Source organism: Ursus maritimus, unplaced genomic scaffold, assembly GCF_017311325.1.
Source record: "Ursus maritimus isolate PB19 unplaced genomic scaffold, ASM1731132v1 scaffold_5, whole genome shotgun sequence".
Classification (NCBI taxonomy): domain Eukaryota; kingdom Metazoa; phylum Chordata; class Mammalia; order Carnivora; family Ursidae; genus Ursus; species Ursus maritimus.
This window is the reverse complement of record NW_024426663.1, coordinates 36813771-37102128: the sequence shown is the minus strand read 5'-3', so window position 1 is coordinate 37102128 and position 288358 is coordinate 36813771. Positions and strand designations below refer to the sequence as shown.

Here is a 288358-nt window from a genome sequence, read left to right as displayed (position 1 = left end):
CCAAACACACTTGGGAGTGCAGATTAGAATCTGGGTGCGTTGGGGGGTGGGCAGTATGTTGGGGGTGGAGGCTGGTGGACCTTCACCCAGTTCTCAAGGTGAGCCTAACATGCTACCCGCAGGTGAGAAGAGGTGTTGTTAGAGCTCCCGGGAGTGTATGGTGGCAGAGTGGGTTTCTGGATGCCCCTAAGGCCCGAGGGGAACTTCTCTGCTTCATATTTACTAGAATAACTTTTTAACAAAACTGAATCAAACGGGAATCTGAGGAGAGTTTTTCAGTGAGCACTCCTTTTCAGCGAGGCTTGTATAGGCTTGTACAGTGACCCCCTGAGGCCGGGGGATGGTTGCCTATGCTTTCTCACTAAAAGCCACCTGTTCGGGTCTGTTACTCAATAGGCATTTCAGAGCGTGGACTGAGGAGCCACAATGCCTGGGTTTCAATCCTGTGTCTGCCGTTTAACCAGTGCTGTGACCTTCACAAAGTCACTGAGCCTCTAGGTGTCTTTGTTTGCTCATTTGTAAAATAGGGGGTATCTTGAGAATTAAATCAGTTAATATTTGTAAAGTGTTTATAACAGTGTGTGGCCTACTCTCAGTACTATGTACGTGTTATGTGAAATAAAAAGTACCGGGAATTAAGCCCTCCCTGTGCCACCCCGCCCCCATCTCTTATTTTTGTTCTTGTAGAGTTAGACCAAAGACTACAAAGTAGGCTGGGAAAATTCCTTTAAAGCCAGATCATTTGCAGAGCATTTTCTGAGGAGCTGGGTTTTTTCCCAGCTTTTGTCAATGGTGAGGTTTTAAAGAGGGCATTTGGCCCCATAACCTTGGGTAGATCTTTCCCTTGTATCCCATGATGGTCAAGCGTGGTAACAGGAGGTTTCTAGGTGTGCTGTGGGGACGGACCCCACACGTGTTCTGGCTCTGTGTCATGAGGCTGTGAGGGACCTCTGTGTGCTCAGTGGCCCTCTTCCAAAATAAACCCCCACTTTAGACCTGCCCATCCTTTTTTTCAGCATAGTATACAGATCACTTCTTGCAATTGTGTTTTGGGATAGACAGGTGTTGAGGAAAATGAAGTGGGCTATTATTTACGTCCATATGGAAAATCTGAGTCAGAATTTCATACCTGGAAGAAACCTGAACAGAAATCTGACTAAACATAGATTTATTTGAGAAGTGTGGAACTAACAACACAAAGGATTTGAGATTTGCTTGTGCTTAGGGCAAGTTCCTTGACTGTGACCAGAATTTGGGGTTCCTACCCTCCAGGGATTGGAAAGCAACCTTTCCTTTTTACGAGTGTACTTGAGTTGGAAAGACATACTCAGCAAGGATGTGGGTATGCTTTGTTCTGAAAGACAGGAGTTTTAGCATCGAGGTCCACAGTGTGGATCGAATAAACGGTAGACGCCACACCGTATGCTTGACTTCACCATGCTTGTCCTGGTTTCTTGGAACATTCTGGAAAGCTCGGCCCCAACTCTTCTTGAGTGTTTACACTTAAAACTGCAACCAAAGGGAAAACCCCAAGGTACCTGCCAGGACTCCCAGGGAACGAAATTTACTCAGACTGATCAGGAGACTAGGGAGGCCAGGCTGGTGCAATGTGCCATTCCCAGCTGCAGTAAGTGCTGTCCCTTATGCAGTGAGACATGAGCGAAGTGGCCAGGTTCTGTGTTGTCCTCGGTACCCTGTGGTGTGGTAGTGAGGCCCTCCGAGGGGGACCTTGGAGAGGTGGGTGGTAGCTGCGAGATCGTACGTGTATCTTGGTATTTCTCCTTAGAATCTCTCCTATTTCCTCAGCTGTTCTGACTCCTGAGAATTCAGCTCCCTGCCCTTTTACTCTTTGTGGCAGCTGACTGTCCAACCTCATCAGCTGGGGAGAAGATATTTGAGGGTTCCCTCTTTGTTTTTCTACAAGAGGGGTCTCACCCTCTGAGAATCCTGGTGGGCGTTTCTTTCATCTGAATACACATGCACTGACTTCTCACATGTTGTTCTATGAAGTCCCCTCTCCTCAGATGAGTTTGAGGGCTTCTCCATGCTCGGGTTGTGGAACATAAGATGAGACCATAGAACATGCCAGCAACTGTACATGTCTCTTCTCATGGCCTTCTAGGCTTTGCTTCACCTCATATGTCACCCAGGTAACTTTTGAGTAGTACCATAAGGAAATTCTATACAGAGAGTTCTGTAATGAGGGGGGGGGGGTTTCATTAAGTATGCTCTGTGTTTATTTGCATGTGGAAATAGGTGACATCCGTCTGACCTAGTAAAAAAGGATACATTTTCATTTTTTTAAAAATGAAGTTTGTAATCATAATAAATTCCATATGCATATTATATTGAGGGAAAGATTTTGAAATGCCTTTATTCTAGAACTATAAAATCTTTCAAGAAATATTTGCATATTTTGTAGATGTTCATGTGAAAAGTGTTCTTGTTCTATTGGAAAATACTGGTTTGGCATATGCTTTGTACTCTTTATTGCATAGGAAAAGTCATTTCTAACTTTGGTTGTGTCACCCAGATCAATGGGATTAACACGGGAATGGCATTAGCACTCGGTGCCAATCTCTTATTAAACCCTGGTTTTCCAGGGCTGTCTTTTCATGTTATTGTTGGGGGTGGTCTGTGCTTTTCCTTAGCCCAGCTTTGAGGCAGAGCTTATCTTTTGGGTTTATTTTCATGTTCCAAGAACTGAAGAGGGTATTTGCTTTGAGAAGCTGGCACCATATGACATCCCCCCATAGCTGCTGTGGAGTGAAGGATGATGTTGAATGCAGGGACAGTGGGGACTGTCCCTCTGAGCTGGCAGCAGGACAAGGCGAGGGTGTGTTCTTTTCTTAGCTCCCCTTGGCCTCTCTGCTGAGGCACTAAATGGTATTTGGTCTGCATGGGGCACATGAGTGAGTTCACCAGGGGTTTAGCATTTCAGGGTCTTAAGCGTAGTGTTTAGTATCTTAACAAATCAAGAATCAATTATCTGGGAGAATAAGCAGAAGGTTTTTTATGTCTAGGGTAAATTAGTTTAAATGCTAAAACCAGTCCTTGTGGATTAAAGAAGCACTTGGAGGCAATGGAGTATATTTTAAAAATGGCACTTGACATCACATACTGAAAAAGAATTAATAGATCAGTACATGGGTTTCATGTCTTAGGGGAACTGTGTTGGCTTTTTTTTTTTTAGGTGGGATTCCAAGGTATTATCAATTTGTATGTAAATGCAGTCGATTCTGATAGAATTGCAGGGAAAAATACTGTCATCAAACATCTGGTTAAAGCATGTTTCTTAATTATTGTCTTTGAGAATTCAGGCCACTTAGCTTTAGTCTCTCTCTCTCTCTCTTTTTTTTTTTTTTTTCCTTTTTTCTGAGAGATGTTGGTCAGACTTATCTTGAAAACCACAGGAGGAACGGTCATGGTGGTGGTTGTCTGGGGAGATACTTAAAAGGGTAATTACAGTAAAGATAGTGGAAATTGGTACTTCTTGAGGCTTTGTCAGATCTCTCCCTGTCCAGCACACGGCTTTAGGCTCCTATTTAACATCACCTAGGCTGTATTACGCTAAGTACCCAGGAATTTTGGTTTTCATTTGTATTACTCTGCAGCAGAATTTAAAGCAGTATGAAACAGGCACACAGAACACTCTAAAGCAGCTTCTTCTCGTGAAATTCTATGTAGCATGAACCAGTTTCAGCTGTGCTAAGGACAGTATAGCCCTACATGGTCTAGCAGTTAATGTTTTCCCCAACAGCTAACAGTGCCCCCCCCCGCCCGCCAACACCTTTAAATAGGAAAAAGAAACTGCTTTATGGAAGAACAATTGGCATACAATAAACTGCATTTAATTTAAAGTCCACAATTGCATAAACTTTGTCATATGTATGTAGCCGGGAAACCACCATCACATCAAGGGAACGAAACAACGGTGTTGCCCAGAAGTTTCCTCTTACTGATCTGCTAGGACTCCCTCCACCTCCGCATGCCGAATCAGACAATTCCTAGTATTTTCCATCCCTTAGGATTAGTTTGCATTTTCTAAAATTTTAAGTAAATGGAACAATACTGTTCGTACATTTTTTTTTTTTTTTGGTTTGGTTTCTTTCCCTCAGCTTAATTATTAGGAGGTTTGTCTATGTTCTAGCATATGTTAATAGTTCATTACTTTTTATTGCTAAATAACATCCTATTGAATGGGTACAGTTTGATTATCCACATTTGATTATCCATCCATTTGTTGATGGACATTAGCGTTGCTTATAGTTTTTGGCCATTATAGATAACACTGCAATATATGGTTGGTAAATTTTCTCCCAACTTGTGGCTTGTGTTTTCAGTCTCTTCACAGCAGAGCAAATGTTTTTTACTTTGATGAAGTCTGTGTTAGCAGTTTGTCCTTTAAATGAACATGCTTAGCCAGCTTTGCCTAATCCAGATCCACAAAGCTTTTCTCCTATTTTTCCAGAATGTTTATAGTTCTGAATTTTACCGTTATGAGTTCTAAGTTTATGATCCATTTTGAATTCATTTTGTGTATGGGTGAAGTATGGATTGACGTTCATATTCTTGCATGTAGGTATCTAATTGTTCTAGCACCATTTGTTGAACAAACGATCCTTTCTCCACTGAATTGTTTTTTTACCTTTGTTGGAAATCAGTTGTCTTTATTTGTGTGTGTCTGTTTACGGACTACATTCTTTCTCATTGACCTATTTGTCTTTATAGCAATACCACATTGTTTTGATTATTGTGGCTTTATAGTAAGTTTAGATATTAGGTAGTGTTGGTTCTCCATCTTGATTTTTTCCCAAAATTGTCTTAGCTATTCTAGATTCTTTAATTTTGGAATCAGTTGGTCCATTTCTACAAAAACAAAAACCTGTTGAGATTTTTACTGGAATTGAATTAACTTTATAGATCAGTTTGAGAAGCTGTGAAGTTTTCCAGTGGTTGTCACAATGAAACACTAGTCTTAGAGATGGATTAGGGGGGATAAAGTGTGGGTTGTTACAGTGTGGAGAGATAGGGATGGAGTCGCCCCCTAAGATGGACTGATGGAAGAGCTGGGTGGCACAGCGCAGGGAACCTGACTTGAGGAATGAATGACCATAAATGAACAAGTATTGTATCAGAAAAATCCCCTCCGAGAAGCCCAAGAAAAATGGTTGGGTGGTTCATTCTGGGAGCAGCTCAGATTATGATTTCACGCTGAAGTTAGAGGGAAGTAGGCACATTTCTTCTGGAAAGAAGAGTGTAATAGAGAGCTCAGGGTCAACTTAGGAAGGGAGGAGGAAGACATGAACAGACGAGATTCTAGAACCTCATGTGTTCATGGAAAGCCTATGATGCAGGAAACAGAGGGCTAGCATCATACTTTAACGTCTTCCGCAGTGACTCAGTCTAACAGAACAATGAAGGTTACTTGTGCACCTGAACTGGTGGTTGATCTTGAACAGTGGTTCTCAACCAGGAGTGATTTTGTCCACAAAGAGGATATTTGACAATGTCTAGTGACATTTTTGATTGTCACAACTACTGGGAGAGTGGGATTTCTTTTATCATCTAGTGGGATGCTGCTAAACATTCTACAGTGTTCAGGGAAATCCCCCCAACAAAGTCTTATCTCCCCAAAATGTCGATAGTGTTCAAGTTGGGGAACCCTGGTCTGGAGGGGAAGGACTAGAAAAGAGGATAGAATGAGAGTGAAATGGATGGGTTTCTCTGGCACCTCCTGTCTGCATTGTCTTGAGGAGAACTACTCTTTTGAGTAGTGACCATGGGCAGTTACTCCAGATGATGAGGAATTAGTCTGTGGAAATCTTCGGGCATATTTCTAGAGGATGTCTAAAAATGTTACCAAATAAAACAGTTTAACAAAAGCATGGCTTGACTACAAATAAATAGGAGAAATATTGAACATCTGAGTTAATTTGCCTAAGAAGAAATTATTTGATTAGACATGGCCTTGGCCGTAGATGAGTATCATTTGGGATACTTTTGATTGCAGGTCATAGAAAACCTCACTCAAAGTGGCTAAAAATATACATGAACTTTACCAGCTCATGTAGCTAAATGGTCCAGGTTTCTGGCAGGGGTTGATCCCAACGTTCACTGTTGACACAGGACCCAGTTTCTCCTTCACCCCACGTGCGCTTTCCTTCATAGCTCACACATGGCTGCCAGCAGTTTCGGGGTTACTTTTTCCTTATTCATTCTCATCATGACAAGGTATTTCTTCTCCTATCATTATGAGTTTTTTTTTTTTTAAGTGTGCTGTCTTAAATTATATGTCCCCCTTGAATATGGTAACATTAAAACAATTCTTCCATTTGCTTGGACCGATGCTATCCAGTATGGTAGCCACTAGCCAGATATGGCTCTTCTGCTCTTGAAATACAGCTTGTCTAAATTGAGATATGAAATAAGAATGTGGAATAGCTAGTTAATAATTTGTATGTTAAGTATATGTTGAAACAGTAGTGTCTTGGGATTTATTGAGTTAGAATGCAAATGCATTATTAGAAATGCTTCCACGTGTTTTTAAAAAATTGTTTTAATGTGACTCCTAGAAAATTGAAGTTCTAGAAGTGGCTTCAAATTGTGTTCCTTGTCGACTGGCTTAGACCAGTCAGGGGTCCCTGGGAGTCTGACCCACCCAAACCACATGGCTAATAGACATATGGAGAGAGGTGGAATGGTTACTGGACAAGCAATTAAAGATGAATACTGTGGTAACTGGCATAAGCAAAGAAAGGAATATTTGTTTATTTGCTACCGTTTTACTGAGGATGAATGTCTGGAAATACTGCCCTACTACCACTAATAAGAGCTAATAATTGTCTCTTAAGTATATTTTTGAAAATTATAAGAGTAACGTGGTACCCCCTAGCCACTAATGAAACAGCACAGAAATAACACTAAGAGAAAGTAAGTAACCCTTCTCCCTTCTAATCCCTGTTTCCACTTAGAGCCGTAGGCAGGTGTTGTCAGTCTGGTGTGTGTTCCTCCATGCCTTCCTTCATGTACATATGAGTGTATTCACACACGTTGTTCTGTTTCTGCTGTGGCTGCCATTGTAAGGATGGGATTATGGCACTTACTCTTCAGTTTGCTTTTCTTACCTTACCAATTTGCTTTTGTTATCTCCAAGTTAGCATCTACTGATTTTTCCTGTTCTTACATATTATAGATATACTACATTTCATTTTTCTCCCATCACTGGGCATTCATGCTATTTCCACCTCCCCCCCCCCCATCACTCAACAAACAATGCTGCAATAAACATCTTTGTACCTGCGTCCTTACGTACTGGTCCTTTTTTTTTTTCTTCTTCTATAGGATAGATTCCCAGAAGTGGAATTGCTTGGTCAAACGGTATGTGTATTTTTAATTTTAACAGATAAAGCTAAATTATTTTTCTCAAGGGAATAGCAAATGATATATGCACGTAAGAGCTCCCATTTCCCACATTCTCATCAGCATTAGATGTCATTGCTCCTTTTAATTCTTACCAATCTGATTATCACTGATCATTAATTTACTTTTTCTTTACTACTGTTGATGTTGAGAATATTTTCGTATGTTTATTATCCATGTGAATTTCTCTTTTCTTCACTTCTCTTTTCTTCACTAATTATCACTGATCATTAATTTACTTTTTCTTTACTACTGTTGATGTTGAGAATATTTTCGTATGTTTATTATCCATGTGAATTTCTCTTTTCTCCACTGCCCATTTTTCTGGTTGGTAGTGTTTTTCTTTTATATTTTCTGAGAGTTACTGTATTTTAGAAATGTTAATCCTTGGATATGTGTGTGCAAATATATCTTTACTGTTCTTCTCTCTGTGTGTGATGTCTTTTGCCACATGAAAATTGTTAATTATTATGCAATCAAATACGTCTTTTTCTTTATTGCTTCTGAGATCATCTGTTTTGTTCAGAGTGGTTTGTCCATCTCAAGGTCATATAAATATTCTCCTATATTTTCTCCCCAGTTTTTAAAACCTTCAACTCTTACTGCAATTTTTAAGTTGTACACATGATACGAAGTAGGATTCTGCCTTTATTAGTTTCTAATTGTTACAAGAACCTTTATCATGGGCTTGAAATGTTATCTTGTCACGTATAAGGATGCCATATATATTTGGATCTATTTCTGGACTCTGTATTCTGATCCCTATCCATCTCTGTGCCAACACCATTCTGTTTTGAATGCAGTGGCTTTCCTAGTGAGTTGCAATGTCTGGTAAGTTGTCCTTCACTGGTCTTCTCATACTTTTTATTGTTGTTTTTAGCCATTTGTTTTTTTCATACTCTGGTTAAAATAAATTTAAAACTTAAAGTTGGGGAATTTTATCTTAAATGTTTTGAATATAAAAGGTAATACAATGACGTATGATAAATAGAATTTAAAAATTAATAATTTTCAGTTTGGGGATCTCTTCACTTGATATTACTAACCGGAAAATATTTACTGATGAACTGAGGCCTTATTTCTTATGTGACTTTTGATTTTTTTAAATCTGATTTTACTTTGTCTCTGTGATAATTGTACAGTTACCTCAAAATGGAGAAATGGGGGTTACAGGCATGACATGTTGAAATCTATCCAAAAATTAGATTATCGCATTAAAGCTACAGTGTAATGCTCTTAGTGACTGTGACCTTATAATACTTTGTATTTCTGTTTATGTGCCAAACTATAAAATATACTCAAACCTGGATTGGTTGACGGCTTTAAAAATAATGTAAACTGTAGATGTGCATAACAAACCATGTATTTTGTGATTTTTTATGATTTCATTCTTCTAAAACTTAAATAATCTTGACCTAGGAAACTGTCACACCTGAAGTTTTGGGAAAAGTTGTCTAATATTTTACATGTTTTTGATAATTCTTAACTTTACGTTAATGTGATAATAACTTAATTGCGTTCACTGCTATTCTCAATTGCTTTTTGGAAACTTTACATTTAATATTAAAACACTAAATAACTTTGTGTTTTTCTGAGGGGATTTGAAATGTTGTAGCTAAACACTAAGACTGCGTGTGATTAAAGATAATAGTAGTGTTGTCTTACAGATAGTATATATACAAATACACACAAAGTCTGTGTTTTGCTTATGAAAGGAAACATCCTGCCACCAGAAAGGATAAGTGCTTACGTCACACTCGCAGCTGATTTACAATTTCTGCCATCTGCCAAACATCCCCATGTAGGTTCCACCCGTGTTTACTTGATTGATTAGAAAAAACCATTAGTTCTGTAGCCAAAAATGAAATGGTAAAATAATTAACGTATTGTGATTATTATTGAATGAAATACAATTATGTTTTTAAAAAATGAGATTCCTTGTACTTTTAATGGTATTATAATTCAAATAAATTAATTGGTGTGGCAATTTTTGGCATGTGTATGAATATTAAAGATGGTAATTTAGAAAAGAGAGAGGGAATTCATTTAAATTATTCACACTGAGACCAAAAAAAGGACTTAGTTTAGTTAGAGTTAAATTTAAACCGTCGATGTGAACTTTGAATCTTTATTAAATCATAGCCAAGTAGAATTTTTCTATTCTGTTCTAAAGAAGGTCATGAACAGTTAGCTCCCGGCTTCCATCCAGCTCATAGATCCAGTACCGTCCCGCAGACAGTCCAGGTACCTGGATTCTGGCCTCTAATACTACTTTCCACTAACGGTCAGCACGACTCATTCAGGAACATACTAAGACGCCCTGACTGGGGTATGGCAAATTTTGCTGGTTTTAGAATGGATTTGCTTGTTTGTTTTTGTTTTGTCTAAAGCTCAAGGATGCTTTCAACAGTGTGTGTGGAGGTTGAGCTGTTCATGTCAGATGAACCAAATGGAAGGAATGTCTTCTGCAGTCCCATAGTGGAAATTTCAGTGACAGAGGAAATGGTATTTAGAAGCCGTTGAACAAGTTGGGCCTACCAGAAGCCCAGAGCGGTGGATCATGTTCTGTCATAGGTAACAAATGATACAAACTGTGCTCAATAAAAGACTTATCATGTTTCTGGGGTTGTCCAAGAAGCGGTATTTTGATCCATTCAGATTCTGTTTCCTGTACTCAAGTTTTAATCAGGATCAACATTGAGAGTTGATAAACATAAATTTAAAAAGATATAATTGGAGTATATTTTAAACACAATCATGGATATAAATTCTACGTTGTTAATTTTAAGATGAAATTGTTTTTAAATATATGCAAGCTATTGCAGGAACTGAAAATCATAGTAAAAAAACAGTAAACTAGGATATGATAAGATTAGTCATAAAGGAATTTTTTTCAAAAACAACGTTAAATAGTGGGGGGCTGCCTGATGCTAGAGACTCTGGAAAATTTGTTTAAAATAGGATAGAGAACCCTTCCCTGTGTTTGTCAAATAAACGTGAACAACCACCATAAACGAACCACATAAACAACAAACATAAACCACCATCTGTGGTCAGGGGTTGGAGTGGCTGTTCATCGCCAACAGTTTTTTGTTCCCGAAGCCAGAACTACTGCACCTACAGTTACCAGCACTGTGTTCACAAAGCCACTCTGACTGGAGGCCTTGAAGTCCTGCATGGGGAGGAGACAAGCACTAGGATAATCAGAGTAATGCTCACAGGACTGCAAGAAGGAGGAGGAAAATCCCCCACATCTGCGACATTAGATAGAAATCACCATCTGTGTTGATTTCAATGCATCGACAAGGGTTCTGTTGAATCCTTGCACTTCACGTAAAGATACTGAGCAGGTGATGATTCTCCTGTGCTGACCGAAAAGCAGCATTGTAGCTCCCAGAACGTTGCAGGTATTGGGTTCAAAGCAATATTCCTGAAGCCTACGGATATCATTCCTGGACCTAATGAGATGAGGTCCACTGGAACCCACCTTAGTAACTAATAGGCATTCTTAATCTGGATCCAACTGAAGTAAACCAGCCGTATGTGATAGTGTACTTTTAAACAATGAAAAAATCTTAAGCTAGAAATTAAAACTGAATCACAGTAAATATTTTTCGTAGATTTTCATTTTAAGATTTGCAAAGGTTGCCTCCAAACGACCAAGGTAAAATGTAACTTCCCGTAACATTGTAGTAATTTAATACTATTCTCTTGTCCTTGTTAAAATGTTACCCTCCCTGAGTATCACTTTCATGTGTTTGGCACTGTCTTAAATTGTCTCAAAGTAGAGTATCACCAGTTTCTCGTCTTTATTTTGCTTTAATCTATTGCTAGAATATGTTAAACCTTCCACACATGGGAGGTAGAAGAAAATATTGACGCAACAGATCCTGTGTAAGTGTGAGACTTCCATATTGCTTTGATTTTAAACAGGTCTGCTGGTAGAGAAGTGTAGTATCATCTGAGAAGATTGATGTCTTTTTAAGAGTGAGATCCCACCCTGTCCCTGGGCTGATGGCAGAAATTGTAAATCACCTGTGAGTGTGACGTAAGCACTTATCCTTTCTGGTGGCAGGGTGTTTCTTCCTTGAGAACTGTGTTGAGACTGCTCCATTTTTTCAGGTCAAGCTGCTGGGTCAGTAGTCAGTGACCCTTCCTCTCTGTGCCTTAAAGAGAAATAGCTACTTCTTTGGGGAAACCTCTTGTGAGCTGGGGACATATACTGCCAGCTGCATCTAACTTCCAGGTTATGTCAGAGGATGACTTTTTAAAATGACACATTAAATTTGACCCCGAGTTATTTGTCCCCACAATATTTTTGTACATCTAAATGTTGAAATGTCAGTCTCCTCGAGTTTTCTGTTGTCATTTCTGCTACCATTGAAATTCTAATGAATGAAATAGCTCTTTGGAGGAAAAAAAAAAAAGAACTACTTCCATTGGTACTTTCTCCTACTATTGGATTTTTCAAAGGCTAGCTTACAATCTCTTAGAAAGGGGTAGGACTATTGAAGTGTATGAATAGAAAACTTCAAAAGTGAACCTCTCAAAGCAGTAGAATATAAAGATATTTTAAATATAATTGCAGTTGAAATATGTGTGTGTGTGTGTGTGTGTGTGTGTGTGTGTATAATTGCAGTTGTATTCAGTAGTAAAAAAAAAAAAAAAAAGGAATCAAAGCATTTCTCCTTGATGCCATCCTGAGTTATGGAACATGTTGTAAGAATGAGTAGAATATTCACAGGAAGGAGGGCACCTCAGCATTATCCAATTTAGGGTAGCACATGTCCCCCAACCTTTAATTTATCTGACCAGGTCTCCACCAGATCTGTTAAGGCCCCTTCATTTTCATCTTCTTAGACACCCAGCCATGGAGCATAAGATCACATTTGTAGGGACACTGTGACTGAACAAATATTTTCCTTTACATGGTGCTTTCAGAAGAATCCTTTTATCTTCTAGAGGGCTAGGCTCCTTGGATGTCTGAACAATGAGGAATCTTAGCAAGCTATTTCTACACCAGAGCCCTTGGAGCTTAACATACTTTGAAGTAGATTGCTCCCCATTGCAGGGCCACAAAAAAAGTGGTTTTTTTCATAGTCTTTGCATTGATGTTTGCAAAGCCAGATGGCTTTGTAAAATGAGCCCCAAAGCAGTATAACTGATTAAAAGAAATGTCAGGTAGTTGAAGGCTTTCGTACCCAATGTGAGCCTGGCAGAAAGAATTGTTCTCTTGGGGTCCGTTAAAATTGGGAAATCTCACGCCCATCTTTAGGGGTCAGCCAATGACAATTGAGACAGGTGTTGGCAGCAGGAGCCTTAAAAATAAAGGCTGGAAAAAAAAACTCTCTAGCCAGCCATTGGGAGACCTGCCTCAAAAAGAAAAGAAACGGGCCAGTGACGAAGTGCTTTGAGGGTTGTAGGTACTTGGTGAGGCTGTGACTCACATACTTCAGGTTATCCTCTCATTTTGGGGTTGTTAGTACCGTATCCTAAATCTGCAATCGCCGGAAACCCTAAAGATTCCTTTGCCTCACAGCTTGGGGCCCCTGCTGTCCTGCTTCTCTGTAAATGACTCTGGTTGAGGATGCCAGAGTTCTGGCTCTTTTTTGTTGCCCATATAGAAATCATTCTGCTCGTGTCTGTAACCCTGAGCGCTGACCTTAACCTAAGACCACAGTCGTATATTTCAGGCTGTTGGTTGGAAGACTGATGGAATCTGGCCTTGAAGGGAGAGGCATTCGGAGATGTAACAAATTGTTCTCTGGCTTCATAACCCACCATCCGATGATTGGGAAATGGGGTTCAGAGCAGGAGCAAGCTTGAAGATGAGGTTTAAAAACCTGTCATAAAAGAGGTAGCTGTCCCTGAGTTCAGTTGTTTTCCATCATCAGAAAACACTTTAATCCTGCAATGTATGTTATATGATAGAGGCTTGAAAACCAGACCTTCCCGTTCCATTTTCTCCCTGTTGCTGTCTCCTGTCATTTACTCATCAGATGTGGTGCTGATACGCTGACAGAGCAGTGATGGTGGAAGACCGGGGACCGGTGTTCCATAGAAATAGCTAATTTATGAAGAGTTGGTGTATTTTGATCTCTCTGAACTTCTGTGGGCCCTTGTAAAGAGGGAAATAATTCAAACCTAGAGGCATTTCCAAGAATTGTTCTTAGGGTGGAAACTGATATGTGTATTCCTATTGTCCATTTCTTGAGTAATGTATAATTTGTGATATCTTAATAAGTTACAGCCAACTGGTCTTTATAGAAAATAATTTAATACTTGTATCAGTCACACAAGTGACCATTGTTAAACCAGAAAATACAGCCTGGAGAAGATGCATTCAAAATTACCTCTTATCACTTAAAGAAAAGATAGTTTAAAAAGCAAAGAATGTAGCTTTCTCTTGTGTCTTTTGATGAATTAAATAATTTTTCCTTTAGGTATCCCAGTGTTAGAGGCTCCTAGCATTTAAGAAATGGAGTAGCATTTTATTTTACTGTGAAGATTCTCAGTTCATAAAGCATTTATCTTTTTTTTCTCATTATTTCCATTGTAGAAAAATTGGAGAAGTATAAAGAATAAAAGTTTTAATCCATAGTCTCACCATGTGAAGATAGTCCCTGAAAGCATTTTAGTATATTTCTCTTCAGGCTCTTTTTCAACTCCTCATTACCTGATGATGATTGATTCTTGTTGCACATTTTCTTTCCAGCGGGGAAGTCCTTTCTGGAGCTGACCAGTTGTAGATGAGCTCAGTTCTGTGCTTGCCCGCAGTTGCTGTGCCATCGAACAGAAACAGCCAGGAGAGTGAAGTGCTGGACTGTTACTAATGGTCATGTATTCTTGTTTCGGGTACTGAGGCATTTCCTTATTTTCAGTAATTCATTTTAGAAAACTCAAAACGCTAACACTTTTTCTGCAGCTGTTGGCAATATTTGTTTAGGTTCAAGGAGGCTTTGACTTTTTATGTGCAGCAAATCACTTCTCACAACACATTTTAATAGGCTCCCGTAGTCAACCAAGAGATGATATATTCATTTAGGGAATAGAACAGATTTTCTTTGTGTTGCTGTAACACTTGGGGCTTTTTAAAATTTCCTCCGAAACCAGCACTGCAGCCATTCTTAGCCAAGTTGTGGTTTGTGGAGTGATTTATTGATCAGGGAGGGTTTCCCAGAGTTGCTCAGGAAATATCACATGTGTACCTTTGTACACGCTGTCCTGCTGGAATGCAGGCTCCCTAAGGTCAGGGGGTTTGGTTCCCTGCTATATCCCCTGTGTCTAGAACCATGCCTGGCATGTCAGAGTTGTTCCACAAATATTTGTAGATCCTGTTTTGTGTGTTTTTAAATCGCATATTTCCCCTGTTGCTTAACACTCTCATTGACTAACCCCTTAGTCGGTTGACTGAGCAATTACTGAATTCCTACATTAAGTCATTCCAACATCTAATAAGAATGTGATGAGCTCCTCAGGGTGCCTGGGTGGCTCAGTTAGTTAGGAATCTGACTTTGGCTGAGGTCGTGATCATGGGGTTGTGGGATCAAGCCCTGTGTCTGGCTCCATGCTCAGCGGGGAGTCTGCTTGTCCCTCTACCTCTGCCCCTCCCTCCACTTGTACTCTCTTTCTCTCAAATAAATATTAATAAAATATTTTAAAAAAAGAATGTGATGTGCTCCAAATACGATGGTAGATGTTGGCTTGTCAACTTAATGTATTTGTATCTAATGCAATGTTACTTCATTTTTTGCATTTAAGTCTTTTATCAAAACAGGTAAAAGTGATGAATTAGTTGCTGATTAATGTCTTAATATTTTTCTAGTCCTCTGTATAAAGAAGTGCAAGGGGACCTTGGTGGCTCATTCAGTTAAGCATTGGACTTGATTTCAGCTCAGATCATGACCCCAGGGTCCTGGAATCGAGCCCCAGGTCGGGCTCTGCATTCAGCGCAGAATCTGCTTGGGATTCTCTCTCCCCCCATTCCCCCCCGCTCATGCTCTCTCTCTCTAAAATAAATAAGTAAAAATTTTTAAAAAGTGCAATATAAATTTAATATTATCCTAAATTCTAGTTTATCCATTCAGGTTTTTGTCAAGGAGAATTTTAAGCATAGGTGATGTCCATTTCCATTTACCAATCTGAATTGAGTGCCAGAAATAGATACTTGTTCAAAGTGTATTTCCCATTGTTCTGGCTTGATTTCCTTATATCACAGATTTATGGGGGGTGGGAACAAGTAACATGGGTGAATAAAAAAGACATTAATTGGTAAGAATAAAATTACCAATTTTTGTTATTAATGCCATGCTTTTGAATACATTTACTGATAATTATTCTTTTGATAGATGAGAGAAAGAAAGGAAGGAGGGGAAAAAAAAAAAACAGTAACCAGTGGGTCTGTGGCCAAGGAACACCATTATTTTAGGTGGGTTGTTTTTGTAGTAAAATTGTAAAGGCATGTGTGAGAATAATAAAGACCAAATTCATGGTGGTGGCTACCTCTTGGGGGAGGAGGGTAACCAAGATCATGGAGTGGGGGTCGGGGCTTCAATAGTATTTATTTTTGACATGTCTCGTTGAGTAGTTGTTGATAACCAGGTGGGTGTTCATTATGCTATCCCTTCCTAGATTTTTTATTAAGAACAGTAAAAGATGGAGAGTGTATGTACATAGAAGTGAGATTTCCTCTAGTTCATTTCTGTTTATGAAAAAGTTTAGCTTTGTTTACCAGCTTTTTCAGCCTCTTCCCTTTCCAGTATCTTCCGACCACATCCTATGACAGAAAGGCCAGGAGAGACAGAGAAAGGAGAGGTGTTATGGAAGCAGAGAAACATGTTTAAGAGAAACTGACAAAGAGAATACATTTCCATATTTGAGCCTGTTGAGTCACAAGAAGTGAGTGATTACAGTGCCTCCTATGCATAATCATTTACTCTAATTTTTCTTGACTCAGATACTTCTGTTTCTGCAGAAGCCTTTGGCAGCTACCTATTGGTGTGGTTCTGTTCCATGCAGACTTTGAAACGTAGGTATCACACTGAGCCGTGTCTGGTTCTCATTGTCTTGGTCAAAGTGGTAGATGATCCTTGGTGTGGAGGGTCCTGTGGCTTCCTCTCATTCTCACTCTTGCTTGATGACTATTCCTGAATTACCCCCTAGAACATGCATGGCTGGAGCTTCAGTTATATAGATGATGGTTGTGGAAAATGGTGGCCCTTGAGAAGTAGCTTGAGGTGTAGACATTTGAGAGAACGGGAGCTTTGCCCCAGACTTATGGAGGTGAGTGGATGTGATTCAGTCACCCCATGTATTCAAGTGCCAGGGCCGCCATAACAAAGTGCCACAAACAAACCTTGTGTCTTAAACAATAGAAACTTCTTGTCTCACAGTTCTAGAGGCTAGACGTGTGGGATGAAGGGACTGCAGGGTTGGTTCCTCATGAGGTCTATGAGAGAGGATCTGTTCCAGGTCTCTCTCCCAGATCCTAGTGGTTGGCTGGCATTCTGGAGGTCCCTGGCTTATAGATGCATCTCCTCGATCTCTGCCTTCATCATGACCTGGCATCTCCCCTGTGTGCATGACTCTTTCTGTATCCAAGTCTTCCCCTTTCCTAGGGACATAGTCACTGGATTAGGGCCCACCCTAGTGATCATCTGCAGAGACACTATTTCCAAATAAGGTCACATTTGCAGGTACTGAGGGTTAGAACTAAGTATTTTCTGAGGTACACAGTTCATTTTGGAAGCCCCTCTAGTCTCATTCTCCCTGCCCAAATGTGGAAGGCGGATTCCACAAGCCAGTAGGTGTTGTCGAGCTCGAGCTTGTTGTAGTCTGTGCAACGTCCCCTTCCTTTTTCGTGAACTCCTCTGAATGGAAAAGCACAGGGGCAAGACAAGTTACTTGTTCAGGAGAGAGCAGTTGAAAGGCGCACTTGCCAGAGAACAAAGCCAGCATGAAATAGGAGTTGGTCCTTGCTCTTTCTTTTTCTTTCTGTCCAAGCTCTCCTGTACACCTCATTAGAGTAATCTATCGAAATCCAATCAATTCCACTTTGGATGATGGCAAATGAATACTATTTCTGCTGCATTACCTGTGAAGTGGTCCTCTGTGGATAAACCTGCAAACCTCTCACTATTTATAACATTGTTTCCCTGAGAATTGCGATCTGGTGTCTTAACTTTAAAGATACACCTTTCAAGTACTGCCTTGTATGTCATTGACATGAGCTGGGGATATGGATCTGGCCAGGCTTAGAGGCCCTGGCGGCTTTCTCCCTGCCATGTCAGGGCGCTTGGGGGAAGATGCAAAGGGACACTCAGAGCAAGTGTGCTCTGCCCTACTGGGAGACTGCCATCCTTGGCAGTGGTGTCTAGGGAACAAGGCTGGACCTTCATGTGCTTCGGGAATTCCCTGGAGACGAGGCTTATGCCCAGAAGGAGAACTGGCAGAGACACTGGCAGAGACATCCTGCTGTGTACACAGTATCCACGATCCTGTTTTGGTTCACTGATAAAACTGTGATTTTTGTCACAGTGGTAATGTGTTCAATTAAATGACTGTGCCTAACCAGCCTTCTTACCTCACAGCTGGATGGAGTTATGGTATTACATATAGACCGATGAGATCTAAGTAAAAGTTGCTCAAGAGATAGTTTGTGGGAATCCTTTCTTTCACTTCCTTCTTCCAGTATGGAATGCATCTGTGTTGGCTAGAGCTCTGGCACCCATGTTGGTCTCTGAGGTGACCGTGAGGATAGAGTGCCTACTGAGGATGGTTGAACGGAGAGGTAGAAGTTGCTTGAATCAGACGATTTGGTAGCCACCACTCCCACACTGGATTCCCTGCTTCGGAACCTCTTTTATGTGCAAAAGCAGTAAGCTGCTTTGTTTAAGCCACATATTTGGGTTACCAATTACATGCAGTTATAACTGCACCTAATCCTAACTGATCCAGAGATCTTTTCCATAGGAACCGAATCACTGCCCCTTAGAGTACCCAGTATATCCAGAGGGAAAGACTGGTCCAGGAAAAAGGAAGAAAGGAGAACTTCTTCCCAAGACCTAAAAACGGACTAGTTCATTGTGCCCCATGACATTTTTTCCCTAAGTCACCTTTTATGTGAAGTAGAAGAGAAGACTTTGAAAGCGTGTCCTGTTTAACTGCTCCCTTATTTATTCAGAACTCTGTTTCCTAATAGTGTCGACAGTGTAAGTCATTCCCATTTTCTGCCAGCCGACATTGACTTTCAGCAGCATCCCTATCTTGGCAGTACAGCATCGTTGTGAGTATTTCATTGCTTTTTACCGTTGTTTTCGGAAGTTGAATTGAAACAGAAAAGAACATGCTGTATCAGTGATAAGAAGTGTAGCTCTCATACACTTAATGCAGCTGACACTAGAGGGGAGTTATCCAGCTTTCCAAAACGGACTAATATTTAGCCTGAATCAGACACTGACTGTGCTTGGTTTGGTGGTGTGTGATAGTTGATAGCGAATGAAAAGAACAAAATGCAAGGATGTGGACAGATTGGGAGTGTATCAATGAGGGGTGTATGAGCAATAATTAGAAAGTTTGAAACTTTTTTCTCTCTCAAGGAACAAAAAATTGCCTAACAACGTATATTTGACTTTTTGGTATGTTTTTTAGGAATGTATAAAGCAGGAAAGTAGAGAATTGCTTTTACAGGTGGGTTCCCGATCTTTTTAGTATCTGATTGTCCAGTACAAGGCAGTGAATTGGGAGGAAGCCAGGATGGATGAGGCTTCTTTGGGACTGGACAGGGGTGGCCTGAGAGGAGGGGTCATGGGCATTTGCCCAGCTGCTGGGACAGAACGGAGGTTCAGTACCTGGCGGTGTGGGTGAGACACACTGTGCAGCTGTGTGGAGTAGATGAAGGTTTTGCCCTAGCTGTCCTTATCCTTCTTGAATCCTTCATGTTTCTCTGCAGCTCTGGATTCACAGCTAGCCCCTAGAAATGAAGATTTTCATGGAGGTCCAGGTTTAGGGGAAACATAGCTTCTCAGAATTTACTTGATCTCTAGCAAGACCAAATCATTTTCTAAATGTCTCCAAGTCACAGTGATGTGAGACCCTAAAAAGTACCTATTGCTTGAGGTACTTAATAAGACAATTAATGCTCTCCTTTTTTACTTAAAGTATATAAAATATCACATTTTCTCACCGAGCATGTTTTCGCTTATTTTTATCAGGTTTTACACGTTTACCAGAGTGTTTAAAAGTTCACTCTTAACCTCATTTCCTTGTTACCCTATTTTCCCCTCAGGCTGTTGATTTTATCAATTGTGTGTTTACCTTTCTGGCACTTATCAGGATCCTAATTCTTTACGGTGGGAGAAGAATTTCTGCCCTGGTTTTGGATAAATGTTGTCTTTCCTTGTTTGACTGATTAATTGATTGATTGACTGAAAGAGTGGGGAGTGGGAAGGTTGGTAAAAGGAGCCTAGCTAACTCTGATTCACGCAGTTTTCTTAACACATTCCTGATGAAGTTACTCTAGTTAACAGTTGAACATAAAAACAGATTGGGCATGCCATTATGTTGGTTTTCATTCATTAATTTCTAGTTGTTAATCTGCAGCAATCTAGAAATTTTAAATTTTTTTTTTTGTTAATCCATACTCTCTATCCCTCACCAAAAATATTCAGATGCTATTGAAGGCAGTATTGCTGCCAGGATGGAATGCATATGTTAAGATACTATAAAAAGGGACAACATTCAGTTTCTCAAATGCAGGACTCAGTTTCCCACTGAAATTCCAACCAGTATGGAAATACTGACACCTGATGTTGTATCACCACTTATTTTCAAGATTTATTTTATTTATTTATTTGAGAGAGAGCGAGAGAGCATGCTCATGCTCGCAAGCTGAGGGGAGGGGCAGAGGAAAAGGAGAGAGAGAATCTTAAGCAGACTCCCTGCTTAGGATGGAGCCCCACGTGGGGCTTAATCACAGGACCCTGAGATCATGACCTGAGCCAAGATCAAGAGTTGGACACCTAAGCCATCCAGGTGCCCCTCGCCACTTTTTAAAGTACAGTTGACCCTTAAACAATGCAGGGCATTTAAGGGTGCTGATTCCCTGTGCAGTCACAAACCTGAGTATAAATTTTGACTCCCTCAGAATTTGAACTACTAACAGCCTACTGTTGATGAGAAGCCTTACCCATAATATATACTGTGGATTAACACATATTTGGCATATTTATTATATACTATATTCTTACAATAAAGCCAGGGAAAGGAAGCTGTCAAGAAAATCACGAAGTCGAGAAAATACATTTTACGGTATGGTACTATATTTATTAAAAAAAAAAAAAACACACCATCCCACATACAAGCAGAACCATACTGTTCTAAACTGTGTTGTTCAAGGGTCAGCAGTGCATGGAAGGAACCTTGAAGTCATGCTATCTTCAGGAAAGTATAGAAATGCTATCAAAACAGGTGAGTATCCAGCTTTCTTTTTTCAGGGGTGGTGATGATATGGATGCTGTCTTCAAAAGATAACCTAGCTGGTAAGAAAAATAAAATATGGACTCCCTTCTATTAACTGTCCCTTCTGAATTACTGTACATGAAATCTTAACCAAGAGGGCTTTTTAATAGTTGAGTCTGTCAGACTTCAGTTGGAATTGTTTGAGAGGTTTCCAGAGATGAGTAGCTGAGCACTGTTGATCAGGAAAAGCTTGGCTTTTTCATTGGAATTCCTGGGTTTGGAGAGAGGAGGCCAAGCCTAGAAATGAATGTCTGATGTTAACCTCTAGTTGGCATATTCAAACAGCAATTTCATAAGATGCCGTTTCCATAGGAGACTTTGGTTTTATTATTTTATTGTAGCTGGAGGGTTTGAGTTCAGAAGTGGAGGTGGTGGAGAGCTCTAGGCCACCCTTGTAGGTTGTGTATTTCAGGAATTAACACAGTTTGCTTTCTTCTGAAAATAAAAAGGAAAAAAGTGGAGGAAAAAAGGAGATGAAATAAACTTGTGTTAAAATTGTGCTTGCACTTTGAATTAAATTCCCTGCATGACTGGTTCTTATTAAGACCAGAAATGACAAAACCTTGATGTGAGGGCCGCATTATAAACGGAATAGGCGATGAAGGTTTTCTCCATATTGGTTGGTAATTAGCTGTGCGTGGGTCGTGGGTCGATGATTAGTTGTGTTCCTCAGAGCATGTCTGCAATCTTTGATATCTACTTAAGCTATGTAAATAATTTGCAGTTTTTATTATGATTTTTCTATTAATCTTTGGTAGAGTGAAATTTGATATTTTTCTCTATGACACACCATGAAATTTAGCAATTAAGTCCTTTCATTTATTCAAAGTCTGCACTTGGCTAAAATAAATTTCAACAAAATGCTGTGTTGGGGTTTTCAAAATATTACCTAGTAGTTCTTTTGCAACCTGTAAACATAACTCTTCATTAGTATTTCTAATTGGATAGCTGTATCCTTTAATTCTCATCTATATAGGAAGTCATATTTTGAAATCTATAGGCACGGGGAAGCCAGAGATTCTTTGGCTTTGCAAAGCCTAATGTGGCTTTTGCTTATCTCAAGCTTATTATCGTTTATTACCACGTTTAACCATCCCTAGCCTGTGCCCATCTCTCTAACTGGAGTAGACCAAGTGCTCATATTTCTGATAATTCTCTTTTCCTGCATTGTACTTAGATGCTCCTTTTATGTAGAAAAATTTCTGATAAATAAAAATATTTCAGTGATAATGAAGTATTTTTTAATTTGACCCTTTGAAAATGAGATCGTGAGATTTTGAATTGTGTATACTTTTATTCGAGCAAAATTTTCCCAGCCAAACCTATTAGTTTTTCCTAATTCCTTTACTGATCCAGCTAGTTTCAATTTTTTGGTCCCCACTCTTTCTTTCCTGGTTGCATGTCACTTATTAATTAAAAAAAATAAAAAGAATAATGCACCTCCTCTAAATTAAACTTATTTTCTAACTAAGTGGTTTCATCCTGGGAACCTGACAGCTTTCTGGCATCCCTGACATTGTGTAGCAACCTGTGTGTGTTTCCTGTAGCTTTCATAGGATTCTCGCAAGCCTCCTTGGCTGCCAGAAGTTACGGACTATGTTTTTCCGTCTAATGACAGTTTCTAACTACATTTTAAGCTTCTTGTGGTAAGGTGCTTTGCCTCACACTTGCCCTATGTGGACTACGGCAACAGTGTGTGGGAGACTGCCGATTTCACTGCTTCCCAAACCAACGTGCGGTTGACCTTGGAACAACGCAGAAGGAAGGGGCACCAAATCCGGGCAGTCACAAATCCACATAGAACTATGACACTCCAAGAACTAATCACTAATAGTCTATCATAGACCAGAAGCCTTGCCCAAAACATAAACAATAGATTAATATATGTTTTGTGTGTTATATCTATTCTGTACTCTATTCTTAAAGTGAACTAGCAAAAAAGTTAAGAAAATACGTTTACAGTACCATACTGTCTTTATCCAGAAAAATCTGTGTATAAGTGACCCCGTGAAGTTCAAACATGTGGCATTCAAGGGTTAACTGTAGTTTGAGACATAGTGTTTAGAGGTATTCCTTTAATTTAAATGATGTATAAACTTCCTTAAAAAGGAAATGTTTTCACGGCTGCAATGCTATGTATGTTATGTTATTTATTTTAATGATATTTTATTATATATAAAGAAAAAAGCCAGATAAAAACTCAGGTTCATTTTTACCACTGCAACTAAAACAAATTAAAACAAATACAACAAAACTGCCAGGAGTAACATTTACAGTAATAATACTGATTTAATATTATGTATTTTCTTAAAGACTTGTGTTTATTTATTTGAGAGAGAGAGAGAAAGCATGAGCACCAGGGAGGGGCAGAGGAGGAGAGACAAGCAGGCACAGGACCCTGAGATCATGACTTGAGCCGAAGCCAGACACTTAACAGGTTGAGCCACACAGGTGCCCCTATTATTATGTATTAATGATGATATTTGGCTAAAACGAAATCATTCTTAGGACGGATATGCTGTTGGCTGATGTGCCACCTGCTTACTTCATTTGTTTGTTTCTTGAGTTGGCATATTTATCATACACAGTGTGGAGTTCTGTGACTTTTCTGACAGAAAGCCTTTAGTGACAACGGTTCCTTAGTGTTCCATGATGTCATTTGGCCCTGCCCTTATTTGCGTATTTAATCCTCTGGTTTTTTCTCATTAACTCAGGAAAATTGAAATAGTAATACTGGGCCAACTTGATCATTACCGCAGGTGGAAACATGGCACTAAAATTATGGAACAGTCTCAATTTAAAGGATAGTCATTACAGAGTTCATATTTTTTAAGATTCAATGAAATGTCAACAAAAATTTTTATAATGTGTTAAGCATTCATCTCCCTGAGAATCATTTTTAGACTCCACTTTGAGGAGGAGCACTGGCATAGAGTATACGAAGGGCCAAAATTGGTGCAAATTACTTTTAGTGCGTTCATGGATGTGACTTGGTTTATAAGTAGATTGACATAATATTTATACCTGAAAGAGGTGAGCCTGGGTTCAATGAATTCTTGTCTTCATGTTTTTTACCAAAATGTGTATTTGCACCTAAGCTTTGGGGTTTTATTTGTTTGTTTGTTTGTTTGTATTTGTCTTTGGTTGTTTCTTATACAAAACCCAGCCTTGCTTTTAGCTGTATTACCTACTGCAAGTAAACGAACCTGGCAACAAAAGAAGGATCCAAGGGCAGGGGTGGGGACGAATATCGGCCAACCACGTGTTAACGAGTTAAAAGGTGGTAGACCTCTGCACTGGGTGGAGACATAGTGCCCTTTAGTTAGTGATTCCATATATTCTGAAGAGGTTTCCCCCAAATCTCTGTATTTGAAAGTAGTAGCTACTATAGTTAAAATCATAGGCTTTGTTTTCAGTTGGTGATGTTATCTTCCGGCCCGATTCTCCTACTTTGTAGCTGTGTTACTTTGCCTCTGTTCCAATGAAGGTGATGGAAATGAGACCATTATGAGGATTCAGTGAGATAATGTATCAAAAATGCTTTGCCCAGTGCTTGGAACATGATAGGCACCAATAAATTTTTGCCAGCTCCTAGTGATACTGGTAGTACTGTAAGAAAGGGATTCAGAGTATCTGATTTTTTTATTCATTTTATATGCAGAGGAGACAAAGGACTAGGAAGAGGCTTCCTCATTTCTCAATATAGTCATTAGATTTTGATACTATGCACATAGTGCGATGTTTTCCCGTAGAAGGTGATGTACTTGTTATTATTAGCTCTTTTGTGAGAGGAAAAAGCATCTTCCAAGGTGCCTACGGAGGCCAATTATATTGTAACCTTGCAAACCTCTTTGCTACCCACTGAATCTGCCCTTGTGCCCGTTTCCTACCTACTTAACCCTCAATCCTTTTAAATTCGCGGAACCATCTTTCCAGTTCTGTGCTTTCTTCCCTATCTGTCCTGGGGGACCCCATGTTGAGCTTGGCCAACTCAGGACACAGTGTGACGCTCAGTGCTCATGCAGCTGTTGGTACATTTGCTGCAAGTTGTTCAGAGCTTTGCGGTCCCTCGTTGCCAGGTGCTCCTCCGTAGACATTTTTCTCTCAGTCCTTATTTCTGAGGTCAGGTTGTTTTGTCTTTCTTTAACTGGTGTGAAAACCAAAGCGCTGAAAGGTTATTTAACTTCTCCAGGGTCTCATAGCTCTTAATAGGTAGAGAATTCACACTGAGGTCTTCATCACTGCTTAGACTCCTCCCTTTATTTCTGAATGTTCTGTTATTCCCATCTTAAAAGAAGAGCATGTTAATTTGGTGACCATGCATTTGGGCTGAATTCTATCAATGAGAACTTATTTTTAACAGCCTGAATTTAAATCCTGGCTTTGCCACTTAATCGCTTCATAACCTTGGTCAAAATGCTTAATAACATCTTTGGTCCTCCATTTAATCATCTATGGAAGGAAGTCATAATGGCACCTGAATCATGGGTTATTATAAAGATTAAATGAAATAAGATTTCTAAAAGCACTTGAGCAGTTCCTTGTGTATATTAAGCATCATGTAAGTGTGTTAAACATATACAGTAAAATGACTTCAGACTGTAACTCAATGAAAGGTCTTTTTTTTTTTTTTTCCTTTTAGGGAAAGAGTTTTTTGTGTTTTTTTTTTTTTCTTTTTCCACCAATTTCTTTTTCTTAGGTAATCTTTATCTCTGAGCTTCTCTGCTGCCAGCCTTTGCTTTTAGAAAGTAATACTGAAATGTTAAGGTCCTTGGTCTTAAGCTCATGATCTTTAGCAGTATCTTCTTTGCTACTCAGAAGTACTTTAAACCATTTCTTCCTTAGTTGCTTCTACCTTGACCACCACTTTTACCTCTGTCCTCCTCAGGACAGAATTTGGCATGAAGTGAAAAACATGAAAAATATGTTCTCTTTTTCTTTAATGAAATCTCCCCCTTCTGTCCCTCAAATCGTTCTGCAAATGACAAATTTCAGTAAGCTTTCTCACACTGGAAGTGGAAGGACAAGAACCCATGCTCTTCCACAGGAAACATACAGAGAAAAGCAGTCCTATTATTTCAAAACATTTTTGGTAACTTTTTATTCCATAAAATTTGAGCACTGACTGTGTGTCAGGCACTGTGCATTTGGGTGTGAAGGCATTTGAGGAGGGGCAGGGAATAGGGCACACATAGCATTTTCCAAGTTTCCTAATGCTCATTCAATTTAGGGTAACAAATACTTCCCGCTAGATGGGACTGGGCTGTGCTCTTCCGTGTCTGCTCCTTCGTTTCTTAGACTGCTCGACTGTCTTTTCATCTCGGAATCTCCAGTACCTAGCAGTATCTTGTATCTAGTAGCACAAAATAAATGTTGTCTAAATGGGTTTGTAATTGATTTTAGTATGTAGTAGGTTATAGTTTTCTTCCCAGTTTGCTAAGCAGTTACTCCCTTCTGCCATTACTAAATAATTCTCTCCCCACTGATTTGTTGTGTCTCATATTTAATATATGTCTTATTGTCTCTTCTCTATTATCCACATTTTCTTTAACTAGGACTGTACTATATTTGATAACTATAGATTAATAACTGTAGACATATATCTCCATATTTGCTCTTGTTTTTTAGACTTTTAAGTGATAATTTCATCTACTCATATTTTTTCTAGATAAATGTTAAGAGTCATGTTTGAGGTTCACCTACCATGCCCACAGTTCCCTAAGTGGAGTATTAAAAGTGTGCATTTCATTTAGAAGCAGGTGTCGCCTTAAGCTATGTTTTATCCTTTTAGGAATGTTTATTAAATTAATGTTTGTTAAATTTAATGTTTACTAAATTAATATTAAATTAATAACCCTCTTTCTAAAATGGTTTTTTGGGTTTTGGTTTTGTTTTGTTTTTACATATCACACAGGTTTCTCCTTAAGATATCTTGGAGTATTTATTTATTTACATGAAAGTTTATTTTAAGTGCAGTAGAGTTAACATAGAGTATTATATTATTTCAGGCGTACATTATAGTGATTCAGCAATTCCATACGCCACCCAGAACTCATCAAGATAAGTGATCCATTGGGGCGCCTGGGTGGCACAGCGGTTAAGCGTCTGCCTTCGGCTCAGGGCGTGATCCCGGCGTTCCGGGATCAAGCCCCGCATCAGGCTCCTCTGCTATGAGCCTGCTTCTTCCACTCCCACTCCCCCTGCTTGTGTTCCCTCTCTCGCTGGCTGTCTCTCTCTGTCGAATAAATAAATAAAATCTTAAAAAAAAAAAAAAAAGATAAGTGATCCACTTCACCTGTTTCACCCTTCCCCCCTACCCACTTCCCCTCTGTGGCAACCATTCATTTTGTAGTATTATTTATTTATTTTTTTTTTCGTGAATAGGGTTTGTTGATAAGTCATATTTTCTATTTTTTTCACTGGTAGCAGAACTATTGTATTTGATGTATGTGGGATCTATCCAAGCTCCTTAACTCTTTTGTTTATTCCAGTAGTTTTTCACTTGATTCTGTTTGGCTTTCTAGATACAAAATTATATCATGTACAGATGACAATTGTTTTTCCCCAGCATTGTTCTTTTCCAATATTGCCTGTTCCCAAGTAAGCATTACATAATAGTCATGTAGGTGTTTTGTTCCTGGAATGTTGCTAGTGTCTAACTAAGATAAATGTAGACTGTTAGTGTGATATATACTCTGTGACATAAGAAAGATTATAATTAGAAGGGCAAATAGCTGAATTTCTTATAAGTTGCATGGTAATTTTGTCACACGATGCCTTCCCTTCCTCATATTTGAGAGTTGCTTGCCATCCAGAAAGAGATGGCAAGCAAAATGGCCTGAATTTAATGGACTATTCCCTTTTAATATGAAGGACACTGTCTTAGTTGGTTCTACAATGAGATTGCTAACTTCTATGTTCCAGGCATGAGTTTAGAGAGGAGTTGGGGCAAAGACCCACCATGCTATCAGTTGAATGCCCCTGAAATTTGTCCCAAAGATTGAAGTTAGAATTTAGGGACTTAGATGACTAGTATGTTAAAAAAAAAAATAAAAAATTGGAAAAGTTCACCAGAGAATTGAAATTTGTGGGGGAGAAAAAGCAGCAAATAGAAAAATTGATAACTGAAAAATACAATATTTGAAATTAAGGACTCCACGGATAGTTTTAATAGAAGATCAGACACAGCAGAAGACACGATTAATAATGTGGAGGACAGGCTAATAGAAAATAGCCAAACTGAAGAAATAATGTATGCCTGTATTTCCACTAGCTAACAATTTGAGAAGCACCACATTTTTCCATATCCCTGCCAACAATAGGTATTTTGACACTGTTTATAATCTGCCACTTCATGTGTAAAGTGATACTTTATTGTTAGTTTAATTCACTCTTCAGTAACAAAACAGTTTATTATCTTTTCATTTCGTTTGCTATTTAGATGTTCTTCTCTGAGAAATATCTATTCATATGTTTGCCATTATGTCTCCGGGGTTGTTGGTATTTTAATCAGTTTGTACATTTTTTGTATATGACTTATAACCCTTTGTTATCTCCATTACAAACGTATTTTCTAGCTGTGTGTATAAAACATTTTGTTACCATGCTATTTTTCTTTAGCAGAAGAAAATGTGCATTTGTATAATGAAAATTATACAAGAAGATGATAAAAAAAAATAAGCTTTCACAACATGAGTCTAAGCTACTTTCATGAGACTATAGTTATTATTTTCTGTGTTCCAGACTGTCTTCTATACAAGCTGGTGTGTGCGTGTATCTTATAATTACACTGGTGATTGAGTTTGTTTGAGAAGAATGTTAGAGATAACTTTGTTATCAGTTATATTTCTTCATGACTTTGTTTTTGGCCTTGGATTAATTATGTCAGGTTACTTCAGACCTAGAGATTAATTAATATAACCATCGTCTGATTAGCAAATTAAGGGTATAATTAGGTCGCTAGTAACTCTCATGCAATTTGAGGTATCATCATTGATATTCATATGAAGGTGTGTCTATGTATGATAGAAAGCAAGTATGTTGTTACCTTATAGATCTAAAATTGTTAGATTATGAGCATATATATGTACAAAAAGTTTCCATTGATTTCTCCCTGTCATGGTAAAGTACCCATGATAGATGTTATGCCTCTGTTTCATTATGGTTAATTATGAAAGATAGTTAAGGATTATTTACTTATTTTGGCTTTGGAGACTGACCATCCCAGTTCTGTCATGTACCACCCAACGTAACCTTGGATAAGTTAAATAATCTTTGTTGGTCTTAATTTTGTTATTAGTGAAATGAGTTTGATAAATGTGTACCTCGTAGAATTGAGTGTGGTAATGCATGTCATGTGCTAGCCTGGAGCAAGCATTTGTAATGGAAGCTCTGGTTAGCATTTCTAGTAAAACATGCCTGTTCACACTGTGAATAACATGCAGTTTTGAATCCATAGTTACTAAACATGAAAATGCAGAGGTCAGGCTCCGAGAGTAAGGAGTTATTTAAAGATTCTTTCGTATCTCCTAAAGCTGTTACTACTTTTAAAAAGGAAGGAGTGACTGCGGGGAACTTCCAGGTGCCTAAATAGCTCTTTTTTTGTCATCATTTTGCGGAATCAGTAGCATAGCAGTTGAAATGTATTTATGTAAAATTAAGATAGTAGCAAATTCCAAAAGGCTCATTTGCTTAATGGAATTGCATGGTGAATTCACTTGCTGAAGCTGTTTGTCTTGAAGCAAATATCTTTAGTAATAGTCCTTCAAAAAATTTTTATTATTTATTTGAATATTTCCATTCTATCTCCTGAAATACTGGGCTATCAGTTACAGTATTGGCAAATAGTGCTTACAGAAAAACCACTGTCTTTTCCCTATGGAAGCATTCCAGAATATTTTATGGCTATGCTCAATGCTTGTGCTTTTCTTCTTTTGCCTTTTTTTTTTTTTTAAAGAATCAGAGAGCATGATAAATGATGGAAATTTCAAACTAATTCTGAAGCAACACAGGTGTATTTTGCATTCACTGGTCTTCTCTGGAAAGTCACTTGGAATTGGCAGGGACCTCAAGTGTTCTTGGGATGTTAATTTTACATGTCTTGCGTAGATGTCAAAACCTTTTAAAATACAGGTAACCCTCTCCCCACGTTTTCCTTTATAAATTTGTAACCCTCTCCCCACGTTTTCCTTTATAAATTTGTTAGAGTTTAAGTGTACAATTTCTGTTGTTAAAACATGGTGTGGTATTTTCTGATTTTTGCCACTTTAAAAATAGTTCACAATTCATAGATGATTCTGAATGTTTTTGGTGCTGCCAGTTGCTTTCTGCATTGCCATATGGATTACGTCTCCTGTATTCCTAAGAAAGGTGTTTCTTTTATTCTTATTCCACCAGTAGAAAAAATTGGTTGTGAGTGGTCTATGTGATAAGAGCTGTTTGATTTTGATTTTTGCTTCAAGTGTCACAATCACCTACTCTTGGGTCACTCTCAGTGTCTTTAAAATAAAATTCTTCAGGGCGCCTGGGTGGCTCAGTCCATTAAGCATCTTCCTTTGGCTCAGGTCATGATCCCAGGGTTCGAGCCCCGCATTGGGCTCTCTGCTCAGTGGAGAGCCTCCTTCTACCTCTGCCTTTGCCCACCTCTCTGCCTGCTTGGGCTCTTTCTCACACTCTCTCTCTGTCTCTCACTCTCAAATCAAATCTAAAAGAAAAAAATAAATGAAATAAAGCAAAATTCTTCAAAACCATGTTTGGATTACATCCTTTTGCTGATTAAAAGATTTCTATCATGGTAACAAAGTAAAAACTTTAATTAAATTGGTGGTGATTTGGCTTCAAGTAGAAACTTTGTATTAGACTAATAGAAGACGCTAGAACTTCTTTCTAAATAAAACTCTTTCTAAGAGATAACATTTGTTCAGTTATCTGCCAGAGTGTCTAGCACAATACATCTCAAATCTCTCTCCTCCCTCTTCCTTTCTTCTTCTAATATGTGTGTACTTTGTTATTTCTGATGCCTCTTTTCCCCAGAGTTATAGAAACACATAAATTTATAGCTGTGTTCTGTTTCAGTTTTCTGTTGCTCTGTAATAAATTACCATAAACTTAATGGCTTAAAACAACACCCATTTATTATCGCACAGTTCTATAGATCAGAAGTCAGGACAGGGCTCAGCTGAGTTCTCTTTCCAGCCCACATGTTTGGCAGAATTCAGTTCCTTACAGTTGTAAGCTCACAGTGGCTTTCACTGTCTTCAAGGCAGGTAGGAGAAGCATTTCTCTGACGCTTCACCGTCTCTTAAGGGATGCACCTGATTAGGTCAGGTCCACCCACGCACTGTCTTCTTTTGAAGAACTCAAGAGTCAGCTGAGTGGTAACCATGTCATGGGAATAATAATCCATCATCTTCACAGGTCTGCCTGTCACAGTGGAGAGGGAGGGCGATGATATAATAGTGTAAGTTGTTAGAGGTCGTTTTAGAGTTCTGCCTTCAGTATCATGGGCAAAAAAGTTTACACAGCTTTTCTGTGGGGAAAGAAGTATGTGAACATCTGTTGACTACCTCCTGGTTTCTAGACATGGTGTTATGACCTCCATGTTACAGATGAGCAAAACCTAGTTTTATAGAGACTACATCACTGGCCCAAGTTCTCATTGAATTCAAGAGCCAAGCACAAAACCTTGGAGACAAAGCCTCTGAGGGACCGAGAGCCTCTTTTCCAGTTGTTTTTTTCATTAATACTTATGGGTTCTCAAATGAACTTTTTCACCAGTTCAGATCTAGATGGGTTGTTGAAAACCTGTGAACACATTTCCGCAGGGAAGCTATGCTGTAAATGATGCTGAGTTCCTGGGCTGTGCCACAGAATCCACCTTAACACATACTCTCAGGAAGGTTGTCTTCTGAGTCATCCAGAACCCCTCAGGTCCGAATCCCTGAGCCCCCTGGAGGCAGTCAAGGTTCCTGGCACCTTGCAACTGGTAGGGCTGTATTGTGTGGGAGAGCTCCTCAGAGATGGGACTCCCCCAGGTCCCGGGCCACACAGGGAGGGCTGGAGCAGGTGCAGTCCCTCAGCTGTAGGAACAGATTCCTGCCCTGAGAAATTGAGATCATGTTTAGTTTCTTGATTAGGTAATTAGGTCATATGCTAAATACAGAAGCTTACTAGCTGAATTATCTGTTATATTGAATCTGCTACCTAGTTATATTGAATCTGCTCTCCAGTTTTTAAATGGTACCACTAAACTTGCACAGTAGGTTGTACGTGAAACTATTGGACAATTTTTTTTTTTAATCCTTCAGTTGGTTTTCTTTAACATCTATATAAGAAGCTAGCTTCTGGGGTGCCTGGGTGGCTCAGTCGTTAAGCGTCTGCCTTGGGCTCAGGGCGTGATCCCGGGGTCCTGGGATCGAGCCCCACATCAGGCTCCTCTGCTGGGAGCCTGCTTCTTCCTCTCCCACTCCCCCTGCTTGTGTTCCTCTCTCGCTGGCTGTCTCTCTGTCAAATAAATAAATAAAATCTTAAAAAAATAAGAAAAGAAAAGCTAGCTTCTGTGGTTTATATCCTACTATAGGTGGATGTTAGGTGGAATAGTTGTAAAATAAGGCAGCCTCTCTTCTTCCCCCTGCCCATCTTGAGTTCCATCACGTCCCTCCTGTCTTGACTATGAGCTTGAAGAAAGAGGGGAGACAGGAACGGTACCCAGGGAATCCCCGCGGGAAGAAGGAGCCACTCTCAGGCTGATGTGTTGAGGAGAATTGAGGTGATGGTCGTGACTGGAATACGGGAGGAGCTGTGTCTGCAGAAGGTCGGAGCGAAGGAGGCTGTGGAGGGAAAGAGTCGAAGGAAGGAACGCCAGGCTTTATTTCCCTTTCTGTCTTCCTGGTGCCGTGGCCTCGTGTTCTACCGCAGTGTCATTCATGCTTTGTGACTTCGCTGAGATTATTGAACTTTATGAATCTTGGGAACGGAGTAGTGATGTTTACCTAAATGGGAACTTTTTTTTTTTAGTCCTAAATTTTACCTTCTTTTCATTCATTGCCTCTGGAAAAATAAATAAATAAATGAATCCTGTTCCCTTTTGATCTTCATATCAGGTTATTCAAAATGTATGGCTGACAGCCTTCAAAGGAGGCATGCAGGCCCTGGATGTTTTATTCAATGTATTGCTGCTCTGTCCTTTGGTGCAGCTCTTCAAATTGCTTTGGAAGTGCCTGAAAGGTTGTCATGCATTTTGCCAACAGTAAATGACAAGTGGTGATATATATGGTGAATATTCCGGCTGTAAAGGAAATCACTGTTGCAGCCTCAATTTCACAGAAGTTTGTTTGTTTCTCACGTCATGCTCAAAGTTCAGTCTAAATTCTTCAAGTCACATAGATTCAGGTCTTACCTCTCCTGTAACTTGCAGAGTAAAAATAATTGAGATTGTGATTATGAGTGAGAGATGCATAAAGCACATGGTCACTTTTTAAACAGTTTTAATAATTCTGTGCCCTTGGGACAAATGACATGTGCTTCTTAGGCACCACCCCCTTCCTCTAGGACGTCCACTTCCTCTTTTCTTGGCTGCCAGTGAAATCTTTTGAAGATCATTACCTTAGTGCCCTCTAATGAAATGTAAATAAAATGAATGATTACAGTTTGATTATGGGTCCAGTATTTATGAGGCTCCTGGTAACTTGCTGCATAAATTTAAGTATGTGAGTAAATTCTCCTAGGGACAGTCAATGTGAGAGTATTTTATTTTTCTTTCCTGTTTTTTATGACGTACTAATTCTTTTCACCTCTGAATTCTTTATTATTGTTTCTGCCCTAGAAGAAGTGGGACCCTGGAAAATAGATATAGTTTTTTTCTGGGTGACTTTTATGGTCCCTGTAGGGTTTGGACCAGACCTGAGTTTCTGCCTGATCCCCACCTGTCACGGGGACATTGAAATAAAGAAACACAAACTTGCTTTTAATTCCCGTGCTGTATCCATCTCCACACAAACAAAAGGTATGAACATTTCTCTCCTCTGCCTTTTCTCATAAAGCACATCGAATTTCAAGTCTGCACTTACGTAGAAATCACAAGGGAATGGGTTAACACTATTCTCTGATTACTTAGGGATATCAAGTACCTTAAGCTTTCTACTTCACCATCTAGATATTGGAAGCTAGCCTCCCACTCAGTTTACTGCTCAATACCACTTTGCCCTGCAGTCTTTTCTTTCTGGAAGAATTACTATAGTGAAACTTCAATAGGACAGACTCTTTTCTGCCATAACCCTTGCCAGTCCTGCACAGTATTTTCTATGGCAGGAGACAGAACAACGCTTAAAGCTTGGGCATGTTCCCCAGCCTGGTTGGGTCCCACAGGAAAAGAAAGTTGAATTTTAGTTTAGATTTGAGTTCATGGCAGAGTTTCATATCATAATGTTGGATCTCAAGAATCCCCCTGTTTTTGAGGTAGTGGCCTCTGATGTGTGCGGGAAGCTTGGAACTGAAAGTGGTAAAAATACATTAATACTTAATTATCTGCGCATTGTGGGGTTTTTGTTTTGTTTTGTTAATTGCTTTCCCATGCAAGATAGAAAGGAAAATGGACTATCTGGATGACAGGCTTCTCTTATCAAGTGACTGTCCCTCCTACCCACACGGCAAGTGTCACACATCCCACCCCATTCTGACTACCACATTTGTAAAGAAGGGAGTGAGCTCACGAAGGAGACTGACTGCCAGCTTACGGCACTTAAATGCTCAAAGACTGATTTCCCAAGTTGGCTGAGCAGACAGAAAAGAAAAGGCGAAGATGAGAACCCTTGTCATGTTCTGAATTGGATGATTTGTCAAGAAACCAAAGATTAAGTTCCATTGCAATGTGGGGATGGTAAGAGATCCTTCCAGTGTGATTCCAGGTTTTAGGTTTTCTGGGAAAAGGGTACGACCTTACTGGTATTCTCATATAAACTCTGCACAGTGTCACCAGAGGTTTTTCTTGAGTAGTTGTCGGCTGTCTGGCATGATGACAGAATTATCAAAACTTGTACTCTTACACTTCTTTCCTACCCCCTGAGACCTGAAGCCTTTTTGTTGCCTCCATCAATCCCCCCTCCCCCTCCCCAACATCCCTGGTTCAGGGCAGAGCAAAGCACTTGAGCCTCTCTGTCTCCCAGAGTAGCTCTTGGCGTTCCTCTGAAGCAGTTTCCAAGCTGCATGGCTTCGATTGCTCTTTGTAGATGACACCGTGTGTATCACTGGCTGGCATGGAGTTGAGTAGGATGTGGTATGTTGGATTTCTCAAGATAGCCCAGAGTAATCCTGATTCCTCCAGTTAATAATAGTAACAAAGCCTTCTAGAAATAATCCCCCAGTTGAATTTGATGTCTCCACCCCCTGTGATTATACTTGTAATGCTTTTATTAACTGTCAATTAACTCTTTGCTTTGTCCTGTATCTATTGAATGCCTCCTATGTGTGAGCTTTATGCTAATTAAGGATTTAGTATAAAATGGTAAACAGAAAAGGCATGACCCCTGCTCTCTTGGGATTTATATTAATACATTTTATTTAAAGTGTATCCTGATTGTTAAAGATGCTGTAAAGGAAAGAAGCAGAATGTTCTAGGTGAGTGTAATTGTGGGTCTAATTTAGATTGGGAGGTCAGGAGCACAAGTGATATTTGAGTTGAGTTAATTTATTTTAATTTAGTAAAGTAGAAGAAAGGCATCTTTTTCTAGGATAACATTTGCTGTTCTGTTTCATCATAGGGTATTTCAAGCAGTTGACATCATAGATCCTTTGTGTATATTTAAAATCTTAGAATGTGCTAATCAAGGAACAAATTTTAGATGTTACCAAAAAAAAAAAAAGCCAAATGGAGTAATTCAAAATATATAACGTGTTTACAGATGATCCTGTTAAGGGTAATAATATTGGGGACGAAAATTAAGTGTTGTGGTAAATGGTGAATATGGGGAAAATGGGGGTTAGAAACAAATATACCACTAGAGAATGAAGATAATTATTTTGGAAATAGGAAAAGTCTGAATTCAGATCAACAAACTTTGAGTAACTGTCTTAGGACAGAGTATGTGCTAGAAGATGAGTAAAATGTTACGGCACCCCTCACAGGTATACCATTTGGTTCAGAAACAAATGATTTCCTTCAGCCATCCTAAGAACCAGAAATGTTGAGTATACAGTTTCTAAGAGGTACTTGTTTTTTGGAAGGGAACAGGCATTTTAACACAATATTATCAGTATTAGGTGGAGTAAATAAAAATAAGTTAATTAGGATTTGAATGGATCTGTATTGAATGTTACATGCTATAAATACAGACTATACCCTCCCACCCCACCTTCCAATGCTTAAGGAACATTCGTCAAATCGATCCTTCATTAAACCTCAGAAAGCAATCTCAGTAAATTATCCAAAGCATACTATTAAAGGTTCTCTTGTCTTTCTGGGTGGGTGACCTTGGACAATTTAATTATTACCTCTCCGCCTCCCTTTCCTCACTTGTAAAATGGGGATAAGAATGCCAGTAGGTGGAAGTATTTGAAATTTACACAGGTGTTAAGCTTTTTAGTACAATACTAGAAATTAATATCGTTTTCAGAAGTTTTTGAAATAATAATCTCCTAAATAAGTATTGGCTAAAAGAAAAAAAAAAGAAGTTCTTGAGAAGATAATAATGATCAACCCAAATGTTACAGTTTTTAAAATTCGAGTTCTGTTCAGAATAAAGTCAATAGGTTGTAACGTTTTTTTCAGCATATTTTTATAGAATATATTTTGTGTTTTCAGGTGACCCATCTCCACATCAACCTCGATGATCACTTGATATTTTTGTAAAGCTTATTGCTCTCAAGACTTTATAAGATGCTTATTTCAGCAATTCCTAGTGGTCCTAAAAGGTTTCTGTATTTGCATTGAAACATAGTATTATTTAGCAATTTCCAGAAGATATGGGAATTAGAAAAGGATTTTCATGTTACTAAAAAGTTAAATTTGGGTTTGGGACTGCATTCTCTTTTTTAGTTTTTTTTGGGGGGGTTCATGATGCCCAATAAGCCAAAGTCCTTTGTACGTGGGGTGCAGCTCTTACAAGTTGCAGAAAAATAGTTGAGAAAGAGGGAAATGAGACAAGATATACCCTTCTTAAGAACCTTTAAAAATATACATCGACAAAGATGTGAAAATACTACATTAACAACAACATGTAAGTTTCTTTGCATTGCTTGACTGATCAAAATAGACAGGGCTAAGGCCTCAGTTAGTCTTTTGCTGACTCAATGCTTAAATTCAAGCAGATAAGGTAACCACAAAGCCAACCTGAGTCTTTACATTCTTCCAGTTGACCCCTCTTACTGCTTACCAGAATTTCAGTGAAATTCAGGATGAAAATCAATTTAAAAACAGATGTTACAGCAAGTAAGTTTGGGCCAGCTGTACCTTCCTGCCTCTCTTCCCCAGAATATAGCCAATAATGTCTTTTCCACAAAATTCTGTTTTTAAGCCAAGAAAATATTTTATAATGAAGCTAAGAAATACTAATTTTCTTTATTCTGGTATTTTGCTCATAGTAGGTATTGAGTAAATGTTGATTAAAGGAATGATGGTTACCAAATATGTAATATAAATAAATATCCTTTCTTTGCTCTGCTAGTCTCCATAGCATGCATCACACCCAGTCATGTAATTCTAGTACTTTATTAACATGATTTTATATATTTTCTCTTTTCTGCTAACATGATTTTGAAAGGCAGAGAAATACACACAATGGATCATTTTTATGGATTGTCAGGTCATCATAGCATTTTATAATAACTAAAGGGTGTATTTGACTTGGAGTTTGGGACATATGTTGGGGAAAGAAATTTCAGAAAGATGGGCGTTTGTTAAGAGAGGAATATAGACCTTGAGTGATGATGCAAAATTTGTGCTCTTTCTTTACACATTGTCTTCCCCAAGTTTCAGAACTTGGTATCCATAAATGCTGATGGTAAGCTTTCCATCAAAGAACTTAGTTAAGCTCTTGCATATGGCTCTTTATGTTTCAAATTCGCTGTTGATCATCTGACTTTTTTTTCCGACTGCTTTAAATTTACCATTCTCCCCCTCCTGTTGAAAAGGTAAGGTTTTTATTTGTGAATCTTCACGTTACCTCTTTTAGGTGCCTCTAATTCTGACTCACCTGACAACTCTTGGTCCCAGATTTTAAAAAAGAAATCCTTTGCTGTGGCTTATTCTTAAGATACTGTCTCCGAGTCAATGAAGAAATACTTTCCTTTCCTAGCCTCAGAAATGGTTGTCTGATTTCTCTCCTTTTTCTCTTTGAAGGGGAAAAAGGGACATGCCTCATCCTTAATCCATATCATAGATGTCTCGTAAATGAGAGGCTCAGAATGTGAGTCTCCTGTGAGGGACCCAGTTAGGCTGGTGCTCAGAGGGTGAGTGTATGACAGGTGCCACCCTGGCTTGACTGGTCAGCGAGAATCTTGGAAGTGGAAAGACTTTGCATCTATTTATAAAAATCTCACAGAACTTCAGCTATGCAAAGTGTCTTAGTTGTATAATTCACAACTTGAAAATTTAAAAAATATTAAAAATCAGGTATCATTAGGATAGCCTATTAAAGGGGGCCTTTCTCTAATGAAGAACTCTGCTAATCAGGCCACATGTATTCAAGCCATTAACAAAAATGGAAAATAGTGAGGGTGGTACTATGTTCCATAGTCCTGATAAGCTGTACAAACAGGAGGCAATCATGGTATTGCTGAAGTCACCTCCCCCACCCCGCCCTATTTCTATTTCTAAGACTCCTGTGCCACCCCCATCCCTACCCAGGGTGCCTTCAGCCCCTACCAAAGACACTAGAGAACCCTGTACTTTTGCAAACATTGACCTCAAAGGCCCCACTCTGGGGCCCCCAGCCTCTGGCCGCCCTCCTGTAGCCCCTTCCAGTGCCCCTCACCTCTCAGTACTGATGGTGCCTTCGTTCTTCAGAGCGTAGATCTCAACCTTCCTCCTTGTGGTGTCCACCTCACTGTTATGGGGAACTAAATTATCTATATTTTGTAGAGATCTATATTTGTAGGAGATGCAGGGGCCCAGGCTGGGTCCCTGTCTTTGTGTATAAATTGTACAGACCATTAAAAGACTGCTACTTCCTTTTTTTTTTTTTTTTTTATCAATTGCCTCCTCTAGAGAGTACTTTGTAGCTTGTGAAGCTTTCTCACAACTCCTCTGTAATTTACCCTGAAATTTTTGTGTGTTGTCCATTTTTGGCAGAGTTTTTTATCAAGTACCTCCAGCTTACCTTTTGGGTAATATATCTAACATGCATCTGACTTTATGCATTATGTTGTCCAAAATGCTTTTGAAAATCAATTTTTGGTGTGAATCAAATATGTTGAATATATTATCTAGAAAAATGTTCCTGGAATCATTTGGTCAAAAAAGTCAGTGTCTGTACTTTATGATCTGGAAAAGTGTGGTAAACTGTAATAAAATAAGGTAGTTGGGGTCAGAATATCTGATTTATAATCCTGCCTCAGTCACTTAGTAAATATATAATGTGAGGCAAGTAATTAATTATTTTGGTCTCAGGTAGCTCTGTAAAATGTACCCCTGTACTTGAGGAACTGTATTTTCTGCATATTTCCCCCTGTATTTGTCATCTGAATCCATTTTCTTTTTTTTTTTTTTTTTCCTGGTTCTGATTTAATTTCCTTTTTTTTTTTTTTAACTTTGCTTCATTTGTTAATTTAACAAATAGTTATTTAATAGGATATGTGTGCATTCTTCTATGTATTGCCTCAAATCCTGTCTGGAATGATGTGGGGTATAAATAACTTTCTAAAAATAGGGAGTGTATTTGAAAAGTGTGTGAGAAAGCTGTAAAACCTCTGATACAGATTTTTTGCTTTTATGGGAGATGCAGCTTGAGACTTGAAGGAGTCCCTGTATTCACAAGTTTGCGGAATTTTCACCAACGGCACATGTCCACGTAACCAGCACTAGCTCCAGAAACTGCACACGTTTTCTCCCTCACAAGTGCCTTCCATACCTCCTGTCACCACCGCCCCGATCCTGCCCCACCCTATCCCCCCACAGCCACTCTGCTGACTTCCAAGGAAATAGATTAGTTTTGCTTGATTTTGACCTTCATATAAATAGAATCATAGGATAGGTACAGGGCAGAGGGAGAGGCAGTGAGAATCCCAAGCAAATTCCATGCTGAGTGGGGAGTCCCGCGCAGGGCTCAGTCCCACGACCCCAAGATCATGACCTGAGCTTAAACCAAGAGTCGGATGCTCAACCAACTGTACCACCCAGGCCCCCCTAACAGGTACCCTTTTTAAGTAAACAGTTCAATGGCGTGCAGTACCTTCACCTTGTTGTATAGCCATCATCACTGTACATCCACAGAACTTACTCATCTTTCCAAACGGAGACTCCATACCCATTACCAGTAGCTCCCCATTTCCCCTTCTCCCCAGCCCCTGGCAACTACCACCCTACTTTCTGTCTCTATGAATTTGGCTCTTCTAGTACCTCATATAAGTGAAATGGTACAGTATTCTTTCGTGGCTGCTTTGTTTCACTTAGCATAATGTCTAGAAGGTACATCCATGTTATGGCATATGTCAAACTTTCCTTCCCTTTTAAGGATGGGTAACATTCCATTTTATGTATAGATCAGATTTTGCTTATCTGCTGATATTTGATGGACACCTGGGTTGCTTCTAACTTCTGGCTTCTGTGAATAATGATGTTACGAACATGGGTGTACAGATACCTGTCCAAGTCTCTGCTTTCATTTCTTTTGTATATATACACAGAAGTGGAATTGCCGAATCATAGGATAATTCTATGCTTCATTTTTTGAGGCATCACCATGCTGTTTTCCACACTGGTGGCACCATGTTACATTCCCAGAGGATAGTTAAACTTTGTTGTCCTCAACATTATGCATGTAAAATTCATCTAAACCACTATATAGTTATAATCTTTTATGCTCATTGCTGTGTCACGTTCCATTAGGTAAATGTGCTGCAGTATTTGCACTGTTCTCTTGTTGATGGGCATCTGGGTAGTTGCAAGGTTCTGGCCATTATAAGTATTAATACTATTACAGTGCATTTTATAGTTTGGTCTTAAGGATCTGTCACTTTGTTTAGCTTTTTAATTTTCTTATATTATGGGAATAAAAATGGTTAACTTTATGAAATTATTTGTACACCTGATAAAATTTCCTGATGGTACTGCTTGATAATCTTTAGTATCACAAGTGACAGAATATCCAATCCACACTGGCCTAAGAAAAGGGAATTGTTGGATCACATCACTGGAAAGTTTCAGAGTCCAGCTTCAGGCCTGGCTTGGTTCAGGTCTCAGACAATTTCATTCACACTCAACGCTGCTCTTGGCCGTGTTGGTTCCATAACAGATGACAAGCGCAGGAAATGAGGCAATTGTTCAGTAAAAGTGAATCAGATGAAATCCAGAGATACAGCAAGGGATGACTGCTAATCTTTTCTTCTTTCAATTTTATTCTTATCAGAATGATGTACATACATAGGTTTAAAAATTAAATAGTACTCTCAGGCTTGTGTAAAACTGTAGAAATCTGCCTCATCCTTCCCACTGTCCAGTTCTGCTTCCCTGAGAGAATGCTTCAAGTCTCAGAGCTCTTCTTTGAATGATGTTCTCCATATTTCAGAATTATGCAGTTTTGTTGCTCTCTTCTCTTTATCAATTTGGACATTATGTATTGACTTCCTAATACAGAATATGGAAGCATAACTCTTATTTAACCCCTTCTACCTCATTTTCCTCTCCGCCAAAATAGTTACACCACTCTTCTGGTACAATTTCTTGGTTAAATCAATAATCAGTATTCCTCTTACTCAGATTATGTACATACTGGTTTCTATTGCTCCTGTAACAAATTACCATAAACTTGGAACAGCATACATTTTCTCGGAGTTCTGGAGGTCAGAGGTCTGAACTGGATCCTAGGAGGCTAAAATCAAAGGCTGCATTCTTTCTGGAGGTTCTGGAGGGGGAGATCTGTTCCTTTCCTTTTGCGGCTTCTAGAAGCCACCTGTGTTCCTGGCTCCTGGCTGCAATGCTCAGACCTCCCTCCAGTTGTATCTCTGACTCTGACTCTCTTGCCTCCTCCTTTTCCCCTGTAAGGACCCTTGTGATTACATTGGACCTTTTGCAGATGATCCAAAGCAATCTCCTCATCGCAAGAGTCTAACTTAATCATGTCAGTGAAGTCCCTTTTGCCATGTATAGTTACATGTTCACAGATTCTGGGGATTATGCCCTCTTCAGAGGGGTCATTACTCTGCCACCACTATAAATATATTTATTTTTACTTCCTCCTTCTTCCTTCTCATCTCCTCCTTCTCCTTCTCTTCCTCGCCAGTGATTCTCTTCCCACTCCTTTATAACTGTGTTTCTCCTGGAGTAAATAATTTCCTTTTGTTCCTCTCCATAGATTTTATGTAGCCAAAGGACGTGAATCCTTTCCATACACTTTATACAACTGTGAAACCTCTGTTTGCACTTTGCACCTTATCCACCGTACCAGATCAGTATGTACCCCGCCATGGAGCTTCTTCCTCAGTGAGTCTCCGTCTTTGCCTTCCAAACCAGACTGTGTGCCATCTAGGTCCGCCACCCGGCTGTTTTCTTGTGATCTCCTTTCACCATCATAACCGTCATCCTGCTCATTCCCTTCACTCCTCTCTGTGCATTGCCCTTCCCTCCATCTCATGCATTTCTCTGAAACGGTTTGCTTCCTTGTTGAGGTGCAGTGTATCCTCCAGTCGTTTCTTGAGAAAATGTGTATAGATGATAAATTTGATGCCTTTTATGTCTTAAGGTATCTTCAGCAAATTATGTAGATGACAGTGATAAACTGTCTCTGTTGAGAAAGGGTCTTACCTTTTTGGGGGGAAGGAACAAGAACAGAAGAAGGCAGGAGAGAGGAAGAGGTCAAGGAGTGGAAGATCCTTCTGCCCTGTCTTCACTCTCTTAGTCCCCTTGCTTCGCTAGTATCATGCTCATAGGAGGCGCTTAACTTCTGTTCTTCAGTGAATAAACACATGCAGGCACCTCCACGTTGCTCTCTGAAGTTGCTCTATGAACTGATGGAGATCCCTTAGAAGCCATTAGCTGCATCTCACAAAGACCTGCTTGAAAAGTTCATTCCACCCCTTAAAGATACCATCAAAATTGAAACTTCTTTTTTTTTAATGTTTTTTTATTATATTATGTTAGTCACCATACAGTACATCCCTGGTAAACCTGACTCTTTATCTCCTTGGCATGTAGGACATAAAACTGATTCCTCCTTCAACTTTTATTCTATTCTTCCTCCTGCTTCCCTGAATGATATCATTCCCTAAGAACCAAACTGAGGTGTGATTCATCTCTGAATATCCTATAATGCCATGATTTATATAAATCTCAATAAAAATGTGTTGCATTTTTGCATATCAGACATAGGATCCTCTTCATGACCACTGAATGACCTAATCTTGTCCCAGCTTAGAGGCTTTGCAGTTGCTGTTCTCGCTGCCTGTGGTGCCCTGTTCCTGACTCCTCATCGTTTGTGTCCTGCCACTGAAATTCGCACAGCACTAAGTTTTCCCCACCCAGATCTCAGGGCACTGTGTACTCTCCGAATCACTGACCACCCATGATGGCGCCTGTGCGGTGCCTGTCCGTATCTGAAATGATCTGAAATGATCTTAATTGTGTACTTACTTTGTTTCCCCAACTTAAATGGACTCCACAGATGGGTTTCTGTCCTACCCACTCCTGCATCTTGTATACCTAGAACTAGGGACTGCTGAAGGAAATGGATGAAATGAATAATATCAGCTATTGAGAGAGTGAAAAATGTTCATAACGTGGTCTAATTTTTACTAGATTGTGTGAGTGATCAAAGAAGATGACATACACCTTTTCTGGAAGTTTTCCTCTACCATGCACAGCTTTTAAGAATGTATAAATAATTGAACATGTGGAAATAATGCTCCTGCCTTAGGATTACATACACCTTGCTTTGCAAAATTCCCTATCTAGGTTGCTGGCTGAGTGTGGCCAGGAGACACTGTTAATTAGATTTTTGTGACGTAGACATACTGCTGGGGCTCTGGCTCTAAAAAGTGTTTTCCCCTGAAAACAGGACAAAAGCATAGATATACGCTTAGGTTGGTAGTATTCCTGAGAGAGGAAAGAGGGAATGAGAAATTAAAGAATAAGACTGCTCTTTTTTTTTTCTTCCTAAGCTAAGTACAATGAAATCAGAACTGAAGTATTTAAAACTGGTTAATGATGCTGAGAGTCCTACAGAAATTGACCCTTGACTTTATAGCAGAGTTTTCTGGAGCCACACTGTTCATTTGTGTTTGGATAATTCTGGCTTGCGGGGGCTGTCCTGTGCATTGTAGGATATTTTGCAACAACCCTGGCCTTTGCACCCCCCTCCTCTCCATGACCACCAAATATGTCTGCAGACATTTCCATCCCTGGTTGAGAACCACCATTCTAGAGTATATGTGGAACAACCCAGCCTTAAGACATGATACTGGATTTTTTTAGAACCCATATTTCCACCAGTAAGGGCACAGTGGTGTTCCCTCCCTGTAACAGTAGAAAGCTGCTTAACTTGAACCTTGTTGTGTATATGTTTTCTCAGTCATTCCAGTGTAGTTTCAAGCACACTTGAAACACTCCCCACATCCCACCAAAACATAGCATCCTACTCTAGCGTTACCTGAGGTTCCTCCTCTGCACACGTGTGTGCAGCTAATAGTTGGTGTGTGCTTTCCAGCCAGTAGGGGTCTTTCTGTGGTATCTGAACAAAACCTGACTCTCCACTTTCTTGAATGTCACTCTCTGAGCTGTTGGTACCATTCGGTTAGTTCTCTAACACTGTGGAGAGCTGTACTTGTAAGAGAAAGGAGGACGAGAGTCCTTAGTTGGTAGTTGCACCATTATAGGGAGAGCCATTCATTCTTCTTTGAGCAGATGTTTTTTTCTTTTTTTATTGAGGTACAGTTAACATACAGTGTTATGTTAGTTTCAGGTGCATAATATAGCAATTCAGTGATTCTGTACATTGTGCACTGCTCATCAAGGTAAGTGTGCTCTTAATCTCCTTTGTTTTATACATCATCGCACCAACCTCCTCTTTGGCAGCTACAAGTTCTCTGTAATTAAGATTTTATTTTTTTGTTTTTGTCTTGTTTGTTCATTTATTCCTTAAATTTCACATATGAATGAAATCATATGACATTTGTCTTTCTTTGTCTTATTTCATCTAGCCTTGTATCTTCTAAGCCAATCCATGTTTTTGAAAATGGCAAGATCTCGTTCTTTTTATGGCTGAGTAATATTCCACTGTGTGTGTGTGTGTGTGTGTGTGTGTGTGTGTGTGTGTATACTATGCATGGACATACAGACTGCATCTTCTTTATCCATTCATCTTTCAGTGGACACTTAGGTTGCTTCCATATTATGGCTATTAGAAATAATGCACTGGACAGAAGCACATATATCTTCTTGAATCAGTATTTTCATTTCCTTTGGATGAATACCCAGCAGTGAAATTATTGGATCCTATGGTAATTCTGTTTTTAATATTTTGAAGGAAACCTCCACACTGTTTTCCGCAGTGGCTGCACCAGTTTGCATTCCCATCAGCCCTGCATGAGGGTTTCTTTTCCTCCACATCCTTGCCAATTCTTATTCCTTGTTGTTGTTTTGTCTTGTTTTGTTTTGTATTTTAGCCATTCTGACTGGTGTGAGGTGATACTGCAGTGTGGTTTTGACTTAACATTTCCCTGATGATTCGTATTGTTCAGCATCTTCTCGTGTCTATTGGCCATCTGGGTGTCTTCTTTGGAAGAATGTCTATTCACGTCCTCTGCCCATTTTTTTTTAAACAAACATTTCTTTGAGAAAGAGAGAGGGAGAGAGCATGAGCAGGGAGGAGCAGAGGGAGAGAAAGAAGCAGGCTTCCCAAGGAACAGGGAGCCCAATGCGGGACTCGATCCCAGGACCCTGGGATCATGACCTGAAGTGAAGGCAGACGCTTAACTAACTGAGCCATCCAGGTGCCCCTCCTCTGCCCATATTTTTAATTAGATTATTTGTTGTAAGAGTTCTTTCCCCTTATCAGATATATCATTTGCAGATATTTTCTCCCCTTCAGTAGGTTGCCTTTTCATTTTGTTAATAGTGTCCTTTACCATCTAAAAGGTTTTTATTTTGATATAATCCCCATAGCTTAATTTTGCTTTTCTCGCCCTTGCCTGAGGAGATATATGTAGAAAAATGTTGCCAAGGCCAATGTTAAAGGAATTACTGTCAACTTTTTCTTCTAGGAATTTTATGGTTTTTGGTCTCACATTTAGGTTCATTTTGAATTTTGTGTGGAGATGGAAAGTGGTCCAGTTCCATTCTTCTGCATGTAGCTGTCCAGCTTTCCCAGCAGCATTTGTTGAAGAGACTGTCTTTTCCCCATTGCATATTTTTGCCTCTTTGGTCTTAGATTAATTGACCATATAAGCATGGGTTTATGTCTGGGCTGTCTGTCCTGTTCTCTTCTGAAGTGTCTGTTTTTGTGCCAGTGCCATACTGTTTCAATTACTACAGCTTTGTAGTGTAGTTTGAAATGTCAGCAGACATTCGTTGAATACTTGAACGGACTGTTCTTGGCACTGGAGTTAGAACACACTTACTTCTTAGAGCCCACACTCCTGTAGAGGAGAGACAATAAATGAATATAAAATATGTCTCAAGTGAGAGGTGCTGAGGAGAAAAATATATTGGGAAGAGAAGGAAACAATAGGTGGAAGGGAGGCTTGGGATTTCAAGTAGCCTGTTCAGGGAGGTTGTAAAAGATACTCAGCAGGATGTTTGGACATCTCAGGGAACAAGAGTTGGTGGCAGACGGAGCAGTCAATGCAGAGGCCGTGAGATAGGAGTGGGTTTGGGGTACAAGAAGGACAGTGAGGACTGGAGGTGCAGGGATGGAGGCCAGGGAGGGTGGGTGTGTACACGCCACGTGGAGCTTTGTGGGCATGGTGAGAACGCTTCAGTTTCTTTATTCCCCAACATTTCAGACAGGTACTACAGAGAACGGTGTAGTGAACACTTCATGTACCCATTACCCAGGTTTAATAGTAAAGTGCTATTATTAATTAATATATCTTACTCTCCCTCTCCAGATTATTTTGAAGCAAAGTATAGACACTTTATTTAACCTGTAAATATTTTTATATTTATCTCTGAAAGATAAGAACTTAAAAGTGATCCTGATCCCAATGTTCTCTTAAATAATATTACCGCATACCCAGTCAGTGTGTGCGTCTGTTACACTGATGATATCCAAGTATCCGATTATGTGTTTGTTTGGTATCAGGACCTACACAGGCTCATAGGTTGCAATTAATGGATTTGTCTCTTCATTCTTACTTAACCGCTCCATCCCTTTCATGTCCCCATTTGAGTATTTTGGCTTAAGATACCAGGTCATTTGTTGTGGCTTTCGCTTTTCCCTGTCTACCTTTTGCTGAGGACATCTCTTTGTCTCTACATACACTGTAATCAACACTTTGATGTAGAAGCTTGATTGTATCCTGGGGTGGTGTGGCTTTTTTAGTAGGATTACCTCGTATATGTTGAACTGAGAGGCATAGAACACCCAGTCATCATAATCATGGCCTAGATCCATTCATTGATTAGGGTTTGAGAAAGGGTGGTACTCTAATTGTAGCACTCTTTCTTTCTTTACCCATTGGAATACTTATATAAAGAGAATCATTTTCTTATGTATGACATGTGGTTCATAGGGAAATCAGGATAAGAGGTTAATTTTTTTCCTTTACCAGTTTTCAAAATGAATGGGGTAATTCCCTAGCATCTTCCGAAGGGGGCCCTGACTGGCTGGTTCCCTCCCTCCTCCCTCCTTTCGTTCTTTCCGGTGGTCCTTCGTTCCTTCCTTCCCTCCCGGTTTCCTTCTTCGCTCTTTCCTTACGTCCTTCCTCCCTTCTCTCCTTGAACTCATGGCCTTAAACATTGGGTATGTTCTAATACATTACCCTTGTCACTCCTATTGATGCTCAATTATTTGATTTTTTTTTTTTTTTTTGCCAAGTTTGCTAGATTTTTAGCCTTTACTCAGAGTGAGAGAGAAGCTGTTGGAGTGTTTTAAACACAAGAGTGTTATTCTGGAAAAAATCACTCTGGAATTTGTGTATCCAACAAAGTGTAGAGGGTGCCAGGGAGGAAGTGGAGAGATCAGTCAGAAGGAAATTATAATCAGCCAGCCAGGATAGGACATTCCTTGGATCAGCGTGGTTTGGGGGGAAAGAATGGTGAAAGTCTGGATATTTTACATTGCATGGAAATTTATTTGGCAGGGAGAGGAGGATGGGGAATTTGGGCTTGGGTATTTTAAATTAAGGGTATTAAAAGGAAATTCAAGGGAAACTATGTTGTTGTCCATTGGCAATATGGAACTGAAATTCACTTCAGATCTGTGTAGAGAAGTCTACTGAATAAATCTAATATGATTCTTAAAATGAGGTTATTTTAAGAAAATAAAAAATTCAGGAAATTTAGCTTTTGAGGAGGCAGAGTGGAATTTTTTCTTTCTTTCCTATTTTTTTTTTTAAATCATAACCTGGCTTTTGCTATGCTTCCTTTCATGCTTTCCCTAACTTTAGTGAGCAAAGTTGATCCCGCTTCTTTGTGTTCTATTATATCCTTATTATTTCTTATTGTTATGCTTTTCATATTACTTAAAATGATTTGTTTACATTTCTGTCTGCTTCCCTATGGTCACTATGCAATGACTGTGTTCCCAAGATGGATTTGCTACCACTGAAAGGTAGAGCTGATTAGTTTTCTGTGAGCCCACCCACAAGTAGGACAAGTTGTTACCTAGTTAACAAGTAGCCCAGAGCATGTTGGCGGGTTAGAGGTTAGAGAAAGGTTCTGGGAGTATCTCATGAACCTTCTCTAGCCCACACGAACCTTTGTACAGTTAGAAACAGGTGACCCTCTAGATCGATGCAAAGCTGAGGGTAACTTTATTTAAAATGAAAAAAAAGAAGAAGGAGAAGAAGAAGAAGAAGAGGAAGAGAAAGAGGAAGAGGAAGAGGAGGCGTTGGTGGAAGCAGCCCAGAGCCATGCAGCGTGTTTGGCAAGGTGGGAAGCAGGCTGGACTTCAGCCCTCACTTCCTTTTTTGCCCAGCACCTTTGTGCATGGCACAACCTGAACAACTGCACATGGCATCCCTGCAAGTGAAGGCCTTTGGGATAGGGAGTTGATATACCAGCATCTAACCCTAACACTGTCACCAGTTCTGTGCTCTCAGTGTCTTCATCTGTGAAATTATGGAATTTGACTTCATACCTTTTTAAATGTAACTACTCGAACACAGTTGTTTGATCACAGGTTGGCAGTGTGCATGTGGACCAGCAGCAGTGCTTGAGAATTAGAATTCTTGCTAAAATAAGATTTAATTTGATCAAGTACTTCTCAGCAGACCAGTAGTTACTGAATTTTAAAACATTTTAAAATGCATTAGAAGAAGTGAGTCAGATATGTTTTTCATACACAACAATGGAAGTACACTTAGTCCCAAGTTAGGAATACTGTGCAAAATTGTGTTATTTGAATAAATACAGGATGAAACTTTCAGGCTTCTAAAATGTATGTTCTCCCTTTGCTTCCTAATTCGTATTTGATTGCTTTTCTAAAGTATATAGCACCGTGGTGTTCTTAAAAATCACTTTTCAAAAATAAAAATACAAGCTCCCGTCTCTTGCATTTCCAGTTGGTTTTTCCCATTGTAGGGTTTTGCCTGTTCACACAAGGGTTTGCCTCACATCAGAGTTCAACATCCCCCAAATTAATGCAGTTAGTTTATTCCTCTTTCTGATGATTGCCTTATATAGAAAAAAATCTAATTGTTTTCATTCGGCACCATTCCCCATGTCTTTCTTGTGGCACATGAGTGATTCTGTTAACTCCACCAAGGGAAGAGTCACCAGAACTTCCTCAGGGTGGCCGGATTCTGTTTGAGAGCATCACTGAGAGGTGGGAGATAGTTGAGGTTTGCTGAGATAAACTCTTTCACAAGTATGATACTGTTGCTTTATTTTTTTTTTTTTCCAGTCTGCATGATGAAAGGACTTTTCATTTCACTGAGGTAAAAACTGGGTCTGTGAGTGGAGCGACTTTGTTTAAAAAAAAAAAAAATAAGAAACCAATTACTTGATATGCAGAGCTGAAAGCCTCATTCCCTTAACGAAATCAGCTCAGTGTGCTCTGCTGTTACCCCAAGGAAAGCAGCTGACATCTCCTGATTACCGCTAGAGGTGGAAGGACCCAAACTTGCAGGCTCCCCCTCCCCCTAGAGAGATTGTTAGTCCAGTCCTTTCTAGAGGTTCGTTTTGGCTCTCTGTCATCACCGGGACGCTGACAGGGAATGTGTGTCATGGTTACGGTACAGTGTGGTAACATATAACAACCATGAAAGCCCAGCGGGAAAGGCTACAGATTCCGGGGCTGACCTTGGAGTAAGTATTGTCTGTCTTTAATATTTTAATGCTTTCTGCATGGCACTCGCTTTCCTGCGACCAATAGCTCTTTAGCATTTGTTTGTACTGACAGCCTCAGAGCACTGCAGTGTGAGGTGGAGGAACATGTCTTAAATGCATGGCATTTGGTTTTCAGCTGCTGGGGGAAGCCAGACCCTGCATTTTGCTCTGCAGTCAGAGGAGAAGTGTTGCTGCATATTTAAAGTTACTAAACCTCAGTGCTGGAAACATCTTAACAGCTCATTGTGAAAGAATGTATCAGCAGGCCATGCTCTAGCTGTCTTTTTCTCCTCTCTTACTGTTTGTTTATCCCCATGCTGCCTTTTTCTAAAGAAAGGCCTCTGTCTGCATTGAATGATAGAAGACATTACAATGGATTAAAGTACAAGAGAAGGGTTATTTGTAACATTCATTAGATGCAATCCATGTTTTATTTGTGCAACAGAATATTAATGAACTGGAGTGCATTTTGAGTCCTCTCTGCAGTCTCCAGCCACTGCATGCAGTGTTTACCTAGTTGAGAGATCTGTATTTGCTTAGCTGTTTTTTTTTTTTTTTTTTTTAACCCGTTAACTCATCTGGGTGCCTTCTGATTTGATGTAGCCACGTGAAAATGCCCACATCTCATTTGTGGCGCAGAAGTTAAACATCTGTGATGCAGGAAGTGTCAGCAAATTTTTATTTTAAATCTGTTAGTCAAAGATGCAGAAACTGTGAGTTAGTCTGTGCTTGGCACACTGAAAATAATAAACAGTTGAATGTAAATCTGGTAGAAAAAGAGAAATACCCCTTTTTCTAACTTCCAATAAAGATGGAAAATTATATTTAAGTTGAAATTCATACAATCCCAGTCATTTTATACTGCATGACTTCCAGGAAGAGCCTGCAGGAAGAGAGTACTGTGCCCAGTTCCGAGTATTAATTATTCCTCTTGAATCCTGGAGATGCGTCATACAAGGGAAATTACTTTGTAATTCAAAAATTAATAAAAACACTACATTCCTGAAGTGGTGTGAGTACTTTTCTAATCAGTCCTTGCTCTAAAATTTCACACTGATTTTATACTAACAAGTACTCGCTTAGAGAAAGTTAGATGGCTCTTAGAACTTCTTGCTAGTTGTGGCATTTTTCATAATGGACACACAAGCAGTATTTACCCATTGCCCTGATATTTTGAGCTGTCTCCAGCTGCACCCTAGCGTTCAGCCCTCACCATCCTTAGGTCACATCTCAGTGGCATGCACTCATTCTTCTACCTAAGTCCCCTCTCTCTAGCATTCTGGAAATGCACAGCTCAGATGCCGGGGCGTTTATGTTCAAGACCCAGGAGCACTAACGCCAGCACTGTTTCACCTCTCTTTCTCGTCGTTCCACTTCCTTGTTATCGTTGTTGTTGTTTCAGACTTAGTGGTATATATCATTTCACATTACGCCTTTTTCTTTTGTTTTTCGCATGTTGTCTACTTTAGGAGGAGACACTTGAAAGTAACTTCATAATACACAAGCTCAGTTGTATCAGATGTTCCACCCATAATTTGAGAGTCTGAGGTATGCCACAAATTTTAGGACTTTGTCGACGGTGACGCAGCGCATATGGGTCCGCTAAACACAGGGGTTCCCTGGATTTGGTTTTGGCTCAGGCCACACCCCTTGGTCTAGCCTCTAAATGTGACTGTGCGTTTAAAATCGATCACTCCTTCCCCCCCCCCCACCCCGCCAGGAGCTCGACATAGTAGAATAGGGATCACTCTTAAATGCCACCGTAGTGTTAGCATAAGATTTACTGTGAACATTTTGCTTACCTTGAAATGTAAAATCACTCTTAGGTAGACATAGTTAATTTTACATTCATTCATGGAGAAAGCAAGTTCTGCAGTCCTTGAGTCAATTCATTTTCTAACCACTGCAGAGAAATGTTACAATGGGAAGTCTTAAAAAATCACTGATTTTATTAAAAGCAGATTTAATGTATGTATATAGTTTTAATTATTTGGGGACCTTATACCACACCAAATACATGGAGTAGTTTTTGAATGTTCTCCCACGAGACAGTCCTGCTTCTCTTAGAGGAGAGTGTGTTCTGTAGGTACTGCAGCCGTGAGCTACGACACCAGCATGTTTTACACTCTGTAGATACAGTTCGGAGTTTTCCATCAGACTTAGCAATAACAGGAATCACTTTCTGATTCCTATTTCAAAAACTGAAATTTCTGGATATGAGACACCAAATACAGACATATTTCGGAAATAAATGAATCATTAATTTATTCAGAAATTTCTGATATGTAGATGGCTTATGTGTGGCTTTCCACTTTCTGAGAAAGTAAGTTGCTTTTCTCTTTTTTTCAATTTAAGGATAGAAATAGACACTTGGGAACACATAGGATCCCTGTATCAGCTTGGAGACGTGGTGTGGCTTCAGTGCCCATGTATGCCTATTTTCGGACCGAAGGGGACAGATAAGATTGTACTGAGGTTAAATAATGTCTGTATCAGTAGACATTCCTGAGAGTTTTCCAATGAGCTGCTAAGTTAAAGTACAGCATGTTTAAGAGCAGTGGTTTTTGAACGTGCTCTGAATGTATAAGGAAATCAGTTCCTTAGTTTACTAAGTACTGGCACCAAACCGGAGAATGGTTTTAAAAGATAAAAAAAAAAAAAAAAATGTTTGTTGAAACATTTTATTAAGTAAGTGGGAGCATTTTGAGCAGTAATTTTATATTTCAGTTTAAGACAAAAACAGCCAAGTCTCAATTATCCATGTAATGGGAAACAAGGATGGAACTGAGAATTTGATAAGCCCAACTCTGATTTTAGCCACTGTTGCCATTTCTCTGTTCAGTAAAGGGCACAGCCAGCTTGAATCATCCAACATAGAGCTGCGTTCCAGGACCCCTTCTCTAAGATAGGCAAACATCTAGGTATGGTGTAGGGTCATGGCCAATAGAGAGGCAGGAGAATGTTCTTAAAGACACTCATTGCACTGTGGTGGAAGTTTCTCCTGCTCACTTCAGCCGAAGAGTTGGTACCAGAGTACCTAGCTAATTCTCATTTTGATTTTGCCATGTAAAAATAATTGGGAATTGACTAATATTAGTTTCATACTTTGATATATCTATTGGCAAAATTTTAAAAGGAAGATATCTGACAAATTAAGTTTTATCTTTTCCCTAAAAAAGGAGAGATAGGAGGCCAAAAGGAAAAAAGATAAAGGCAATGTAGGCTCACCACCCTGTGATGAATATTTGAGAGCTGGCTGGTGAATGTGCTGGGTGGTTTGGATAGGCTGGCAGGGGGCAGGAATTCTAATGGTCCTTTGACCGATGAAATGCAAAAAAACCTCTCTAGAAAGTTAAAATAATGTATAGTAATATGTGTAAGAAGTTTTCACGTTATCTATTATAAATGTAAGTAAAAAAACCATTTTTACCATTGCCCCTGAGGATTACAGAAAATGATGCTGGGTGTTTTTCACTGCAAAGTGCTTAAAAACATATCTTCCGATTTGGAAATGTTTGCTGCTTTGCCTTTTAAAAACTACAGTATTTAACTTGAATTCTATAACTACAGTATTTAACTTGAATTCTGTTGTCTGATAATGACTTCCCTCTAGCTCTACTGATTTACCATTGATTATTGATCAGAAAGAGAATATACTGACTGAATAAAACAAGACTAGATTTTCTTTGCAGACATCACAGAAGGTACCTGCTAAGTTGCTCTGTGACAAAGAAAAGGCATAAATGCAAATAGCAGCGGTAGTTGTGAGGATGTCAGTTTCAGCAGGAAGCATTGCCCTTGTTCTCTATTTTAGAGCTGGAAAGAGGCAAGTGGTGAGCTGATTACCTCGGGGTATTGATAGGCATGCCACAGTGATTCTGGCCTAAAGGGAACACAGTCCCTTAAATGAGCATTGCTATTTTTACTGCCATCATTTCCCCAATTGGAATGACATTATTTTAACTTTCAGTCTCACTCCAAGGAGCCTGAGTCCAACCCCATCCAGCCCAGGCAGCCCCTGTAGTCCTCTCTTCGCTTTTCACTTCTGGAGGTAAGCACGCTCCAGTGCCAGCCTGGCCTGTGGCTGATTTGTCTCTGCCTTCCCTTCCCCCAGACCCCACAACAACTGCGAGTCTGCAATACACAATACACAGTCCTTTCCTCCCTGTCATCTTAGTGTTAACAGAGCAAGGAAACCGGCCGAGTTGTTTGCTTGGTGATTTACAGGAGCACCTGGAAAATGTGCGGTGCTTCTCCCATTTAGCTCATCTTATTATATTTCACTTCGTGCCTGGTGATTAGTTGTTTGACTCCTGTGTGTATACTAGTTTTTCTTCTTGCTTTCTTAGGAAACAATCTGCTGAAGTCTACAAATTTTGACCTGTCTCTTAGAGTACAACATGTTACAGTTTCTAGAAAATATTTCCTAATTCTGATTGAAGTATTGTGATATGTGTTGCCACAAATTATTGTATATCCTGTTATTTACAGGACAAAACATTTAAAATGTTTAAAAGGATTAGAATTTTTCATCTCTTTTAGGACTCCCAGCTACATCTCCACCCTCTCATTCACAGGCTGATGTAAATTAATTTTTCTGTTCTTTAGAGAAAGATCTCCACGGAGCTCTACTTGCATTTTAGCCCAGTTTGTTAGAAGAATACATGGTAGAAAGTGCTGTTCACATTGTATGTATAATACCTATGTTCTATTAAGATTTTCATGAATTCAGTGTCTGGGTAGAGTGGGTCTCCCCATACTTAATTAGAAGATACATGTACAATATCCAGCACCCCCCACAACCTTTATTTTTAATCCTAAGAGAGAAAGTAGAATGAAATTCTCAGTTGGTGGAAAGAGTGACTTAAATTATTTTTTGTTAGTGAATATGTTTTTCTGCACATACGCAAATGAATGAAAAATTCCTTAAAAATAGTAACTTACAAGCTTTCGGCTTAGATGTTATCATTGGGTCAATTTAACATACTTGTTTCTCTTGTTTTCTAAAATAAGACTGAACTAAAATCTGTGAAGAAGAATTGACTGGGGAAATGAATTAATGACTTTGATCTTTGATTCTCCTCTTCTGCTGATAGGATTATATTTATTGTAAAAGTGACTTTCAACATGAAAGTTCCATGTAATAGCTTTCATAAAGCATATAATATATGCTCTCTTGATTATAATAGATCCGAAAGCATAGGAATAGTTCTCTGACAATCCAGAGAATTCTCCTGCTCTTGTAATTTGTCCCCTTTTGGTGATCCAACCAAAAGTAATTGGACTCTCTTCTGAATTTTTTCTTCAGTGTAACATGTCTTCATTAAATGCTCACATTCCCTTTTCTTTTTCCTTCCTAAAGACAATAGCTATTCAAAATGCAGGTGCTGTCATAGTAGAGGAGAGAAGAGTATAAGACAAATGCTGAGGCAGTGCAGAGGAGGGGGAGGTTGGGAGAGGGTTTTTGGAGAAGGATGTATTGGACCTGTGATACTTAAGCAGGACCTTGAAAAATCTGGGTGTTTCAAGGGGGGGGGGAGATGGTGGTAAAGGACGAAAGCGGGCACAATGTAAAACAGAGTGAAGGAGGTTATGCAAGTGTGGCACTCTGTAGAAATGCTGTGTGTAGCTAGAACTTAAGGAGGTTAAAGGAGAAGAGAAGCAGGAGCTGTAAGGAGCTTGATATGGACTTAAACATTAATTTGGGGTCATGAATACTGAGCTAAAAAGTTTGACTTACATCTTGTTAGCATTCCACAAATCTGAATAAGGAAAGAACCAATCTGAGCTCACACTGAGAAAAGTTACTTTTACCTTTAATACCCTGAAGATCAGACTGGATTTCAGGTAGAAACTTCAGGGAGGATGCTTGTACAATATTTCACGAGTAACAAGTTCTGGATTAGGACAGGTAGCCGTGAATTGAATTTCCATGGGCAAAATACTTTATAGTTGACCAAATGCTTTCATATACATGATCTAATTCAGTTTAATCCACCATTGTTAGACCGAAAGGGATACTGCTTCTGTTTACAGATGAAGATGCTAACACACATAGAAGATAAACCAGCTTTACTAGCCAAGGATTCAAAATGAAGTACCGTATTTTTCCACTGTGACTGACTTAAGATGCAATTGCTCTGAGATAATTTATATTGAATTTTAATTATCTGGTTTAGGTAGACCTGTGGCCTCCTTTAGTCATTTTTATTTCCCTGGTGCTTCGCCTGGAATGTAGTAAGTGTTTCAGAAATGCTTATTAAAGAATGAATAAATGAGGGGCGCCTGGGTGGCTCAGTCGTTAAGCATCTGCCTTTGGCTCAGGGCGTGATCCCAGAGTCCTGGGATCGAGCCCCACCTCAGGCTCCTCTGCTGGGAGCCTGCTTCTTCCTCTCCCACTCCCCCTGCCTGTGTCCCCTCTCTCACTGGCTGTCTCTCTCTCTGTCAAATAAATAAATAAAATCTTAAAAAAAAAAAAAAGAATGAATAAATGAGTGAATTGGAAGGAGAAGATGTATCAGTTAAATCACAGCTCACACGTGAACCACCAAATAAATAGAGAATGACTCACATATAGTGGGTTGTATTTCTCACTCCCCAGACCAAGAGCATGAAAGACTGTCTGCTCCACATGGTCATTTAGGGATCCAGGGGGCTTTTCAGCACGTGCCTGCAAGTTTGCCCTGGGCATCAGCTTCCAGCTGGTGGAACGGGAAGGAGCATGGGAGATGGTGGACTGCCAGACTTTAAGATGGCACACATCAGTTCTACTCACAGGCCATTGGCCAGGATTTACTATTCTGACTACCCCTATGGACAAGAAAGGCTGGGAAGTATAGCTTACTTGCGTCCAGGAAACAGAGGAAATGAGTTTGCTAAGTAGATAGCAATCTTGGTCACAAAAGTTGATGAAAGAAAGGTGCCCATGGTGGATCTTCAGTAGATAATTTTGACTAAATGATTGGCACTAAGATTCCTAGCAGTAAGTGAATGGACCCCAAGAGAGCAGAGTTGGGGAGGGAGGAAAATCATCATGATGAGTCTGATCTTCAACACATGGAGACATCTCTAGGTGGGGATATCTGGTTGGCAGCTTGGGACTGGGCATCTTTAATGGTGTGCCCCCAAATAATGGTATGATATGAAGGGAGAGATTCCAAATATGTTCATGCCGTTACCACTGAAAAGGATTTATTGTAACCCTGCACATTTTTCTTTTTCTTGATTGTGATGGATCAGATTTCTTCTCTGTTCTTTTTTTTATGAGTGGGGTTTGCACATCTGGGGGGAGAGTGGTGGTGGTGAGCATTCACAGTGTATGTGCCCTTTTGAGGTGCTGACACACAGTTTCTAAATATGGCAATGGAAGATTCTGTTCCTTTCATAGTAAAGCCCTGGAGGCAGGCTATGCTGAGACGGGAGTTAGCTTTCCAGCTCAGGCTTCCTGAAGGTTGCCCAGAAACGAGAGATCTGCAGATTCTAGGGCAACTCTAGTGCTAAATGAAGTTTAAGTTTAGTTTGGTCCGTCGTGGCAGTGGAAACTTGCACTGCTGCATGGAGACCACAAGGCAGTTTGAGGGGAAGAATTTTGTAAGGAAGTTTCCTAAATGTACAGTGGGCTGCCTCCTTAAACCTTTAGCTTTGTGCCATTGGAAGTCTCCCAGGAAGGCCAACTTCCCACTTAGCTGGAAGGATGCAGAGGTCATTCCTACAGCCAGCAGAGTAGTAGACCACATGATACCCAAAGGCCCTTCCACCCTGAAATTCTGACACCTTTGTTGTCTTCCAGCAGGGCTGGAGAGAGATACAAAATACACAGTTTGTCCATAAGCTAAAATATATATATCTCCCAAATATTGGTTTATAAGTACAAATGTGACAGAGAACATCTTAAAAACCTTGACTGGAATTTATGTATATCTTCCCTTCCCCCTTCTGAGGCAACCAGAGCTACTCAGAATTTCCACAATCTCAGTACTTAATACATTGATGACAGTTTAGTGGCTGTTCGTATAATGATGACGTCAGTGTCTCATGAGTAATTTGGATATGACCTGTAATCTCGACTCTGATCACGTAGCAAGAGTCCAAGGGAAGCTGCCCCGTTTTACATTCTCAGTGTCTGTCTTGGCTCCTAGCCTGCCTTGCCCTCAATAGGGACTCAGTAAGTAGCTGGAGGCTGGCTGCCTTTACTAAGTAGCTGCATTTCTGTTATGATAGAGCGTGTTCTTCTGTATCTCTATTTCATGCCCCAGCTTTTTGGTGGATGGCATCCATTGGCACTTTGTACACTCCTTCTATTTGACTTCTATCCTTAGTTCACCTCTCCATTTGGTTCCTGGAGTCTTAGGTTGTAGACACACAGTCACCTATACCAGAGTTGGCAACAGAACATGGATTCTCTTTCTTCTTAGATCCCCTGAATGCCCCTTGCCCTGTGTCAGCTGTGACTACAATCACACATGCCACAGTGCTGGTAGGATTCAGTACTAGTTTCAGAGAAGAATATTGCCACCATGCTACACACTCCACAAGGACAATGTTTTTTGTCTATTTCTCTTCACAGATGTATCTGCAAAGTCTAAAATAGTGCCTGACACACATCGTAGAGGCTCCTCAAGTATGTAGTGCTGGAGAATGACCGTTTATCTTTGGGGCTCAAGGCTGTTCTGATGTTTTTAACCTGTGCTCAAAACACGGCATAGGCTAATGTAGTATGTATGCTTTGAAAATGGTGTTGACACTTTGAGAGGTAGGGCGTGCATTTTGATTCTTTCATAAATATTAAATGATAGCCACCAGCATGTGAAAACTGACCAGGTATCAGTAATAAATAAAGTAAGGTTCAAGGCCAAAGTAGACCAGCATTATTAAAGAAAGGTGAACCCCAGAGTGTATTAGAGACCGTGCCTCACTCTAATGAGGGGCAGAGAAAACGATCTTGAAGTCACGGCAGATCCCACGCCAGAGAGGGTACGTCACTCGAAGGAAAGATAGTTCGAACGTCAGCTCCATAGAGTGGAGGCCTTTTTCTTTTGCTCACTGCTGTCTCCTTGGCACCTAAGAGCACTTGGTATATAATAGATACTTAATAAAATGAGTTGTTGTCATTCAGTGAGCTTTGAAGCAGCGAAGGATTTCTGAACTGGGGACGTTAGGGCACAACTTTGAGAAACTCTGAAACCCTTCAGTGAGTCTGGATTCCTTCATGGTGTGATTCTAGTCTAGTGTTGAGCTGGGTCCCTGCTACCCTTTTTTTTTTTCTTTTTTTTTTTTTTTAACAGGCCTCCTGTTCTCCAGAGCCCTGCAGACACCACCTGGCTAGCTTTGTTTGTTGATGTTACCTGTCAAGTCCTGGAAATTGAGTTTGGGACCCCAACAGACTAGGAGTCATTGTCCCTGAGTCTTGGTCGGGGGGGGGGGGGGCCCTAAAACATGTAAGCTCTGTGACCTTGGGCAAGTCATGAACTTTATGGCCCTTCCTTGTCTTTATCTTCTAATCCCCTGCCTCACTGACAAGAATAAGAACAATAGCTTATAGATATTTAGTGCAATAGATGTGTATTAGCAAGAATGGAACCTACAGTGCTCCAAAGGGTAGTTAGAAGGACAGGTAGACAATACTGTAATAAAAGAGGGCATCAGGGACAAACGTCACCTAATCTAGTTTTGCTAAAAGCTTGTCCCATTTGTCCTGTCGCTGTTAGAAGGGTTCTTGGGTACCCACAGCTTCCTGAATGCCCTTCATTTGTTGCCATGGTGAGGGGCAGACATAATAAGTATTTACCAAATACGTGGCAACATGTTAATGATTTTATGTCTCTTTTCCTGGGGAACCTGGAAGCGTAAGGAAGTCATGTGACTGCTAAATGCATTTTTGTTTCATTTACTTGATAGGATGAGCAGGACCATTTCTTTTTTATTCTGGTTTCTCCCCTTTCACTTGATGGAGAACATTGAGAAAATCGGAGGAAGCTGGTACCAGATGGCAGTTTTTTTGTACTGTACGGATTCCAGTTCCCGTGCTTTTGTGAATGTGACGGTTTAATGAATTGCCTTATGTATCTTTGAGCTTTCTTGCGGAATTTGCTATGTAGAACTGAATCTGTTTACTGCACACACTCCAAGGAATGGCTCTGCTAAGCGGAGCTGAGCTCGATCGTGAACGCTTTACTGGTCCTGTGGGTTTGGGTCCGGGTAGAGATGGGGAAGGCTGGCCTCAGAGGAGGGCAGGGGAAGTGTGGACAGGCTAGTTAGCCTTTCCCTGGGCCCCACCCCAGTTTCTGCCCCTGCCACCACCTGGAGGCTTCTGTTGCTTCTAAGAATCCAAGGAAGTGAGAATGAGGTGATGTGTCTAAGGTACGTCAAAAGGGGGTGGGTTGGGAGTAGACTGATGTGCAGGAACGGGGAAGGGTGAGCCTAATAAACTTACTGCAGAAAGATGCTTTGGTATTTTTCCTTTGAGTTTCTTTTTCTAGAACACGTTATTTTTTTTTTAACTGATACCATAAACGTACCTGTTACAAAGTTACTGAGCCTAGGGCATGAAGTCCTGTGAGGTCGAGTGGCAGGCAGAGCTTTCAAGTTCACTGGGGTTCCTGGAGCACATGAGTCCTTTTCTAGCCTGTGCTCATGTGTTGGCAGGTATCTGTGTGTGCCAGGCCCGGCGCAGCCTTCCAGGGTATTTGTTTTTATCATGATGAGTCTCAGGTTTTTGTTAAGTGTTTACTCTTTCATGTGCTCTGCTCTCTGGTTTAAGGACTTGGTTGAGAGGCCAACATTACTAACTTAGATATTTGCATAAGTATTGGCTTAGTTTTCCTTTGTCAGGAGCTTGCTACATACCCAGTGCTGTTCTTAGTCCCTCACAGAGATGAATTCATGTAGTTGTCCCAATGTACCTGTGAGGCAAGGCTGCTATTGTCATTTTACAAACAAAAATAGAGGCACAGAGAAACAAAATTACATGGAGTCACCACACATCTTGGTTTGCCCAGGTTCTGTTCAATTTATGCCTGTTGTCCCAGTGTGGTTATTAAAAGTGCCTTCCCTGACTTTCAAACCCTAATTTGGGCGACAAAGTATACCCACCTACCTATGTCAAGGAAGAGGCCTGATATGGTTCAATCTCAAGCATCTGGTGGGAGAGCCCGCTTCTCACTCTGTGGCACAGAGCTGCACTGTCTACATTTTCCTTCAACACACTGGAGTTTGCAATCATGTTAAATTTGCATTCTGAAGAGAATGTTCTATTTACAGGGGAGGTGATCTTGTCACTCCGTTTGGAGTTCTGCTTGTTTCACTACACAAGTAAATTTTTCAGTCCTCTGTTGAGACTGTGGTTATGGGACTGGGGAGTATGTTTTGAGTTGGGGTGCCCTATTTTTCTCTGTAAAAAAGTTTATTTTCAGCAGAGCCTAGATCATGCCATGAGGGTGAAATTGGTTTCACTTGGAAATCGGGCCGCGGGCCCCAGTGCCTCTGCTCTCTGCTGCTGCTCTAACCTGAGCAGTTTGTGTGGGGTTCCCTCAGGCAGTGCTGGCCTGCTTCGCCTGGGGGCTAACAGTGTCTCATCATTGCTCTGAGGGTCCCAGGCCCTTGGAGCTCTACTAGAAGCCACACCTCCTCAGGCTTGAAGAAGGAGCCCTCCACTACGTGCAAGGAGCCAGGACACGTCCTTTCTAGCACTCCCCGTTAAACACCTGTATGGCCCTACCACTCAAGAGTAGTCCTTATTAGAGTCTTTCTGGACCAAATACCGTGACCAACTTTTTGACTTTTGGTTTTAGAATATATTGAAATTACTCTTGGGAGCTTAGCAGCTATCTCTTATTTCCTAGGTCATCTTGGGACAGTTGAAGAAATGACTTTGCGCTGTGTGTGTGTGTGTGTGTGTGTGTGTGTGTGTTGCTGGGGTGGGGGCGGTTCTGCCCTGTATTTTCTTTAGTTTCTGCATTGCTTTTAGACTAGAAAAAAGAGATTTCACATCATTTTTTAAAACCTGTTTCCTGTACTTAAAATGTTGCTGCAGCCATTAACACCCACCCTGTTGATAAGAGAATTAAGTTGTGATATTCCTTGAAAGCATAAGATGGTGATGATAATATGAAGTAGGAAGGTGTCTCGGTAAGTGAATACAAATGCGGAATTAAAAACTTCTCAAGTTTCTCCAGCAGTAACATATGAGGATAATAATACTTGTTGGAGGTGTTGTGAGAATTAATTAGGCAGCATTTGTGAAAAGTTCCAAGATGAGTGTTCTATTTTATTATTATTAGCTTCGTATTGTTCTTGGAAACACAGTATTGAAACTGAGCTACAGAACCCGGCCATCGTGTGAAGGATAGTGCATATTCTCACATGACAGTGAATGATGATATATTATGAAACTGGGATAACTATACTAATGATCTCGAGTGAATAGGAGATGAGCTAAATTTCATGGCTTCTTAGGTTTTTTACTAGTATTCCCATGACAATATGCTCTGTTGAATTATTACCCGATCCAGTTAATAAAACTTTGGTGGAGTTACACCAAAGTGAGCTAACATTTCTTTTCCAACAGTGGTGTTAGAATTTTTTTCTTTTCTCTTTATGTAAAATACATATTTGGCTCAATCTGAACCAAATTCAGAGTCAAAATCATCTTTAATTCTCACCCCTCCCCCGCCTCTTTTTAGTGTGTGTATATGGTGCCATGTGGATGTATCATCCTTCAGGAAGTCCTGTTGATTCTCTGCTCTACTTTACTCACTCCCTCTTTAATACCACCTTAGTCTGAGCCACTATCACTTATCCCTGGGTGTTTGTAGTAGCTTCCAAATGTAATGCTTCAGTTCAGCCTGTGCCCTGCTAAGGTCTGTGCTCCAGCCAGCTCTCCGAGTGATCTTTGCAGGGTAAGTCACTTCTCTGCTCAGAGCCTTCAATGGCCACCCTCCCATCTTCCATGACCTGCCTTCCTGCTACCTCTCAGTCATTTCCTTCCGGCCACATTGAGCTCCGCTTTTTCTGGACCATTCCAACTGTGTTTGGGTTGGCGCATATTGTCCCTGGGTCCTGAAATACTCCACCCTGTGCTTTCACCTTTAAAAAAATTTTAAAAATACAAACCTACCAAAAAAAGTTGTAAAAATAATACAGTGAATGCCCTTATTCACCTTGAATCACCAGTTCCCACTTGCCACATTTGCTTTATCTTTCTGCCTCCTTCCCTCTTAGCCCCGAGGTAGATTTATTTATTTTTTCTTTTGCTGAACCATTTGAGAGGACTTTGTAGACATTGGCTATACCCTAAATCCTTCAACATTTATCTCTGAAGAGCAAGTACATTCTCCTTTATAGGCGTAATATCATTATGTTATTATTATACTCTCAAGTTGAATATGAATACAGTATTATCTGATAGGCAGCCCATATCGCATTTCTCTAGTTGTCTCTAAAAAGTTCTTTATAGTTGTATTTTTAAATCCAGGATCGTATTAAAGATTACATATTCCATTTAGTTGTCATATCCCTTTAGTCTCCTTTAATTTACAAGTTTTACCATTTGGCGGGGGTGGGGAGTGTTCTCTTTATAATGTTGACATTTTTCAAGTGTATAGTAAAACTGTTGTGCTGACTGTCCCACAATTTCAATTTATCTGGTGGTTTCCTCTTCGTTAGATTCATGTTAAATGTATTTGGCAGGAACAGACGATGTTATCTTCCCAAAAGCGTTGCATTGGAAAGCCCGGAATCCCGCGTCTGCCAGATTTTTCCCTTGTGGTACCATGTATTTTGCTTTACTAAGTAATCTCTAGAGTGACATTTGGAGTCCACGTGAATAATATCTTCTTCTCAAGCTTTCACCCAATGGTTGTTGCATTCATTGATGATCTTGAATCAGTTAATATCTTGCCATTTGTCAAGTGACAGTTTTCTATTTGTTATTAGCTGGTGTTCTGCACTTAAAGAAGAAATTTTCTCCTTCTCTTCCCACTGTTGGGAGTACTACTATTGATTCATGCATTTTTAAAGAATAAAACAGAAAACAAATACCTATTTGGTGTGTAATGACCCGTGACCATCATTGCCCTTTTTTTTTGATCAGGTTGTCTCAGAATTCATCAGTGGAAATCCTTTCAAGCTGACTCTTGGGTCATTTTGACATGACTGTCTTAGTTATTTATTTGTTTACTTATATTTATATTTTATTTATTTATTCGCTTATTTTTAGCATTTCTTCATTTTCCAACACAACATGTTCTAGCTGTGCAGAAAAAGGTAGAGGATCCCGACCACCAGTCACCTAATCTCTCCTTCACTTCCTCAGTGTCTGAACTAACAATCCCTGCAACAGAGAGGCCCTCCCCAGCCCCACCATCTCCCTTTAAACCTGCTTTGTGATGTTTCCTGCAACATGGTGCATATCCCCATTCAATATATAACATTTATTTGTTGTTCATCTTACCCAACTAGAATGAAACCCCCAGAGTGACAGAGATTTGCCTGTTTTGTTCACCGCTGGGTCCCTACTGTCTGAAACATCAAACATCCTCAACAAATAGTTGTTGAAAAGCCAGGGTGAGCTTCCCCCCATTCTGAGCCTCCATCAAGCTCTTCCAGATTAGCTGCTGCTCTTCTGTTCTTGATACTGAGATGAATTGGGCTGCAGGGGGTCCTTACTCATTTGTCTGGATTTCATTGTGCTTTTCACGGCTAGCAGTCCTCCTGCCTTTGGGTTCTGGTGATATCTGGAGCCCTTATGAGCAGTGCATCATGGATGAGACTCTAGGCCAGGCACTTGGCAGTTCTCTCTTCTCCAGCTCCTCTGAACAGACGGGCTGGCTATTTTAGAAAAAACAAATGAAGCACTTGACATTATGTTAGAATTTTTACCTGCGTACTCATGTTGGGAACTAAAAATTAAGTAGAACAAAGGGTTTTATTTTCTAAGTGAACAAATAGTCATTCATTCTGTACGTAATATGTTAAAAGCCTTCGTGGGACTTAGAGAGTAGAAGATATCTTATTCTTGACGAATTTCTATTCTAGCTGAGATGATAAGGAATAAGAAAAGAATGTGCAGCAGGAATTGGACATGAACACTCAGTGTAATTGATGGGTGTAGTGGGCTGAATATCAGAAGATATCAGAACCCAAAGATATCAGAACCTAATCCCCTAAACCTGTCAATGTTCTCTTAATGGAAAAAGGGTCTTTGCAGATGTGATTAATTTAAGGATTTTTGAGATGAAGAGATTATGCCGGATTATCCCCGTGGGTCCTAAACCCAATCACAAGAATCCTTGTAAGAGAGAGGCAGAGGGATGGGCCTCACAGAGAAGCTGGGCGAGGCAAGTAACCGTTTCCCCCAGTGCCTCTGGCAAGAGCAGAGCCTGCTGATGGGTGGATTTGGGACTAATGATCCTGCTTTCAGACTGCTGGCCTCCAGAGCTGTGAGAGAGACATTGTGTTGCTTTAAACCACCGACTTTGGGTTCATTGGTTACAGCAGCCATAGGATAGGAACAAAGTATAATGTTAAACTGTACATCCTTTTACTTTTATCGTGACTCTTGAATGACCCTGTCAGAGCTCTGTGGGGAGGACTTCGACCTCAGTTTCACTGAAGAAAGAGCACAAGGACTGAGGGAGTCATGCCATGCAAACCAGCTTTCCGGATTGCTAGCCCAGGGCTGCTTTGACCCTGGCACCCTGCTTCTCCACAGAACCAGGGCCGGTGAACGGCGCACACTGCTCACAAAGAGGGTTCACCAGAGACAGACCCATGAGAGGGGGACCCCAAAGAATCCTCACAGGGAGATGACCAGCCTGTTTTCCACAGTCCAGGGGACTCATTTCCTCTTGAAGTGGCTGTTTTAAGTGACTTCCAGATTTGGGATGCTCTTGAGCCGTGTGTGTCCGTGTGTCTGTGTTTGCGTGGCAGAGAGAATCCCTTGCTGTCTCGTTGACAGTACCTGTTAGCCTCATCTCATGAAGCCATGGTCTCATCGGTTTTCATGTGCTGGTGACCTCCTGGCCCATTAGAGGCAGTGGGATCTGAGTAGGCCTATATGAGGCTCCAGAGAAAAACCACATAATGAGCTACAGTTCCAGTCTCCGGAGCCCTTACCCCCTCCTGGAAAACACCTGCTGGGACTCATTCTTTCTCCCCAGGAGCCATTTTAAGTCTCCTGCTGCAGATGCACACTCTAGAACTCATGTCCCATACCGCTGCTCCCCCTACTTTCCCATAATGATGAGGATTCGTGTCCCCTAATCTGTTCAGTCATTTTGCTTCTGTGAACCATATGTGGTGCTGGGGGAGATGTAAATCAGTAGGATTCAGACAAGGAAACAGCTTGACTGAAGTGTGATGGCAATAATAGGGCAGTGGTACTCCTGTGCTGCTCCCTCCTCAATGAGGAGAACACAGCAGTGTGTTTAATACAGGGGACTCCGCGGGCTCACCTAGGATCCAGGGTGTGGGGGAGAATCCCTGGACCATGGCATCCTACAAGAGCATCTGAACAGTTAGCATCCCCACCGTGTAGATCTGGATATTTTGCATGCAGTGATTATAATGGGCTTTGGCTTATCCTGTCTGTACCTGTTAAGTTTGTGGAACTTACAGCATTATCTAGTTCATATGGGCTTCCTAGTTAGCCCAGTATGAAGTACAGTATGGATAACTGAACGCGCCTTTGATTCTTTGAATGGCCATTGACCACCATCCTCCACTCCTTTGCATCTATATCCTTGTATCAATGATGGAAGGTGTAAAAAGAGGTAAATTTTATAAACATAACACAGAGACCAGCAGCCTGAGAGCTTGAACAAGCCCCAGAATTATGTGGTATTGGATGATACGTGAGGTTAGCATTAGGGGTCTGATATAGACAGTCTCCTCTTTATGACTCTGGGATTCCTTTCTAATGTGAGGCATTTTGTAGATCACCCCCACGATCCCTTGATTGAATGTATCTCTTGAAAGAGAAAAGACAGAAAGCAGAGAGCAACTGCAGATTCCAGAACATTTAAAATTGTCTAATTATTGATCACAACAGCTGTAGGCATTTGGTAGGGGGGTGGAAATGTGCCTCTGCGTGTGGCTTTGTTCATTCAGGCTCTCGGCAGTGTTTGGACTCAGATACCCCATAATAGCTTCACGAGCAGAGTCACTGTTCTTCACCTTAATGACCCATCAGGTTGTACTCTGAGCTTACACTGACCTTGTTTCTATCCAAAGNGTGGGCGGGGGGGGGGGAGATGATAAATCACCAGACTTACAGAGAAATAAGTGAGATTCCATTTGATGCTATATTCTTTTGTGAAAACAGCACTCACGAAATCTGACAGAAAATGTAACTTATTTTTTTGTCAGTATTTGCCTAATTGTGTACATTCTGATGGCATTTTGATACAATGGAGGTGACTACCAAGGATTTGAACTTGGCATTTGGAACTCTGTTTATCCTGCCTCCAAATCATTTTCATTTCTATTCTCTACTTCTTTGGAGCTTCAAAGTGGATTTTATTTTTCCATTTGAATCTGTTGTGTAGCATTGCTATAAAATCACACTCAGCTTTTATATTGCTTGCTTAATTCGAGGCAGTGTTTTATTCTGTGTTTCAGTTTGTAAGTTTGGTTATGAATGAACATGAGAGAAGATAAACTTTGAAATTATTCGGATCATTTTAGCACAGCGTTAAAATAAAAAATAATCATTTCAGTAAAGTAAAACAAACTCCTCTGTACTCCCCTTCCCTCCAAAAATGATGGTTTCTTAAGAGTTTCCACAGTTCGGTGGCAGTGGGCGAGTTAGAATAATGAGAGTGAGGTTTACTCAATGAAGGCAAAACCTAAAATGCACCCGCTCCGGTTTATTCTGTGTTTTAAAAATCGGTCCTTAGGGATCATCTCAGAATGATTTGTAAGTTGTAGCATATCAACCAGTCAGCAAATAGAACCGCCTACTTTTGGTTTGCTGTACTAGTATCATGGAAGAAGATACCAAGAAGAGATGTTCTGTTTTGCTTGGAGCTTATTTTGGTTTTTAGTAACAATTAAGCCAAAATACCTGAAAAAATGAAATGTTAAGGTTTATGTCACAAAGGCCACCTAGGTGGTACAGTTGAAGGATTTAGGAATGCAGGAGGAGGATCTGAACTAAACATACTGTGAAGGTTGGTGAGGGGCTAAGGGAGAAGAGAGGAAGGTCAGTCTTGAGGGGTGAGCATGGGAGTAGGAATGGAAGGAATGGTGGAGACACACATGGTCAGGGATGGGGAATTACCCAGCTTGCCTGAGAGCTTGAGTCAGACTAGACTGCATAGAGGGGATGTCATAGGAAAGAAAGGTTGGGAACAAATTGTAGGCTGTCTCACATGCCACCTTACAAGCCTTGTGTTTTATTTTTTCAGTGTGGGGTGTGTCTGAGGTTTTTAACCAGGATATTGGTCTGATGAATTTGGTAGTTTGGTGAGATTTCTGCCCATGGCATGAATAGAGTAGAAGCAGCACAGTGCAGGAAAGGATGAACAAAGAGTAGAACAGAAGGACAGCCTTGAGAAGGGGAGGCAGAGTGGAGAAGGTGTTTAGGAAAGATGAGTCAGTAGACCTTGCTGAAGGATGGAAGCATCATATAGATCAGAGGAATTGTGTTGTCTCAGAAAAAGGGAAGTTAGAAGAAAAATCCATTTTCAAGGTAATAATTTCTTTTTAGCCATGTTTATAATGTCGTGTCTGAATATGATATTGAAACGGCCAAGTGGAAACATCCAGCATGCTGCTGGAGATGGATCCCAGAGTGGGGAAGCATTGCCAGGACTTCATGCATGATGTGGGTGAAGGTGTGGGAGGTATCATCAGACACTGAGAACGCTTTCCAGTCGTGGGCACGGAGGCAGATGCTCTGCTAAATCCACCTTGCTCTTTGTTCCCGTCGTTTGGGTCTAGACTCAGGGTGTGGGGGGGAAACAGTGACTAGCTCCCAGTTCAGGGATCAGGGACTAGCCTTGGAGAGGCATATTGAGTTGCAACTTAGAACTGAGATTTCTTGAGTCCAATTAACTGTGGAATAAGCTACATTTGGAGATTTGCAGAGATACCCGAATTGTCTGAAGTTCCAGTTTGAGCCCTTAGCCTCTCGCTCTCTTAGAAATGCCCCAGAAGCGAGGCAGGAGAGCTCCTCCTGCTTTTGATGCCAGTAAGGAGCCTGAGGAATTCTAATAGTAACAAAAGCCTTTGTTTTACTGGTGGAGGGGAACTGCAGCCCACTGTTTTTTCTCAAGAAAGAACTATGCTAAAGAAAAAATAGCACTGGACTGAGATCCCAAAGTTCAGTGCAGTGGACTGAGGGAGAGACCATTTGCCCATAAAAACTTTGAAGGCAAGATTTTTACAAATGGCTGCCTCTTCCGTGTACCTCGCACTATAGTAGAGCATGTGACTTTGAACAGCATTGCCTAGTTTTAAGTCTCCTGGCATGAAGTACTTGGAAAATGTTACCTCAAATGGCTGAATATATTGATCTCATGAATGAATTTAATCTTGTTGCTTTTATTCATTGAAAATTATCAGCTCAAAGTGGAAATTTCCATTTTGAAAAACATTTGACGGTAAGTCAGTTGCTCATTTCTGTGTGTAGGGATGGCTAGTGAGAGACACTTCATTCTGACTACTCTTCTGTAAGGTGCACTCAGATCTCCATGCCAAGAAGGATTCTGAGGCTCTGTGGGAGGCTTAGTGAGTAAAAACTATAGTCAATCAGCAACACATTCTGTAGGCAGCTCCAGTGCCATAGGCTTGCCAGTGGAAACTGTGTTCCTGAATTGGCATAGTTGCATGGAATTTATTTTGATAGAAATTGGCCAGAAGCTTTAGCTATTTCTCAAAAAAAATAAATAAATAAAAAATAAAAGCCATTCCTAGTTTGTTATACCCAGAGAGCACGCATTCTATCACCTTATACTATAAATTGATAAATTGATTTGGGGGTTGAGGGATAAGGAAGGCTAGGGCCAGGGCTTATTTTTGCCCCATTTAATTTTGGGAATTCATTTTTTCAAGAGGCTCTCTGACCCACCTTGATTCTGAGGGCTGTGTAGTGGTATTGCTTCTGAAGGAACAGTAAACACTCGGTGTCTCTGCCAAGATCAGTTTGGCGCTGTAACTGTAAAGTGCCATCCAGTTTGGGGGCACTTCTCACATACGAACTCTAACTGGTTCCTCATAAAAACCCAGTGAGGTCATTTTTACTGTTTGTTTATTTGAACTTTACCCCATTATTTATTTCTGGGTAATGGTTTGAGGCATCCCCAAATGATTCGAGACCTCTACTTTGTGGGAATAGGTAGGATAGGTGGAGTTATTCAGTGGTGTTATTCCTATTGTATAGGTGAGAAAATGAGAATTTACAGAGATTAAGTCATTTGTCCAGAGTCTTATCAACGAGAAAGCAGCAAGGTCAGGACCCCCTTTCTCCTTGTAGAGAAAAGGCCTTGCACTTCTCAGCATGGTGCAGGTGAAATGTTATTTTTCCTTTACCATTGTTGGCCTTATCTCATTTTGAACTGTCGTGTGTGTGTGTGTGTGTGTGTGTGTGTGTGTGTCCATGTTCGTGTTTACCTTTAACCTCTCCATGTTTCTTAAAGAGGCTAAATTTGATCTGAATAAGGGTTTGGTAAACTGTCTTGCTTGGAGGGTCACTCAGAGATGTAGATGAGGAATAGAAATGTGTCTGGACACTGTTACCTGCATAGGTAGGGATGTTATGTCATAAAAGAGTGTTTAAGAATGACAGAAAATTTTTTATTTATCTAAGTGTGTATATCTGAAGTCATCATAACAGTCTATCGGAATCTCCTGTTGGTCATCAGGGAGAACTAGGAAGTCCAAAAAATATGACATCAATAAAAAATCACTTAGCTGACATTGGAAACAAAACTCATGTTCCTCCTGAGAATGTCATATTGCAGCTTAAGCCCAAACCCTGGGCATAGTTGCATGGAATTTAACTAATGGCTTAGTTAGAGCGTCTTGCTTTGACAGCCTTTTGTTCTCCCTGATATTTTGGCGGCAGATATCAGCACATCGGTTAATGTGCTTTCCCTCTTGTAGGATCTGATTTGACTAGTTATGTTTGCTTATATTTTCTCCCTCATTAAAGTGCCTATCTGCAGTTTGTTCAAAGGAGCCTGCAACTGGTGCTGGAGTGTGGTGCCCTTCTGCTGATGATTCATTGGCCCAACTACAAAGGCCTCGTTGTCGGGTTAGAGTTTTAATATCGATCTAAAGTACACTAAACTACGCAGCGAGTAGTGCTACCCCATTCATCAGAGAATTCTAGCTTTTATTTAGCACATAGCGTTTATATAGCATTTTTATTTCAGGAGCTCAGCGGTGATGTTGCTTTATGTAGCTGACTTCATTTCATAAGGGTAGATGCGTAGTTTAAAGTTCTGTCCCTTTGCTGCCAGTGAGCTTTTCTTGTGGTCTCAAGGTCTATGTGTGGTTATAAGGGTATGAAATGTCACTACTGGATGGTGTGTGCCTGGCGGCAGCATTTCTGCTAAAACCCTGAGTAAAGTCACCGTGGAGGTTTTAGCTCTGGAGGCCTCCGTTGATGTCACTTACCTTTATGACACTTCTCCATGATGACAGATGGACACCGGTTAGCTTTGTTCCAGAAACTTGTATGTGTGAATCTGGATCTTATCATTCTCATGATTTTGACAGAAGCTGGCAATTGGGATGCCAATTTAAAGGTGAAGAGACTATCATTCACTTCAATAATATCTAGCCCTCCCTCTGAGATGTTGTACCCTACCATTTGTGAGGGACATACGGCCTTGCCACTTGCTTTAAGGGACTTGGGACTAGTTACATGGTATCTCTGAATCCCAGTTTCCTCATCTATGAAATGGGGACATTAACACATATTTTTGAGTGTTGACAATGAGTTCAAGGCACAGAGAAGGTGATGAGTCAACAATAGCTGTCAAGCTGAGGAGGAGGAGGTGGGCTTGGACTTACTTTGTTATGTCGTAACAACAGAAGGTCTGGCAGAAGGCCTCCTGTGAAGTCTTAGTAAAGATAGGGATCCTGGAGAAGTACAACAATGTAACCTACGACAAGAGCTTATAGGCACAGAGTATAGAATAGCATTAACTCTAAATAGAGAGCAGAGAAATCCTGTGCAATGCTTCTCAAAGTATTCTGGCCAAAATGTGTTGAGGGTGACACAGGGAGACACAGGCATTGGGTCTGACCTCCATTCACACAATCCTCACTCATTTTGAGCATCAGCCATTGGTGAGACTGTGTTCTAGAGTCTGAGGATACAGCTATGAACAGCACGGAGAAGCTCTCTGCTCTCATGAAGCTTATATCCTAGTGGGGTATGGGGATGCGAGGAAAGAGGAGCTACCATGAAACAAGCCAGGCAAACACTGGAGGGTAACAGGTGTTTTGCAGAGAAATTAGGCAGGATGATCTGATGGTTTCTTTTTCTCTGAGGGAGTGACATGCGAGCAGGACCTGAATGAGTAGAAGATGACAGCAGTGAGCATACCAAAGCAAAGGCATTTCAAGGGGAAAGACAAGGAGGGTAAGAGCAAACTAAAGAAGAGCTGTGTGGGCAAGGGGAGGGCATGTGGACGAGGTGGTGTGGATGAGGGGGAAGATGGGCAGGACAAGGTATGAAGGGCTTCAGTGGTCAGAGTCAGGGATTGGCTTTCCCCTAAGCCTGAGGGGGAAGCACTTGAGATTTTGAGGTAAGAGAATAACGTGATATGATTTGCTTTTTTTTTTTTTTTTTTTAAGATTTATTTATCAGAGAGAATGAGTGGGAAGGGCAGAGGGAGAGGGAGAGAGAATCTCAAGCAGACTCTATGTTGAGCTTGGAGCCCAATGTGGGTCTTGATCCCATGACCCTGAGATCACGGCCTGAGCAGAAACCAAGAGCCAGACCCTTAATCAGCTGTGCCACCCAGGCACCCCTGATTTGTGGTTTTTACAGTTTCCTCTGGCTGCTGTGTAGTGGGTGGATTGCCCTCAGCTTTGTAGTTTAGGGAGTAGTCTAGAATGAGAGATAGAGGTGGCTTGGACTGGGCAGTAAATGGGGATTTGGAGAGAAATGGTTAGATTCTGTCCGTTCTGAAGGAGAATGCATAGGACTTGACAGGGGATGAGTTGGAAGGAAGGGGTTTGAGGGAAAGAACAAAATCAGGATGAGTTTCTAGATTGTTGGCTGGAGTAACAGAGTAGATGGTAGGTCTGCTTCCCAAGGTGGGGAAGATTTGGGGAGGAGCAGTTTGTGGCAGAAAATCATGAGTTCAGTTTTGTTCATGTCAAGTTGGAGAGGCCTCTGTGATACCCCCATGGAGTCTGGAATTCCCAAGAAAGGTTAGGTCCACAGAAGCAAAGTTGGGGCTTGACATAAGGCCTTGGGACTGGATGAAGTTAACTAGTGAGAAGTGGCTCTGGGGTAGATTTCTGAGATACTGCAGATTCAGATGCCGAGCTGGGGAGCCGCAGGTCACATGGCCACGAATGGTCAGTGCCGCCCTGTGCACAGGCTGTGGAATTCAGGGGCCTGTGGTGAGGAGAGTGGTGGGTGGAAGGTAGGTAGCACATACTAGAAGATACGTAGGACAAAGACCCTTGTGATACCAGCCACACGGGGGCTCTTAATGGCCTGTCTGGGAAGATTGGGGCTCTTGCTCATTGTGTGACATCTGAGTACTATCTGTTTTGATACCTTTTCCTTCCCTGTTACTAAATCAGGTTTATCTTTAGTGCAGCCTTATGTGAGCAGTAAGCCTTGAGTGAGTTTACAACTTAGCTTTTCTTTTCCTTCAACCTGTAGTTTGCCTTGTGCGTGTCTGTGTAGATGGTAAAGGCCTTTAGAGTAGGTACGATAGGAGCCCAGGCTTGGAGGAAGGATAAGATTTGGGAGGCAGAATAAGGGTGTGGAAGATGGGAAGTGAAATAGAGACAGTTGAGTGAGAAAGAAAATCAGCAATGTATTCAACGTGCTGGTGAAAACTCTCGTAGGCAGTCCAGTAAGGGTGGACACTCAGGCCTCACTTATGACTTGTGTCCCACCTACTTCTAAAAGAGATTTGACACCACCGACATGTAGACACACATCGGAGAGCCACTCATTGATCCTTCAAACATGTATTGATTGCCAGTAATGACCCCACAGAAGAGGCTGGGCTACCACGATGGATGACCCATGACCTTCCCTCAGGGAAGACAGACATGAAAACAGTTAACTGTAATATAATAACAGACAAGGGGAGAGAGGATTAATTCTGTCTGATTCAGTTTCAACAGGGAGCTCCCAGAGGAGATGCTATTTGGCTGTAGAAGGATGAAAAGATGTCAATCAGGAAGAGAAGAGGAGCTAGCAGGGAAGCCAGTCCTGGGCAGGGGGCATGGCAGGAACAGATCAGGAGGCTTAGGAGCGAGCGTTGTGGTTGTGAGGGAGTCATGGTTCCTGGTGAGCACAGCGGCAGGTAATGGAGGTGCTGAGGCTCCAGACCCTGGCTGAGCCCAAGCTGAGCTTTAGTTTTGTAGGCAGGAGGGATCTAGCATTTGGTTTGGTTTCGTTAAAGAGTAATTTATCAGTAATCTTAGGTGCCTTTTGGCTTCAAATGCAGAGTTTTTAAATTTTTATTTTATTTTATGTTAAGTAATCTTTACAGCCGACACGGGGCTCAAACTCATGACCTCAAGATCAAGCAAGAGTCGAATGCTCCGCCAAGTGAGCTGGCCAGGTGCCCCAAAATACAAAGTTGTGTTTGTTTTTTTTTTTTTTTTTTTCCTTTCCAGTTGACTTTATTTTTCAGAGAGCGCACTTAGTTTCACGCAAAATTGAGGGGAAGGTGTGGAGATTTCCTGTATACCCCAGCCCTGACCGCACACATACGTACCCCTGTTCCTAATCAGTGTTCGCCACCACAGCAGACACTAACATAAGCGAGTCACTTGAAGTCCTTAGTTTGGGTTAGGGTTCACTCCTGCCCTTGTACGTTCTATGAGTTTGGATGAAAGTGAAATGACAGATATCCATCAGCATGCTATCATACAGTGTTTTCACTGCCCTGTATTTCCCATTCGCTGCCTATTCGTCCCTCTTCCGCATTCCCTGGCAACAATTGATCTGTTTACTGACTCCATAGTTTGGCCTTCTCCACAGTCTCATTTAGTTTGAATCACACCATATGTAGCCTTTTCAGATTGACTTCTCTCACTTAGACATATGCATGTCAGGTCCGTCCATGTCTTTTCATGGCTTAATAGCTCACTTCTTTTTAGCCCTGAGTATAATTCCATTGTCTGGACGAACCACAGTTTGTTCATTCGTTCACCTACTAAAGGACATCTTGATTGCTCCCAAGTTTTTGCTGTTATGAACAGTGCTGCTGTAAACATCTGTATGCAGGTGTTTTTGTGGACGTAAATTTTCAGCTCCTTTGGGTAAATTCCAAGGAGTGTACATCACAGGACAAGAGTACGTTTCTTTTTGTAAGGATCGTAGGTTTTTAAATGGAGAAATAATTGATCTTTATTATAGAAAGCAAGTTTGTAAACAGGTGTTTGTGTGGACATAAATTTTCAGCTCCTTTGGGTAAATTCCAAGGAGTGTACATCACAGGACAAGAGTATTTTTCTTTTTGTAAGGATCGTAGGTTTTTAAACGGAGAAATAATTGATCTTTATTATAGAAAGCAAGTTTGTAAACAGGCATATCTGTTTTTCGCCCAACTTATTTCTAGTCCTATGTGTCCCAATGCTGAGAGGAAATCACCCCTTAGATGAATTGCCACCACATCAAATAAAAGTGTTGAAAACTCATATTTTTCCTTCTCCAACAATGTCTATATTTTATTTTGTTTCACACAAATATGCACGCGTGTACTATTACACACCTCTCAGTATCTTAAGTGAGTATGAAATTATATAGATTTATTAGATACGTCACGGTACTTTATGTACTAGAGAAAATATTTCTTGATGTTTGTGTATTTAATAGCATGAAAGAAGAAAATATGCCTTCTAATGGGTGTATTTTAGATCAGAGGTTTTTAAAAGTCAAATGTGTGTATATTGTTTATGTGAAAGAAAAAACAGGAGAGCTTTGTTTTAGGAACATCTTCCGTGTTTCGTAGATGACATATTTTAGCTTTCTTACATGAATTTATAAATGAAAAATGAGCCACTTTTACAGTTTATTTGGTGTAACCTTCCTTCCTCAGTATAAAGCACAGAGTGTATGCTGATGAATCATGTGCAATGGGATTTTAAAATCAGAACATTTCAGAAGAGCTGGATGTCTGAGTGTCTGAAATGGCTTAGAATATAAACTGCTAAGAAATAATTTCAGTACTCTTAAAGAAAATCCAGTCGCCTTTGTTATATATTCCTCATGTAACACAACTATAATGAAAGATGTCTTCTTCTTTTCCTGTCTCCCCATACCCATGCAGGGTTAATGGTTTAAGGAAAATACTCCAAGCCCAGCATCATGTCAAATATTTGGTTTGGTAGGATTAATATTTCACTGCAAAGCGACAGTGGGAGCGGTGTCCTAGTTTTAGGGATGATTATGTAAACTAATGAGCCCCATCCGTTAAAAAACTTAGAGAAAGAGAAAGCTATTTATCACGTGGACTACACTGACTGTACTTAGAGGGCACTGAAGTAGGTATTAAATACTTACAGTGGGGTTATGTTTAATTAAAATTGTTCTTTTTGTGATATTAAGGTTAAAAATTATGACACTGTGCAGATGTTTAATATTTATTTTTTTTAAAGAAGCCTCAGTGGTTTGTTATTCTGTATCTCACTCACCACTGGCTTAATATTGGCTTTTCACTTTACCATCCTCTGAATTATTTCCATTACAACACATCTGAAGAATTACACTTGGCAGGGGCAGTTGTAATTTTGTATCTCAGCCACTAGAGGGGAGTGACTCTATTATTTGTTCTGGGGAGAGGTCTTTAATTTCTGTGATTCTGTTCCTCTTCATTGACCCTTAACCCAGAAGGGGTTATCCTTACCATTGGGACCATCCCTACCCCTATTCCAGAGAAGAATCTGTGGGAAGGAAAAGACAGAATTAACGACATTGATCTAAGACTTGGTTTGTAGTTACATCTGCCCAAAATGTGGGGGTCTATCCGTTTCTTCAAGCAGCTCCCAGTGGATGAACAGCTTTGCTGGGGAAAATGAGTGGTTCTTCCAGATGCACTTCATCCATTAGTTTTGAAGTAACAGTAGCTTGATTAATACTTTTAAAATACCAGGCACTGTTTTCAGCAATAAAAAATACTAACATAATTCTAGCAACAGTTGTATGAGGTAAGTATAATTCTTCTAATTTTGCCTTCTAACTAAGGCACTGAGAGGTTGAATAACTTACCCAACATCCCAGAACTATTAACTACTGATGCTGTGATCCCAACTTGGGCAGCGGCTCCAGTCCATCCTGTCAGGAACTCTGTGATACTGCCGCCCCATATACACCCCATGTTCCATGCATGAAGAGACATTCATAGAACTATGACCAATTTGAGTCTGCAAAGGGGAAAGATATTTTGGTTCAAAAAACAAAAGGAAAACCACATAATCAAAATTTATACTATATTTTATCCATGACAACATACACTTTTTACATTTTAACCTATCTGGATTCAGGTTGTTGGCTTACAGCTTTATTAGGGGAAACAAGGTATTTGTCTAAAAACATAATCTATCAACTCCATTAATCATTAAATTTAACAATCACAAAAATGTAACTTTTGGAAGCAGTTTCTATTTTAGGTCTTTGCACTTCATAAGAATTCCCCAGTCTGTGTGATGATTGCTTAGATATGCAGCAAATAGAAAATATTCACAACATGTTTCATAAGAAAAAAAGTCTTAATGTGGGATGTGGGAATGTTTGACAGTGTGTCAGCTGGGACTTGCAAAGGTAACATCCCTAGAACCTTGACATTTAAAAGTTGTCCCTGAATTTGCCTCTTCTCTATTCTCAGAAGCACCTTTAAACCATCTCTGTCTCTCCTCACCCCTTCTTGTGCATCATCTGCTTGAGGCTATTTTTTTTTCCGTCAGGAAGCCAGTTATTTTCATCCCCCCCCCAAAAAAAAAAAAAAATTGTAACAGTAAGAACATTTGGGGAGAACAATTTGTCTTCAGAGTGATTTTGCCCAGTCCTTGATCAGTTCAAGTTCTCACTGTCCCATGGAAGTATGTGACAGCCCAGAATTATTCAGGCACATTGGGCAGAGTCTGTGGCATTTGGGAATGGAGGCACAGCAGCAATGCCCATGTATGGGTCTAGCCAAAAGCTATGTTGACACACAAGTTGTAGCCATGTGAAAATATTATTTTATATGGTAAATTGTTACTTTTCCCCACTGACATTTTGAAACCAGCTCTTCTGAGGAAAGAAATATAGTTGCAGATAAGCAACAACCTGCAATTAAGTAAATATTAACACTAGGCAAAAGCTGTTTCAACTAAGGAAGGAGGAAACATTTTTCTAGAATCAGTAAAACATGATCAATATTTTCAGCTGAAACATGAAAGAATTTTTAGACTACCTTAAATCTCTGTTTTAAATGATACTTGTATTCCATGACCCATTTCCATTAATATTTTTTTATCTGTAGTCAATCACAGAATAGTCAAAGACTATATATTTACACACACACTGAGAATTTTGCTTTTCTAGCTTTATTCTAGATCTCTCCCTTAGGGCATTTTTTTTGCTCTCCAGGAAGCCTGCACAGCTTTCGTAGGGAGATGTAGAAGAAGTGAAATTCAGACTTCAGGTTTGCCAGGTTGACAGCTCTATGGAAGCTTCATTGTGACAAGAAGTTAAAATAATTTTATAAGGTGAAATTTATGGATGATTGGGATTTCTCTTACTCCTGCTTTGCTCATTCTTTCTTAACAAAGAAATTGATACAAATTTTTATATGGCCTTGGAAACTCAATTAATTGTTTTGAAATCAGTAATAAACTTCTGATAGAAGTATATTCTATTTATGAAGTCAGTTTTCATACCCAAATTTAAAGAGCCATATGACCACAACTGTTCTATATTACTTCATCTCTCACTTCATGATAAATTTACCTGGTCATAGTTCTCTGTGAGGTTTTTTTTTTTGTTTTGTTTTGTTTTGTTTTTTTTTTTTAATACTTAGCTAGTCTTGGAAACGTCTAGATAGGAATCCATTCTAGAGTTTCCTGGAATCTGATATGTAGATTAGTTGTGATTTCATTTGGGAAACATGTTATTTATTTTTTATTTACGGGGCTTTTTCTAGGAGTATAGCATGTTATGCTTTAGTTATTTCTCCTGAAATGCTCGTTCTTTGGAGGAAAAATCAAAATAAGCATGATTTGGAATTGTCTCAACGAAAAGTTTCTCAAGATGTGACTCTGAAATACAGGACCTTAAATTCTTACTCCACTCAAAGAAGCAATTATGCCCTAATCTACTCCTAGGTAGTGAGTCGGGTCGGAGAGGTATGTTACAGATTCTAGGCCTGACATTCTTCCCACAGTTAGTGTGCATCTATGAAAGATGGCTGTCTGGGTTCCATGCTCTGGTCTGTTCATCTGTTTGTTGTTTTCCACCTGTTCTTTTATTTGCTTCCCTTAGAAGCAGCTCATTGAAAAAAAAAATTAAGTAATTTCTATCACAACTTATATTTATGAAACACTGCAAAGACACCTTTCCCCCTTTCCCTCCGAAATTGTCCTTGTTTGGATACTTACATTAACGGATGGGCTTAACCCATAGATCACATGTTGATTGACGGATATTAGACCCACCCAGAATTTCCATTGCCTGTTTTATGTTTTATAAGCACCTCCTAAAATGCCCTTTATAACTTGGGAGACTAGGCCAGAGCTCTCCGGTATGGAAGTTACATGCAGTAGGCTTTGCTCCCCATTAAAGCTGAAAGTAACAAATAATGTGTTGTTTTAGGGACTCCACAGATACCTGGCAGCTCACTGAAGTATAACTATTCCTATTTCTGGGACAGAATCTCTGAGTGAATCTTTCTGAGCCATGAATTCCACAGTAATGTTTTTAAAGCTGTGGTACTAGGCACTAACAAAGGATAAATAAATAATTATTTTAAAGGGGAAAGAAAGGACTTGGATGATGTCACGTGCCACCCAAAATGTTCAGTGACGATTATGTTTATCTCTTAGCCCCCAGCAGTTTATTGTCCGGTAGTTTCGGACAATTGAAGTTGTCCCTCGCTGAGCTTCCGCTAGAGACAGCCTGGGCCCTACCACCTTTTCTGTGTGTTTTCGTATCAAGCAGTGTTGTCTGCAGGGAGTTGGAAGATGAGTTGGTATCAAGGCAATTTGATGGGATAATAGAGCAAGTTAACTAAAGACCAGGAAATACTGTTAAAATATATCATGTGCTTTAATACATATTTAAACAATAATAACAGAAATGAAAGAGTAAAGTAAATCACTTAGAATGAACTATTTCCAGTTTTCCATGATATGTACAAATCCTTTCCAGTATGCATGTGGGCTTTGTGTGATGGTAATCATACCATAGTTAGGCTATTTCTGGGGTTTTTTTCCATGTAGTGTATTACTATGCTGTTACATAATTTGTAATGATCATTTTCGGTGGCTGCATAATTAGTAGATAAGTCATTTACCCTTGATGCATCTGTGAAAAATAAGAGAGACAGTAGTATCTGCATCAGGGCCTGTAGCCCTCTCACTGCAGAGTTTTACAGCTTCACTTCTATTTTTCTCTGGTGAAGAGAGGTGGGGAGATGACTTAGTGGCCATCACTCTTGAGGAGCCCGTCTCCAGATTCGGATTGGCATCATTCACTAAACACGCTCCTATAGTCATGAGTGGACTCTGCCCTCCTCCTTGTACCTTTCTCTAAAACTCTCAATTCCCTTTCATATATAAACCCTGCTGGATAGTAAGATCATCAACATTATCAACAAAAATGTTAATTCTCAGGGGCACCTGGGGGGCTCAGTCAGTTGGGCATCCAGCTCTTGATTTTTGGCTGAGGTCGTGATCCTCAGGGTCATGGGATGGAGCCCCAGGTCAGGCTCCTCACTGAGTGTGGTGCTTGCTTGGGATTCTCTCTGACCCTCACCCTCTGTGCACCCTCCCCTTGCTGTCTCTAAGGGAAAACAAATAAACAAAAAAGGGGAATTCTTACACCCTTAGATGGGATTGGTTGACTGTGGACTACGAGCAAGATCAAGATGTAGAAATGGGCATTTGCCGAAGATGAAGAGACGGAGAGATCGGCTGTGTCTGTTCCTCCTAAATGGGCTGGAGTTTTGCGGAGCAGGTTGACGTACCTGAGCCAGGAGCCGGGGACTGGGAGGTGGTGGCCCGTAGGATGTAGACCTTGAGCACTCTGGCCGCGGTACTCAAAATTCTTATCTGTTCACTGCAGTGGGCGAGGAGGGTGTGTGTGGGGGGATTGCACATATTGATCATGTCTCCAGGAGGATTGAGTTTCCAGCCTTGGAAAAAGGTCACTCTGCCCAAGTTCATTTTTAGTCAACTTCTCAGAGGGGACAGTAACACTTGACTTCAGCAATAGTTGTGATGGACTATAAAAAGCTAATAGTGTTTTGTTTTGTTTTTTTGGTTCATTTCTTAATGAACTGTTAAAATCTCCCTAAAAATCACAGTCTTAAATTTTCATTGTTCTTTTTATTAATAATCTTGAAGATTGTCAGTAATGACAGTGCTTTAAAAGAAAAGCCATCCAACCAATTGACAAAAGGCAGCATGGTTTTGGAAGCATCCCCTTAGGGCTTATATGTAGAAGTTAGAGAAATAGAAAAATAACAGGGTGTGTGTGTGTGTGTGTCTGTGTGTGTGTGTCTGTGTGTGTGTGTCTGTGTCTGTGTCTGTTTTAAGCCTTACAAAATAATGTGTATGCATCCATGAAGTCTGCTGAGTATCTCTGATATACTCAGAGGCCTACACAGATGAATAGAAACTATCCTTGTATCCAGAGCACTTAAAGCCTCGTGCAGAATTGGCCCTGTAGACAATTGTGCTCTAGTAAAATGACTGCTCTAAAAGAGGCATGTGTATGTATAAAGTTCATTCGAGATCCAGGAGGAAAACCTCTCAGGTCTGCAAGACAAAGTCAGGATGACTTAGCTGGAGAGATGACCTTACATCTCTCACTTGAAAGATGAGCTGAAGTTTTCCAGGCAGAGGAGATGGAAATTCTAGGAACAGGGAACAGGATGTGCAAAGGCAATGAGGCAATGAGGTATGGTAGAGCTCCTGCGTCTGGGGAGTTGGGAGTAATTCACTATTTCTGACAAGTACGTACTTTTTTATTATTGGAGCATAAACCACAAGGGGACGTGTGTCAGAGGATGAGGCAGGAGCAATAAGGGACTGTATTCATAAAGTGTTCTATTTACAGAGGTTTTGATTTTCCTATGAAGAACCTCTCCAACTCTAATGTGCAGAAGACCCCCTGGGGTACTTTGGTGGAATGTAGATTCCTGGGCTTCGTGCCCAGAAATCCTCAGTCCATGGGTTTGGAGAAACCTCCTCAAATCTGCACTCCAGGCAGTTCATCGATGGTGGGACAGAAACTGTACTTGTTGCTAGAACAGTGGGGAACCACTGAATTTTCTTTCACGGGAGGAAGGGTCAAATGATTGTGTGCACACGTTAGGGCTGGCGGCTTTGGAGGAATAGTTTGGAGTGGGGAGGAGGAGGACATTTTAGGAATCCAGGCAAGAAGTAATGAAAGCCTTTGACCAGGGGGCCCCGTACAATGTGAAAATCTGCTCTCTCTCTCTTTTTTTTTTTTAACTTTGTGTATAGTGAGAATTTAATTTAGTTTTCTCTCACTTTCTAATTTTCCCAACTAGTGTATTTTTGTTACATTTAAGTGAGATTTTTTCCTACTCTCTTGAGTTTTCTGTTTCTGCTGTGTACGTGGCATCTGGCCTTGTTTTTCTTTTATCATTGGTGTATTAGCATCCTTTATAATTCTGTATGTGCTTCATTTGCTAAACGTCACCTGTAAAGCTTATTCTTTTTTTAAAGATTTTATTTATTTATTTAACAGAGATAGAGACAGCCAGCAAGAGAGGGAACACAAGCAGGGGGAGTGGGAGAGGAAGAAGCAGGCTCCCAGCAGAAGAGCCTGATGTGGGGCTCGATCCCATAACGCCGGGATCACGCCCTGAGCCGGAGGCAGACGCTTAACCGCTATGCCACCCAGGCGCCCCTGTAAAGCTCATTCTTACTTCACACCAATAGATATTCTTCTATCATCCATCTTCCACTATATAGGATGACATGTTTGACTGTTGCTATAGCTCTTAAACCTGGAATAACTTCTTTTTGAAAGTGTTTTGGTAAAGATTAACTTCAATATAGTTGTCTTCTATGATACATCTTACAATACATTGATTCAAAGAATGTTTTTTTGGTTGGTACCAGAAACTTGGTCTGTGCCTTTTGGTCCTCATAATCCAGCTAAGTAAAGACAGTAAAATCTAAATTATCTAGCATCATGGGAAATAAGAAGTTTGCGTTTGCTGTGGAGAGGGGAGAGGTAATCCCAAATTACAGCTCATATAATATTTTGAAATTAGGAACATCTTTTTTACTGCATGCATGTTGGCCAATATTAAAATAGAGCTTGCTCTGTCAAAGTAAATGATTTTGGGGGCACTTGGGTGGATCAGTTGGTTAAGCATCTGCCTTTGGCTCAGGTCCTGTTCCCAGGGTCCTGGGATCAAGCCCTGCATTGGGCTCCCTGCTCATCGGGGAGTCTGCTCTCCCTCTGCCCCTCCCCCCCGACTAGTATGCTCGCGCGCTCTCTCTCTTTCTGTCAAATAAAATATTTTTTAAAAAAGTAAATGTTCTGAGCAATGAAAGAAGAAAGTCTTCATGTACAGCACAATGAAATATTTCTGGAATTCAGAATTGGTCACATAAAATGCACAGCCTGACCAGTCTGCAAATAACAACATATATATTCAACCCAAAACACAGCCCTTTATGGATTTATAACCCAGTCAGCTTTGAAAATACCCATTTGCCCAGTTGCCATAGACAGGTAAGGATTTATGTGTAGAAACAGCTATTTTTCATTTTTATATTCTGAAATTCCTGGGAGTAGGAAAGACTTCATTTTTAAAGCAATGTTAGTATTTCTAAGGTTTTTAGAGCTTTTACATTTGCATTTTATTTTGTCAAAAGATGCCAATCCAATTTTATGAAAATGTCCATGTAAAAGTGTATCGTTTTAAGTTTATAAACTCTTCTCAGTATTCTAAAATTCGCAGGAATGTGAACTTTCAGGTCATTGTAAAAGGACTGTCAGATATATGGCTTCTGGGATTGGAGGGGTTTTTTTCCTAATTAAAAATAATAGGACTCATTGTAAAAAAAAAAAAAATACACACACACATGCACGCACATATATATGTATAAAAGAATAAAATCAAACATAATTCCACATTTATGGATGGCCACTAAAAATACTTCATATAATTCTGTTTTTGTATTCATATACATTCACATATATTATAAGCAAGTTATATCATTACTGCTCCATTTGTTTTCTGTTTTTTTTTTCTTTTTAACACATTTCAGGAGCATTTCCCATTATGTATGCTTTACAAATGTGGTCTTAGTTTCCTATGGCTACTGTAATGAATTATGATAAGCTAAATGGTTTCCAACAATATATATTTATTCTCCTAGAGTTTTAGGGTTCAGAAGTCTGAAATCAGTTTCACTGGGCTAAAGTCAGGGTGTCTGCAGGGCTGAGCAGCCTCCAGAAACAGTAAGGGAAAAGGTGTTTTCTTGACTTTTCCAGCCTCTTTCTAGAGCTGCATTCTGTGCATTCCTCTCATTCCTTCCTCCATCTTCAAAGCCAGCCTGGTAGCATCGTGCTTGTGTCACAATGCCTTATTTTATAGTCAAATCTCCCTCTGCTTCCCTCTTAAAAAAGCCACTTACTACATTTAGGGCCCACCCTTATAATTTAGGAAAATCTTCCATCTCAAGACCCTAAATTTAATCACATCTTCAAAATTCCTCTGGACACACTAGCTAACATATTCACAGGCTCCAGGGATTAGAAGCTGGGTATCTTTGGAATCTATTATTCTATCTTTATTGGTTTTAAAAGTATTTTATTTTATGGCTACGTCAGTATTTACTAGCATTTGCCCTAATAAAGTTACATTTATTAACATCATTAACATGTTGTACGTTTGGTTTTTGTCACCCATATTGTGCAATTATAAGGAATTCTGAGATTAATTTCCATATGCATGAATGTTTGTGTATACAGTTGGTTATATTTGTGTAAGTTCCAGGATGTCAGTTTATAGTTAAAATGTATATTTGTATGTGTATATTATATGTATATGTATGTAGCAGACTTATATGTGTATGTCTGTGTAGACATGATGTATGTGTTGGTATGTATGTTTTCATTCTCCAGATAGCTGTCCAGATAGTTAGTAGAGAGGACTTACATCCTTGTGCTCTCACCAGCATTGATGGTATTTTATTTTCATCTTGGCCACTTAAATAGGTAAAAATATTTAATTGATGCTTTGATTGCATTTCTACAAGAATAGTTAGATTGAACACTTTTCATTCTAAACATTATATTTGTTCTGTGAATTAATATTTCTTTTAAAATATTTGTTGGTAATGGAAATGACATAACTTATAGATATATATACTAAGGCTTGCTTGAGAACTCCTTGGCTAAAATATTTTGTGTCTTCCCTAAAATAATAGCGTCTGATTTGTGGAATAATGTGAATCAACTTGAACAGTGGAATAAAATTCTGGCTGTTAGCAGAAGCACATTGTTTCTAGCTCAGTCTATCTATGCTCCCTGTGTGGTACTTTTGATGGAAACTCTTATCTCTTATTTTAGTGGGATAATTTTCCATAACTTTAGATGTCTGACCTGGAAAAATATTCAAGAAAAGAAGAACTGATAAATTAACTTTAATCTTACATTACAGAAAGTTCTTAGTGTCAGCTACTAAAGGCCTAAATATAACTACCCTGACCCACTTAAACCAAATTGACACTTGTGATAATTGCACTGTAATTCATGCTCAGGAACCGGATAAGAAATGATGAACCTTAGACCCAAGCTTCTGGACCAAGAAACTCCATGTCCTTGAAGTTAATTCCAGATTGAGAGACTAATGCAATGATTACTAACTGGGGGTCACTGTTACAGTCAAAAAGTATTTAGCATTTCATATAAACTAATTATATATATAATATGTATATATTATATGTGTATATATCATATATATACATATATACACATTATGTATATGTGTATAATATATATAATAATTATATATGTGTGTGTGTATATATGTATGTATACATACATGAAACTATATATGCGTGGTCTCTATTTTCTGAGATTTTGAAATCTGAGACAATAGACCTGAATAGGTACAGCAATGGAGTCATGAAATTCAGGAGGAATAGATTGAAAAAAGCCTTTTAAAACAGTACAAACTGAGTCTTCAAAATATCAGGATTCTATACCTGACTTTGCTATCAAGTATCATTTTAACCCTGAGCAAATCTTTTCTTTTTTTCCTTTCCTCCCTTCTCTCAACATTCATCCAAATGATTGTATTGAGGATTTGAAGATGAAGGGGCCGGAGCCCTTCTCTCAATGAGCTCTTATTCCAATGGTAATTGATCTGCAAACAAACAGATTTTTATTTTGATGCAGTGGGAGAACCTTTTCTCTGCAGGAGCTCTCAGGACCAGAGGCCAGTAGAGGGATACTCAACCTGGTGGGGATAGGAACCTCAAAGGAAAGCTGCCTAGCACAAGTGGCCAGAAGTTTGGTCTTAAAGTAAGATAGGAGTTAGCCTTCCTATTTGTGAGATGAGGGGTCTGATCTCCAAGCCTTGTTTTCTGCTCCAAATTGGATTGCTTAGTTCTGTTACAGGCCACTACTCTGTGTCACTTAATTGGGGGATTTTCCAGACAGCTGGTTGAGAATGGAGTGACACATTCATCTCTGGTTCCCTCTCTGTCATCTCCTGTAGGATGACCCTTGTAGCAGTCCTGTAAGGATGATAGACCTTTTCTATCCACTTTCTCTCGCAGGGGATAGAGCTCTGTCAGACTGAGTGTGCACCTTCTCCCAGGAGCTTCTCTTGTTGGTAAGCCAGAGAATAGAGTGCTAGGGTGATGTGCTTGCACGCAATACTGATGGAACCCAACCCGGTCCTGTGTGCTGGGCTGTCACCATGCACGTTCTACTCCACTGCTCTAGCCTACCCATCAAGGAGTCACCAGTGTGGGAGATATGTACTTCATTGTCTGTGTTTATCTGTTCTCTCCTCTTGGATTTTTTTAAGTTATTGGTTAATTGCTACATTTCCTGAGCCAATGATTCTCCTAGAATCTAAGGAGTACCTGAGGAATATGTTATGTTCTCTTCCCATTCTAGCCAGTCTCCAGCCTGTCCTTTGCTCTCTCAGACCTTATCCTTCAGCCAGTCCTTGGGGATTATGCAGTTCTCTGCTCAGCCTGTCAAGAAATAGAAATCGGTCTTATTGTGTTTGCTTTGTTTTACCTCCTCTATAAATGTGAATCTACCTTGTGATAGTGTTTAAACTTTTTTGTTCGTATTCCAAGGATGATGTAACCTTACTTATTATCCATCTCTTGGTATCAGGCATTCACATCTATCCCTACATGTTAATTTTCATTTATCTTTTTTATCTTGTTTCATAGTTTGGTAATGTGAGCAAAAAAATTGTTTAGTAACACTAGGAGAGTTTTCTTTCAAGCTGCTCCACTTTGATGCAACTTTCTTCACATCCCTAGCTCAGCCTTTAAGCTTTATTTCTTAAGATGTGCCGTGATTACAAGGATGGCTTATTCAGGATGGGCAATTTGCTGTTCTTCTACCCTTAAATTCGCAAGGCAGCATTTAGTATGTGACCAAAGTAGACCTGTAGGTATGGGCAGAATTAGGGAAGTAGTCACTTCTAGGTGCTATAAAATGGGATTGGATAGAGATCAAAGTTAGTTTATGGCGCAGTCCCCAGAGGAGGCCAGAGTCAGGTAGAATACATTTGGAAACTCAGTATCAACACCACTTTTCATAGTGACTTCTCACTGGAATTGGCCTTGTGCCCTGAGTGTCAGTACAGGGAGCTGAAGCTTCCCGGGCTACATACCTGCATTAGAAGCTTAGTCTCCCAGTGTATAAGTTCAGGGAAGGCTCCAGGGATATTATCTGCAACATTGTTCTGTGTAGGGTGGGAGAAAACCCTAGTGAGTGGGCATGGGGCAGAGGGTGGGAAGTGGATGGGAGAATTCAAGTCAGGGAAAAGAACATGGAATTCTTTGTATATAGGAGGGGGTGAACAATGAAGATTTTTTTTTTTTAAAGATTTTATTTATCTATTCGACAGAGATAGAGACAGCTAGCAGAGAGGGAACACAAGCAGGGGGAGTGGGAGAGGAAGAAGCAGGCTCATAGCGGAGGAGCCTGATGTGGGGCTCGATCCCATACGGCCGGGATCACGCCCTGAGCCGAAGGCAGACGCCTAACCGCTGTGCCACCCAGGCGCCCCAACAATGAAGAATTTGACCCATTCTTAAGTACTCATTTCATTCTAAGCCAGCATTTTAGTAGCGTGACAAGTTTATTTTTCATTGTCATTTACCTTTCTTATAAAAACAATGGCTCATAATATCATCTGATTAAACGAGTGAGCATTCTGGATCACAAAGCTTGTCCATTACTGTGTAGGCTCAGTTATTGTGCAATAAGTAGAAAATCTTGCTGAATATCTGTATATTGACTTAGACCAGCTATAGTCTTAAGAATTTCCAATTACCTCAATTTTCTTTTAGTTCTGTAGCCAGTTTCACTGTACTTGGAACTAAACTATACTCTAGTTTTTGCCCATATAATTATTTTGTCTGCAGGAAAATGTCAGTAGTTCTGACAATTTTAATTCTTGTGTTTGCTGACTGCATTATCTTCTGAATCATAGGTTCCCAAATCAAGTCAAACAGGTTAGAAGACAAGTTACACTTGAGTGTCACACCTACTCTTATCTTAAACGAATGTGGGAATGCATCAGCCACTTTCACTGTGTTAAGTAGTTCATTTCTGGCTTTTCATGCACTTTACCTATTTTTATTTTTTCCTTTTGGATACAACCCAAATTTTCCCAAGCCTCCTAAGTGAAAAAACAGGTTAAAGTATATGTAGCTTTAAAAAAAATTGTCTTTATCCATCCCTTTGAAAATCTGCAGGGTGAATTACCCTGAATGTACGGAGTAGAGATTGTAATGACATCTGCTCACTGGCCAGGCTATTTATCAATCAAGAGAAGAAAAAAAATGTTTTATGTACTTATTTACCCATTTTAGTTATCATTGTTATGGGCATTGCCTAAATACTAGGGCTTTTCTGGAAGATATAGAACACAGGAGTTGGGAGCTACAGAGTCATTAGTTCTTAGGACCATCCAGAACTTGAATTCTATGCACTGCATCTCCTTCAAGTTACCTCTACTCAGACACTCTTATAGGACATCCTGTCTTGGCCTTTCAGCCCTTTTCATCTTTGGATCCAAAGACTCTTCCACATAGTAGTTATTTCAGTATTCAAGGACCACTGTCAAGCTCCCAGAATGTTCTCTTTCTGCACATTGAACACAGAGGTTCTTCACCATGTATATGGCACACTCTCATATCTCTTTTCACCATCTTGCTGGTTCTTCTCTGGGCAGCCTCTAATACATAATTTTCCCTCTTAAACTTGAATACCTATAACTGAGCACAGAATTATTCCCTGGGCTTCCCTTTGGGGTTGGAGATGGTGGGTGGGACCCAAAGAGAGTTTCTCTTAGTTTCACTTGTGATGTTTCTTAGAGCAATGTTAAGACATGATGAATGATAGTACTTCTGTTTTCAGTGTTACGGTGCGTAGATAAAAATAAGTCAATTCTTTAGAACTTCAAAGTGTCTTCATGGGATTCGTCAGAAGTTAAGATTCTTTGAAAAAAAAACAGTTGACCTGCTAATACTGATAATTCCAGGGCATATGAAGAGAAACCCAAGCATCTGAAACCCATTCAAAAACTATTTACTAACTACTTATATAAATCAGGAACCACCAGACTTTGGAAATAGAGAAATCAGTAAAACACGACTGCAGCTGGAGGAACTCACAGCCTGCTAGGGAAGACAGCAGTAAACAGTTTGTTTACACCTCAGCGTAAGCAGTGTGTCCAGCACCACAGTGAAGGCAAGTTCTTGCCACCATGAAAGTGGAGGGCACGGTGTGGGGTGCCCTGTGCTCTATTCCTACCCTCTCAGTATTGTGTTCTTTTAACCTCTGCATATTGCTGACATTTATGTGCAGTGTGTTCTAAACACTGCTTATAGGGGCTTATATATATCATCTCCTTTGTGTGTGTTGATCTCTTAAAGTTAGGTCCTATCATGTGCCCCCCAAAATGGGGAAAATAGGCAGAGAGTAAGTTACTTGTCTTAATTCACAGTAATTGTTGGATCCAGAATTCAGACCCAAGTGTTTTGCTCTTAACCAATGTTCTGTGCTACCTTTCTCAGAGGGAGGCTTTATTTAGGGCAGTAGTAGTTCTCAGCCAGGGGTGATTTTGCCCCCTAAGAAACATTTGGCAATGTCTGTAGACACTTTAGATTGTCACAACTGGCATCTTGTGGGTAGAGGTCAAGGATCTGCTAAACGTCCTCCAATGTACAAGACAACCCCCAGAACAAAGAATTATCCAGTCTCACGTGTCCAAGTACTGAGGTTGACAGACGGCTCTGGAGCACGGGTAGAACTGTGTTTGTGTCAGCCTTTAAAAAATACCCTTTTCAGTCCTTAAAAACATTTTAAAAAAATGGCTTAGTATGGAGCAAAACATACTGAACCAAGTTCCTAAGTATCTGGTGAAGTGTATTTTGTCACTTGTTAAATTGAGAAAATATTGCCGCCTTTGTCTGTCTTAGTAGATACCAAGGATCTGAGGAGGCTCAGTGAGAATCTTAGGAGATAATGTGTAAGAAAGCCCTGTAAAATAATTATTACTAGAAATTCCTAGAGTCCTTGGGGTGAAAATATCTCCGGAGTCATAAGAATTAGATAAAGAGGATTCCAAAGTGCACTTCTGTTCTTTGTTTTTTACCCCTTCCCTTTGTCAGCTGACCCCTCCTCCCCTTGTCACTCTATTTCTGTAAGCAAGTATGTTTCCAGTATTTAGTAGGTGAACTAAACCATTTTTTATGAGGTTTTTTTTATTAAAATCTTGTAAAATTTAGTATCTCTCCCCCTCTTACACCAGATTTAAGGCAGCTAATTTCAATTCTAATCTTTTTCCTTCATAGACTTTCACACAGCATTTGTTGGTCTGGGGAGTTATTTGAATACCATGCCTTTCTTCAAGATGAACAACAGTAGCATGGATTCAACCTTCCCTTTCATTCCCTCCAACTTTGAACACACGTGGAAGGGAAATAATCGAGCATTTGTTTTAAAAATGCCAGGTAGTGGCTTTACAGGTAGTAGCTGACCATTCCCTGGCTATGTTTGTAGCCCATGAAGCCAAACAGCTGTGCCTGTCGTAATTCATCAAATGGATGTAAACTCATAAATATAGTTGACTGACGTTTTCGGCGAGTGTGGCATCCCATTGGCGTGCTTTTCCTGCAAACAGCGTCTGGGTAAAGAGTAATTACTCACTTCCTAGGAGTGTTTTCATGGTGATCCATTCTGCAGTGAATCACAGACCAGCCTTCAGGTGTGCGCTGCGCTCACTTCACCGAGTGTTGGCCGCGGCTGGATTTATTTATTTATTTGAGGGGAATGATCCATCTGGGGCTGCAAGCTGGGGGCGCGGCGCAGGCGGAGGATGCTGGGGTCGGAGCTGCTCTAGGGCTCGCGCGCGGGGCCCCGCCGGCCCCCTTTCCCATGAGGCCCCGCTCCCGGGGGAGTGTCTGCCGGTGGGGAACCCCCCCGCCCCCCAACCCCTGGCCGCGGAGGCCGCACAAAGGTGTCCTGTTCAAGTCCGCCTGTAGGCCAGCTTTCTAAAAGTGCTTTTAAGTTTCTTTCTTTCTTTCTTTTTTTTTTTTTTGCAAAGGGGGAGAAGAAGCGCTTTTTGTATTTCAGTTCTTTTCCTTGTATGTAGATACCAAAAGGAAACTCGGCACTGGGCATGTTCGGATGTTGAATGGTTTGCTGATAAGCAACAGCCTCCCGGAACCAAAGACTTAAAATAGTCGTTCCCCCCCCACCCCCCACAGGAGCTGCAAATGGTATCTGCCAAACAGATGACAAAGTACCTTGGACTGAATCACACACAGACAGCATTTTGTGCAGAACGCACGGCCCAACTCTTGTAATTACTGTTTATAGCTGCCCAGGGCTGACCAGGAGAGGGCAAACCCAAGAGGAAATAAGTTTCCTGAACCTTGGAGAAATGGCTGTGTGTTAATTAAAGGCTAGGACGGGTACTTTTCAGACGGACTCCCAAGTTGTTCTTGAGATCACAGTTCACAGCACGTTTCCTCTGGAGGGAGCGAGTAGATAATTAGGATTTTTTTCTTTTTCTTTTTCTTTTTTTTTTTTTTTTTTCCGTTTTACCGCCCCCTCCCTGGTTTGGGCTTATGGCCTTGAACCCACAGTGAATTGAAGAGAGAAAGAAATGGATATGTCTGACCCCAATTTTTGGACTGTGCTCTCAAACTTTACTTTGCCTCATTTGAGGAGTGGGAACAGGCTTCGGCGAACACAAAGGTAAAAAACGCGGGGATTCTTTGCCTGGAGAAGGAATGTGTTGGCTTCAGAGGCAGCCCGACTGCCCAAGCCCCTTAGCAGCTGGGGTTTTGTTTACTGGGCGACAGTTTGAAAAGTTTCTACCCTGCCAGGGGGGCACTGTTTCAGGGATTCTGTCATTCTTGTGGATTTCCTATGTGATCCTGCTTGCCTGTGCTTCTGGAGTTGTTCTTTTGAAATGTGGGTGAGGAGGGGACGAGTTGAGAGTGGAGGGGGGAGGAAAGGGGGAGGAGGATAGATACTTTGTCTCTGATCTGATAGGATTCATCAGGCTTCCTTCACTCAGGCACCAGAGGCTTCTGCTTCTCTTTGTAGAGCCTTTCAGATGTTCCCTTCTATTAAATATTTGACCTTTATAAGATGCAGATGTGCAGTGCCAAGATAGCTCAAGTTTGCCCGTTTCATATTGTCTGCTTAAAAGAGACAGGCCTGCATAACTTTGCCATTTCGTTTTTTTACTGGTTTGCTGACATTTATTCCTAATACAGGCTGGCCTTTTCATTTTGTAGCATCTTTGACAGAATAGGTGGAGGACAAGAGAATTTTAAAATCAGGATGAAGCTGGTGGCAGAAGTGAAAGGCAGTTTCACTTTTGCTGACACTCAGATTGAGAGACTATGATTTTAAAGGGGAGTGTTTCTTTTCTCTCCACATGGTGCCCAGCGCAGAAAGGTGGCATTGTGATTTTAGAGGGGCATGCCTTCTGAGTTGCATAACTATATGTTCATCGTTTTTCTTCACAACTTGACTTGCACGTCCCCGTGAACGTGTTCAAGAGCAATGGTGCGGTCACATAAACAGGATGCTGGCTATCAGATTGCGAGCTTCAAAATCCAGTGTTTAAAGAACACGAGAAAACGGTGTATTCTCTTTGTTATATCTATAGCTTTGTGTAGCATGAATGCAGAGAGCTCATACTTTGGAAAACTTAGTAAATTTTCCTTCCGAAATTTCCCATGGTATTTCTTAGATTTCAGAAGCATCCTGGAATACTCTGTATGCACATGTGCAAATATACACCTAGAAAACACACACACCTCTGGCTGATACTGAGTAGACTTTAAAGTCATACTTACTTTAATATATCTTGAACAGCGTTGGTCCCATGAAACCATGTTAGAGTCTAGATTTAAATAAGGTTAACTAGGCTTTCCTTGTTCAGCTCTATGTGTTCAGAGACGTGATCTTTAGGTATTGGTCATTTTTATTCAAGATGTGTCAGCCATGCCTCTCCCCCCCCCCCAGCAAAATAAACGCAACTAGTGAGTTGAAGAAGTAATGCTGTCTACGAACAAGACCACGACTTTCGTGGCAGTACATTCTATAACTTCTTACCTTTCAAGTTTGTCAGGAGCTCTGAAATATTTGAGTGGTGTGGTCCTGACTATGATGCAGTCTCTACTCTCACCTGAAGCCACTTCTCAAAGAGATTGGGCTGCTCTGGCATCGCACCTGTGTGTCTGGACCTGAAAAGTGTTTGGAGCCTTTCTTTGCCCCATCTACCTGTTGACAATGTTACTGAGAGAATTCTCAGGCTAGTCTGACCCTGACTTTCCAGCCCAGGGCATTCCAATCCAGAACACTGCAATTCACACAGCTCACACTGGCAGAGAGCCCCAATTCTAAGTTCCTTCTTCAGAACTGAAGTAACTTAGGCTCTTCCCAGCAAAGTGAGAGAGTGTGGGAGGCCTTTCCCCACTCCCCAAGTCATGGACCTGTTTTTTCAGTTCCATGAAACAGGAAAGGGGGTGGATTTTCTTCCCTCCCTTCTATTAGTGGAGGTTGTCCCAGCCTGTTTGTGACTGGGGATTTCCAGGAACCTCGGAGTTTGGAGATACGTTTCCTGAAGATCATCTCTACGTACATCTACTTATTATTGGTCTCAAAGGACCAGCACTGCTTTATATTTATTATGTAGATTTGGAAACTTGAAGGGCAGGTGTCTTCCTGTCCAGGGCGGTGTATGTAGCTGTTGCGTTCTCTTATTATACAGTGATCAATTCCGGCTCTGTGTCCTTCCCTAAGGGCATGTAGCATATGCTTACGGTGGAACTCTTCCCGTCTGTGACCTCCCTTCACTGCTCTAAATCCTGTCTCCTCCTTCTACTGTCATGTTAACCCCATTCCGCACCTGGCTGATCAGGTTCCCTAAATCTGTCCGTTCAAAAGGACCTTGCCATCCTCAAGTTGTCCTTTTGCCAGTCCCATTGTGAGTGTACCCAGTGTCCAGGTGAGGACACCTGCCCTCGCCCTCAGGTGCGTCAGCTTTAGCCCTGGGAATATCTCTCCTGCCCAAGCCTAGCTTTTTTTTGCATGCTTGCTGGCTTTGTCCAACGGATCATTCATTCTACGTTTTGTTTTGTTTTGTTTTTCCTAGCTACTTGTTCTGATTCACATTGTATTTTAGAGGACTTCATCTTCACCTTTTCTTTAATATCAGCTTTTTGCATCTATCAAGAGTAAATTCAGCTTTAAGCATGTGAATGAACATCTCAGAGCTTTTTGGGGTAGGATGTGTGTACCATTTCGACAAAAGAAGGAGTGGTTGAAGGTTTCACACTCTTCCCTCAAGTCTGTATTATGGTGGACATTTTCATCATGGAAGCCTTTTTGGTTGGTTCCATCGTATTTGCCTTGCTGGTTCAGCATGGTACTGCTTTGTAGCTTTGCTCCGTCACAGGAAAACTTTGAAAGTTTCTTTTCCAACTGGGCCTACCTGGGCCTATGACTTTTAACTCCCTGGGTTCTTAGAGAGAGGATCGTACAGACCTAATCTCAGGTTTAGATTTTTACACAGTATTGAACTGACATTTCTTGTCCTGTGTCCCAAAGACAATTTATTGTTTCCTTCATTCTTTTTTGTCTTGACTGTGGCAGACAACAGGTTGTCTGGATGCACATGGACTTTGCTGTTTTGTTGGAAAACTTACATATTCCATTGGAAACAGTTTATTTTTTTATCACATTCTTTATTTTAAGGGAAATTTTCTCTTTTTAATTTTATGAAAACTTCGATAAATACTCTATAAAGTCTTGGGACGCCTGGGTAGTGCAGTCGTTAGGCGTCTGCCTTCCGCTCGGCATGATCCCGACATTCCGGGATCAAGTCCCACATCGGGCTCCTCCGCTGGGAGCCTGCTTCTTCCTCTCCCACTCCTCCTGCTTGTGTTCCCTCTCTCGCTGGCTATCTCTTTAAAAATCTTTAAAAAAAATACTCTGTAAAGTCTTAAACCTTTCAAAATATCCTTACTTTCTCTTGCCTTACTGTCATTTAAATTTCATGAATGAGTTTAAGTGACACAGTCTTAAAGTTTATACTTCTAGGGAATATTTGCATGGAAAAAACGTCATACGTTCTATCAACAAATTATTAACAAATCAAATCCAACAATGTATGAACACAGTTATACATCATGACCAGTGTATCCCAGGTATGCAAAGATGGTTCAGCACTAGAAAATCAATCAGTGTAATCTGTCACATAAATAAGGTAAGTAAGGATTATCACACGACCACATTAGTATATGCGGAAAAAGCACTTGACAGGTTCCAGTACTTGCTCATGACAAAAACTCTCAGAAAACCAGGCACAGAGGGGAACTTCATCAGCTCTATGAAGAATATCTACAAAAAACCTATAGCTAGCAGCATACTTAATACAATAGTCCCGCCATCTGTGCTTTCACTTTCTGCAGACCCCTGTCATCTGTAGTCAGCCACAGTCCAGAAGCCGATGATAGTGGCCTGAGACTAGGTCCCAGTGCCTACGACTTTCACCACACTGCATCTCATCACACATTTTATCATCTCACATCATTAGAAGAGACAGAGAGAGGCCGTATTCACCTAACTTTTATTGCAGTATGTTATAATCTATATTATTAGCTACTGTTGTTAATCTCTTACTGTGCCAGATTTATGAATTACATTTTATCATCAGTGTCTGTGTATGGGAAAAAACACAGTGTATCTATTGGGCTCAGTACTATTTGCAGTTTTAGTCATCTTGTGGGGATTTTGAAACATATCCTCTGTGAATAAGGGGAACTACTATAGTGAGAAACTTGGAGTTTTCCTTGCTTAGGTCAGGTAGAAGGCAAAGATGTCCCATCTCATCATTTCTCTTTAACAGGAAACAGTTTCTTTTTCCATGTCTGGCTTTGTCTCCTCTGCCCCTCCATTATTTCCGCAAGGCCGACTCAGGACAGCCATTCACCTGCTGCTTTGAGGGACAGAAATCCAGGGCTGCTATATGTTACCCCTTAGGTTTATAACATTTTCCCCCTTTGGATTAAAAACATTGTGGGGAGAGGAAAGAAGATCAAGCTTCTCTCTCTCTCTCTCTCTCTCTCTCTTTAGGCTTCGTTTTTTTACCTACCTCACATATGTAAAGAAAGGGCTACCATTGGTCTATAAATATTGCTGCTCAGTTTTGAGGTGCAACTTTAGTTTTGCTAAAGCACAGTTTAGAGATTCTAGAAGATGTTTGGTTTTTAACCTTAATGGTCAGAAATCTGTCATACTTTCATTTAGCTTCCATGACAACATCCAAATCTCAATGACAACTAAATCAAGCATCATTATCCATGCCAGTGGGCAGCTTGCGACTCGATTAATCACTTGGAGCAAGTCTCCTAATGTATTTTGCCGAGAACCCATGGGATAGAAGTTGGTCTTGGGGTTTTGTGTGTGTGTGTGTGTGTGTGTGTGTGTGTGTGTGTTTGAATTCACATTACTCAGCGGTTGCCCTGAACAGCGGTATATCCAGGAATCTTAAACTCACCGCTGCGATTGTCAGAATGTATTGAAGTTTTATGTATGCTACATCTTCTTTTCAGAAACATCTGTAGTGTTTGGTGAGTTTTTGTTTTGCTCACGAATATGTGTCTTTAAGAAGTATGGAGAATACACTAGTCTCTTGTCCTGACACATTGGGCATTATTGAATTTGTACTTACCCCTTTTACGGAAAGTCCAGTTAAATCCACATTTATTGAGCATCTATTGGGTGCCTGGGCACTGTGGCCCAAAGGTGAGTCATAGGATTGCCTTCAGTGAAGATATGGGAATGAATCATTGCAAACCAGGGCAATAGAGAAGTATTTGTGAGATACGTTATAAGCCTTAGGAGTGGTCATTGGGTAAGAGAGACTTTGGTCTCGAGGAGCCAAAATAGAGACCACATAGAAAAAACAACACCTCAGGGAGGTTTTAAAGGATAGTTTGGTATTTATCAGATAGAAGGACAGGGCCTTCCCAAAGGGCAAAAGAAATGGTGTGTACAAAGGCATAGTGGCCTTAACAGCAGAGTTCAAGGGACTATACATAGCTCAGTATTGCTGGAGCATAAAAAACCCGAAGCATAACTCAGTATTGCTGATGCATAAAGTTTGGAGAGGCAGTGTAATATACCACAGTGGTGAAGAGGATTGATCTAAAGCCAGTTCACCTGAGTTTGAATGAGATTGGCGAAGTTCATTGGACTTCAGTTGCTCTACCTATAAAACAGGGACAAGTAAATTACTTACATGGTTGTTATAAAGAGTGAAACATGTTCATGTGTGTAAAATGGCTAATGCAACGGCTGGCACATAAAAACTCTGCAAATACTGAGTATTCACATTGTTTCTGTCATTACAACAAGGGGATGAGTAGGGGGCGATGAGGCTAAGGACGAGAGTTGAGGCACTTGATATTTGTGGGCGCTTGCTTGGCCTTTACCCAAAGAGTGAAGGCATGTCTGGCAACACTGGGGAGTTTAGGTCTGGGAGCGAAGGGTGAGACCTGGAAACCAATTAATGTTATTGCTGTATGCTGCCTAAAGGGTTTTGGAGATCTGACCAAGGAATATGGTGAGATTGTCACTTTGAGAGACACTGAGGATATAAATGATCAAAGTTGATGAGCCATTGGCTCTGAGAGACAAGGAAACATTCCACAGTGGCCCTGGGGGTTTTGACCTGGGGGACCAGGGAGATGAGTGAACTACCTATACGTGCAAGAGTGGGGGAAGGGAAGACAAAAGAAGTTGTACTCATTCCTTTGATTCCCAGAAGTCTAGTTAATCTACATTTACTGAGCATCTTATGGATACTGAATACCATGGAACATACATACCTTCACTCCCAAGAGTCACAGCACCAATATCCATGCTGGGCAGGGACTATAATGGTGCACAAGACAGAGTGTTTGGGCCTTGCAAAGAAACACGCATCTAAATAAGTCAATTGCCCGATGGTGGTCTGTGTTCCAAAGGCTATAGGCAGGTGTTGAGAAGGGTCACAGTGTGGGGGGGGATACTTTAGATAATGTGGTCAGCGAGTGTCATTGATCAGGAGACCTAAAAGATGGGAAGGAGCCGTTGGTGGGGAGTATTTGGGGCAGGCGTCTGGGAAGGGTAAAGGCTCTGAGGCAGGAAGGAAAGAACCACCAGGCTAGCAGTTGGATGTGAGGGTTCAGGGCACCAGGGAGGCTGGATCAGAAATAATAAGCTTGAGAGTCATCATTAGGACCATCTGAGACCTGTGTTAGATTAATCTGTGGGAGAATAAGGATGCCCCATTTAAGGAGTGGGCTGAGATGCAGGTGGGCACAAGGAAGGAGGCCTGGGGAGAGTCTGGTACAAAGGAAGCCACACAGTGTTCTCAGAGAGATCCCAAGAGGAGGCAGGGCAGTGCTGTCACTCCACAGGGAGACAGAAGGACAACAGGGAAGGCGGGGTGACATCAGCATGAACAGCAGCAGCCTTGATGGGGTAGGAGGGGTGCGGGCGAGGCCGAGGAGCGGGGCAACAGCCGTGAAGTGAGGAATGGCAGACCATGGGTGGTAACTACTCTCTGTGGGTAGCTGACTACAGTGGTGACACATCATTGTGGCCTAGCTCCTGCACATTCACAGCTGGCCTGCCAGCTCTCCTCCCTGAATCATATCCCCTTACTCACTGTTGCTCACTTTATTGTCTGCTTCATCGCCCAAACGGGCAATGACAGTTTCCTTTTCACCACCTCGCTGGAAGCTCAGGCTCTGTCCACAGCCTTATGAGTCTCTCCTTTCTAAGAGCTGTGACTTCAGCTCACTGGCCCTGAGTGCCTCTGGCTACCTCCCCACCGCCGCCCAACACTTTGTCTCCTCCCGAGCTTGACCCCTGACTCTCCCCGAAGCCTGTTCCACAGGGGGCTGAAACCTAGCTCACTGCCTGGCCTCTTTTCAGGCTCTCCATGCCTGACCTGCAGGCTCAGCCCCTCCCCGAGCCTCTGTACCCATTTCCTCCCACTCCGTGCTCTGCCCAAGCCTGTTTCCTAACTGCTTTCTTTCATCCCTCTCCTTTCTTCCAGCTCCAGACTGTGTTTTCTGCAGGTGGGACGGGCCTGCCTGTCACTGCAGGACTCACCCTTCAGTCTGCCTCTTAGGGTTAGCCCCAGCACTGGTAGTTTCCCGTGAAACCCTCACTCACGGGTCCTCCTCCCCCAGCCTAGTAAGGGGTGCGCGGAGGGAAGAGGAGAAAGCTGAGACCCCAGGCCAGGAGCTTCCCACAGCTCTCTGAGCGCTGTCTGGGCAGAGCCTGGCTGCCCCAGACTAAAGCAGCGTGTTCTTACTCCTTGTGTATCCTGTACCCTGTAAAGCTTGCCAGGTACGAAGGACATGAGCAGGAATACACACATGGTGATAATGTTTTTATTCTCTAGTGTGAAGCTTTCCGTAGGAGATTACAGATCGTTTTGCTCCTTGAATAGGTAGGTCTCCTGAGGGTTAAGATGGAGGGAGAAAGGAGAGAGAAGGAAAGAAATGAGAAGGGAGTGTGTGTGAGAGAGTACAAAAGGTGGATTTTAGAAGAAGTTCTTTAAAAGTGAACCGTTAGAACATGGAGTCTGCTCCCTGGGCAGGCCTGGGCTATCCATTACTAGAACGTGTCAGCACTGGGACGAGTGTGTGTATGTGTGTCACCAAGTTCGCAGTGACAGGGTAGAACATTATATGCTTTATGGCTTTGCTTGCTTCTCTTTACACATAGATCCAGTTATCAGAAGCCCAGGTCGTGTCTTTCAAACAAGAGGATCATAAGCCTCAAGATAGAGGCCATCTGCCTTCCGGGCTAAAATCTGACCAATGTTAGGGTTAAGTAATCCCTTGAGTCCCTGTGTGGAAATGGATCATTGAGGACAAAACTGGGAATAGGTCTCCTTCTGAATAATTTCGGAGACTCCTCCTTGTATTGGTTGAAATGGAAATAGGCTGGTTTCTCAGGGAGATTAAGACTGGAAACCCTGAAACCCCCCCCGCCCCGAACCCCCTTACACACCCATCTCTTGTGTGAGTGAGCATGCACAGGCTATTTTAATCTGAGCTGTCTTTACTACGTGTAACCTAGTCATTTGGGAGTGATGTCATGATAACTGAGTAATCCCTTTGAAAGTTAAGTGGTAGAGCCAAGATATTAACATGGTCCTGGGGCTACCTGGATGAAAGTGGGCACAGGGTGTGTATAAATCCATTTATTAGAGGCCCAGTCTCTATCAGTGGAAGTCTTGACTCTAAAGTAGCAAATTTGGTTTTTGTGATACGTGGGACATTGTGTAACTAGAAAGATCTCTAAATAGAAATTCCCGTGGTCGTTAACACTTGTAGTTCTGGTTCTTTATTTTCTTTTCCTCTGTCTTGGTAATTAGGAAAGTTCCCTGTGAACTGGATTGTAAATTCTGAAAATGTTGACCTTAAACCTTATTAATAGAATGAGAGGATCTGCAGGAGGTTTAGCTACACTAATCACCATTGGACATACTTATTAGGGAAGGTAATTATACCAGTATCAGCCTGAAACATCATACTGTTGTGTTGTGTTGTTTTGTTTTGTTTTGTTTTGTTTTTAAAGGCCTGAGCAGAGAACTTAGGCTTTGATCAGCATTTGAAGGTAAAAGAGAGTGGTAAGGAGAAGGGGCAGTCATTAATGTTTTTCTCTTAAGCTTCACGTTGCTTGGGTTGTTACAGAACCCTGGGACTTTGTACATTCCACTGACTTTGTGATCTTAGATTTATCCATGGCTCAGATTGTGTTACAGTCTGGGATCTCTTAGGAAACTGTAATTGCAGACAAACACACAGGCAAAATCCAGATCTTGGCATGTGGTCGGCCAACTGCCATTTCTGTTCTGAAGTTTTCAAGTAAGCTTTTGCTCTTCCAAGGTAAGAACCAGCTCCATGTCCCTGGAAACTTTCTAACATGACATGGCAGTTCAAATTCCAGATCTCTTTGGGAGATAATGTATTAGGTCGTCAGTGAATCACCTGGGCGGGAGGAATGAGGAACTGATGACACTTGCTGAGGTCTCCTAGGGTCATAGAATCAGAGAGAGAAGAAAACTGATGGATTCACCAGGCTCATTTTGCCTTCTGAGTATTTGCTGAAGCTGTCTTTGCTATGCTTTATTCTAATATTAAATATTACAGTGCATGTTGATGTCTCAGGATCCTGACTTTGGCCTTACTGCATTTCTCTCTTGAGTCACTTAGAATATTGTCTAGCCACTGCCAGAATTCTTAGCTAGTAAATGAGAAGAAAATCACTGAACCCAATAGCTTGCATAAAAATCACCTATGTGATTTTACTTTAACTTTCATATCTTTTAAAATACTATATGATGGGGATCTTTAAATTGGAAATCATAATTATTAAATGTTTTACTTTTACAGATATATGGAGGGGTTAAGAGAAAACAGTGTGTTTGTCATGGGAAAAACTGCCTGCTTGAATAAAGCACTCTAGGAAATATGGTAAACGAAACCTTTGTTACTGTAAAACAATAGCCATTAAGTGACTATTATGTAATGTTATTTCTTACGTCTGATTTGGAATGGCTTGTTGATCTTGAAACTTGAGATAAAATTCTTGTAAAAATACTACTTTCATTTGGCTAATCTCAAGACTTTGAATACAAAATCAAAGACTTTCCCAAGTGGATTACCTTGGTCTGACACTGAGCCCTAGAGATAGATACTGAAGCCATGTCAAATAGATTTTTTTTTTCCTTGTAAGGATTAATTTTATCCACTTGGTATTCTCCATTTGAGTACCCATCCAAATAAACACAAATTATTTGCTAATCCAAAAAATGGTTCATTGTAAGATTAGTCTACGCTTGCTCAACCACTCCAAAGGGCGCACAGGTGGCAAAACAGCTGATAGGCACGCTCACCTAACTTGACGGGTTGAATGGATGATGATGAATTTGCATTTTCCAGAAATGATGAATTCTTAAGCAAAGGGAATATTTTATCTTAGATCTCAAATGGCCATAGTGGCTAGTAGTGGAACAGGGAGAGTATGGGATAGTTTAGGGGTGTTTTAGGTCATAGTTCTTCTTATGGATTCTGCAAAATGAGCTTCTTTCTGTGCTTATGAATTGTAATTTCCTGTGTGTTTTAGGGTTTGATATTTGGGGTTAGATGCTTGGACCCAGAGAGTTAGTAAGGGATAAAACTTGCCATATTTTTACTGTGTGACCTATAAAATTTGTATGTAGTATTCTTTTTCAGTAGTTGACTTCTCTTTAGTCAATTTCAGATGAGTTAGCCTTCCAAATCTAGGATTTTTAAGGTGAGAAGTGAATAGTGGTTTGTATAGGCCTTCTTAACATAAGAATCCAGGCTCAAGAGTTCTTCTCACTTCAGACCAGTTCTTAGAGCTTAGTGGTTTTGATGTCATTTTACCAGCATCATCATTACCAAGATGCCTTCTAGGTAGGTAGACCAGTTTTCTTCAAAATGTGATTGATGACATATCATTTGTTGGCTTCTTAAAAGAAATTCTTTAAATAATAGAAGTTGTGGGTTGTCTTACCTTGTGAGAATTAACCTTAAAGTCAGTCCACTTTCTCACACCAGACCTAGGGTGATTTGGGAGTCAAAAGGTACAGATAACTGAGCTGTTTAGATATTAACATGATACAACCTTTGATGCCGTTCCTAGGAAACACATTCTATGGAATGGGTCCCGGGTTTAAAATCCATGAGGAAAAGGGTTCTGACTCCTGGCACTAATAGGCATATTCAGAAATGTTGTATTCAAGCCAGAGTAAATATATATGCCCTTTACACTTTCTTTCATTTAGCAGAAGTCACCTCTAAACACTTATTTTGGCATTAAGGAAGCTCGTCATGACCTATTGTTCCAGAAAGATTATAGTTCTCATTTTAAGCCAGTTTTCTAGTTCCCGTGTGAGTGGCGTGCCCAGCCCAGAGCCGAAGAAACAAGCTTTGCTTTTCAGACCTTCCATTCTTTTAGGTGTGTCCTGCAGGCAGTGGCTTGTAGCTGTTTCTTCAGCCACTTAACAGGTTTGATTTCAAAACTATTTAATAAGAAACTAACATGTTTGGAGGGGATTCATGGCCCAACATTTATGGACTTTGTTGGGAAGTTCCAGGTGTGTATATATCTTGAACTCCATCTTAAGGCGTATTAGACTAAAATGACGTTGGTTTTATTTTGCTTGTTTTGTTTTTGCCTTCTAGTCATAGACTGAGTTCCTTAGGATGTCTTAGGGATTGGATTGGGATGGGATAGCCCCTGGTACTCGAGGCCATGCAGCATCTCTTTCGATTTCTTTTCTTTGGTTACCTTAGCAGCACTGAAGAGGAGTCAAGTGATTATAAACTGGACCTAAAGATGGAGCAACCAGCATCTCAGAGCTGGGGGATTAACTTCTGAAGTGTGGGACGTTGTTTTTATTTTAAAGTACTTGGGAGGGGGGGGTTATTTATGAGTTCCACATCTCTGTGTGATCCTTTTCCTGCTTTGTGGCTTGCAGATAGCCTGAATCACCTTCTGAATCCTGATAACCTAATAACCTAGTTTGATGACATTTGACTTCTGTGGACAGGGTCTTGGGGCTTTACCGCATTGCCTCATTTGCTTATTTATATACCAGATATTTATTGAGTAGCTTTTATGTGATCTGGGCTATGGTTATCACCTGGGAAACAAAGATGTGTATGGCATGATCCTTTTCTTCTAATGGGGCTAGAAAGCAGTATAGCCAGGTAATTACAGTAACGTGTAATAACCGGTAGGAGATAGACCAACATCAACAAAGGCAGAAGGAGAGGAAGAATATCTGTTGGGGCAGTTTGGTGCATTTAATCCGATCTATAATATCTATTAGATGAAAAAATTGGGGCTTAAAGAGATTAATTAACTGTACCCAAATCTCAACAGTTGTAAAAGGTAAATCTGGATAGAAACTTAACTGTGCTCTCCTGTCTCCAACAGACATACAGCTTTCACAATATTCTAATTATTAGAAATGATAGTTGTAAAGTAAGATTTGAGGTTTTATAGTACAGAAGCCTCCTGGCAATTTGAGGTTAGGTGTGGAATACAGAGCCCTGATAATTTTGATCTTTGCTATAGAAATGCCACCTGCTGTCTGAGCGAAGAGAGTGAAAAATAGAAGTAGGTTTTACTTTGTTTTAAAATGCCACCTGCTGATTCTCTCTACCATTAATGGAAATTGTATATGTATTCTGTAATTTCCTCATGTTAAAGTATCAGAGTTTATAATGGTGTTTGAAAGGCGTGTGCTTTTAAAATTGAGGTTTTACTTATGGTATAGCTCTGAACAGCTGCTGTCTTATAGGCCTTTTGAATGAATAACATTCCTCTGCAACCATGCCTACTTTTCTCAGATTTCACTCTGTGTATTATAAAATCCTGTCCTTTCACATGAATGTATATATTATGCGGACACATCTCAGAAGCCTTACTGATCTTGTAATAGTGCATGTAGTTCATTTCACAGAAGGACAAAAGTTCTTGCATCTTATATGAGAGTACACTATGAATGCCAAAAAAAAAAAATCTGTTGGGATTTTAGAGATGAATTGCCTATAGGCTCCTTCGTTTTTAAAAATATAGTAATTCCTTTTGAGTATGCTAATGCTTAACTACCTTTTTTTTTAAAAAAAGGAAATGAGTTGGTGGCATTCACTTAAATACATTTTTTTTCCTTGGGAAAGCCATTGTATTTAAAGAACTAAGAAGTAACTGCTCTGTTATGCGTACCACAATTGTAAAAGAATAAAGGGTAAGTAATCTATAACATGCAAAAGGCACAAATACTGTATCCAGAATTCTCTAAACAGAATCCTTCACTGGCCATTTTGTGGCTCTCAGTGGTACAGGATGTGAGCTGTTTTTGAGGAATGGCTGCCCTTCCCTAAGGATGGAATGGAAGAAGTCTTCTGTTCAGGTGCTTTTTCAAATGTTCCGGATGCTCGTCTTCACGGCCACTAACCCAGGCCCAAGCCTTCTTCAGATTCCTACTGACACAAGGTTTACCTGTTGTATTTACTTGCTCTAGAAAAAGCAAGTCCAGGGAGATAGATGTGTTTTGTTTTGTTTTAATAAAGTTTATTGAGATAGAGTTTACAGACAGTAAAATCATTCTTTTTAGGTTTGCATTTCCACGAATTTTGAGAAATACAGTCATGTAACTACCACCACAATTTCCATCCCCTAAAAAGTTTTAGGTGTTTTTTAATTGTTCGATAATGCTAATATAGGATTAGAATAAGATGTTTTGTTTGCTGTCCCCTCTTTCCCTTTTTTAAAAATTGGTTTCCATATGTTATTAAGACTGGATTTGTTTTTTCCCTAATGTCCTTCTTCTGTGCCAGGATCCCAGCCAGGATACCATGTTACACTGTGTAATCCTTTTTAGAAATCATTTTCGTGAGGAAGATGATGAACACATAGTTCGATTACTTGGTTGATAATATCCAGGAGGTAACAGGAAAATGTATTGTGAGATACTTGAAAGAAAAGCATAAACTGCCTCAGTCATGAGGTGCATTATTAATGTACAAAAGCTCCTTTGAGCCAACATGGGTGAAGAAGTTGTAAGAAACCAGATTAACTATTTCCTGCTAGTCAGACTTGTTTAAAATAATCTGGCGTTGTTTAGTGAGGGCCATGAGGTTGAAGATTTGGGAGGTATGTAGTTTATGACCTAGATTATGGTCGTGGGAAAATAAACACAGAGATCCAGAAGGAATCCTGCAGTTTTTCAATGCGAGTGAAGACAGAATGAAACATACATTTTATAAAAGGTAAATTCAAGACCCTTGAATTGCTTTGTAAAATAATTTATCATATCTTACCAATATTTTTATTATATTTTAATTTCAGTGGAATGTGTATAGCTTTTAAAGAAAAAATTAAACACAATGGATGCTGAAGACAGAATGGAGAAAATACAAATAACTATAAAGTAAAAAAATCTCCCCAAATTCTATTACTCACACATAACCACTATTAAAAATGTGGGGTTGTCCTTCCGAGTTTTTTTTCTGAGTGCGTGTGTGTGCACATGTGTGTATATACATACCACAAAACTCATATTTTGTATCTCTTGTCTTACGAGCTGATTTTTTTTTTCCCGTAAAGAGATTGTTTTAGGGACGCCTGGGTGGCTCAGTTGGGTAAGCGTCTGCCTTCAGTCAGGTCACGATCCCAGGGTCCTAGGATCAAGTCCAGCATCGGGCTCCCTGCTCAGCGGGGCGTCTGCTTCTCCCTCTGCCGCTTCCCGTTTGTGCGCTCTCTCTGACAAAGAAATATTTTTTTTAAAAAGAGAGATTCTTTCAAATACCCAGCTTTATAATGGTATAATTTCCAGAAAATTTGAAAAATACCCCTAACCTACAAGAAGATGTGTGAGCGTTATCTATGAAGTTGTGTGGAAGTGTTTAAAACCATGTTCTGGAAACCGCTGAGCTAATGCACAGCCTTCCCTTATGTGGGCGTGTCCGTGGCTGGCTCCGTGGTGTGCAGTGAGAGGGCCAGGCCCCTGACACCAGTGATGTCACCTTGGATGGTCTCACTTTCTAGGTCTTGTTTTTCTGCACTTGCATTCAGATCTCTCTTGAAATGTTCCCTTTAAAAATACTAATGCTAACTCAGAAAGATTCCAATTACCATCTCCCCACAGGCTTAAATGTTAAACCTCAAGTTCTAAACTTTATCCCTTATGTATGTGAGCAGGCTTGCCAGATGGCAGGCCAATTAATATATTTTTGCAAGGTGTAGAAATGTTTTTTCTCCATAGGGGAACAATGAATCCGTCTGCTCCACATCTTCCTTTCCCCTCTGTCCTTTGGGGAAAATCATCATTTAATTTTCAGAAATAATTGTGCAACTCTCTAAGTGATACTTTCTGCTTTTTAAAAGGAGATAGTTTTAATAATTGAAACTTTTTCTTACTATAAGAATTTAAAGAACCCTGTGTCATGGATTAAAATATGTGGACATCTGAGTTGCATCCATATTATTTTTTCCTTTTTGATTGTAGGGCATACAGAATTGTGTTTAAAAAATTCATTCAGCAAAGTCTTAACTTGGAAAAGACTTGCAGAAACATGTAGTCAAACCCTTTTACTGTAAGATGAGGACACTAACATTTAGGTATCAGACTTTCAAGCAGTCAGCAACTTGGAACCTGAATGGTCTTGAATCCTGGTCTTCAGGTTCCAAATTAGGACAACCGTGGTGAAAATAGAATCTGATTTCTCAGGAGGAATAAAAAGAGCAAGAACCTTGAGTAAGATTCACATAGAAGCAACCACACACTCGTTTTCATTGCCTCATCTCCCTTGAGTTCCAGGCACTGAACTGGACATATCACCCTTACAGTTTCTTTACATACTCAAGTGGCTTTTCAGATCAGCAGGTGATGGTGATTAACTGTTTAGTTGCCTCCAGCTCTGTAGAAGTTCCAAAAGGACAAATGCCACATCCATTTTTTAAGCCCTTTTATAGTGTGCTGTCTGGACCCGAAATGGATGAATTAGTGAATATATGAATATCAGTGGACTTATTTTACAGAGTCCTCTCTGGAAGTGTTACAGTTCTAGGAGAGTGACTTCATTGTAGCTTTTCAATAATCTGACACATTATGATACAGAATATTCCAGAAGCTTCTTTTGCGAGGAGTGTTTCAATTATATCCCTACTTACCCGCATTTTTGCTGTCCCCTATATTTTGTCATAGGTGGGCGTACACTGGTTAATGTTAAGTGAGAGGAAGGATTTTGACTTTTTTTTTTTTTCCTTTCATTCAACATGACCTTCTTTATGTGTTTTCAAACTAAGAGAACCTTTTCAAATAGAAAGAGTTCAGACTTAGGCTTTAGATGTACCTTGGTCAGAATCCAGACTCTTTAACAAACTAGACGTGTGGCCTGGCAGGTCACCTTACTTCTGATACTTGGTTTCCTCATCCTTAACTAAGAAAAATAACCACACCTTCCGTGCGTTAGAGAAGGTATAATCACGTAGGTCAGGGGTAGGCAAACTACAGCCTCTGGGCGCAGTCTGGCCCACTGCCTGTCTTTGTACATAAAGCTGTGTTAGAACTCAGCCACGTCAGTTCATTTAGGTATTAACTGTGGCTACTTGTGCTGCAGTAGCAGAACCCAGGAGTTGTAACGTGAGACGCTGGCCTGCAAAGCCAAAAATGTGTACTGGCTGGTCCTTTACAGGGGGATTCCCCCAACCAGGAGCCTGAGGCAGTGCCTAGCAAATGTAGGCACTCCGTAAACGGTAACCTTACCTTGCCTTTAGTCTTCCCATTGATTATTTCAAGGTCAGTCTTTCTCTTTAGACCCTCTTGAAAGATAGTTCTGATGTAGCCTTCTCTAATGTTCCTTCCAAAGCCCTTATCCACCTCTGGAATATGGCCAAAGCCTTGAGCCATGACACAGGACAGAACACGTTGTGAGAGGTCTCTCTACAACTCCCACACCCTGATATATAGCATGTCTGGACTTGAATCAGGCGGTGTGCAGGTTGCAGGAATAGGATTTGCTCTAATCCAAGTGTAAATACAGGCATTCTATGTAGAGGGCAACATGTCCCAATTTAGTTTAGATTATTTCTCACTCTCTTGCTAGGTATGTCCGATCTGTACTTCTTCAAAACCTTCCCAATACAGCCCCTAAAACTGGAATTTTTTTCATTTCTAAAGACGTTAACAAATTGCTACAAATTATAAATACCATGTTTAGCAAAGGACCTCTTTAGCAAAGCAGGAGTATTCTGACTGAAATGATTGGGCCGTTGGAAAGAGGAAGTTCTCAAAGGATTGATTAGATTTTTTTGTTTGTTTATTTTGTTTTGTATTTTAAACAAAATGAACTCGGAGTTCTCAGCAGTTTTGATTAGGGACCCCCTGGTGTCTAGTAGAAGACTAAGACAGGGCATAGACTGGTGGAATGTGCCCAGTGAGGACTTGGTGATGGATGGGTACACACCAACTCCCACACATGGTGGAGAGAAAGATGGCAGGGCTTTCAGAGAGCTGTTAAGGGCAGTGATGGGTGCTTGTAATTTTTTATTTATAAAAGGACGAAAGAATGTTTTTTCAGAATAATAAATACATTTTTTTCAGTATTTTAACATGATCTGTGTTTCTAAAAAAAAAAAAAATACTGTGAAGAGATGATAACAGCATTACCCCAAATTTTGTGAAGTCCTTCTTGACTCTTTTTGCTCTTTTTTCCAACGCATTTCAGTGTTTCTAGTGCTTCTATACAGGCCTGTTAGCATTTATCCCAACATGTTATAATTCTGTGTATACTTATCTGAATTCCCAGCTGATGTTGAATGTCTTGAGGCAGAGACTTTATGCCAGCATGGTACCTGGCACATAATAGACGGTCGATCAAGGTTTATTGAATGAAAGCACTCCATAGTGAGCATATTCATGCATATAGCCTTTTCTATCTTTTGGAACTATTTCCTTAGGATAAATTCCCAGAATAGAGATTTCTAGGCCAAAGTGACATGCATATATTTATGAATCTTGATATATAATGCCAAGTAGCTTTTATGTCTACTTGCAATTCCTTCCAAGTTTGTGCCTCTCCTATTGCATGGTGTGTTATTGCTAGATTGGCAGTCTTGGTGTTCCACATTTTCCCGAGCAAAAGAAATGGAAGGAGGCTACAACATTGCCACATTTAAGTCTGGAATGAACATTGCATATGCTTAAGGATGAAAAGCTTCTAAAAGAATAAATCCCTGTTGTGGGACTTGGAAAATGGAGGAAGGTGGGCAGCAGGAGCAAGGTATAGGGTAAAAGATAGATTACAGGGACAAAGAACTTCTGAGTTTTTTTTTTTAATTGCTTTGAATTTGTATTATATTGTTATCATTATTTCAAGAAAGCATTTGGATATTTTTTATTTGCTTTTTGCCCATCAACACATTTAATGTTCAAATATGAAACATTTCTAAATGCAAATTGCTGTTAATGCACATTCCAAGGCATGCTTTTATCAAGGTTTGAAACTTTTTGTCTACTATGTTAGGCATTTCCGTCTTCATTTCATCTTATTTGTGTGTGAAATAAGATTGAGTCTCTGTGCTGTGACATTGGGTACCCACAGCTTTTTTTGAGTTTGATATTTTGCTCCCCTTCATCTAGGGTTTGACTGCCTCAGAAATTACCAGTGATAAATAGCAGTATCTGTCTTTTGGTACAAGTGGTATTAACAAACACATAGAATCACCTAAAAGCCACGTTGTAGATGGTATTACAAAGTTTGTGGGGACTAAGCTGAATAGAGCAAGGGCAGTGTTCAATTAAAGATACTGTGTGGAAATTGAGGATTCTAGTGAGTTGGACGATTCCACAGATGTCCTAAAGAGTTTATGCATGTTCTGTATTATATATTCCATTACACACACACAGAGATATCTATAGATATATATATATATATCTCTGTGTGTGTGTATATGTATATATATGTAAATATGATTCACTTGGCTGAGAAGTAAGCCATGGAAAATGTGCCAGATTTTCATCACTTATTTTATTGTGACTGTTGCTAGAAAAGCCCAGGAGTATATTAAAACAAACAATAAGAAGGAACATTAGAGTGGTCGAGGCACCTATCACCCTGACCATTGTCTTTGGAAGGACCCAAAGACCAGGCCTGGTGGGAATGTGGTTGTGTCCCTGCTCTGTGTGTAGTAAGCTGTGTCCTTAGAGCAGAGGAGCCCGTGTCCCTCAGCGTCTTGCCATCAGAGCATCATCACCTCTTTGTTTTAACCACATGTGCTCCCCAATTAACTACGACCATGAACCTGCAGAAATCATGCGCTACACCTGTCTACTTACCAGGTTTGAATTACATTGCCCAACTGGAAAATAAAATCTTTAAAATAAAAAGAAGTTAAGAAATAAAATTGATAAAGCACTTCTCATTTGCTAGTCTTAAAGTCGTCTTCCCTCCTAGAGTTTGCGTTTTAATGACGAAGGTCTGAGTATGTTCTAAATAAGAGGAGCGGCCAGCAGAATTTATCCAAATCCTTTCAGAGAATGGAAGCCATTGCTTCTCATTGCCTCCCTACTTCAACTTGGCATTTTGGGGAGAAAAATTTTGTGGGAGAGAGGGAGAACTATGAATGCTCTTAAATGTCATGCCACGTGACTGTTAAAAATCATCTCATGATATTAGCTTCTAATGGGGAGAGAGATTCTTTTTGGCTTTGGAGTTGCCTTATAAATGCCTCCACGTTAATCTGGATACAAACTTTTAGCCTAAAAGACCTGTGAGTAGAACAAAGTGTTGAGATTTGATTTGTCCACCTGCTTATGAAAGGTAATTCATGCAACCATAAGAATGCTTTGTAAACATAGAATCATTTTCAGGTTAAAAGATCCTCTACCAAATTAGATAGGACGCTTGAAGCCTAGACTGTAAGCAGTTTTTTCCTCCCTTAGTTGCCACTATGGATCAATATCTTTTATTGACTCTTCTAGGGTTTGCATGCAACTTTCTATCATGGTCATTTATGCTAATCAGCATGAAACAGAATCATTGTAAATCATAGCCCCTTAGGCACATTTTCCCCTCCTATAATACTTGAGACCACAGAATTCTGTTCAGAAAAGATGAAAAAAACAATCCATCATTTTTTAGTGACACATGGAACTGACCTAGATATGGATGGCAAAGACTCCTTCCCTCCTTATCTTTGGGCTTCACCTTATATTTTAATTCAAAATGCAGATGAAAACGAAGCTCACTATGCTAAAAGAAAAAAAAAAATCAGGTTTAAATTCGCCAGTTACCTTTATTTGTGAAAGTCCAAATATATCACGTTAAATATGAAGGTAGAATAACTATAATATGTTCTATTTTAATGTTTTTACATACAATTATTAAAAGTTATCTTCATCAGGAAGGAATGTCTGTGTAATTATTGTAAATTATCAGGGTTATTACTTGAAGATGTATAAGGATACTTTATTATCTACATATTTAATGATACAATTCAGATAATTAGCGTAGAAGACAGCAGTTTTTTACTTTAATGTTGTACTACGATAGATGGTTTGACTACTGTTCACATTTATTTGTAGCACAGAACTCATCAGAATATCTAGTTATTACAAAAGCAAAGTAAAATTTCTCTGTCTTGACCAAGTAGCTCATGAATAAGTGTTTTATTCTCTTCAGAGTCCTAACTGTGCCGTGGAAGCAAAGTCGACTCTGGCTGTATCCCATATCCCTGTACACATCCACAGGTGAACGTATAAGTGTTAGGCTCATCTGTTTTAAGCACTTCAGAGAAAAAAACATCCTTACGTCTTGAAAGCCACCTCTTAGGGGAGGATCTGTTGTTATGGCCACCTCTGAGTTTAAGAAGATTTGCCTAAAGCAGGGGAGATGCCGTTTGGGGGGTGAGGGGGTGTGGATTTGCATGCAGTCTGCCCTCCATCTTCTACATCTGTTTGTTGGTGAATTCAGTAAATATTAGCTGAACACCTTCCTTATGTCGGGCATTATTCTGGGGAGGGAGTGGTAAAGGAGACAGATGGTTCCTGCCCTTTTGAAAGTTGCAGTTTCATGGGAATTGTGGTTGGGGGGGGCGAGGAAGATGCAAAGATTCACAGGAACTTGCAACCTTGTATGCGATTGTGTGTCTGGGCTTGCCTCTCTTAGCCATGGCGTGGAAGGTCACAAGGAAATAGAAATTATTTTGAGAGCATCCCAGGGCCACGTAACAGAAAGCAGGTTATCAGGGAAGTAAACCACGTTACTGGCTGAGAGAGGAGCCAATATATGGTGGAGGAGAATATTCCAGGCACAGAGCCCATGGAGTGAGGCTTGAAGAGATTATATTAGAGTGCTAGAGGCCTGGAATTGACTCTCCTGGCAGGAGGGGCCGATGAAGGGTTTTACCTAGGGCAGTGAGTGGTAAGGTCCCATTCACCCATTGGAAAGATTCCTGGCAGTGGAGGAGGAATTGGAGTGGGGCAAGGAGGAGGCCAGGCTTCCAGTCCAGAGATGGTGGTGGTAGGACGGTCACGGATTTGGTGGCGGTGAGCATGAAAGGAGATGGAATCCACAGGACTGGTAGACCAGTTGGATGATTCAAATGAGGAAGGATGAGACTGGGAGCACAGGAAGCAGGACAGGTAGAGCAAAAGTGATAATTTTGGTTAACTCCTGTATATACCCAAGTAGAGATGTACAGCTGACTATTGGATGCAAAGGTCTAGAACATAGGAAAGAGTTCCGGGCTGAGGATAGAGAGTCATCCACATAAAGATGAATGAAGAGCATCAAAGTTGATGACTGTCTAATATTTCTCTTCCCAGGAGTCTTTAGTGTTTGGGGCTGCCTAGATCCAGGGACAGAATCTAATCGTTTGTGCCCTCTGTGTTCCCAAGTGAAATGGAGGTGAGGGTGGGAGATGATTTGCACGTATTTAAGTAGTGAACCATATACCTAACCTTTTCCATAGGTACATGTGTTTTATTTGGGGGTAATGTTGAGGATTTAACCATCATTGGTCATAGAATCCTTCAGTTACTTAAGTTTTGTGGTACTCCTGGTATTTCCTTGTAGTTAAAAATATACTGGGGAACCTTACCATCATGTATATTCTGTCTCTAAGGAAAAAGAAATCAGGACAGAAAGAGATGAGGAGTTGAGTAAGAAACTGGAGTTGCAAAATTCTGTGGCATAGTCATAGTGGTTTTTGATTGTTGGGTTTTGTTTGTTTTGCTTTTATACCCTCTTTCTCTTGAACAGAAAACATGTTCTATTTAGAAGTGTTCTCTTGGTGGCATGATTTCTGGGTCCACAAAGAGGAGAAATATGGTGGACAGAATGGTAGTTTTAGAAGGAAAGCATGTTTGCTTATATGGGGAACAGGATAGGAGGAAGCCAAACAGAAGTTCATTCTTGCTGAGTTTATGATTTCATGTTAATCACATCATTGAAATGGCTGTGCTAGGTACAGGTCTCTACAATGTTGATCCTAATTAATTTGAATTGAAGACTTAGATATTTTTATACATTTTGAACTTCTCTGATTTACATACTGCAGAATTTCATGTATTGAAATTTGTTTGTGTACATTAAAAAATGTAGACCTGTTACAAAGTTGAAATTCACTATGATTTCACAATCAAATGTGAAATGGTACGTATATTTAGGAACATGTAGAGAATTATAAATCCAAATTCCAAATTAAGTACATATTGTTTTATTACCTAAATGTTTCATATACATGTGGATAAATACCACTCTTCCACGTTTTCCTAAAAATTTCATTTACTTATTTGAGAGAGAGCACGAGAGTGGGGTGAGGGGCAGAGGGAGAAGCAGATTCCCCACTGAGCAGAGAGCTCAATGAGGGGCTCGATCCTGGGGCGCCAGGATCATGACCTGGGCCGAAGGCAGATGCTTAACCTATGGAGACACCCAGGCGCCCCACACTTTCACATTTTTATAGGTCTTCATTTAACAAATAATTTTTCAGGGCAATATGATATGAAAGCTCCATAATTAATTTAGTAATTCCATGATATGATACCTCTATTCCATATCTCATTTGTTTTATGGTCTCAGGCAATATTTGACCGTTTAAGGTTGCTGTCCTTGTAAACTTTGGCTTGAACCAGGTTAGTACTGAGTGAAAGCTCTTGAGTTGACCATCGGGTGGTTATTGGATAGCTGTTGTAATATGACATATTCATCAGTTTGCTTCTTGGAGAGATACCCATAACCCTGGTGGCAGAAATAGATCATCTGAATGACATTTTAAGTCAGGAAAAAAAATAGCTCTTCATTCCTGTCAACTGTCACTCCACAGTACTCCTGAGGCAAATCGTCAAAAATCCTAGAGGTGATCGTTGGAAGAAGACCTGTTTTGTATACAGTAATGAGATTGTGGTTTTAAACCCCTCCATTCTATTGAGTAGTTTAAGTGGCTTTAGTTTGAAACATTAAAACCACATAAGCTTTATATATTTGGAGCACCTAATGTTTTATAAATGTTCTTTGCCTCAGCACTTTCCTGTCTTTAGGGCTCCTGTCACTTTCTTACAATGTTTCATTTTAGAGAGCCTTGGGTGTCTCAGTCACTATATTTTTATTTAGTATCTTGGTTCAGTAGAGCTTTGTGCTGAAGAGGCCAAGGTTTCTGAGTGTTGATCCCATACCAGTCGCCTTTTACAATGAAAATTATTTTTCCTCTAGTTGCAACTGGTGCGTCAGAACTGGCTGAAAATATTTGACTACTTTGGTTCAAAGTATGGATGAGGCTGCCATACTCATTAACTACACTGGAAAAAATAAAACTGATGTCCATCGGGTGGAATCTTTCCCAATGGGGATGGTATTTTTCCCTGTGTGAGGGAAGGCATTTACTTTTATCTGTGGATAATCTCCCACTAGAGTAAAACACATGCATTTCAACAGACTTATTTTAATGTAAGTTCAAGGAGAATGGAGACCATCAGTCTTCATACCGCAACCCCATCCCGGTGTGCTCTGCACAGAGAGAAATGGTCGGCTCTCACCGTCTGCTGCTGCAGAGAGAGCACTGGGCCTCTCCTGGAGTAGATGGCAGAGGGGGGTCATCTCTTGCCACCTTTTTAACCTGATTTATTGCCTTTGAATTTTTTAATAAGGACATATTTTAAGTTCTGTCTAGGGACTGAGAGCTCTGATCATTCATGCAGTGAACTTTGAATAAGTTGGCAAGATTGGCCGGACCCTATTACCATAATGGATGGTGACTATTTGACATTTACAGTGGTATGCTCCATTTGCACTAAAATAAATGAATTTGTATTTAAAAATAATTTACCAGGTTTTTTCCCTGCCAGACCTAAAATAGAGGTGGTTTGCATTCAAAGCTGAAAACTGAAAGTCTGCATGCAGACTTAGTGAAATTTGTTGAATCTATGTTAATTAGTGCGTCCCCATTAAGCCAGATTGCACCGATCTGTTAGCTGGAGAAAGAGCAGGAATCACCTTACTCGCATGTACTTAAACTCTTAAGTTGCCAGATTTTCTGAATACACAAGGATTTTTGTTTAGTGCATATCACTTGTCAGGCCTATTGACCTTACTGCCTACCGAACTGTTAATAGGTCAGGATGGCGGTTCTCCACGCCATGTCAGTTTTAAATTGCAGCTTCTATGATTTGAGAACGAATTTGTATAGCTCTTCCTGGTGGAGCATTAGATCACTGGTATCCTTTGCTGCCCATGATACATGTGGAAATGAGTCAGTGGAAAATTCACTTACTCATCATGACCTACTTCTGTCACTTGCGTTGAAGGTGTGCTTATTTGTCAAAAGCCATCTGTCCCCCTTCCAGAAACTCTTGCTCAATTTCTACTTTAACCCTTTAGCCTAAGGTTCTTTTAGAATTTTCACAGTTACCTGAATCTGTCCATCAGTACTTCTGTAGTACGTGTAATCCATTTTAGATCGACTGTTGGAGACCAGGCATAGTCTGACCTTGTATGGTTCTGAGCAGATCCTGCCCCCACCCCCCGCAATCACTGCTTTCTAATGAAGATTGGAGGAGAAACTGTAAAATGGTAACTATAACTAATTTAAAAAAGGAAGATTTATTAGGCCACAGTTTATTATGAGCACACTCTCCCCTGCCCCATTTTCAGTAGAACTTTGCTTTTCTCATTTTTATTAGCTTGTCCTTAGGTTCATGTATCCAGCGAGGTTTAGTCTAGGATGGCTATGCCAGGCTGCTGGGGGTGCAAGAAGAGTAAGATCTGTGCTTGCCCACACAGAGTTGACAGTCTCCTGTAGGAGAACTGTGAGGAGGCATTTTAGAGTAAGACCACTTTCAAAGTCCATTCACCCGTTTAACACAATCATATATGTCAGGGTCTGAAGTGGTGTACCCTAGACGTTTATGCAAATATGAGGGGATTTATTGAGAATAACAGAATTCTGAGCTCTAGAAAAGTGATGTGTATTATTTTATATATTTTATTAAGTACAAATAAATATACATATGTGCGGCAACTATAAACCTATAAACATAGGGTAGCTCAGATTTATTGTTCTTTCTTTCATGTCCAATGTTATACCTCAGAGTATTAAGTTATATGCTATATTTACACATTAAACAGGACAAACCTCAATTCAGCATTATTTAAGATAACCATTTCATCTTAGAATAATATAAAAACACTTTTCGCCCTGGTCTAACCACATTTACAGACTCACAGGTTAGGAACGAATGATCATACTTAGTGTATAGAGGAAGTAAATGGAAACCAGCATTTGATGATAGAATTCTTTTTGAAATCCATCTCATTCTCGGCTGTTAATTACTTCTTCCTGTGAACAACTCACCCTTAAAAAACAAACAACAAAACTCGTGCTGACTTGATAACACTTTTTAGAAAGCGGCACCTATTTACATTAAAATAACCAGGTGGAATTCTGCTCCCCGCTAACCGATGAAGTTGTGAGCATTAGTTTATTTGGATCGTAACTTCTCCGTGCTTTTTTCAGGGTGTTACTGATAACTCTTGCTACTTGGAGGAGACCTTGTAGAGAAAAACTCAGGATCTGACTGAGCTCATTTGTTGAGTTTCATTACAACATAGGTATGGTTTATATTGCTGAAAACGTTCTGCGCTTTTAGACTAAGAACCAGAAGCTTCCACTCACAGTCATAAGTGAAACAGCCAATTCTAAAGTAACCGAGAGCTAGTTAAGCAGAATTACAGTGTGGAAGCAATGATGTGTGGTGCCCTCTGAATTTTGTCACATTAGAATGATCTAGATTTAGCAATATGATAACTGATTAACTTTGATTCTACTGTGGGGGACAGACTGCTTGTGTTCATTTGCTCATGACAGTTGTAACCTTTATCTTTGCTTTTGCAACCATTGTCTGTGATGAGCAAAGTAAGTTCAAGTTTGAGCAGAAAAAATCCGTGTGTCAAATACTATGGCATTGTGAATCTACATCTCCATACACCGTCCATCGGGAGATCCGTATAAACAATGAAGCCTCTGAACAGGTTTTTACACTGTATTACATTTCATCATAGGTAAACCCTGTTTGTCTGTTTGGTTCTCAATGAAAGAGGCCCTTCATGCTTAGTCTTCATACCAGACCGCATTTCATACAAGAGATTAGACCATAAGCCAGTTGGCCAGTGACCTAAGTATAAAATGTCTTACCTGGCTTTGTACAGTCTCTTCATTTAAAACTACCTGCCTAAAAGTTTTATTTCTTTTGTTGTGGTGTCATCACAGGCCACACCTACGGAATTTGGAATTGTTCCTTATACCTTATTCAGATGTTTTCTGCTAAACTGTCTTTAAGGAAGGTATTGAGAAGCAACAGATCCTTTCTGAGCTCTGACCTCCTACGTGATTGAAATGCTCCCTGTCACTGGGAAAGCATGGCATTTCTGCAACCTTTGGAAAAGGCTAAGAAGGAAAATGGATGAGGTCCCTAAGTGATACTTGTGGGCATTTGAGTGGAGCTTGGGGCAGAGTGGCAACAGGGACTACGTAACAGTGATTCCAAAACCACAAGGTCTCTGTGTTCTCCCTGTGGTGCTGGATTCCTAATTTAGGCTCCCCCCCCCCATCTGTTCAGTAGCCATACGTTCCACAGAGAGGGCCAGGGGCTATTGTAATAACAGATGATTCATTCCACATAACTAACCCCAACACTGGGAGCTTTCTTAACATGGGACACTATGATTTTCCTTAGCTTCTGCATTGTAGCTTCAACTTTGTAAGTGTTCTGCACGTTGAATATGAGACACGTGATATTCCAATGCAATATGGTAATTACCACCCGAATATACATTTATTAATTAAAGCTCAAAAAGGAGTGATGATATTTAACACTAAATGCTGGGAAAAGTTGGTGTATATAGAGCTGTTTATTGTTTTAGAATAGCTGTTTGTCTACCACTCTGCAAAAGTGTGTTCTGTGTGGATATTCTAAAAGGATGTCTTCACTTATGGAGCGTATTTGTGTCATTGAGGGGGTTAATTGATAAACACAAAGGTTCCCTTGAAGGCCTGAAGGACTGCTAGTTGAGAGGCAACCAGTGAGATTACCTGCTTTTGCTTTCAAATTTCTGTAACTCCCAGGTTGTATGTGGTGTTTCCATTGACATGTTAAGTCAAGGAGACCTTTTTCCTTTTGGCTTTGCTCTTTGCCAAGTTGACCAAGCCTGCCGAAGTCTTGCTGCATCTCCCACGCATCATTAATAACTATTAGAATTGTCCTGCCCTGGCTCTGATTAGCACCACTGTGTTTCCACAACCAGAAGCAATCCGATTGTAATTAAAGGGCTGCCAACGATTCCTTCCATTAGCGAACTCTGTCAACATTCTGTGCTCGTTTTCTGTTTTCACATTTTAAATCAGGCTCTAAGGAAAGATGAGCTTTGGCTAAAGTACTAAAATGACATTTATTGATGATTTCCTGAAAGAGACACTTCTCTGGTATGCTGGGTTGCTGGGAGTGAGTTAATGTTGGCTGGTACTTCACAACCAAGGTGATCTGGCATGTCGGGGTTTTTTTCTACTATAGGTGCTTTCTTTTTTTAAAAATCACTTTATTGAGGTATGGTTGACCTAGAAAAAGCTGTCCATATTTAATGTATACAACGTGATGAGTTCAGAGATAAGTGTATATTCATGCAGTCATCAGCACAGTCTTTGCCATACTGTCACTGCTTGGTGTAGCCTTTCTCATCGGGTCAAGTGATGTGGAAACCAATAGATGCTTCCTGCTCACCTGAGTTGTTTACAGTCAAAGCCTACGTGGGATGATGAGGCGTGTTCTAAGCTGGGGTGTGGTATTCCTGGATGCCGCAGTGGGCATAAACGTGTAACTGGCCCTCACCGAGCAAGCATGACCCCTGTTCTTAATTCTGTCCTGCACGCCTTTATCCCTGGCCACATGCATGCCCCCCACAGGGCCTGTCATCTTGTACCTCTTGGAGCCCTGCATTAGAAGGGAGGAGACACAGGTCCTGGCCACTCACAAGTCAGACGCACACCCAGGCACCTCTGTCCTGTCCCCGTCTCAGGAACACTCAGCCCCTCTTCTAGGCTTGGGCAGTTCCTCCCCTTCCATTCCCTGTAGCAACAGGGCTCACAGGCTCTTTGGTCCTCAGGGAACGACCTGGGTAGAGATTCGCCTCCTGGGCTGCCTCCAGACTTCCGCTTCTACTCCTGAAACCGAAACTCCCCCAACAGGCCCTCTGAGTCTCAGGAGCCAGACTCTGCCCACAAGGATTTCTTCTTCTTTATACTTTGCGTTCTCCTCCAGGGGAAGGAATACCACAAAAAATACCCCGTAAACTATCCTGTCACAGGACACATACATGGTCACTTTCTAGCCTCTCCAATCCTCTCAAGAATCATGGCTAGCAATATTAAAAAAAGGCATCTGCTTTAATTTTCACATTACATGCATATTTTTTCTAGATTAAGAGGTTACAGGATCCAGGATTACAGTGTTGTGAAAACTAAATACAAGGACACACACTTACGCTCCCATATTCCCATTATCATTGATGGACATTTCCTTCCAGTCCATTTTCTTTGCCTTTTTATGTATTTTATACATGTTTGATCTCGGGTTTTGGACCCTACGTTTGTTTTTCACCTATGTCTTTGTTAGCATTTTTGGAATCGCCTCCCATCTAGTAGTCCTAGCAGAGCTCACTGCGCTTTTTCATTCAGGGTGTTTAGGAGAAGACAATGGTCGTCATCGTTAGTTCTCTGCCATCTCAGAAAAAGGGCCACAAAGGGATGTGCCTGTAGAGGGAGAGTGGATGGTGAAACAGCTTGATTAGAAACAGAAAACCTTCCCCAGGGAGGGGCAGCTAATTCTAGGTGATTGTCAAGTGATCTTAAAAGGAGAACTGTGAGTAGAGGAGCACACAGGCCCTGTTGCCAGTACCAGCTCCTCTGTCCCCGGGGAGGGACCGTCCTGTGCCAGCCTCCGTCCTGGAGCCTCCTCAGACCACCCTGTCTTCTCTCAGTTCTGGACTTTTTCATCACTGCATTTCAGGCTACCGTGACTCAGACAGAACTAGGTCTTTATTGTGGGGAAGATTTTTAAAAATAGATTTTTCATTTAGTACATAAAAAGCGTTTGGAGAACAGAATGACCAAAAAAGGAGCTCTCCTAAGAAAAGTTGCCAACTCTATTTCTGTTCCTGAATCTTATCAATTTTTAAAAAACATTTTAAAAAGATAGGGAAGTACCTTTCTTCATTTCTATACAAATTGATTAACTTTTTCAGAGACGAGTTAGAGATTAATCTTGTTGAGGTAGAATCATATCTTGCAGGAGGAGGTAGAAAACTAATCGAAGTTCTTTCTCTAAGAGGAAGTTTTCACAGTTGAAAAATGACTCGTCTCTGAAACAAGGCTGTGACAGTGAGGGCCAGGAGGATTTGGGGGATAGAGTTATCATTCATAATTAATGTGCCATTAATTCTTCCTTACTATGGTGCCAGACTCGTTGCCGATTCTTTTGTGTTGGGTTTTTTTTTTTTTTTCTAACTAGAATACACACGTTGATTATTGGTTCTACTGGTATTTGCTATACTAGAATAAATTTTAAAATAATTTTATGAATGGAATTGTATGTTTTAGTTTAACAGTGTATTGCACACACATTAAATAGTCTTCCTGGGACCTCCACTACCCCCTCATTCCCTACATATTTCTTAATGATAAAATTATTCCCACTCTAGGTATCTTTATTTTCTCTTGTGCTCTTGAGAAAATGCCCTAACCTATGATAGGAACAATTTGCCTTCCTGGATACTGAAACCTTTAGTAGTTGCATTTCTAATTTAGATGATTATGTTAATTTGTTTCATTTTATTTTACTTTGGGTTTGTTTGTTTTTCTTTTTCTTTTTTTCTTTTTTTCTTTTTTAGCTTGACTGCCTAGTTTCTATCAAACCTTGAGTAGAGGCAGGGTTTTTTGTTTTTTCGTTTTTTGGGTTTTTTTGGTCCTCAAATACACAGTGTGGCCTAACTAAACAATAGAGCTATTTTAAAACTCTGGGAAATGTCTCCCTCCCCAGATTTCCTGATTGCAAACTCATAGGCACATCTCTTGGGTCCTGGTAACAGTCCTCCCTTTGCCTGAAACAGAGACATTCTTTAAAAAATGCTGAGGGATTTTTGGTGGAGCAGTAAAGCCGCCCAAGAGAAAAAAAAAGGAGTTAAAACAAGAAAACCATGTTGACGTTTATATCCGTGAAGGGGGTTAGAAGACAACTCTATTTTATGAGAATTTATCACCAGGTGCTAAGTGTCCAGTTTGTAGAAAGGTGACATGAACTGTTGCTAACCACTCATCTGCTTTCTTTTACAGTATTTTAAAATATCAAAACTTCTAGATATGAAAATATATAACTAAGGTGTTTCTGTAATTTTTTTTAAGTAAAACCAGAAACAATTTTTGTCATTTGAAGAACATAGTGTCAAATCTTTGGTGTACGTCTGTGAGGCAGATAAGCTAATGGTACAAAGTGTTTTTGCTCCTTACTATATAATTGTGGAAGTTCAGAAACTTTGGTGCCTCCTGTTAACGGTGTAGCTAATATCTGAAGACGCAGGCAGAAAACACTGTGTTATATAAGTGAGCCCTATAATTTTATGATTATACTGTGAATGAAAATATAATGTGACCACAAAGCCAAAGGCGGTAGCTATTGACAAATTTTATTTTGAAGATGGTTTAGCTGTATTGTTGTTTTCATATGCATTATGTTCTTTCAATATGACTTAGGGTCTCTTTAGAAGAATAAGAAGCAAAAGTAGTCAGTGAAAGATTTCACATTCATTCTTTCATCGGGTCACTGATTTGTTTTCAGTAAGTTGAAGTATCCTGATTCTTGTCTTGATACGCAATTTAATGTCATGTGGGCAAGTTCCTAAGGATCCTTTTCACTATGGAAATTTTACTCAGCAGGGTGCTATCTCTTTATAGCATTGAATTTCTACTTAGAAATGTTGTCATGTGAAGGTCAGATTCCCTAACTTTAATAAACAGGAATCCAGGAACACAATGAACAGGAACTCTGTGAGTCACTGCAGGGAATGCAGAATGAGTTTGGGTTGGTTGCCTGGTGAATATGGTGAAGAGGCGGAGTTGGTGTGTTACTCTTGGAGCTCAGGGTACTTACTTATAAGGGCCAAACCCCAGGCTAGGGACGAATGAGGTCACTTCTTTGAACACAAGGCTGGCCCTATGAGAAATAGGTGGCCATGACTGTAAGAGGCATGCCAGGAACTTCAAGGTGAGTGAAGCCAGTCTTCAACTTTTCCTTAGTAACTGATGCTTGTGAACTCCTGCCATAGTTGTAACAATTCACAGTTCAGTGAAAGCTCTTTCTACACAGACACACTCTCATACATTCTTAAAGTCTTGGAGGTCTTTCGGGAGCAAGAATGGGGGAAGATGCCTGACTAAAGGAATGACATCTTCAAAGAATAAATGCAACAAAAAAATCCAAAAATTGGGGTCACAAGTTTATAGAAGTTGTAAATACATGTACATTTTATAATGAGTTTGTTTCATTTTGAGATGTCTTATTTGTAAATATTGCAACTTACAAAAAAAATTGTCTCAGTAATACAGTCAGTATAACTTATTACACACTTTGCATCCTCTCCTGGCCAAATTCACTTCCTGATGTATATTACAATGTGTGCCATCAATCCTTTTCTCCAAAGCCAGTGCTCATAAACATGCTTCACATCAGAAATCTGATTTCTGTATTCTCTGAGTCAGAGATCTAGAAATAGGGAAAGCATGATCCAGAAGCTTAGATTTAATTTTAAAATCTGTCAAGAAACAGTGGAACAAAAAAATCTGATTAATACATGCTTAAGTGCAATTCTTTTCTCTAGTTGTGTCTGTCTAGACCAGCTGGCTTGGAGAGGGCTAAGGAGGACGTGCCTGTTTGCCATGGGTAATCTGTGTGTTGGGTCATTTGCCTTTGGATCCTCGACACTGCCCTGTGGAGATGGAAATGTCCACATCATGACATCTGACCTGTTTACATGAGCCTGAACACTGTATACAAGTGTATCCCAGGATATGCCCTGCTTGGTGATATCGGGATGTCTGTCCACCTAGGTCAGGCTTGCTACCTCCAGAAAACTCTCATAATCTGGTGTGAAGCTTGATGACTTGATCTTCCTTCTGTAGCTGAACATTAGATTATAGGCACAAAGGTCTGGTGCCCCCAGGATCCCGTCCATGTCATGGGCATGGCTCTGTAGTTACCAGGCTCACTGACTGATGCTCAGGACCAGAATGCTGAGATACTGATGGACATGGATAAATACAGTCATTATCGAGCTTAGGCCCCTCACAGTTCTTTCCTTCTGTCTTATAGACACTTGCACAAAATGACTGCAAGCACAGGTTCCGAAGGCAAACTGCCTGGATTTGGATTCCAGTTCAACCACGTACTACTTGTGTGATCTTGTCAGACAAGCCTCTAGACTTCTCAGTTCTTCAGTTTTCACATCTGCTAGATAGGGATAAAAATAAGTCCAACCTCAGGATTGTCATGAAAATTAAACTGTTTCTTGGCGTGTATGAAACAGTTGTCAAAGTTAGCAGTTATTATTACTGCTGTTTTTATTCACGCTTGGGCATACCTCTCCGTGAAGCTAGCCAGGGTTGCCTGGGGAGTACGGTAGGTAGGTGGTTGAAATGATGAATGGCACTGGGCAAAGGTGGACCGATGCACGTGGTGTTGACAGTCAGTCTGAAACAGTGAAGTCTGTTGGGTGGGGTCCCTTATATGTCCCTCCACCTTGACATGGCCACTTTGAAGCCCTGGGTCAGTGCTTGGGTTGACACTTGAACTTGCGGTTCTGCAGCTTTTGTTTCTCTGTGTTTCTAAAAGCCAGCCCATAAACCTTCGTGTTGCAACATTTTTTCTGTAACTGTTAATATTTCCATTTACTATCAGGTCTTGCTGCCTTAGAACTGTCCTCTTTACCTCTTACGTAATTCATTGTATTGCCCTTAGAAGTTAATTCTGTGGGTAATCTTATGCTTCTTGTTCTAAGATCCTTGAGGGAAAGCCTCGTTATCACATTATGAGTAGTAAAACATATATGCATGAAAGAAGATATGCAAGAGAGAAAGTCCAAAATGTTTTATTTTGACTGCCCATGTTTACGAAGCTCTTGCTGTGTGCCACGTACTGTGATGATAATTTCTTTACATGCATTATCTCATTTAATTTCTTCACAGGTAGTTCATAGTCTTATCCCTATTCTACAGAATGGTGAATTGAGGCTTAAGAGGGTTGGAATTGGAAAACCCATCTACCAAGGGCAAGTCCTTATGTTTCATAGTGTTCCATGAAATCTAAAAAAGATCTAGCTCTCTCTTTATGGAATAGAATTACTATCCACTCATATAAGTAGTAGTTAAATGTATCTCTATGTCTGATGCAGATTTCTGACTTTAACGGTACCCTGCCTCTAAGAGCCACGTGACCTCCCTTCATAGGCCCTGTTGACCACCACTTGGTGGTGCTGCCTTGGCAGACATCACATCGTCTTCCAGAGTTATAGTTCTATTGCTCAGCCCACAAATGACAAGAGCGAGGTGAATTTGCTACCCAAACTGAATGCTGAACAACTAACTTACCAGTCAGCATCTTCCGGTATCTCTCCAGCCCTCCTGTCTTTAGCAACAGAATTGATTCCTTGTGGCCAATTTCATCTTTGTAAAATGAGAGACCCACTAAGAAAACATCAGTGAATACAAATGAGGAAAAAAAAAAAAGACATTTGTCCAGTGTCCAGTAAATTAAAGGAAAATATGCTTTGACTTTTTTTTTTTTTTTTTCCACCAGGGTAGGCTATTCTGCCCTCCTTAGAGGGCTCCGTCCTTCTCCTCTGGGGAACAAATAGTAGGGGTGGAGTGTAAGTGCTTTAAGTATGGGATGAGCACACAACTAATGTTCATATCCATTTGGCAGTCTTCCTGGTGTTTCTCCATCTAGGAAACATTTTCTTCTACTCCTGCCCATTATCACAGTTTTGACATTCATGTCATTAACAGAATGTCATTTTGCAAGATACTGAATTAGGCACAGCTAGCAACAAAACATACTGAACAGAAAGATAATGGCTTTTTGCCACATGACTTCTCCTCACAGAAAAGAACGAAGTGGAGCTCTGCTGTAGGCCTTACATGTGTGTGTGTGTGTTCTGACTGGAGGCACGTGGAATCAGGGACAGTTCACTTGTGGGCAGAGCGTTCTGCCAAACTGTGGCAAAGGCAGAATGCTCTAGAGCTGGAGTGGTGTTGAATACGCCACTCATTCTGTGTTTGACATATGTTTCTGTTGAGTGTCATAAAAGGAGATCGGCTGTTTACAGAAGCAAACTGGCCTCCCTTTTGTGGGTCAGAACTGAGCACCCCAGGGTCTTCTGAACCAGAAAGAAGGAACAGAGCTTTTGATTTTTATAGGTCGTGTTTAGCTCTGTAGCTGAATCACCCTAACAGACTAAAATCTGGGTGTAGCAAGTCAAGCTGAGATTTAATTTCTGGATGGAGAAGTCCGGAACGGGTAAAATAGTATTGTATACAACAGTTCAGCTGTTCTGTATATGTCCAAGTAAAATTTGGATGTAAGAAAATCTTACCATTGAGCTTTATAAAGGTGTGGAGCATTTCTTGAAAGCAATAAAAGTAGGAGACAGTAGCTACCGGAGAAAGAAGTTAATAGTAAATCTTTATTATGGTATTTCCAGAAAGGCAGATCAGAACATTAGATTTAATGTGATGAGTTTACTCTGGTTTGATGCTGCTGCCACTTTCTAACACTTTTTAAAGATTTATTTCCTCACCACTGGCCAGCTGAGAAAAGTTCAATGTTATTAAATTGATAAACAGTAATTTTTATAGTTGAACTTTAAACTTGGTTTTTTGCTCCTTAGGAAAAAATGTATCAAGTTATGACTTTCATCCATATTGAGTATGAAACATGGGAACTTAAAAAAATATGTTCAAGTCACAAATTAGCCCACCCCCCTTCTGCCACGGCACGTGTGCGCGCACACACACACACACACACACACACACACACACACACGAAGCAGAAGTTTAGGAAAACATTAGTTTGTATTTGTATTTTGTTTCTTTTTTAACTCCCCAATAGGTCTGTAGACTTACCTTTGGTCCCTTTCTGCAGCTGCCCTGAGAACAACCAAAGGCTTGGGTGTGAGTCTCAGAAGTATTGGACTCTGACCCTTGACCCAGTTATAGAACCGGGGCCACTACCCCCAGATGTCTCTCACTGCCACTCTGATAGCCTAGCCATATAAGTGGGCCCAGCTGGGTGATAGAAGCAGCTCTTCAGCTTTGCAGGATAGATGAGAGCATAGTTTTGAATGACTCCATACAGTGTTTTGGCCACATCAGCCCTTGGAGCAGTTTCCCAAGATATAGCACACGCCTTTCAACTCTTAGATCAAAATTAATTACCTTACCTTCCCAGCATTCTCTTCACACCCTCATCCCAAGTAGGAACAGTCTTTACTTTGTGTCTTCCGAGTGAGGTTTGAGCTTTTGTGTCCTCCCTGAGGAATCATAAGTTCACAAGTCACCTGTGTCTCATCGTTGACCCTCCTAGCCCTCAGCTGTCCTTATTCAGATAGACAGAAGTCTGAGAATTCCTGAGGGGCATATGGGCTAGGTCCCTTCTAGATCTTGTTGCAGACAAATTGCAGACAAATTGCACTAAAATTTTTTTTCACAGGTTTTGAGACGCTCCCCACTTGAATTACTTTTTACTGCTAACATTTTTAGCAGTTCAGCTTACCCTGCTACTATAAATACCCTATCATTACCAACTCCTATTTGGCTTTGAGCATCGGGTTAAGCCTCTTATAATTCCACTGATTATCCCATTTGTAAGTTTATTCAAAACAATGTGTATGTAGGTTTTTCCAGTAAGATGTGTCATACTGTACATTCGGCCCCACAATCCTGTCAGTTTTTTTGTGTTTTCTCAGTTGTACATGGCCTTGACCAATGTAGTAGTATTAGACTATATTACATCATCTTGGATCAGTTGAATCTTATAAGGGACACTGTATCCTCCAAGTTAAATTATAAGCTTCTTAAAGACTGGAATCATCTTCAGTAAAGATTTGGTAAATATTTAATTTAGTTAATCATTCAAAAATATTTACCGAATCTTTACTGAAATCATTTTTATTTTCTGTATATTTCCGGGTGCCCAAAGAGATTCGAAACTTATACCCCCTCCTAGATTATAACCTCCATGTAGAATCCCCAGGTGTGTTTACTGAATAAATGAGTAACTCCAGAATGGGTGCAGGGCTTGCCAGGATCACTCTGGAACAGTGTGGTGAATGTCAGCCACCCATCAGCCATGTGGCCAACATATGACATTAGAGTTCAACATGTCAGCCATGTAGAACTAGCTGCGTTGGTATGTCTTGTTTTGAGATAGCCACAAAATGGACTAAAAAGAAAAAGCATTTAAAAATGTTTTATGTCAGGCACACATCTCTGAGAGGAAGGGATTATTTAGAGAAAACCTATGAAATGGAAGGACAGTTTGCCATGCATGGTATATACTATCAAAGTCTAGTGCTTATTATTTATGAAAATGGTTTCAAAGCTGATTGGGATTCTGTGTCACACTTCAAACAGCAACAAATTTTGTTTTATACCTGTCTTCCAGATTCTGCCTTAGAAGGCAGTTATCTGTGAATTATTCTTATCTCATTTATACTTTAAACACTTGGAGAATGTTTTCTTCATGTTCTTATCTCTCATAGTACTTTGTACATAGGAAAAGACATTCCATTGCTATCTGTTACACTGAGTGGTGTCTCGCTCATATCTGTGTGTTCAGCTCTCCCTCTTTTCCTCTGTGAAGACAGAAAATTGGGCCAGACTTCAGTACGCGTTATCTTAAGGGATTAGATATATTTCCAAGAAGTACTGTATACAGTAATATGTATTTTTTCCTATTGATATTCCTCAGAATTTTTGAAAGCTTGGGAGATCTGTGCCTTCCTCTAGGTATGTAATTAGCCTAAATTTTTTGCTCATAGGTGAAAACAGTGTGAACAGCCATTCATTTCCGTTATAATTAATGCCTTTAAAAAGGAATTTTTCCACTAATGGAAAAGTGAAGTTCGAGTGTCAAGCCGATAATATCAATAATAAGTATTCATAATTACACACCCTGAATAACTGTGAACTAGGTCATTATGTTGGTGCAAATGTGCCGAGGTGGATAGCGCTCGGGCTTGGCCAACCCCACACTATGAGTGCTTGCTATTCCTCCATTTGGTTGGTGCTGTATAAGAGGGCATGGTCTGGCATAATGCTTGCACTGAGTTTGAGGGCCATTTTGTTATAAAAGTTAGTGTTTTAAAGAAAATATTGTAAAGTACAATCACGGGAGTTGTGAGCACATCAGCTTAACTCCCTAACTGGCTTCCGGACTTCCTCCTTTGGTTATTTTAATCTAGTAGCCTGAACCCTCCTCTTTAGACAAAAGTCAGATTATGTTGAGAACCTTCCAACAGCTTTCCTTTTCACCCGGGCTAGAAACTGATCTCCATGCTGTGTCCTCGCAGCTGCTACAGATCTGCCCCTGCCCTCTCTCCACTGCCTGTTTGGCTGCTTGATGCTGGCTCATTCGGCTCCTGTCTCAGGGCCATTTGCTTCTCTTTGTGAATGCTGGTTGCCTCATCCTTCTGGTCTCATTCACTCCTCCCCTCTCCAGAGAGGCCTTTCCTGACCACCTCTGTGTGACTGTGATGTCCCTCATTGGCGCTCCCCACTCCCCGTCCTACTTCTGCATTCTTTCCCTTCATCACCATCTCTCCCACTATAAATGTCCTCACTGTCTCCCATAGTATAGTAGAAATTGACTCATTGGTTGTGTTTACTGTCTGCTTCTTTCTCCAGGAGGTAAGCCCCTGGAGGGCAGCAGGGATTTTTACTGGTTAAAGTATGCCTAGCATATGTTACAAAAGTAATTTGTTGAATGAATTACTGAAAGCCTTTGTGGAGCCCAGATTTCATGGCCCAGAAGTTGGAAGCCGGCGTGCTTGGCTTCACAAGAGTAAGAAAGGATGTCACAGAGATAGAAATACTGATGCCTGGTTCTCTGCTGCTTTCTGAACTGTTCAGAAAAAGGGGGAGATCTGTAGGCTTGAAGAGGCCCGGATAAAGGGAGATTGATTTACCTCAGAAAGACAAGAAGTTACTTCTGGGAGAAGACAATAATAGTATGAAGGCAGAAGTGGAGATGGGAACAGAGCAGCCTCTGAAGGAGTAAGCAGGATTTGGGGGAAGGTGTCCACAGATTTTAAGGAAGATTTGCTTTATGTTGCTTAGTATAACTTTTCTTTCAAAATACAGCCTCAAAGATACTTCCCAAGGCTTTTGCAGTCTGATTTGCAAACATACAGAAGTGATCTTTTATGTTGCAGAAAAGGAAAAAGAAATGTCCATGATATATATAATTTTAGTGCATTTTAAGAATTCTAAAATTTGCTTCAAGTGAATAATCTAAAAAAGGAATGCATTAGACCCATATATTTATGTTGCCATGGTTAAATCTCAAAAATACATGTTGAGTGAAAAAAGTAAGTTGCAGAATACCTATAATTTATAGTGTGTGCCAAAGTGTACTTTATGCAAAAGTCAAAACGCACCACTGTCCAGAAATATAAAATGTCCATATGTTAAAGATTTTGTTATTAATTAATGAGGGTAGCATAACATATTAAAAAAGATTAAAAGATTGTGAAAACCCCATGTATATAAACATATACGTATGTGCATGTATATGTGCATGTATGTGTGTGTATATATATGTATATAGATAATTTTTTACATCAGGAATGATGACATGAATTTGCCAGTAGGTGCAGAACTGGTTAATATCTTGTAGGACAATGCTATTAAGTGTTTGGGATCATCTCTCCACGGAGATAATGAGTTGTGTCTGTACCATACAAAATTCATTTTCATTTTGTGAACAAGAATCCCTGCCTTACTACCAGTTTTCTACAATTTAACTTCTACCCCTACAGAGTTTTACAACAGTCTAGTCAGTAGAAAGACCATGGAAGTTGTCCACCCTTAGAAAATCAGGTAATCCCCTGGGGGAGTCCACTGTATCAAGCGTAACGAGCCACTGAAAGGCAAGCCATTCATCTCTTCTGCACAATCCCACATCTTTGTCATTTCTTCCTGGTATGAGAAACCACTCGTGAAGCTGTAACACGTACACAGATGTTGTTCATTAGATGCACGTATGTAGTGCTCAAGTTCCAAAAAAGAATGAGAAAGCTATAAGCCACAATTGTTAGTAGTTGTCTGGTCGGGGAGTGGAAAATGTTGATGGTTTGCATGTCAGAGGGTACACGTCCCCCTCTCTCTGCTATATGATTGGGAACAAATAGGACAAAATGATACAGTTGTTCCTCCCAAGTGATGGCAATTATTATTTTTCTGGGGTTTTTGTCTATTTTTTTAAAATGTCTGAGACAAAAGAAAAATGTAGGACTCTGTTTCTCCCTTGGTGTAGTGCGTTCATTGTACAGAGAGGGAAGCTGAAGCCTGCCTGGTTTATAACACGTAGTCCGCAAAACCACAGGAGCCGCACCGTTGCGCTCCCAGTCATGCCCACTTTCCTCCCCCGGAGCTTTCCTTTTCCATGAGGAAATATTCAAACGTTCTGATTCTGTTAAGGTACAGAATAACAGATGTTCACATCCAGTAAAGCTGTGGTCTTTAATTGGTCTACTGTGCACATTTATCCAATATTTCATCAAGAGGAACTAATAAACGATAGCCTAGCATCTGAATTCCTGGGGCCCTTCCTGTGCAGTCCACTCACTGTGTGATCACTGCCCCTCAGTCATGGCCATTCGTACGCCGTACCGAGCTTTGGCCTTTCAAATCAGCTGTGAATGCCTGTTCGGGTTTCCCCTCTGCCTTGCGTCTTGCTATGGTCAGACATGATGAGTATTCGTGTCTCAAAATGAATGTAATTTAAAATGAAGCTGAATCTCAGCTCCTCAGAACAGTTGCAAAAGGCCACGGTCTGGTGGGCCTTCCAGCTTTCACAGACCTAGTCGGGAATAATTAACAGGTTCTTTGGCCAGAAGAGATGTGACAGATTCAGATGTGAAAGGTTTACAGGTCCTGCCAAGCCCTTCATTGGAACCCTCAGCATAAGGACAACCTGCGCAGACAAAGAATGTTGTTGCTTTGGACCCAAAATGTGTACACCACCTTCCCCTCCTCTCCTTCAGCGTGGTAGCCCCCACACCTCTCCTCCCTCACACTTTTGAGGCAGGCCTGACTTAGATGGTAAAATGCAGGATCTGTCTCTGGGCGCCCGAGTGGCTCAGTCAGTTAAGCTTGTCTGCCTTCGGCTCAGGGCACCAAACCCCGTGTTGGGCTCCCCACTTGGGGGGGGGGTCTGCTTCTCTCTCTCACTCTCCCTCTGCGTGCTCTCTCTCTCTCTCAAATAAATAAATAAAATCTTTGAAAAAAATAAAATGCAGGATCTGTCTCTTTATCTTCCCGGCAGATGGAAGGTACTGTTGGCGTTGATTAGGAAATGAACCAGTTCCTTGTAGAATGCTCTGTGAACTCAGACCAGGAGGGGTGCCCTGTGCAATCCTCACTTCATCTGCTAGGCAGACAAAGCGCTTTCCTGTGCTGGCCTTGTGTCACTCTACAGCACATCCCCTCCCCCCATCCCTGATGTTCCTCTAGGGCATTCTGTCTCTGCCTGTCTTGCCTCCCAGCCCCACTCCGAAGTTCTGTCATTGCCTTTCCACTTTCCATTCTTCTCAGATCCCACCTCCGAGGTCAGCAGTATTTGTTTTACCGTGCAAGCATTGTGTGTCTGTGTGTAGTTCATCCGTGGGCGGAGGAACCTAAGGAATGAGGTAAAGAGAAATCCTTACTTGGCATCATCAGAGTCTGTCCTGGTCCACTGTTGGCCTTTGCCTTGCCTTTGTCTCAGGTTGTCTGTGGCTGCTTCTTGGGCTCAATCCAAATTTTGCACATAAAGAGTCCATGCCATTGTGTCACTTTCCACACTGATAGAACAAACTGCACATGTGATCCGGAGGCCAAGTGCCTCCATGTGTTGCTTCAAGTGGAGACCTAAAGGGTGGAGGTGCCCCGTGGGGAGTGGATATTCCTGTGTTTGGCTTCCAGATCCAAGCAGAGGCGGGGGAATGGCTTCCATTCCTTTCTAAAGAGGGGAGTGGAGAGAATGCACTCGGGGATGCCTGACTGAAACTTGAGTTTATAACTGTTCTCCAGTTTTACTTTTGCAATCGTACACCTTTGTTCTGAAGGCTGAACATGGGAGACGATTCTACAAGCTCAAATGTTTAGATGAGGATAAATTTTAAGCAAGTCGAGATTTCTGCTGCAGAAGTGGTATTTCTGTTTTACCTGTTAGGACATCCCCTGTTTTTTCCTGGGATGATTCTGCTTGAGAAAAAACAAGCAAGGCTGAATCGACTTAGTAATGCTGGGGATAGGGAACAAACCTTGATTTTGTCCAAGTGGCAGTGTATCTTCTCTTTCTTCATTTTATGGATTAAATGAGTATGGCGCAGTCACCACCAGTTGGGGAGCCCGTTTTGTCCTTGGATGCCATGAGCTTCTCCCTACATCTGCAGGAAAGAGTGTGATAACCTGGATGACTGAATGATGACCCTAGAGGTCAGCTCAGCATTTTGTACCAGTGTCATCAATGTGGGCAGTGCTACGTACTGTGGCAGTGTAGGTAGTAAACACTCATAGGTCCTACCAACTAGAAATTATTTTACTATGGGTTAAAATCAGATTTTATTTTATTTTTTATTCATTTTTTTAAGTAGGCTCCATGCCCAGCATGGAGCTCAGTGTCGTGCTTGAACTCACAATCCTGAGATCAAGACCTGTGTAGAGATCAAGAGCCTGACACAACTGACTGAGCCACCCAGGTGCCCCTAAAATCAGATTTTAATTCATTCATTGGGAACCAGGTACCTAGAGCAATAAAATGAGGTGACTGTCAGATATTGGAAGCAAGCTATATTGAGATTGGTTGACTGCCAGTCTTCCCCATCTGTGGAAAGTTGTCTACAGAATATCTCAGCAGGACCCCAGGATTTTAAAAGCATATATATGTGTATATATATCAAGAATTAGGTATTTGGGGGTTAAATACAGTATAAAATTCTCTTTACCCTTAAGAATGTTAGCAATAAATTAATTTGTTTGCAAGGCCAAGACCCTACTTCACAATATAGAGATTTGTTTTGTGTATTGTATAAGGAATCTGTCTTGTCCTGTATTTTATAAAGTCTGGTTTTATATTTCATGTTTAAAAGCTTCCTGTTTCATTGTTGAGAGATTCAAGAAAGTTCAAGTCTATTGTAATTTTAATACTGTCTCTACGTTCATGCTCCAGATCCTGAGAGGGGTTAGAGAAGAGCCTTTCAGCTTTGATTGTTCATAGCATTTGTCAATAAGATATGCCTCTGATTATTTAAGGTTTTGTATAAAATATTCCCTGTACCTTGTTTTTAACTATTTTTTTTGCTCCTATATTCATAGATGAAGAATCCTTTTTTCTCTTGCTCTAAATTGCATTCATAATCATTGGTTTGTAAAGATTACAAGTCTTTATAGAGAGTAGGCAAACACAGAATGAATGTAATATAAACTTTTATCATATTTTTATACTTTGTATTTTTATATTTTTTACAGTAAGCAAACAAGATATTTTATTCCAGGTTTTATTTAGAGATTTCTTTGTGAGATTTTTTTTTTTTTTTTGAGTCACATTTTTAAAATCAGAACTTTCCTGCCTCTTCCTGGTAGACTTTAAATAACTGATGTAATTTTGAAATTTTCTTTTGTTTTTCTTTGTTTTAAATCTAAATTGTTGTCTATTTATTTTGCCCATTGTAGTGTATTAGTCATTCTATATGTTTGTTAGGAAAATTCACTTTTTAAAAAAGGTTTTCTTCAAGAAATACCATTTTCTAGATTTGAAGTTCTTGTATTTCATGGGTATCCCTATTTAAGATACTCATTAGGTTACTATTTCTGTTGATTTACGTTTCTTACTGAAAATTTTATTTACATATATAAACCCTAATAATGGAATGTCAAGAGAAAATCTTCATAAGTGATTTATATCACAAACTAAATGTGAAAAATAATATAGATAGCCATTTTTCTAGCAGTTAACTCGTATTTCAGTTAATTTGTTTAAATTAAATAATTTTGCTGAGATTTCCAGGGTATAAATCTGTCACTTGTAATTTCTTTTATTAACATTAGCAAGTTGATATGTTTAATATTCCTGTATTGGAATGAAAGAAGACATTAATTTGAATTAACACTAAATAAATTATAAAGTATCTTTAAAACAATCATACTGTCTGATTTAATGATTATGAATTTTGAATTTAATAGGTCAAATATGGTTCTTGATAGATGAGTTGTTAATATCACAATCCACCTTTATAATTAAGTATCAAGGGTCTATTCTTAATCAGCAACTTCTTTAAGGCTGAGTAAACATGATCTTAATTACACTCACAGATAATGCTAAGGGATGTTGATTGTTCCAGTATGGAACATAAAATGATGCAGCCTGACCTTAAGAAATTATAAATATGGGGATGTTGACAAATGATAATAAGCAGCAAACCTTTAAGGGAGAGGATTGGTTCCCAAGTCAATATTGCTGAAAGAAATTGAGTTTGGTTTTGAAATGTATTATTTGAATATTGAGAGATATTCCTTTCAAATATTCTGTGCAAACTCTCAAATACGTCCACGACACCTAATTTAGAAGTTAGGTGAAAACTTCTCTTTGAAGAGCCTGTTATAACAGGTATATTCTGAATTAAAGAAGACATTACAGTAAACCTTAAATGGTGGAAGACATTACAATAAACTCCCGGGTGTAGGAGGACAGAATCACAGTGCCCTGAACCTTATTAAAGGTGAATTCCATGAGGTAGCTTGCTGGGTTTTATTCCCCTTTTCCTCACTGCTTTACTGCTAGTAGAGAATGCAGTGCCAGCCTGCATTGAAGGAAAAGGAAAGGAAAGGAAGATAATATTCACCTCATCATCAACCAGTTTCACGTTTATCTTATTCTTCGCTGCTTGTGAGAGTTACTTCCGAATCCAAATAGGCATTTTATAACTTGGTCCTGGCAGAAACAGGAAAAAGTTGTTGCCCTTTGCCCAAATGTAGCAGTGTGTTTCTACCGAGTGGGTACCCAGGATAAAAACAGCAGATAGTGTGCCTCTGGCAAAAGGCTTTCGCTATTGGTTTAATACCAACTGGAATCTGTTTTTATGATTCCAAAGTATTTACCTGAATGAGGAGTTTGAATGGAGTATACAAGATGAAAAATGCATCAGGAGTGAAATACATCTTGGGCACCGGCTGTTCTATTGACAAAAGGCACAACTAGGAAATTTGTCTAAATAATTAGATTTTTAATTAGTGTATCATTGTAAGATGAATGCCATTGCGCTTCATTGCATGTAATTTTGTATTAGAAATTTCATGTCAACAGAGATGCTACCTGTGGTTTGCTGATTTGAATCCTTAATTTATCACTTGGGTGTATGGCGTGTCACCTATTTGCAGCAAGGAGTGGAAAGAAGGCATTTGATTATAACCTCACTGGTGGTGAGGAATACTGATGGTGTTATGCTATATGAATACATTATATTTTCTAGTATTCAGGAGGCAGCCGTGCCTTAAATATTAGTGAGTGCATATTAACTTGCAAAAATGTAAGCCATGAGCAGATACGTTGCTGAACCTCTAGTACATGTGTATGTTGAATATACCTGGACATTACTGACGTTATATTTGCTTTTTAAAACTTTGATTTTGTTTTTCTTTTTCACAGTTGCCGAACAAGCAACCGGAAAAGCTTGATAGGCAATGGACAGTCACCAGCATTGCCTCGACCACACTCACCTCTCTCTGCTCATGCAGGTAATTACTTATCCTTTCTTGAGTTGTGTTTTACTTCTTTTTGCTGGTTCTTAAAATAATCCAAGCATGTTGAAATTCAGGTGTTTCTTTCTAGCTTATCTCGGTTTTCCTTTTGTTTTATCAGTATGCTGTTCTTTCTGATAAGTTAGCCCAAACCTCATCCTCTTTTTCAGAGTGTTTGGATACTGAAATTGAGAATTCCTTTTAAATGCAATCCTTTTTCAATTATTTCTTTCTCCATTTCTAAATTTGTGGATGATGCAAGACATGTTTCCATGTTGGGATTATCTTTGGGGAATGCAGATGTGTTCGTTCACATGAAGAGGATCCATGTTAAGAACTCTGGGGGAGGAAAAATATCTTTTCCCTACCCTTCTAAGTTCTCCACTGGGAACCTCCTTACCAAAGACAGATTAACAAGAGCAAACACATTTATTTAATAGAAGATTTCGGTGACACAGGAGCCTTCATAAGGAAATGAAGACCCAAAGACATGGTTAACCTGAGTGTGTTAATGCTAGGTTTGATGAAGAGTGAAAAGTTAGGCAAGGACAGGACAGAAATGAGCTAACTCTAGTAAACTGGGGCAAATTGACCAAGGATGAACATTCATAGTCCTCTGTGTTCCTTGTTTTCAGAAATCAGGATGCTCCTTTCCTCCAGGTACAGGGAGGACTCCTCTCACAGGAGGACTTGGTGAGGTGCTTTAGGTGCAGGTCCGAAGAACCTTCCTTCACATGCCATTTCTTCTATTTATTTAGCTTAAAATATTGTTGGTCAGGATGCCATATTTTGAGGCCACGTGTCTTAACGTCCATCAGAACCATTCAGCATTTATTCTCCCTAAAGTTGAACTTAACCCATTACTTACATTCGCTATTACAGATAATGCTGCTATGAGCAGTCTAGAATGTGTCTTCTCTAGTGTGTGTGCAAGAGTTTATCTCAAGTTTTGCCTGACACTGGCAGATATAACTTATTTATTACATCTATAATCATTATAGGGACAGTGAAGATTAAGATATGAGCCCTTGGCCTCAAGTACTAATTTTAAGGAAAGTATAGCCATATTAGAAAAACTGCGTAGTGAAGACTGCTTTGAATGTTGGGTTTTTTGTTTGTTCGTTTATTTGTTTGGGGTTTCTTTTCTTTTCTTTCTCTCTCTTTCTTTCTTTCTTTCTTTCTTTCTTTCTTTCCTCTCTCTTTCTTTTTTTTCTTTCTTTTTCTTTCTCTCTCTCTTCCTTTCTTTCCTCCCTCCCTCCCTCCTTCCTTTTTCTTTCTTTCTTTCTTTCTTTCTTTCTTTCTTTCTTTCTTTCTTTCTCTCTCTCTCTCTCTCTCTTTCTCTTCTCTTCTCTTCTCTTCTCTTCTCTTCTCTTCTCTTCTCTTCTCTTCCTTTTTCTCATACCCATCATGGTGCAAGGAAAGTGTGGGAGAGTTTAAATGAGCTACTTAGTCAAGATGCTGAAAGCCAGGCAAGACTTGGGCTGGCAGACACAGGGTGAGAGAAGGGGGATTATCAGCATGGCTGCAGTGGGGTATGGGTGTTTTGGTTGTAAGAGAATATGAAGGTGGAAAGATAAAGGAAAGTCATAGAGTATAAGGAATTTTGAGTTTGAATGCCTTTCAAGGATTTTGAGGAGGATCTGTGTTTTGGGAAGCTGTCTTGAGGATTCTGAAGGATGTTGGGTGGAAAGGATGCATGAGTAAGCCCTAAGTCATTGTACTCTGGTAGAAACTCTAACCTGATGGGCTTGCCAGATGATACTTATTTCCCATTTAAACGTAGGGCTGTGACTCTTCCCCTGAATGCAGTCCTTTTGCTCAGAGGTTGCTTTCAAGTTGAGAGTGGGAGTTCCCTGTAACATGTTTGGGAAGAAGAAAGGGGAGAGAGAGGTAGTTGCCCTTTTGGAATGAAATTTTATTTTCCCTGTAGTAATAAATAAAAGATGGCAAAGCAAAAAAGGTAAAACATGAATTGATCAAATTATGATACTAAAGCAAGACCACAGAAGTCCAGAAATCCCATTCCCAGGTAGAACCTTAGAGAAACTCTTACACATGTACACAGGAAGGTGTGTTCTAGACTGTTCATAGCTGCATTGTTTGTAATAGCTAAACATCTGAAGCCACCTAAGTAGCTCTTGATTGGAAAATGGGTAAATGTGTTGTGGCATAGTCATCGCAGAACACTGTGCACAAAGAAGATATTAGTACCACGCGTGTCTACATGGATGCAGCTTAGACACTGTTGGACAGCAAAAGCCAAGTTGCAAAAGAAGATGGTTGAAACCATTCATGTGAGGTTAGCATGAGGCTGTGAAGAGTATGCTGTTTAGGGATACACACATGTACTCTTAAATACATATATACATTTCTTCTAAGAGTCTAAAGGAAAACATGATCATTTTAAAGACCAATTTCATGGTAGTGGTTACCTCTGAGAAGGTGTGAGGCAGATATCACTGAGGGAGGGGTGAGCAGTTGGTAATACTGGATTTGCGCAGCTGCTGGGGGAGCGCCCAGCTATTTCTATTATTGCCATTTATACCGTGGAGACTTGTATTACATGATCATCAGAACAGCAAAAGGTGACAGAGGGGCAAGCAAGGCCAAATACCTACGTGGGGGCTGGAATTCTAGCTTTTTTTTTTTTTTTTTTAAGAGTTGCAGTCTTTTATTTTTTTAGAGAGAGAGCACATGCATGTGTGGGGCAGGGGTAGGGGCAGAGGGAGAGGCAGAGAGAGAGAGTCTCAATCACTACACGCCCAGCATGGAGCCCGATGCGGGGCTCGATCTCACAACTCTGAGATCATGACCTGAGCTGAAATCAAGAGTTGGACACTCAAGCGACTGAGCCACCCAGACGCCCCTGGAACTGTATCTTTGCATTCATCCTGCACAGTGCCCAGCAGTATATACAAGGGCTAAGTGTATCGTGAATTTTATCTCTTACGTATAATTCAGTAGTGATGAAAAACTTCAATCCTGCTCCTCTCTGTAGTGTTCTGTAGTAATTGTGCCCTAGTTTATGTGCCTGTTGACGAGTCTTTTATTGCGGTGATTTTCTTCAGTGCTAATATTGAGAGTAGAGAAAATGTGGTGAAGACTTTAATGATCCTTTTAATTATTTTTCTTTTTCTCTCTGTAGACCTAGCTTGAATTCTTTGCTCTTCAAACATAATTTTAGTAGTCAGTCAGAGGAGCAGGCAGAGAGAAGCCTGTCTGTCAGGTTCAGACGGCATTTTCCCTTAGGTCCAAGAGCCAACAGGGTTTTATTCGCTCGGACCCTGTAGAACTCCGTCAGACTTTCTTTGTGAGAAATGTCATTTCTCACAGTCTGGTAGTTTCCTATTTACATGTAATAAGAGAAGGAAAACGTAAATTAAATAAAGACCAGTCCTCGTGTCTTGATGGTGGTGAGTGCCTGCCCACTCATCTTGCCTCATCACCTCCCTCTCCCTTCCCATTGCTGTCTTCTGTGTCATGTGTTCAATGCACAGAATGCCAAGTGAGAATTCCTAAATATCTTTACGAAACACAAGAGAAAGAAAAACTACCATCTTTCAGTGCATTCTGACCCAAAAATAAAGTTAGGCTTTTTTTTTTTTTTTTAAGGTCAGGATTATGTGAATCAGGCCACTTATCACTGACACATGAATTAATCCCCTGTCAAATGAATCGGTAGAGATGAGAACATGAATTTATTTGTGTAGATGTGTCAGTAGTGCTCTAAGAAAAAAAGAGAGTCTGGCATAGTGTTCTGGAGCTTATCTCTATAAATAAAATAGTGTTTGTTGGGAGCCAGGGATTCCTAAAAGAGTAGTGAATGGAGTCCCATTAGAAAAAGAAAGGTAGAAAAATCACAGACTCCTAGTTCCAGAAAGATTCTAAGCATGAAATTTAATCCAGAAGCCCCAAAGGAAAAGACCAGTGTATCTCCCCTAACATGAAAATTTCTCTGTAGTAAATAAAATCAAAAGAAAACAAAGTGTGAGAAATACTTTTATGCCCTTAATTGGTAAACATCTGATTGCCTTAATACATACATTAAGAGCTTGTATAAATTGGTAGGAAAATGGTGAATGCACCAGGAGAAAAATGGGCAAAAGATGTAAATGGCACATCATAGAAAAAAGATTGAAATCGTCCCCCCAAAATATGAAATGATTCATTGCAATCATGAGAGAAACATGAGCCATAATAGTTAGAGAGCATCATTCACCTAGCCTATTGTCAAAAATTTTATAAAATTGACAGAATCCAATGACAGCACGATTGTAGAGAAGGAGACCCTTGCCATATGATATCATACGATATCCGTGTCGATGTAATTGGTGCAACCATTCTGGTTAGCAGTTTGCACTGTTGGTCAAAACTGCAACTGCGTTTACCCTTCGGCCAGTTCATCTCTAGGAAGTTACCTAGTGAGAGTCTCACAGAATAATGGAAAATAGGGGCGCCTGGGTGGCTCAGTCGTTAAGCGTCTGCCTTCGGCTCAGGGCGTGATCCCAGCATTTTGGGATCGAGCCCCGTGTCAGGCTCCTCTGCTGGGAGCCTGCTTCTTCCTCTCCCACTCCCCCTCCTTGTGTTCCCTCTCTCGCTGGCTCTCTCTCTCTCTGTCAAATAAATAAATATAATCTTAAAAAAAAAAAAAAAGAAGAATGGAAAATAACAAGTCTAGCTACTTGTAAATAGCAAATGGAAAGTGAAGTTGTTACCACTTCATCATTTAACATGTCCTTCAGTAGGGGACTGGTTTCTTAGAAAATGATTCAGACACACAATCCAGCCCTGCATGGTTGTTACAGAGAGTGAGATAGACTTTCATGTTCTGATATTAGATTGATGCCCAAGATAGATAGTTAAGTGAAAAATTATTACATAATACATTGTGTAATTGTGTGTGTGTGCGTGTGTGTGTGTGTGTGTGTTTTAGACTGCATATATGCATATAGGCACATCTGTACATCATGCATATTCATAGAGAATTTTTGGAAGGAGAAAGGAGAAACTTAGCACTGTTAATCTTTAGAGAATAGGAAGGTAGGGAAATTAGCATATAGTGGTTTTATAATAAAATAAGAGTCTAAAAAACCCAATAAAGAAAACAAAACAATGCCCACCTTAGTCTTCTGTTGTTATGTAATAAATTACCAAAAATTTAGGGGCTTAAAACAGCATTCATGTATTAATTTTATGCTTCTGTGGAGCAGAAGTCCAGGTACGCTTGACTTGCTTGAGCTCAGGGGGTTCTCAAGGTATCGTAAAGCCAAAATCAAAGGAAGATGGAAAATCACAAGTTCCTAGTCCCCGAGGAACCCTCACCTAGTGTTTTGGCTTAGAATATCATAAGTCCAAAATCAGACTGTCCGTTGGGCTGGGTTCTTATCTGGAGACGAGGAAAGAATCTCCTTCCAAGCTCATGCAGGTTGTGAACAGAGTCAGATCCCTGTGGGTGTAGGAATGAGATCCCTGTCTCATCTTGACCATCAGCTGGAGGCTGCTTTTATCCTCTGGAGGCTGCAGTCCTCCATCTGCAAGCCTCCAGTGACACATCCAGTCATTCTCATATTTCAGATCTCTAACTTCGCCTGCCATCAGCCAGAGCACATTTTTTCTTTGAAAAGGCTTATCTGATTGGGTAGTGACTCCAGGCTTTTTAAGTCCTAAGAGCGCCTGTTGCCCCCATCCAAAATACCTACCTTTTGTGTCTTCAGAAGTTGTTTTTACTGGGAATTTGCGGGTGACTGTTGAGATTCATTTATAAGAATGTTTCTGGAAGGAGAGATGAAAAGGAGTCTCACGTTCCTATTGGACAGTGCTAAGAGTTATTAAAGACAGGAAATATCCCTGAGGTTAGGTTACTGTGTTGTTGGAAAAAGTTTCATAAATTATTTTATAATAATAAAGTGCCTCATGTCTGAAGGATGAGTCACCACCTTATTTGCTGCTGCACTGTTCACCGAGCCCTTCTTCAAAGCTCTAACTGAGCTAAAGGAGGCCCAGAGAGACAGAAATAATCAGAGAACTGGAGAACTTCTGTTCCGTGTAGAAACTTAGACTACAAGGAACAGCAGTGGGATAGGTGCAGGGGAGCTGGGCGCCACAACAGAACATCTCACATCCGCTCGCGTGACGGAGTCCCTGTGGACTCTGTGGTGCACGTTGCCTCATCTTCCTTCCTCCCCACCTCCTGGGGGCCAGGAGGTGTGGGCTTAACAACGCGGCGCACAAATTAAGGGAGAAACCATGAGATACCATGGGTATTTTTTCAGTAAGGTTTTTCTGATTTCAGAAAATGGTGAGGACCTTCCTCTTTGGGACCTGCTTTGGAGTCTCTTTCTGAGCCACACGTGAGGAGTGGCGTCACCACCTTACAACGAGCCTTTGCACTGTATCAGTGCAAATTGGATGGGGGTACACGCAGTGGCTTTTGCCGACAGGCATTGCTGATGCAAACAGTTGGAAGTTAATGGGCTAGCAATGAGACGGAGACAGGGTAAAAATAAACACTGTGGAGTAGAGTTCAGAGAAGATAGTCTGGAGTAGAACGAGGGGAGTGAGCGTTCCAGGTGCCAGAGATGTCCCCGAGAGCGTCCTTGATGTTGGTGAGAAACTTCGTCTCCACACACTGTGCCAAGAAAGGGAACTCTAAGCTTGGAAAATGGGTAGCTAGGCAACAAGGGATTTAATAAACCTGAAATTTGGGCCCTGGGTGCCAACCAGGTCCTTAATCGGCTTACCGACATCCACATGACTCTGTGCCATTCTGAAGAAGTGGTAAAATCTCATAAGAAATGTGACAGGCCACGTGTCCATGACCTTGATCTTCCAGGCTGGTATGGTTAAAAAATAAAATATGATATTCTGATTATAACAGTGAAAACTGATAGGTGGTGGAAAATAGAAGAAATGACATGGAAAATAAGACTCTCCTGTAAAGTCACTACTCAGAGATAACCTCTGCTAACTTTTTATTGTATTTCTTGTCCTTCTTTCCTATATGTGTGTGTATGTGTGTGTCTCTACTGTGATTGCAATGCATTTGTTGAAGTTTCTGCTTTAGTGCACCCTTGCCAACGCTCATGGTACAGAGTTTTACGTTCCATCAGTATAAGCCAAACAATATCATAGTATTTTTTCCAATTTTATTGAGCTATCATTGACATAGAACATTGTATTAGTTTCAGATGTGCAACATAATGATCTGGTATTTGTATATATTGGGAAATAAGTTTAGTGAACATCTGTCACCTCATGTAGGTTTCACTTTTTTTTTTAAGATTTTATTTATTTGAGAGAAAGAGAGCATGAGCTGGGTGAGGGGCAGAGGGAGAAGCAGACTTCCTGCTGAGCAAGGAGCCCGATGTGGGGTTTGATCCCTGGACCCTGGGATCATGACCTGAGCTGCAGGCAGACACTTAACTCACTGAGCTACCCAGATGCCCCTAGGTGATACATTATTTTCTTAAGATAAGAACTTTTAGGATTTACTCTTTTAGCAACTTTAAATATACAATACAGTATTGTCCAGCAAGGTGACTTTAGTTAACCTTACATTCCAAAACTTACCTTGTAGTTGGAAAATGGAACTTTTGTATTTCTCTGACTTATTTCACTTAGCATAATCTCCTCGTGAGCCATCCCTGTTGTTGCACATGCAGAATTTCCTTCTTTTTTTATGGCTAATCAGTAGTCTTGTATTTATATATACACCACATTTTCTTTATACATTTGTCTCTTGTTAGACACTTAGGTTGTTTCTATGTTTTAGCTATTATAAGTAATGCTGCAGTGAACGTGGACTGCACCTATCTTCTTGGTGACTTTGTTTCCTGAAGATAGACACCCCAAAGTGGAATTGCTAGATCATATGCTAGTTATAATTTTAATTTTTTAAGGACCTCCATCCTGTTCTCCATAATGGCTGCACCAGTTTACATTCCTACCAACAGTGCACAAGGGTTCGCTTTTCTCCACAACCTCACCAATACTGACTACCCCTTTTTGATAATAGCCATTCTAATATGTGTGAGGTGAATATCTTAATATTTTTAATGGGTATGTTTTACTAATCTTTTGTTATATCACTGATAGTCATCCCTGATTTGCTATTTGACTTTTCTTTATTGGTGCTTTTTGATAACATAAGGGTTTTTTTTTTTTTCTTATTTTTAATTCGTCTGTGGTCCAGTCTTTTTCCTTCTGATTTCTTCCACTTTTGTTGTCCTTGTGTCTAGTTGCTATAGAGTGTCATTTTTTTTTTAAACAAAGTTGGTCTTGCTCTAAGAATTGTCTGCTCTGACCTCACTGTATCTCCTGCTTGACAAGTTTAATATCAGTCATGTTTCTTTACCTTCTCTTACTCTTCATCTCTTGTATAGGGTGATGGTTTTCCCAAGCAGTGAGTGAGTTTTTGAACAACAGAAGCTTTTCGGAATACACTTACATATTTCTTCTCTGATATTTGTGGTACCTGGTTTGTATGTTGCACACAGACAGAGGGAAAACTGTTACCTGTGAATTTTCGCTTACTGGTGGGAACAACTTAGAGATTAATGATCTTAAGGTATCAGTGAAAAATTTCTCCTTAGATAAGGTGAGACTAGGGACATAGTGCTGAGTGTGATAGTATGTCTATTTCTTTTATTTTGTTACTATCTTTCAAAAACCTTCAGCAGGTTTCCCATACTTGAAATGACATTTGCCAAATTGTTTAAATTGGCTTTGTAGATCTTCAGTAAAAATTTTCATTCAGCAAGGCATTCGTCTCCTTTGGCCATATAGACATGATGGTACGAGACAAATGGTTCCCTTGCTTCTTTGTATTTTGGGAATAGGACAGAGCAAGATTATGTGGCCACAGAGTCATAACAGATTGATTGTGAGCTCTAATGGAAATTGTTTCATGATGCCCTATATAACCACTCTTTCTTTAAAATGGTAGAAACTTTGTTTTTTACACAAGAGGAATCTCTGATAGATCACTCATTGTCTTTTTTCCTAATTATAAGCAGATCTCAGTCATACCAACTTAAACCTGTAAAACCTTGTTGTGTTTAGTCCAGAGCATCAGATGTCCTCAAAATTTCACTTTATGGAGCTTAAAATCAGGAAATCATATGGATAAACTTAGTCAAGTGAAACATCACCTTAGAATCGTCTGGTTTGATTAAAATTTTGAAAGGGCCCAAGACCAGATTTCCTAATCTGGCGTGTTTGTCTAAGCTATATAATTTCACAAGGCATCTATTCTGTGACTTCAAATATTTCATAAGTCAGCTTCTCTGAATTATAGAGAATACTACCTTTCTTATTCCATACCACATTCAGAGTTTTATAATTCTTAGCCTTTGTGTAATTGTCAATTGTTGGCTTGAGTAATGACACATACTGCCCTTCCTGCTTAAGGAACAGAATGATAAAATCAGGTGGACTGACGTCAGTGTATTTTCCTAGTTTTGGGTATTGCTTTGTGTTGAATCACTAATCAGGGGTATATACCAGCATCGTTAGTATTTCTTAATTCTTTCATGCTGATCATCTGCCTTGTGACCCGAGTTTGTCATTTTGGTCTTTTGAGAAGACTGCAATGTGTATATGTAATATTTTCCTTGTATTAATTTAACAATTGAGATCTTTCTTGTATTCCTAAACTCTAAATGTAGAATTTAATCTGAATGGCCTTTGATTTAGCCTTTTATTTTCTCCTTCAGTTATAAATTGAAGCTTTGGGGAAGCTACCTTTTAAATTTATTTTAAACCTCCCCTGTGTTAACAAAAGCGATAGTAGTTTTTTGTGGGTTTTTTTGGGGGGAGGGAAGCATGTATAGAACATGGCAGCCTCTCAGGAAGGTTGACACCGTCATCCATTGGGGACGGCTCTTCATTTTTTTAAATCAAAATTTTATAACTTTTTTGTGTTTATGCATTAACTGGGTTTTCTTTGGCTTGGTTTAGTTGCTAAGGTACTAGTTAGATCTTAATTACCTGTTTTTCAAGTTAGAATCGACAGTATTTAGTGGTATGTTAACTGTGGGATGAGAGATGGTGTGCAGGTGTCTTGCTGAGGATATGGATGGACGGAAGGGGAATTTACCAATATGGTGGAGGCAGAAAGAACAGATCTGAGCTAATGCCGCAGAGTTCACTTTGCTGCTTACTGGGTTTAAGATGCCCGTGATACAGTTCAGTGACCTAAAGAAACAATTGTTCTATGGGTCTGAAACTCAGAGGTTGAGTCTGTACTGGTGATACCAGTTTGGAAGCCATTCATTCATGAGTGGTATTTAAAACCTTGGAAGGGAGTGAAATCAATGAGAGGGAGAGTTTGGGAGTGAAAAGAAGACCAAACCTGTTGAGGTGGGGTTGCTGAGTCTACAATGCCAACATTTAGAGGTTCTGAGAGGACCAGTCACCAGCCGGAAACTGAGAAGCAGCAACCAGAGAGGCAGGAGGGAAAGAGGAGGATGTAGTATTTCAGATTTTAAGAGAAGCCAGAGTGCCCAGAAAGAGGGAGTGGTAAGTTTTAATAGCAAACCCTCAGTCTCTACGAGGCACATAACAAATATTTGTTCAAAGAATAAATGACTGTTCATAAAGAAATGTTCATAATAAAATCATTACTCTGTTGACCAAAAATGCAGCATACTCTCCAGATGGAAGATTTGTTTCCGTGACAAAGAGAAAGTCCTCTGAAATTATCTACTTATGTAGAAAGCCCCACAGATTTTAATGCATAATCTTAGTAACTTTATTTTGAAAGTAGTTTCAGCAAATCTTTCATTTACCTTGTCCATGATATAATCTATCTCAACCATTGCTAAAAGCTGAGGGAGCTCCTGCCTTTCATAACTGTTAGATAGTTTGGATGCTGACGTGCTCTACCACCTTCCAAATCCACAGAGCAGTCAAACAAGGCAGTGTTTCACCAAAATGAAGGAAATATGAACTGTAGAAAATAGACATTGAAAATTCTTGAAGTTATTTTTGCTGTGAGAAAAGAGATTTTTGCAAATTTTAGAAGGGAGGGGATTCTTGAGAAACAAAAGTCTCAACCTCTTTTCTTGAAAGTTAGTGAGGTAGAAAAAATCTTTTTAATTTCATATTTTATAAATATTGCAGTTAAAAATTAAAGTAACGGGGTTATCAGCAGTGTTTGCCTTTGGATTAGACATTTTTAGACTTAAATTTCACGCTGTGATAATTACATATTTCACTATTTGGAAATAGATAAATGACATGTGTTATTAGGTCTTCTAAATGTCTGGAAGTTTATATATTCACATTAGCTAAAAAGATTCTTTTTTATCAACCTGTTGAAAAAGAAGAGCTTGCCTTATGTTTAGGGTTGCTTTTATGTTCATACAGATGGTAAATAAAGGATCACCTAAAACGTAAAGAGGTCAAAAGGTGCATTTAAAATCCTTGCTTGAATCCCTGCTCTCCTCATCCTCAAGGTTTTCAGAACTTAATGGTCTTAGACTGGACAGCTTTGGTGATTGTCAAAGTGACTTGGGTTTTTCGTGTACTATGGTGATTCTTGCACACTCTGCACCAGCGTACCCCCAAATGATCTCTGAGCTTCAGTTAGAAATCCCTAGTTATATTTATGTGCAGACTGTCTTCTTCAGCCCATGAGCTGGCAAGAGTCGCTGGATTTGTATCATAGAAAAATAGCCGGTTCCCTAGAGACAAAAGAACTTGAGACAGGGGTCCCATTAGTATGGAATCAGCCAGCTGTCTGCATTCAGTGCCAGCGCCCTTGGTAGAAGGCAAGATGCTCAGCACAACCTAAGTGGCCTGTACCTATCGGGCAAACTTAAGTAAGGGAGGTTTATAAGTCTGTATTTTAAATTCAAGTACCGATGCTAAAGAGCATTTTCTTAAATATGCACAGCAATGCCGTCTCTGTCTTTGAACTTACTGACTCTGGCATAATTACAATTTCAGCTTTTATGATGCTTTAATGCACATTTTTTGTATTTGTTATAGCAGTGTGTGAGTGCTTGTCCAGAAAGCCAGGCAAATTGCAGGCTTTTCAAGTTCTAAGCTTTTATGGTAGGGGTAACACTGGATAATTATAGAGCTTGTCATGAAATGTTAAGGTGTATGTATACTGTGGCAACCATCACAAGTTTAGAGGGTTCAGCTGTGGGGAAGGAGAGCCCATCAACACTCTTGCATTGGAGCCGATAGCAGATTTGGCATCCCTACCCTTGAGAAGAGTGGTGGAAAAAATTTAGAAGAGCATACATACAAGCAAAGTCATACAGTNNNAGGGAAAAGAGATGATCTTTGCTTTTAAAGAAAGAAATATTTTATGTTTTTTAAGAATGCTTTAAAAACCTTTTTTTTTCCTGTTTGTAAAAGCTGTGCATATTTATTATAGGAAATTTGGAAAATACAAGAAAGTATAATATGAAAATCACCTGTGTTCTTATCCACCACTCAGAATTAACTACTTAACATTTGGCTATTTGTCTAAATATGTTTAGTCTATATATGTTCATCTGCTATAATATTTATGACGCTCATGTATACATAAATTTGTGCATGAAATACAAATTTTATATATACACATAATTTGTCTATACCTGTGTGTGATCTATGGGGTCATAGATACAATTTTGTATCTAGATCATTGTCTTTCTTTGAGATTTTTATATATCATTAAATGTCTTTTTTTTCAAATACTTGGTTTCAAAAAGTCCAAAATACTCCATTTTATGAATATGCCGTAGTTGCCTTCCTCTAATGAATATTTTGTCTGTTTTCCTGTTTTTTGCCCTTGTAAGTAATGTCGTGGTGAATAACATTACCCATCAATCTTTGTGAACACTCTGCTTAGTTTCTCAACCTAATCTGGGAGGGTACTCCTGAAAGTGCTGGCCTTCTATTGTCTTGTATTTGTGTTGTCCGGCCATTTGTTATTGTCTGCTGTAGCTTATTGAGGCCTTGGAGTCAGAGATTGTGTCCACAGGAAATGCTCTTTAATGCTTGCTGCAAACGACATTTAATAAGCATCAGGAATGTGTTGTGTGGCACCAAAATAACTTTACACGTATCTAAGTCCATCTCAAGTGTGTCCTCTCTAGGTGAGACAGTAGCTCGTTCTGCTGCATTTCCAGGAGCTCTGTACCCAGTGACATCATGGTGACCTGGTAAAGTTAGTGAAGTCAATAAAGGAGGAACATAGCACAGAACTGCAGAGCTAGTCACACTTCATGCTGTGTCCCTGCTTTCCCAGGCACTGAGGACTTAGACTCTAGTGTAGAAACCTCCAGCTGCTGTGTCCCCCTGACCCTGCTGCCGAACCCTTTTAATTTTGAGATCTTTAACAACCAATGAAGTATTTAATGGTGTATGTAATAAACGCTGGACCTCAGGGTTAAGATCAGGATTTTAGCTCCTCTCTACCATGTATCAGCATTGCTCCCTTGGGCAAATCACTCTCTGTATCTCAACTTCCTTATATATAAAAATGTAAATAATAGAACTTGCCCTTGCCACCTCATACAATTGCTTAACTGTGACTATATTTACAGTATTATAAAGTGCCATACCAGTGCGAGGTTTTCAGAAATTATTAAGGTATTTTTAGGACTAACCTGAATTCATAAATAGGGTAGGTTAGTGATGGGTAGTAAGGAGGGCACGTATTGCATGGTGCACTGGGTGTTATACGCAACTAATGAATCATCGAACTTTACATAAAAAAAAAATATAATAAAAAAATAAAAAATTAAAAAAAAACATTCAGAAAAGCCCCCCCCCAAAAAAAATAATGTGGTTAAAATGCTAGGATACCATGGTGTGTAAATACAAAGCAAATTAGAACACAGGCTTGTTGCAGTCTTCAGGTGGGCTGCCGACAATGGAATGTGACATCCTTGTAATGGTCCTCATTGCAATACATTTGTTATAGTCTGTGATGTTTCTTTTTTGGCATTCCAGCCTTTGGAGGTCCCTTAGCTGTGTACTTAGTCTGGTTTAGAGCTGATTTGGGAAATGGACAGCATTTCTTTTAAAAGTGAATCCCAGGGGCACCTGGGTGGTGCAGTCAGTTAAGTGTCTGACTCTTGGCTTCCGCTCAGATTGTGATCTCGGGGTCACGAGATCGAGCCCCAGGTCAGCTCAGTGTGGAGTCTGCTTGGGATTCTCTCTCCCTCTCCCTTTCCCCCCACACCCTCTCTCTCTCTCTCTCATCAATCAAACAATCTTTAAAAAAATAAAAATAAAAAATGAAAAGTCAATTCCATTGGACCAGAACCACAGCAGTGCCAGAGGGCCTGCCCCAGGGATAGGTAGTAGGAAGGGTTATTTAGTTATTTAGGAGTGGGGTTCATAGCCCCCTGTTTTACCTTTGCTTCACCCAGAGAAGATTAGCCTTCATCACAGTTTGGGCTGGAGAGTCATCTTTCGCCTGAGCAGAATATTTAGTGTGTATACATGCATGCACACACACATGCATGTTTAAAAATCATTCTAGGAAACTGAGGCCCAGTGCAGCCAAGTGTTCCGGTTCACATGGCTTGTTGGTATCAGAGCTAGATCTGGCACCTGGTTTCCCAGTCACTGCCCCTGGCACCCTTCCCAGCAGGACCCTGTAGTAGGACCCTGAAGATGTCTTTTGGAGAGATCAGAGAAGACCAGGAACATCCCCAGAGTTAGCTCTGATTCATTTTTCTTTTCTGGGCCTGACGTAGTGTCTAGATAAGTGGTTTTCTTCATTTATGTTTCTTCTGTACTACTCTGTGAAAGAGTTTGGGTCTCCCACCTGAAGCGGGGGGGAAAGCTCACTTTTCGTAAGTAAACACTTAGATTTATAGGCATCTTGTTATTAGAGTTACCATGTATGGTGTGTCCTGAGGATAGAGAACAATTTCAGATTACCTTAGGAATGAATTAAGTTGCCATAACACATTAAAAGAATAACTGTTGGTCAGGAGATGAGCGTGTCAGCAATTTACTAACAGGACCCCACATGACTAAACCACATGAAGGAGGGTCAGCAAGAAATCACACCTACTTAGTAAACAAGTGGGCTGAGAGAAGGAAAGTTTCATTTTTATATAAACTGTGTGTCCCCTAATTGTATACTGCTGCTGACTGTCCTGTCAGCAGACCCTTTTTGGGAACAGACTCTCTAGTACAGGTACCCCTGAGAATTTTCCCCCAAAGCATAAACCTTGCAGACTGTTCCATCTATGATGGTCTCAGTTGTCAGTGAATGAAAAAGCAGCATTTAATTACATGCACCTTTTTTTAGTAGATATAAAAAGTTATATTTCTGATTAATTTTCTTTTAGTTCTATGGTGGTTTGCTATTAATCATGGTTGACTTTGAACAGTTCTCTTTATCTTCACTTGGCTTTAATTTCCTTTTCTGTTAAAAGTGGAGGTTGGATTATATGTATTTATTCTAATATTCTTTTTTAATATTTATTCCAAGGCTCTAACTCCATAGTTCTAGTTTTTCTGTTTTAAAGGAGTTTTTTCCCCTACACTGTGTTATCAAGATTAATTCATACTGGCCTTATGTTTTTCACTGGGTGTATGCTTCTAGTATTCTAGGGGCTGATGAAAAATGGTTTCTCGGCATTGAAAGTAACAAGGAAAAGATTTGGGACAAGAGAGTAGATTGGATCCTATGACCTAAGATGGAGGGAGGCATGCCTGAGTGACCCACAAGCATGTCCTGGACATGGTCACCGATATCATCTGAGGATCGATATTCCTTCCATCTGGAAGGACTTTGGGTGGGAAAACTGGTTGTCCTATGGCCTGGGCCTCGCAGGCACAGTTTGAAAGCCATCCCTGTGTTTACTGGAGTAATAGTACGTTTCAGTTTGTGGTATGTCTATAAAATGGAGCAATCCGGCTTGAAAGCCTTATTTTGCACACGTGGACATGTTCTCGAACTCTAAGTAGTTACCAGAATGACCCCCCAATCATTAAAGAAATGAATTTAGTTTTGAAGGTTTGAGAGTGAGGGACCAATTGTGTATGCGTGCGTGCGTGCATGTTTGTGTCTGTGTTTGTGTGTGAGAGAGAGAGAGCAAGAAAGAGAGATCCTCAGGCCGAGAACAAGACTCACTCCAATGTTGGCAGATGCAGAGTATTTTTAATTGGCTAAATGTAGGAAATGAAGCAAGTTCCTTGATTGGTAAAAAGCCCTGTTCCTTGTAGGATCAGTAATTTGGCGTGGGAATGGACGCGTTCTCGCATCCTTGAAATTGGAAGAGAAAAAAAAGTTGTGAGTGGGTTCACGTTTGGTGTTTTTGTGTCCTTATTTCAGTAGGAAATGAGGGTTTAAAGCTTATCACAAGTCATTTCATTTGACAGTTTTGATTTTCAAAAGAGAAAGGCCAAATGTAAATTCTTCTCCCTTCTCTGGAGACCCAGGCAGACTTTTAACATCAAGAGATGTACATACTTCTCCTGCAACAAATTTCCCATAAGCGGTAGCAGTCTGCTTTGTCAGGAGCTCCGTGACGCTGCGTAGTTCACTTCTCTCGTACTTAATGTTGACGTAAATGATGAATGTTCGTTTCTCGTGGTGATGTGAGGCCTTAAGAATTTCTGTCATGATTATGTGCCTGTCTTACCTGACTCCTGCTTAACATTTAGTTTCTGGAAATTGTCTTTACTAGCAAAGTAGAAGTTACAAGACCTAAATTTTAGTCACTGACATGAACATGCCTCACAGTGAGTGACTGCCTTAAAAGTTCTGTGTTTGTTAGCCAGTCATGCTTTTCACTGAAATACCTGTAACGTCCCACCATCCCCAATTTCTAAAACTGCAGTGACACTGGAGTAAGTATATGCCAATGACTGGTCACATATTTAGGAAGAATTAACCTTACTTACAACATAGACTCTCGTGATTCAAATACATTCAACACATGGCTAGACCTCAGAAATGGTCTAAGAGCCTAATGGGCAGAGACAGAACATTTCCACAAGACAGTGGGTTTCACTTTCCCGTACTGCATCCCTGACGTCAAGACGTTGTACCTCAGCCAACAAGCAAAATATTTAGCAGTCTCCTCCTACCACAAGAAAGCTGTTGTACATCCATTGTTCTCCAACAGCCTTATCTTTCTCTATTTTATTTGAGAAACTACACTTCATAGTATTAAACATCTACCTCAGATAAACTGTCGATTCATTCGTTAATTTATAACAATATATTTTTCTGGTTGGGTAACCAGAAAAATGGAACAGAAGCAATAATCAAAGATACTGTTAATGAAGACTTGTCATGTTGGAAAAGAGATCAAGTAACAAAAATTCATCTCTGCCCTGGATATAGTCCTGTGACTTTTTGATTTTTAAGCAATGAGGGAAAAACACTAGACTTCGGAACAGAAAAGAATCAATTGCTTACAAAGGAATAAAATTTATGCTGGCCTCAGACTTTCTACCACAGATTGCCAGATAATGATGTTGTGGCCACAGAACTCTATTTGATAGGATATCATATGTATGTATGTATGAATGCATTATCATTCGAGGTCACATAAAATACACTTTTCATGTCTTTCCTGAGAAAACTCGCTTAAAGATAGATAGCTAAGAGTTAAACAACCAAAGAATTGGAGAGATGGGATATAAAAGTAGTATGTTGAACATACTAAAAGTTTGAAAAGATAGTTTAGAAATATAGAAGTGTAAATAATGACTCACTAACAACAGGATAGATGCAGAACTCCTCTATCAGTCAAGATGAAAGGTGGAGATTAGGCAGAAGTACACTTGGGCCAGGTTTCTTGGCTAACTTTGGGGAATGAGGCGGGGAACAAGTGTTATACTTACTCCTTTTCAATCTCTTAATTAGCAAGATAGGCATCCAGGTGTGTTTTTTAAACATTTAAAGTAAACGTACCAGGATGAAAAGCAGTCATTTCCTTGTATGTCACAGAAAGAAAGAAGAAAATACTGCAACACGGAGAAAACTACCACCACACTTACCTTTGAAACATAAATGTGAGAGTTGTAATAGCCATAAGAGTTATTTACTATAAACTACTGAGGGTTATCCCAAGAAAGCTGATTGATTTAACGTTATGAATGGTACTAATACATCAAAACCGTGGGTCAGATGTTCATCTGAATAGATGTTGAAAGAGAGCTTCATAAAATTAAACATCCATTTTTGCTGAAAATGCTTTAGAAAATGAGAACACACAGAGAGTTGCATGATATAGTAAGACACATTAATTCAGACAAATAGCCAGTGTCTTATTTTGCGAAATACTAGCAACATTTTATTAAAATCTCTCCCCATTAAATTTAAATTTATCCAAGAGGTTCTTTGGGTCAAGCAACACACAAAACTAAAACAAAATCTATAAGAGCTGGTAAAGTTTGTTATATTTGAATGACATAAATAACCTAGACTATGCAAGAGAATTAAGTGTAAGTACTAAAGTAAGTACTAAAATTAATAAAAGTATTCATTAAGTAGATTGTGTAAAGATGAATATATAGAAATTAATGTTGAATATTATCAGCTATAACCAGTTAGAAATGATAATGAATAAAAGGGATCAATTCATGATAGCATTCCACTCTCTTTTCCCATATCCCTTTTTCCATCAAAGAAATGGGTCATAAATACCATACCTTTGAAGTAACAAAAGAGACTTGAAAAAGATTGCTGTGTAGAAGCAACAAAACTTTATTTGAAAGCAAAGCTATTTTTGAATAATGGAAAGATATGTTCTGTTCATTGGAGAAAAAGCTAAATATTATAATTTCCCCATATTAAATCACAGTTCTAAAGCAACTCTAATCCAAATCCTCTTGACTGTGTGATTCTGTGTGTGTGTGTGTGTGTGTACATGTGTTTATTGCAAGCACCATGTTCACTCTGTAGTTTAAGCAGAGGAGGAATTTATTACAGAATATTAGGTAGCTCAGAGAATTTTCAGGAGGACCAGAGAGTGAGCATTGAAGTCCACATAGCCTAGAAAAGTGCATAGACCACATCATGGTACTGTGCAGAGCAACTCCTGGCTACTGTGCCCATGATTCTGAATGCTAGAAACTCAGACACTGCTGCCCCTGCCTCCAAGAGGGGTACCCCTGCCACCACTTTTGCCGTGAAAATTAATTACTTAGCCACCTATTTCCTCATACTGCCTTCTTTCAAGCCAAAAATTGAGTTTAGACTTAATTGGCAAAGCCTTGGCTATGCCCTCATTGCAAAGAAAGCTGGGAACATGGTTGGTGGCATCAGTCTTGGGGAGACAGCGCTCTTGATGTGGGAAATTCCTCTTCTCTAGGAAGACCGCTCAGAAGATACTGGGTGAGCATAAAGATGCAAATACTCACTATGGTAACTGGACATAATGACTATAAAGTACATCTGGAAGACTGTGTAGATACCGTTGGCCACATAAATTCAGGAAGATGGACCTGACTACCTGAGTTTAGCAGATATCATCTAGGGTGATGACAGGGCAAGCAGTCTACCACACATGAAATAAAAATTGCCAGGGATTGATAATGATATGGTGACGGAAACATCACACAGCCCTGAGAAAGAGAGAGTTTTATCAGTGAATGGTAGTGGGAAGATTGACTATCCATATGAAAATGTGGGAGGTAGACTTCCTTCATACTATGTACTAAAATGATTTTCGGACAGCTGTTAAATGATGTGTAAAAATTAAACACTAAAAAATAAAATGAAGATGTAGTTATTTAGCATGAGGAAATAATTTCTTAGCATGAAAATGTAGAAGAAATAGCTAAGGAAAAGATGGATAATACGAGTATATTAAGAACTTACAATTCTGTAAGTTAAAACCACCATAAAAAATTAAAATACTAGCAACTGAGAAGATATCTCCAACAAATACAATGGGCAGAAGTTTAATATTATTAAGTCATAAGAAAAAAGTCTCATGAATGAAAGAAAAAATTCTAATGTCCCACTAAATAGTCAAAGGACATGAACAGACAGCTCACAAATAAAGTAGACATGACAAAAGTTTGATCTCACACTAATCAAAAAAATGCAAATCAAAATAATGAAATACCAGTTTCACCTGATTTGCAAATATTAAAAAGCGTGCACGGTAATAATCATTTCTGGTGATGGTATAGTGAGACGATAATGCTCAGTACATTAATGTAAATTTATAATCTTTTTAGAAAGAAGAGTGGTATTTTGTCAAGAACACTAAAAATAGTTTCCATCACTTGAACTATTATTTGCACTTCATGAAATATAATTTAAGGAGTTAATCAGAAAAGTACTCAAATACATATTTAAGGATATTAATTGCAGCATTATTTATAATAGCACAAAAATGGGCAACCACCTAAATATTATATAGTGAGAAGTGATGCTTAAACTGTAGTCCATCTGTATAACAAATATAGCCATTAAAAATCATCACAGCGAAAACAATTTAATGGCATAGGAAAATTATGATTACAACCTAATTGTAAGGAACAGGATACAAAAGCTGAATATGGTTTGTGATCCTATTTAAAAGTATGTTTGTGGGGCACCTGGCTGGCTCAGTCAGTGGAGCCTGCCCCTTGATCTCGGGGTTGTGAGTTCAAACCCCATGTGGGGGGCAGAGATGACTTAAAAATTAAAAAAAGTACGTTTGTATGTACGTGCACACACTATCAAAAAACAGGCTGAAGAAACATACCACGCTACGTTAATAGGATTACCAGTTTTATTTTTATAGTTTATTTTCCAAATCCTCCACCATGTGTTACCTTTAGAATCAGGTTTTTAAAAGTTATTTTAGAACTGAGCAATTCCTGTACTATGGATTTTCAACATTTCACCAGCAAAATCCCACGTGCATATTGCTTCCACTCTCACCATCTGCCTTCAGTTTGAAGCAGTTAAACGGTTTTATGTTTAGCATCTTCCAATATTAGTAGCAGTACTAAAGTTATCCCCTCAGTCTGATTTATCCTTACTCAGCCCCTCAGCGGCGATGGGCATATGCTGCTGCGTTCTACCTGACTTCACCTAGAGAAGCACGCGTCTGCCGCAGATCAGTGTAGAATCTGGGTGAAGAGCCGAGTGTTTTTTCATGACACGTATTGTTAAATAAAAATGGGTTTTGGGGGGGAGGGGTGATCTCAGTTAATTGCTGTTGGAAAACATTACAAAACTATTTAGCAGAACTGCTTCGTTTTCTAGTTAATAAGATGTTAATTAGAAATATCCTAAGTAAAAAGGGTCTCTGCTAAGATTCAAAAATTGTAAATCCCCTGGCCTGTAACAGTGGAAAAGGTTTTGTCCTGCTGTAGCTTCATATCCTAAGATGCAAACGCTACCCCTCACTTAGGCATTATCTCAGCCATTTTCCACCTGAGAGCACATTTTTAATATGAGGTTTTTAAATCACTCTATGAAATTATGAGCTATTATAACATTTAAAATTTCTTTTAAAATTATAAGTTGATTAATAACCAAGCGTGGATGTTGTTATTATGTTTATTTTATGTCTGCATGAAGCAGAGCCAGCAAGTCCGAGTCCGGTTCCCTTGGGAAACTAGTTCAGGTCCCACGTTGGAGTGTTCATTGATGACATACTGAGGCATGACACTACTCCCGTCCTCCTGCTCCGCTAAAACCATCATCTCCCAGTGGTCAGATCCAGTGACTTCTTTATAAAATAGTATTATTCAGCCTGAGCGCCCTGGAAGATTTAATATCAGGAACCATTTCCTACCTCTTGATGATTTCCCTTCCCTTGCTTCCTCTAATTCTTCAGTATTCCCGTCCTTCCCGTTGGCTCCTTTTTGTGTCCTCATCCACTTTAACTATTGGAATCCCCTTGTGTTACCTCCTTTGTCACCCTTTACCTGTGACAAGCACTCCTTTACCACGACCTGCCGCTTCGTGCATGTGCCAGTTTTTTCTGCAGTTCTATCTTGGGCCTGGACATTTCGTCTGAACACAGATGCATGTTTCTATTTGCTGGAGCTTTCTCCATCTGAACGTGTCCCCGCAGCACCTCAGATCCAACTGTAAGCAAGTTGATTCTCACCAGTTCTGTTCATTCTCACTTTTAGCAATGTCATTGTACCTGGCTACCCAGCATCTTTCGTCCACCCTCCCTGCTAAGTCTTAATTTCCCTCTGAAATTTGACCGCTGGTGCTTCGCCCTGGCCCCAGCCCCTGGTTCAGGGCTTTTGCAGCGGAGTGAGGACTGGGTTCCCTCTTTCCGCCTGCTCTCACTGCCTGTGTGCACCTCAATCTCCTTTCTCTTCTTCGTTGAAGGCTTTTTTTTTTTAAAAAACACATGGATGCAATTATGTCTTTAAAGAAACATTTGTGGTTTGTCATGACATAGACGAGTATAGGGTACCCAAGTGTGATCCCCAGATCAGCAGCTCCAGGAACTAGTTATAAATACAGAGTCTAAGGCGCCAACCCATACTTACTAATAAAGTAACTATGGGGGTGGTGCCCAGGAATCTGTGGTCTAACTAATTCTCAAGGTGATTCTGATACACTCTGCAGTTGAGAATTACAGCTCTTTAAGTTCTAAAGCCTGACTACACATTCGAATCACCCGCAGAGCTTAAAATAATACCAGGTCCCAGACCAATTAAATCAGAAACTCCATGTGTCTGACCTGGCATCAGTATATATCTTTTTTAAAGCTCCCCAGGGGATTTTTGATCCTTAGTAAGGTGAGAGAATAACTTAATCTGTAAAATTCACTTGCTTTAGCAAAATCTAAAGCAGTGTTTTTCAAACTTGAATGCACATTGGAGTCATCTGGAAAGCTTTAAAAATGATCTTGCCCCAACTGCGGTCCCCATTCTGATTTAATTGGACTGAGGTATAACTTGGTCATTGGGGTTTTTTGTTTGTTTGTTTGTTTGTTTTAATATTCCCTGGGCTATTTTAATGTGAATCCAAGGTTAAGAATCACTGTTCTAAAGTTAGGATTCTGAAACTTCAGTGTGCCTGGGAATCACCTGGAGTACTCGATAAAAATAGGGACCCCAGGGTTCCAGCCAGGTGCAGAATCACCTGGAATACTGCCTTAAAGGATAGTTCCACCTGGCCATCAGGTTTTTCTGGTTTAATCTTCATTTGTTCTTTGTGCTTGACATCATTCACCGCCCTGCCCTGCCTTAATTTCCTACAATTTTCCTTCTATGACATCAAATGACTTGGCATTCCTTAAATGTGCCTTGTTTAAAGCACTGGGGAAAATGTTGATTGTTAAGGCCAATAAATGATCTTCAATCAGTTGGTTAGTCATTTAGAAAAGAAAAAACTGGACTTCTATCTCAGTCCATACACCAAATAAATCTCATATAGATACAGAAAAAAAGGTAATTAAAAAGAAACCATAAAAGTACTAGAAGAAAGCATGGCTGCATTGAGGAAAGAATTTGGAAGTGGGGAGGGCCTTTCCAAACAAGGTATAAAACCTAAAGTCATAAAGGAAAATGGTTGATATAAATTGGATTAAACAAATTTCTCCTTGGAAAAGTTACCATAACCAACATTAAAAGATAAGAACAAGTGAGAGAAACATCTTCAGTGTATTGACAGAACTGCCTTAAGGTATAAAAATACAAAAACATAACAAATCAATAAAAAAGGCTAACCTAACCACTCAGAAGAAGAAAGTAGGAGCCAGATAGTTTGTAGAGAATGAGACAAAGATGGTTCACATATTAGAAAATCCTCAGGATCCCTGACAACCTAAGGAAGTACATATAAAGATGGCACCTAAATCTTTCAGAAGTCAGCATGGGCAAGATTGGGGGGCTAGTGTGCCCCACGTGCTACCAGTGAGAATGTACAGTAGTGCAGTGATTCTGGAGAGCAATTTAGTGAGAGGCACCAAAGTGGAAGATGAACCCATGTTTGGACCCAGCAGTTCTGTGTCTAGGAATTCAGCTCTTGGATGCAGTCACTGTGTTGTTGCTTCACAAACTGGCCCACCTACGCAGAGGGGAAGGGGAGGCTGAAGAAAGAGGCAGGTCGCTCCAGATCATTAAGGGGCAGCTTTAAAAGCAAGGGACCTTATTTACAAGACAGTCTTGAGGGGCTTCCAGAGGAGTAGATCTGTGTGTCGTGACCAGAATCTTACAAGTTTATATAGAGGATTTAACTGGGTTCGGTCACGTATCGAGTCCATATCTCTCTCTCTTTCTCTCTTTCTCTCTCTCTCTCTCTCTCTCTCTCTCTCTGTCTCTGTCTCTCTCTCAAGGCTATGTCCTTGGAACAGCTTCCCCTATGGGAATGGTGAGCGCAGTGTACATTCCATGGACAGGGGAGGGGGTCAGGAGCCTCCAGTTACCTGGGTCCAGCTTCCAGATCAAATGGAGGGCACATGCTCTGAGTGACTTTCTCCAGAGAGTATTCACAAGATACTCATTGAATCATTAAAACATTGACATCAGTCTAAGTATCCATTAATAGGAAAAGAAAGTAAATTATGGTACAGGGCATACTGGAATTTTATTTGATGATAAAGATGACAGAGATTTAGGGGTGGTGATACAGAAACATGTAGAAAGATTATTAAGAAAAAAGCAAATTTAGAACTATATGTACACAAATATATGGCATGGTATTATTTTGGGATACTTTTATATTCATAATACATGCTTGCACATCTATATGTATTTCTGGGTAGGTCCATACCCTATCAAAAGAGGTTGCACGTGAAGAGTAGAATTGGGGGTTGGGAGGTGGGCATGGGGGCCCAGAGCTTGCAGCAGTACAGATGTGTTGAGATCATACAAATGTTGGAATGAATCAGTGAATGGAAGTCAGACTTTGGGAGAGATTTTTAGTCTTTATTGTGTACCTTCTTGAACTATTTTTTTTAAACCATGTGTGTATTATTGCTTTTGTAGTAAAACTAAAGTACTTAAAAATATGCTGTTCTCTTTTACTGCTCTGTCCCTTTGCTTGTTCTGTTTCCTCTGCTCCAAAAGTCTCCTTTCCTTCTAGTCTTTCATCTACTATTTTCCCTGGAGGTTCAGGTCAGAGGTTGCCTCTGTGTGGCCATCCATCCCTCTTCTGAATGCATGGCTTCCTCGCTTTGTTTGTACCACATGAGTGCAGGATCTTATTATGCTCTGTTCTGTCTGTCTTCCTTGTCTGATGGGTGAGAGCATTGTGGTCAGGGATGGTCTGACTCATCCGACTTTCTCCAAAGGCAACCAAGAGTCTGTCATTATAAACATCTCGGTATTTTCCTTTTGAGCTCCTAAGTGCTGGCCTGCCTTACAGTCACGCGTGGCCTGATGCAGGAAGTGATTGGCCATTTCTAACCGCTCAGGTATTCTGGAACACAGAGCTCTAGTCTCAAACATGGTCTCCAGAATTGCCAGTATTCCATTTCATCCGTCATCGCTGCCAACATCACTTGAAGGAAGCTGCTGGTATCACTTACTTTAGACTTGATGGATCTACTGAAGTACCCAGCATATATTGGCTTTTTTCCCCCAAGCTTTACAGAGACGTTATTGATCGATAATGCATGTAGGGTGTACAACATGTTGGTACACGTATATATTGTAAAATGACTGCCACAATAAGCTTAGTTCATACCTTTATCCCCTCACATAATTATCATTTTTTTGTGGTGGTTACTTTTAAGATCTATTCTCTAAACTTTCAGGTATGTAATGCAGTATGTTGATTACAGTCAGTACACTTTACATTAAATCGTCAGAACGTACCTTCTACCTACAATGTGTACCTTTGAACGTCTCACCATTTCCCCCAGCGCCTGCAGCCACCATTCTACTCTGTTCTTAGGAATTCAGGATTTTTAGACTCCACATGTAAGTGAGAAAATACAATATCTGTCTTTCTCTGGCTTATTTCACTTAGTGTAATACCCACAAGTTCCATCTATGTTACTGCAATAGACAGGGTATCCTCTTTTATGATTGAATAATATTCCTTTATGTATATGCCACAGTTTGCTCATTCATCAGTGGACACATAGGTTGTTACTATATGTTGGCTGTTGTAAGTAATGCTACAGTGAACATGGGGTGCAGATATGTTTTTGAGATAACGATTTCATTATCTTTGCATAAATGCCTAGAAGTAGTGTTTTCCTTATCTTTGGATAAGTACCCAAAGGTGGAATTTTTGGTTCATATAATATTTCTATTTTTCATTTTTTGAGGAACCTTCGTCCTGTTTTCCGTAGTGGCTGCATCACTTCACATTCCCACCACTTATGCATGAAGGTTTCTTTTTCTCCACATCCTTGCCGACACTTGTTGTCTCTTGTCTTTTTGATAGTAGTTACTCTGATAGATGTGAAGTGATATCATTGTGATTTTGGTTTGTATTTCCCCGATGATTAGTGATGTTGAACATTTTTTCATGTGTCTCTTGGCCATCTATACATCTTTTTTGGAAAAATGTCTAAAGTATTTGCACATTTTTTAATTGGGTTTTTTGTGGTTTTTGTTTTTGAGTTGTATGATCTCCTTATATATTATCAGATAGATGGTTTGCAGGTATTTTTTTTCCATTTGGTAGGTTGCCTTTTCATTGTGCTCTTTCTTTTGCTTTGTAGAAGCTTTTTTTAAAGTTTGATGTATTCTTACTTATTTTATTTTTTTTTATTTTGTTGTTTGGACCATCAGTGTCGTATTCCAAAAATTGTTGCCAAACCGATGTCAAGGAGTTTTTCCCTGTTTTCTTGTAGCAGTTTTACAATTTCTCGTATTGAATTTAGTTAGGCATGTGATTTAATATATATATGATTTAAAATTTCTACCTGTTCTATACCTAGTTTTTCCTTCAGAGGGCCATGGAGATGCAGTCGTGCTGTTTAAGAAGAGTAATCGCAACTTTGTTCCCTACCTCAACACCCCTCAACATACCTGAAGGGTTCAACACATTGTAATTAATAACTGTGGCTCCTGAAGTTAGTGATTTTCTAAAAGTTGCTATTTGTGCCGAGAATCTCAGGGTTGTGTGTAGTTTGGAATGAGAGCCCTCACCCCATCTATCAATAATTTAGGATTGTATGCTAAAAATACCATGGATACATGTATAGAACATAAATAGAGTAAGGACCTGAATGGACACATCTGGATCATGGAAAAGACCAAATCATGTTTGTTTGTTTGTTTGTTTGTTTGTTTTTAAATTTTTTTAAAGATTTATTTATCTTAGAGAATGTGCACACATATCGCCGTGTGAGGGGCAGAAGGAGAGGGAAAGACGGAATCTCAAGCAGACTCTGCACTGAGCGTGGAGCCCTACATGGGGCTTGATCTCATGACCTTGAGATCATAACCTGAGCCGAAACCAAGAGTCGGACACTTAACCGACTGAGCTGCCCAGGTGCCCCCAAATCATGTTTTTTTTTTTTTTTTAAGATTTTATTTATTTATTTGACAGAAAAAGAGAGAGAGCACAGGCAGAGGAGGAGGCAGAGGGAGAAGCAGACTCCCTGCTGAGCAGGGAGCCTGAATCGGGACTCAATCCCAGGACCCTGAGATCACTACCTGAGCTGAAGGCAGATGCTTAACCGATTGAGCCACCCAGGCACCCCCAAATCCTGTGTTTTGTAAGGAGGAATGATTGGAATAATTAGAGTGATCTTATTTTTTCTTCTGATAATCACATGTTGCATTGAGATCCTGTGCATTGATTTTAACTGTCCTAATAATTTTTAAAGTTCCAATATTACATGAACCAAATACTTGGCATTCTGCGTATAAGAAAATGGAAGCGGGAAATGCACAATCTTAAGGCAAATATTTCACTCATATACTGTTAGATGGTGATTGAAATGAAAACTGGTGTTTAACTTTGAATAATCAAAAGGTTAAACTTGATAGTAAAAGTGTAAACAAGTTTGTGGTCAATGAATGGGGTTTTTTTTGTTGTTTTTTGCCAATGTTTTCCTCTTACAAAGACTTTTAGTCTTAATTTAGGAACATAGGAATGATACACACTGAAGCTTGGGGGGTGTTACACCCTGTTTGAAAAGAAGGGAGAAATTCTGGAAATAATGAAGTGAGTATAGAGGAAATAAAAGAGTGAGAATAATGAAGTGAACGGTAGCAGTAGGATCGGGTAGAGGAAGTATATCATTTATTTGATTAACCTCAGAGAACACCTGTGGGCATGTGGGATTTCCAGAGTGTTCACATGGTAGGATGCTCTTTGTTTGGATTGATAAGGGAGGAATTTCAAGCGTTAGTCCTGTTTTGACAATACTTGGAGGTCACATGAAGTGAATTTGTAAAAGGGACATTGAACTATTATTGTACCCGAGACAAGGAGGGAAGGTGCATTATAGAATGAAATGGGGAAGTGAAAAAAAAATCCACACTTCCTGGTTAAGAGGTCTAAAGGACGAGTGAGAGTTTTGAATTTGATTTATAGTATACAAGCAAATTCTAAGGTCGTGGTTCTCAGTCCTGGCAACAGTTTACAATCACTCCATTTAAACAGGGGCATGTTAGGGCCTGGATATCAGCATTTTTAAAGCTTCCCAAGTGATTCTCTTACACACTCCAAATGAGAACTGTTTATTGATATAAGGATATGAAAAAGGAGAGTGAAAGAAAAAATATTAGAACAAAGTCTCAGGGCCAGGGAATTTCCAACATCAGTATGGTTTATGGGAACTCAGAGTCACAATTCTGAATTGTTAGATACTTGGCACATTGCATATTATTTTATAGTGAAGCAATAGAATTGAATGTCTTTGATTCTTTTAAGTCTGATCCTGTTTCTGGAGTTAGCAACTGAAAATGATTAGGTAACTACTAAAAGAAAAAATATTCATATTTTGCTTCTTTCGGTTAGAATTCTGGTGTACCGGCAGCCAAAGGAACATTTAGTACTCGTTAAATGGGACCACCTTAAGTAGAATATGTATTTTTTTTACTATGAAGAACTGAAAGGAAAAAGTCTATAATAGAGAATACATTCAGATTATATTTAGCAAGGTATATGGATGTGTACCATGTCATTTAAATACTTCCCCTTTGACTAGAAATTAATAAGCAGTTGAAGCAAACAACTGAGAAGAACCAATTTCCTGATAGCACCCTCCCTACTCTTCTAAGTAAAAAGGGAAATGCTTTGTATCTAATTATGTTAAAGAATTGAAATCCCTTCATGTATGACAGAAAAAAAATACACGCACCTTAGGTTACATTCTTTAACTCAGTCTTTTATCCTGATTCAGATACTAATTAATTATCTAAGATGAAGGAATGCATCAAGGTTCATAAAATTGCATGAAACTTGGAAATATCTTTTACAGTGGCTATGTTATTAACTCGCCTTCCTTGACCTTACCAATGCTACTCAGCAACTTTAAACAAAGACTAAAAATAATCTCTTCTCTGTTGTGGGGAGATGAATTACTATAGATGGGAGGAAAATACACAACTAAAAATCAACTTCCTTCATCACTCTTGACATTCACCAGTCTTTAGTCGGGATCACCTTGAGATGTGACATCAATTCAGAGTAATAAGGAAGGGTCAATGAAAAGCTAAAACATTCTCAAGAACCCATTATAACACATCTCCAAGGGATTCGTGTCAATGCCACAGCATTTCAAATAGAGTACACAAATTCCAGAGGACCAGCTTCATGAAATGGAGACAATAGGCATCGGTGAGAGTCTTATGACATAGAAATTGACCTGTTATTGGATCTCTCTTTTACTCCCTACATGTTTTCCACCCTCGCACCTCATCAGTCATTCCTTAGAAAGCATTACATGTATGTTTGTCACGAGTCTGTTGTAACACAGTACATTCTCCATATGGTATTGTCACTGAGAGTTCATTTTTAGTAAGTAATTTTGGTACATTTAAGGGCTTTGGTTTAAGAAAATTTCTTTTTCACATGAATTTGGATCTAGAATTGGTTTTGCAAGATGACTCCAGAGCTGGATGATATCTAGAGTTAGCTGCCTCTATCGGATTTTTAGCTCTTTGGGTCTTATTCACCACTTAATCTGTTGTAGTAGGTAGCTCAAAGCTCTGTGCATAAAAAGAACTTAATACATAATTATTGAGTTTAAAAAAAACCAGCATGTTTCTATTTTTTGTATTATAGAAACTAGGTTAGGCATGAGAATTCAAAATACACTTTGTGTTTATCTACATGTATAACTGGAGTTTATCCCCCACCAACATTTAGAAATAGCAATTAAAGGAAGAGAGAAAGGGAACAGAGTACATGTTGTTAAATTCCATTTAGTTTTACCTGTGGTGACAGGAGATAGAATGATTGAAGTTATCATTACTCAATCTTCAGTATTTAGCCTATAGAATTTTCCTTCTCTACAAACCTTTCACTAGCACTCTTGAGTGGTTTGAGTGTCTGAAACAGATCAGGATTATTCAGTCTGTTAGGCACTAAATAATGTGAGCTGGAAAAATATTACTTGCTCTCAAGTACAATAACAAAAACTACAACAGAATTTTTAAGTAATTAATATGTTACACGAGAACCGCAACTAAGGATAACATAGTTATATGTAATTGCATATAATGTGGAGTATGAGTACATTTTGATATATATGAAATTATTCCAGGTGGTGTCTCTGTAAGTAAAAGAGCCTAATGCCCACCCGGTATTGGAGTTATGTTCTTAGTTCTGTCTTACACTCCCGAACCCTATCCTCCCTTGGTCTTCCCGGTCTCAGCGCCAGCATCTTACTCGTTTGTTTAATCTTGAAATCTAGGAAATCCTCTTTGTTTCTTCTCTTTCCCTCATCATTCAGCAAGTCCTATTTGTTCTAGTGCCAGAAGGGACCTGAGATCTGCAGTCACCCCATCCAAACCAGCATATCTTGGCTTGTCTGTGCTCATAGCCTCCTAACTGATCTCTCTGCTTCCACTCATGCCCGCTTCCAGCCCATCGGTCACAGAACACCAGAGGGATCTTTCTAAAATATAAATCAAATCTCATTATTGCCCTCTATGTGGTAGAGGATTGATAAATATTTGTTGAATGAATGAATCAGATGGTAACAGTGGTCTTGGCTGCTGAAGGATCAGTAAGCAATAAGGGACAGGGAAAACCAAAACAGGTTCAGAGAGCCCAGATTTTATGAAAACTTTGGTTCATTGTCTGTAATCCTCTGTGTACTTGAAAACCTGGGCACATGAGTCTACTTCTATTCATTGGCCTGCTGTGGACACTTCACAGCCTGCCAGAGACAATTCCACGGAAGGCCAATCAAGATTGTTCTGTGTCCACTCCGAGTCTAAACAGCTGCCCAGATGTAATTAGTATTCCACAATTGTATCTCGAGAGGAGCCAGTTGCTGAGACAGCTGTCTAAGTGGAAGGAAGATTTTTAACTTTTCTTGTATGAGCTGGGTCTGGTAGGATAGAGTCAAAGTTCTCAGGTGCTGGGGACTACTGTCTCTGCAAGTTCACACAGCTTGAGATTCCTGCATCACTGTTCTAGTGCCTGTCTTATCTGCTGGAATTCACCTTGGAAGGAGATGTTAGGTTTGCTTCTTTCAGGTTTGGTCTTAAAGTCTAAAGCAATGGTGCTCAGAATGTCCTACAAAGCGATAGGAAGCACGGTACTGGCTGTTACAGCATAAAACGCCACAAGTCATTTTAGCTGATAGTCAAGTAATGACAACAAGGATTCAAATGGGGGCTTATTCTTTGATCCTCCAGGAGTTTCAAATGGCAATTATCATTATTTCTTGGATTCCCTCAGTCCTGATAGAAAATCAAGGCAACCAGAAACTGTCATTTTGTGAACAGACAGCTATTAAAAGCACATTAATAATCTGTAGTGGGTATAGCATATGCCTTTTAAAAAGATTTGCAGCTTGTTTCTCTGTGGTAAAGACACAGGACTTCTCCAACCTAATTACAAAGCAATCAAACAATTTAATTAATCTGGAAATCACTTTCTTAACCATAACTGCCTTGAAAATGAGGCACCCTGTGCAGAGCCATGAGGTAAAGTCCCATTTTGTTATATTGCCCCTGCCCCCCCCCCCCCCCCCCCCCCGGGACCCTGGAGTTAATTACCTACCAAATGCCTGACCACTACTAAGGTTTACTTTACCAGGTCAAAAACATCAGCGGCGATAACAGCATTCTGTAAAGTGTCCTAGCACTCAAATATCCGAGAGCCAGCAAATCCCTGGGAGCAGCAGGATTTGAGTTATAAGCAAGTGCTGCACATATGGGCAGAGAATTAACTGGCACCGGTTTTCATTCGAGAGTCTCTCAGGTATTGCTTTGCAGATGGGTGGATGGATTCAGAGAGCAGTGCTGTGAGGAGTGAAGGTCACGTATAGGACTCTGGTTTCAATCCGTCTCGCTTTCTCATCACTGGGCATGTCCACAGCAGCCTGGTCCTCATTTCTTAAGAATACGTATAGAAGATGCGCTTTTTAATTTAGTCTGTTCTAAATGAGTGGTATTTTCATCACTGTATAACAAAAGAATGTCCCTAAGGCTTCAGAGACTGAATTAGGTAACATAGAAATCAATTTTTATTTCAAATAAGAACACAGACTTCAAAGATTGACTCCCAGAGGCCCCTGGGTGTCTCAGGCAGTTAAGCATCCGACTCTTGATTTCAGCGCAGGTCATGATCTCAGGGTTCTGGGATCAAGCCCAGAGTTAGGCTCAAGCTGGGCATGGAGCCTGCTTACGATTCTCTTTCTCCCTCTGCCCCACCCTCTCTAAAAACAAAACACAACAAAAACAGAAACAAAGATTAACTCCTACCTATCTAATCTCCTAATCTTGTTACTTCTCCCTAAGGAAAATGGAGGAATATTCTGTAATAACACAAAAATCTACAGAGTACTCATCCTCCCTTTTCATCTCCTATCACCACCATTCCACTTCTCTCAAAATTCCCTATCAACAGGCATTCTCCCACAATGGGTAGTCAGTCACCCACGGTCGACCCATATTGGAAATGTTGGTCACTTGTGACCTGTACTATTTTCATCACTTCGTTTCTAGTGGATCACTAATTATGCTTGGTTTGCTCACCAAAATATTCTTTCTATTGGCCTTTCATGTCCTAATCTAAGCTCCTAAACCCTCTTCGTTGGCCACTCATCGGTCCACCCAACACATTCATGCCAGGTTAAAATCTGTAGCATCTCTCCCTTGCCTGCTTATGTCTCTTAAGGCCCTCCCCCAGTTAATACCAATAAATATAGTTCACAGCTCATTGGCTACACCAGTCTGACTCTCTCCTACTGCCAGAGTATCTGTCTCTACTGTATCACCCTACTCTGTTTGGGGTGTTTCTGTCCCCTTCCTGAGGTTCTTCCATTTCTTCTCTTGAGCTAGCTGAACTGCCCTCAAATTACCCTGTAATCTCTTGTCTTTAATGAATTATCAGGTATTCTAGTTCAGACTGCCATCATTTTCTCTAATATCCCACTACGTTTAAGAGCCTTTGTGATAGCCTGTGGGGTATGTGTGCGCCTGTACACATGGGCATTTAAACCTAGCCTAGATCTGCCATGAAACAGGAAGAAAGATCTGTTAATAGCAAGATTATGCAGATGGCTCTGTAGTCTCGAGGTTCAAAATGTGGGAATTTGCATTTGATTTTATAGCAATGTAGGAGTAGATGAGAAGAAAATGAGGGACGTTTTCAGTTGATGGGCTTAGAAAGGCAGCACAAAATGGGGAGGCAAAACTCAAAGATTAGAAATGGCTCATGGTAGCCTTGATTTTTTTTTTTTTCATTAAGAGCAGAGTTAAGTTAACCTACCTCTATATATCTTTGTCTCGGCCCATTCATCGTCAAAGTGATCACTTGCCATGTATTATAGGATGTTACATGACTTTCTGGGGACCAATCATTAAAATCTCTAAAAGTGAAAAGGGTTTTAAGTTAACTCCTTGTTTATCCCTTCTTCAGGGTCTTAAAAATTCTCAGTAAGCTCTGTCCAGTTCTAGTTCATCTCATTATAATCTCCGGATACAGTGTTCACTTTACAAAGAACATGGAGCTAAGAATTTGGTGCCAAGTTTCATTGATCTTATTATTTATTCTCAATGATTGGGTAGGAGGGATTGTTAAACCACTCATATGTTGGCTTCCAACAATCAGCTGTTTTGTTTTTCCTAGTAACTTACTGGTAGTTTGCTCTACATGGGGTGTGAGGAAAGTGAACATTTTTTTCCAACTAAACAAAATCTACACTAAAATTTCTGGCATTAGATTCACTGCTTTTTCAGAAACTTTTAGCCATCTTGAATTTTACAATATGTTTTAAGGCTGTGAAGAGTGATATATAAGCTAAGTTGGGAAGAGGCTGGGCAGGGGGAATGAAGGCTGTTGGGAAAAGTTGACAGAATTTAATTTAGCTGTGTGGATAAATGGACAGAAAGAGTCCTGGATTACTAGATGGCAAAAGCAGAATCCATTTCTCTAGGGGCCCAAGGAACAACAGATGCAGAGACATGATAAATTTCATTGCAGCGGAGGGAAAAATGCTTCTAGATTCTCTGGCCATTAAGAAATAGGCTTTTCAGTGCTTCCTAGTCAAATGGCTTTAATTGTGCTGTCTGTCATAAAGTTAATGGCATCTGTTGAAGACATCACTATAAAATTGGCAACCTTAAGTTAATTGAAAAATTTCAGTAGAGATGTAACCAAGTCCAGAAGTCCTCGAGGTAACGCTGAACTTATCCCCTTTAATGGGTTAGTCTGTTCTTTTTGCACGCAGATAATAAATTGTTTACAGATAGGTACTGACTTGAACATGCAAATCTTGTATTCCTCACACCTAACTACAGTTGTCACTTCCGCTGTGAAATCAGTAACGTGGGAACTGGCTGGCTGTTAGGGATTAAACGTATCGTCCTGATTTATTTTCCGTGTTTCAAGAACATACAAGATTAGTTTGCAGCCTTTCCTCACCTCCTTCTTTAAAGCAGCTACAGTTCCATCCGGTCCTCAGATAATTCTGCCAATCTAATTAAACATGCAGAGGGAAGCCGGGTGGTCTGGAGTGTCCTGAGCTGCCCCTCACCAGCTGCCTGCCAAGCACTCTCAATGATCAGCAGCAGGTTGAGTATTCTGGTGGAGAAAGTAACAAGCCCCCGAGGAGCTGCTCTCCTTACAGCGAACAGTCTGTGCTCACCCGCCTCTGCGGGATTTGACACCCTCTGCCAGTGGTGGTGGCTTTGAAAGCCTGCCTGGCCAGTCATAGCCCAGATGCTTAGAAGCAGGGGGACTGTTGAAGAAAATATTGATACAGGCTAATCCTGCTGGGCCACTCGGGCCATAGAGCTGGGTCATTTGAGAAATAGGTCCACATGGCTGGGTTCTTCCCAGTATTTTATGACTAGTACTGACATTTCCACTTTTAAGCCATGGACTCCGGAATACGAGGATTTATTTTTGAGAAGTCAGACATGTACTTGGTTTCCGTAAATAAAAAAATACCAAGTTAGAAAACCCGAAAGTAGAAAGCCGCACCCCCACCACCAGGTGAAGCATATACTTCCACACCCATCCTGTTACTTAAGATGTTAACATCTGGGGGCGCCTGGGTAGCACAGTCGTTAGGCGTCTGCCTTCGGCTCAGGGCGTGATCCCGGTGTTCTGGGATCGAGCCCCACATCGGGCTCCTCCGCTGGGAGCCTGCCTCTTCCTCTCCCACTCTCCATGCTTGTATTCCCTCTCTCGCTGGCTGTCTCTATCAAATAAATAAATAAAATATTAAAAAAAAAAAGAAGAAGATGTTAACATCTGGAAGAGTAAGAAGCAAGACATTTGTATATACATTATTTTGTAGGACTGAAATATTTAGGGTATTAATCCCTGGGAGACTACTGCTTGGTGATAGATGTGCTTATTCATGTATCTTGCACCCTCAAAACGCTGTGCTGGAACCCAAGCCCATTCCCTCGCTCTCCCCCACCCCCGCCACCCCTGCTCCTGCTCCAAGGAACACTGAGACATTTTTGGAGACATGGACATTGGGTGAGAATGTACAGAAACTCATTACTAAAAAGAAGGTGATCCTGGATGTGGATAATGTTACAAAAACAAAATCCTGTTATGATTTTTTTCCCTCTTTTCTCTTTACAGGAAATAGCCCTCAAGATAGTCCAAGAAATTTCTCCCCCAGTGCCTCAGCCCATTTCTCATTTGCACGGAGGTAAGGACTTCCTGTGAGTCGAATCATAAAGTGTTATATTGAGAATCGCATCTCTGGAACCCCCTCTTTCTCATTCCCCCCCGTTCCCCTGCCTTCTGCCAGTGAGATGCTGTTCATTATCACATACGGCCCTCTCTGAAGCTCCCTGCCCAAAGATAGCTTTACACCAACACACAACTCTGTTGTAAACACTCCCGCTTTATAGTTTAATAATGATTTCTGACTCGTGCTAGAGTTCCATGTACCTCTCTTGGTCCTTCCCTAGATGGTGGGCTCCCAGTGAGGGAGAGAAATGACTGTTGCCTTTTTTTCTCTTAACTCTGCTGCAGTGCCTTGTACATGCTTGCTGTTCATCAGATTTTTACGGAACTGTCCGAGCTTACAAGGAGTTGACTCATCTCTGTGTCCTGGTGCAGCTGTTTTTGTTGTTGAAAAAAAAATTTTAATGACCTTTCTGGGATCACAGGGTATAAACTCTAAGATGCCTCTTTACTTGAGAGCATGAAGCCACCAATTTAGTGATCCCCTTGAGATAAAGCCATACATGGACTATAGGATATTTTATGTTTTCTCTTCGTATCTTAGTTAAAATTTGGTACCAAGTGTCAAAGATACATGTGTTCAGTCTGGGTCATTGAGCCACAAGGGAGTCTTGCTGTTCAGAGGATCATAGGCACGTGATGTAACATCCAATATTGTCAGTTCTGGATGTTCTTTGGTGATTTCTCCAAGTCAGAGGAGTCTACACAACCACATTTTCTGTGTTCCGCACGTAGCATTAGTGTACCTCTCCCTGTCCGAGTCCAACCTTCACCTTCCTGGGCTCTCTCACCCCTCTCACACACATACCCTATCCTCTCCTGCCCGGGAAGAACTCAAAGAAAACAAAATGCCCCTTCAGCCAGGTCTCTGAATATTCAGGATAAATTCAGTTTATGGTCTGCACGTCCAGCATATTTGCTTATTTTCTTCAGTGACCTAACTATACCATAAAGTGCATTAACGTAACACTTAATAAAGACATATGTGTAGGTTAAAAAAAAAAAAAAAAAAGATGTGTTTTAACGCATGTTACTAACCAGCAAAACCTGCAGTGTCCCCACTGCCATTTGTCAGCATGTAATGCATTTATATTACTAAGTCCAAAGAAAGGGACCTGTCGGCAGGATTTTCAGAATTCTCTGTAACTGAGAGTCCCTTGTAAATGTTACACCCCCCGCCCCCACCATTTGGCAGATGCCTGTGTGTGTAAGGTACCAGTTCTCCATCGTGGGCGGGACACCAGAGGCTCTTAAGGAACTTGAGACCTCCACCCTGACTCTTTCCCCAGTTCCAGCTTCTCTTCTTTTAGCAACTTGTTCTAAGCACTGTCAAGAAAATGTGAAAATTAACTGGTCCCACAAAGCCTGTGTTTGCCCAGTTAATATTAACTCATGATAATGCTACTCCTCTAAGTGGAAACAAAAAATCTTATGAAAATGGAAAAACAAGAACCCACCATAGTCTTTAAAAATATCTCTTAAAAGAATGTGTTTAATTACTTTAAGTAATAAGAAAAATGCAAATCTCATTATAGCGTGCATTTAAACATGACAGAAATCATAGTCTCTTAATCCTGTCAGATTTATAAAAATGAAGAGAATCTGATAATTAAGTGGGTGACTGGAGGATAGATGAATCTGGTTTCTCTTCTATTTAAGAAAATACACAACCCCCAGGCATGCTAATTTTTGACAAATAAACCATAAACCATGACAGAAGATTATCACAAGAGACCTGTAGTTCATTTTGCATGAATTTCCAGATGGAACTCCCTCCACACTCTTCAAAAAATATTAATTTAGATTGGGGCATGAGTGATCATCTTTTTAAACTTTTATTCAGGTAAACAGAACCCTGCATTTGCTCTGAAGACTCAAATTGGTATATTTTTATTTAACATCTGGTGTCTCTCTCCTCCATGTTAAAGTTGATTTTTATTCAGGAAACATGGAAACCCACTCATGGGTCCCCATTCCCTTCCATTCGGTATGCATTTTTGAGCCTTTGAGAAGTAATACCATTTTGAGACTCTCACATGTTGTTATTTTGTATGTTTAGTCCAACAGAGAAGAGATTGCCCTGTCTTTAAAATTATTCTTGAGTAGAGGGATAAAGATCAGGTTTATTAATATTTTCTCATCTTATACCATTATGTGGCACGCACACACACACACCCCTTACATATACCAGTATGTGAAAATACTCCCCCACTAGACATCCACTGTAATGAAATAGTTTAATTTCAAACTGGAAAATATGATGGCACTCACTTGCTATCTAATATGTATATTAGATAGATAGATATAGATATAGATATATGTGAGTAGAACTATCAAGGTAATTTTTTACTACTGAGTTAAAAGGATGAAAATGAGCATTGATTGTAGCATAGTAAATTTTGTCAGGAGCAAGGAAACATATGTTTATTTTCCTAAGACCTGTGCTACAGATTTACAGTCCATCCAATTACAGAATTAACATTTTTTCTTTGGCTTAAGATGGAGGTAATAACATTGTTGTGCCTTTCCCGAAAGCTGTTGGAGTTGACACATTACATACTGCTCGCACTTGCATTGGAAATACAGAGCCCTGAGTACATGCCACGGGTGTTTCCTAGCGGCCTCATTGTTCCTCAAGGGTAGATCTCAGAATATATTTCCACGAGCAAATTACTAGAGCAGACTGGCCTGCTGAGTTCAGGTCATTAGACACTTGTTGAGCACCTGGCATAGTTCAAGTTGTTATAGTATCAACCAGAATGTACAATGTGTCACTCCAGGTGACTGTTACAATGAAACAAATAAATAAATCTTTTCTTCATATAATTATAATAGCCAGGTTGATATTGGGACTTTTCATTTTTTCTTTGTTCTATACCATGTTAATCTAAATTTTTGTGAGTAGTGTTAAAATCATGTTTTTTTTGCAAAACTTTTTGTATTCTATGCTCCCATCAAATGTTTTTCCCTTCTTACTTTTTCACTTAGTTTAATATGGAGAGATTTCTACCCCTACCACCCCCCCCCCCAAAAAAAAATCACTCTTCAAAAAAAGCCTTGTTGCTTTGGCTAGAATGTAGTCTGTCTTCCAATAATATTTTATGGGGAGCTTCTGCAAAGAAAAGACAACATTGTTAGCAGGATCCAAATTGCACTTGTGTGATAGCTTTCTTGGAAAAAAAAGGGTGTGCTCTCTCTTAAGTACTGTATACAGCATATATAGTAACTTCTGATGTGCAGTCGTCATGGTAATGAAAATGCAATGGTCCTTTGTGCTCCATTTGAGTATATAGACACAGAGAACTTGGGGAACTTCATGAGACATAAATTATTTCTGGTCCGTGGCTGCACATTCTTGTTTAAACATCTTTTAGTTGTGTGTTTTCCAGAGTAAGCAAATATAATTTATGTTTCAAAACTAATAAGAACATGTCTTTTCTTGGAATTGCTCATTCATGTGAAATATATTCATTGATACCTGAGGGAAAGGAGAGTTAATGAATCACAAAACAAAATCATGGTGGGGGAAATCGTGCCCGAGTTCTTTCCAGAGACTAGTTTCTGATAATTGCTATTAAATGGACTTCTGATAATTGCTATTAAATTGCTATTAAATAATCCTTTTAAAATTCATACCCCCCCCTTTTTTTTTACTTCTAAAAATTGGAGGTTTTAAAAATATAAAGTACAGCATGGATTTTTAAGTCTTCAATAAATAGCCAAATAAAATATGACTAACCTGTGTCCATTTAATTCATAGATATTAGAAGCATGTTATTATTATTATTGTTTTCTTAAATCTTTAACATTTTTAATTGTTTAAAACTATTTTTAAAGAACATATGACTTAATTGTTCCCATTCCTTTTACCTGGTATATTTACAAATATTTTATTTTGCTTCTTTTAAAAAAAAAACAAAAAACCTTGATTCAATTGTTCTCCAATCATGATCACAGAAATGACAGGTAATTTTACTGAAATTTTAACATTGTAGTATTTCTGTGATTTGTCCACTTGAATTTCTCCATTTTGTCTTTGTGGACCATTTGCATTTATTGGAGGAAACATCCATGGTAGCCTGTGATTATATTTTCCCTTGACTGTAATTTAATCTCAAATGTCAGTTTTTTACATAAACATCTAATTGTGACGTTTCTCAAATTCAAGTCTAGTGCTGTTGAATCCCCTGACTTCAACTTCCTGTGAATGTGTCTCTGGTATATTTGGCCCCCTCATATCTCTCACTTGGTAAATTAGTACAGTCATAAATTACAAGAAGTCTATGTAGATACTCCATCCAAAGAATGCAGTAGGGGCCTTTATAATGTGTGTTTTTTCTGTTTTTCCCATGGCAAATGCTCATCTATTTGTTTTCACAGGGGTATATGATTTTGGAGTCACAGTCTTACTTAAAATAGAATAAATAATAAAGCAATGACAATGCTTTCTGGTGTTCCCCTGCAACAGTATTGTCTCTACTGCTTCAGTCAATCATCTAAGACCCTTGTAAAGACCCTAACTCATAACCAGAATCTGCCCTGGAAGCTACCCTTTGACCATTTGGAGAGAAAAATCACTCTCTTCAAGGACTCCTGACAGTTTTGCCTCTATGACTGGGGCAGACACTTGTACTCTTTGCACTAGTGGAGAATTTTCTTTCTGCCCTTGCTGTCCCGGCCAGAGCTAGACTGCATACTCACAGCCTCTGCAAGGGGCTTTTGTTGCAACACTCGATGAAGCCAGGTCATGTCAGAAGATAGTAACTCTTAGAGATTCTGAATATAAGGTCAGTCACTTTTTTCATGTGCAAGATTTTTGCTACTTAAGACTTGAACCAGCCCTGAGCCCCCACTAATCCCTTCCCTTGAAAATAAGTGGAGAGTCTTTAGGATGTAATCAAAGTCCCCACCGGCTCTTGTACCTTGCTGGAATTCCGGCCATTCCAAAGACCCATGGCCTCAGTTATCAGCTTCCGGACACGAGTATTTTTCCTCCTCCCTTTCTGTTTTTATTCATTTGAATCTGCTGAGTCTGACCATTGTAATTATCCCTGGTATTCATTTTGTCAAAGTGTGTTAGTGAGAGATCAATAATATGGATCAACCCATTCACTTTCTATTTGTTTGGGTGTATCGATTCAGTTTAAACAAAAGTCAACCTGCTGTATAATGTTTGTTTACTCTGGCCCTTGCTGAACATTTCCACATCTTCACTGACCGCATTTGTGTCATTTGTTTGACTAAAAATACTCGGTTTCCCTGGGGTTCCCCTGAAACAGTGCTCCAACGTTGGGCAAAGCTGATCTCCCTCTCTCAATAGGACTGATGGACGCCGCTGGTCCTTGGCTTCTCTCCCCTCCTCTGGCTATGGGACAAACACGCCCAGCTCCACAGTCTCTGTAAGTACCTTACTGTTCTCCTCTTCCTCATAACCACACGGCTCTCTGGCACAGCAGGTGTTTTCTCTGGGTGTTTCCTGGTAGGAAGAAGATAAATTCTGCCTGTCTGTTGCTCTGAATAGGTAACTCATCACATGATGAGCGGGCAAACGTAAAAAGGACATACTCTTTGCTGCAAGCTTTTAAACTCTGGTGCATAAATTGAGTTAAGTCCCAGGATCACAAGTTTGGAGGAGATTGGGAGCTTTCGTTTTTAATACCAGTTGGTGTAGTTTGTGGTGTAGGGGGGAATGCAATCTGGTTTTATTGCTTTGGTTCTGCACCAGTGATATCAGTACTAAAAACACCATTAAATTTTGATGGCCTGGGTCTTTTTTTTTTTTTTTTTTTTCCTTGTGTGGCTTAGATGCAGGGGATTTTTTTGTTTGTTTTTGTTGTTTTGTTTCTTTGTTTTTCTCCTTCAAAGGAAAAAAAAATGGCAAGCCTTAAATCTGTACCTCCTAGGTAAGAATTTTTTTTTAAGGGGAGATTAAAAGAATTTAGTAGTAAGTTAAGACAAAGAGACAAAATGAAGCCATGGAAATAGAAGAGAGAAAGAAGGATGCTCTTGCCCCAAACTGTAACATTGCAACAGGAGCCCTAGCAATTAATGGAACCGATTCAGTAAGTTGGATGGATGCTTTCTCAGTTTGAATTAGTGGTGCTGCAGGATACCTGTCTCTACAGAGCTTCGGAAGCTGGAGGTCATTTAGAAAGACCAGGTATGTTGTAGGTGTTCAATACATACCTAATGGAATGGTCCAAATGCCCTTGAACAAGCTGGGAATGGGACCTGATGATTTTAGATTTCCTTCTGGTGATTTCCATCTTTATTTTGTGACAATCTGTGGTTTATTGTGTAGGGTTATTCATCTACCGTTTTGTTGTGGCGGTGATGGTGCTGGTTTTTCACAGGCCCCAGCACCGGGCTAACCATGTACATTCAGCTGCTTAATAGTACTTGCATTGCAAAGACACTACATTTGGGGCACCTGGGTGGCCCAGTAGGTTAAGCATCCAACTCTTGATTTCGGCTCAGGTCAGGATCTCAGATCTCAGGATTGTGGGATCGAGCCCCACATCGGGCTCCTCACTCAGCAGGGAGTCTGCTGGAGATTCTCTCTCTGCCCTTCCCCCTGCTACCTCTCTCCCTGCTCTCTCTTTCTCTCTCTCTCTCAAATAAATTTTAAAAAGAAGAAAGGACACTACAATTAAGTTTATAAACTAACTGGTATCACCACTGCCTTATATTAAGTGTTTCCAGAATTCCAGATGCAATTTCTGGAGCACCTTTAATACTGCCTTGTTAAAATTTGTTGTATTATATTTACCATCTCCCTGATATTTTATTGAGGAGAGGTAGTTTATTTTCCTATCCTCTATTCCATTTAGTTGTGGTATATGAGTTTATTGTCCATTTTGATGATTTTGGTGAAAAGCCTTGCATCCGGAGAGGATGCTTCAAACTCATGAATGGTTTCAGCAGATAAAACTGTCACTAAAAAACAGTGAAGCCACGCTAGACTGCTGTGTCCAGAACCATCACTGGTCATTGGTTGATGTTAGATGTTGAAAACGTAGATAATTCCAGTGTGAAAAAGAATGCTAAAACTGATTGACCAAAAAGAAAAACAAGGGTAACTTTCTGAAATTTAAGTATTGTTCTCCTATAGATTTTCAGGGAAGTTTCTTGTCTCCAGATTCTTGTTCATTTCAGCTCTGGGACCTTGTTTTGCCCTTCACTTAAGTTTTATTGTCATTTGGGTACAGTAATTTGACTCTTGCAAGAAAAATTGAGGAGAGTGCAAGATCTTTCCAACTCTAATAAATCATACACCATTTTAAAAAGCCAATCTCTTCAAAAAGAGTGAGTTACATAGAATCAGACTTCGTTTGGTACAACCAATTTTAAAAACCAGCCGTTGTAGAAATATTTATTATGTGGAGACATTAGCCTGACTCCTTCCAGTGCGTTGTAGTCTTTGTTTAATCCCAGCAACACACCGTGTCATGCAATTGCTACTGTTCTTTTCATTTTATTTATCAAAAATGTAAGACACGTGGGATGCCTGGGTGGCTCAGTTGTTAAGCGTCTGCCTTCGGCTCAGGGCGTGATTCCAGTGTTCTGGGATTGAGCCCCGCATCAGGCTCCTCCGCTGGGAGCCTGCTTCTTCCTCTCCCACTCCCCCTGCTTGTGTTTCCTTTCTCACTGGCTGCCTCTTTCTCTGTGTCAAATAAATAAATAAATAAATAAATAAATAAATAAATAAAATCTTAAAAAAAAAAAAAAAAGAAGTGTAAGACACAGAGAATGCACTGAGGGGCTTTGACCAACCCCCTCCTTTCTCTAAGAATACAGTAAGGCCTAGACTCCAGGCTCTTGGCTCTTTTTAAAGAATTTACATGGTTTTTCTTAAAATAAATATTTTAATTAATAAACATGACCTGGCCATCTGTCACAATGAAATTATCACCATCCTTGACTTCCATATGTGTTTAAGGAAGAAGCCACCTGAGACCGTTTTTAGACACACACACACACACACACACACACACACACACACATGCGCGCGCGCATTTGCTATGTTTCTACCCAACAGCTGCTGACCAGAGGTGAGGTAGCTTTTAGCTTTCTCTTAAGTGTTTATTAAAGAATGTCGTACATATAATTGTTGACCTCATGTTTCTCCTTTTTCCTTCAAAATAAAATTTTTTTTAAAGATTTTATTTATTTATTTGACAGGGGGAGAGAGAGAGAACACAAGCAGGCAGAGTGGCAGGCAGAAGCAGGCTTCAAGCTGAGCAGGGAGCCCAAGCTGGGACTCGATCCCAGGACCCTGAGATCATGACCTGAGCCATCCAGGCACCCCTAAAATTTTAGCTTTCAAAATTACTTTGTGCCAAAAGACACAAGGAAATGTTAAGTGTGTGAAGTGTAGGTGCTCCACTCATACAAAATTCAGTTATGTGTTCTCCATATTGGTTTTTGATAAAAAGTAATGAGTGAAAATTTGAAAAGCTACTTTTCATTTCTCTCAGTGTTTTGGGGTTCTTGTCCTTTACATAGTGGGGCAAAATTTGCACAAAACTTTTTAGTAGTTATATTTTCTTCTTTTTTAAAAAAAATGTATTATATTTTATTTTATCTTTAAGTAATCACTATGCCCAATGTGAGGCTAGAACTCATGACACTGAAATCAAGAGTCACATGTTCCACTGACTAAGCCAGCTGGGTGCCCCTCATTTTCTTCTTTTCTAAATGTGGTCTGAGGCACTCTCAGATTTTTGTTGTGTGGGTTAACTGTTAGTCATTTAGCCAATCAGGAATGCATTTTAGATATTCTTTAAAAGTAAACATACAGAGCACAAAATTACGAACACTTTGAAAATATAGCTTAAGTTTGACAGGTAATTGTGTTGTTAGCTGAATTCCAGAACTACTTCTGCTGAAATGTAAACATTATGTCTTTATCCTGGCATATATGGCATCTATAAAATTGGCAAGTGTTAAAAATGCTATATTTTGAAATTGAAAAGATTTGGTCATAGGAAGTTAATCAGTCCTTCCAGAAGATATTTAGTATTGCAACTTCTTTCAACTGCAAATTTTGCCATTAAAATTAATCTGTGGGGAAATTTTCTAAGATAATATTGAGATTATAATTTTTAATTTTAAAATAAGTAATATGGAACTGCAGCAGTAGGAGGACATTCCCCCATATTTCTTAACAGATTAATTATTTTCTGCTGAGGGAAGGGAAATAAGCATGTAAATACCTATAAATATGTGAGGTATGACTATAAAATGATACTACATTTAGTAACCAGTAGAAAATTATGCATTCATGTGAGTATTGTCTGTTGCAAAATGGTTATCTGGAGAGACTAAATGATACATTATTCAGAACAGGTTTGGGGAAGTCTTGTACAGCTTTTTTTTTTCTTTATGTAACTCTCTACTTTTTAAATGTGAATTTGATTTATGACACTATCAAAACTCATGTGCAGACCAGTTCAGTGATGAGACCTGACACCACACTTAGAGAATATGCTAGAAACATAAAGTAATCAAACACAGTTTATTGAGAAACTCCCAAACAAATTATCAAAGCTCTCCCCAGAGTGGTACTCCCGGCCACTTTGACCGGTGGAGGGGACTTTGCAATATGGGGTGCAGTCTTGGGCAGGCCTGCACCTCTGCTGTCCTGCAGTTCTCACTGGCTGCGAAAAGTTCTCCCCTGAGTGAGTCCCTGATCTCTGCTAAAACCTAACGTTGGATTTTTCGATTGTCCAATATCATCTCCCTTTTGGGGCCCTATTTGGTACCTTTTGAATGCCTGGGGCCATTTTGCTGGCCTACAGCTGTCCCCAGTGCTTTGTCACTTGGATATGGTATCACCCTCATCCCATTTTACCTTGCATGTTCCAACTGAGATGAAAGAGGCTCTCTCCCCAGAGGAGCTCCTTGCCTCCTTGCTTCTTTAGTAGTGTTAAGGTTAGAACACTGAACACCACTGCATTGTTCATTTTGCCACATTCCCCAGCAGTAAACCTGGGGTACATTCCTTATACAGTTTCGTCCTGGGCTGTATATATGGTAGAACCACAAAATTTTCCCTTCAGAGTTACCACTTGCTAAGGTTTTGTTACATTAGTATGGGCTGTTTTTAAAATATTTTGTTGAATAAATGTTAAAGATACAAGTAAAGCCTTGCCCACCCAGTCCCTTTCTGCTTCCTCCCTCCACAGAGGGAACGCACCCTCCTGAAGTCGCTTGGTGTCATTTCCATGCCAGTACAGGCCCATGACACTTGACGTGAAACTCTAGAGCCCAGTGTGTTTTGGAATTAATTTTCATATTTTAGAAAGGTAGTGCAATCCCTATACTGTGCACAACAGCCCAGCAGCACCAGGGCCAGGAGCTCATAATCAAATATATTAATATTTCTACAGCAGCCTGAGTCAACATTCACACTGAGTGGATTGAGTACATCTTTTAAATAGCTTTCTATCAGTTCACTTGATGCTGTGCCTTCAAAGGGGTTACTGTAAACTTACAAATAAACTTCTGGGTCTTAGGGTTTTGAAATCTTGGATACAGAACTGTGGACATTGATTTTTCTCTGAGCCCTATGTACAGATCCTTAATTCTGGTTTTTTATTAGCTAATTTCCTTATCTTCACTTTTATCATTACTGCTTCTCTCCTGCTTACAGTGATTTTATTATTCTTTTCCTGATTGCTTGAGTTGACTTAGTTTGTGCTTTATTTGTTTTTTTCACAGTGAAAAGTGTTTAAGACTGTGCTTATACTTTTTGAATAGCGATTTGGTTTATCTCATAAGTCTTTCCAGTAGCGTTCTCATTTTTATGGCTTATAAAACAATCTCATTACCTTATAAAAATTTCTCTTTGTCTCAGTATGTACTTATAAGATGTTTCATAATTTCAGGGTATGAGGGTATTTTTAAGCTTTAGTCATTAATTTCTAGTGTTCCTACATTGGATGCTTCAGTGTTTATGAAGTGTATTTATTGTTAAACTAATGACAGCTTTAAAAAAAAAAACCTGTTAAAACTGAGATTTCAGATGAGTGTTACCTTTACAAATATGCTTATTCTAATCATGATTCTCTTGCTCAAAGATTTCTCAATCTCTTTTGTTAGAATTGCTTGTAGAGTTTACCTCCCAGTTAAACAAAAACAAAAGTCTGTTTGCTTTATAGTTCTGTTTCTCAGATTAATTAAAAACAGTGTTATTTAGTTATTCATTTCTACATTACCTTGCTCTAAGTATTAAGTGACAGTTTTCAAAAAGCAAATCTATATGCAAGGAATTAAAAAAAAACTCACCACCACTGAAGCTGCTTTAAAAAGAGAGAGAGGGAGAGTCTTAGCCAAAGGGAAAAGGGAAAAAAAATCCAATTTTTTTTTAAAGATTTTATTTATTTATTTAACAGAGATAGAGACAGCCAGCGAGAGAGGGAACACAAGCAGGGGAGTGAGAGAGGAAGAAGCAGGCTCACAGCGGAGGAGCCTGATGTGGGGCTCGAACCCAGAACGCCGGGATCACGCCCTGAGCCGAAGGCAGACGCTTAACCGCTGTGCCACCCAGGCGCCCCAAAAAATCCAATTTTTAAAACAATGACATTAGTGCGAAAAGTATCTTCATCTCTTCCCCTTTTAACCGAAGGCACATACCGATGTATCAAAGGACGGCATGCTTTGTAAAGGAGGATCTCATTACCTTATTTATGATCACACATCATAAAATTCATTTTCTGTTACTGAGAGTCAAAGTGTTTCATTGTGAGCAGTGGTCCCAGCAAGGGTACAATGCTCAGCTGAGAGCTAATCTGTCATTTCATGCCTCCAGATTCTCCAGGGTCACTTTTTTGCCTTGGCTTTGAGCAAGATCTCCCCATTTTCAGAGCCTGGGTTTTCTACAAGAGAGGAAACCATCTTTTGGGAAATGGTCCTAAAGACAAATAAGATGAAATATGGAAGGCATTTTGACCTCACATCGAAAGCAGCAAGGGTACACATTTAGATACTAGTTATTGTCATTATAACATGAAAGGGAAACAATGTAAAATGGTGATGCCACCCAGGTTCACTGCTTTGATTGCGAATTCCCTTGAAGTCTATCTTTCTAAGATGGTCCTCTGACCTCACTGTGGTTTGTCCGTAGTCCTCCTCTTCCTCCCAGGAGAAGCTGCATCAGTTACCCTACCAGCCAACGCCAGATGAATTGCACTTCCTGTCGAAACATTTTTGTACTACCGAAAGCATTGCCACGGAAAACAGATGCAGGAACACGCCCATGCGCCCCCGTTCCCGAAGCCTGAGGTGGGTGGACCTGATTGAAAAATGTATTGAATTATCTGTTTTTAACCATTTTGAGGGAAGCGTTTTGATCCTCCAACTCATCTACGTGTTAATTGATTTGTGAACTACCCCAAATATAGTGTGATTTTTCCCATCTCTACATGATATTGTTAATTACCACTGAAAGGCATCGTACTGCTTTTCGTTTAAGTTCTCTCGATTTGTTAATTGGGGTAGTAGCAATAATCACGAGGTACTAAAGGGATCTCCTGTAAAACCTTCTTGCTGTTGGAAATTTCAAGACGACCCGATCGTGGTGCAGGAGTACTTAATGTTCTTTTTTTAAGAGGGGTAAGCTGGCTAAAAAGGAAGGACAGCAAAAAGAAAAGGATTTTCATTTAGATCCCACATTATAAAAGTTCACCCAGATTTTTCATCTTTTTTCCCTTCATGAGTTTTACTTGTTCCAAGCTTATGAATAAGTTGTTAGGAGTTTGTGTCCCTTAAATTTTGACATTGAGTAGGGCCAGATATATGTAGAGAGAGATAGATTTGTCTTACAGGTTTTTTGGTTTTTTGTGTGTGTTTTTTTTTTTGTTTTTTTTTTTTTTTAGGATGTAGACTCTAAAACAGACTTGTGTTCAGGATGTTTATTAGGGAGTAGCTCAGGATTTATACCATGTAAGGAAGGCAAGCAAACTGACTTGGGCAGAAAGAAATCTAGCTGCCACACAGCCAACTCCACAGGGAGCTCTCCGGATGGCATGACCCGTCAGAGTTGTCTGTCTGTGCCAGATGGCCCTTACTTTTTACCCCTACCTCAGTCACCAAGTGTGGTTCCCAGGGAAGGACATGGCCTGGGTGAGGTGACGAGAACTGAGGCCATCTTTGAAGGGACTGCTGGCTGACGGCTTCTGCAGTCGCGGCCGCTGGGGGTAGCAGTCCTTCTCTGCAGGATGGTCGAGGCAGTCCATCTCCACAGTATGAAATCTTGGTGCCATAGAACTGGTGTACTTTCCTGTGTAAGATTTTACTGTAAAAACAGTTTGTCAGGTGCTCAGTTGAACATCAGAGTTTACTGAGGAGGGTTTTCCCCTTTGTACCTTTTTTTTTTTTTTTAAAGTAAACTCTACACCCAACATGGGGCTCAAACTCATGACCCCAGGACCAAGAGTCTCATGTTCTACTGACTGAGCCAGCCAGGTTGCCCCCCTCTTTGTACCTTTTTTATTTAGTATATAATAAACTGATAGTAAATGTAGCCCCATTGCGTAATTTGGGAATGTGTTATAATTTTGAGTTAAGGAATAAAAGGTCAATTGTATGAATTTATTTAGGGGCACTATATTTTACCACATGGGTGCCCATTTTATGGTTTTATGAAGGGAGTTCCTTGGATATCTAGCACAGGCTGTGTTCTCCCAGAAATGTAAACACTCTCACTGAAGTTGCATAACTCTGTAACACTAGGAAGAAATATGAACCTACCATTGAAATAAAAGCACACCACAGTTACATGCCTCTGTTTCATATCGGACGTAATGCTTACCTCAGCACCCCAAATAAATATTCGCTAGGCCAGAAAATGGATTTCAGTGGCGACACCTGTGCCGTGGAAGACGCTCAGACCTCTTCAGTGGTACGTGGCAGAGCACAGGTGTAGGATAAAAGTGTGAAATTATACTGTTCGGTGTGTCCTAGATGTTGCTGTTTGTAACGATCCTTTTTTGTTTTATATTGCAATTCGTTAATTGGTTTCCAGAACTAGAGAAATGCATTCTACATACAGAATATAATCTCAATTTAAGAACATTTCTGAACTAGTTTTATATCGTAGCTGTAATTACTTTGTGGCATTTCATTTCTAGATCTTCCTTTTTGAATCCTATTCAGGGTGTCAGTATTTGTGGGTATTTATGTATGTACTAATGACTGATTTTGTAGTTTATTACCTAATACACTTTTCTTACAAAGGTTGTATAGTACTTTTGATCCACCCAATTGTTTATAAATAAAAAGCTTATTTTCGTTTCATGCTGAGGCAAGTTTAAAAGGGTAATTTGCTTTGCTTGCAGCCCTGGACGTTCTCCCGCCTGCTGTGACCATGAAATAATTATGATGAACCATGTCTACAAAGAAAGGTTCCCGAAGGTAATGAATTGAATTGAAGATGCCTAGCATCTAAAGGAACAGGCAGCTTGGGCTTGGGCGTAGCATCTGTAAGGTGGTTTTGTTATGGAAAGCGATGGTCCAGTCCAGTAGTAATGAATTAGACTTGTGTAGAACAGCCCCACAGCTTCTAAGAAAGGTAAAATCACTCAACATTTTTTTTTTAATTGGCTGAGGACTAGCCACACTCTCCGTGTGCTAAACTGCCTCTACAGCAAATTCTGATGGTTGCCCCACCCACTGGGTGGGCCTGATGAGGTGCCCCAGGGAGAGGGAGCCTCCACACCCACGGGCTCCGTCAGGCAGCAACCGTTTTTCTTCCTTAGAAACCTGTAGAATGGGTATGTGACGATTGTCTTTTTTCTTAAAACAAACAAAAAAAAACCCTTGTTTTTCTTTTCTGTGACTTCATATCTCTTCAGCAATTATATGTCTAACCCTGTTACTTTAGAAGGGAAGGGACAGTTGCAGTGTACCCCAGTAGACTGGCAAAGGGAATTCACGCTGAGCCAGAGAGGACTTGCTGAAGAGTCGTTGACAGACGGCCTGGCTGCAAAAACCTGCCATTGCACGCCTCCAGTCACCTGCTTTCCACAGCCTTTCCCCGGGTGTTCCTACACATTCAGGAGGAGACAGCCTTTCCATCGTGTTCCTGTTCCTCCCCAGCTACTTGGGTAGCCCTAGGCAAGAAAACGAAAGGAAGTCTCTGGTTTCATAAATCACGAGTAGAGTACTTATTATTTGTAATGAACCCAACATTGATGTCATTGATTAAAGCCGTCTTAGCTATTAATTACATGTCCCTTGTTCACCAGGGAGCTAGGTCCTGACTCTGTAGTTACTGCTGGTTAGGATTTTAGAGAGAAGCAGGAGGCAGAGGGGCCCCCCTCCTCCCGCATAGACAGTTAATATAAGCAGCAGATACCAATTAGGCACTAGGGCATCACAGAGAATGAAATCAAAGTTGGAAAGGAGATTTTCGATATATGTACCCAAGGAATCTCCGTGGCCTTTCGCACAAGATGTAGCTTTTTGAGAGAAGGGTAAGTATGTTCCTGGTACATTAAAACCTACTGAGCAGAACAACTCTTGGCCCACCCTGTGGAATTCCAGCAACAGTCCTGAGTGCTGAATAGGTAAAAACATAATGATATTTTTGAGCATCTTATCTGAAAGAAAGAGCCCGAGATCTAAAATGAAAGCATAACAATGCACAGTATTGTTCGGCTTATTTGAAGAAGCTTACGTAGACTATTTTATATTTGATAGGATAGAAAAAAAAATAATTATCACCCTAGGATGGTCAGTTTCCCTTATATACCTCAAATCTTTCTTCCATGTGATTAGGCTGCTGTTGCTGCTTTAAAAAAAAAAAAAAGTAGACTTTAAATGAGCAACTGGGTGTTATATGCAACTGATGAATCACTCAATTCTACCTCTGAAACTAACATTACAGTATATGTTAATTAAGTTGAATTTAAATTAAAAAAAATTTTAATAGACTTTTTTTTTTTAGAGCAGTTTTAGGCTCAACAAAAATTGAACTGAAAGTACCGAGAATTCCCATATACCCCCTGACGATGCCCCCCCAGCTCACCCCCACACATGCCAGCACACCCACCCACACACCCTCCTCCCATGATCATCCTCCACCAAAGCGGTCCATTTAACAATCGATGAATGTGCCTTGACACCTCATAATCACCCAAAGTCCATAGTTAACATTTAAGGCTCACTCCTGGTGGTATACATTCTGTGGGTTTTGACAAATATGTAAGGACATTATGTATACACCATTAGTTTCGAGAATTCTATTTCATAATTTGTGGAGGTCTCTGAAAATACCAGATAAATGTGATGATTGTCCACATGTGTGTTTTGTCATATTTCATCTGTGTGCACATGTCTTCTCTAAATAGGCTACGGCTCAGATGGAGGAACGTCTGAAGGAAATTATCACCAGCTACTCCCCTGACCACGTTCTTCCTCTAGCAGATGGAGTGCTTAGTTTCACTCACCATCAGATTATTGAACTGGCTCGAGATTGCTTGGATAAATCCCACCAGGGTCTCATCACCTCACGATACTTCCTTGAATTACAGCACAAATTAGATAAATTGCTACAAGAGGTATGAACCACATACCGTATAAAGTTTTCTGATTTGTTTTGCTTTTCCCCTGAAAAAAGAAAAGATTTCACGAGTGCATTTGCTTCCACGTTTTAACCATGAGATAGAGTTCCTATTCCAGGGAAGCAAAGAAGAAAAAACTAGAGTTCATATTCCAGGGAAGCGAAGAAGAAAAAACTAGAGTTCATATTCCAGGAAGCGAAGAAGAAAAAACTGGAGTTCATATTCCAGGGAAGCGAAGAAAAAACTAGAGTTCATATTCCAGGGAAGTGAAGAAGAAAAAACTGATTGCTACTTGCTATAAATTGATGGTCGTCATCATTTGTAGTAATAGAAAGTTAATGTAATAACCTTTGCAGGAACCTCGGGACCCAACAATCTATGGCTTTGGGATAAGTGGATTGCGAAGGATTTTGAGGCAGTGATTTTCCCCCCACCCCAACCATAAAGTTATAAATTGCCTGAGAGCATGTGTGTTATTTGATGATGCTATCTAGGTCTAATATCTGGAGAAGCTAAATGGAAAATGGCTGGCTTCTTCCAGGCCTGTGTCCTATTAATTAACCTGCACGTGCTAGTGGGTAGTAAATGGTAACTTATATTTTCATTAGGGTCAGTTCCTCTTCTAACAAAATATCCAATTTCCAAAAGACAGATAAACACAGGACCTGCCTGAGCCTAACACTTGAATGCTTAGCTCCTGATAACACCCAGGACGGGAAGGAATGTGTCTGGTGCGATGCAATTAGTGCATATATTGCTCTTGCAACCGAAATTGATCAGCCACAGCCCACAAGTAAAACCTATTTAGCTTATGTATTTGGATATATTGTATTTCTCTACCTCATAGGGCAGAAGTTATGCCCATGTCAGCATGATTGTAGGTGGTTTTCTCTACTCCTGAATATATAAATAATTGTGTGGACCTGAAGGAAAATAATAGCATCCTAGTTTTTTGGAAATTCCTCTGTGTTTGCCCCTACTGAATTTAGTCCTGGCGAGATGAGACGATCTCTCTCTGACCAGCAGCCACTTTGTTTCTTTTCTTTCCCATCCAAACATCCCAGTAGAGTTTTCTGTACTGTGTTCCCATTGCTCCTGTTTCAACCTATCGTAGTCCATTAAGGCAGTGTTTCTCACCGTATTTTAGGGGTGGTGAATACAGTGTTTTTGGTTTTTGTTGTTCATTTCCAATTTGTCTTGCACCAATTCTCCTGTAAATTAAAATGAAAATAAATTTATAGGGAAATGATCATCCATTTGGGTGTATAAGAAATGTAAAAATGGAAGAGCTGCTAAATGGTTAACAAGTCATCACAGACGGCCGATAGCAGCATAGGCTACAGTGGCTGTGTGGGCAGCGATTTTGTCTGTCTTTTTCATCTAGAATAGGTCTAACACATGGGAGAACTCTTGTTGAATGAATGGCTTCTGACCTCTCACTAAACTCACTGAAGTCCACCGTCCTCCTTATTGTCATATCCACTGGACATTTTCCCAGAGCAGCCTGTTTGACTAGAATATTATATTTAGCAATACTAAAATTTTCCTTTTGTCTCTTGCTAACCCCTCTCCTTTCAAGATATTCGTAGTACCTCTGTTTCTTCTCTGCTTCTTCCAAGGGCTCTTCTAAGTTGCATTTTCTAAAAGTTAGCTTTCCCGTGATCTGATTCGTGGTCCACTGCTCCTCCCCTCTGGGGACCTTGTTGGCTATCTTAAAGACCCATGAGCTCTAATGGCTTCCATTCTGTATCTCAGATCTGCAGCTCTGTCTTAGATTTCAAATTCATGTGTCTGCCTGGCTATTGAGTATCTTTCCACCAAGGCAGTATCCTAACCCCCAAATTCTTGCTTCTGTGAGGCTGTAAGAACATCTAACAGTCTTGATGGCTCCATTTCACCTACAGGTAAAAACCCTAACATGGCCTGTTGAGCACAATGCATTGTTAATGATCTGTTTTGGGGTTTCACTTTAACAGCATGAGAGGGCTCTTTGAAAGGACAGGGATCGCATCCAAATCACCTTGAACTCTCCAGTGCCTAGCACTGTGGCTGGTACTTGCTTCCTCAGTAACTATGGAAGGAAGGGAAGGAAGGAGGGAGAAAGAAGATATGTATGTATGCATGCCAAAATATTTTATTTATCATCAAATAATTCACTTCTGTTCGTTTAATCAAATCAGCTCCTGAAAAAATGCACGGAACACTATGCGTATTACTTGCTATGAGAATATCTTGAAAATGATATTTGTTAAATGGTGCATTTTTTAAAAGATTTTATGTATTTGAGAGAGAGAGAGAGAGAGAGAGCACAGGGTGAGGGAGGGCACAGAGGGAGAAGCAGACTTCCCACTGAGCAAGGAGCCCGAACGCAAATGCATGGCTGGATCCCAGGACTCTGAGATCATGACCTGAGCCGAAGGCAGATGCTTAACCAACTGTACCACCCAAGTGCCCCAAATGGTGCATTTTTAAACAGAAGAAGCAGATAAGAGATAAGAGAGTAACTCTGTTGTCAGCCTCACAGTTCTGTCCCAGGGTATTACCATAATTACTAGTTTAGTCCTGTGTTTTTCATTCCTTCAGAGGCTTTCTCTGAAAAGGATAGAATCAATATCCAAAGCTATTTACTTTGAAATCTGCCCCCAATGGGGTGCCTGGATGGGTCAGTCATTTGGGCATCTGACTGTTGATTTTGGCTCAGGTCATGTTCTTGGGGTTGTGGGATCAGCCCTGAGTTGGGCTCTGCGCTCAGCATGGAGTCTGCTTGTCCTTCTCCCTCTGCCCCTCCCTCCTGCTCATTTTCTCTATCTCTAAAATAAATAAATAAAATCTTTTTTAAAAAGTTCCCCCCACACACACACTGAATTTTATTTCTACCTAATAGACCTGGCAGATTGTTTCATGGCAGTTATAAAAAAAAAAAAAAATCTTAGGTTTCAAAAATCATGTGAATGCACCATATAATAGATAAAAATTATTGAATTTGAGGTTGCCTGGGTGGCTCAGTTGGTTAGCGTCCAGCTCTTGATTTTAGCTCAGGTCGTGATCTCAGGGTCCTGGGATGTAGCCCTGTGTTGGGCTCCACAGGCTGAGAGCCCACTTAAGATTCTTTCTCCCTCTTCTTGCCCTTTTCATGCCCTCTCTCTCTCTTTCTCAAAGAATTTAGATTATATATATATATATATATGTGTGTGTGTGTGTGTGTGTATAAAGTTTGTATTTAGGAAAATTCATCTCTTCAGCAGAGAAGCATGTATACTTGTGGTATGAAGAGCATTTTTTGGTATGAATAGGAATGTTTTCTTATTTATCTTCACAGATAAACATTTTCTTCAGTCAGTCCTTGTGGGAAAATTAAAACAATCTTCAGACTCACACTGACAGTGTCCTTCCAGAGTTTGGAGCTAAACAGTCACAGGGGAACTGTGCCTTTTAGATGGAGCCCTTATTGTGGGAATTGCCTTTGCCTTCCCCAGGATGCAATTGTTGTCACTTCCCAGCTGTGACATTGTGTGCCTGCCGGGTATCTCCTGTCCACTTTCCCTATTGTCAATTTTTGCGGGCCCAGGCAGGGTCCCCCTGTGGCTTTGAACAGCTTGATTAACTGATGCCTTTTTAAAGTCCTGAGGTCTAGGTCAATTCCAGATGAATGCTTTTATGTCTCCATTTGTTTTCTCACTTAGGTGTATTTGCCAAAGAAAATACTACACATAGGAAACTATAACCTACTCAAATATGGGTCTCAGTATTTTTTATAGCAGTCAACGCTTAAAACACAAACACAGAGTATCCATTAGTGTTGGCGCCTGCTGTTGGCAGCCTGGAAACTCTCTCTTCTCCTGCTAACTGTGATTTTTGTTTGGTGTTGTCTTAACAGAACTCCCTCCGCAATAATGTTAGTAGATAAAATATTATTTGAATTAACATTACCCATTGTATCTTTTGGCCTTAGTTACAGCTGATAATTCTTAGATGTAAGAAATAGGAACGAATCTATTATTTTTACAGTTTTTAAAATGGAATTTGTATAATCTAAACTGACTAAAGATTTTTTAAGATACAGAATTCTTGTTTCTCTTTGAAGAGTTCAGCAAAACATGTTCGGGCTTTTTAGATTTTCTTTATAATCCTGAATTTATAAAGCTGTAAATATTACAAAGAGGAAATTCTGTATGTAGCCCAAATTGTCAGTCACTAAGTTGGATGGCTTTTTTTGCTTCATCTTTAAGATTTTCTGTTTAGTTTTGATTGAGAATAAGCTATAAAGACGGCATACAGGCATATCGTGCCATTCATTATATCTTCCAAAGTCTCTTCTTGGTGTAAAACAAAAATTGGAAAGAAAACTTAGAGACAGGGGCGCCTGGGTGGCACAGCGGTTAAGCGTCTGCCTTCGGCTCAGGGCGTGATCCCGGTGATCTGGGATCAAGCCCCACATCAGGCTCTTCTGCTATGAGCCTGCTTCTTCCTCTCCCACTCCCCCTGCTTGTGTTCCCTCTCTCGCTGGCTGTCTCTATCTCTGTCGAATAAATAAATAAAATCTTAAAAAAAAAAAAAAGAAAACTTAGAGACAGTTTAAATATTATGTATATCTCCTTATATATGTTCTAGCATCCCAGCTGGTTCCTAGGACCTATAGTTTTTGTTATGAGTTGGTTTTCTTTGAATACATTCTGTTCCACAATTATTCACCAGCAGTCATTTTTACCTGTGTTGTGTTTTTTTTTTTTCTTTGAAATGTTGGGCTATTTTGCTTTTGCCTGTATATATTTCCTGTACCTACGTTTTAGAAAGCTGCTTTTGATTTGATGGCCTAAAATCAGCAGACCTGTTACTACTAAGTTTAACCATTTTTCACAGATTTGGTCTGCCACTTCTTTTCATGAGAGGGCTGGTTCTTAGAATAAAGCACCCTCAATGATGTTTTCAAATGCTTATTAGTATGTCTGTGAAATCATATTCTGTTACACGAGTATCTTCTTGATATGTTTTTTTAATCCTTAGAGGAAAGTAAATCATAACAATTTAAAAATTATGACAGCCTTAAAGTGAGCATGCATAGAAATTTACATGGTTAAACTTTTACAACTTAGGTTTTATGTCTGCCTTGATACAGATTTACCTCGTTTCTTCAAGAAAATATCATTGAAAATTAAAATGACTCAAACTGAGTTTTATTCTCAGGATATTTTTTTGTGCTTGATTAGGCAACATATAACATAAAATTTAAAAAGACAGAAAGTCAGTTAAATTTTACTGAGTTGAGTGCCTAGGCATTATTTCTTCAATATGTGAAACCAAATTTGTATGTATATGTCCAAGTATAAATGTTATCCCCCTAACATTTGAAATAAGCAATGCCCACTTCTTACACATTATAAAATAGCAAATTTATAGGCTAATTGTGGTGCCCATGTAAAATCTATTTCATAAATGTGCTAAATGCCAAAGATAACAAAAGCAGCCGTTCACTGTGTTAGCCATTTCGTACTTCATTCTGCGACATCTGGCAAATCAAGGTTCCTTATCAGCCGCCCACTCCACATGTACCATGTGCCTAATGTGTTATCATCTGTTAATCTCTCCATCACTCATGGTTCACATTGAGAGTTTTAACATTTGATTTTTAACACAGAATAAATCAAAGTTTTACAATTGAAATTTAGCTAATAGAGCCGTTTTGTAGATAAAGAACTTTAATGGTGTCCATTTGTGAACGATAATGTTCGCTTATCAGTCTTTGAAAAGTATTTTCTAGATCTCTCCATTTTCACATATTTGCAATTATCTATGCAAATATGTGCTTTGCTGGTTTTCTTTTCCATTAACTAGAGCAGCCCTGTCTCACCTTTCTTTTCATTGCTTTCTCTTAGGCTCACGATCGTTCAGAAAGTGGAGAATTGGCGTTTATTAAACAACTGGTTCGAAAGATCCTAATTGTGATTGCCCGCCCAGCTCGGTTATTGGAGTGCCTGGTAAGTTGCCCCTAGAGGGGCCTCCATTATTTATTGTTAACTGTGGGAAAGCAGTGAGCCTCAGAAACCTCCAGTTTCATTTGGCTTCAAAGACCAGAGTTAAACGGAAAGAGTCAACAGGAACTACAACTTGTGAATGTTTATGGCACATCCACATGGGATTCTGTTTTCTGGTTTTAAGTAAAAATTCTAGGACTTGTACTGTGTTGAGTGATAATCATATCACATTCCGGTCAGACTGGAAAGATCATCATGAACTAATGGGCTTCACCTTATCTCAGCACCATTACTGTGTGATACCTAATTTTAAACACTTGTTGGGCCTCACTGTTTTGGAGTTGGCAAGATGCAGAGAGAGGGAAATCAGAGAAAGGATTTCTCATAACCTGCTGTTACTAGTATCTGTTCTTAAAACGTGGTGTGTTAAATATAGATGCTTGGTGGCAGCCCACTTTGGAGAGTATAGTAGGGTCCCAAATAGACTGGACGAAGTGAGACTTTCAGAGATGAGTTCATTTTGCCAATTATATTGTCCTTGGTCATTTTCCTATTTTAAAATCTTTGTGTCTTGTAATTTTGGTTGAAATTTCAGTCCACACTGTGAACAAGTATGAAGCTTTGAACATAAGAATAGTTTTAAGGGGCTTAACGTGATATCAGCACTCACTTTTCAGTTCTGCTAGCCAGAATTATACATTCACACATATACGTATAGGGTGGTATTGCTAGGATTTTGCCTTTATTTTGATTAACATTCATAGCTTTTTATAATAGTGAAATGTTCACAGGCATAGTGAGTCATGGGAGAGGGGAAATCTTGAGGAGACAGGGAGGGGCATGGTGGAGTACGTGTTTCCATTAGTGGCCAGGACCCTTAGAACCACAGAATCAAAAGCACCATTTGGCATTGTCTCTGGGAGGATAAAGGGGAACAAATACTCTGGATGCTTCTGGGAGAACTGTGTGACTGGCAAATGCAAGCAAAAGGAAGTCTGATTTTTGTACTGCGTCTCCCATTGTACTTTTTGAATTATGCACCACATGCTTGTACTTCCTGCATTTGTTTAATTTGGGGAAAAAATAGCATTTAGCACTAAGACTTGTTTCTCTGGACAGCAGCAGATATGCTAATAGAAAATCTTGCCTTAAAAGTGGAAATGACTTTTTTCAGTAATCACTGCTCACCAGAAGAGAAGAAGTAAAAGTGCAGCCTCTCAGGGATAGAAACAAGTGAACTTAAAAGTAGAATTGAAAACGTGGCTATTTTCAGCACTATTTAAAGCTCAGATGAAACTGGGGATTCAGAGTTTTAGGGATTGTTTCCCAACTAGTGGTCTTAGGCCTGCTGTTTCAGGCCTGTGCTGTGTTGTAGGTTTCTAGAAGGGGCGCTGAGTGTATACATTGGTTTTGGCTTTACTCATTTGCAGCGAGCTTTTTTTTACATGGCCTTTAGAAACCCTTGAGTAATTCTCAGGTGAAATGCTAATATTCTGAAGTTGCCTAGTTGGGGTATTAATCAAAATGGGAAACATCCTGAGGGGAAAAAAATCTAGGAAATATAACTGAAAATAGCCTCTGTGGTTTAAATCTGCAACATAATTGTATACAATAAATAAACCCATGGCATCCATTTAGGGTGGTGGAATCCGAAAGATTTTTATTGCATCCTAGAAGTAACAGACAGCCAAAGCAAGTAAAATACATAGGCAAAATGTGCTACCAAATTTTAAAATAGAGACAGGTCATCAAAAGCATTAATTTTGTAATTTTGTCTTTTTCTTTCTTAATCTCCACATTACATGAATATTAATTTTAGAGTGTACTGATAAAAAGTGGTAATTCTGATATTTTTAAAAAATACTTTTGCACCCTTTTGTACTAATGGAGTGTCCTGCAAAACCTTTGAGAATATGTATTCTAGCATTACTCTTTTTGTGGCTGTTTGTGCAAAAAGAGAAACTGAATCTTCGGGATGAAATTTTGGATTTTAGGGGTGCCTGGATAGCTTAGTCGTTAAACATCTGCCTTCGGCTCAGGTCGTGATCCCAGGGTCCTGGGGTCGAACCCTGCATCGGACTCCCTGCTCAGAGAGGAGCCTGCTTCTCTGTCTCCCACTCCTCCTGTTGTGTTCTCTCTCTAGCTGTCTCTCTCTGTCAAATAACTAAAAAAAAAAAAAAAAGAGAGAGAGAGAGAGATTTCAGATTTTAAAATTTTACTAAAAAGGCATAACAAATTTTAGACATCATTTTCGATAAGATAGCAATAAGATATCTTAAGAGTTGCATTACAAGAAAATTGGAAGCGGTCGCTATATGAGTTACCAAGAACGTACATGTATTGCCTTAGAATATGAAAGGCTTCAGATATGAAGTACAAATTACATACTTCTTAAAAGTCATTTGCTTCATTTCTGCATAAATAACCCACAACCATGTATATCCAACAGATTTTATTGTGAGAGGAATTTATGTAATAAAACCTCAGAGAATTTTGGCTCAAATAAGTATACATCTGTGTTTGTCTTTTGCTAGGAATTTGATCCTGAAGAATTTTACTACCTATTGGAAGCAGCAGAAGGCCATGCAAAAGAAGGACAGGGTATTAAAACTGACATTCCCAGATACATCATCAGCCAGTTGGGGCTCAATAAGGATCCTTTGGAAGGTATGTACCTTGGTTGGGCTGACCTTTGACTTGATTATGCACTGTGACTTCAGACAAGAACTTAGCAAGTCTACTTTTTCCGTATAATTTGACTCTATCTGTTGAAAAGTACAAATCTGGGGACAGTTGTGCTTTGAAGAAAAAAGCAACCCTTCACTATGGGGTTTACAACTCACTAAGTTGAGTCCCGAAGAGCAGGTGAACCTGACCCATTTTGTGTTGTACCTTGAGTGTGGGGAGAGGCCTTGAAATCCCAGAGGCCTGTCAGCCTGGCAATGCCACGGTGTCCTGAAAGGGTTTAAATTTCAGCCTTCTCTGAGTATTTTTTCTCTTGCGAAGCTCGGTAGGGTTCTTCTCAAGTGTACTTCTAATTTTGAAGATGTTGCTAAAGAAATTAATTGTAATTAATTTAAAAGTGACATTTAAAGTAATCGGGGAGTAATGCAACTGATGATAGATTTAGATCAAGCGCAGTGTTGGTTGGTATATTTTTGCATGTAACAAAAAAATTATGAAAAATGATAATATACAGAAAGCCAGTGGGGGGAAAATGTTTTTTTTTTAAATATTTTATTTACTTATTTGACAGAGACAGCCATCGAGAGAGGGAACACAGCGGGGGGAGTGGGAGAGGAAGAAGCAGGCTCCCAGCGGAGGAGCCCGATGTGGGGCTCGATCCCAGAACACCGGGATCACGCCCTGAGCCAAAGGCAGAGGCTTAACAACTGCGCCACCCAGGCACCCCGGAGAAAATGTTTTTGAAAGCTTATAGGTCTAATGTTATTAAATACACAGAAGACTAAGCACCTTGTTAGTGGTTTTTTAAAAAATCTATTATCAGTAAACTACTCACCTGCCCCCAGTTTTCCTGCTCTTTATTGTTTGGATTGTCCTTAAAAACACTTAAGTTACATACTACCTAAAAAGAATCAAAAACGATCAGAGACTCCTTCATTCAAAATCCTCTTCCTGGCTCATTAAATTGAATTTGCAAACAGCGTTTATCTTGCTAAACTGTTTGTAATGATGGTAACTGTTGGCACGGCTCTTTTCCCATCTAAAGCCAGGGAGCCTGCTGCTCCCTGGCCCGCTCTTCTGTCGCCCCCACCTCGTTTGCTCTTACGGCCATCGGATCTTTGCTTCCAGTGAAATGATGCATGCATTCCTGGGAGATAATGCCAGATAAATTTATACTGTCCTGAAAGCAATACCACAACAGATTCATCACTTATCAGGGACTGGTGGCTGCTTTTCTGAAAAGTTCCCTGGGGAGAGATTTTCCCCCATGGCTTTTAAATTACCATCTTTACCTTTTTGAATCATGAGTGTTCAGAAATGGTTTAAATCAATGAAATAAAAAGGGCAGATGTTTAATGGTATTTAGATGAGTTTTAAAAATCTCTTCAGGCATTACAAAACGATGCCTTAGCTTCCTGCTTCAAAAGCTGACTCCTGGTTCCATTCCATTACTACTCACTGCTTGCAAATAATATGTATTTCCCAGATAATAGTTATTTAGCAGAAATCCTATTTAAAACAGAACCATCTTTTAATTTGTTTTTTTATGAAAATAATTGGAGTGGGGAGGCTGTCAAAGTATATTAGAGTGACTGTTCACGCTGGTGGAGTTGAGGTTGTTTCAGCCCTTGAATTGTAGAGCAAGTGAGCTCTTCACAGTTTTCTTAACCTGGCAGTAGAGAGCACTGTAGGCTGAACTGTGGCAGGTGAATCATCTGAGGCCCATTTATGTACCTTTACAGAGACTCTAAAAAAATCTTAATAGTGATCTTTGACAATTTTTGAATTTAGTAATACAAATTTATTCCTGGGAGTTGTGTTTTTAAGTCTTGACACTTCATTCTCTTGATTCAGATCTGAGGATGATTTTTAATCTATTTGTTACCACTTAACATGCCATTATTATAGACTCTGATCTACATTTGTTTCCCCTTCTTGTCAACATCTGTGCTAACAGACCTACAACCTGACCGTTGAAGGTTGGGGATGAGGGTGTAGAGTGGAAAAGCCCAGGTCTGCACCCTGGCACCAGCCCTGCAGGCCATGACCTTGACCGTGCTATTAAGGAGCCTCTTTGTGCCTCAGTGTTCTTTCCATAAAACCAGGGAAATGGTACCTATCTGTGAAGTTGTTTTTAGGATTATATGAGTTCATCTCTCTCCCCAAGATGCGGTAATGCATAATAAATGTTAGCTGCTGTTGCTGTTTTACTTAAACAATATTAAAATCAGTCCTTTCCTTGAGAGTCCCTGCGACTGACTACATTGTAGCTCACCTCCACGTCCACCAATCTAAAGTACTCGTCATATAAGGTGTTGACATCACTTGAATGACACCAAGAAAGCACTGGTTTGTGCTGAGCTCATTTTTATTCTTGAATTTCCCCTACTGGAAAACTAGGAAAGTTACTATCAGTCTTTAGTTATTTTAGATTCTGGAGTTTGTTGGTTTTTACCTAAAGACAACACTCCAGTGTTGTTTTGCTTCATATCTTTTATGTGTAATCTCTCCTGAAAAGGGGGATGATATTTATAAGAATATGAATACATGAAATGAGAGTCTAAGGACTAGTTTTAGATGCATACAAAAATAGGTAACTAAAAACTATAACTTCTATGTAAGTTATATATATAACTTAGTATATATGTTCAGTTTTGAAAAATTAAAAAATGTAAAGTGCCTATGATCTTACCACTCAGAGATAACTACCTATCAGAGTTTTGGAGAGAATTCCTTCATGTTCTTTTTTTTTTTAATTAAACATCTTTTTTTCTTTAAATAGAAAAATTAAAATGAACAATAAGATGAATTAGGTTTCTTCATTTACTTATATAGACGCAGAGATGCATTCCATTGTAGACTGAGCAATTAAATGCCTTTTTCTTTTTCTTTTTCTTTTTTTTTTTTTAATTTTATTTTGCTTTTGTCTCTTTTAACTAGACCACCAGGATAGTACTTAAGCTGGTGTCAGGCATGTGGCATCCAGCCCAAGATTGACTACTTTACAGGATGTAACTAATAGTCATAAATAACCATCAATATTCAGTGAACATTTCATTTTTGTTAGTCAACATGCTGAGAGCCTTACATGAATATCCTATATCATACTTACAAGAAACTCCCAGAGATGAATACATTATTCCCATCTTACAGTGGGGGAGAGCCTGAGGGTGAAAGGTCCCTAGTAAGTGCTGATCATGGTGGTGTTGCCAGATCTTTTCGTTGTGAAGCCCCACTTAACAACTGCTACTTCCTTTGTGACAAATGGCAAATTCTTCGTGTACTAGGCAGGGGATATCACTCAGTGGCTGCGAAGGAATGGAACGAGGAGTACTGCACCGCAGGGTGAGAATCATCTCTGAGCTGGAGTCAGTGCATCTCCGATGCCTGTCGGAGCCTGGGAAGACGTGCCTCTCTCTCGAGAACCCAATTATAAGCACAGTCAATGATACACACACACCCCCGCCTCCCAACCCTAAGATTGTGTTGGCCGGTCAGTCCCACTAGCTGAAGCGGAGGCCCCGCTCTGAAGTACCTAGTATCTAGATGTTCATGAGAAATGAGGTTCCAGGGAAGGGCATGTACTGCACAGTTTCAAGAATGTCAGTTTTATTGGGTCTTGCCATTTTTGGTTTAAGATTTTCCCATGGGTACGTTGAAGTATAGAGTAAATTTTTTTTTTTTTTTTAGATTGAAGAAGTTACTTCTTGTCTAGTTGAAATTGTCCTATTTTTCTTAAACCTTGCTTTTTTTTTTTTTTAATTTAGAAATGGCTCAGTTGGGAAACTATGATAGTGGAACAGCAGAAACACCAGAAACAGATGAATCAGTGAGTGTAAGTATCTTTCTTGATGAAATATGGTGTTGGTTTTTCTGTTTATTGGCATCTGGAGATTTGGAGTGTGTCAATTACTTTATTTCTTCCATAAATACGTATTGTGCTTCTATGTGCAAGGCAGTAAGCATTACAATTTTAGCCCCTCCTTTCAAAGAGAAAGAAATTAATAAAAAGAAACCATGCACAAAAAATAAAAATGATAAACTTGAATAAGATGTACGAAGAAAAAGGGCCATGTGCTACTAAAATGTAACATTAACAGAGAATGACCCTAGTCTTGCCAGTCCAAAAAGATCTCCCAAGGAAATGGCCCGGGAGCTGTGGTATGAGAAGTTACTAGGATGAAAAGGGGGCAGAGGGAACATTCCAGGCCCAGGGAACATCCTGGACAAAGACTATGCCACAAGGGAGCAGAATGCATCTGAGGGTAAGGGCAAGAAGACCATAGAGCCTGGAGAGCTGGGGCAAAAACCAGCCATAGAGGTCCTTATTGTTCATCTTTGTCAAATGTTTTCTTTCAAAGAATGATGGGAAGCTATTGAACTTGGGAAGAAATGTACGTGTTTGTGGGGTGTAGACAGGTGGACAGGAAGACAACCCAGTCAGAGTTACAGCTTAAAAACAGTCTTAAGATGGCAGTGTAGAACCAGCGGGGTGAGGGGGGCAGGCAGACGTAACCATAGGGAAGCCACTCAAGAGGCTCTCCAAGGGCACGAGCAAGATTTCTGGGATGCTGGTGCCACTGTCCCCCCAGGGGAACCAGGCTGGAGTGAGTTGGGGGTGGTCAGGAAAGAGAGGCAGCTGTGTCGCCTGGGGACTAACAACCCAGGCCCTGGAGTGAGATGGCCTGGATTTGAAAGCTGCCTGCATCTCTCACTAGCTGTGGGAATCTTCTTTGTGCCTCAGTTTCCTGTTCTGTAAAATAAATATAAAAGATGACAAAATAATAGGGGCGCCTGGGTGGCGCAGTCGTTAAGCATCTGCCTTTGGCTCAGGGCGTGATCCCAGTGCTCTGGGATCGAGCCCCACATCAGGCTCTTCTGCTAGGAGCCTGCTTCTTCCACTCCCACTCCCCCTGCTTGTGTTCCCTCTCTCGCTGTCTCTCTCTGTCAGATAAATAAATAAAGTCTTAAAAAAAAAAAAAGATGACAAAATAATAAATGAGATAATTTATGTGAAATGGTTAGATCAGCAACACTACTAACTGCTAAATAAATGATATCTTTTTAGTTAATTTTATCATAATTATCATAGTTTTGAATGAGTTTAGACTTAAGTTTTTGGGGGACATTCAAGAAGAACCATCACACTAGCATCCATATACATGGCATGGGATCTCTTGGCACTCAGAGGGTTTTCGGTGAGTTCTGAATGACGTAGGAGTCATCTGTGAGCATGAATGTGGTCACCTGCGTGGGGAAGAGTTAATGAGCCAGGTGGGCCTTCAACAGGATCTTTGAGCCCAAAGCTGTGGGCACCCTGTCAGAGCAGAATGGTGGAACAAGGGAGTGGTCCTGGTCTTGAATTATGTCTTCTGAGATGGGGCGTCAGCAGTGATCGCTAGACCCAGGGCCTGTGGCCAGAGGCCTAGGGGAAATAGAGGAGAGAAAGAGTTGTTTGGTTGAGCAACCAAGTAGCCCAGAGTACAGGGTGTTAGGTGAGTTACTTGCATGGACACTCAAGTCACCCAGGGTGGTGAGAAAACACAAGCAAAGAGGAAGGTGGGAAGCTGGGTACCCAGGTCTTCCTAAGGTAAATGGGACAGCATGTGAGCTGATGACAGCATCCAGTGGGGGAGGGTGGCACATACCTCAGACTTGTGGCATTTCTTCCACAGTTATAGGAAGGGAACTCTGGGCTCTGCAGCGGGAGCAAGGAGGCTGTCAGTGCTCACCCTCTCAGTGCTAAGATACATGGAGTATGAGAGAATATTTCCCAAAGGCCCCCAACAAACCCATTTTACTTTTTACTGTCCTTTCAGCTCAACTTTTTAAAGAGTGATCTTTTTGAAAATAGATATCTAAACCATGGTAAGACTAATGGTATGGGGGTGCCTGGGTGGCTCAGTCATTAAGCGTCTGCCTTCAGCTCGGGACGTGATCCCAGAGTCCTGGGATTGAGCCCCGCATCAGGCTCCCTGCTCTGCTGGGAGCCTGCTTCTTCCTCTCCCACTCCTCCTGCTTGTGTTCCCTCTCTCACTCGCGATCTCTCTCTGTCAAATAAAGAAATAAAATCTTTAAAAAAAAAAAAAAAAAAAAGACTGATGGTATGGAAGTCCAGAGAGGCACGCATTGTCTCTTCATTGCCAACTGCCTTTTCCAAACAAGGGTTGCCACAGGAAGAACAGACGTTCTCTGGTCACGGACAGAGAAACTGCACCATCCCTCAGCCCAGGTAGAGCCACAGCGGCCCGTTCTTTCTGTTCCAACTGACTAAAACTAGAGTTAAGGTTTGACGTTTTGGACTTAAATCTCAAAACTTGAAAAGACTAGGATGAGGCTAACCTGAGTAGTTTACACAGGTAAATTAAAATTGGAAAATTTTTTAAAGATTTTATTTATTTATTTGAGAGAGGGAGAGCGACAGAGAGAGAAAGAGCATGAGCAGGGAGAGGGAGAGCAGACTCTCCACTGAGCAGGGAGCCCGATGCGGGGCTCGATCCCAGGACCCCAGGATCATGACCTGAGCTGAAGGCAGATGCTTCAGCGACAGCCACCCAGGCGCCACCAAATCGGAAATTTTCATAAGCTTGGTGCCTTCGTCTCCCAGAAATGGGGGGTTCGCTTAAATGAGACCGAGGCCCCGTCATGAGAGGCAGTCTATCAGCACCGCTCTGCAGAACTGACCTTGAAAGCTGTGCGCCAGCTTCCTGTGGCTTCAACAGATTCAACACCAGAGCATAGAATGCAAATGTCATTTGTGTTGCTATTAAAATCATTTTCTTGAATTCTCGAGTATTTTCTAACTTCCATATTTTGTTTCCAAGAGCTCGAATGCTTCCCTGAAACTTCAAAGGAAACCTCGGGAAAGTGATTTTGAAACGATTAAATTGATTAGCAATGGAGCCTATGGGTGAGTAATTCAAGAAAACTCTCTATTGTATTTTAACACACCGGAGTAATATATTCTTCACCTTTATCTTAGGCCAAATAGATGTCATTAGGGACTTGAGTTTTCAGTTCACTGCTTCTTCCCTGGTGGGTATAATGTGCAGCCAAAATCGTTTTTCATTTAGATACTCCATCGAGAAAACCCATCAAGTGACCCGGAGTTATTTTACAGGTATGGAGAAGGAGACTTTATTAAGTCAAGGAAAGTTTTTATGTATACCTGTTTCTGCCTCCTTAATTGTGCCCTTTTGGGTGCAGAAATACCTGACTCTTGGTCGTATATATGCATACACACATCCGTATCCGCATATCTAGAATCCAGATCTCTGAAAACATGTAAATTCACACACAGCATCACTGCTTCATTGGCTGGTGCTTTCCGTCTGAGCCCCAGTCAGTCTGGTGGGAGAAGAACTTAAATAAGAAGACTGCTTGAAAACTTAAAGCAGCACATTTCTTTCAGTCTTTCTATTACACCAGGGGTTTTTTGTACTCTTTTTCCAGTTGAAGTCTGTGTTCTGATCCGGTCACATTCGTGGTGCCCCTTCCTTGCTTCATGTTTAGAGACACAAGGTTTTCTTCTCATGGCGTGGGTAGGGTCAGTGGTGACGAGATCCTGCTGAGTTACTAAGAAACAGTTAGGAAGGGTAATTAATACACATATTGTGTCCTGATCCATTTTAGACAGCCCAAGAGCTCTAGTTTAATTAAGTATTAATCTCAATTCCATCTGTATTTGGAGAGCAATAAACAATCCCACAGACATTTATTGCCATTTATCACATACATGAGCAGATGAGATAAAGTGATTTTCGTTATGCCACAAGGGATGTTTCTCCTTACGATTTTTTTTTTTTTTTTTGTCTCTAATATTTTCCACACCATTAACTTAGTGAAGAACTTAAATATTTGTGAGTCCTTTCTGGGCTTCACTGATTTATTTTCAGGATTATATTAAATGGTATATTTCTTGAGGTGGCTTATAAATGTTTTCTGATGTTGTATTTTCATAATATTTTATTTCATTCAAGCACCTCATTGAAACTTTTCCCCCTAGGAAAACTGCTTTCGCGTACTTTTGTTTGTGAGTTTTATTTGTTTCTTATTTGGTTTTAGTTTGTTTTAGTTTTCGAGATCCTCTGAGAATTTCTTCCTTCATTAGGGAAAAAACTGAACTTTGATTTAATGGGTCTCTGGGCTGGAGCACTGATAGATTCTATTGGCAGTGGAATTCTAGAATAAGATTATCTGTGAAGCACCACTTTTATAAAATTTGGGCATATATCTTAGCAGTATTTGGAGTTCTAACTGGTTGAGTAAACTCATTTGTAGTGCAATTAAACCACTGTAGAGTAGATGAGGTGTATCACACTTCGGGGAATGGCTGGGAATATACAAGAAGTTAAACAAGCTGTGAATCAGTAAACAGCCAGGATGCAGGCCAAGTCATTAATGGGCTGACAAGCTGCCTACGGGAGCTTCTACCCATCAGCCAAAACTTTTTTCCCTCTTCTGCTCTTCTCAGATTTAATCTCTCATTACATTTCTGACAGATTTCCTCTTCATTTTAATTATTTTTAATTTAAAATTTGAGTGGAGCTGGACCCATTGGTCCACCCCGTCAAGATGCTGAGTGCAGGCTTATGTGAACTGGCTGAACATGTGGCTGCTTCTCTGGCTGTTGGAGGTTTCCTTGGCGTTTGTGTTACAGTCCACCACTCACATCACTGAGTGACCCTGATTCTGCGACTTGGTGCAAATAGCCTGTGCTGGAAACTAGCCCTCTCATTAGAAGGAGCTATAACACGTCGGGGTTTTCTCACCATCATACTTAGTAACAGTTCATGTTATAGCCAGTCTGCTAATTTGATATCATCCAGTGTCCTCTGTTTAATGTGTTTCGGATCCGGGACTGAGGGTCAGACGTCCCCTCGTGCCAGCTTAGCACTTTGTAGAAAGCTCACCCTTGCCACGTGCCAGGCACGGTGCTGGTTTATGTATGCTGTCTTCTCGCAAGAGCCCCCTGTGGTGTTGGTATTATTTCTGCCTAGCTGTGGGGAAAGAGCAGCTCAGAGGCATGGCTGGTCACAGGTGTGCTGACTCCAAGCAGCGCTCCTTCCTTCTCGAAGTATCCTTTTCCAACATGGAACCATCTTCTCTTGATTCCACCTGGACTTGTAAATGACAGCTTTGGATGTTTTCAAAGTGAAAGAATTAATTGACTTAAAAGTTTTTAAAAACTACATTTGAAAGGCGTGACATTTCTGTCCCTCTTTGCTTTAGTTTCTACCTTCGCTGCACATCATTCTCTTTTATGCCTCAAAAGATGGGGTCATTTGTGTGACAGACCCATGTATGCGGGTTGCTGGCTATCCATCTCTCCCCACAGCCTTTCCTCTAACACATGCACTCTTGTTCCCACATGCAGATTTGCCCGCTTGCATTCATGTCCTGGGCATTCAGATTTATGCATAATTCTGTACACATTAGCCATTCACACTCCCGGTAGGACTGATTCATTCTTCTCTAGATCCCGTCAGTTTCTGATCCCCTTTCCCCTTACCCTCCCACTGCTCACTTCTGCCTGAGGTGAAGAAAAGCTGAGCTCAGAGAGGACAGTTGCCCCTCTCCGTGCATCACCCCCCCCCCCAACCTTGGGTTCTCCTATCTACCAGGCAGGTCAGTGTAGGAAAAGAGAAACAGGAGCAGCCTTTTCAAAGAAAGCAGCCTCTGAGGCCAAACTGCAGAGAAATAAGGGGCCGAATCAGTTCAGTCCAGTTTTATAACCTTGGATGGTGTATAGCTGTGCTTCTGTCTGTCAGAGGCTGCTGTTTGTCTCTTTCTTTCTCTCTGTTTCAGTCTCTTTCTCCCTATCTCTGCTGACTTAAGTAAATTTGGAACATCAGTTTACAGGAGAAGAGGAAAGGTGTCTGTGAGAGAGGACAATTACTGCTAAATGATCAGATTTCAGCATTAAGAAGAATATTCCTAAAGCAGTAAAGCACTGTAAAAACAAGAACATGAGACAAACAGATAACTAGCTACAGCAGAGTCTAAGAAGTCTAATTGACTTTGGAAACTTGATCAAGATATGCCCGTCCTGCAGCAGTCGTGTCTCAAGCTGCCTATAGGATTCGTTTCCATTGGTGTAGGTAAATTTCCCTAGGGATTAACTGATGATTTTAAGCACATCCTAGCAAGGCAAAGCAAAAAGTCAGATGAGGTTTTACGAGTTGCAAATCTGAGAGTAAAGATATGAGTCCTTTTTCATTCACAGGGTGCCCCTGGGAAACCTGGTCCGGATGCTGGTCAAGATGGGCCTGAGGCCTCTTTCTCCTTTGTTCTTTCATTATTGCGGATGGCTCTGTTCTTCCTTCCCCACTTACTGCTGTTTTCACACATATTGCTGAGCAGTTGTTTATGTAAGAAACACCGATAGTTGATTGAAAACCCAATGGCAGCCATCTGACGGTGTGCAAGTGAAGCTCGTAGTTATCCTGTCCGAGGGTCCTCAGCACTACATCTGCCGGGTGTGAGATACTCAGAGAGAGAACGTAAGCTGTATTCCAGTTGACTGTCAGTAATAGGAAGCACTTTAAGATACTGTTTTTTTCACCATTTCAAATTCCGTATTTCATTTTAAAAGGTGAATTTCCTGTTTCAGAAATTCCTCTTCGTAACAATATTTGTTCACCAGTGTTTGTCTTCTGTTTCTGAGGAAACCAGGTTATTTTCTGTGCTGCCTTTTTGTCTGTGTGCTGTCCAACATCTGATGAGGAGAAGCTCAAGGTTTTCGGGGGATCTTGATTTTATCCAATCATTATTTGGGGAAAAAAAAAATACTGTTGTAAAAGCCTTTAATCTGATCCAGAAAGAAGGAGTAGTTGGTTGGTTAACTAAGAAGTTGGTCGAAGTCGGAAATCATTAAAAAAAGATGTGTACTTTAAACATATTTTTAATTTCAGATGCATACCAAAAGTAAACATTTCAGTTTAATCTAAATATATATAAATTCAGGTGGCTCAGTCATTTAAAGTCCAACTCTTGATTTCAACTCAGGTAACCATCTGATAGGTTATGAGATCCAGCCTCATGTTGGGCTCTGCACTGGGCATGGAGCCTGCTTGGGATTCTCTCTCTGCACCCCTCCCACCTCCCACCCCTCCACTCTCACACTCTCTTAAAAAAAGAAATTATATANAAGGCCTTTTTAAGACAGCCTGTATAAACCATCCTTCTAATATGTTGTTTCTGTTTTCCACTTTTCTCTGCTTTAAAGGTGAAGCAGTAACTTGAAGCAATCTGAGTGTAGGACTCTAGATCTGTATTATTTTTTTCACTTTTGAAAACCTTCTCAGCCATACTAAATCAACAGGAATTTTATTTAGTGACTCACATTTAAGATCTCTATCAGTACTTTCCAAAGCATTCCATTTGTCTTTTTTTTTTTTATAAACAACAAAGGTTTTCCTTTTCACACTCCTTGTTTCATCGGTTTAAATATTTGTTTAAATTAGTTAATCCTGATATCAAGCCTTGCCAGAAAAACAGGTGTAGAGATAAACCCAGCTGGTGAGAGCCCCAGTATTTGGCATCCTGAAGAAGACCGCCAGCCCGTGTGGAAAGTGTTGGCTGCCCAGCTGGCCAGCTCCCTTGTCAGTTTGTGGTACTGTGGGAATAACAGCACTAGATTCTTCCTTGAGTTGGTTATACAAAGTGTGGGTAAAAGAGATTTTTTTTCTATACAGTGAAGGAAGAAAGAGAAGACCAAAGAAATAGTGAGAGGGAAAAAAAAGAAGTAAAGCAATAATAATAATAATAATAATAATAATAATGCTTAAACAGAGACTAAAAAAAAAAACAAAACACAATTTTGCAAGTGAAGGAAAAAGATGGATACAACGAAAAGGCAAACATACACAGACTTGAAAGAAAAACTCCTAGTTGAACACTTGGGTGGAACATGTGACTACCAACTAAACTGAGATTGAATCTACTTAAGATTCATGTAAGTGGATTACTCTGGTATATTGGTTCAGCAGGGATTTAGGGCATCCTCGTCCTCCTTGCGTTCATTTTTCATGAGCAGTGAAAATAAACAATGGAATATGCATCTCAGATCAGATAATCCCTTGTTTTAGGAGACAGACATTGGATATACTTTACTATAAATGATTGCTATTTAGGTTAATTATTATTTATTTGAGCATTTCCTAACCTGAGAGCTCTAATCTGTTCTCCTACAATAATGACAGGTAAGGTTTTAAGCTGCCTCCTTCTCTTGATTTGTTTCTTCCACATCAAGCTCCAAGGAGTCCCTTGTCTTTACCCAGCCAGAACTGGTTCTCTGGAGTATGTGAGTGAGTCTTACAGCAGAAATTCAATGCAGCCTCCTCATTTTACAGTAAAGTTGGCTGTCACCTTGGCCGTGGGCCGGATGGAACAGTGTATTATTGGCCCCCTTTTATGTTGGAAAATGCATTTCCTGTTGAAACAGCCATAGGTGTAAATCATGCTGAGGTGTGTAGTGAGGAAATACCCTACTCTTCTTTTCAGGACAGCCTCATATGACCTATTACATACGTCTCATTTATCTGGAATTTCATGTGGAGTAAATTACCCTCAAGTTGGAAGCCACCTACCCTAAGAAGCTTTGGTCCTTTTTTGCAGATCCCAAGGGTATCATATAGAAAATTATCACTTTAGTCAGTCTAGAAAAAATGCCTAACATATATCTAATGCTTGAAAGGCTATAGCTCATGGTATGTATGTACTTTTGTTAATTCTTTCCCTGCTCTGACTCATATATTGAATTTTGTTTTGTTTGTGGAAAAACTGAAAACGTCAGCTAGCTATTGGAAAATAGCTCACTCTGGGGACTGTCCATTTCTGTCCTTTCGGTGAAGATGAATTTGCTGCTTTATGTATGACCAGTGACCTTTATCAAAAGATTAAGAAATAAATAAATGTAGCCATAAGATTTTGGCCTGGAATGGGATGTTTGCAGCTGCTAGGATAGCATGTGTGAGCTGACTTCCAGCCGCCATGTGAATGTAAAAAAAAAAAAAAAAAAGTTGACGATCACCCATGGTTTACTGTATCCAGAGGCATCCTCACTTCCCATGAACCCCAACTCTTGTGCTCCTTTTCAGGGCAGTCTACTTCGTTCGGCATAAGGAATCCCGGCAGAGGTTTGCCATGAAGAAGATTAATAAACAGAACCTCATCCTCCGAAACCAGATCCAGCAGGCCTTCGTGGAACGGGATATCCTGACTTTTGCAGAGAACCCCTTCGTTGTCAGCATGTATTGCTCCTTTGAAACAAGGCGCCACTTATGCATGGTCATGGAATATGTGGAAGGTAAGTCAGCGTGTGACACAGAGAACACGACACCTCTACCCAGAAACTGTCTGCTTCCTGCGGCGGAGGCTTTCCCTGTTGGGCTCCATAATGGTTGTATCCACCTAGGAACCGAAGCCAGGCGATGAGATGGCTGTATTCCCAGTCATTATCTTCTGATAATTGCTTGTAAAGTGCCTGCTCTACTATAACAAAGGGAAAATTAGTGCTGTTTGGAGGAAGGTTGTTTTTCTTCTTTAATAGCTTTTAATCCTAACTACCTCCTCTCAATTGGTCATTAAAGTTAGAATATAAGCGATGGGATTTTTTCCTACTTACTTTTATCACATAGCATAAAATCGTTCATTACAATTGATCTTAAAGAATGAATTAAAAATATATCTTTTTTTGGTCTATGGTATGAAATTAAAAATGAGTTAGGGGAAAAGGAGATACAAGTCAAGAAAATTTACTTTTGGTGGATTTTTTTTTTTTTAACATTTGCAGCTTACCTTTTAAATGTTCTTATTTCCTTCGGTTTTACATTCAGTTTTGCGTTTTTGGCCATGATTTATTGGTATAAACAAAGTTAATAAAAGGAATGTATTAGGAAGGGCCAAAACAATCTTCAAAACCTCTAACTTAAGCTTTTAAAATTGGACGAGCAGAATCCCAAAACTATAAAATGCAAAGAAACATTAAATATCATTTAGCTCAACCTTTTCATTTTGCAGATGTGTAAACTGAAACCCAAGAAAAGGAGGGAGACTTACTAGATACTTTCCTCGTGGATACAAGACGAAAGCATAGCTTGGCTGATTGCCACCCAGTTTTTTTTTCCCTCACGCCAGCACTTGGCTTTATTAACCTTGGTTGAGTTTATAGGTAACTAACATTTGTCACATGTTTAATGAATATTGGCAATATCCCAAATTCTTTATGTAGATTATATCATTTAATCCTCACAATAATCTGAAAAGGGATGACAGCTTTACCATCCTGATATTAGAGGAGAGAGCCGGGACTAGCTTGTCTAAGATCTCCCTGCCTGTAAGAGTAGGATTTGAACTCAGCCTGATTCCAGAACCCATGCTTTAGGCTGGTGTAATTTGTCCTTCAAATTTCAGTTCCACTTTGGAGCAAATCTGTTCCCTTAGGAGGACTCCTGCTTTAAAAAGAAAGGAAGGAAGGAAGGAAGGAAGGAAGGAAGGAAGGAGGAAAAGAGAGAGAAAGAAAGAAAGAAAGAAAGAAAGAAAGAAAGAAAGAAAGAAAGAAAGAAAGAAAATCTTTATTTTTTTCCATACTATATCTTAATTAGAAACGTGATTACTCAGTGCATGGTCTCCACTTAAGAATTTGAGATGCTGTGTCTCTGGGTAGAGGCCATTCTGCTTTGAAGGTCTGTAATCTGAACTGATGGTCTTCTTCAATCCTAGCTGATACTCCACCTGCTAAATCTTGTGCTTGGGTCTTATAGGGGGTGACTGTGCTACATTAATGAAGAACATGGGGCCTCTCCCTGTTGATATGGCCAGGATGTACTTTGCCGAGACGGTCTTGGCCTTGGAATATCTACATAATTACGGAATTGTACACAGGGATTTGAAACCAGACAAGTATGTACACCGAGGAAACGTATCTTTTTCTTGTTCACACAACACAAAAAGTAGTGTTATGTCTCTAAAAATGTTTTCTTTTAATGCTGTTTTGCATGTTTTGAGATTCTCTCATAATGTTCCCAAATGAGTTATTTTGGCAGTATATATGATACTATTTAGTATAATACTTTACAGGATCTGGTGCTTATAATAATAGTTTATAAGGAACAAAAGAAAAAGATGATTATAAAGCCAGGGTTAAATTTTTTTAAGTTGTTTTTATTTTCATTTTTGAATAGCTTCATAGAAAGCTACTAGTTGTTTTCTGGATAGTTTCTGCATTTGGTATTATGCATAGATAACCCTTTCCTACACCAAGATGATATATTTGATATTATATTCTATTTCACCATTTAATATTGAATTTAATTTTTAATCTTCATGAGGTTCATTTTAGTGTCTGATTTGAGATACAGATAGACTTTTTTTTTTCCCTCAAATGACTAAGTTATTCATCTTGACACCATTTATTAAATGTTTTATGCTTTCTCCACTAATTTCAGACACCTCTAAAAGCATTACATGTTAATATGTAAAGATTCTAGCATGCTGAAAATTTTATGATATAAAATTAACTCATGCTCATTCCAGAAAATTTTGAAGTACAGAAAAACATATGAAAAAATTCGTTCGCAACATTACCCAACAAAGACAACTGTTAGAATATGAAATATTTCCTTCCACTAGCTATTTTTTCTCTTTTCGCATCCTCTGTTCCTTTAATGTTTTAATTAAAATTTTGATTTTTCCTTTGAAAATGAAAATTTTTAAAAATTAAATTCATAAAACTCACATGTGAATTCTTTGCATTATATAAGAAATCAACAATATGTGCTTAATGGACAGAAATTTAAATCTGAAGTTCATTTTTCTGTCCAAGTTCTTTATCTTATGTGTCACTTAAATCACCGATGGGTTCCTTACCTTAGTTTCCTATGTATAATGTGGGATTATTAGTAACACTTTTCTTTTTTATTATTCTAAAAAATAGAAAGATGTCAGAGTCCCATGCTTGGATTTTTCTAAGTTTAAACCTATAAATGATATTGTATGTGGCCACTGCAACAAAGGTTAGCTGGGCCGGGTGTCTGGCCCTCCCTTGTGAATTACGCTTATGAGCCAGATACACATATGTAATATGTTCATGTGACCTCACCTCTTCCCAGGCTGGCTTTTCTATTAAGATTGATACCTCAGGGCACTTGGGTGGTTCAGTTGGTTAAGAGTCCAACTCTTGATTTCTGCTCAGGTCATGATCTCAGGGTCGTGAGGTCGAGCCCCATATTGGGCTTAAGATCCTCTCTCTCCCTGTCCTCCTGCCTTTCCCCTCTAAATAAATAAATAAATAAATAAATAAATAAATAAATAAATAAAAAAGATGGATACCATTATAGTGAATAGTCTTACAAATTGACAGGAGAAGGAGGAGGTCTAAAAAAAGAGAGAGAAAGAACGAACTTCAAAGCAAGTGTTCTCATATGTGTCTTTCTGCTTCATAGTTTGTTGGTCACCTCCATGGGACACATAAAGCTGACAGACTTTGGATTATCCAAGGTGGGACTAATGAGCATGACTACCAATCTTTATGAGGGTCATATCGAGAAGGATGCTCGCGAGTTCCTGGACAAACAGGTAAGCTTGGCTGCTGCTCAGTTGGAGAGAAAGATACAAAGTACGATACTGCCAGTGACATTCAGAATCAACTTGTGTAAGCCAGGTCCGCATTAGGACTGAGCGTTTAGATGTCTGTATGAGCCTTACGTTTAATAAAGTGCAAATTGCTTCCATTTTTCTCCCTGGGCCTCTTTGAACTGTCCGTTCCTCCACATTCCTCCCCCAGCATTATGGTCTATTAGCAAGACGAACGATGTAATTGCACACAAGTGAGAATGTGAGAGAGACAAATGGAAAACTGTTTTTGTAAGGAATTCAGGAGTCTCAGCAGAGTACTCATGAAACTCATGATGCATTGTACAATCCCGGGTGCTAAAATCCAAGCCATGGCCCATTTCCCTTTAAGCATGCCTCATTACCATGTGCCCATAATCTGTTCATTGTAAAGTTACTTAAGGTAAACACATCTCAACTGTCATGCTTTTATGAAGTAACCAGGATGTGAATATATTTTGGTCATATAAATACTATATCTGTGGTGGTGACAGATTAAAAATGCATCATTGGGGCGCCTGGGTAGCGCAGTCGTTAAAGCGTCTGCCTTCGGCTCAGGGCGTGATCCTGGTGTACCGGGATCGAGTCCCACATCGGGCTCCTCTGCTATGAGCCTGCTTCTTCCTCTCCCACTCCCCCTGCTGTGTTCCCTCTCTCGCTGGCTGTCTCTCTCTGTCAAATAAATAAATAAAATCTTAAAAAAAAATAAAATAAAATAAAATAAAATAAAAATAAAAATAAAAATGCATCATTATATTAACTTTGAGGATTAAAAATGTTTTAATCCTATGAAATAAGTAAAACCACCAAATAGGGTCAGACCCTCAATTCGAAATTACTCATTACACATAGTTGAACATTACAGCAGCATTTTAAGTTTCCCTTTTTTGCTATTTAAATATTTCATTGCCTTTGGTGTTACGGATACTGACTTGTAATTGCTGTTCCTAAGTTCTTTGTCCGTGTGGTTCCATGTGGTCGAGCAGGTGCACTCTGGGCAAAATAATTGGTGTGTAGCCATCTTGCTCATTTTAATTCATGTCTAATATTCCAATTATTCTAATATTGCAATCATCTTTTAGGTCTGTGGCACACCTGAATACATTGCACCAGAAGTGATTCTGAGGCAGGGCTATGGGAAGCCGGTGGACTGGTGGGCCATGGGGATTATCCTCTATGAATTTCTGGTTGGATGCGTGCCATTCTTTGGGGATACTCCAGAAGAGCTATTTGGACAAGTCATCAGTGGTAAATATCAGGAGTTATCTTCAAGCGGCTGTTGGGAAACAGCTATTTCATGCAATTCTGTGGAGTATTGCCATTTTAACTACTAAAATGTTAACCTTTATCAAACAGTTTAGTCAACAAATTAAAAGAACTCACTCATCATAGCGCATAACTGACTTTCACAAATCTCAGGAGATCTATTTGTGTTGAAAATTGATCTGAGGAAGTTTCGTTAACATGGAATTTGGAAATGTACTAGCAGTGTAACTAATTTTTATGGTGTGCTTTTCTGCAAAAGAAATTCACGTGGGATTTGCAGATTATTTCATTGCCGTCCAGTCTTCCTTTCCATAATAGGAAAGTTGCACCAGGGAAGAAAAGGTTAATGTGGGTAACATTTACATAAATGGGGGAAAATGGCTAATGGCACAATGAAGAAATTAAGAAAAATGTAATAAACCCTAAAACAAATGTCTACCAAATAATAAATAATGAGAATGGGAAGGAAGCAAATTTAATCCACAGATTGTTAATGATTTCATTGGTGGTTGTTATGGTGTAATGTTATTTCTGTAACAGCTGTTCATCTTTCATTTAAAATTCAATAACCTTTAGATCTTAACCTACATGCTGACCCTAACTATTGTTACGCGGCTTGTGGCAAAACTAAATGATAATTAAATAGGCTCTATTACTACCCTACCTGCTGTTTTTATAAATTTCCCCCGGAAGCATAGATCAAAAAGGCCTCTCCTCCTCAAAGTTTATCATTCATGGCTGACACCCCCATCACCCACTCTGCCACGTTCTGGACTGTGCTACAGGGTCTAACAGTGGAAGGAGAGGGAACATTCATGTTGATATGAGGAGTCCCTTAATCAGGGCATTATTCTCTATCATTGACTTTGCAAGCCAGGCATATTTGTAAACTTTAACAAAGTAGATTTGTGAGTTGCCTGCAGTGTATAACCCTTTTCCACAATATCTGAGCTGTTTATGGATTTATAACTAGGCTGTTTTCTGATATACCAAGGCCTGAATGGCAAGAGGAATCAACTGTTTAATTAACACAAGCAGCAAATGCTGGCTTTGTTCTCGATGCCTTACGGCTCAGATGCATATTCATGTTTTATTTTCCAAATCAGATTTAAACTGCAGCAGAGGAAGCTGGAGGCAGGCACACACAGAAATAACTCATGTTTTTATTGCATTTCCATACACACAAGCACGCACACCTTATCTTCAGGCAAACTCCTGTGGAATGTAGAACGTATTCTAATATTTATGACAGATTTTAAATACTTTCATTATTACCATGATTACTTTAGATTTTTTGTCTTCAAGCTTAACACTTTGGCCTTTCATTTGTCTCTAGAAATAGTTATTTTTGCAAAATTAATCTGTGCTTCTGGAAGCTGAAGAACTGTAAGGCTGGGGCCAAATTCGCATTTGAGGACAGTAGGAAAGAAAAACCTTACTCTCAGGATTCCCTGGGGGGGCGGGGTGAGGAGTGGGGGACCATCTAAAACACAGGTGTAGAGTTTTCACCATATTAAGTCCTCTAATAACTAGAAGGAATAATTTGTTTTGAGCCAAGTCTGCCAAAAACGAAAAAAAAAAAAAAAAGGATCAAAAAAGCAAATGGAAGATACTGCTTATTGAAATATTTTCTCCCAGGCTTGTTGAAAGCTGTGCTGGTTCCTGTCTGTTGAAACAGTGCTTCTCAAACTTGACGGGGCCCAGGAACCAGCTGACAGTCCTATTAAAATGCAGATTCTGATTCAGTCTGGGATGGAGCCTGAAATTCTCTTTCTGTAACAAACCCCCCCCCCTCCCCCCGCAGGCTGCCGGGACCTGGGGTGCCATTTTAGCGTTAAAGTTGTAAACGACATGTCTCCCTTCTAGATGAGATCAACTGGCCGGAAAAGGACGAGGCGCCACCCCCTGATGCCCAGGATCTGATTACCTTGCTTCTTAGGCAGAATCCCCTGGAGAGACTGGGAACAGGTTAGAGCACATATGTTTTAATTTTGCTAATATGCAAAAAATAATGTCTTTGTGGAGCACTCAGAGGCTTTTGTTTGTGTTTTGGGTTTTGGTTTTTTTTTTTCTTTGCATAAGAAACATCTGTTAGTTGATGTAGGACATGACTACAACACATCATAATAATATTTTGGATTTTTTTTCCTGGTTCAGAGCAGTATGTACACTAGGAGGGTTACTTGTTGTTTGTCTTTGATTTTTGTTTTTCTTGTTTTTTTTGCAAAGCAAAAGTTATGCCTAATTTGTTTCAATAAATAAAGCTTGTCTGGAAGAAAACCTCCAAGGGCACAACGTAACTCTTCTATCCTGAAAATCATGCATCTTAAATAAATTAAAACAGAGGATTTGAGATGTAGAGCTTTTTTAGTTTAATTTTTTTTTTAAATAAATATTCCCAGGAAGATTTGACCCAGCCTGTTCCTATCTATAGGCTTTGAAATGGGTTATCAGTACTTGAACTAATTAATTACTAGAAATGAGTGTCTGGGGTTGAACCATGCTGTCTCATCATGGTCATCAGCACCATAGCCCAAGAAGGAGGATTAAAACCATTGGCTTTCAAGATTAAGGAGATAATAGATTTATTTCTTGCTGATTATTTTTCCCCCGACTGTTCTACTTACAGGTTTTTTTCTGCTCCTTCTCTTCCTTATATTCTGAATAGACCGAGATCCCAGTATAGAGTCCTAGCCTGCCCCAGTATGTGAATTTATCTAGATGGGTCTAAATATTACTTATAAACACAACAGCACGCGCGCGCACGCGCACACACACACACACACGTAGTAGATAGTATCCATAATTTTCACCAATGTAAGTTGTTGACTTAATGGGTTATTTACTCTGAGCTGTTTCATTCTACCTCACTCTAATAGAAATACCAGAAAATACTGAACAAATCATTCTCTCCCTCAGTTTTTCCAAGACAAAAGTAATTTGCAACAGCTCCAAATACACGTTACTCTCCATGTTTGCCCACAGCTTCCCCCGGTTGGAGGGCTCCGTTCTTGCCTAAGTATGCGGTGCTACTAGAGTTGAATAAAGTTTTATTGAAATACAGCAGTGCCATTCATACGCATTGTCTGTAGCTGCCTTCATAGTACGGTGGCAGAGTTGAGTCCTCAAACTGTACGGCCCGCAAAGCCTAAAGTATTCACTCTTTGGCTTTGTACAGAAAAATCCCCTTGACTGCATTAGCAAATCAAAGAAGACTGAAACTCCGGGCTGGCTCTGGAAAACTGTTTTGAGTTGAGCCTCTTCCTGGACCACCACCATGTGCCTGTACGCCTTTTGCAGTGGATGAGTGGGCCTTCGGCTAGGGGAGGCAATATAGATGGAAATTAAGGCCACACACTCCACAGTCAGATTGGCTGAGTTTAAATCTCTGCTGTGCGACTGTGGGCAGGAAGCTTCCCTTTCTGTGCCTCATTTCCTCCTCTGTAAAATGGGGCTTAGAGGAGTACCACCTCACAGGATTTCCGTGAGGATAAAAGATCATCCATTCCTGCTCTTAGAACCGGGAATGACACTGCTGCCGCTCCTACTGTCATTTTAATCTCCTGCCTGTATAATCTCGTACTTTCCCCTGTGGGTGTCCGAGATACAGAAATGGTGGTGGTGCCCCTACCTTTGAGCTGACTGAACTCTTTGAACGGAATATATTTCTTCCCACCCTATTTGGTGTTCCTTTTGTCTGAAGTGACTAGCAAAGTTGTTACTCCCTACCCTCTGTGACCTGCCATCACATTTGCTTTCTGGCCCCAGAGATATGAGTAGCTATCAGACAATCCACGTCAAGATCTGAATGGGACGGAGTTTTAAGGAGTGAATTTTTACTCACTTGAGCCAAATAGGAGAAGCAGTGGCATTTTCAGCTGGTCCTGCAACAACACCAGTATCAATTTATATGTCCTACTGAGCTGTCCCAGGGAAGCGTTGTCCTGAGGTGTGACCAAAGATAACAGTAGAATTGGCACATGCCTTCCCAAGAGCCTGCTTCTCTTCAGTGTTCTTGGGTCAGTTTGGAGAGTTTTCCCACTGAGTCTTCTCCCTGTTTCCCTCCTCTGAAAAGACTTGGAATCTTGATTGGGCTTGATTTCAACAAAACAGGGCTATGATGCTGGTCAACACACCCGTGTTTCTATATTATATGCTGTGAGTTATCTCTCTGTGCATTTTCTCCCTGACTGCTACTTCTGTTCTTTTCAGGGTTTGACAATTAGAGAGGCAAATCTAGCAGAAGCTCAAAAGAGACATTTAAAAGACCCTGCCCGAGCTCTTAGCGTTTTCAGAAAGTACTTGGCAAACAGGCAGGTCCAACGTGACAGATCCCAGTAGGGCCCGGAGACTGAGGCTGAGAATCCCGCAGGCCTGCCATGCTGCTTCCAATGACAGCATTTTGGATTTAATGCATATTTAGCGGGCAAAATAATGCACCGTGAAAATGTGTGAATTCACATTTGCCCGAGAGACTAGAGAGGCTGAGAAAAGGAGTGTGAAGAACATAATGGATGTTTAAGAAACTTCCATGAAAGGAGAGAAAAACTCAAGGGAGAACATTAGTGTGAAGCACAACTTAGAATTTGGAAACTTGTCCTACTTGAACTAGACTTTTGAACTTGTGAAGTATTGAGTGGCAGCCTGATTCATTGGACTTTCTAGCTACTCAGAGGTGACTGACTCCCACCTGTGTATGAGCTGGGAGGTCTGGAGTAGATTCTTCATGACCTGGGTCACAATTCCCTAATCTAGGAAGATGGGCATGTTGTTACACTGAACGCAAGCATGGTCATGAAGCTACCAAGGACATTAACGTAGTGCATCACAGGAGCTCCAGACATAGTCCGCTCCCTTTCCTTCCCTGCATGGTGAATTCTCGCAATGAGCACTGTCACCTGCATGAGTTCCTGTGCTCGATCGTCTGTATCGGGCTCATAATGCCATCATCCACGTTGCCCCAGCAGTTTAGCCCAGAGGTCTTTTCTCCCCAGTGTGTCCTTTTAATTCTTTTGTTCCCCATCCCGGTAAAAGTGCATGAGAAACAGGACTGCATGGTCAGGGAACCTTTTCTCAGGGGAGCACAAAGGCCAAAGGGTGAGAAATGTGAGCTGGGTCACCTGTGGGCTGTGACTCTGTGGAGAGGACCCACTTGTCATCATCCACAGAGATGAAGTGAACGTTCTCACTGACTCGGGTTCCAAAGAGTGGCAGGCGGGGGAATGAAAACCCGAGCGAGCCCTTCCACTACGGTCTGGAAGTGCCCTGTGAGCCCTTAGATCTGGAGAACTGTGCTTCTCTGAGTAAAGCTGAGCGACCTCTGAGTATAGCTGTCACTGGTGTGTCCCCATGAGCAGCAGCGGAAGTGAGAGTCCTTGCAGTGTGGTGTGCAGTGCGCCACTCGGTAAGCTTGACCCCGTGGACCTCAGTGTCGTCGGCACAGTGAGGGAGCTGGATAGATGTTTAAGATCTTTGAGCCTCTCTGAGATAAGTACGCTGGAAGAGTGTCTGGCAGCTTTGTGTGGGCGTGTTGGCATTATGACAGCGAGGATGGGCCTGGCCGTTTTTAAACAGACCTCAGCTCAGCCTCTCCAAATTTCACTTAGTAGGTGTGCGTGGTCCACTAGGCTTTATTGCTTATCCTTCGTTTCCCCATGCACATGTGGAGTTGACAGAATGCCTGTTTCGTGGGCTTGCTTTCAGTGATATAATGAAAGGAAAGCAGACGCCTCTGGTATGCAGTGCAGCGCTTGTCCGAGTCAGCCCTCCTGTCGGAACTGCTAGCGCTGTCGCCGCCCTGGCCAATGTCAGGCTTCGCTGTTGGGCTGAAACACAGACAATGCCAGTGGGCGATCCTGGACAAAGACTCTAATCAAACGCTTACTAATGAAGAATCTCTTCTCCCTTTCCTGGGGTGATTTTCCCACTTTGCTCTTTTCTCTACATTGTTCTCAAAACACTAGTTAGTCCTGACGTGGTCTGGGGCTCCGACCTGCCCTGGCGCTAGAGCAGTCAGATGGGGACACAGCCACATCTCTGAACCCCGCAGACGGTTCCCCCACCTCAACACCCAGACCCGTTTCTCCTTCACTTTACATTTCTCTCCTCTTTTTTTGTACTGTATTGAGGACAGGTTGGGAAGCCTTGTGGCAGGTGCATGAAAGAGCCATTTATGTCACCGCTATAGGGCGTCTCCTGGCAGGGAGGTGATTAGATCCTCTATTAGTCTTGTGTGAAATCTCTCTTCCTGGTGTTTTTTCAGAATAGACTCTTCCTTCTCTCACTCCTTAACAGTCTGTGCTTGGGGGGTGGGGGGAGGGTCAGGCAGGAGCCTGATGCTCACGCTATGTGTAATGTGTGCGCTTTCTTCTCTTTCCGGGGGTATGGTGTGATATTTTGATGGGGCTTGCCCTTCCAAATCCTTCTTTAGAAGAACTGAGAACTGAGAGGCACCTGGGTGGCTCAGTCGGTTAGGCGTCTGCCTTTGCCTCAGGTCATGATCCAAGGGTCCTGGGATCGAGTCCCACATTGGGCTCCCTGCTCAGCAGGGAGTCTGCTTCTCTCTCTGCCTTTCTCCCTTGCTTGTGGTCTCTCTCTCTCAAATAAATAAATATTAAAAAAAAAACACTTTAAAAAATAATAAAATAATAAAACTATGAACTGAATTAAAAACATTTTACTGAATTGCATAGTCATGCTGACTTGGCAAAAAAAAAAAAAGCCTGAAACTTAAGAATTGTGACTGATTTTCATCCCATGATTTATAAATCTGTCAAACAAGGTTTGCCAGTTTTCTACAGAATCAGTCCTACCTATGTTAACGAGCAATCCAGGAAAATTGAATGGAAACCATTATATACTATTTAGGAAAAATTCATCTTTATTAACCTTGCCTCCAGAGGAAATATTGCTGTGAACACATTTTGCGCCTTGTTAGAATTTCTTTGGTTTTGTAATGAGCGAGTCTGCTTTGGGCCAATGTGCGTCCACGTCCCCAGGTTCAGCATAATGTGATTTTAAGTGGCCACATCATTAACCTTTGAAAAATGGAGGAAGTCATGGAAAAATTAACAAAGAAAAAGTGTGCGGTAGCAACTGCTATTAGCAAAATTGAATCCTCTGCTGATAAATTATGGGGAAGAAATTTTTTTGTCAGGGGTGTTGTTTGTAGAATGAAAAAGTAAAATTTCCATGGTTCTTTAATTTATTTCTTTATTGATAGATTAGGGGGTGGGGGTTGTTCTTAAAAGTTTTGCTTGGAGGGTAGTTTAACATCTTCCCCTCTGTCCTTTCCTTCCCTCTCTGCCCTAAGGTGGTGCCTATGAAGTCAAACAGCATCGATTCTTCCGTTCTTTAGACTGGAACAGTTTGCTGAGACAGAAGGCAGAATTTATTCCCCAATTGGAATCCGAGGATGACACGAGTTATTTTGATAGTACGTGAATTATCTGACATAAAACATTGTTTGACCTTTACTTTGTAGAAAATTATCTCCACTTATGATAGAACCATCCAGTCTTGAACCTGTGAGTTATTACACATAAGGCTGCTTTGATATGGAAGCTCCTAATTAATATATCTAAATTAAAAGCTGAAATTCTGAGTAATTGGAATTGTTCCCAAACATTTCTGTGCAGCTCGGTCAGAGAAGTATCATCACATGGAGACGGAGGAAGAAGATGACACGAACGATGAAGACTTTAACGTGGAAATAAGGCAGTTTTCCTCCTGTTCGCACAGGTTTTCAAAAGTAAGTGACATGTGGCATAAACATGCAGGGTCTCTCCAGAGAATCTACCCTAGGGCCAGATAGCGGGCATCCCTAAACAGCTGGACAAGATCACCCACAGTGTTTTGAGGCTTGGAGTCTCCTATACTTAAAATTCCTTTTAGTTTCGGAAAAGTGACCAACCCCACCATCTTGATAATCCAGAGTCCCTCCCTGCTTGTTTCACTCTCCACAGGTAAGAATCTTTTTTCTTGGAGGCCCAGATGTGGACTCGTAGTACTGTCTTCGGAGAACACAGTAGTTGTATATATGCTGACCTCGCCCTGTGGGACCGAGTCTAGTTCAGTGCCAGGCTGTGGAGGAGTCCCCCGCTTCTCTGATCGTTTAATGAAGAATGTTGAGCTTGAGTCCTTGTATGCACAGCCCCCTCCTAGTGTCACTCAGATGCAACACAAGGGGGCAGTCAGAGTCCTTGACATCAGCTAGGACCATTGGGAATAATTGCTGTGGAATGAGAAAGTCCTGTAGCCAGTAACAGAAAATGTAAGTTATATGACACAGGCCGGAGGAAGCCAAGCTAGAATTTTGGAAATGGGATAAGATAATAAAATCGATGTCTGAGAAGGATGCTTTTTACTGATGGTGCTAAGATGAAAAAAGTTACACTTAAAAAGAAACCGGACAGTCCTGAGACTGGACAGGGCCCTAGGAAAATGGAGAGGAACCTGGAGGGCCCCCCGCCCTCCCTTTTGCTATTTTCGGTAGCTGTGCATTTCCTGTTGCCAGGGCATTTTGCATGATGATTGTTCAGCTCTTCTGTAACATGTAGGGTTTATAAGGTGTTCTCTACCTTTTTGTACATGACTACTACATACAGTGCATCTGCAAATGGGCCGGCACTGCCTTCTCTGTGTAAAGGAAGGCAATGGAGAGGTGGGGTCTCTCTGGAGGGGCTGCTGGCCGGCCTGCCCAGAGCCAGGACTGAAGCTTTGATCACACCGAGGACAGGTTTTCCCCCGTGCCTGTGCTCTGGCCCATCCAAACCGGGCCCTCAACTCTGTTTCCTTCCCGCTGTCCGCTGTCCCCTCTTCGTTAGCCACCCTGGTCCTCACCGCAGTAGATGATAGGCCCTCTAAGGGCCGCTCCCACGAGAGCAGCAAGTGGCTGTGTTGCATGTTAGGCAGTGCTTCCTGCCCTGGGCTCTCCACTCCTGATTTTTCTTTCCATCTGTCCTGTGGGACAGCAAAGATCTCAGGGCTGCCTAAGCTCTGATCCCCTTCAGAAACACCAGTCCCATCATAGGAAGCTGCCCGTCTAGGTATGTGATTTATAAGCCAAACAAACATCTCTGACTCAGAACCAAACATATGCTACCTCCCCACACACACGTCTTAAAACAGGTAATGTATTCTTCTCTTTGCACTCAATTCCAATTCATTTCTCTCCTTCCCACTCCTGACTGGTGGCCATTAAATCTTTTTCTCTGTGATTTTCTTTTTCTGATGGACTTCATGGTTAAAAAGTCATGTAAGGGGGGCGCCTGGGTGGCACAGCGGTTAAGCGTCTGCCTTCGGCTCAGGGCGTGATCCCGGCGTTACGGGATCGAGCCCCACATCAGGCTCCTCCGCTATGAGCCTGCTTCTTCCTCTCCCACTCCCCCTGCTTGTGTTCCCTCTCTCGCTGGCTGTCTCTATCTCTGTCAAATAAATAAATAAAATCTTAAAAAAAAAAAAAAAAGTCATGTAAGGTGTGCCTTGACCCCAGGGCTTAGAAACCCCAAAGGGTCTGCGGACTATGTTTGGAGATGCAAAGTCCATAAGGAGATAGGGCGAGAGGGTGATGAATTCCTAGGTCCCCGCTCCAAGGAGAGAAAACCAGATACACGGACCATGCATTTCAGGACTCAAGTAAACAGCGTCGGAAGTACCTTCTGAATACCCAGCCCCAGCTGAAACTTTAGTCGTACTCTCAGAATTTTCTCCCAAGGTTTGGGGTTTTTCTGACAAATTCTTTAAAGAAGATAGTAATAAACACCAACGCTTCGCCTCACAGGTTTTCAGCAGCGTAGACCGAATAACTCAGAATTCCGGAGAAGAGAAGGAAGACCCTGGAGACAAAACCAAGAGCACGGCATTGCCGTCCACAGAAACATTCAGCTGGAGTTCGGAATATTCTGAAATGTATGTGGAACGCCTGTTAAGAAGGGTCATAAGTGGTCGCTGCTAGCACAGTGGTTCTAAAGCTTGAGCGAGCATCGGACTCTCCTGGAAACCCTGTGAGAGCACAGATGGCCAGGCCCGTCCCAGCGTGTCTGCTCCACTGGATCAGGGATGGGGGCCGAGACTGTGCCTTGGTCCCCAGTTCCAGGTGATGCTGTTGCTGCCAGTGTGGGGACTGCGCTCTAAGAACCACTGCACTAGACATGCGTTGGTTAGGCTTGCCTCAGCTCCCTTTGTCCTTCATTTCTTCCCAGAGTCTCCATGAACACAGTTTCCTAGCATGTTTGCATACGTGACTTTGTTTTGTTTTTAATTAAGGCAACAGTTCTCCACATCCAACTCTTCAGATACTGAAAGCAACAGACGTAAACTCAGCTCTGGCCCGCTTCCCAAACTGGCTATTTCAACAGAGGCCGAGAAGGATGAAGCTGCTCCCTGCCCCAGAGACCTGCCTGAGGAACCAGAAAAGCCAGTCCTTCCTCCTGCAGAGAGCGCTCAGGAGGAGCCCGAGGTCACCACACCGGCCAGCACCATCAGTAGCTCGACGCTGTCGGGTAAGCGCCTGCGCGTGGTGTCTGCTGTCCTCCCATTATCCACCGCCTTGAAAAGCAATGGCCGGTGTTCGCAATCCCAGGCTGGCCTCACTAGGCAGTGACGATGGCTGTTTTGTGTTGCTCCACGGCCCCACGTCTCATACTTGGGGGATCAGCTCTTATGAACTGCGGTCACCCGTCCTGACCACATGGCCATAGAGCAAACCCTCCTTGCTTCAGTTTGACCTGAGAGCCAGCCTTGGCTTTCACAGCTGGGCTTCGGTGGGATTCTCGGATGGCAGTCAGAACACACTAAGGACCGTGTTGTGTTCTCTGTTGTTGATGCAAAAGCGGGTCTCGCACAATTGTGTCTCATTCAAAGTTAGGAGTAAGGAACTGTTTCAGACAGCGACATGCTCAAAATTACCCTCAAAAATGGCTGAAATCACCCATAAGGTACAATATAAAGCCAGCTTTCCTTCTGGTGTTGGAGTGGGTGGTGGTCTCTCTGAAGGAGTTGGTTTTTGTTAGGGGGCCATGTTGTGCCAAATCACTTACATATATCCACACTGGACTCTTAGTGCAGCAAGATGCTAATTCTGTGAGATTCCCAGATGATCTCCATGCATCTAGGACTAAGAGGGGAGGAGAGACTGGGTGTTATACGCAACTAATGAATCATCGAACTTTACATCAAAAACCAGGAATGTACTGTATGGTGACTAACATAATATACTAAAAAAATATTATTATAATAAAAAAAAAGAGGGGAGGAGAGAGTGAGAAATACCAACACAATTCAAATCGGTATTTCATGTGCATATTTCATGTGCATATGAAACAACCCCACTCCAGACACAAGCTACTGTCCCAGTTACTGTAACTGGAGTACAGAAATTCCCCAGACATCGGTCTCTGTTGGTGAGGCAGTCAAGGGGATTGGGCTTTTCTTGGAGAGCACTTTATAGTGTCACTTTTGTGTGAAATAACCTTCCTGCCAGCAGAGACAGTATCTTCAAAGGATTTTAAAAGGCTTAATGTGTCATTAGATGATCAAACTTGCATTTCCCTCAGACCAAGCCAAGTGCACTTAAAATATGACTTGGTTTACATCAATTTCTTCAACAGCATATCCTTCTACAGAGCAGTGTGCATTTATGCTTTAAAAAAAATGAAACATGGATATGGCTTAGGGTCGCCATGATAAATGTTTTCATTAAGCTATATTCAGTATGCTATATTGATAACCATGAATGATTTCAAGAATTTTTATGAACTTTTTTTTTATCTAACTGAATATTCACAGCATAACTCTTTTTAAAATCATTTCAAGAAAACACATTTTACAGGCTAGGTTTATTTCAGCCTCGCTGAAAAGTTTGCTTCTGTGGACCTTCACATGTGCTTCTAGTTTATCATGGGGAAAAATAATGTGTTGTTTTGTTGTTGGTTTTTTTCTTTCTTCCTCTTCCCCTCAGTGCTGTTGCCATGTAGGATAATTCCCCTCACCCTTACTTTTTTATAAAGCCAAGAGAATAGTTACATAGAAATAGTGTAGACACAACATAGTGGTCCAAGATTCTTAATTATTTTTAGTTCTCTTAGTAGTCAAGTCAAATCGAATTATCTCAGTATTTTATATTTCTGGGTACTAAGGTCTCTGTTTCCTAGTTTATGATCATGCTCTGAATAGAGTATACTTCCCTCCATTTAAAATTTTCTCTTAATACGGTGGATCACTTAGTCTCCGTGCCCTGGTCCCCATTAGCACTGTCGAAGGGAAAGGGAGGGAAACGGTATGTAAGCAGTTGATTGATTACTTTCATAATTAAAAAAAAAAAAGCTGCTTAGGTCCTGCCATGCATTTTGATTAATTGATTCAAACCACCTTTCTGTCTCCCCCATATACACACTAAAAATACTCAAAGACCTTGGGGGCTGTACAGAATAGAGAGATGAGCTGATCTGCTCATGGCCAAGGGTAATTAGGAAATCTGAAAACCGTGACTGTAGTAAAATTAAATTTGTTGATTTTTATATTGCTCCACCATCAAAAAGAAAGAACCCTTGACATTTACAGAACATTAAGGTGACATTATCCACCATTGGCAGAACAGAAATGCATGCTTATCTCCAGGGCTATGAAATGCAGTGGCGGAGGCAAGAGGAAGGGATGACAGAAAAGAATACCATGTATTCACATTCAGGCATTTAGGGAGGTATAGCTTTATTCCTCCTTCCGTTTCTTCATGACTACGTTGCTTTTGAATCGGTGAAAAGTAAAAGTCCTGAAGTCTTAGGTGTAGTGCTCGGTTAAACCCATTATTCATTGTGAAGAGATTCAGCTTTTCATTTTGCACCTGTCAAGGATCCCACCCACCTCCATTAGCAAGGAGAAGAGCGTGTAACTTACCCAAAAGGAAGCTTAAGGTTTTTGAGATAAGGTGTTTGGTTCGTGACGCAGTTTTTGTCAAGTTCTTGAGCTGTTGATTTCTTTATTTAGAGAGCACAGGGTAGATGGACTTGAGTGAGGTTGAGTTTGGTGGATGGGAGTAGGAAGGCTGCTGATACTTCCCTTCAGATTGTCTTCCTCTGTAGGTCACTGGGTGTCACGTGGAAGTCTGAATCTTTCCCTGTACCCACAGCACTCTCCCAGGTCCCAGCTTCCCTTAGCGGGGACCCCACCTAGAGGGAGGTTGCCATCTCCTGTGCACAAAGGCCAAACTTGAGCTATGCAATTGAGTGGTATATTCAGCAGAACAGAAATTGAGTTAAGTCTTACCCAGCCTAACTCTTTCCGAGGCAAAGAGTGTTACTACGTGCCTTAAGATGTGCTGTCTGGTCTTTCAAAGGATCATTTGTAATGGTATCCTATTGTCTGCATGGATTGCAAAGCCTAAGGTGACGATTGTGTTAATGGTTTTTAAAGCACCGGGGGCTTGTAACACAGCATTTAGAAGTCAAAATGAGATAGGTGTTACTTTTTCTGGATAGACAAAGGTCAACTATCAGTGATTTTAAAAAAGATAGAAAACTAATAGTCTCCAAAAGCAAAAGTAGAAAGAACCAAAAGGGGGGCCTGTTCACCTTTTTCTCTGGGGAGTTACTCTGCATGTTCTTCTGCTCAGAAGCTTTCACTCTTCATCTGTGCCCTCGCCCAGACAGATGTCAGTGATTTTCCATTTTTATCGCCTCCTGCGTGGTTATATTCTCTTGGGATCCTCTCCTGAGGGGAGTCCCAATTTTTTAACTAAAAACAAGCAAACAAACAAACAAACAAAACACCTCTTAAGGGTTAATAAGCTTAAAAATAAAGAAGGCACAGCTGGCTCAGAGGGGAAAGGATCTTACCAGTGGTCCAGTAACTTCAGGACAGGGTGAATGACACTTTCTAGAGGAAAAGCCAGGAAGACGTAGTGAGCCACTGAGTAACGCAGTGGGTAATAGGCTTTGTCGTCCTGTGAGTTTGCAAGGAACAGAGAGTGTTAAGGGGGCATGTGGCAGGAGAAGTCAAAGGTGACACCTCAGGCACTCTTCTGTCAGTTAACGCATGAGCGTAGTGTAGGTGTGTCCTAGGAAGATGGTAGGAGGTGACACAGGCAGAAGTCTACACAAAGAAATGAGGTGATGTCCACTTACCACAAACAGCGTTGTCCACGTTATTAACAGCTAATACCACAGGATAGTCATAGTATACAGTGGGCGGTCATGGCGTTGACAAGGCAATGCCTGGTTCATAGCATGGGCTTCCATGGGTTGGAAGCAAGGGGGAGGACTTATCACCACAAGGGTTGTAAGATACAGATTCTAGAAAGGAATGAATCTTCTAGTTAAGGGGAATCACAGGCTGAGAACTAGCAGACTCGTGTACAGGTAGAGTGAACCTGAATGGACGCCTCTTCCTCTCCTCCTCCTCCACATCGCCTTTCTCCAACCAGTCATGTGTTTGTAACGTTTGCCTGACACCGTAAGGGCTCGTGAGCCACAGGGGAGGACGTATTCACTTTGTTCTTCCTTCCCTTTCTCTTCCCCTCTCCCTACTTCTCCTGTCCCAGATTTCCCTGAACGTGTTTATCCCTTCTTCTTTGTGCAGTTGGCAGTTTTTCAGAGCACTTGGATCAGATAAATGGACGAAGCGAGTGTGTGGACAGTACAGATAATTCCTCAAAGCCATCCAGTGAACCCGCTTCTCACATGGCCCGGCAGCGATTAGAAAGCACAGAAAAAAAGAAAATCTCGGGGAAAGTCACAAAGTCCCTTTCTGCCAGTGCTCTGTCCCTCATGATCCCAGGAGGTAGAGAGACATCTACTCGCATGACATTGTGTGATTTGTGCATGTGTCCCCCCTTCCCCAGTTTGGAATGCTGATGGGCGTGCAGGATGGCTAGAAGCCGTAATGGGGGTACCCGTCCGGCTCAGCTCTCCCGGGAGCCTCTCCCTGCAGTCACTCCAGAGCTCCCAGACAGCATGTGTCACTGATTTCTTCTGGCTTCTTTCTGCATCAGGAGATGAGGCTGGCTTCCTTCCCACAAAGCCTTCCTTCTCGTATTTGTTTTCTTTCCGTTTCTGCTCCCCCATCCCCAAGTTATGTGGTAACGTTACCTCCTCTGAATAATTTTTCTTCCCTAGACTGGGCATCATTTATATACTTCACCAAGCTGTTTATAGCATCTGTGTTGGAAAGCGAAGTATAGTTTTTCCTCATCTAATTAATGAGGAAATAGACATGGAGGATGTAAGTTTTTCACTTCTGAGGATGCAGAGAGTCACAGACAGCACTGAAATTATGCTTTTTTCTCCACCCTGTCTGTTGAGCTATGCTTCCTCCTACTGGTAGTCAAATCATTTTCTTCCCTGTGTTGGAAGACGAAGTTTAATTATGGTTTTGTGGAATTGCGGTATTTTTCCACAACTGGGTTTCGCCTCCACAAACCACTAAGTCTACAGCAGTTCCACTGGAAGAGATGAAAAACAAACCCAAGAGTTGGTGACTTACCTCTCAAATGGCGGCAAGGGACTGCAGGTCGCAACTGAATTCTGTTGCGGATGGCTTGCGTTTGGAAGAACACAGACCATGTCTAAAAGGAATTGTTGATATTTTCAAAATTTCCTGTTGGTGCAGAAAGAAATTTGATAGAAACAAATGCCCCTGTGGGGATACTGCTCACACTAGCATACTCTTTGCTGGGAGACATCCTCTTTAGTACCGTAAAGCAAACACCTGTCTCCCTAGTTTGAATGACCATTCGTAACCCAAAGGCCGTGGCCCCAGGGCAGCTGCAGTTGGGAAGGTAAGTCTGCTGTTGAAAGCTGGGGAGAAAGCCCACATCTCGGTTCAGTAGAGCAATTGTTCAATTTGGGGCAATAACAGAAACTATCATGAGGGAAGGGATCAGGGACTTGGCTTTCCAGCAGTTTCGATGTGTGTGTGTGTGTGTGTCCACTCTGTCCCATTCCTGCTTGCATGGTTAGAAGTTCCCTGCCCACCAGTGTGTGTCTCCTCACCTGGCCTTTTGACCTTTAGATAAAAGGTAGCCAGCAGAAGAGTACCAAGTGCCAGGTACTGTCACAAAATGAAGGAGCATGGCTAGTGAGACACTTAGCTTTGTTCTACTTTGGCCAGACCTAAGAACTGGAAGAAATGATAGTGTGGATACTTTCAGCTCGCTGTGGCCACAGTGTCCTCAGTGCACCTGGTGAGTCTTCAGTGGCCCTGGCGCCTAGGAGCCTGGCTCTGACGGGGCTCACCCTTCAACCTCAGCATCTTCTGCAGATTGTTCTTCTTGTCAAACACACACAAGTTTCACGTGACCAGTGAAGATCTGTTTAGGTTCACAGAGCTGAAACAGTGATCGCAACAGTAAATTCGAAGTGTGTTTGCTTATAGAACGAGAAGAACAGAGTAGAATTGGTGTTGTGGAAGGTGAATTAAGTTTTTCTTAAAATTTCTCTGTTTCACCTGTATTATCCTCTCAGCATCGTTGTTAGAATGGTAGGTAACATGGGAAGACAGTCCGTTGCAATCGGAGTAATGAGGAGTGATTCTTTCATGGAGAAATTGATAGCTCAGTGTTTCTTGAACCAAATCACTCACTGAGTACTAGTTCAGTAATACTGTAGAAGGCAACTGGTGCATTGATAAATTGCTCTCCTGACCATGGAGGTTTGAGAAGGACCATGTTCAAGTTGTTGAGGGCAAGATTTGAAGCCAGAGGATCGCTTACTCTAGGCCATGCAGTCTTCTCTGGGTAAAGGCGTACTTGAAATGTGTGCATTTGTGATTTGTTTCTTTAATTAAAATAAAACATACTAACTAGAACTATCACAGCCAGGTAGGAGTTAAGTTTGGTGTGTGTTTTCATTAGTGTAGAAAATTAAGAAATTATAACTTCAGAGAATTAATTGAAAAATGAGTTAAAATAAAGACACTTTTGAAGTTTTCTTAACAGCCTCTGTTTGGAAAGCCATGCTGATTAGCAATATAAATATTTTTATATAATTTCCTTATTAGAAAGGAATGGATTTCTGTTACAGCCAAGCTCCCGATCATGGCAGGGCTGGTGCGGTGTGGGCTGGCTGCATGGATGTTTGTGTGATCAGAATCGGCTTTGATGACTGGCTTCTGTGTTGCAGACATGTTTGCTGTTTCTCCCCTGGGAAGTCCAATGTCCCCCCACTCCCTGTCCTCGGACCCTTCTTCTTCACGAGATTCCTCTCCCAGCCGAGATTCTTCAGCAGCTTCCGCCAGTCCACATCAGCCTGTTGTGATCCACAGTTCCGGGAAGAACTATGGTTTTACCATCCGAGCCATCCGGGTGTATGTGGGAGACAGTGACATCTATACGGTGCACCATATTGTTTGGGTAAGACCAGCCACCTCTCATCCTTGTTAGTTTTCACTCCCACCCATCCTGGAGAATGAATAAGTTGGCTGAGACCCATTTGCAAGCAGTTTTTCTGTTAAGCTGGCATTTGGGTCCTGTTTCATGCCCTTTCCCTTTATGGGGTGGCATTAAATTTAGCGAAAACTAGTAATTTCTCATAATTCTGTCCAGTTTTCGTGTTTGATTATCCAGTCTGTATAGCAAGCTGGTGGAAATAGTCAATGACAGTCCTCTTGCCACCCTCCTTTTTAGTTTTTTTTTTTCTTTTCTTTTCTTTTTTTTCTGGTCTTCTTTTATTTAAAAAAAAAAAATCTTACCTTCTTCATTCACCTGAAATTTTATAAGGAATGGTCCTTTTTTAGGATGATGACAGAAAAGGAATAATAACCATGCCTTCTTGATTTCCTCTTAGGAGCTTAGGATCACTTGCTGATTAACTCAGAATATTCTCCCAGAAGAAACAGCAGATGTTAGGGTTGCCATTTGTTGGCTTACGAATATATACTCTCTTCTTGGACTTTAGAATGTAGAAGAAGGAAGTCCAGCATGCCAGGCAGGACTGAAGGCTGGGGATCTGATCACACACATCAATGGAGAACCGGTGCATGGGCTTGTCCACACGGAAGTTATAGAGCTCTTGCTAAAGGTATTATCTTTTTATGTCCATGCTGTACAGATAAAACAGGTCATCAGAAAGAGCTGGTACCAAGAATTCTCTCCTAAAGTTCTACGGTTCTTCTCTGTGGTACACCCATACACACTCAGTCTTATTGCTGAGAAAAGTATTCAGTAGTCTAAGGTTTAATACAAAGGAGAAGAGATTATTAATTCTCTGGTTATTTATATCGTGAAAACCATGTTCCTACATCTGCACAGTCACTTCCTAATTTAACTTCTTATTCTAAATCACAAATAACATGAATTCTTTTCATTTTATGAACCTCACTGGTGAAATCTGTTTGGAAATCACCTAAGGGTGATTTTCTTCAGGAACATTAAGTAAGTTTTATTCTAGTGCAATGGAAGATGAAGTGGTATTAAACTGTGGGGTCAGAAATGAAGGTTCAGTCTGACAGTTGGATTTCCTTCGAAAGGTGGAATTGTGAATACAGAGGCGCCTGGGTGGCTCAATTGGTTAAGCGTCCCACACTTGGTTTCAGCTCAGGTCATGATCTCAGGGTCGTGAGATGGAGCCTCACGTCTGACTCTGCACTCAGCAGGGAGTCTGCTTGAGATTCTCCCTCTCCTACCACCACCATGTGAGCGCTCGCTCACTGTCTCCCAAATAAATCTTTTAAAAAAAGAATTGTGAAAATATACTCATATACTGTAAATGACAGAAATTGGTAATAATGGAGGAAGGGGTGCTAGCAATCATTACACCTTTCCCCCCTCACACAAATGAATTTGAACATAAATCATTTTCTATTTCAAATGTAAGCTGAATAAAGCCTAGAGAGTTAAGGCCACAAGAAGCATGAATGTGAGTGGAGAAAGAAAATCCACACTGATCCTCTCATTTCTGGTGAGTTACTTGCTGTGTCACCTGCTGACTGTAGAATATAAAGTCATAGCTCCAAAAATGGGTCTTGTAAAAACAAAGATGAAGTTGTGTTTGATTTTAAATCTGTTTGGAAAAAGAAGTCTGTAATCAGAAATACAGTCTCTAACTGGAGGATTATTTTACCAATCCACAGATTTATGGATGACCTCTTGCTTTTTGAGCACCAGAGGGGCTGTAACGGATTTCTATACAGAGAGGTGTGAACCACAGCTTCAGATATATTACAGCCTGTTGAGAGACAGAGCATAAACACATAAATGCCATTGAAATAATGTGCATTTAGACTGTTTTCAGAACACTCTGAGTCTGGTGCCGTAGTAGATGCTGATAACACAGGAATGAAGGTATAGTCCTTGCCCTTGAGAAGTATGGGAGATGTCGGGGTTGTATGGAAGCAGATAAAGTTTAACTTAATTAGTCAGGGCTGTAGCAGAGGGAAGAATGTCATACTTTTGGAGAGAATATTCTATGAGTGGGGAGAGACATCACAGAGAAATTTCATTGAATTGAAACATGAAAGAAAATTAGAAATTTAGAAGGCACTACAAAGAAGTGGGTATGCTAAGCCTTCCAAAAATAAGTGCAATTTAATGACTTTTCTACTCTTCTGTCATTCCCACAGCTAGTAGGAATATATTCTTCAAAAAATTAAGGGCCTGGCCTAGGTTCTGAGAGTAGTTAATATAGCATGCATATTCGAAGATCCATTGTGAAGTAGCAGATTGTGGGAAAATTAGTGCCATTGATTAATTCACATCATTGATGAAATTTTGGTCTTGAGCTCAAAACTGAAGTCTGCGGGGTTGGGGCCTGACGTTGCTGTAATTCGTACCTACAGGTTGTTCCCCTAATACTAGCCAACTTTCTCACCAATGCATGTATTGATCACTGGAGGCATAGGACTGAATATTGAGAGAACACTGCAGTGCCATAGGCAGTGTTGGAAATCTGCTTAAGGTCATGCCGAACACGTAGCCAATTGGACAGAGCCCTGCAGGGGACATAGTAACTATCAAAGCTTTCTACATAATCCCAGCATTTACCCCATACCTAGGATATAGATGGGTACCCAATAACTGTTTGTGGTATTGAGGTGAACAATGGGGTTCTCCTTTGCCTGCTGTCCAAAAGTTAACCATGGGAGGAGCCAAATACCACACTACTACTCTTGTTATGTCTTGACTCGTGTCTTGCTCTACATGCCATTCCGTTGGCCATTCAACATTAAATGGCTGGGGTTAGGCTACGCTTTGGAGTATGGCTACTGAACAGAAACAGACAACATGGAGAATAAGACCTGAGTTTTTTAGTTTCATTCACCACCGGTCCCTGATAATATTCTTTGTCCACCTGGTATGCAACAACTCACTCCTGTAAGTGCCCAAGAAATGGGAGGCACAGCAGGGTTGCTGACTCGGAGATCCTTTGGATGTGAAAGTGACCTGAAATGACTTAGGGCTCTACAGGAAAAAATTCTGGAAGGGATATAAAGACTCGTGAGTCTGACCAGCAGCTTTTCTCACAGTACCTGCCCCTGTGGTCCAGGGCTGCCCCGTTGCTGGCTCACAGATCAGCCCTTTGTGAGGAGGAGCCCAGGGAATTTGTTTAGGGTTTTCTCCCTCTGTCTGCACAGCCAGTATATAAACCTTTTCACCGCAGAGGTAGGCAGACAGAGGTAGGCAGACAGACGTGTTATTTATCTCCAAAATGCTCCTTGCTCTTTTCTAGGAGCTCACCCTTTGTTTTAAATAAGTCTGTGTTTTACAGGTGAGGTTCTCTTTAGTCTTTATTCATCCTGCTAGAGCTTTTTCAAATCTTGGCATTAGCATTTGAAAGGAGGTCAGAGGGATTTTAAATGGTAACATGGTTTGGCTTCCTGCCTTCTTTATAACAGTGTTGTGTTACCTGCAGCGTAGCTCCAGCCACAGCGTGTCCTCATATCATTTCGTGTATCTGCTCGTAAAATCACAAGGAGAAATAATAAACTGAAATATGTATCTTTAGAAAATATGCATTTGTTTCCTTGGCTGAGACATTCAGTGATTTTCCTAATTTGTTTCACATTTGATATGATTCAGGATTTTTAAACCTGCTTCTGTAAAATCTGAATATATATTTCTCCTGAAGGTCTCTGGCAAAGCCTCTTGGCAGAATCCAGTCCCATTTATAACATTTGTCCTCCTGTGGTTATGGAGCACCTTCATTCCTGGATCTAGTCAGCGTGTCTCTGAAATTGTGTAAGCACACGCAGAGCGTATCGGGGAGCTCTGGCGCGCTCTGTCGCAGAGCCAAGCAGGGGATCCTGCCTCTGGTTCATAAAGGAAGCACTGGAGGGAGCAGGCAATGTAATGAAACAAAAAGGATACAAGGGATTTAATTATCTTCCCAGTGAACTGTGTAATCATGCAGCTTTCTTCCAAATTTGAACAGTGGTTCTTGCACAAAGTGTAAAGTGAGTGGTATCCACACTGGGCTCCCTCATGCCATTGCTCGTGGAACACCAGGGTAGTAGCTCTATTTTGGTGTTCTTGTAGGCCGTTGCCTTGATGTTTTCTGCTCACGAACTACTCCGTGAAATGTGATGGCACCCTTAGGAAAAGGCGGTGGCTGCTCTGTGTCTGTTGAGACATGCTTGTACGGGACTCATTTATCAGCTGGAATGTGAGCGCAGTAAGCATTTTCCACATTTAACATCTCCAACTTTGGGCTTATTTACCCTCACAACTTCCAAGCGAACCTACTGCGGAAGCACTAACTTCCGTCCACAGTCACTTCCCATCGTAGGTCCGCGGAATTACAGAACCACGTGCTTCCCAGTTCTGTTCCCCATTGGCTCTGTGACTCCCTTGAAGTGTGCTCCTTCACCTTTGCCTCCCCGCTCTCCTGCCGTGAGGAGTTAAATCACCTCCATTCGGCTTTCAGGTAGCTCTCTCAGAGAACTTTGTAAAAGCAAGGACATCTTTCTCCTCCCACTGCCGTGGTGGGTGAAGTCCATATAGATGCACATAGTAAGGTGCCCGGCTTTCCCTCTCTACTCCAGGAAACTCAGTTCAACCAGGTGGCTTTTTCGGGATAGCGTTAGTTTAAAGGGCCAGTGCATAAGAGAAGCCCTTCTTCATCAGCCCCTGCTTTGAAAATGTCTTTCCTATGAACTCTGGGGAACTTTTAGATATTAAAATGAAGTCCATCAATTAGCATCCTTGTTACCAACCTTACCTATTCGCTGAGCCCTGAGAATGCGCAGAGCGTCGTGTTAGGTCCTGAAGGGTCATACAACAGGGGCCACACAAGAATAATAGGTAATAGAGAGTGATTTATACAGACGAACTGCTACAGTCCTTACACACTGTGAAGGGGGTGCTGTAAATAACGGTGTGTCCCCACTTTACAGATGAGGAAATTAAAGCATGAGAAAGTTAGCAGAGCAGCCTGATTTTATCTGCTAAGAAGGCGCAGAAGAGGATTTGCACCGTCTAGCATCGGAGTCTGTACATCACATGAGTCTGCCGTAGTGCTCTATACCCGAAGTCCTCTGATGGCCAATAATGCAGTACCACATTCACATGGAAAAACAGTGGCAGTACCAGTCTGCAGTCAAAGGAACAGACTGTAAACCTGGCCCCAAGTCCGAAGGAGAGATGACTTAAACTAGGGTAGACAGGGAGGAAGAGTTGGGGGTTATGGGTGGAGAGTTAGTGCGTGCAAAGGGAGTGTGGGATGGTCTCAGCAGAACATAGAGGGTGTGTGCAAACAGAAGGGCAGGAAAGCTCAAAATGCTTGAGGTACATGAGTAAACTAGTGTGGCAGGAGCCTGGGTTTGTATATGGGATGGAGTGTGCAAGGTGGTTGGGGCTGGATTGTGGAGGATGTGAATCAGAGCAAAGAGCCAGGCTTACAGAAAGCCCAACGTTCCCCATGTGCAGGATGCAGAGAAAGGAATGTAAGAATAGTCTACCTCAATAAGATATCCAGGGCCAACCGATAAATTAACGTGGAGCCGGACTGAGAGGAAGAGATTGGTTAGCCTGCTTTTGTATTGAGTTCAGCCAGCTTAAAGTAATTTCCCTCCCACCATGCACAATTACGCAAATGGTTTATAGTAAAAGTGAACAAATTGAACATTTAACAGTCTGCTGGCCCCATTTTTTGTTTTTTAAACAAGTACCACAGAATTTCTCTTCGAAGAGTTTACTCGTTCTTCAGAAGAATGTATTGAAGTTGAAAGGACCCAGTAAGACAAATTGCGCTGAGCTCAGACAGCCCTCCATGTAGCCAATGGATCCACCAGGTGGCAGCCTTTATGATTCCTACCTTATTATCGATAGTTATTTTTCCATTCATTTACCATTTTCGTTGTCATTATTGCTCCCATTGAAATATTTGCAGTCTTTATCTTCCGTGTCTGCAGTTCCTCTTTAGGGAAATTATCTCAGTGTATTTACCTAAGTCAAGCAAACTGTCCTCAGGAACAGCCATATAGAGAGACAAAAAAGAAAACCAGGTTTGGTTTTTACAGGGGAAGGAAACATTTGTACAGAGCTCAGTGATGTGCTCTGATTTAAAAACCCTGGCCATGACTATTTTCTACTGAGGTATGTTCATCATTTATGCTTATTTCTTAAAATGTTTATGCTGTTTTTCTATCTCTTCGTTTTCGTCTTGACAGTCTCATACTTGGATCATTCCCCATATTAATCCAGTGCCTGGTTCCCTCACCACCACTCGTCATGTAGAAGCCGTGTACTCTGCTGGGAGCGAGAGAGGTGGTGATCAGGGCATGCCCGTGCCCATGACTAGTGGGCACAGGGGATGAGGGGCAGGGAGCCAGGTGTGGGCTCTTCCACTGGGCTTTGTGACCTGGGGAAGAAGAAAACTCAGTGTCCCTGAATCTGTTTTCCTCCGTTTTAATGCAAGGATAACAATTCTTCCCCACCTTACCGGTTGTAAAAAAAAATAAAACAGCCCTCCTGACTTGGTGGTGAAAATAAAGTAAGAGAATATATGTGAAAAACACTTTAACGCTCAAAATGCTCTTTAAAGTGGCATTGTTAACCGCTTAGAGATAAAGATAGGGAAGGCAGTGGTGAATATGCTAGAAATGGTAGAATTGGAGTCAGGTTCAGTGACTCACGTGGTAGGACAGCCTCAGTGGTCACAATGGCTCTCTGTGTCCCGTCTATATATGATTATGGGAAAGGGTTGAAAGAACCACAATGAAAGATGAACTCCAGCCATCCTGGTTGCTCTTTTCATTTGCCTCAGGCATGCAGGACAAACTCAGATTTTAGCTGACCTCCCTCAATTTGTGAAGAGATGATCCCATTCTAAACAACCTCCACTGATAGGCCTTTCATACTTAGAAGCTGAATGTTCTGTTCAAACAGGAAATAGAATGTCAGTTTTTACCATCAGATAAAGGTTTATTCTAAAAGTTTTGGCATTTGCAATAGAACATATAGTTTATTCTTTCAGAATAATTTTTCCTTTTGTTTCAGTTGAAATCCTATTTCCCTAAAATATTTTTTTACAATTAGGACATTAGGTATGGGAATACATGTCTTAAATATACAAAAAACTCTAAAAGTCAGTCATAAAATACTAAGACTTGCTGATTGTAAAGTGGATATAAGACGTGGACAGATCATCTCCTGAAGAGATAGAAATGACTAAAATAAATGAGACATCATCAAAGAACAAAGATTAAAACTTGATATAATTTATTTGTATAAAATTGGTGATTCGTTTAATGTTAATGCTCAGTTCTGACAAAACTGTGGTAAGAAAGGTATTTATGGGGGCACCTGGATGACCCAGTCAGTTAAGCATCTGAGTCTTGGTTTTGGCTCAGGTCATGGAGTCCTAAGATCAACCCACCTGTTGACTTCCAAGCTCAGCATGGAGTCTGCTTAAGATTCTCTCTCTCTCTCTCTCTCTCCCTCTCCCTCTGCCCTTCCCCCCACTCTCTCACCTTTAATCTGTCTCTCAAATAAATCTTAAAAAAAACTCAAAAACGGTATTTATGTGCTGCCCACAAAAATACATATTGACATAAACTTTCTGGAAAATAGTGTATTAGTATGTACCAAGTTTAGAAAGATCCTTTGATTTGCTGCATTGACTCTAATTATGTAATCTAAGGAAAATGACAGAGATTAGGACAGTGATTTATAGATAAGGGTATTTTTGGCAACTCTTAAAAGAATTGAAAAATAGTAAACAGTAGCAGTATGGAAATTGTTAAGTTTTGATTCACCCATCTCGTGGAATATTATATATACAGCCAATAAAAATTATGTTCCTAATGAACATTCAATGATGCGGGGAAGGTTTTCCAAGTTATATAATATGAAATGGAAAAACAACATAAAGCTAAGTATTAGATTAAGATTAAAATTATTTACGAAGTATGTTCATAAACATTCATAATTTATACGTGCCTAAAAAAAGATCAAGAAATATACTGAAGTATTACCAGTGTTAGCTGAGTGATAGGTTTCTCAGTGATTTTTATTTTTACTTATACTTTACAATTACATCTTAAAATGTCATGTATTATTTCCCAAATTGGAGCAGGGGAGTAGATGTTAACATTAAAGCAGTCAATCCTCCTTGGTTTGGTCCCCTGCCCCACCATACTCAACTCCCTCATCGCTTAGTACCACGTAGAGCCGAATTGCTAGGCGTTTTCTAGGCATAGGCCTTTTAAAAGACCCTTCTTACACTTCTTGTCTTTTCAAGATAATCAGGGCCATCTGTGACTTTGAAAGGACATGTTTCTCCCCCGGTTATTAAGAAATTCAAGAAGAGGTCATTGATGCAGGAATGAAGGGGATTAGTCCTACTATCTGCCCTGGGCACCCCTCAGCCCAACTTCTAACTCCTGTCTACCCTCAGGGCCTGCCCAGCAAGCCCTGTCCCAGCACTGAGTGAAAGGCCCAGAAATCCACCAGGAGTTACCTCACCCTGTGTGACCTGGTTAAAGAGAGGCTGTTTTATACTCGCTAGCGTCAACTTTCCAGTTCTGCAAGCTGACAAGTTTTATGGTGACAGGAAAGGAATCTTTTAAAATAATTAAAAATAAAAGTCTCATTCAGTTTTGCTAGTTTATGATTTCTAGGTCAAAGGAAAAATACAAAAAGGAGAAAAAAGAAAAATGAATCAACCAAGAACAGACAGCCCCTGGGCACATTTATACTTAATACATATGGATGAAGATAACTGTTATTTATAGAGTGCTTTCCACGTGTCACACGCAGTGCTGAAGGCTTTACTAACTCCTTCCCGTGGAATCGTCACATGAGCCCCTGTGAGATAGGTATGATTTCGCTGTTAGATAGTGCAGGTGTTCGAGGCACAGAGAGGAGAAGCAGCCTCTTGCGGTCACAGGACTTGGATTTGAACTCACATCTGTGGAGTCCAGAGCCTGCGTTCTTAAAGCAACCTATCTTTTTGCCTTCCACCCTTTGTGTTCTGTCAGGATGTCACTGCTTCAATTGTTGCTTAGAAATGGAAGGCTTCTGTACGTATATCTTTATGTGTCTTTCTTTGTCTTTGAATCTCCTATCCCAGTTCTGATCTTGTTTCCTCCCAGAATTTCCTTTTAATACCACCCCACTTTTCTTATAGAGTGGAAATAAGGTGTCAATCACTACTACCCCATTTGAAAACACATCAATCAAAACGGGACCAGCCAGGAGAAACAGCTATAAGAGCCGGATGGTGAGGCGGAGCAAGAAATCTAAGAAGAAAGAAAGTCTAGAAAGGTTAGTTAAAGCAGTATTTTTGCGAGTTTGGTATATACCCATGTTGGAGGAAAGTTACTCCTTAATTTAAATACTTACATATGAAAAAGATCCATTGCTCTGTGAGAAATTTCATGCTTTGGTTCAAATATGTATACATTAAAGTTCACATTCTTAATAGCATTATTTTTCACAATGAAAAGATTTACATAGTTGTTACATTATAGAAGAATTCAGATTGCTTTTTTTTTTCCTGTGTGAGTACCATGAAAAGCCCTTTGCTGTTTCTTAAGCCTCTAGACTTCATTTCAAATGAGTTGGATTTCAGGCAGTTTTTAGCATTAAATCTACATTTATTAATGTCCTTTACGTTATCTAAAAACATACAATTGCTATTTTTAAATGGCATATATTCAAAATAACTATATATTTAAAGCATCCAGATAAGCCCCAAAATAAAGGGGTTTTGATTTAGTGACTGAAGACCTAACTGGGTTACACATTTGCAATCTGAGAGGCACTGTGAGTCTTCCTGTGCTCTCTGCACACCCTGGCAAGATGTGTGTTATGTGTTTGCGGTGGGGACATTTCTCGCCAGACAACTGTCTGGATGGGCTCCCTGCATGATGCCTCAGCAGCACCCCTCCTTTGCCCACTTGGATCTAATGTGTCTGATTGTATTAAGAGGATTTTTGATGATAGAAATGTGGGGAAATAAGCAAATGAAAAAGGAATGCTTATTAACTCCAGGAAAGAGAAAAGCGTACAAGAAAGGAAATGGAGTCAGGCTTTGCATAGCCCAGCTGTGAACAATATTTATGATATAAAATAGAGGGGGAAAAGGCCAACCTTTTCTCGAACCGAAAGTTTTGGTTTAGCTCTAGAGGGAGGAATAGAAAAAGGGAAGTGTGTTTGGTCAGGAGGTGGAAGGGGGCTTGTGTAAGAGCTTCATCCTCATCTTCTGTGCTAGGAAATCAATAGATAGTTTCTAAAACTGAAAAACGAAAGCATAGTATAAAGAGATTACTTAGCAATATGCAGACAAACAGGAGAAGAAACAGCTAGAGTAGAAAGTGGTTTCTCAGGCAAGTGGGCCAAGGGCAGTAGCAGAGTTGCTGTTTTTCATTACGAACTGTATAAAATGATGTAATTGTTTAACCGAAGTACATTTATTTGCTTAGATTAGAATGAAACCCATGAGTTCTGAGATGTGTGCTTTATCAGATAAATGAGTGATTTTATATGTATATTTTAACATGTGTGCTTTATATTTGGATTGTGGTTGAAGTCATACAGAGCACACTGTTTCAAAGGGGCAACAGTGTTTAAACTTCTGCTTCAGTTCACTGCGGGTCGAGTGAGGCTTGCATGATGGCAAAGGTGAAAGAACTTTCTACAGCCACTTGCACTTCGAAGCCATCTAAAGCTTTTTTTTTTCTTTTTACTTTAAGATATGCTTGTTGAGCACTAAATACACATTTGCTTCTGCTGCACCATAGTGTCTGGTGCCCCGCTGATAGGATAAGCTTCAGTTCCCCTTTCTCGCTTTTTCTGTTAATGTACAGCCTACATTGTCATTAAGAATTTTCCAGAGCCCACAGTGGAATAAGCACAGCAACAGCCCCTCCTAGATAAAGTCTCTGCCCAACGTATCACCACTGAAGAATTCTATATCCAAGATAATGGTTTTACTTCCAGAGTTTCACTTTGTATTACCTCTTAATTACATTGTGTCATTGTATCTGAGAAGCTTTCAGGTAAAGAACACCCTCCTCGTAAACCTGACAAATAAACAAATGGCTATGTATTTCATGTATTTCATATTTTCCTATTTTCTCAGCCCTTACTAAAGTATTTGGAATTGAGAGAGTGTCCCTTGTGTGCTATCAAAGACTCTTCCTAAGTCATAAGAAAGTTTTTAATTTGAAAGTGGGAACCTACGGTGGTGTGAACTGACTACACGGGTATTGTGGGGAGACAGGGGTGGCCCCAAATGTACAATCTAATCGGTTTTCTCTTGTTGTCACTCTAGGAGAAGATCCCTTTTCAAAAAACTCGCCAAGCAGCCTTCTCCTTTGCTCCACACCAGCCGTAGTTTCTCCTGCTTGAATCGGTCCCTGTCATCAGGGGAGAGCCTCCCGGGTTCCCCCACTCACAGCTTGTCTCCCCGGTCCCCCACGCCCAGCTATCGCTCCACCCCCGACTTCCCATCCGGTGAGTGAGTCTCCTGGCCCACACGGCAAGGGAGAGTTGAGAGGAGGTCAGAATCACTGTCTGAGCTCTGGAGGGATGCGAGGCTTATTCGAGCTTAATGAAAGAAGGTTGAGAATGTAGATGGTAGCGAACAGGATTTATAGGGCTGTCATGAGATGTGGCCATTTAGACTATTAAGGCAGGAAATACTGGGTTGAACCCTGATGTGGGAAAGATTTATCCAAAGAGCGTGTATTAATGAGAGTTAAATGCTAAGACAATTTGCTGACCTTTATCTGATCTGATCTAAAAGAGTTTGGGTTGGAAGCATGGAAAAAGGGAGGGAGGCTGTTGCTCACGGCTTTCTGTTTTCTGCCCACAGGTACTAATTCCTCTCAGAGCAGCTCCCCAAGCTCTAGTGCCCCCAATTCCCCAGCAGGGTCAGGACACATCCGGCCCAGCACCCTCCATGGCCTGGCCCCCAAACTCAGCGGACAGCGCTACCGGTCCGGAAGGCGGAAGTCGGCTGGCAGCATCCCACTCTCCCCACTGGCCCGGACCCCCTCTCCAACGCCACAGCCCACCTCCCCCCAGCGGTCACCATCCCCTCTGTTGGGACATTCACTTGGCAATTCCAAGATCACTCAAGCCTTTCCCAGCAAAATGCACTCACCTCCCACCATTGTCAGACATATCGTGAGGCCCAAGAGTGCAGAGCCCCCGAGGTCCCCGCTGCTCAAGCGTGTGCAGTCAGAGGAGAAGCTCTCCCCCTCCTATGGCAGTGACAAAAAGCACCTGTGTTCCCGCAAGCACAGCCTGGAGGTGACCCAGGAGGAAGTGCAGCGGGAACAGCCTCAACGGGAAGTGACCTTGCAGAGCCTGGAGGAAAATGTGTGTGACGCGCCTTCTCTCAGCCGAGCCAGGCCTGTGGAGCAGGGCTGCTTGAAGCGCCCTGTCTCCCGAAAGTTGGGAAGACAGGAGTCTGTGGACGAGCTGGACCGAGAGAAGCTCAAGGCCAAGGTGGTAGTGAAGAAACCAGATGGCTTCCCAGAGAAACAGGAACCCCACCAGAAATCCCATGGACTTGGTAGTGATTTAGAAAACCTCTCGACTTATAGGCTAGAAGAGAGAGAGAAGAAAATATACCCAAAGGCTTTGGAAAGGTCAAATCATTTTGAAAACAAAGGGGCCTTGCAGGAGACCCAGTCCCTGGGCAGTCTACTGAAAGGGGCTCTTCACAAGCAGGTCAGCATTAGGGCCAGCGAGGGGGTGACCTCAGAGGGGGCAGCGACGGGCCATGTCCTGGCACCCGGGGACCACAGCCAGGGCATCAGTGACTTCAAGCGCACCTCTGTTCCCAGTACCCTCCAGGACACTCTCTGTCACTCCACGGACAGGTCCAGCTCCGTGAAGGGTGAGAACCTGGAGAAGGCCCCCCAGGCCAAGGAGTGTCTCCGATGTGAGAAGTTAGACAGCAAACTGGCCAACATCGATTACCTCCGAAAGAAAATGTCACTTGAAGACAAAGACGACAGCCTGTGCCCTGTGCTCAAACCCAAGATGACCTCTAGTGCCCATGAAAGCTTGCCCGGGAACCCAGTTCGTGCCATCGGTGGACAGCAGGAGGCCCTGCCGGCCTCTGAGAGCCGAGCGTTCGTCAACAGTGCCCACCCAGCTCAGATCAGTTCTGTTTCTTTTGTCCCTCTGAAGGCCCTAGCCAGCCGGGTGGATGCTGGCGTGGAGAAGCCGGGCTTGGTTGCTCCTGAGTCACCTGTCCGGAAAAGCCCCTCTGAGTATAAGCTGGAAGGTAGGTCTGTGTCCTGCCTGAAGCCAATTGAGGGCACTTTGGATATTGCTCTCCTGTCTGGACCTCAGGCCTCCAAGACAGAGCTGCCTTCCCCGGAGCCCACACAGAGCCCCAGCCCAGCCAGTGATGTGGGGCCCTCCGTGCCGCCAGCTCTCCCCAGCAGCGGGGGCATGAGGGGTGACACGGCGGGTCAGAGGGAGCCTTCCCCTGCTGGCTTCAGGATGACTAAGTCCTACCTGCTAGAGTCTCGGTTCCCGCCTTCCAGCCGGGGTCTCCAGAATTCACCAGCCACTCCCTTGCCTGACCCAGAGGTAAAGCGGGACAGGAAAGCTTCCCATGCTGCCAGGAGCCCAATGACAGTCATGGAAAGTGATCCCCAGCAGAGAGAGGGGGGCCCCAGCAAACACCAAGACCACAGCCCCGACACTAAACTCCTCCCGTTCCTGGGGCAGAACCCCCACAGTGCTGACCCATCCAGGTCACGCAGCCTGCTGCCTCCTGAAGGTACCCCCTCAAGAGAGAAGCTGAGTGGGAGGGAATCCTCCGAAAGGGCCCCTTCTGCAGCCAGAAGCGAGCGGTCTGCTATGAGGGCTAACTCCCGCAGAGACCCCTCCGTGGAGTTGTGTCCCCCAGAAGCTGCTAAAACCAGTGATAATTCCAGAAATCTCCCCTGTGGGGGGAGGCCCCGCCCAGATTTCCACACACAGCCCCACCCCATGGAGAAAGCATGGGGGCCTTGTGGGAAAACAAGCCACAGAGATGGCCGAGTGGAGGTGAGGCCGCTGGCAAGAGAGGACTCTTCTTTCCCGTCAGCAGGGACATCTGAGAGGGAGCTGGGCAGAGGAAGAGGCGGCATGGAACCCCAGCCGGAAGCCCCTCCTGCCCGGTGGTCACTGCAGCCACCCAGCACTGAGAATGGGAAAGGAGACCAGCTCTCTGGTTTCCCATCTTTTCAGAAAGACAGTCCCAAGGAGCTGGAAAGGAAAGAACAGCTTCTACAGAAGCATGTCAGCAGTAGCTCTCAGCCCGTACCAGTCACCAAAGAACTGCCCAGCCCGGCCGCTAGGCCGCACTGCAGCTCACCGAGCCATTCCTCAGGCAGAGAGCCAGCAGGCAAGCCCTGTGCTGCAGAGCCCAGCCTGGGCCTTCAGGGCCCTCCCAAGCCGACTGCAGCGCACAGTGAAAGCAGCAGCCACAAGCCCAGGCCTGGCCCTGACCCGAGCCCTCCAAAGTCTAAGCACCCAGACAGGGCCCTTTCCTCCCAGAAGCCGAGCGGTGGGCCTGCAGCCAGCAAAGAGCCTGGTGCTCAGCCCCCTGTGGGCCCCAGCCGAGAGGAGAAGGGTGGCAGCAAGGGTGTGTTAGATGCGTTCCCTGCCCTCCCAGGCTCCCAGAACACGGCCAATGATGCGATGAGCCAGGGAGGAGGTGGACCCTCAGTTCCGCTGCACACCGAAGGGGCTCTTCTAGACACCAAGATGAAACCTGCCAGTGCTGGGCGTCCCCCAGAGGTGCTGGAGAAGCCCACGCATCTGCCATGGCAAGGACACTCAGGAGCTGATGAGTCGGTAGACCAGAAACCCGCCACTGTCAGTGAAAAGCAAAACCTTTCTCCAAAGCACCCCAAACCATCCACTGTGAAGGATTGCCCAGCTCTGTGCAAACAGACAGAGAAGAGTCCAAGTTCGCAGGCCACCGCCACCCCAGACAGGAAGTCTGAGGGCAAGAAATGCACTGAAGCACTTTATGTTGCAGCAGACAGCGGGAAGCTTGAGGCCAGCCTTTCCCTGGCACCGGGCGAGGCCAGGCCGAAAGGCCCAGAGAGGCCGGCAGCTGCCGTGGGGAAGGGCTTGCCAGAGGCCAAAGGGAAAGGGCTGAGTCCCCAGAAGCCACTGACTGAGGCAGGCAAGCCCAGTGGCATGAAACGGTCACCCTCGGCCACTGGGCAGAGCTCTTTGCGATCCGCTGCCCTCCCGGAGAAGTCTCTGAGCTCCTCCTCCAGCTTTCCTGAAGCCAGACCCGGGGCACGAGAGGCCACTGCGAGTGGCAGTGACTCGTCTTCCGCCAAGGCCAGCGGGGCTGCGGCGAAGGCCCTGCCTGGAGGTGATGGCAGAACCCACATGACCAAGAGTGACTCTATGCCATCCTTTCGGAGCCCCACCGTCACTCTGGAATTGCAGCACCCCGGCCCAAGTGTGGCGGGGGGCGCTGGCCACCGGGACAGGGCCATGTCAGTAACTGCTACCATAGGAGAAACCAAAGGGAAAGAGCCTGTCCCAGCCCCGCCCTCTCAGACTAGGAAACAGAATGCGGGCAGAGAAGTCACCAAGGTGTCCCCAGCTCCAAACCCTGACCGGCCCATCGCCCTTTCTTCTGAGAAGGACTTTGTGGTCCGGCAGAGGCGGGGGAAAGAGAGTCTGCGTAGCAGCCCTCACAAAAAGGCCTCATAATGGGGCAGGCCCCAGGCCGGACTGGGGAGACCCGACCTGAATGTGTACCTGAGTCTTGACTACCTTTCGAAACCAGCACTGTGTGGGAACGCCCGCCGGGCAGAGCCTGGAGCCTCACTGCGGACGGGGAGAGGGAGAGAAAGTCGGAAAGAAAGAGGGGACCTTCTTCCAATTGCCTTCCCGATTGTTACCGGTAAAACTGTTACCAGATAGTGTTTGTACAAACAACAACAACAACAACAAAAACCTTTACAGTTGAGGGTTGTTGAGGAAAAAGATTTTCTCTGTAAATACCTAGCAATGTGTTTGGTTTGGGATGTAGAGTCGGTACCTTGCTGCTGATTGCGTTGTTTACCACAGCTTTTTTTTTTTTTTTTTCCAGGTAAGATGTTTGCTTTACCACTTATCATAACGTAGTAACGAAGCAAAATGGTTAAAATTGGGTGTATGGAGAAGTGTAGCTACACTCCTATCTGTGTATATCCACATCCACCCACATGTTTTGGTCTGTGGTTTAAGAGAATATTTCAAGGCTACATTTTTCTAAGTTAAAACATTCTAAGTAGAGTTAAAGAAGAAAGAAAGTCCTAGATACAGTAGATCGTGAGTTTTTGTGTGTATTTTTCAAGAGAGATCTTGGTAGTACTGTATCTGGCTACCTGTGTTTGCAGATCTGAAAGCAAGAACTACTCTAATCACTGCATTTGGAACCTTCCTCCATTAGGAATGGCCGGGACCGAGGGAGCTAACCATTTTCACTTCACAGCCATCCCAGTGGACATTCTGATCCTGGGCCCAACTGTCTGAAAGGCCAGTTGTCCTTGTCTATGGGTGTGTGTGTGTGGGGGGGGGGTCTTCACCCTCGCTGTAGCGGGGGCTATAAACACACGTCAGCTTTATTTCTCTTACCTTCCTTTCCTTTCATGCTCTTAACCTCAGGCCTTTATGCTCTGAGTCACTAGTCCAAGCAGCACACATTTTGTAGTAGTTTTGCACCAGCCCTGCTCTTGAACAAAGAGGAAAATTACTGGCCGCACACAAATCTGATAGTACTTAAATCGAGTAGGAAGGATCAGGCATTGGAAGAGGTTTTAAATTGGCTTTTTTGAGGGAAAAGAGGGGAGGATTTTGGCATCATAGCATATATATTAATGAATAATCAGGACATCAGATACATTTTACTACATAGCTGGGGCCTTATGTTGTAGATGAAGCTTGCTGTTTTTAGCAAGTTCCTGGTTTCACATTCATTTCTGACGCATCGAGTAGCTCCATACATTACAGAACATGATCTCTTTATTTGTATGCAAAAAAAAAAAAATACTGTATTAATAAAGAGCAGCATTTTTTAAACAAAAAGACTCAGTGGAGCTATTTGGTGCTTGAATGTGTCCTTTTTACTTTTGCTAAGCCTTATTTAAATTTTGTATACCATGAAATACGTAGAATTCCTCAAATCATTTTAGTGCTGAGGGGGTTTTTTGTTTGTTTTTGTTGCAGTTGTCCTGGTGGCTCGTTTTGTATTGTAAGACAACACTTGCTGACATAGCACTAAGGGCACTAAGAGAAAATACACACAGATAAGTCTTTATAAGATGTTTGGGATCCGTAGCAGAATTTTTGTTTTGTTTTTTTTAAGAGAAAAAAAAATTACCAGTAAGTACTAATTCAGCACCCAAACCCCCTCAGATGTCTTAGTATCTTCAAGCTATAAAATTGTTCCCCTAAGCACAGCCTGTGGATTGTAAATTATTTAGCGAGGCTGTAAACCCTGTTCCAAAAACAAAGGCATAGTTTCACTGACTGCTTGGTTGTCCTTCATTGTACAATGAGTTGGCAATGGCACAAAAAAAAAAAAAAAAAAAAAAAAAAAAAACTCCTCCTTGCCCCTGATTTTTTTCCCATGTAGTTTTAGCTCTTCCCCATGACTACATTGTGAGATTGTAGAAGAAACAAATATCGTAAAAGAACTCAAATGGGTTTCCAAAGTGGTCTCAACATTTATAATTCATATCTGTGTTTGGCAGTCGTCATCCAGTCCTCTGTACTCAGACACCACGACGGGTCTACCGGGGGGGTAGTTCATGGTTTACAGCCTTTGCTTTTTAACTGTCCAGTTTCCTTTAAAGCACAACTAGCTGCTTGTTTACAAATGATATTTTTATGTATATTTTGTATAGTGTATTATCATTTTTGCCAAATATGTTTTTGCATTTTGGATGAGTAAAGAGTACTTAAGGTTGTATTCATGTGATACCTGTTTGTTGTTGTAAACCTCTCCAATCAGCTGGTAGAAATTCTCCTGTGTTCTGTTTGGTCAGTCTCCTGTGATTGTAAGGTGTGCTCCTCGGTAGTACTCCCAGCTGTAGATTTACCAGCTTCGAAGTTTGTTAGGATCTGTGCAATAAAGTGTTTGCAGTCTTATTTTCTCTAAGAAATTCCCTATGGATGTCATAATTGTTGTATATTGAACAAATATTTATACTTATGCAGTTGCATAACATTGAAATAAAAATTTAGCATGAAAAGATAATGACTAATATGTTCTTTTCTTATATATACACATATATCTCTAAAATGTTACTGAATATAACTGTATATTATGGGAAGTATGAGACTTTGCAGATTGCTTTTTATGTGGAGGAATAGTTTGCTAATTTTTTTTTTTTTTTTAAGATTTTATTTATTTGAGGGAGAGAGAGGGAGAGCACAAGCAGGGAGCATGGCAGAGGCAGAGGGCAAAGCAGGTTCCCCGCTGAGCAAGGAGCCCGACGTGGGACTCGATCCCAAGGACCCTAGGAACGTGACCTGAGTTGAAGGTAGGTGTTTAATCGACTGAGCCACCCAGGTGCCCCTAATTTTTTTTTTTTAACTTAAACAAACGCTCTCTTCTTGAAGATTAATTCTTCCTATAATGCCTTCCTATGTTTTCTCCCAACCTCATTCTTTGCCTGCAGAACTTACCAGCTTCCACACCACAGTCACTGTCTTCATACAGTCTCTTCCTCCAGGACACCATCTCCTTCATTTCTCCTAAAATCTTCCTCCATCAGTTAGCATTGTGCCCTGTCATCTTTGATTTCCTCCCTTCCTGTCTCATTCCTCCTAACTGAAGCCATTGAAACCGCCAGGAATGAGAGAAGCAGCTAACATTTATTGTCTACCTAGTATGTATGGCTGTGTGTGTATGTGTGTGTGTGTGTGTGTGTAGTGCTGGGCAAGATGCTTTTCATCTCCCATGTCATTTGAGCCTCAACCCAGATGGTAGCAGCATCCCCATTTTACAGATGAGAAACAAGGCCCAGACAGGCTCTGTCATTTGTTTAATATACACCCTGTAAAGAGAGTTTGGATTAGAAGCCAGATTGTTTTTTTCTGGCTCTAAAGCTCTTGACCTTTCTAAACATGTCCAGGTGTCATGTGATTGCATTCAGATCTGGGCCCCTCTGTGAATGCTTGAAGACACCCCGTTGTCTCTCTACATGCAGAAAAATCATACGGTGCAAAATTACATGTTTGATGATTGGTGGGAAACCACGGGCCAAGGCAGCTGAGTGTTCTCTGTAATAGGGTTTCTTTATTAATTCTAATTAATCAGTGGGCAACTTCCCATCTAGCATTTTCGGTTCACAACACAAATGTAACATGAAGAAGGGTAGCTTTATTAACTACAGAAATCTGCTTCCTTCAATACAGGCCAGGCATGAAGCAACTCCATGGTAGGGCAGCTCTCTAAATTTGATTTCCCACCTACTGGTATGGTTTTAACTCATTCCTAACAGCAGTGATTTGTGTTAGTCCTCTCTTTTCCTAGCTCTACCCCCATGACTATTCTCCACGTCTTAGGTATCTACAAAAGCTAGAAACGAGCACAGCTTTGTTGAACCTCAGTTTCATTATCTTGCATATTGAAAGTCGGTCAGTCTGGCCCAGATTCAAGTATTCTGGCCATTCAGACTCCTTGGACCGTAGACTGGAATCTTAGCACCAATCCTCACAGAAAAACACGCAATAACATCCCACTGATTTCTGGGACCGTGTGTTCCGAAAGCCAAGGTGGCCATCTCTTGTCACAGGCTGACATGGGGACTGTCAGCCCCAACACGTGGATACAGGCAAGCACTTCAGAAAGGGACTCTGCTCCCTGTACTTGAGTTCCCTGTGTCCTCCCCAACGTGCCAGTCAAGTCGGTTCCGATGTCGAGAAAAGAAAGATCTGGTGTATATGGTTACTAGGCATTGCCGCACACTGCTTTGTAAAAGGTCTATTAATACTGTAAAGCTGAAAGCCTCTAACAAACACTCATCTCCTGTTTCATTAAGCACAGTGTGGAGACGGCTGTCAGTAGCCAGGAGGTGAAGGATGAAGATGTTTGTGAGGCCTGAAGCAAGCATGTTGCGTTTACTAGGTCTTCATATGTCAGGCTGGCATCACCATAACCTCCAGACCTAACCTGTCTAAATAAAAATCCTTTGCCTGAAAATTCTGTCCCTCCAGAATACATACACTGTGTTACACAGTGCTGTGAAGTGACATTCCCAGGCTGGAGACAGACTGACTCTTTCAGGGACTAAGGCAATTCCTGCAGATGCCCACCCACATCCATCACTGGGGTGCCAGCCCGTATCACGAGCGCCAGCTCCTCGGCTTCCTGCTCCATTCACATGGGCATCCTGAGAACAACTATGGCTCCCTGACCTCAAGGAAAAGCTTGGGCTTGACCACTGGCAAAAAGGCTGGCTCCTTTTTCAGTACCTGTAAATTCTCACAACCAGTGACCTCTTTATTCTTCTTGTCATTCTGTAGAAACAAAAAAAGTATTTCTTAAACAACAAAACTCATTTTCGTTGCCTAACATGGTCTTAAGGCAAATTAGAAATACAGAGATGAAGAAAAATGAATCGCTACAATCCCACCAGCCACTCTGTCATTCTTGCCTTTATACAGGTTTTTAATTTTTTCAAAAAACTGAAATAATAGTGGACATGATGTTTGCTGACCTCTTTCGTTGAGTATTAAATCACAAATATATTTCAGTATCTATAAATACGCTTCTGCAATATTGTTCATAATGGCTGCATGGCATTTCATTTTATGGACATGCCATATTGCTTTCATTCATGGCAGGAAGCCCCAGATGCAGACGATTGAGCTCGTCTTGTTCTCCAGTTCCCGGCCAGTTTACGCCAGAGTTCATTTATTCTATCCCCACACTTCCTTTCTTCCCCGCTTCCACACACTGTAGGCAGCCATGTTAATTAAATGGTTTATCTTTTTGTGTTCTTATAAAATACTGGTTTTGTATGCATATATTTTTAATGTATAAAAACAATTGTGTTAATCTGTCATTTGGGTTTTGTTTGTTTTTTCCCATCAAGCTTTCTCTGTTGGTTCACAAACTGACTCCTGTACCCGAAGAGGGAGGAGAGATGGAAGAAAGAGATAGACCGGTCCAGATTGGTAGGTGGCAGGTTTAATAAGCAAGAAAACTTATGTATGAGGCTTGTCTTGGGTGCCCACAGACGAGTAGATCTCTGCCCCCACGTGCCAGAATCTTAAAAGTTTATATACAGGTCTTAACGGGATTCCGTTACGTGTCCTATCCAGATCAACAGAACGTGGCTCTCTCAAGACTTTCCTTGAAACCAGCTCCCATTGTGGGAATCGTGGGTGGAGCGTACATTCTAAGAACAGGGGAGAGGGTGAGGAGCCTCTGGTGGCGCAGATCCAGCTCATGGGTCAACCAGTAGTCATGTCCTCTTGGTGACCTCCTCCAACACCATATGTTTAAGATTCAAATACATTGCTATAGCTATATCTAACCCACTGCTTCTGATGACCGTATAATACCCATGGTGGGTGTCTTTCCATTTTCCTAGTGGGGAACACTCAAACTGCTTTGAACGTCCCCCTCCATAAATAATGCCGCACTAAATATTGTTGTGGAAATGTGAGATTTTCTTGGGAAATACACCCTCACGGAATTTGTGGGTCACATATTTAACTTAACTAATTGCTGTCACAGGTTCTTGAATTGGCTTCACCCGTCTACATCCATAAGCCATGCACACAGTTCCTATAACCCCATACCCCACCTATGCTATTATTCAGATCTTTCTTTTTGCCAGACTAATAGATACAAACCTTTATCTCATTTTAAGTTGTATTTCTCTAATTCCTAGTAATGCCAACAGGTTTCCAATGTTCCTATCCCACCCAAGAATATAGAACATCTCCCAATTTGTTCACATCATCTAATTTATTAAGTCATTTATCTATTATTGAATATTTAGGTTGTTTCCAAAGATAAGAGAAAGCAAAAAAGGGAGACCCAAGCTGTTGAGGAAGCCCACGAATGAACATGCAGGGAGAAGGAAGAGATGGATGGATACTCTGGTGGCCACCTGTCCTCTGCTTACCTTTGTGGGATCTAACACCTTGTCTTGAACAGTCAGATGCTTAGAGAATATCTCGGTTTGGGGGGATGAGAGTTCGATGAAGGTCAGTATTTAATTTTTCATGAACAATAATGGCTTTTTTAAAAAAAATCTGTAGAATAGTTCTTTCCTTTCTGAAGACCAGCATTATTCAACAAATGATTTCATATAAGTAGATGGGATGGAATGAGTGTGTGGGTGGAGGGTAGGAGGGGGAGCATGGGAGTTTAGCAGCAGAGTCTTGTGGCCTGGCAGTTGTAGCAAGAGACGAAGAGGCTTTACACCCCAGGATGTCTCACCCTTGGATTTGAAGGCTCCTTAGCCCCTTATTCTCATTTTGCTACAAAATTTCCTTTTAGAGAATATGGAGCAGCTTTCAAGTCATTTGACTCATGGAGACTAACATATGACTCAGCTATTGATTGATAAGATTAGGGAAAGATATTTTGCATGAAATCATTTGGCTTAGAGTCTAGAGCCAAACCCAGTCTAACAGAATTCCAATATCCAGGGGTGGGGCAGAGGAATCTGTTTGGTAATGAATCCCCCAGATGATTCTGGTGATAAACCGGTATCTGGGAGCCATACATGGCTGGCCCATTCTTCTGCAGCCTTCAAGCTAGCCTCCCCCTCCCCCTAGTAAACGTTCTAACTCTTAATGTTCTAGGCAACTGGTTCTAGTTAAACACCCAGGATCCCCAGTTGTGACTTGCTTAAAACTAATCACATTCTTTCTTGCTGTAACTCAAGTTAACTTTTTCTTTAGCATTCAGGGCAGAAAATAGTGTCAGCTGCCCCTCTTGCAACTTATACAGAAACATTTAAAAGCCATTTATCTCATACATTTGTAAACTTCAAAATTGCAAATGACACTTATTGGGGAATTGGACGAGTAGGAATGATATGACAGCTTCCTCTCTGGAAATTTTACAGGTAATGCCTGTGTTTGGGTCTGTGCTGTGTTGGGTTAGCAATGATGGCTGCTGGCTCCGGGGAAAGGTATAATTTGCCACCCGATTGCGGGATTCGCAGCTCACGCAGAGTCCTCCGTGATGGCGGCCAGTCAGCTTTTATGGACTTCAATGCGATTTGCTTCAGTACCCTGTGAAATGCAGGGTCAGCTCACTGAGCTATAACATGCAATAATAACACATTTTTATAGGGGTAGCTTGTCAGAGCAGTAACAACATGCGATACATAAAACCAATAAACACACCATGTCTACAGATTCTATCCTAGTAACCAGGATAAAGCAATAAAATTGACAGCAGCTATCAAAAAAGCTCCCTTTCTGACTTTCCAGGGTGAATTTACTGTTGCTTAAAACAGAGGAGCTGTCACAAAGCCTTAGATCAGCGCGCAGTTACAGAATTGCAAGTTGCATGACATGGAAGGGGCGCGTGCCTGATAAATGAAAGCAAGATGGGCAATTACGTCTTGCTGGGCCTTAGGACCCCACCATCTTTCATGTGATGTAATCTGCCTTGTGGATCTCCTAAAGAGAATACTTGTGTTTTTGTTTTTACACATGAACTACTGCGGAGGACAGTGTGGCTATGGAGTGGTAAGTCAGCAGTTAGCATTTCCTATCCACAGCTTAAATCCTGAAGTCAGGTAAGAGCCTGAATTTGCTAGAATGCACAGGGAACTCAGTGGCTCGGATATGTCTCAGACTGGATTCATAGAGTGTGGACTTCCATACTTTATGATATGGATGAAGGGAGAAAGGAAAGCATGAAACCAGCAAGGAAGGAAGGAAGTGCAGAGAGGGAAGGAGAAGAGGAAGGAAGGGAATAAACAGCAAAGAAAGAAAAAGCAAAGAGAAAGAGAGAGGGGAGGGAGAGAGGAAACAGTGAGCATGGTGTTTGCATCTTCATGGTCACTACCAGGAATATCTCCCAGACTTTCCAGAGCTGATCATCTAATTTACTTCAAGCAGATGAACACAATCAATGAAACACATTAACTGTGTGTCCTGCTCCCATCCCCCCTGACTTCTCAAAGGTGAATGGCTCTGGTACAAGAGTGGGCCACATGGGGTGCTGTATTTGGCAGGGGTGCTCTCTTGGCTTGGGAGGGTCTGCTAACGTTGCCTCCAGGTGCCTAGAACGAGGGGACTTTCCTGTAGCAGCAGTGAGGAAGTTGCGTGGAAGAGCCCCTGCTCTGCACACCGACAGAGCCTGGGCAGGGCAGCCAGGCCTGCTTCTGCGTCAGGTCTGTCCTGAGCCCAGGACTCTGTGAGAAAAGGCCTTGGTCACTGCCATTGACTCAAGGCCAATACCAGCCCAGCAGTGGCTCGACCTAGCCTTCTCAGAATGGTGCCCCACCATCCTAGGCCCAGGGAAGGAAGAAAGGTAGATGAGATGAGGAGGCTCAATCTCCTCATATTTCTAGCCCTTACTTTCTCCTTCCACACACATGTTTAAACAACTGCATCTCCAATGCTCCCTCAGGAAAGCTGAGGAAAACTTCCCTTTCAGGCACCTGTTTTCCCAAACACTGATATTCAAGGTAATTAAAGCCGCTAATTATGTGTTCTTTCATTTCATTAGCAGAGCGGGGCTCAGCCTGCCCTCGCTCCCGAGGTCCAGGCCGTCTAGCGCTCAGGGGGATAAGTTACCCATTCATCTGTGCCACCTCTCTTGGCTTTGATGGAAGGAGGCCTTCGAGCCCAGGAGTTGGAAGTTACCTGAGGGTGAGGAGCAAGGTGTAAGTTCTTGCACACTTTGACCTGCTTCCAGAAAGTAAGGGGAAAGGGATAGACACTTCCGAGTAAAACTGAGATCACATGCCTGCTAAGAGGCCCTGGGTGAACTGTGGCCTAGGAGTTAGCTGGGAATCCCTACTTCTTAGCATTCCTCAGGGTGGGAAAGGGTGAGGCCAGTGAGACACCCACCCTGGGTGCTAAATTTAAGGGGGCACCAAAGAACTCAGTAATGAAGATATTTTAATGCAACATTAAACAAACAAACAAAAAAACTGATGCAAAATATCAACCATGAATAAAATATCAAAATTTTAAACAAAGGCAGGCTCAGTATTACTGATTCTCCCTTTGCCTCAGGCTCTAATATGGTTCAGCATGGGACTATTATTATGGATCCTATTTTTTTAAATGTTGATATTTTATTTACCATGTATTTCTTTGATTAGTTTTTAAAATACTGCATTAAATAGTTTTGTCTTGCTTACTGAATTTTTTGGCTTCTGCTTAAATTTTGCACCCAAGGCAAGTAACTCTCTCTCTTTACCTTAGCCCCCACCTTGTGTTCTTTACCAAGAACTTCTGAGAAAATTTGGCCTCCCATCCAGTACTACACAAAACAATCCCCCTAAGGCTAGCAGAGCGTTTGAGGGAGAGGTTTATGGCATTTCTTCACTATTTCCTGTCTTTCTTGCTGTTCTCGGGGATGCAGAGGTAAAGAGAGCTTGGTCCCCAAGTTTCCATTCTGTTCATATGTCCCACTCTTATGCCCTCATCTGAAGGGCTAATAAATTCTGATTGGTTATGAAAATTAATTTTATTTTGATAGCCAATCAGATTTTCATAACTCTAAGTTACCACCTCTAGCCTAAAATTAGGTATAGAACTCAAGGCCATATAAACACAACACCTGAGTCCAAGAGGTCCCAGCTCTTGTCTGCCAGTGAGACTGCAGGAGACCAAGCCCTAAATGAGTCTGACCCTTTGCGCCTTGTAAGGCCTAAGTCGTAACACTTTCCCCTTGCCTGTCCTCTCTCTCTCTCTCCATCCAATGGTCTTGTCCTCTCTTTTGCACTGGCATGCCCACTGCTGATGCCCCTGGCCACACTGGAAATGCAGGAAGCCCACTGATTGTGTTCTGGCTAGCTAGCATACTGCTGCGCTTTCCTCCACTGTCAATGTAAATGTGCCGTCTCGATTGCTGTCCCAGGTGAACAGACTATTGAGAGCTAGCCTGGGAACCAAGCCACCGTTTATTTCATAGTTCCTGTGGGAAAGAAGCTTCTAAGGACCAGACATCCAAATGAGAAGAGCATTTGGACCACAGCCCATGCATAAGGTAGGATTTGTAACGTAAGAGCAAGCACACCAGATACGTAGAAGTCGCTTCCAGGGTTCTGAAGAGAGGGTGGCCAATGTAGCAAAACTCCTAGACCTTGGGGGTGGGGAGCTGGTGGGGTTGCTTGCTTTTTTTTTTTTTTTTTTTTTTTTTTTTTTTTTGGTAGCTATTTACACCTTAGCATCTTTGTAGAGGCCTTAGAGACCTAAGGATTAAGGAGATTAGCAAAGTCGATTTGATGTCAAGATTCATTTCTCATTTCTCAGCCTCTTCTTTTAAATTCACTGTGTGTTCCCTTTTTCATTTAAAATAAGCTTTGAGACTTTATCCTCAACAAGTTTTTCAAATGACTACCTTACTGAGGACTCAGAGCCAAGCACAATGTCCAAGCTGTGGGAGATGGAGCTTGGGCTGGGGCTGTCAGCGCTGCCTAGTTGGAGGAGTTGATTTCCTTTTAGGGTCAGGCTAGGAGCTGCTTCCAGGGGTGTCCACAAGCGGAAGGGAGATGGCCTCCTAGTGCATTCTTCTCCTGGCCTTTCCCTGCCACTGGTCCTCCAGCGACCTTCCATGTGAAGAAATGGCTTTGGGTCTCTCACAGCTGTTGTTGGGCCCTTAGTCAGTTTAAGTTCCAGGAAGGTTCCTTAGCTCTAGGACTCAGAAAAGCACAGCAAATCCCTGCACAGCTGTAGGGGCCAATCTGAAAAGTCTGACAGACCAAAAAGGAACAGACAACAGTTCCTTTACTTGGGGCATTTTCGCTAAACACATTTACTCGCCATCTCTAGAAACCTTCAGCATTAAATGTGCTGGTATTTCCACCTCAGAAGGAATTTAACTGAAAAAATGAGCAGGATGGCAACCAAAAATAAAAATACTACAAGAAAGAAAATGCCCATGGCCGTAATCCCACAAGATAGTTTGACATCGGACAGCTTAACTCCCTTTAAAGATGGGGGGTTTGCACACTCAGTGTTCTCCGAGCCCTCAAATTTCTGCAGGTTTTCTTGGTACCATGTTATAAAATGAATATTCGAACAAGTGCAGTCCAGCGGATTGTGACTTAAATTAATGGTGCTCTGCTGGGACAAGGTGGGGAGGAGATGAGATGGGACGATGCGGATGTTATTGGCGGCCATATTGAGGTAGATTCCCTGAAGATGACTAAGAGCATCCATGCTATTGCCTGTCAGGCTGTTGTAGCTTAAGTCAACATGACTCATTTTCCTAAGGTTCTGGAATGCTTGCTTGTCTATAGAGAGGAGACCACAGGAGGATAAAATAAGAATCTCCAAGCTGCTCAAGGTCTGAAGTAGGTTGGTCTTTGAGATACTCCCATCTTGAAAGTGATTCCCCTGTAAATTGAGATGGCGGAGATCCACCAGGCCTGTTAGAAAGTGCTGATTCTCAGTGTCCAGGAGACAGTGAGAGAGATTCAGAACCTGTAGGAGATGGAGGTTTTGGAAAGGACTTTGTGAACCCTTAACTTGCAAGTGGGTAAATGCCAAATCTAGACCTTCTAGCTGAGGACATTCTTTGAATGCCTGGCTCTGGAGACCAAGAGGCTCGTTGTAGCTCAGGTTTAGGTATCGTAAGTGGGACAGGTTTTTGAGCTGAAGATTGCAGCAGTCAGAAGCCTCTATATCACTGTGGCTTAAATCAAGTTTCTGAAGATTTTCTAGTTTTTCCAAACACCCAGCACCGAGATCAAGTTTCCTCATGTTGCCTTTGATAGAGAGGTCTGTAAGGGATGGAAAACTGGCAGCATTGACTTGACACAATTGGTCAAAACTATTTACATTGAGAACTAATTTCTTGAGAGTCTTCATCCCCTCAATCCCAGAGGGTAACTCATTTAAGTGATTTGCTGTCAGATCCAATTCCTGGAGTTGAGTGAAGCACCGGAATGTGGCAGGGGAGATATCAGAGATGGAGTGCTTCTGTAGATTGATGCTTTCAACAGATATTTCACAAAGTCCGTCAAACATGGCTGAAGTCAGGTCTTGGTCATTGGTGTCGTCATATGACCCCAGCCAGAGAGACTGAGTAGTAGAGTTCTGTAGACCTTTTAATACAACAGACAAGTTAAGAGTCCCTCCAAATTTCAAACTCTGGAAGATTTTTGAACGGAAAGCTCCAGGCTCAATGCCTTTGATGTCATTGCCATTGAAATTAAGGCTCAGGTTGGTGGTCTGCTCCAGAGCTTGTATGTCTTCACTAGACAGGTAGTGGATAGCATTGTTCTGGAAATCCAGAACTTTCAGATTCTGGATTGGGAAGTTTTCTGGGAACTTAATGGAGGAAATATGATTGCTTCCAAGGTGCAAGCTTTCCAAGTTTTCCAGATTGTGCACTGGGATAAACTCGAGATTGGATATTCCTGTTTGGGTTAAGAAAAGATGCTTCAGCGACTTGGGCCCATTAAGAGATGTTTCTGCCATGAATATCAGGGGATTTCCAGTCAACACAATTGTGTTCAATTGATGATGGTTTTGAAAACTGTCTTCATGTACCCAGTTGATCTGGCACCTTGGAAAGGTAATAGATTTAATAGTAATTAACTGAAAAAAAGAAAAACTCTGTCACAACCTATATTAACAAGGCCATCTTCTGTGTTTCGTAAAAACAGTATACGTTGTTACTTGAAATAAAACGTAAAAAACTGTCTTCAGTACCAACAGATGATCTGTTGAATTAATGGCTAGCCTCAGTTCTGAAAATTCTGATGTAGACTTTTTTCCAGATATCTTGCCCCTTTGAACTCTCAGAGGTTTGTGTTTAGAATCTAGGGAACAGTGATTTGATTGTAGGCAAAATCCAACTATTTACTATTTTAAGTAAAATGCGGTATTTTATATATAATGTATAGTATAGAACATATAATACGTAATATATGTATCTGTTATTCTGGGAAATTAACAACTTATCTCAACCTCTTTTGTTGTATCTATAAAGTATAGAAATGATGAGGACTTTGTGGAACGGCTGTTAGTCAAATGATACATATGAAAATGCTCCATAGATATATGGAACACTAGAGTTTTCATCCTGGTGTTGCACCTGAAAATACTGGGTTATGCATGCACGCACACACACACACAAACACACATAACTCCCCTGGAGATCAATAAGGGAATTCCTTAGAATTCCAATTCCCTTAGAAAAAGAAGCTGAACTCCCTGGGAGCAAGTGAGCCCTGGAGCTAGCTTTGTTCTATCTGCCAGTGTCTGCCAGTCCTTGGTGGCCTAGAGCTCGAGGTGTAATAAGCCACATGCACAAAGGCAGAAGACAAAGGTTGGGGTCCAAGCAGGGTAGGAGGTCCTATCAAAACCTGCAAACCACCAAGACCCTCAAAAGCGATCCATCCGTTCAGTGGAAGACCTTAAAAAAAAAGTTTGTAGAGGGTGACCTTGAGGGTATGTGTTTTTCTTGGCCATAGCTCTAGATGGAACACAGCAATAATGAGAGATGTCTCCTCTGAGATTCTCTAACCATAAGCTTACACTCATGAGGACTGTGGCCTAAACTGATGCTGGAAAATTGAGTTCCAAGTGGCTCCAGAATGATAGTGACTTAGGTAATTGGCAGAAGTCAATGGAAATTTCTTCAGGAATAATGTACCTACTTAATTAATTTTTAATATGGAAAACTTTGAAATTTACATAAACGTAAAGGTTATAGTACAATGAGCTGTCATATATCTATCACACAGTTGCAACAGTTCTCAAGAATTTGCCATATATACTTCTTTGCTTCTTCTGTTTCCACCTCTCCCTCCTGAATTATTTTAAATCAGCTCCTAGATATCCTGTACGTATTTCATTATGCATCTCCAAGAAAATAGAAGCTTATTTTCTATAGCCATAATGCCATTGTCTAGTTCCAGGAAAGTATTTTTTAAACAAATATTTACATCAAGTTTCAAACTCTGAATGATCTAAAAGTAACATTTTGCTGAACACATAAGGGAATTAATTAGTCAAAGTCAGTTAAAAAAATGTTCTACAGGGGCACCTGGGGGGCGCAGTCAGTTAAGGGTCAGACTCTTGGTTACAACTCAGGTTGTAATCTCAGGGTCATGGCATAGAGCCCCGCATTGGGCTCTGCGCTCAGCATGAGTCTGCTTGAGGTTCTCTCTCTCTTGCTCTCTGCCCCTCCCGCTCATACTCTCTCTCTTAAGTAAATAAATAAACCTTTAAAAAAAGTTTTATAGAATCAGGTTAAAACAAACAGCAGATGCCAGAATTATGAGGTATATCTGGTAATATATATGATTTATAAAAGAATATGTGATATACCTGATATATATTATCAGAATATATAATAAATATATTCCTATCAAACATGTGTTTGATATGTTTAAAGGAAACAGTGTGAACCAATAATATGATGAAGGAAAAATGTATTAAAACTCATGTGATATATTTGTAAAATGAAGTCATTGAAATTTACTGAAATAGGAAGTTAATGAAATCGAAAAACCAAGGACAGTTTATACAAGAGATTAGACACAGCGGAAAAGGATACTAATGGACTAAAAGTAGATGTGAGAAAATTACCTAGAATATAGTCCAAAACACCAAATGGTAGAAAACAAGAAGTACATACTGACATCTTTGAAGGATGGATGGGAAGCTGCGATATAAATTGAATCAGAGATCCAGAGGAGATGAAAGAGTGAATGGGAGCAAGCCAAGTTTCAAACAAATAATGGCTAGAATATTTTAGAATTGATGAAAGACACCGTTTGAGGATTCCAGGAGCCCAGCGATCTACACAGTGCAGTACTGTGATATTACAGAGAGCCAAAGACAAAGAGAAGCCACCGGAAACACCCAGAGAGGAAAGATTTCCTGTGTGTGAGCAGTGATTACGTAGACAGGTGATTATCTAGCAGCAACAAGGGAAGAATGGAACAGCAGCATCAGAGGGCTGAGAAAGATAAATAACCAGCAACTTGGAATCATGTCAGGAAACACCGTCTTTCGAGAATCAGATCGAAATAAAGACGTTTTTGGAAAAACAAAATCCGAGGGAGTTTACTGCTAACAGACTTTCACTAAAGAAATTGTTAAGTACGTACTTCAGAAAAAAAAGAAAATTATTCCAAGAGAAAGTCTGAAAAACGAGGTGGAAGAATGAGCAAAGAAAACGGAAAACATGTTGGTAAAGCTAAAGAAACTGTGACTCTTTAAAGTAATAAAAATACTGTCTGACTGGTGGCCAGGTAAGAGGCAGGGGCTGGGGGAGCTAAGGAGAGGGAGTTTAGAAAGTATGAAGTGTTTCCCAGAGGGCAGGGGGTGGGGGCCTGGGATAGGCCGGTGATGGGTAGTAAGGAGGGCACGTATTGCATGGGGCACTGGGTGTTATACGCAAATAATGAATGGAACGTTACATCAAAAACTAAGGATGTACTGTATGGTGACTAACATAATAAAAAATTATTTAAAAAAGAAATTATGAAGTGATATTTGTGTCACCGTTTGAAAATAACAGAAAAGGAAACCTAGACTCCTCTAGCTGGAAAAGCTATCCTGGCCCCATGCTTTCCTTAAAAATGTGGTCAAGCTCATTTCATCTAAAAATGAGAAATGGTAAAGCAGAGGGAAAGTAAATGTCCTGGGGGCACCATGAGTAGATAGTAGAATGATCTCCGTCCCTGTCTGAAAGGGCAAGACTTTGTCTCAGTGAAGTGTTGGCAGGCAGCCCGTGGAATCTTGGCCGTGGAGGTGGCCTGGGGTCATCTGGGGGGCTCTGGACTGGGAGTCAGGAGAGCAGAGTCCCAGTTTCCTTACTCTGTGACCCTGAGCAAAGTCACAAAATCTCCTTGAGCCTGCATTTCCTCATTGAACATGAGCTGGACGAAAATATTCAGCATGCCTACCTCCCAGGGGTGATTATAAAGATGAAGTGGTCTTACAGATGCGAATGCTCTGCCACTCCGCAGACACTCAAGCTGAACCACCAGAGAAATAGAGCTGCTGCAAGGGATGCAGACCCATCCACATGCAAAGCCCTTTCCCGTCTTGCACACACAAGCACACGCACACACACACACACACACACATGCACGCACAGGCACACACACTGCCTTTCCCTTCTGGTTTATTCCATTATTTCCTTGTGATACTTCTGCCCACTGGTTCACAGACACTGGTTCAGCATTTGGAATCCTGATTCTGCTTCTAAAGTTAAATAATGGAGCTCTTTTTCCCAACTTATAGGGGGGAAAAAAGTTAGTAGCTTCTGTGTTTCTCCTGTAAATTTTTCTTAAAATGTTGTCACCCAAGAATGAACTATGGCATCTGATTTAATACAAGATTTGTTTTCAGTTTTTTTTTTTTTTTTATCAGTATTCCTTAGAACTTCTTAACACTGCTGATGCAATCTAGTTTGAAAATAATCCACTTTTCTCTCCACTGACTGGGTTTTTTAAATATTACATTTCACCTGCATAAAAACATTTCATGGGAAAGATAAGCATGCAGGATACACAGAGTGTCCCTGTGCTCCCAAAAGAAGATTCTGGAAACAATTTGAATGCAAGTTGTGTTATTACATAAGTAAAACATCAACTACAGATAAGGAACTCAGATACATACCTGGTTAAATCCAGAAAGATAAGATCTACGAGTCTGCTAAAAGTTGTATTTTCAATTGTAGGCAAGAAATTAAAGCCAAATTCCAAAAATTCTGTTGTGTTTGGTAGAGTGTCAGGAACTTCCGTGAGACCTAAATTTTCACAGTTATATGTGTTGTTGGCTTCTTTCTGATGAGAAAAACAATGTAAACTCATATCAGAGTTGGTAATTTGATTGACTAGCAAAATTACAGGTATTTTATCCTTTGAGCAGCAATCCCACTTCTAGCAATCTTTACCAAGTATACACCTGCAAAGACATAAGGTGACTCCTGCGGAAGATTATTTACTTTAGTAATTTTTGTAATACCAAAAAGATGGGCAATAACCAGATTATTCATCAATATAGGACTTGTTGAAAGAAATACAGCGCATTCACAAGACGGAACCTTCTGCAGACGAAAACAGAATGAATACGATCTCCACATGCTGATATGGAGTGATAGCCAGGTACACTGTATGGTGTAAAAAGCCAGGTGCAGAATGTACATAGAGCATGTGCAGTATATGGTACGTAGTACATTGCATATTGTATGCTACCTTTTCTGTAAGAAAGGTTTGTGTATTTCTTATATTTGCAAAAAGAAACAATGGAAAAAAGCCCAAAGCTCATTGCCTTGAAGGGGAAGAAAGGAACCAGATAGAGGAGCAGGGGAGGAAAGAAGACTTCTCTGGTGATACTTTGTTTCATAGTTTTGATTTTGGATGCATGGAAATGTTTTATTTCAGTTTGAAAACAAACAACTCTGCATTAGGATCACTAAAACAAGACAATCCTACATTACATACTTTCTGATGTGAGACAGTACCACTTATGAGGTATTCGTGCCTCTCCCCATCCTGCTCTCCCGCCCCCGAGAATTAAATTTGCATTTAAGACTTCAGACTTAACTTATAGTCTACAGATGATATGAGGGATTAAAGCTAAACAGCGCCACAAGGTAGCACTCAGCCAGATGCAGAAGGTGGGGCATTCTATAGAATTACTGTTGTTTTTTTTTTTTAATTAACATATAATGTATTATTTGTTTTAGGGGTACAGGTCTGTGATTCATCAGTCTTACACAATTCACAGCGCTCACCATAGCACATACCCTCCCCAGTGTCCATCACCCAGCCTCCCCATCCCTCCCACTCCCCTCCACTCCAGCAACCCTCAGTTTATTTCCTGAGATCAAGAGTCTCTTATGGTGTGTCTCCCTCTCTGGTTTAGTCCCGTTTCATTTTTTCTTCTCTTTCCCTATGATCCTCTGCCTTGTTTCTCAAATTTCACATATCAGTGAGATCATATGATAATTATCTTTCTCTGATTGACTTATTTCGCTTAGCATAATACCCTCTAGTTCTATCCATATCGTTGCAAATGGCAAGATTTCATTTTTGATGACTGCACAATATTCCATTGTATGTATACGTGTGTGTGTGTGTGTGTGTGTGTGTGTGTGTGTGTGTGTGTGTGTATACACCACATCTTTGTTTTATAGGCTTGTGAATGGTGTTAGGGAAGTAGAGAGAGAGGGGTATGGGACAAGAGGAGATTGCTCCTGTCAAAAGAGACAAAGTTCTTTAAGAGATAAAACCAAATAATAATAGAGTAAACTTTGTTTTGATTCGGATTCAAAAAAAGCATTAGGAAAAGACATGTTATAGACTATCAGGAAACTGACGATGGGTTATTAAAAGATGTTAAGGAATTGTGAATTTTATTAATTATAAGAGCAATGCTCTTACTCTTTTGAGAAGCCTTTGGGAGTATTTCTGGATAAAATGACTTCTTGGGGATTTCCTTTAAAATGCCCAGGGCAGAAAGGAGGGGAGGAGTGGTGAGGTGAAATCAGTAGGCAAAATATTGATGATCGTTGAATGTAGATATATATTCATGGAGGTTCCCTGTAACTAAGTACTTCTGTTAGAAATTTTCTTAATATTTAAGGAGGGCAGGTGATGTGATGAGCACTAGGTTTTATATGCAACTAATGAATCATTGAACACTACACCCAAAAAAAGAAAAGAAATTTTCGTAATACAGCATTTGAACAAACCAGCAGTGTGGCACAGACTGTAGGTCGTGAGGCCTTGCAACTTTGAAGCACGACTCAGTTTGGATCTCTGGAACCACAGGCTGCTGGTAGACGCAGCCGTGCACGTAAGCTCAGAGGATGGCCTCATCCTCTGCCCCACGGGAGGCGAGTATTTAGAAGTCTGCTACTTGCTGCTTGTTAGATGCCTTGCCTCGCAAATCTTGGACCAACTGGGTAAAAATGGGAAGGCGTTGGCCATGATTTATCTGGATGATGCCTTAGGATGAAGGGGTGTGGGGTAGGATGAAGGTCTGATGGGGTATATCTTGCATGAGGAGGCTCCCAGGAAAGAAAGAAATGATTTGCAGCAAAGTGCACCTGGGGGCCATATCTCACATGACGTCAGACTGCGCGTGATTTCATCCACCCTTTCAGCTGCCTTTGCTGTCCCCACACAGTGGCCCTACCAGAGGCCCCATCAAGACTGTCCTGGTCTGGGCAAGACCTGCCCCAGCAGATTCTAGCTCAGCAGCTGTCCTCAAACTGAGTTGCAAATAGTTCCTGCTTAGCTGGAAACAGAAACTGAGCACACCCTCCTTCACTGTGAAGCATGGCCATCACTGCCGTTGAAGTGCTTTTTGCTTGATTCTGGCTTCTGCGTAGCGGTGCTCGTTTCTGTAGGTGCAGTAAGCAGGCTCATCTACAGGAAATCACCAGTTTTCTTCCGCACTGTGATAGTATTATGAGTGTCACTGATGAAAATGCTGTTATTTTTATTTCCTTGCAATTCATTCTTCAGACCCGTTTGAGAGACCTAGAGTCCTCTAGGCACTGCCACAGAGCCACCTAATGTCCTTGAAATGCACACTTTGCATTTAAATTGAGATTAGGTGACTAGTGGGAAAAACACATGTTGCTAGACCCACTAGCTGCCCCAGTAGCTGCTAAGGTTTGGAGTAGCTTTGAGAAGACATTTCCCTTTTCTGTTCTCCACTGGCGCAGCTGATGTCACATACACTTGGAGAAAGGGACGTTTCCTCGATTCATCTGCTCTAATTCTGTTCCTTCAGCAAAAGGCGCCATGCTGGCAATTCCCTCCTTCTCTTGAATATATTAGTGCCCGTGACACCTAAATTAGTCCTCTTCTGTGCTTTACTAAGCACTTTACTGCATTAATGTAATTCAGAAAGTTGAAGATCCAGCAGGAGCTCTACCGAGCCAGTGGCCTGAGGGAGCTTCTACCAATTCAAAGGCAGATAAATGAAAAAGCTCAGTTTCAACCCAGTGAAAAACAGAGAACCAGTGGGTAACACTACCACAGAGTATTGGGAAACCCCATGAGCCTGTGTCATACATTAATCTCTAGTTTGGTATAAACTGCAATGAACTCTCTGCCCTTGATTCCTGGAAGAAAGAGGCAAATGACAAGAATTGTGCTTATAAGAGAATTTAAAAATAAGCACATTTCGGAGAATGTCCTAAGCTACACAGACACACACACACATGGCTTTCACAGTCACACTCCTGTACAATCACAATTACTATTATGGATGGTGACACAAAACTCCCCGTGCTCTGGAATCACTCAAACAGCATTAAATTGTTTGCAGTCTATTGTATTTTTTTTTAAGATTTTATTTTTAAGTAATCTCTGTACCCAGTGTGGGTCTCAAACTCACAACCCCGAGATCAAGAGTCGCATGCTCTACCAACTGAGCCAGCCAGGTGCCCCAGTCTATTGTATTTTTAAGGCAAGGAGTACACACACACACACACACACACACACACACACACACACACACAATGCTCATTCTCTTTTTTGTTGATAGTAAATTGCAGACATCGTGTCCCTTTACCCCTAAATTTCCTGAGAACAAGGACATCTCTTCTATAACTACAGTGCCATTACCAAATTCAGAATATTGAACATTGATATTACTGTCCAATATACAATTCATATTCACATTTTGGCAGTTGTTCTGATACTGTCCTCTATAGTAATTTTTTCTTTTTTTTTTTTTTTTTTTAAGTTTTTATTTATTTGAGAGAGAGAGACAGAGATAGCAAAAGAACATGAGCGGGAAGGAGAATGAGAAACAGACTCCCAGAGGAGCAAGGCACCTGATGTGGGGCTCGATCCCAGGACACTAGGATCATGACTTGAGGTGCCCCAGTAATTTTGTTTTTCTAATCCAAGTTCACACGTTGCATTTAGTTTTCATGACTCAGACTCCTTTGGTCTGAGAAAATTCCTTAGCCTTTCATTGTCTCTCATGGCATTGAGATATCTATAGATATAGATATAGATACAGATAATAGATTTTTTTTAAAACCAAATGCGGCCTCATGTTTTACAGAATGTCCCTCACTTGGGGTCCTATCTTTCCTCATGATTTGATTCAGGTTACACATTTTTGGTAGAAATACTACATGAATGAAGTTGTGTCTTTCTCACTGTGAGGATCCATCTCAAAAGTTTGTGAGAGTGTGATTAGCAGAGCGCAGGATTCTGGGACCGTGGAACGACAATGCAAGAGACAAGGAAGGGACAGGAGGCAGAAGGGAATAGAGCGTGGCCACTGCCCTTTTGCCCAGGGTGGGGCTGGCTGCCGGGGCTCGTGCTCACTTGCTTCTGCAGGCAGACACCCACCCCTGCTCATGCAGCCCCTGCGGTTCCTCTGCATTCTACATGGCCACTTCCTATGGAACCAGCTTTCCTTCTCTAGCCTTCAGTGTGAGGTCACTCTCTGAAATGACCTTCTCACTCTCCTACTTTGGCCAGTTCCATGGCAGACGGGTCCCTTGTTGCTGTGAACTCATGCAGCTGGCAAGCCTACCCTCTTCCCAGTCATGGGGCATTTACTCAGAACCCCATGTGCACTGGGACCTGCACCAACCACTTCGTCTCTAGCGTCCTGTCAGAGCTGTGCCTTTTACACCAAGCAGGACTCTGAGTGTTCCATCTGTGTTTGAGATCCCTTTTTCTCCCAGGTATTCATTTGCATTTTTTCAATCAGGATCGTATTTTGCTTCCTTCTACTGTATCTCAAACTTCCTGCTATCCCACTGTATTTTCTCTTCTCAAGTGTTGAAATCATTTTCTAATTTTGAACCCTTTGAATTTCACCAGGTGCTGATTCCCACTTTTCCAAAGTCTCATCTGCATTTGGCACACACAGCAGCCAGTTCCCCCATGCATGTGGAGTATGAGATGCTGAACACCGACCCCCACTCCATTTTTCACTCCTCTATCCAGAGATAGTAGTGTGACTGCATCAAATCCCAGAGTCACAGTTCTCTGAAAATAAAATGTTCCCAGGAGGACACACTCTTAAAACTTAGTGGTCTACCTGACACCTCCAGGCAAAGGGCACTCCAATTATATGCAGTTCATTTTCTCTTTGTCTTGAGTCAGACTGCTTGGGGGCAAATGCCAGCTCTCAACCAGCAAACTGTTCTCTGAGCCTTCTTTTTCCCCAGTTATAGATGGGGGATGACCTTGTTTGCAGGCCAGCTCGGAGGATTCATGAGATAATATATGTTGAACACTCACAGGAGGAATTCCTTCACTGGATCATCACAACACCATGTCATTGTTCTCAGCTCTTCAGAAGCCTTTGTATCTGTGAACTTGTCAACTTGGAGTTCTCCTAAAAAGAAGCTCTACTAAGCACTCCCCACCCCTACCCAGAAATGAAGGACTGCCTCCTACCATAGTTTTGAGGGGACAGGATAGCCAAGATGAGCCCATCTGAAATGAAGAGGCATGTCTACACTCCAAAGTAATTATTCAAGAGGGCATCTAAAGTGTTACCAGAATTCAAATCACAGAACACTTATGCAGCTATGCTTTGCACATTTGTCAGCCTCCAAACACCTGGTCATGGCTCTAATATTTTGTTACATATGATACACACACACACACACACACACACACACACACAGAACATGTAGAATATAACAATGGAAGATTCCACATGGAGTGTTTATGGATGGTCATTATATTTTTAGAAATTGTCTAGGTTTGAAATATTTTTCAAATAAAAAGTTTACTAAAAAATTCATCTTGACTCCCACCTCACATCATATCCAAAAAGGAAAAAAAAGAAATCAAGGTGGACTGTAGATGTAAATATGAAACCTAGCAACAGAAATAAATACAAATCATACTTCCAGAAAACATAGGATATATCTTTATGGCCTTGGGGGAGGCAAAAATTTCTTAAACAGGACAGAAATACACTGAAAATAAAGTAACAATAACAAATTAATCTACATTAAAATTAATAACTTTTTTCTTTTTTCTTTTTCTTTTTTTTTTCTTTTTCTTTTTTATTTTTTTAGATTTTATTTATTTATTTGAGAGAGAGAGAGAGACAGCCAGCGAGAGAAGGAACACAAGCAGGGGGAGTGGGAGAGGAAGAAGCAGGCTCCCAGCGGAAGAACCTGACGTGGGGCTCGATCCCAGAACCCCAGGATCACACCCTGAGCCGAAAGCAGATGCTTAATGACTGAGCCACACAGGCGCCCCTAAAATTAATAACTTCTGTTCATCAGAAGTTAAAAGTGGAAAGGCACGCCATACAGTGGGAGAGGATATGTGCAATCAGATGAAGGACTTGTATCCACAATACATAAATAGCCCTTACAAATTAGTTTTAAAAAGACCAATAACCCAAGGGAAAATGGGCAAAAGAGTTGAGAAAGCACCTCTCTCTCTCTCTCTCTCTCTCTCTCACACACACACACACACACATAAGGATATGTAAATGGCCAATGAAGTTGAAAATGTATTCACTTTAGTCATCAGGAAAATAAAAATTAAATCCTAGTTAGTTCCACTACTCATCCGTCAGAACGGTTAACATTCTTAAACAATGGTGAGGCTCTCAGTGAGTTCACAGAGCCATCAGAACTCATACACATTGCCAATGAGTATAAATGAGTACCAACCCTTTGGAAAACGTTTTGGCAATACCTACTGAAATTAAATATCTGTATACCGTACATGACCAACTACACCCCCACCCTGGCATACACCTAATCAAGACTTGCACATCTGTTTTCTAGAGACATAGATATGAATGTCCAAAGCAGCAGCATTTATAATAGCCAAGAAATTGAAAACAATGCAAATGGCCATTAACAGTAGAATGAATAAATAAATAGTGGTTCACTAATACAGGAGGACACCACAATACACTAGTAAACAATATATAGTATGAGATAAACAAATGATTGCTCTATGCAGCATTTTTGGTAAATGTCATATATTTAATGCTGGACAAAAGAACCCAGACACAAAAGAACACATACCATGTAGTGCCCTGTATATAAAATTCACAAAGAGGCAAAATCATTCTTTGGTCACAGAAATTAGAGTACTGCATGCCCCTGGGGGCTAGTGACTGGAAAGAGGCCCGAGGGGGCTTCAGAGAATGGAGAACATTTCTTGATCTGTGTGCCGGTCACACAGATGTGCTCCCTTTGGTGAAAACTGTCCACTTAGGATTGGGAAACCTTCTGTATGTATGTTTTATTTCAATAAAAGGTTTATTAAACTCAAAACAAAGCAAAACAAAAGCCTTATCTTCAGGATAGGGCCTGATGAGCTAATGGGGGCCAACAGGAGCACACATTCAGTGTGTGGTTAATTCTGCTTAAACTAAAGAGGAGAAGAAAAGAGGAAAGGAAGGTGAGGGAGAGGGCTGGGCAAGTTGGGGTGATCTGCACTTCAAAAAAGGCCAAACCCTTCAGCCCAAAGCTTCCTCTCTCACCACTCCCACTTTTATTCCACTTGCCAGCAGCCCAGAAGTTCCTTACCTTGGGACCAAACTCTCATTCATCTTTGTATCCCGTAGCAACTTCCCAGTAGTCACGCAGAGTGACAGCTCAGGAAACAGCCTGCGAATCCTGTTACCAAGAACTCATACACAGTAGAGGATGTAAATGAAAGTATAGATCTAACATTAATTGCATTGGTTGCAAAGCATTGAAAACCGGTCCTTTTGGAGGGAGAGTTGCCGGTAGGTTGTTGAATTGAAAGGTTTCAGTTTCACCTGACTTACCCAAAAGAGAAAGCTCTTGCTGCAGCATAGGGCCAGGACTGGAGATCCTGGGACCCTCAGCATCACTTCTGCCACCTGAGGAGGCAGGGAGGCTGTGGAATAGGCAGCACAAGGCCTAGGGTGCTTGCCCTGGTGCTTTCCTCTCTTCTGCCAATGGTGGGGCCAAATGCAAAAAAAAAAAAAAAAAAACTGGTAACTCTGGAACCTAGTGTCCTCAATAGAATGCGAGAGTGTCCAGTATTTCCACGGGCTTTCCAGAATCTCCCAGGATTCCCTTGTGGGCTTCTGGAGGGCTTTGTAGCAATGCAGGGATTTAAGAATTGAACTGGTAGGCTTAAGAGAGGGGCATTTAAAATAGCTTGCTTCCCAGTGAACTGGAATTTAATTGTGATACTATCCGACCTGAGGATGTTGGCATACCTGATCACTGAGGAGGTGGTGTCCCCACTCTGACCCTCTTATCATGCCCCCTACATGTCTGTGTATAATTGACCTTCCAGCCTGAATGATGAGGAGGTAACCTTCTGGGGTTGATGAAAACCTCTTCCTTGACCCTTTCTGTTGGGGGCTGATTTGTGTTGCCCCCAAATTCATATGTCTTAACCCAAGTACCCCAGAATGTGATTTTATTTGGAGAGAGAGTCTTTAAAGAGGTAATTTAGTTAAAAATGTAATCATTAAGATAGGTCCTAATACACTATGACTGGTGTCCTTAAGAGAAGACTAAATCGGGACACAGACATGTCAGAGGGAAGACGATGTGGAGACACAGGGAGAAGATGACTGTCCACAAGCCCATGAGAGAGGTCTCAGAAGAAACTGACCCTGCCAACACCTTGATCTTAGACTTCTGGTCTCCAGAATTGTGAGAGGAACAGTGGAGCATTTTAGAAGTTGGCAAGAGACTGCGGCCCTTCTCCTTTCTCTCTCTCACCACCCTCTCCAAGAACTTCCCACAAGTTGGTAAATATTGTTATGGGCCAAAACAGAAGATGCAATCTGGCTCTATTCTCCAATGTTACTCCTGTGGGTTAATAAAACAGATGGAGGGCTGTCCAATGCGAGGAGAGAGCCAGACTCATTCAGAGTGATCTTTATATGCTATAAAACCTGGCACAGGCCATCTTCACTAATCTCCAGAAAACCAAACAACTGTTTGGGGTAGTGGCCGTATGCTAGGATATTGGGCAAACAGCACCTCCATGCCGGAAGCCCATTTGGAGGGCTGCCCTTTGCCCTGAGACCCTGTTGGTACATTATGTCCCAATTAGGATCATTTTGAGGGACTTATTTGCAGAGGAGGAAAACACTCACTTCTTCCAGTGAAGAATCTCCCTGATCACCCCCTGGCTGAGCTCTATGGCTCCTTCTTCACTCTAAAGAAAAACTGCTACACACCGTGTCACCCTTTTAAAGACTGCGGATGTTGGGAGGGCAAGGCTCAGATAGGACTGCATGCTGAATCGCAAAATTTCCAGGCAGTTTAATCTGGATAAAGACAAACAGTTCAGACTCACCTCAGTGCACATCTGATCCAAGGAGGTGATGGCTTTACAGCTGGCAGAAAACATCATTGCCAACAGGAAGCAGCTGGCACGGGGAGCCATCGCCAGAATGAGGCCACCAGCTTGGTGGGCTTATCCTGTGCCTGGAGCGGAGAAATGGAATCCAGCTCTAGTGGCTTCAGTAATTCGGCAGGCAGAGAGGTGCTCAGAAGGGTGAGATGGGAACAAGAAATGCAGTTGATTGCTCAGTTCTTGCTGGGCCTGTGCTTAAAAAAAAAAGGGGGGAAGTTCCTTTTGCATACCACCAATCCTTGCCAAAAATAGCTGAGAACCCAGCCCCAGAATGGCCCAGTGCATTTCCTGGCAAGCATGAATCAGTTGAGCACCCCTCTGCGGTGGGTCACCCGGCCTCTCAGTGTGACGGTTTTCATTGACTTAGGCCAGCTTCAAGGGTTTGGCCAGCTCCAACAGCTTCTAGTCCCTTTCCACGAGAGAGGCTGTTGAAGCAGGAAGCTGTTCTCACAAAGGAAGCCACTCCGTTAGTTGTCATAGGGGAGCCATGTGGAGAGGTGCCACGGCATGCCCTGGGGGCAGATGGAAGGGCCAGTTTCTGTGGCGGGGCCTGCTGGAAGTGGGAACTGGGAACACCCGCCTCTGGTCTTGGTATGGGAGGACGACACCTCCATCCTCTGACCTTGTGATTAAGGCCTAATAAAGCAGGTGAGGTGGAACGGAATCCCCCCCTTTTTTTCCTTCCAGCCCAGGCAAGTAGGGAACACTGCTGTATATAGGGCAGTCCGGTGGGGAGAGCTGGGTTAAGGATATCAGCCTTGGCTCTATTTCTTCTCAGAAATAGCTTCAAGCAGGATTGTAATTACCCTTATCATAGTGCAAGATGGGGTAGTGATTAAAGAAAGTCCAAGTTCAGGCCTTCCTCACTGGGCTGACTTTAGCTACCTCAGACATTGTTTTCCAGCCTTCTGGAAAGAGGGGCTGCTTGGCATTACCGTTCTCCCATTCCATTTCCCAGAGCCCGGCTCTCGACAGCAGAGTTCCGAATGACTTGAGGTGCTGCTCCCACTACTGTTACGACTGCTAATCAAGAATTACAGGAGCTGCTGTTTATCGAGCACCTATTAGATGTCAGACACCACGCAGGGGTTTTTTGTTTGTGTTTATATCCCTAACACATGTTCTACCATAGAGGTGCTGTTATTTCCCCCTCTTTATAGATGTAAAAGCTGATGCTTAGAGCAATTAAATGACCTCTCCAAGGCCACACAACTAGGAAATGGTGGACGACGGCTTCGGATCCATGGTCTTGCAGTGGAGACTGTACTATTACCCTCTGTAATTTCAGGAAGAGTTTTGCTTTCTGCAAGAGTGAAGAATGGGTGGGATGAAGACAGTTCTTCATCTGCAGATGTCAGAGCAGACGCTAAAAAGGGGAGGGGGTGGGAGAAACTATGGCCTATGCACTGCGCTAGGGTTGCTACCAATATTTAGGCTTTTCTAGTCTCACCCCTCAAATGCCATCCTCATCGATGGAAGCGGTTCGAGGATGCTTTTGGTAAAACGCAGTGCAAGCAAACTCCATGACAGCCTACCTTGCTTTAAAGGCAGGTATCTCGGTGCATGGCAAGAGCTCTGGTCTTGAAGGAGCGTAGTTTTGGGCCTCAAGTCCACTGATGACCAACCAAGTGAACTTGGGCAAGTCATGTCACTTGTCTGAGTCTATTTCCCATCTGAAAAATAGAACAGGAGTTCCAATTCCTGTCCTGCTAACCTCCCAGGGTAATTATGAGGATCAAATGGGATCATACATGTGAAAATGCTTTCTTAACCTTTAAGTCCTACGTAAACATGAAGAATGTTAGTTACTCCTCTGATTAACCAATTCCGATGTCATGTAAATATCACTATCAGGAAATTGTCTCCTGCCCCAGAGACGCTGAAGAGGTGTATTACTTTTCTTTTTAAAGAAAGGTTTGATGGCTCAGTTAAGGCCGTAGGATTTTGTTATTTTCTGAGGCCACACTATTTGCATACGATTTGCATGTGTTTGCATAATGGATTCAAAAGACTCACTGCAAGTGAATAAGAGTAAAAGAAAATAAATGAATATGAGTGACCTTCTGCCACAGCATTCAAATCAAATATTCAGGGCATAATACCCTGAAATATGAAATAGATTAAAATTTAAACTATTGCAAACAGATGGGAAGATAGGTTTTAGAGTTCAAAGGCAAGAATGAAACCTTTATTTGGTGCCAGGTTGTAAAGAATCACATGCTCTTAAAGGTCACACCACCCAAATGATTTCATGCCTGAATTCTTTCCTCTACACCCCTTACCCCACCCCTTCCCATAGACAAAACCTATACACTACATTACCTCCCAATCTATTTTGAAATGCTTCAGGTGACAGAAAATTTACTGTCCCCCAAGAAATTGTTTTGGCAAATTTTGACTGTTTAAAACTTAAACCATCAAAGCACTGAAGTCTTCCCTCTGACTTCCCTCCAATGATCCTCCTTTCCTCCAGCCAACAGAACAAGTTCAAGTCCTTACCTTTATCTATTGCTGGTCCTTTAGCTTTTTGATAGGAGTTAAGATGTCTCTGAATCATCCCCTTCCCAGGTTAAAAATCTCTAGTTCCTCTAATCATGACATACCTATATGCATCCTAATCCCTTATGGTCTATCAGACTCTTTTCCACATCTCCCAAGGAAAGCAGTGACTTGAATTCTAGTTCTAGCTTTGCCATTAACTCATGTGTCACTGGGAAGATCCTTCTGTGTCTTAATGTCCTCATCTGTCAAATGATGGAGTTGGGCTAGCTTATCTGTAAGGCACTTCTTCATCTAAAAATCCAGTTTGTCTGTTTCAAAAGAGTGATTTCCATTTTACTTACGTAACTGATTAGCTTGAGTCAATGAAATGGACTTCTACTTGCTATTTGTTGACAAAGATTCTTTCTTACTCCAGGTGGGCTTGCCCCTTCTTGGCAAACATAAAACAGAGAGAGGTTTGGCTGGAGCGGTGGACATCACGATTACTGTGATCCCAACCGATTCACGGTGCCATTAAAGGATGGGACTGCCATCACCTATTTTAAGAGCCAGTTCTTGGAGAGAGATGGAAAGAGAAAGGAGAAGGTGAGAAAAGGCACTAGAAACTCATTTATCTCTATGGACCAGTAATCAGGGTAGTTATTGTTCTTATATTCCCCCACGTTCCCATGCATTCATCCATTGGGTCAATTGCCACCACATGGGTGACTTCCCACAACTGCCCACTTCCATGTCTGGGAGGCCCATGCCCTCACTTTCTCATGTTTCTATTGATTATAGTCTGGAAAGTGCCTTGGGATCCTAGGATACCTTGTTGGCCTCTTCAAGCCCTTTCTTAGCTACCACCCAAAGGCTAATAATATGCCTTCTTTCAAGGGTTTGCAAACCAAAATATGCTTCTGTCTTCCAACTTTAGCAAAGAACTAGATGTTTAATTTCCATGTACAGGTTATGGGCACCAGGTGGTGTACAACTGTCTTATCTTTTTTTTCCTCTTGTACATTTAGTTTTTGTTCTGCTTTTGGGTCATGCCTGCCCTTCCACCTGGTTCCTCCCCCACCCCCAGATGGCTAAATCTACATGCATCTAAACTTCTACTTAAACTTGAATATTCTAATGCATTTTATGATCAATTTTATGCCTTATCATTGTATTTCTCTGTATTTGTTTATTTTACTAAACCACTAAGGTTTAGAGCGATGAAGTCCAGAATCTTTAAATCCTCCCCCTACTCTCCCTGGGTTTTCTGGTGTGCTGCCTGTGGGCACATTAGAACAGAGCCATCAAGGCTTATTGTCATGCTCTACACCTTTGCCTTTCCGTTGGTGGCTCTTGTGATGTCACCCGGCTAGACAGAGCACCTCCCCCACCTGGAGAGGAAACATGGCTCTTCTTACCTTGGGCTTGAGTTCAAGCTCATTCACGTTGATGGCTTCACCACGCCGCCCTTGATCCTCTTGCTTCAGAACCGCTTGTTTCTCTGTGCTGTGGTTGAGGGCTCTGTCGTCACCACCACCACCACCACCACCACCATTAACCAAGCAGGCGCAGTATCTTCACGTGGCCTGTGAACCCGAGTTCCCGGGACATCCCTTCTCCTCCACAAAAATACCCCAGGCCTTTTCACATCTCAGAGCCCGGGCCTCCCTGGCCTTTCTACTCAGAGAAGGGGGGGAGTTCTTCTTGCCCAGTCCAGGGACAGTTTGCATTTCCTGCCCCAGGATTCACACCTTTCTGAAACGAATGATATCAGAAATAGCCACTCCCTGGAATTATAACTACTTAAACTGGATTTAAAGGTTATAGTATTTTAAGTTTAAAAGCGGATGTTTTAAACTCACATTTCCCCAAATGTAGGTTTCATTATTATCTGTGGTCATCTGGTTACATATGTATGGTTCTGGAAATACGTGTACTATATAAGAATATTTATCAAGTTTTAACTTCCAGCTAACCATAAAGTCAGTGCCATTTAGTAACTTTTCTTTCATCTGGTATATTTTATAAAGGCATAAATGTTAAAGGCATCCTTGGGGTTTTTCTCTCAAGCTTTAAATGAATACTAACAGGCACTGGGATACAGGGACTAGAGAATAGGACTGGGAATTGGGATTCCAAGATAAACCCTTAAGTCTGAAATAAAGTGGTCCTAATAGTGGTACATTAATATTGGAAATTTTAAAACTAAAAATAAGCTTTAAAATAATCTAATCCAACCCTGTCATTTTTTTTAAATTTAAGAATGTAAAAGAACAACATGAGCCTGACATTCCCAAGAGCCGAGACTATTCGTATTATTAAACCATTTACTTTGAGCCCTTCTGGAACATTTTTCACATCCTGTCTCTTGTCGGGCTTTTTACTGTGAGCGCCATATTAGATTAAATTCCCATAGCCCTTTATGGTGAAGCATAGGAGGAAAGCATTTGCTGAAGTAGCAGAGAGGCAAGAGACAAGTTCTGTAAATGGAAGGATGGCATCCTTTCTTCATTCTAGTGAACCCCAGAAAAGTCCCATTGGTATGAGGGGAAGCATTTGTAGGGGGCCGGATGGTGGTGGTTTGAGGGGAGCTTGGAGCTTTTGTTCAATTTCTCTGCCCCATGTGCAACACCGACTTCCTCATGGGAGAAGGATTAGCAGCAGATTGGAGTCCAGCAGCCTTTATGGGTTTCCATCTTCAGACTCAGCTGCCTGTGTGACCTTGGACAAGTCATTAACCTCCCAGAGTCTCTCCTTCTATAAAAGAGAAATAACATCTGTCCTGCTTACCTCTCAAGGGTGCTAATGATAGAAGGGTAACCTGTAAAGGACTATGGAGAATAATTTATTATTTGTTTTTTTTTTAAGACTGTATTTATTTATTTGAGAGAGAGAGAGAGAATAAGTAGGGAGAGGGGCAGACGGAAAGGGAGAAACAGGCTCCTGCTGAGCATGGAGCCCAACATGGGGCTCAGTCCCGGGACCCTGAGATCATGACCTGAGCCGAAGGTAGACCCTTAACCGACTGAGCCACGCAGGCGCCCGTAATTTATTATTTCTAACATAAAGCGTGAGTGGGTGCCCAGGCTGCTTCATCGCCCCCATTCAGGTCTCTGTTTCTAAGAAGCAGGTCCTTCGAAGGCAAATTAAAGCTAGGAGCAAAACTAAAGAAGACTCCTTAGAAAATATATGCAAGGAACCCTTACCAGGAAGGAGCCAGGTACTCTTGTAAGCACTTGACATGCATTATCTCAAAAAAATCTTCACAACAACTTGTCAAGGAAGATCCTGATGTTATCGTAAATTTATAGGCGAGTAAACTGAGGCCAGAGTGGTTTAGGGATATCCTCAAGGTCAAGGTTGGAATTGGGAGGATCTATGACTCCTGACTGGCTCCATCTGATCCCAGAGTCACGATCTTGCACCTCACCACGCTGCCTTTCCAGAAATTCCCTTGCTTGTAACAGAAAGAATTCCAGAACTGCAGCCATGTGGCAGGAGATGTGCACAGTATGTATGTCCCAGACGCTCAGGTTCCAATGTGAGCCCTCCCAGTTTGCTGTTGTGTGCAGGGATTCTCCTGGCACTTATTCGACAACCACATTTTCATAGGATGGAGAGTGTATTTGGAAGAGATGTCAGCCCTAGAAATTTAATCAGCTGGGCTGAAAGCAATCAAGATGCCATCTGGACAGACTCTGACTTCCTGCCCAGAAGATAAAGACATCTGGACCTAGTAAATGCCAAGGACATGCTGACTTGGTCCGCAGATCTGTGGGCTGCTCCTTGCTTCACGCAGATGCATTTTCTTAATTGTGCATAATCTACAGCTCTGAGCCACTGCCGGGGCCGCTGAAGGCCCAAAGCTGTTGACCACTAAGGGCTTCCTTGCTCATAACCAGTGACTACTGTGAGCTGCAGTGACTTTCACTGGTAAGGAGATGGATTGACTGCAAAGACCACTGTAAATAGCCCTCTTTAATGATGGAACAGGAGGTGGCTGCCCCAGACCCAAATTATTGTTGTGATTGGGGCACACGATGGTTGCCGATTGGTAAGTAGGGCCAAGCGGAAATATTTATACAGACAAAGAAGCTAATTAAGGGGGCTCACCAGGTTTGCCTGCCTGATCTATGCTTACCGCTGCTGCCTTACCGTGAAGGGGGCTATGTCCAATCACATTAGCTCTTGACCAGTTGGCCTGCAGGTGGGCGCTCTGGGTGGAGGACGAAGGGCTTTAAGGAAGAGGTGAGGGACTAGAAATAGAAGGTTACGATTCTGCCCAGAGAGCTTTTCTTGTGGCAACAGCTGAACACTTGCACGTGTCTCGTAAAGACGTTTCTAGAGATGGCTTGAATCTCACACACCAGCTTCTGTTTTAAAGCATGGCTTGCATCTCCAAAAAGTGCCCAAAGCTACTGAACATGGCAGGGCTGGAACCAACCTCTCTCCCCTTTTACTTCCCCAGAGAGTCACTATCTGTCCCAAATAGACAGGCTAATTACACTCCAAATAGGTCTCTCTTAGGTTCTGCATGGTTGGAACATATTGAAGGTTTTTGGTTTGGGGGGAAGATTTGCTACTCTGGGACAGTTTGTATCTGGGATTGCTCTATTTCAAAATAATGAAAAATATTGTGTTTGTAAGTGTATACCGAGTTACTAGGGGCTGTGACCCCCAAAACAAGGCAAAACCAACCCCAACTGCGGGAATTCATCAGTTCAGAGATAGAGTGGGTCAAAGCCCTGCAGTCCCCGGGCCTCTGTGCTCAGGGAAAGGCCTTTTGGTCCTGTTCCTTAGTGTCTCTTACACGTGTGGCTCCCCCTCCCCTTCTCTTGTACTTCCTTTCTGAAAACCTTTTTCTTGTAAAGTTTATCTGTTTTGTTGGCGTTCAGTTCTTGCTTCAATTATCTTTATCTCTAACTTGGCTTCCTCTTGGATTTTTATATTCGTTTCTACTGTTGAGTCTCATCTTTAGTTATGGCTTTTCATCATCGTAGCACCCCATTTATCCCTTACTCTTCAGAACGTTTTTTCTGTAGGATCATCATGTGTCTTGGTCTCTGGAAGGCCCAGGCAGCATCCATGTGTTTTTTCTCCATAGGCCCCCATTCTTCCAAGACCCTGTGTGGTTGCCCAGATGCCTGATCGGGTCAGCAGCCAGCAGGGTGGCAAAGGAAAACTGCCTCACATCTCAGCTCGAGTTTCCTCCACTTCCAGGGCTGGGACGCAGTGGTCAGCTGAGCCTGGCCAGTGGGTTGTGCCTGGCTGGAGGGAAGTCAGGGAGTAGAGGGCCCCAAACACCTGAGATGCATCATGCCCCCAGCCCTGACATTTACCAACACAGTAGGCAGTTCACCTCCAAGATGGTACACATTTAGCTTTGGCTTTTTCTTTTTCAAATGAGATGCAAGCATGTGGAACTTGTGGGGAAGAAAATAGGAAGCCAAGAACTGGTCTCGGGATTTTCAACAGGAGAGAGAAAATCCATTTTGTATTCCTACATAAACATAGATTGTGATAAGATCAGCCATAAATTAATATCAAGGTTAGAGAAAAAACATCTTTACATGGAGATGCAATCAAAAGTGGCCAAGAATGGGAAAACTGTGATTATAGCTTCAGTTGTAGCATAACCTTCCTCTTTGGAACACAGTTCCTTCCCATTGCAGGTCTATTAAGAAACAAACAAACAACAACAAAAAAAAAAAAAAAAAAAAAAAAAAAAAAAAAAGGAAGAAGAAAAAAGAGGAAATTCTAAAACTTCCTTTCACTTTCTAAATATAATTTAATTCATTTTAAACAAACCTACCATAAAAATTGAAATTTGTTACACTGATGAAATAGAAAGATTTATTATAACAAAGGACTCAGTTTATCCATGACTGCACCGCACACTCCTTTAAACTGTAACCAAATCTAGTGCATTTTTGGATGACCTGATTTTTCAAAATTTAACTACGCCCGTATCCGCCGTGTAAAGTGAGGCTGACTTGTAGCTTTGAGACATATGCACGGTAAGTATTCAAGAGCCAAAAATCAACCAAACAAATGACAAACAATGTTTGCTTCGTATGAGCCAATAATGTCAGAGCCACTGTTGGAATTGTCTTAGAGCTATCCCAAGCTGTGGTTTTCTGAAAAAAGATGTAGAGCCCGAGCAGGGGCTGTGCAGTCTGTAGTGTCTGGAGAAGTCAGTTGTCATGTCAGAATGTGCTACTATGAATGGCTGAGCCACCACCACCATTAAGACCTATGACAGGTTGCTCTGCACATGCTGATGGAGCCTCAGGCTGTTTTTCTACAGGAGATGGAGCCTGGATACCTGAGGGTTTGGGTACTTCCCAGGGCAGGAGGTGGTCCATTCCCAACCTAGAAATCTACAAGCAAAACAGCCCCACCATGGTTCACAGTTGCAGAAGAGATATACCTTTTGCTGGCTTGTCACTTTTCTTTATACTTTCTACTGCAAAATTGGGATTGGAAGTATTTTTGCTTTTTAGTTTTTTTTTTTTTTAATTATGACTTAGAATGCCAACTCTTTATCACCTTCATAAGGAAGTTGGAAAAAAGTTATGAGAAAATTATAATAATATCTAGCACGTAGTGTTTATTATTGCCAGGTACTGTTTTAAGTACTTCACAGATATTTTTTCATTTAATCTTTATGACTACAGTCTGAGTAGTCATTTCTGGGTAAAGAAACACAAGGAAGCTAAATAAATTGTTCAAGGTCATTCAGGGACATGTAGGGCTTGAACCTAAGGAGTCTGGCACCAGAGATAAAACAGGAGAAGGAAGGTGACAGGGAAATCTGAAGAAGAGGAAAAGCCATCAGAACAACCAGCTTTTCTCAATGCCTTGAAGAAACCTTTGAACTCTGTTCTCTGCCCCACACCCCCAACCCCCTTTGAAAAACCTCTCTTAGGACAGGATCTGAACTGAGACCAGTGTACCTGAGAACACTTAGCTTTAGAAGTGGGGGATTGTATACAGAAAAGGCTCTGGGTGAAATCTGAAAGACCCTTCCCAGCCACCCTGTCTCCCCAGGACTTAGATCTATTGTTCCTTTGGGCTAGAAATGAAAAATGCCCGTTTGGTCAGGGTGTCATGCTTAAGAGCAAGGCAAGGTGGGGGAATGCCAGCCCACTGCTCTGTGACATGTGGCTACCCCACCCCTTCTGTCCAGCTCAGCCTCATTCCCTAGCCACTTTCTTGTCCTATGTTCTCCCAGTCCCCCATGTTATCTCATTAAACAAAAGCCCCATTGCTTAGGCGAACTTGACACAACCTTCTGAACAGCAGTGCCCAAGAGAAACGATGGGAATCACCTAAGTAATTTTAGATTTTCCATAGCTCACTGTTAGGGACTGCATGTCTGCGTCTCTTCAAAATTTATATGTTAAAGACTGAATTTCCAAATTTTTAGTACTTGTAGGTGGGGCTTTTGAGAAGTCATTAGTTCATGAGGGTGGAGCCCTTGTGATGTGATTTGTGCCCTTTTAAGAGACACAAGAGAGATGATCTCTCTTTGCACCAAGTGAAAATAGAGTAAGAAAGTAGCTATCTCCAAATCAGAAAGAGGGCCCTCACCAGACACTGAATCTGTCCACACCTTGATTTTAGATTTCCTAGCCTCCAGAGCTGTGCGAAGTAAATGTTTGTTGTTTAAACAAACCAGTTAGTTGATGGTATTGTTACAGCAGGCTAAGACACCTACATTAAAAATATTTAAAAACTAGGTGAAATTAATTTTAGTAATGTATTTTAGTCTAATATATC

At 40.9% G+C, this 288358-nt stretch overlaps 3 protein-coding genes across 7 annotated transcripts in view; 2 read left to right on the top strand and 1 right to left on the bottom strand.

Moving 5' to 3' along the window:
• Positions 1-15332, top strand: part of LOC121100713 (microtubule-associated serine/threonine-protein kinase 4-like) — a 294690-nt gene extending 279358 nt beyond the window's left edge. Inside the window, exons 5-6 of the mRNA XM_040622218.1 lie at positions 7345-7380; positions 14138-15332. Of these exons, the coding sequence (XP_040478152.1) occupies positions 7345-7380; positions 14138-14171 (70 nt within the window). The 3' untranslated portion in view covers positions 14172-15332. The remainder of the gene's footprint in view (positions 1-7344; positions 7381-14137) is intronic.
• A 77383-nt stretch (positions 15333-92715) lies between these two features.
• On the top strand, positions 92716-253839 carry MAST4 (microtubule associated serine/threonine kinase family member 4). Of its 2 annotated transcripts, XM_040622219.1 has the most exons (26): positions 92716-93437; positions 138811-138899; positions 174982-175051; positions 180413-180491; positions 187220-187377; positions 189432-189507; positions 191445-191654; positions 197531-197632; positions 200164-200296; positions 204082-204149; positions 207139-207224; positions 213415-213623; positions 215080-215218; positions 216760-216892; positions 218011-218176; positions 220061-220162; positions 225507-225629; positions 225832-225944; positions 227976-228103; positions 228461-228696; positions 232769-232969; positions 235309-235538; positions 236083-236205; positions 244750-244886; positions 246898-247079; positions 247441-253839. In XM_040622219.1, exons 1-26 carry the CDS (start codon positions 93346-93348, stop codon positions 251310-251312), a joined length of 7257 nt encoding a protein of 2418 aa, XP_040478153.1. In that variant the 5' UTR covers positions 92716-93345; the 3' UTR covers positions 251313-253839. The 2 variants fall into 2 exon arrangements, with proteins under 2 accessions (XP_040478153.1, XP_008689566.2); XM_008691344.2 differs by lacking the exon at positions 232769-232969.
• A 7848-nt stretch (positions 253840-261687) lies between these two features.
• On the bottom strand, positions 261688-278309 carry CD180 (CD180 molecule). 4 transcript variants are annotated; one of them, XM_040622215.1, is made up of 4 exons: positions 278036-278309; positions 276519-276665; positions 268392-268558; positions 261688-264318 (listed from the first exon to the last, which is right to left on the bottom strand). In XM_040622215.1, the coding sequence occupies exons 1-4, from the start codon at positions 278123-278125 to the stop codon at positions 262590-262592; spliced, it is 2133 nt and encodes a 710-aa protein (XP_040478149.1). In that variant the 5' UTR covers positions 278126-278309; the 3' UTR covers positions 261688-262589. The 4 variants fall into 4 exon arrangements, with proteins under 4 accessions (XP_040478149.1, XP_040478151.1, XP_008689564.1 ...); XM_040622217.1 differs by lacking the exon at positions 276519-276665 and adding an exon at positions 276274-276376 and having other exon boundaries at positions 278036-278306; XM_008691342.2 differs by lacking the exon at positions 276519-276665 and having other exon boundaries at positions 278036-278308.
• Positions 278310-288358: the final 10049 nt, after the last annotated feature.

Bases quoted from the DNA above. Each gene is read 5' to 3' on its own strand.
- MAST4 (XM_040622219.1), top strand. From the start codon at position 93,346: ATGGATATGTCTGACCCCAATTTTTGGACTGTGCTCTCAAACTTTACT. The intron at 200,297-204,081 runs GTATGTACCTTG...TTTTTAATTTAG, and splicing joins CAATAAGGATCCTTTGGAAG to AAATGGCTCAGTTGGGAAAC. The intron at 235,539-236,082 runs GTAAGACCAGCC...CTTGGACTTTAG, and splicing joins CGGTGCACCATATTGTTTGG to AATGTAGAAGAAGGAAGTCC.
- CD180 (XM_040622215.1), bottom strand. From the start codon at position 278,125: ATGGCTCCCCGTGCCAGCTGCTTCCTGTTGGCAATGATGTTTTCTGCC. The intron at 268,559-276,518 runs GTAAGTCAGGTG...TTTTCTCATCAG, and splicing joins GCAAGAGCTTTCTCTTTTGG to AAAGAAGCCAACAACACATA. The intron at 264,319-268,391 runs GTATGTATCTGA...TACCTTTCCAAG, and splicing joins ATCTTTCTGGATTTAACCAG to GTGCCAGATCAACTGGGTAC.